At 42.7% G+C, this 281305-nt stretch overlaps 2 protein-coding genes across 17 annotated transcripts; one reads left to right on the top strand and one right to left on the bottom strand.

Annotated features, from left to right (window-relative positions):
- The first annotated feature begins 31762 nt into the window (after positions 1 to 31762).
- On the top strand, positions 31763 to 34669 carry dio2 (iodothyronine deiodinase 2). The gene is made up of 2 exons (XM_028980975.1): positions 31763 to 32101; positions 32733 to 34669. Exons 1-2 carry the CDS (start codon positions 31880 to 31882, stop codon positions 33282 to 33284), a joined length of 774 nt encoding a protein of 257 aa, XP_028836808.1. The 5' UTR covers positions 31763 to 31879; the 3' UTR covers positions 33285 to 34669.
- Positions 34670 to 42214: 7545 nt separating this feature from the next.
- On the bottom strand, positions 42215 to 278301 carry nrxn3a (neurexin 3a). Of its 16 annotated transcripts, none has more exons than XM_028987720.1 (24): positions 278162 to 278301; positions 273741 to 274744; positions 268914 to 268931; positions 267376 to 267402; positions 267122 to 267133; positions 220928 to 221229; positions 219761 to 219805; positions 218549 to 218710; positions 207712 to 208150; positions 205358 to 205741; positions 188914 to 189117; positions 186973 to 186999; positions 183633 to 183752; positions 183017 to 183398; positions 182362 to 182552; positions 182068 to 182241; positions 180279 to 180293; positions 177703 to 177822; positions 94791 to 94972; positions 76952 to 77123; positions 66495 to 66584; positions 65422 to 65726; positions 50720 to 50804; positions 42215 to 43897 (listed from the first exon to the last, which is right to left on the bottom strand). In XM_028987720.1, exons 2-24 carry the CDS (start codon positions 274435 to 274437, stop codon positions 43275 to 43277), a joined length of 4776 nt encoding a protein of 1591 aa, XP_028843553.1. In that variant the 5' UTR covers positions 274438 to 274744; positions 278162 to 278301; the 3' UTR covers positions 42215 to 43274. The 16 variants fall into 16 exon arrangements, with proteins under 16 accessions (XP_028843553.1, XP_028841922.1, XP_028848355.1 ...); XM_028986089.1 differs by lacking the exon at positions 180279 to 180293 and adding an exon at positions 179496 to 179522; XM_028992522.1 differs by lacking the exon at positions 180279 to 180293 and adding an exon at positions 179496 to 179522 and having other exon boundaries at positions 42215 to 43576.
- Positions 278302 to 281305: the final 3004 nt, after the last annotated feature.

The raw sequence follows: 281305 nt of genomic DNA, 5'->3' as shown, positions 1-281305 counted from the left end.
TGTATCTTGGAGAGTCAGCTACTCAAGACGTTTTATGAACAAAGTTTAAAATGGGTGGTGCCAGTGGGTATGAGTGACATGTAGCCTTCATTCCACCTGAAATGTGCTGATCAGTGCTTAATTCATGATTAGTGAAATATGAAATTTTGCGAGCAATTCCTTCCACCAAGTTGTTTATTGCACCATAAAAATATAAAATATTTCATTTACTTTGTTTAGCTGTGTTTTTTTTTTTTTTTTTTTTTTTATATGCTATGCTAACATTAGCATACAAAATTTTAAATGGTATGTGCATTTCTACTTTTAACAAAGCAATGTTGCACTAAAAACTGTCATTCTTTATAGCTGAAAAAAGATTAAAGCTAACCAGGACCTATTTCCATTCATTTTATACATTAACTGAAAAAGATTCATTGTGTTGCATTATTGCATTCTTAACATTGAATAAAACTTAAATCATGAATGATGAACATGCATATAGAGGTGGATTGATTAATTGCCCTGTCCGTTGAGTAGGTTCTGAATGATTTTTTTTTTTTTTTTTTTTTTTCTTCCCCCATGACTGAAACTGGTCAGACATTTTACATCTAAGTACCTACAGCAAATATGTATCAGTGTGAGTGTTCCCTCCCATCGGCATCCCTGCCTTGCGCTGACCTCTGTCCATCTGGGCTGGCAGGAGGAGTATTATTCACTGCAGGGAGGAGGAAGTGGCAGTGGATGACTTGGTAAGGTGGGGTAAACACTTCTCCAAGTTTTTTTTTTTTCTGTCTGCCGCAGAGACCTGGCCAACATGGATTACTTTGCAGGTTTTGGTCCCCTGGGGTGAAGGGAATGTACCGGAAATGTTTTCTTGTTTTGTGAGGATTCAAAACTAATAAAACTGATACAAAGTCTTACCTACCACCAGTGTGTGTTCTACAGTCTTATTGTTTAAAAATCAATACTTGATGTCATGCAGAAAGTTTTGCAATGCTGTGCGCATATGCAGATGACGTCATGTCCTTTAATGCCCTAATTCATCTAATGTGTTATTTTTCTCCATTAGGTCTTAACATGGAAAAATACTATATAACAATTTGATTTAATTATTTATGATATGTGTTTATTAGATTCCATAGCCACATAACTACATCTTTGTTTTGTCTGTCTTTAATCCAAGCCAGATAAACTACAAAACCATATGTGCGTTTTCAAAAATTTGTTCTCTCGCTGTGGAGTAGCTTTCCGATTGTAGGGTTGGTAGTAGCCTAGTGGTTAACACACTTACCTATGAACCATCAGAGAGCGGCAGCTCAGAAGGGTCGTTATAAGAGGAAAGGTTACCTCCCCCTTTTCATTCTTTGTCCGCACAGAGAATGTCCCAATCCACCCCTAAAAATGGAACTCCACCGACCATCGTGGCTTCCAAGTGGAATTAAAGTGATTGTCATTGTGAAACACAGCACAGCACATAACAAAGTGTGTCCTACGCATTTAATCAGTCACCCTTGGTGGCACCTCAGTGGTGCCTTGACAGTTTGAGATTCAAACTTTCTGATTATAGGCCTGCTTCCTTACCTGCTAGGCCACCACTGCCCAATGAGCGAAGGAACAGACCCATCACTGCCCAATGAGCGAAGGAACAGACCCATCACTGCCCAATGAGCGAAGGAACAGACCCATCACTGCCCAATGAGCGAAGGAACAGACCCATCACTGCCCAATGAGTGAAGGAACAGTCCCACCACTGACCAATGAGCAAAGGAACAGGCCCACCACTGCCCAATGAGCGAAGGAACAGGCCCACCACTGCCCAATGAGCGAAGGAACAGGCCCACCACTGCCCAATGAGCGAAGGAACAGGCCCACCACTGCCCAAATGTATTTTTTTTAGTTCTGTCACTGGAGCCCCTGAAGAACCAGTGGGTTCATTTTATATTTGAAAAAAGCTGACATGTGCTTCTGAAGAGAAGAGACAGCCCTGTCAGTACACAATCCGTACCACTTGCCAATCGCTTGGGCGCATGCGTCTCGGGCAAGTGGTACCTGGAGAAAGCAGTCTCTGAAGCAGAGACTGGAGAACACCAGAGGGAGCGGTCAGGACCTCAAATGTCCACAAGAGGACAGTATTTATTTATTTTAACACCCATTTTTCACTTTTATTAATTTGTTTGTATGTTTTCATCAAATCACCACAAATCACTACAACTGAAATAGTCAGTATCATTCAGCCATTTGCAATATTTAGCATGACGCTATAGAGGGTTTGAAAATTTAATTTACATCTGAATGCTATTTGGGCGAAATGTTAGGAATAATCATTCCCCAATGCAAATTTGAAAGCAGCTACAGAACTTTTGCACATGCAATAAGCAGCTTCTACATCATGTGAACTCCTTCAGCTTGGTGAACCCACTTTAAATGCAATGCTGCTTTAAAGTCCGGAGTTTTACAGCATGTCCCATGCGAACACTGACGCGAGACAGTGTCACAGTGCAGGACACCCTCGCTTTAATTCACATGGAAATTCTGAGACCGAAACCTCAGCCAGTGTTTCTGCTCCAGCATGGAGAATTGTGTGGGTAATCATTTAGAAATGGACCTGGTATCTCCCCTGCGTCTCAAAAAATGCTTAGGGTTGAGAATTCCCGCTGCTATCAGTGCCATCCCCAATTTGCATATCAACAGGACAGGGTTTTAGTGGGAGATAACTGCAGATGCAGACAGAAAAAAATGAGCTATACTCACTGAAATTATCTTCATGTCCCAGTACAAATATTCATATTGGCCTAGTTTATGTGCTCCAACAAATGCATTTTAGCAAGGTGCTGAGGATGTGTTGCTCATGTACAAAGCCATGATCCAATGATCAAACCCAATTTAAGAACAGTGCTTATTAATAAACAAATAATAACTGTAATTCTGCACAATTCTAAATTTCCTCTGCAGTCTTTTCCTCCCAAAATGATCAGTTGATTTACTGGCTTTTGATTCTTAAAAAAAAAAAAAGTCTCACACACACATCCTAAGTTAGTTGTTGAACTTGTCCACTAGAGAGAGCCCTCTATGTGAAATTCAACCCAGCGTGATAAACGTGGAATATATTCCCTCTGAACAGATATGCAATGCGCCAGTGGGGGCAGAATGAAATCCAAGGGAGGCGTTGCCAAAATGACCGGATTCGCTGGCCTGCGATTGGAGGGAACATGCAACAGCCGGGCATTCCTGACATGGTCCAAGTGTGTTCAGATGTCATACTAAATCATCCGTTACTCACCTGTGGGTCAAAGGTCAATGAGTCAAGAAAGGCCTTCTTAGTCACCAATCCGAAAACAGCATCTCAAGTATCAAATTTGTAATATATATATATATATATATATATATATATATATGTGTGTGTGTGTGTGTGTGTGTATATGTATGTATATATGTATGTACAGTACAGGCCAAAAGTTTGTACACACCTTCTCATTCAGTGTGTTTTCTTTATTTTCATGACCATTTCCATTGGTAGATTCTCACTGAAGGCATCAAAACTATGAATGAACACATGTGGAGTTGTGTACTTAACAAAAAAAGGTGAAATAAGTGAAAACATGTTTTATATTCTAATTTCTTTGCTCTGATTACTGCTTTGCACACTCTTGGCATTCTCTCGATGAGCTTCAAGAGGTCGTCACCTGAAATGCTTTTCCAACAGTCTTGAAGGAGTTCCCAGAGGTGTTTGGCCCCTTTGCCTTCACTCTGCGGTCCAGCTCACCCTAAACCATCTTGATTGGGTTCAGGTCCGGTGACTGTGGAGGTCAGGTCTCCACTTTTTGTTAAGTACATAACTCCACGTGTTCATTCATAGTTTTGATGCCTTCAGTGAGAATCTACCAATGTAAATGGTCATGAAAATAAAGAAAACACACTGAATGAGAAGGTGTGTCCAAACCTTTGGGCTGTACTGTATAGACATATATGCACGACTGGTCCGAACCAACAGGACCTTTGTGCAGACAATCACACATAATTTTTGCTGAACCCGAGCCGTCCATCTTGATATCATTAATACCAGGATGCCCGGTAGAGGACCGTTCCGGAAATAAAAGGAAAATTTAGGATTGAGACACATTCCCTCCCCACCCACAGCATCTGTTTAAATAAATCTAAATCTTGCGGCTTGCGGCCAGGATTATGTTGAGTGGTTTAATTTTTTAATCCAAAACCTATCACCCATCACGCACTTGGTGGATTTTAGGCCAGCAGCATCGCAGCATCACAATGGCCGCCATTGCTGCTTGTCCGTCCTGTTCTCCTTGTGCCTGATGACCTGCCGGCCTGCTTTAATTCAGGAAAAGTTAATGTTTGTGATGGTTGACTGCAGGCCAGGCCCTTTTGCTCACCGGTTCATATTTTGGAATGGCGGCCTTTGTTGAAATAAAAGAAAAAAGGTCATTGTCGCATTCTTTCCTGTCTCCCTGCACTTTGGAGGCTGACAAAAGCCCCCGTGATTGAGTTCTAGCGGCGAGACAGAGGTAATCACAGGAACCCACCGCCCTCCCAATGGAGGTCAGAGATTATCTTTGCTGGGCCAGGTGTTTCTGTTTTAAGGACTCGCCATATTTCTTCAGGCAGAGCCGAATCTAACCTGAGCACTTCAGACTTGGCACAGATCAGTGGCCACAAAAAGAGGGCAATTAACACAGTCTGATAGAGCCGCTGGTCCCCGCGTGTTGTGGCGGCTACTAATTAGGCTGTCGGACGCTGCCAAGTGACTGGCTCAGAATTACGTTCTTCACCTGGCATGCAGAAGAAAGATAAGATGAGCGGCAATTTGAACCTGTTCGGGTACAACCGGACATTCCTGACATAATTAGGCACCAATACAATTAAAAAAGGGGAAACCAAGGGGTCGTAAAAGATGCAACTTTAAAGCATTTTTCACATAAAAACCAAAGAGTTTTACATCCACAGAGAGGCAGATGCAACGAGCATATGGTGTAAATTATATTTATTTAATTAATTAATTATTTTTTTGGGTGATTGCCACGTGTGATACACAGCAGCACAGCACACAGTGCACACAGTGAAATGTGTCCTCTGCATTTAACCCATTACCCTGAGTGAGCAGTGGGCAGCCATGACAGGTGCTCAGTGTGTGGGGACGGTGCTCTGCCCAGTGGCACCTAAGTGGCACCTTGGCGGACCGGAATTCGAGCCGGCCATCTTCTGATTACGGGGCGTCTTCCTTAACTGCTAGGCCGCAACTGCCCCAAAATTAAAGTATATATGTAGCAGGTAATAAGGTTAATTGCACAAATAATGAGGTTAATTGCATAAATTGCAAGCTGTACTATAGTAGAAGTCACCAGAGGGTTAAAAGTACATATTGCTACTTACATCAGGGTTGTTATCCAGGTTGTAAATAGTTTGTAAATAGCATAACCCATAATGCCTCATACACTGGAAATTAGCAGCTGTCTCAAAACACGTTTCTACCTGCACCAGGGCGTAAAAAGTACATATTGATTATTAGGCCATTGCTACTTTACACACTCTTCAGCCTTGTATTTTTTTTTTTTAAATACTACGAATAGCATCGGTTTCGATTTAAATGAAATGTTAAATAACCACGTTTACACATTTGGTAGTAAGAACACACAGAAATTTCTGAATCAACGCTTCATGACCCGAATACCCCCCCGCGTCCCCGCATCCCTCATTCTGAAACCGGATTCTGAAACTGCGCGGCCAGCCATAAATAACAGTTTATCTGATAAGACAGTCTGAATGTCTGCCCAGGTTTAATATTAACCGTTTTAATGTCTCATCTAAGCTGGCAGCAGGTGAAAGGGTCCCACCGCGGCCTGGCACACACTGCGAAAATTACTTTTCTCAATTCTATCCGGCATGTTTGTATTCTCCCCTGCTCTCATTACATACGTATTTACGTATTTAAGCATATTTAATATGTATTTAAGCTGCTTTTGTGCAGATGAATGAAAACATAAAAAAAAAAAAAACTATTTTACTTGACTGTAAGCTACAAGCGGCTCTTCTGTGCTAACAGGCCCCGGACTGAAGCTTTACATTGTTTAAAATAAAGCCGGCCAGCTCATGCGGCAGCGTGGCAATTTCTGCAGGATCAAACATGCACCTGCTGTCTGCAGGACGCATGTTCTACAATTTTTGTTATTCAGGACTTGGACTGTAACAAAGGCAATAATCTCACCGCTGCAAAGCTTCTGGAAAACTGCACTTTATGGAAGCCTCACCTGCCATTTAAATGGACTGTTTTATCTCCGCCATGCAGGGACTTGAAGTGGAAAGTGAGACTGACCAGCAGGCCGGTGGAAAACAAATGGGAGGCTGATAATGGTTTGCCATTGCTTTATATCCGTATTTTTATATTTTATATTTGTGGTAACTGGAAACTCTCTGCTACAAAAATTATGAACTCTTTGATGCACCTCTTTTGGCCCATAAATTACATTCATGACAGTTATCAGAAATCCTTATCCAGAGCAACTTACAATCAGTCGGGCAATCAGTAGCGACAGGGACAGTCCCCCTACATTACATTTCACTAACGTTTGTGCTCTGAACGTACGCTGCCATATTGGGTACTGAGGCTCAGAATTCCCACTAGAATTCCATAGAAATTTCTAATGGAATTATTGAGACACAGTAATATAGTGCTTATGGGAGCCGAAGGGTGCTTTTCTTTACTTTTTCATCATTCCGATGTGAGCCAAGGTCTAGTCTGAGGTCAAATGAAATGTTTTACTTTAATGACATTTCACATGCAAGCCCTTTATCTCATAAAAGCACTTCAACAGACATAGAACATGCGATGCTGACATTGAGAAAATGATTAAATTCAAGCGAGTCGGTGGTGGAACAGGCTTCTCCTAATGACAGGGACCATTAATGTAATGAAGATCAGATCATCCAGTACAAATGGCTCTTAGCTTCTGGCTCATAAACAATAACAAGACGCCATGCAGCTGCTGGACATCTGCTTCATTTTTGCAAAAATGTCAAAGATCAGTAAGGTCAAGCAGACACACCAGGACAACAGGGCTCTGGCTTCATTGTTCAAAAAAAGTCATGTGTGCCGGACGTTGATTACCTTTTGATTGGCACAAGCTTTTAAATCATCTCAAGCAGAGTTTCCTCAATAAGAAGTTATAAATTGGTTGGTCTTAACAATCGTAAAAATTTTCCTTCTAACCAAATGCAAGTTTGACTACTTTGTGCTCATTACTAAGACCACAACTCAGCGATTTGTGGTGGAATTTGCCTGTGGATTTTAAGCATTATCCCTGAGGCCTCATTGGTTATATGCTGTAGGCCTGTATCATTCCATAAATTTATTATAAACCCATATTTCCACAGACACAAGGGGGGAAAAACATCACATAACGGACATAAAGCTGACAGCCCCTGTGCATGAGTGAGCAGATGCTTTTGAGCTCAGTCCTAAGTCCCTGTTCATTTCTCTAACCCTCTTTGCTTCTCCTGGTTATTCCCGGATCACATATCGCGTTTTTCAGGCAACAGATTAAAACGGGTGCTCCTACATTATTTCTCTTGAGGCACTGGCTGGTTTTCACACCATGCTGCGAATGCTTTATGGCTGAATGTGACCCAGGCCTCCAGTGAAGTATGGTATGGCCTTTATCACGTATTTCGAGATTCTTCAGTCTTACTGACGACCCCAAGAGAACACCATACTCACTGTGCAGCATGGTGATGCAGTATCATGGTTTGGGGTTGGAACAGTTGGAACAGGGGCTTTAGTTAAGGTGGAGGAAATTATGAACAGTTTGAAATGCCAGTCACGTGTACTCCAAAACCTTCATGGCCACAAGCACTCTTCCAAATCAATAAAAGAATGCGTTCACTAATGGAAAATGAACGTTTCGGAATTGTCCTACCAGACCCCAAACCTAACTCACCTGGGGTGGCCTAAAGATGGCTAAGATCTTTTCTATTGTAATTTTCTATTGAATTGAACAGGTTATAGGTCACATTAAATGTGACAGATTTACACACATGTGACTTGGACCGCGACTTCCCCGCGACCGCGCTAACACACTCCAAACACTCACACTGTGACAATGACTGTGAAAAAACAAGACCTGTTTTAAAGGACGTGTGAGGGGCGTGGCCTGCACTGCAGTGGACTAAATGGTTGCCGCAGTTGAGGGAGTGAATGCGTGAACGCCGTCGGCAACAAGATCAGTTGGATTTCCACGCTGCTTCTGTCCTATAAGTGTGCATGTACATTCGGAACGTCATTTGTTCTCCCTCTCTCGGCATTACCGTAATCTCACTTCACAGCTATTTACATTTGCATTATGGCCATTTGGTGTCTTGAACAGGGACACAAGTAGCGAACCTGTGACGTTGTGGTGAATGGCTACTACATGTGTACATTTATTACATTTAGTACAGTTACTGACATGAAAACAACATTATTTAAAGGACATTGAATGTAATGTATAATAAATATGGGAGATAATTTCATACCATTCGTCTATGAAGTCTTTCTTTGTCGTCTCGTTGACATCATGTCTGATGTAAGCACTTTAAGCTCATAATTGTGCGATTTTCCCTGCAGCTGCTCGTGTTTTTGGTGCTCGGGACTAAAACCCTGTGGAATCGGGGGTAGTTTTCCACTGGCCCTAAGAAAGTAGTACATTTCCACAAAACCCAGATTATTTCTGAATCAATGCAATTTGATCTGAGGGACTTTGCGCTGGATAATGTACAAGTGAATAATGTAAATATAGTGAAGACTAAGACGTTTCCACAAAAGCACGACTAGATTAAATATCTAGTTCAATCCAATTAGCCGCTTGTTTTGCCACAAATCTAGTCTGGTGCAGCTTCTGAATGTGGTCAGGTCTATTGACTCTCTCCTTTAACAAATTTCTTTTTTTAATCTTAGTCATTTTAATAAATCGTCACAGTTTACACATACCAAGGGCCAAATAAAGCCCAACAGGATGCTGAAACCATTTTATGTTCATCCATATGGTTATTAAACAGCTTTTATGCTGCTTAGAGGCCTGCCACATAAATTCTCCCATACTACACTGCCGCGTCTAATTATTGCCATATTTTGGGAGGATTATAACATCTTTAATTACGATCAGGCCTGAATAATGGTCCGAGTTTGCCACATGCCCTAGTTTTCCGTAGACAGGCTGCTGCGCACAGTTTTTTTTTTCCTCCTCTGTGCAGTGTAATGTTGCATAATATGTCTGAATGGTGGAAGGCCCACACCGAACAGTCAGAATGATGTTTACAGCACAGGACCTTGACCCTTTTCCAACGGCGAAATCTCCTCTTAACACACACACAAAACGTACAAACAAACAGTCGTGCAGGCAAATATCATTCGGAGAGCGAGCGCGGCCAAGACCGATAATATCTCCCCCGCGTCAAGCGCGCGCTTGCCGCTGCCAAGCCACAAAGCACTTACAAGTGTTTTATTTATCCCCATTCCATCTCCCCTAATGTCCCCATCATGTATGTGTCTCATCACGTATGTCAGAATATTGAGTAACGCGCATTATATAAATTACAGATGGTTCCCAGAATTAAACTGCGCACCCGTATGGATTAAGGTCAATTATACTGGAATTAAAACATGTACATGCAAACCATGACACACACACACACACACACACACACACAAACAGATGGATGAAGTCAGCAGTGATGAAAGGTTAGCCGGACGTTCATCCTGAACCCTGCAGCTGGGGAGATAAGAAGACTCCTTCCTGATATCTGGGAATTGTAAGTTTTAGCATTCCACGATGAAATAATGCATTTTTGATAGAGGTCAAAGGTCATTCACACTCCCATCTTAATAACCATAAAATCACCTGTTTTGGACCCATGGGATATGGTTTTGACATTCAGTGACCCTCATATCTAGAGTTATATGCTCTGTTGACTCACTTGCATACATTGTTCAGGTTCCCCAGCAGGGAAATGCTTTCCAGCGTGAACGCAGATGATTAATCTCACGTGGGGTTTGATAATTAGCTGTTGATGATCATTGGGAAAGCAGCGGTCATGCAGCGTCTCTTTATTATTTCTACTTTCTGTACCATATACCGCAGGTTCATGAAAACGGAAAATCATCCACTCATCCAAACCAGGACACCTGGCAGCCTGGACCCTGTCCCAGTAGTCTCTGGGTGTCAAGCTATGATGCCATTGCTGGGTGAGTCTGCACAATGGACATGAACCCAGCCTCCTCCTTGGAGGGATCCAACCAATGTGCCAAATCCAATAGCTGTAATTACATCTGAAGGATCTACAGTAGGTTACAAAAGCATTCGGTCAGCCTTGAACCTTTCCACATTTTGTCACATAACAGCCACAAACTTGAATCTATTTAATTGGAATTCCATGAGTACGAGCAATAAAAAGGGGTGTACACTTGAGAAGTGGGTCAAAAATCATACATGATTCCAATCATTTTTTACAAATAAATAACTGAAAAGTGGGGTGAGCATGCCCCCTTTGGTCAGTTGCCCATAGACATTGCCTGATGAGTGCTAATGACTAAATAGAGTGCACCTATGTGTCAGTACAAATACAGCTGCTCTGTGACGGCCTCAGAGGTTGTTTAATAGAATATTGGGGGCAACAACACCATGAAGTCCAAAGAACACAAGACAGGTCAGGGATAAAGTTATTGAGAAATTTAAAGCAGGCTTAGGCTACAAAAAGATTTCCCAAGCCTTGAACATCCCACGGAGCGCTGTTCAAGCAAACATTCAGAAATGGCAGGCGTATGGCACAACTGTAAACCTACCAAGACAAGGCCGTCCACCTAAACTCACAGGCCGAACAAGGTCAGCGCTGATCAGAAATGCAGCCAAGAGGTCCATGAGAGATCTACAGCTCAGGGGGGGGGAATCTGTCCATCGGACAACTATTTGTCGTGCACTGCACAAAGTTGGCCTTTATGGAAGAGTGGCAAGAAGAAAGACATTGTTAAATGAAAATGAAAGTCCCGTTTGCAGTTTGCCACAAGCCATGTGAGGGACACAGCAAACATGTGGAAGAATGTGCTCTGGTCAGATTAGACCAAAATGGAACGTTTTGGACAAAATGCTAAATGCCAAAACACTGTGCGTCACTCTGAACACACCGTCCCCACTGTCAAATACGGTGGCGGCAGCATCATGCTCTGGGGGTGCTTCTCTTCAGCAGGGACAGTGAAGCTGGTCAGGGTGGATGAGAAGATGGATGGAGCCAAATACAGGGCGATCTTGGAAGAAAACCTCTTGGAGTCGGCAAAAGACTTGAGACTGGGGCAGGACAATGACCCTAAACATAAAGCCAACGGAAACAACGGAATGGTTTAAAATGGTTTAAAAAACATGTGTTAGAATGGCCCAGTCAAAGTCCAGATCTAAATCCAATCAAGAGTCTGTTCACAAACGCTGTTCACAAACGCTGTCCATCTAATCTAACAGCTGGAGCTGTTTGGCAAAGAAGAATGGGCAAGAATTTCAGTCTCTAGATGTACAAAGCTGGTAGAGACATACCCTAAAAGACTGGCAGCTGTAATTGCAGCAAAAGGTGGTTATACAAAGTATTGACTGGGGGGGCTGAATAAATATGCACACCCCACTTTTCAGTTATTTATTTGTGCAAAATGTTTGGAATCATGTATAGTTTTTGTTCCACTTCTCAAGTGTACACCACTTTGTATTGCTCTTTCACGTGGAATTCCAATAAAATAGATTCATGTTTGTGGCTGTAATGTGACAAAATGTGGAAAAGTTCAAGGGGGCCGAATACTTTTGCAACCCACTGTATTTTAAGCGAGGATTTTTATTAGGAGCTTACGGTTCGGTCAAGACACATTGCTAAGCAATGGGCCATGCTGACTGGCAGGCCCTAGCAGGATTACATTGGAAGGTCAAAATAACAAATATATCATAAATCGTGCAAGGAAATACATTAAATCTGCAGGAGCCAGAACTATTTATGCTGGATTGACAACAAAACCTATAAAAAGCCATACAGCAACATCTCACCTACAGAAGAACATTTTAATGTTTCAGCTTCTAGAATCAAAGAACCTGCATAAAATGACATTATATTTTTTTGGTTAATTTTGTAAAAAAAATTGTTTATGTATTGATGCTAATGAAATAAATTACTAAGCAAAATGTAGAAAACAACTATTGTTACTATTATTATTACTTTTATTAACTCGGATGCAGGGGATGCATGTGATCATGCGTTTGTTGGTGAAAGTGATTGTGATGTAAGCACAGTACAACGAAATGTGTCCTCTGTATTTAACCCATCAGTGGGTTAATGGGGACGGTTGCGTCAAGAAAGGCAGTGTAACTTGTTATTATTTGACTGACTATTTTTAGTCTGATTAGACAACTATGTTCTTCGTAGCTGCATGAGTGAATATTAGTCAGACCTGTGATGCGTCGTTTGGTAAGACTCTTGATACCTTGGGTGGTAGTAGCCTAGTGGGTAACACACTCGCCTATGAACCAGAAGACCCGGGTTCGAATCCCACTTACTACCATTGTGTCCCTGAGCAAGACACTTAACCCTAAGTTGCTCCGGGGGGACTGTCCCTGTAACTACTGATTGTAAGTCGCTCTGGATAAGGGCGTCTGATAAATGCTGTAAATGTAAATGTAAATGTTGGTGAAAAACCGGCACGCAATTGCATGCAGGAACATGACGATTGCTACTGGGACCAAGACACGTCGAGAATCTACGGGACTGCGTCAAATCTGACGTTGACCGGCATTAACGACTTAGTGTGTTCTGATCCCACATGAATAGTCTGTCACATTAATACCATACCCCATAATAACACTGGCACAGTGTAAACAGAGCAAACATGTAATATTCATAATATTCTCAAACCCCTGCCATAATTACTGTAATCACTGGGCACAACCTGGTCACATGACCCACGAAGCGCTGGGCCTTCCTGCTTGGCTTAGGTCATAGTTGGCTTGGGAAACCACTCATCACCTCCTGTGGAAGACAATGAGAGAAGAGCTTTTCTTTTTTCATCATGGCGCTGGCGCAGAGCTGAAACAAGCGCACGATTCATGGCTGCGGCGGCACCGGCCACCGTGATGTTCCCCGGGCAGGGAAGACCCGCGCGGTGCTCCGGGGCTCTGCGAGTGTTGAAAAGCTGGGGTTTGATTCCCGTTAGATAACGCGAACACCCTGCCACATGCTGGACAAGGGTGAGGGACTCTATTATCGGCCCTTTTGTACGCCGATCGCTGGCAGCAAACAAATTGCTGAAAGAGCGAGGAAAAAAAAATAGAAAAAAAAAAGAAGGGAAGTTAGTGTTCTGCCAATCGCTGACAGACTCAAAGCAAGAGCATCGGAGGAGAGGGGAACAGAACGTGAAAGTGCACAGCCCGTGCTTGTTAATGCCACGGGCGATTCAGCAGGGGAACGGAGCGCGGGGCCTGGCAGGAATCATCGCGGCCATGACACGGATTCTTGCTGCGTGGCTTCCCCCCGCCCCGCCCACTCTGCTTTTGGGATCTGCACTTAAGCGTTAGGGGCGGCTGGGTAAAGCGGAGCGCTCGTGGGAAGTGAGGGGGTGTGGCCCACTGCCAAAAAGTTTCAGGGCTTGTGAAAGTGATTATTTGTCATTGTGAAACACAGGAAATGTGATCGCTGCAATTTAACCCATGTGGGATGTGGGTACGGTGTCCTGTTCGTATCTCAGCGCCACCTAGCTGCTTGGTGGATTCACACCCATAACCTTCTGCCCTGTCATTATATTTAACTGTGCTGGTTTTGTGCTTATCTGCCCAGGATGTAAACTGTCATCACAGTCGCTCATTTCTCCTTGTTTTTACGTCCGTGAGGAGATACTGGGCGGTCTCAGAGACCGGGATCTTCTGGAATATGTATAACAGTTATTCCCACTCCTCGCCTGCGCGTTTAACCCCTCACGGTCAGACAAGCACGGCTGTAAAGAAAGGCAAGCAGGACGACCAGCAAGGCACACACTGCAACAGTCACGAATTAACCATTCTTTGGAAAATTTGAGAGCATACGATATCAGTAAGATTTTTTGATGCCAAGGTGCCACTGAGGTGCCACTGAGCAAAGCACAGTCCCCACACACTGCTCCCCAGGCTCCTGTCATGGCTGCCCACTGCTCACTCAGGGTGTAGGGTTAAATGCAGAGGACAAATTTCATTGTGAGCACCGTGTGCTGTGCTGCTGTGTATCACAAGAGACAATCACTTCACTTTCGATTGGGGACATCACGAGTACAGAATTCTCCAGCATCCAACATCCTAACAAACCACTACAACAACCAAACCAACGAAATTAAACAAAGTCTCATGAAATAAACACCCAGAGGATTAAAGCAGTTTAAATCCTGCACATAATATCTCATGACAATGAGGACAGGCTCTGGACAAAGCCATGTACGCACCAATGGAAATATAGCAGATAACGTTATGTCATGAACGTAACTGGGATTAACTTGTGTGTAGAAACACACACCCCTGGTCAGGACAGAGCAGAAGCCTGTGTAAGAGGTCACGTTAACGGCTGTTCAGCCACGCCATCTCTGCTTTCTGCTCAGTTTTGCAGATTCGGAACATGCATAGTACAAATCGAGTAGTAAAGGTCATAAAACCAAAGGGTCGTAAAGCTGTAGCAAGAGGAAATGGTGCAGTTAGCGAGCATGGGTAGTCCAAATCGGCTTTCTGGTACAAATTGGCCATTGACAAGGACATTTCTGCATCTTTATTGGCCGAGCTTTCCAAATTTCCTGTCGCAGTCAAAGCAAATAAGATCGCGCGATCCACAGGAACCAGGCGTGTCCACTGAAAATGCTGACTTACTGACTGAGTTCTACCTTAATACATTTAATCTAATCTAATGCTTACTTTTACATTTACATTTCCGGCATTTTATCAGACGCCCTCATCCAGAGCAACTTAAAATCAAGTGGTTAGAGGGATAGTCCCCCTGGAGACACACAGGGTTAAGTGTCTTGACTGGAGACGCAATGGTAGTAAGTGGGGTTTGAACCTGTGACCCTGTGGCCTTCTGGTTCACAGGTGAGTGTCTTACCCGCTAGTCTACCCAAGCCAACCACATGACAGCTGTGTCTTCTTCATAAAACAGGATGTTATTGGCGGGTCTGGCATCATTATTCCCTCTCTGCACATTACGAATCCGGGGATTTGGGATTTTTACAGGATTGGCTGCAATGACTCGTTTGAGGGAGCAGGGAAGAAAGGGGAGAATCGCTGTTCTGCCACTGGCTATGGTTTCTTTTCAAAAGGCTCTTTATGCGTTCCGAGAGTTTCAGAACATTCTAGAACATTTTGTCAAGGACAGGCATAAAAGAGCAGCTTAACACGTACGTCTTGGTGGAATAATGACTCAATTATGTGATCTGTGTCCCTTGAAATCTGACCAAAATGTAAAAAAAAAAGAAAAAAAAACGAGAAGGTTGTGCTCCTGCGCTCGGGTTAACCATCCATTCCAAGGGACAGGCCAGTGAAAAAAAATAGAACACCTGATGCATGACTGTTCCCGTTGGACTCAGATCTCAGTTTTCTTCAGATGGGCCCAGCCTGAAACTTGGATTACATTTTTTTAAATAATTGTCCTCTGATTATAACTTTGGTTGGGGCAAAAAAATGCCCATATTTACAGCTCATTTATTTTCTTGGGTTTTCTCTCCTGATCTCTTCAGAACATGGAAGAGGTGGAGGTCGTGCTGTGTAGTTGAGGCTCTCTGGGGAAAGTGAAGTGATTGTCATTGTGTAGCACTGCAGCACGGCACACGGTGCAGTGAACATAGTGAAATGTGTCCTCTGTATTTAAACCATCACCCTTGGTCAGCGGTGGGCAGCCATGACAGGACCTCGGGGAGCAGTGTGTGGGGACGGTGCTTTGCTCAGTGGCATCTTGGCGGACTGGGATTACAGCCTACAGCTAGGCCAACCACTGCCCCAGGTCTCAGCAGGTTTGTCATTTCAGCTGCATACGTGTTAGACAGTACATACTGAAAGGAATCAACGTTTCTCCGGAACCTGGTGCTGCATGTAACATTTCAAGAAAGTTACACACTGACATAAAGTGCACATGTACAACATAGCGACACAGTCAGTTCAAGAGGAACATTTCACGCAAAGCAAGCATGTGGACAAGACTGACGAGAGACAGCACTGAAACAGTGAAATGAAAATTGAAGGTGCCAAGTAAAAATAGTGCAAATGCTGCTGTAATAGATCATATGTTTTAATCATAGAAGAGGTAGAGCGTGTGCGTCAGTCCAAAGAGAAAAGTGTTTAGTTTAGTTTAGCATCTCCATAGTGCACAGTACAAACCACAGTACAAATACCAACAATGCATGACTATTAAGAAATGGCCATGAAATTTTGAATTGGACCAATATTTATGCTTATGTGCAATTTGCATTTGAACAAGGAGGGCTGTGTTGACGTTTATGTCAAGGCATTTCCATGTTCCACACATTACTTACAGAACTATCCCAGGGTAAACACAATTTCAGTTTCTACAGAACCTTAAATGCGTGTTGGTGAAACTGAGAAAAATCATTGCAGAGGGTTGCACTGTCTTCCCTGGCATGAGGGCACGCTGGTGCAAGTCAACGTGGTGCAAGATGCCCTCTAATCCTGGTGTAGATGCAAGGAGATATGACCCGCCCACTACCAACTCAGAGGCTCTGTAGGTGAGGAACATTTTTTTTAGTTATAAATGTAAAATGAATTCCAGAGCATTTCATGAGTAAACATGTTTATTGAGGTTGGTGTCCGTTGGTGCCTTGTTGTCACATTTATGAATAGGACACATAATCCTTTCTGAAGTTTTATGATGTTGAAGGGAAAGCTAATAAACTTTACATGTACAATTAATACTGCGCTATCCTAGATTTTCACAGTTGAACTATTTTTTCCAGACTCTTTGTTGGTATGTGTGGTACGCAAGTCACATTCACATAAACCATGAAGTGTGACGTCCAAAGAAAATGGCTGCCGGGTGATAATGGTCAGGAGATTGCAGCTTTCTGATTGATTGCAGTGACACTGATTGAAATCTGTTTTGAATCAGCATCATTATGACATCATGTTGATTCATCGTCAGTTTATTCATGTTTTTAAAGTGAAGTGATTGTCACATTCATACTAGTGGCTCTCTGTGAGAGGAACACACAGGAACAGGAACTGAGAGGAACAGAGCCAACCTCCATGTCGTCACTATGAATTATATTCTACAAATCTGTGCAGCGCACGCCACAGGAAATACGCAAGTACACGCCACACGCCCTTCTCGTGCAGCAGCTCGGACTGGGGGTGTGTTTGGCAACTCATTCCGACCTGCCGAGCTTTACTGAGCCGTCTGTATTTCCAGACAGGGCCGAAGGAACTCTGGTCTGTAGCGTGAAGCGCAGTGTTTGCTGAGTACACACCTGGCAGCGCCATGCTTTAGTTCACCAGCACATTTCTGTTAAAATTAAATCCGTTCACAGAAAGCGTGGTGTTCCCCGAATTTTGACCGTTCTAGGAAGTGCCGAGTCAGCTCTTTGAGGATTTATTTACCTGCACTCTTGGTGGTTTTCATGAATGACTTTCATGAATTTCTATGCTAAATTATTTATATTATTTTATTTTTTGGTACTGTATATATTTGCCATAGAAGAACATACATGGATCAGAATTTTTTTTTTTTTAATACTTTATAATACAATCTATTTAGTTATTATTTTTTTGCACTAATTTTTTTATATCCTATATAAATGTTATTTATATGTAAAGAGTCCAAGAGAGAACAATGCAACATTATTGAGTTTTATGAAGTACTTGAACTTACACTTACATGAAAAGGTGCAGCACAGCATGAATAGAAGCTATGTTGTCCACCAGTTATTGCTCTTGGTGCTGGGAAATATGCAGCAAAAGTAGTGATACACCTGACCATTGCACCAACTGGAACTTAAAAAAAAATAGAATTAAAATACAGGGAATTTATTTTGGAGCTGGTTCTCCATTTGCAGCTGTAACGGCTTCCACTCTTTTTGGACGGCTTTCGATCATATTTTGAGGTCAGGGATCTGTGACCAGCCTACACCAAACTCATCCAATGTCTTTATGGACCTTAGTTCCATGCTGGAATAGAAGAGTCTTCTCCATGGCGTCATCCAGTACGTCTGAAATGTCTGGTTGCCTATTTCTGGAAGTAAAGTTTTGGGCCCTGCCCAAACTCAGAAAACAGCCCACCACCGTCATCACTCCTCCACCATACCTCACGTTCTCCTGGCATCCGCCAAACCCTGACGTGCCCATATGACTGGCAAACAGAGACGCGTGATTCATCACTCCATAGGACATGTTTCCACTGCTCCAGAGTCCAGAGGCGGTGTGCCTCACACCACTCCATCTAATGTTTGGCACTGGACTTGGTGACCTTGCACTGTGACTTTACGTGGTCTTCTTACATTTTACATTACATTTACAACATTTATCAGACGCCCTTATCCAGAGCGACTTACAATCAGTATTTACAGGGACAGTCTCCCTGGAGCAACTTAGGGTTAAGTGTCTTGCTCAGGGACACAATGGTAGTAAGTGGGATTTGAACCCGGGTCTTCTGGTTCATAGGCGATTGTGTTACCCACTAGGCTACTACCACCCTCTTCTTATTCGTGATAACTTGGTAATGGTACCACGTATAGATGACAGGTGTTTTTCCAGTACTAGCATCAGAACTAGCTCCCACTTTGCGCCAATGGAAAGAGACAGAATGTCTTTCATCAGAGATGCCAAAAATGTGTATGAAATATGCCATTGCGTGCACTTGAAGAATTTATAATCGAATGATTCAACATTCCTTCGGACTGAAATTACCTCCTCGAGGGCATTTGGAAAAATGATGAGTGCACAGCTTTGGACTTGTCTGAAAGAAGGGTCAATTAGCGAAGAGAACGTTTCCATTTGTTAATGGGTGGGGTTTTTTTCTCAGACCATAAGTGCATAATCCATGTAATAATTTCCAATGTTAAGTAATTTCGAGTAACATTATTCCTGTTTTTGTTTGTGCTCATACTGAAATAGACAAGACCTGAAAGAGTGGGGTGACTGATGGCGGCTGTTCGCTGGAAATGATTTAGGGCTGCAGGAAAACATGTCTGTTTGTGCACAAACACCTTGTGAGCTTTGTCTATTCTTATGGTAGCACAACAGCTAATGTGTCAACTCATGCATCGGATTTTCGAATGAAGTCTCAACAAGAGCATTGTTCAGTTCATCTCAAGCGTACTTCCCCAGCCAGGGTGGCCGGCACATTATACCCCACGCTTACAGGTCAGTGGCTCTGAAGAAACGGCAGAGAACGTCACGCGTCATCTCGTCATTTGAGCAAAATTTAGGAGACAATTTGCAGTTTAAGAACCGACATGAAACACAAAGCAGCATTCATGTAAACTGATTTCCACACTTGGAGATACAGTTCAGCTTCTCTACTTGTGGAACATTTCACCTGCTATGTCATTCCCCCCCAAGAGCAGAATGACACTTTAAATTTACGATAAACGCAATATACATTTCAATACACTAATGTCACTGATTTACTTTTTAAAGGCATTTGGTTGGAAACAAATAGTTGATTGAAGTATTGTGCGTGTGATGTATACGTACAAATATAGCAAATTATCGCATTAGATATTGCATTTAATGTTAACTCCATGGCCACGGCCTCGTCAGACAGACATCATCATTTAACTTGAATTATTTTTCTTCCCTACAATGTTTACTCTTCTTGGAAGTCTGGTTTTAAACTCCCGTCTGTTCGGGTTATTAAAGCAACATAGAAGGCAATGATGTTGCATGTTGGATGTGTTCATGTATTTTCTCATTCACTCTTAAAATTGGAGATATACTCTGAAAACTGTCTGAGAAATTACTTTTTAATAAAGAGTGAGACATCAAATCAAATTTAGCTCTGTATTGGATTGGGATCTCTCAGACATATATAATTCTTCTGGGCAGTAATAAAAAGTCTTACTCATATTACATGACATTACTTTTCTCTTCTCAAAATGAAATCATGAACTCAGAATTAGGATTATCCATCATAATAATTGTAGATATCCATACAGGAAGTACTTGGAAGCAAAAAATACATAGTCAAGTTCAAGACAATTGTTGAACTGGAAAACTTGCAGCACCGATAATACCAAAAAACTTTTCATGAAGCTGAGAGGACCAGGTCCCACAAATCATTAAATCCTCTGAGTCAAAAATTAATTTTATACCTAGAAAGAAAGGCACATTTTTACAGCCATAGAGCATGTTGTGGATGAGGTGTAGTTTTGAATAAAAAGTAGGACATGATCTGCCTAAAGGCCGATTTTGTGATAAAACTGACCCTTATTAAGATCTAATATCCTCATGCAGAGGTTCATTGCATCCCCTGTGGTCCAAATGTCCTTGCATCCATCTTCACCTGAGGTGAATCATTGAGCTCCTCTATATTTCCATTCTTCAGGTTTGTCTGCTTGGTTTCAAATCTTGCAATGACTAGATGATTTAATAATGGCCATCCTACAGGAAATGGACATGGACTCCTCCCTCATCACGGAAATAATTGTGATTATATGGTTCCATATTAAGCTGAACAAGATTTAAACTGAAATGAATATCTGGTGAAATGTTTTTCACCTTTCACATTTTAACATGCCACTCAGCCTTCTAACTCTCAAGGGATGCCTTTAATCACTGACATTAGCATTCGCATCCGGTAATTGATGTCTGTGGCACTGCACTGTGATCCCAACTCATGGCCCTTGACCCTCAAATCAGGAGTGAAAGACACGACCCGTGGCGACAGGAGCCGCTCGCAGTGTGATCGTTTGCCACGCCTCATTAGGCGCCTTTTCTTCGAAAACACCCACGTCGCAGCAGGTTCCTCGCGGAGTCAGGCGGGGTCCCTCCGCCACTCTCGGGGAGCGCCACCAGCGAGCTTTCTTCGGGAACATCTGCGGGAAAAGTCTGCCGCACCTGCCAGGCTTGCTTGTATAATTAATTGCTCCCCCAAGCCGGCGACTTGGATTTTAATCAAGAAGAATTAGAGTGTCGCAGGGAGGGAGTAGTTGTAATTACGCGTCCCATGCAGAATTTTCCTCCCAGGTGCGCTTCTGAATGGCAGCCTCTCACGCACCATTAGAGGAGCGACATCGCTCGCTCAGAGAAACGAGTGGCCTCACCGCTCCTCCCGTGCAGGGTGGGCCGCTGCGAGCGGAACCTGCAGCTGACGATGCTGCGTAGACTGCGGCCGCAGCATGAGTCCGGGTTGCAGATGTACTGACCTCGAAAAAAAAAAACTCAAAAGTTCTAGAGTCTTTTAACTAGAATCACAACATTCACAACAACCAGAGCACCAACCTGTCTACACCCCACTGGGAGCCCTGGGAAGCTCTCATAGGGTTGTAGTTCTCGAGACCGTTCTGGGTCTCAATGCTACTTGGTCCCGGCCTTGTCTTGGACTCAGACATAGCAGTCTCAATGGAAAGGGGGGGTAAAAAAAAAAAAGAAACTGTACAGTATCATTATTTATTACGCACCTCAATTTTTTTGCAACCAATCAGAAGCATCTTTTTTTCATTTTGCGTGTGCACATGCTGTTTTCTACTGACCATTAGTGAGTTGCACCTTGCTGCAGGAAAATGTATTTGCGAGCCAAATGTCCATTGTCTTCAGTTTAAAGCAAGAGATCATTACATAGCTATATTCATTGCTTACCCGAAGTCTCTGTCCCTTTTATAAGAGGCTTCATATAAACATCTTATCTCTTTCCCTTGACAAGATCTGATAAAATGCTTATAGGAGAGGATTTCTGAGAATTTTATTTTCCACCAGGCCTCGTACCTAAGACAAATCTGGGATATTTTACATGAGAGACAAATGGGCAATATAATTGAAAAGATAACATAAATTAGATTTAAAACAATTGATCTGAGTAATGTAGTATTCATTGTGTAAAAGACCAGATTTTTTGTTAAGTGTTGGGAATCTATAGCTGATGAAAGTGGTTCCATCTGAACCTGAACCTTCATTGTAGCTCTTTTAATGTTTAAGAGTTCTGAAGACTGGTCTTCAAAGGCTTCAAATAACGAAATAAGGAGTATCAATATTCAAATTAATATTGTGAGAGCATCCCATAAATATTAGTTTTATCAAATGTAATCGGTGAAGGCAATGTCTTTTTAATACTTAATCCTGTTGTTTTGATGGAAACTTTTACTCCAAATGAAATAAAAGATTCACTTAAACTGCAAAAGCTCCAGCACTTTTATGCAATGAAACATTTTACTGCAATGATCCCTTCACATCTATGCAGTAATAGTGTGTGGAATCATATTTCACTAATTTCATTAAGGCTCAGCAGCTACATGGATAATTATGTAATTATCCCGACTGGGTGAAGTGAAGGTAAAGACCAGTGATCGTCTCCTCTGCGTAACTAAACTCCCAGGTCTGGCTGGAAAACTGTGTGTCACCACCCTCTTAGGTAATTGAGGACCACGTTTTATCTGATCACTGGACCTCGCACGTCACCGCCACTGGTGAGTGGAAGCCATGTCCCGCAGACCTAAACTTGTCAATTCATGAATGTGATTTGAACCGCTTTTAGACCATTTCACTTGTCTAAAAAGCACAAAACGGGATTAAAATGTTTCATTCATTCACCACTGATACAATACTATGCAATCCAAGCATTAATGCTCTGGGCACGTGAGGGATTTACAGGTTAATGTCGGACCCGCTGCCAGCTGAAAGTAAAAGTGACCCAGACAGAATGGGACGCTGTGTTTATTTGCTCTGTCTAGCAGATAACAGGGCTGGGCGGCCGGGCTGCTGGAGCGCTGCTGCATGGTGGGGTTGGCCTCGACTGCATGAACTGTGACCGGGCACGAAGGAGAGTAGGAGAAAGGAACAGAATGCATTAATTACATTTGTTTTATATTAGAGTGACTATTTTAGATCTTGAAGCCCCTTTAAAATGGATAAAAGTTGTTGCATAAGCTTTGTGCAGTACAGTAATTATAAATAGATGACCCTAGGTCCAGTAATAACAACTATAAAAAACCCAGAAAGACTTTTCTGCACACCCCTAAATTCACAATTGCCTCACCTCCATGTTGGCCATTTTGCGCAAAGCATCTGAGAATCCAGCTGGGCAAGTAAAAAAAAGAAAACACCGGGGTGAACTAAAGTTCAAAATTTTTATATCTGGCATCGTGACAAAGAGTGGATGCATTGCCACTCACCGCCACAACCGCTGCTGGCTTGAAGTCAGACACCAAGTCATTGACTCCTAGCTGCACTAACAGCCCTCGCCCGCTTCCATTAACGGCCTGAACGTCCGCCAGAGCGTTTCTGTCTTACTGTTTCTATTGGACCTTCACTGGCAAATCCCAAACGGCATTTTGATCACTTGAGTAAATACGTCAGAAAAATACCATAGACCCTATGGTCAAACATAACCCCTGTGCTCATGTTTAAAGCATTCTTGGCATGATGCTCCATCCCAATTGGTTAGAATAAACATTTCCATGTAGACCTTTAGAGCCAAGTTTGCATTACAAGGGCTTATTGTTCATGGGCTGTGTGCTTGGATGTAAACAATGTGATGATGAGAGCAAATATTTGAGAAGTGCATACAGTGGAGCAAGGCTGTTCATATTACCATGTGCAGCCAAAACATAAAAACCATTGACAGGTGACCTCAATAACACTGACAGAAGGACCTGGTGGACGTTGAAAAGGGTCAAATCGTGATTCCCAACTGGACAGCAGGTTCAGGAGGGCCTTCCTGTTTTGCACTGGTCCAAGAAAGAGTATCAGGGCCCAAAACCTTAATACTGTCCACTCCAACAACTGCCTGGTACATATATAGCCAGACTTGACATCTTGTCCATTTTGTCTTTGTAATGCCTCTAGCATGCTTGTGTGCACAGAATTTGAAAAAGTTCAATCATGATTGTTACATGATTATTATTTGCATACATCTGTTGCTATAAAATACGGGAAGCGTTACATACACTTAATGCATTTTGTGTTATGAAGTTGGGTACTATGCACAACATATAAAACTTTCATGCATCATGTGAGTTTTACTGTGACCTATGGGTTAGGAAGGTCATGAACTGAATATCAGGTCAGGAGAACAGCTGGGATGACTATCCTCCAAAATCATTGATTCAACAGTGGCACACTTGACTTGTTATGGAGCGAGTGTTTTCACTAAAGCGCATGATTATAATAACCCCTTTGCTTCTAATCCTGTGTTTTGCATTGTCTGCTAAACATGAACATACATTTCACACACCAAAAGTTTATAATTTTTTATTCTATGTCTTTTTTACTTTTGTAAATCAGATTATCAGTTATGATAAATTGGCATTTATTTATTTATTTATTTTTTTCATAGCACAGGTTTTAAGTTACAGTCTTATTCCAAAATTGATTAAATTGTTTTGTTTCTACAGAATTCACCACACAAGGCTCCATAATAACAAATTGATTTTTTAAAATTAAAAATGTATTAATGCATTTCTGTGCACATGCACAGAAATATTTACAGCCATTGCCATTAAGCTCAAAATTGAGCTCAGGCACCTCCTGTTGCCCCTGATCATCCTTGAGATGTTTCTGCAACTTAATTGGAGTCCACCAGTGGAAAAACAATTGATTAGACATGATTTAAAAGGCACAGACTCTATATAAGGTCCCACAGTTGACAATTCATGTCAAAGCACAAACCAAGCATGAAGTCAAAGGAATTGTCTGTAGACCTCTGAGACAGGATTGTCTCAAGGCACAAATCTGGAGAACGTTACTGAATTTTTTTTTGCTGCAATGAAGGTCTCAATTTGCACAGTGGCCTCCACCATCCATAAGTGGAAGAAGTTCAAAACCACCAGGCCTCTTCCTAGACCTGTTCCAGCTCTAAACTGAGAGATCAAGGGAGAAGGACCCTAGTCAGGTTGTTGACCAAGAACCTAATGGTAACTCTGTTAGAGCTCCAGAGGTCCTCTGTGGACTGGGAAGAACCTTCTAGAAGGACAACCATCTTTGCAGCAATCCACCAATCAGGCCTGTATGGTAGAGTTATCAGACGAAAGCCATTCCTTAGTAAAAGGCACCTGTTTGGAGTTTGCCAAAAGGCACCTGAAAGACTCAGACCGAAATTCTCTGGTGTTTGGTGTAAATGCCAGGCGTCATGCTCATCACCAGGAAACCATGCTCATCACCAGGCCAATGCCACCCCTATAGTAACGCGTAGGCAGAGCAGCTTATACAACTACCTGCTGGTCACCTAGTAACCCCACCCAGAGTCACTTTCACTTTATTGAGACTGTGTCTGTTCCCCGCTCTAGAAAAGCTAAATTAATGAATCCTAATCGGGCTATTTGTCACTATAACTTAATCAAAGTTAAGATGAAATCACAGATGTATAAAGAATCTTCCAGCAGAATCTCTGTAAAACTTGCTTTAAAAAAACCTTCTCTGCCTCACAGAAACTTGGCTTAAGCAAGATGACTTCATTATTTTAAATGACCAAACTCCTCCTGGTTGCAGTTTTTAACATGGTGGTCTAGCAGTTATTTATGACTCTGATTTCCATGTCTGGCAGCCACATGAGTTTGATTATGATTCATTTGAAATATTGATTACGAAGATTGTTGTTAATGGAGCCAGATCTCCTGGAGTCATAATACCCTGACCTTGGGTATTATCTACAGACCCCCAGGTCCATACTCTGCTCTTCTAGATGATTTCTCAAATTTCCTCTCCAAAATTGTGGTGAACAAGTTTCCTACTTGGTGACTTTAATGTTCATGTTGACAAGTTAGATTAGAATCATGCACTTTAAGACCCACAAGCAGCACATATTCACTAATTCCATGTGTACAGAATTTATTCAACATCTTCTGCCATTCCTGTGAAAAGTAAAAGTGAAGTGATTATCATTGTGATACACAGCACAAGACTAAATTTGTCCTCTGCTTTTAACCATCACCCTTGGTGAGCAGTGGGCAGCCATGACAGGTGATCAGGGAGCAGTGTGTGGGGACGGTGCTTTGCTCAGTGGCACCTCGGCGGATCGGCATTCGAACTGGCAACCTTCTGATTAAGGGGCCACTTCCTTAACCGCTAGGTCACCACTGCCCCTCGCAGTTGATTTTCCAGATTCTGAAGAAGACCTACAAAAAGTGACAGACAACATGGATTCCATACTTTGACACACTCTGGATATGGTCGCTCCAGTAAAAAAGAAATGCATTAATGTTCAAAAGAAGGCTACATGGTTCAACAAACACATTCATCAACTCAAACAGGACTCAAGCAGATTGGAATGGAAATGGTGTGCCTCAAAACCTTAAGTGTTCAGACTAGCCTGGAAAGACAGTCTCTTCAAATATCGAAAAGCAGTTTTTTTCTGCTAGTTTTTCATCTGTCATCTGACTAAGATGATGATAATTCCATAGATCCTACAACTGCAATAATCAGCAGCTCTTTTATGAATTACTTTGACAATAAGATCAACCAGATGAGACAAATTATCTTAGATAATAATCCTGTGGATAAGCAAAATTATACATATCTTCCTGATGACCTCATGGATCAGTCTGCACCAGCACTTGATTTCTTTGTCCCGATTACACTTTCTGAACTTGTTACCTTTGTCTCATCGACCCAAAACCTTCTGGACTGCTGAAGGAGCTAATACCCAGGTTAGCTGAATCATGTTCCTGTTTAAAGACAGCTGTTAAGAAACCACTGCTTAAGACACCTATTCTTGATCTTGGGGTTTTATCAAATTACACACTATTTTCAACTGTCCATTCGTGTCCAAAAAGATGGCACCCAAGCCGAATTAAATTCACCACATCCCAAAAAACTAGAAAATTGCCTGAAGGACATTAGAGACTGGATGACCTGCAATTTTCTCCATGAGACGTGGCTTGACGAAATTTAGATTGGAGTGTGCTTGTTCTTTAACTTGTCCTAGTTACATCTGTACAGAATTTGGGTGTGACTTTTTTTTTGTTCTGATTTGTCGTTGATAGTCACATTCAGAATATTTCCAGGACAGTGTACTTCCAGCTAAGAAACATTGCTAGAATTATGAAGTTTCTCTCCATCTCTGATGCAGTGAAATTAGTTCCTGTAATTACTGTTTTATGATTGCTCAGCTGCTTCATTGAATAAACTGCAGCCAGGGTTCTTACATGCACTACAAGGTATGATCACATCACATTTGTATTGTCTTCTTTGCATTGCATCTTTGCAAGTTCTGTATTGACTTCAAGATTCTGCTTATCACCTATAAAGCTTTGCATGGTCTTTCTCCAGTTTATGTTAGTTCTCTCTCCCTTCGTTCTTAAGAGAAGGATTACTGGCTTTTTCCCCGTGTATGCAAAGTCCCTGCTGGAAATAGAGCATTTGCTTATAGAGACCCAAACCTTTGGAACAACCTTCAGAGGAATGTACGGGATTCAGACACAGTATCGGTGTTTAAATCCAGGCTAAACAGCCTTTAACAACACTCCCCTCACCATTAATAATGCTGCAGTAGTTAGTGCCACCAGAAAGGTCTGGCTCTCTCTTTAGTTACTTGATGTTAACTCATCACTTGATGTCATTTGATGTTAACTCATCACTAACTCACAACCTAAACCATGTGACATGGCCTCTGGCCTGCTTCCTTGGGGCTTTGAGCACTGTTCTATTCGTTATCCGATTTTGACAATGTACATTGTAAAAAGCGCCATATAAATAAAGATTGGTTGATTGATTGATGTTTTCCAGCTACAGGAACTGGGAGACTAGTCAGGATAGAGGGAAAGATGACAGCAGCAACGTACTGAGACATCCTTGACCTCTCAAACTGGGGCTGCAGTCCCTGGATCAGCAGAATAAGGACCATTATCACACAGCCAAAATATCAAAGAAGTGGCTTTGACAACTCAGCGAATGTCCTTGAGTAGCCCAGCCAGAGCCCAGACTTGAATCCACTCGAACACCTTAAAATGTCTGTGCAACGACGCTTCCCATCCAACCTGATGGAGCTTGAGAGGTGCTGCAGAGTGGAATGGGTGAACCTGCCTGAGGATAGGTGTGCCAGGCTTGTGGCATGATATTCAAAAGGACCTGAGCTGTAATTGGGCAAAGACTGTGAATACTTATGTACATTGTGATTTTTCAGTTTTTCATGTTTAATGCAGCTCTTTTTTTTACGTTGTCATTATTGGGTGTTGTGTGTAGAATTCTGACATAACAAAATGTGGAAAAAGTGATGCGCTGTGAATACGTCTGTAGAGAATAAGAATGTTCGGAATCTTGGAATGTTTTCCGTGTTTGGAAAATGGAACACTGACATTTGGAAAAGCTCCCCTGATTGTAGCCCTGTGAATAAAGCAGACTCTTCATACTCACACATACAGAGTTACAGCTGACTTAAACACTGTTTACTGTATTGGCAGTGGAGCCCCAGCCGAATGTATGCAGGTGCTGAACAAAGCCCCGCCCCTCCTGTATTCCGATACGCATTACACACTGTTGCTAAAAAGACACATGGAAAAATGCGCCTGTCATGGCGACTACACAGTACTTTACACTCTCCAGGGGCACCGCTGGCTGGCTGCAGAACCCTTACACTGCTGTTTGGTTTCACATTTTACGTGCATTATATTATTTACACATAATCATGGCTTTGTCATGCACACTTTATGCACGAATGTGTAAGAACCCATTGAGAATTACACAGCTCCAATGATAAAGGCCAGTCAGGGGGGGAAGTTGTCAAATAAAAGGCTATTGTTGCTCTACGCAGAAAGCCAATAATCTCCGAAAGCAAAGTTGCTCAAAAGCTACAGCTACAGCAGTTCCTCGAAAGCAAAATTATAAGTTGATGGAATTAGTTTAACACTCCATGGATCGTCAGCATGGAAAAGAACAACTTGATCAGGGTTTAAAGATAAGCTTATTCAAATCATGAAATGAAGTAAAAGTAATCGTGCCGGTAGACTCAGGTTACCTGACCCACTGTGTTGAGGTCAGGAACACTGACCTCAGGACTCTGGAGGAGCTACAGTTTTCTGGCCATAAGACTTCTTAACCCAGAAACGCCACCTCAGTCTTTTAACTCTTCATTAGAACACATAGCAATGCTGTACATTTACCTCAACTACTGTCACTGTCAGGCCATCTATTATATTTGCAAATGGTTCCAAATGGTTCAGTGCAGACATGTATGCAGAAAATAGTACAAGATACTATAAGGTGTCAGAACATACAAGACAAAAAAAAGTTCACATCTTGTAATTGTTATTTGACTCTATGTCTGATTTCGGGCATATTACACATGTTGAAAAGACTTGTATTAAATTAGGGATTATTTAAATTATGGAGATTCAAGATTCTATCACATTTCATATATATATATATATATATATATATATATATATATATATATATATATATATATATATATATATATATATATATATATATATATATATATATATATATATATATATATATATATATATATATATATATGTGTGTGTACACACACACACACACACACACACAAACATACATACATACACACACACAGACACACGGTACAGGCCAAAAGTTTGGACACACCTTCTCATTCAACTCCACATGTGTTCATTCATAGTTTTGATGCCTTCAATGAGAATCTACCAATGTAAATGGTCATGAGAAGGTGTGTGAGAAGGTAGACTCAAAATAGACTCAAAATGCAATGTGATAGAATCTAGAATCTCTATTATAGAGACATTATATTAACAGCTATGTTTGTGCATTGCTATGCTGTAGATTAAACCTTTGTTCTCTCCGAGGCCCTGAACCAAGTGCCCAGACCCCCTCCAGAGTCCAATGAAGAGACCACCAGACCTCGCAATGAACTGCTGAGAGACGACTCAGCATGAAACTACCAGAGGGTCACAGCCACCACCATCGTAGCTAGAGCTTCAGGGATCTTCAAATAGAGCAGTAGCATTATAATGGACAAGCAATGTACACCATGACACTGGACTAAAACCTACTCTGCACTGTCCAGTGCCTCCAAACATGGACGGATGATCTAAACTGCACTTCAGACTTTTCCTACAACTGTAGGACTTTTTCTCTTACTGGACAAATCGTCACCACTGACACCATTTGCAGGCTCACTCTACCCTGGAAGGTGGTCCCTCTCTGTATCACTCCTTCCCAAGGTTTCTTCCTTTCTTTTTTTTCCTCTCTCCTAGAGTTTTTTGTGTGGAGTTCTTCTTTGTGAGTTGAAGGGTCAAGTGTGGGGGGTGTCAACTGTAGGGTCTGTCAAAGCCCATTGAGACGTACTGTATGTGATTATGGGCTACATAAGAAATAAGCACTGTTGTTGTTGTTGTAATCGGGAATTAGAAAGGAAATCTGAATCACCGCTGTAAGAGGGCTCGGGTTTGTTAAACACCTTTTATCCTGGTGTCATTTGAGGATGCATTAATAATTACACACCAGATAAGTCTGTATGATGATTTGTTCCAAAGCAACTTGCTATTTATGTGACTGAAAACAGTCAGGTTTCTATAATGGCTTTATTCGTATGAATCACATGAATCGTGCATGTGACCAACCGGCAGATGAAGGTTTTGGTTGGTATTGACATGACCTGTGACCTGCGAGTTAGTCAGTGGCTGCACACTCACAGGGGTCACGTCATTGGTCCATGAAGGATCCAACAGACCAACGTTCCCCAAGATTCAATGCAACCTGCGACAGTGGGTGGTTGTAAATGCAATTAATAACATTGTAAGACTGAAATCTTCAAAGGACACCAAAATACACAACTGTGCAATAGTCCAAAAAGCAGCGGACAATTTTGGTCAAATAAAATGAAAAAGCTTTCAAACATTGAAGAAATGTTGGTTTACTTTAACAGTTTATTGCAGAATTTCCTTATTTTTATGAACAACTAAAGATTCTCTTCTCCTATTGTTCACTGAGCAGCAACGCAATATTTTTCTCATCTGCAGACTTTTGCTTGTAGATCATACCGACCCCCAAACCTTCTAGAACATTCTCTACATATCAGCATCTTAATAATTATTGTTCGTGTGCTTTATGCTTGTAGATGGTCCCTTCCGGAACAATTCTAGAGTTACTTTTAATTAGCATTACTTCTGACATGCATGTCTGTTGATTTGCTTATTCTTAATATATACTTCCATCAGTGACTTCTTCTGGATGTTCCATGCTTTATTTTCTGTTCCATTGATTAAACCTTCATTTTCGCTCACACTGGTGTGACGAGAAAAGGGGCATTTATTTCACTTATTTCTATATTATTGCAGTGATCCCTGGATTATCAGATGAATTGGTGCAACACTTGGCAAACAATGGAGCATTGTTCATGTGTTCTTCTTCTTCTTCTTCTTCTTCTTCAGGGGAAGCCGATTACCTTCCTCGAAAGCAACAGGTCGCAGACCCCAAACACCCCCTGGAAAGCTCCAATTCGTATTATAATCATAACCATCATAACGGGGCAGCGCGCGCTCCCCTGCCCGGCGGTGACGTCACGATCCCGCCGCGAGATAAAGCCCGCGGCTTTACTCCCGCGCCGGGATGATGTCCGCTATAAAAGCGGGGTGCGATGGGGGGGGCTGGAAGACGGCAGCCGACTTTCCCCCTCTCTCTCTCTCTCTCTCTCTCTCTCTCTCTCTCTCCCCCTCTCTCTCCCTCTCCGCCGCGCTCATGCGACTCGGCGACATTCAGCGCGCCGGGAAGCGACGCGTCGGAACATGGGCACGCTGAGCGTGGACCTGCTGGTCACCCTGCAGATCCTGCCGGGCTTCTTCTCCAACTGCCTCTTCTTCGTGCTCTACGACTCCGTGGTGCTGGTGAAGCGCGTCGTGTCGCTGCTGAGCTCCGGCTCCGCGGCGGGGGGGCCGCGGCCGCGCATGCTGACTTCGGCCGGGGTCCGATCCATCTGGAACAGCTTCCTGCTGGACGCCTACAAGCAGGTAATCAGTGGTCGAACCGGCGAACCTTGCCCTCCAGACAGCAGGAGGACCTGCCGTGCAATGCCCCCCAACACGGAGTCTAATGTCTAGCGGGGTCTGTGTTACTTTTTAACCGGGGAATCAAACAGGGGGCCCGTCCGGCATCTCCGAGCGGCCCTCCGGTTGTCCGGTGATGCCAGTGGGGCTGCTGTGGGCTTTTGTCACCAAAATTTACATTTACATTTACAGCATTTACCAGACGCCCTTATCCAGAGCGACTTACAATCAGTAATTACAGGGACAGTCCCCCCCTGGAGACACTCAGGGTTAAGTGTCTTGCTCAGGGACACAATGGTAGTAAGTGGGATTTGAACCTGGGTCTTCTGGTTCATAGGCGAGTGTGTTACCCACTAGGCTGCTACCACCCCAAAATAAAGTCATAACGTAAGGAAAGGCTCCGCTCCGCTCGTACGGGACGGTCCCGTTCGAGCATTCTGGCATGTTGTGATCGTTGTACCGGTTGCCATAGCTGCAGACGGCTGGAGCAACTTAAATGTTCCCCTGGGGTCGACAAGCCACGGCACGCCGCGTCAGGACCGCGGCTCGTCAGGCCGTCTTCGTGAGGACGTTAAAACTCTGTCCGCTTTTTCAGGTCAAGCTTGGCGTGGAGGCGCCCAACTCCAAGGTGGTGAAGATCGCCGACGTCAGCAGCAGATGCCACGGCCGCGCCAGGGACGAGTGCAACCTCTTGGACTTTGAGTCGTCCAACCGCCCGTTGGTGGTCAACTTCGGCTCCGCCACCTGACCCCCCTTCGTGAGCCAACTGCCGATATTCCGGCGGCTGGTTGAGGAGTTTTCCGACGTGGCGGATTTCCTCCTCGTCTACATCGACGAGGCGCACCCCTCGGACGGATGGGCCGCCCCGCCCATGCCGCCGTACTCCTTCGAGGTGAGGAAGCACCGCAGCCTGGACGAGCGTCTGCTGGCCGCCCGGAACCTTCTGGAGCACTTCTCGCTGCCGCCGCAGTGCCAGCTGGTGGCTGACTGCATGGACAACAACGCCAACGTGGCCTACGGCGTGGCCTACGAGAGGGTGTGCATCGTTCAGCAGCAGAAGGTTGCGTACCTCGGAGGGAAGGGTCCCTTCTTCTACAACCTGAAGGACGTGCGCCGGTGGCTTGAAAGACGCTACGGGACGCGGTAATTCCTGGACGAGGAGGACAATTTGTATTTCTTGCACGACGTGGACAGAGAAGGGGTGACATGCTTTCAGAACTGTCAACCGCAGCTCTACGTCCGGCGTCTGAGCTTGAGACGGGACAGGCCGGGACCTTCTCGGTGGATTGGTGCTGTGAAGTGATGTGGACTTCTTTATGCACCGTCAGTAACATCCCATCCATTCGCAATTAATGTAGTGTTCCGCGTTCCACAGCGTACAGGTTACGCTCACCACCCCTCTAGACAAAAACCAAATTGACAATCAGAGATGAAAGCACGAGAACCCGATCTTTTGTATTAAAGAAAAAGAAAATAATTTATTTTTCTGAACTGTTAATATTTTGATATTTTTACACCAAGGTATATGCCCAATTTTTTTGTGCGTGCACTAGCAAGGCTTCTGATGAAGGTGACAATCTGTTGTTTTTCTTTTTGAAACATATTTTTTATTTGTGCATGAATGAGTGTCGCCAGTTATCACAAACTCCAGTACATGCCGGTCCTGTCAGTGCAGGCCCAACCAATCATTCAAGCGAATCCACTGCTGGTCTAGAGCCCCCGCTGGCTGGTTGTGGTACTGCCAGTTTCGACTCTTATCAAATCAGCATACATTATCATATGCTGATGTTCAGATGTTCATTTTTTGGCGGCCTAGTCAGTCAGGGGGATGTCCCGCCCAGGCGCCGCCTCCAAATGTTCCTCCAGTTTAATCTGGAACTGTAAAGCCTCATTTTCAGCCGCTTCTCTCGGCAGTATGAGCGAACACTGCGGTAGTTTATAAAGGACCGTGCTGCTGGATGGGTAGTCAGCGATGGTGCTAACGTGGTGAAGTGGAGGATACTGGTCAGTAGTTTACCGCCGTTAAACCCGCTGGGTAAATGCGACACCGCGACACCTTGAACACAGGCCATAGTTTAGCTGGCTTTGTCTGTCCTCTGAAAACCTCAGAAGGTGCAGCTGATGCGATGTCGCCGCCGTGCATGTTATTCGCACTTGGACACATCCCTCTGTGTTACTCGTTAACTGGAAGTCAGGCGAAAGCACTCTGGAAAGTTGACGACTGGACCGGGACGCTCACCGTCCCATCCCACAAAACAGCGCAGACACTTTGGGTTTGGGTTGAGACAGAGTCGGTGTGAGAATGAAAATCACTGACGAAAGGGTTCTCAAAATCCTGTCTCTGGTTGGATGACAATCAACATCGTTTCCGTCTGGACGCAAACGTGCGTGTCTGTCCATAAAGATCACCATTTACACAAGTCTGTTTCATCTGTCTGTCTGTCTTTTCTTTTTTTTTTGTCCAATCACATGTAACTCTGTCCATTTTTTTTTTTAACAGAGAGCGGCGGAGGAAATAAATTTGAAACTGCAGCGACGGTGTGATGATTTGTCTTCTTTTTTCTTTTTTTCCACCCATCTAGACTCATTGCTGGGAAAAGAGCAACGAAGAGGTGGATAGGAAAGAAGGGAAAGAATAGTCACCGAGGAAGTCCCGCCCGAGCCCTGTGTATTTGGGAGAAAAGCGGGCGAGGGCAACACGTCTGAAAGATAAATTGCGCGTTACAATAAGAGCCTGGGGGGCGGGGGGGGTGTGCTCGTGTTTTCATTTCCATTAAAAATGTATTCAGACACGCTTCCGCAGATGGGTTCCAACATGTGCGGCGCGATCGAATGATGTGTCACCGAGGTTTCTGGCTGAACTCCTGGCGTCTTGGCTGCTGTTGCCAGAACAGTGGAGGTGCGGGGAGGACGTGTCATATGGAGACAGAGAGACACCGTGTCCGGCGTTGGCCGCACTGGGCGGAACGCATGAACTCGAACCGCTTGGGCAGACATTCCTCGAGCGTCCCGGCCAGGAAAGGCCGGACTCTGGCAGGCTGGGGGACACGGCCATTGTTAGGAACGGAGGCACGAGGGTGCAAGTCCACACAATGGGGCTGTACAGGCCCACTCCAGAACAGGGTCTCATGGTGGGCTTTCTAAGCAAATGTGTTTGGTAAACAGGCGATGGACAGAATCATAAGCAGCCTGTCAGGACGTGTCCTAATTTTTAGGCCATCGCAGGAAAGAACAGTCAGAGCTCGTCCCGGGACTGGATGTCCCAGCATTGCTATTTAAAGACCAGCTTTATTTTAGGCACGACAATTACGCAGGGAACAAATTATCACTACTGTTCTGTAAAACAAATCTGTTTTCTGTCTGGAGCATGCGGTGAAAAACACACCTAAGCCGGCAATAATCTTATATTCTCAGAATAAATATAATATATATAAAATAATATATATATTAATTCCATGGTCTTTTTTTTCTAGAAGGTAGATAAAAACTGATCCTGATCTGTGCAGCAATATTGTTTTATTTTCAATATAGCTGGTTGACAGAAGGGATATTTTCTATATTTCACCATTATGGACAGACCTTATCGTTGCCCTGTTCATGACTCAGTGCTTTTTTTATATTATTTGGATCCTAAATTTTGGGGTCCACAGAGCAACCGGGCTTTCTGCTGAACGGAGACATCTAGTGATGAACCCTGTAAGTCAGAAAAAGAATTCGAATCATGCGGTGATCTTGTCCTGGACACATGAAGATTTCAGAATATTTTTCTATTATACTTTTCCATCAGCCAGGGTGTGCTGAACAACGATGGTTTTCATTTTCCTAGGGGTTTTGTATTCATGGACAGATGCCGTTTCAAACAGTACAAACCTGTTTTATTCATACAGCTGCACACATACAGTACGGGCCAAACTTTGGAAACACCTTCTCATTCAATGTGTTTTCTTTATTTCCATCTGCATTGGTAGATTCTCACTGAAAGCATCAAAACTATGAATGAACACATGTGGAGTTTCAGCCTGGATCTTCAGGTTTATAGGTAAGTGTGTCACTTACAAGGCAACTACCATCTGTAAATGGCCTACAGATTTTATTTTGCCCTCCTCTGTTCCCCGAAAGCGTTTACTTCACAATACAATACACAGTAGTGCAGCTGAATACATTGTTCTCGTTTAAATCTTAGTAATATCAGCTATTACTGATTTATAATCAATCTATTTATTTATTGTCACATTCCTACATATTAGATAACATATAAAAATTGTAATATGTAAAAAGTAATGCACTTACTGAATATTGTACTTTATTAATAGTTACATTTAATAGTTACATTTTATTAATATGTTACATAGGCTGCATATGATATCAGTATTCATAGACAGATAACAATAAAATGTAGATTTGTTTTTTTTCCCAATGGACTTGACTAAGTTCTTTGAACTCATGGATGAGCTGCAAAACAGATTATTGCACTAGGAATCTGGCACTTCTCTAGATAACAAGTGTTGAAATCTACAGTAGGCCCTGGTGCACCAGGAGCTCTATGGATGTCCGTCTGTCGCTTTTCGAGTTCTCTAGACTGCCTCCTCAATAGGAGTCAAACACCTCAGAGGGTCAAGCTGCGGTGAGTTCCTGGTGATATTTTTAAACTCCGCTTCTGCTCCACTTTCCAGGCAGTGCTGCACTTTCGGGAGAAAACGGAAAGCTCTGCCCTCAGACAATGGAGCTGGAGGACATCAGCAGAGTCCCTGTCATGCTCCAGCACAAGCTGGGGATTTCAGTGTTGCTAGGGCTGCTTTCTCATCCCGTCGCATGGAATCCCTCTCCAAAATCCTGCAGCAATCCCATCATGCACTCACCTGACTGGTCCCTAGGAGGCGCTGTTCACCAGCACTCCTGCCTTATCTATGCGAGCGTGCTTGTTGCAATTCTGACAGGACAGTAGGGTTAGAGGTCCTGAATCTGCCAAGAGCATGTGCTCTCATTATTTTATCTATATGGTGCTTACTGGACATTTTTTCTATGATTCTACAACCAGTCACATGCCTGTTCATTAACTTGTGTGATTTGAGATCTAAATCAGTGAAAGTTGAGAAGATAAGAAAATGGGCACGATGAAATGCATCTCTTCTGCATTAAATAAACACTAAAATAAATCTATGTTCACAACAGTAATCAGAAGAGTCCTACAGAAATATAAATTGTACAGTGTTCTAGTGGAAACATTCTTTTTGGCGTGTTAAATCTTCATTAAAATGGTGCAAAGCACGAGCAGTACTGGTTGTATTTAACCCACGAATTTCTGTAATTGAGGTATACCAGCAGCAAATTCCAACCAAACAGAACAAAAATGTCATACCGGTGACACCCGCCCAACGCCCATTTGTTTCTGCATTATAGATTTCTATGATGACTTTTAGTAGCAAGTGTGAAATGGTCCATTAACTTAAACCTCGGAAGGACTTGGAATGCAGTAGGTGTGTAATTACAGCCGGACCAAAAAACCACGGTGTGACGTCAAAAAAAAAAAAAAAAAAAGCTTTTAGTATCGAGTACCTCCCAAATACGTCTCCAAACAAGAATATATTCATAAATCATAAGTACAGTCTATCACTATAAAAAATAAAAAGATGCCATCTCCTTGGAAAAACAACATTGGATCCTCTACCAGTGTCCGTTTCTACAGCTGGGTTCCTTAATGTCCTTGAAGGCCTGATACGACTGCTAATGATTCAAATACAAAGAGACTCTTCCAGAGATAAAGTTCCATTGGAGGACTGAAAGCCTGGATATGAATTGTTAATCCAAAAAAAAAGACTCTTAACTTAATGAAGAACCCCAATAAATTGTTGATGTTCTTTTCTTTTTTTTTTCGTTGTGGTTGATGGGGTTTGAATTCAGTGCCTTATCATGCAGAGGTATTGCTAAGGAACATTAATTGATCTCTAGGCCCTGCCAACTTCGTTTAATAATGACTTTAATCATCTAGTGCGCTCTCAGTGGGGCTCCCTGTTCGCATTCCCCTCGCATCTCTGGATCAACTCACAACTGACACATCTTCATCAGAAGTGTTTGAAGGCATCACCAAGCCCTCAAAGAGGCAGCCTGAAGGACAGCTGAGGGAGAGACAAGGTCAAACACTGCTAGCTGAGTTAATAAATTACAGAATCTCTGCATATATGCATTCACTGCAAGACCAGAGCCTCAATTCGACCAGGCTTCTGTCACGTTGAATGGAGAAAGGAAAGGAGGAGGCGGGCTGCAAGCATGGTGGGGTTCTGACAGGTGGTCCTCCAACCGTCCAGTGACCATATCTTACTAGCATAGATAGATGGTGGGGCAGTGGTGGCCTAGCGGTTAAGGAAGCGACCCACTAATCAGAAGGTTGCCAAGGTGCCACTGAGCAAATCACCGTCCCCACACTCTGATCCTCAGGCGCCTGCCATGGCTGCCCACTGCTCACTAAGCAATAAAGCAATAAAGTGAAGTGATTGTCACATGTGATACACAGCAGCACAGCACACAGTGCACACAGTGAAATTTGTCCTCTGCATTTAACCCATCACCCTGAGTGAGCAGTGGGCAGCCATGACCGGCGCCCGGGGAAGGGTGATGGTTAAAAGCAGAGGACTAATTTCGTCGTGTCACCGTGTGTTGTGCTGCAGTGTTTCACAATGACAATCGCTTCACTTTCTCTTTCAGATGCAAAATACAAGATGCACTGATAGATACAAAAATCCCTGACATTTCATTGGCCAACCCCACCAGAGCTGTTAATCATTTACGGCCTTTATCAGACACCCTTATCCAGAGCGACTTACAATTAGTAGGACAGTCCCCCCTGGAGACACTCAGGGTTAAGTGTCTTGCTCAGGGACATGATGGTAGGAAGTGGGATTTGAACCTGGGTCTTCTGGTTCATAGGCGAGTGTGTTACCCACTAGGCTGCTACCACCATGAATCAGTTTGTTCAATTAAAGTGAAGTGATGGTCACATGTGATACAAGGCAGCACAGCACACGGTGCACACAGTGAAATTTGTCCTCTGCATTTATCCCATCACCCTGAGTGACCAGTGGGCAGCCATGACAGGCGCCCGGGGAGCAGTGTGTGGGGACGGTGCTTTGCTCAGTGGCACCTCAGTGGCACCTTGGCGGATCAGGATTCGAACCGGCAACCTTCTGTTTACGGGGCCGCTTCCTTAACCGCTAGGCCACCACTGCTCATTAGAGTAATGTTTCAAAATGTGAAACCTCTTGGGGTAAATAAACAGTTGTTTGCAATATTTAGTGTTTTATTAAGTTCATATATTAATATTGTGCAGTTAGCATAGTGTCATTATGTTAGGTTGACCAGATCTCCTCTTTTACCCAAACTTGTCCGGCCGGGTTTTTAAGCCACCCCTTATATACTCTTCTCCCATGCCTCCACCCTCCCAACAAAAAAGTCTAGACCCCTGTTTGTGTGTGCAGAGTTTGGATGCTCTCCTTGTGTCAGTGCGGGTTTCCTTGCGACCAGGGATGGACGCCGGCAGCTGCAAGCCTCAATTGGAACTAAAAACATTTCAACAATATTTAGGCAATGATCAACACTTTTTACCTCGAGTCTTCATTCTCAGTCATCAAAAGCATGCTGGCTAGCCTCCTGCAGTGTAGATAATGACGATTAAAGTCACCAGGCACCTAATAACACACCAATGTCACAATTCCACGTGTAAAAACTGGGCATTTCCGTTATCGTCATGATTTCTGAAGGATCCGGCAGTTGTGAAGATGGTACAGCGTATCAGGTATTTATAACAGGGTTAATGACATGCATTGAAAATGAACGACAGGCTTGAGTGGGGAAGCAGCCGCTAACATTGAAAGGACGCTGCGGAAATGAATCTTTCTAGTCAAAGTGGGGGGATTATTGAATTTTAAGACTTTGCAGATTCTTAATTAAGTTTCTCCCTGCTCAGAAAAGACTGTGGTTCAATAAGTAAGTCACCCATGTAATGATATGTTGATTTTGAAATAGTGAATTTCACAGTTTGATTGTAGCTCAAACTTCTGCTTTAAAGTGAGGTTAAAGGTTAAGAATGAAATAAAAATATAGGATATCAGCATTCTGTAAATATGACATATCACACACTGCAAATGACCTTCAGGCAAAGCAAATATGTCATGCAACATGGACGAAAACAGCTGTACAAGTTGGACGAATGATTAAGGATCCGATGGAAGAACAAAAAAATCCTCCCGAGCGTGAGCATTTTAAAACTGACTGATCAGAAGCAACAGTAAACATATTTATTATATTTGTCTTGATTTTTTTCCATGTAAAATCACTGTATTAAGCATACTGCACATGCATTAAATACTTGCCTGTTATAACATCTGACATTCACTTGACAGTTTTGCTAAACTGACTTGAAGCTGCAATTGCAATTTTTGACACATAATCACCAGTCAGGAGAAAAAAAAAGAATCAGTTACATTAAACACAGCAATAACCAAACAAAACCAAAAAGCTGATCCATTGTTCAGAGTCTTTAGAATACGATATCATGATTGTCAGTAATCCACCATTTGGAGAATGTCACAACAAATCAAATGGGAAATTTAATTAATCAATAAAAATAAAAAATAAAAAATGTAGAAGCAATGATTTGTACATACACGCTAAAAAAAACCACTGGGAAACCCACTTACCCATGGAGAGAGAGAGAAAAGACCATGAGCTGAGAAGAACAGCACTGTACACTATATTTATTCTCTTTTATCTGCTTTTTATGCTCTTTAATTATAAAATAACAGTCATTAAACTCAAGGCTAGGGCTAGTAAGCGCTAGCACTAGTAAGGCCAGTAAATCTTTTTTTTTTAATCTAGAAAAAAATACTTTAAATAAAAACACACACTCCCACACACACACACACACACACACACACACACACGTTTATATAATATTGAAAGTCAATCTGGTGACACTGGTTCAAGAAAATGATATACTGAGGTAAGTTTACTACTGCATGTGAGGCAAGTGTTTTTGTGTGCACATATCACGTAAAAATTCACAGTATATTAATACGTGAGAATCTGCAAACAGATCTCATGCCTGATTTCGCCAAAAATTCCTTTGACTGTGTTTCCCGTACTGCTTGTTTACATGACCGATGAATAAAACCACTCTTTCAGATGGAGTAACAGAAGATCCTGCACAGTTCTGAACACTTGCCGTTATTAGTTTCAAGCTCAATATGTCTTCATCTGTAAACCCAGAGATTTTCATGTAATGGCGCAAAAAAAAAAAATACCAAAACAAGAAGAAGCACAGGGAAGACCACAAAAGATCTGAGATTTCAAGAAATGTCTGTTTTTTTAACATTTGTGGAATGTTAAAGGGACACAAAATCTAGAAATAAATCCAAACACCAAATGGACATGAGCAATTAAGAATTCAAATAATAAAAAAAATATATAGAATTGTCAGAAAAAAAAAATTAACGGTGGCATGCACCTCACAAAATAGAATATAACAATATGGAATAGAAAAGGATGTGTCAATGGCACTTGCAATGGCAGAAACAAAGTGAAGAAACTGGAAGAGGTTTCTTTTGTTTTAAATATCGAGGTAATTCTTATCACACTGCATTTCGACAGATTGTCTGAACTGAGCAACTGCATCCGTGATAATCTGTCTTTATTACAGATGTGCTCGAATAAAAATAACCGATAACAATGAAGCCTTGATAGATGTCAGACGAGGGTTTTGTATTTGCCTGACAGTGTCCAGTAGTCCAATATCCATGCGACTTTGAAATATTTGTAAGTTTTCACGTCTAAATCTAACAATATTTCAGTGTTTCTTTACAAAATATGTTTTAATTTCATTTAACTCAAATAAATTGTCACATATTTAGATTATCTTCATGGAATACACCTATAAGCCAAAAGATCTGTCTGTACAATAGGAGTACTAAAAAAAATACAACTTAAGATTTCTTTTTATGTACAATATCTACCTACAAAGCTGCAATAATGTAATAAAATATGTAAACAAATTTGTCGTTTGACACAGTTGACTGTGACAACAGATAGAATTCACACTTTTCACATTAGATTTATTTCTGTATAGACATCCTTAACAGTGTTATAGTACTGTACCAGTCCTCAACCAGACAGCTTGATAAAAAAATAAAACGAGAGAGAGAGAGAAAGGAAATGGACCAACAACACATACGACTGAAAAAAGAACCAGCACTGGCGGCAAAAAAAAAAAAATGCTCATCAAAAAATAATAAAAGGATCGAGAGAATCGCTTCCAGAGACGTTTCTTTTCTTTGCAGTGGATTTTGGGAAGGGACTGGGCCTGAGGAGAAGAGTGTTATCGGCTGATGAACTGTTGGCCTCGAAGATCTGCTCAAGGTTGAAGCGCTGCTGAACGCGGTGTGGATGGCATGCATTACAATCAGATAAAACAGACCAATCGTCTCCGCCCGACAAACTGTGTCACAGTTTCTGTTACAGTGCCGTAAGATCGCTGTTGATCTGTCCGTAGCAGTTTTCAGTTTTCTCAGTTAATACATTTTTTCCTCTTTTTTTTTTTTTTTTTGCAGAGAGCAAAAAATATATATATATATATAAGACACCACATATAATGTATAAACAATACAAATTCTCATATATATTTTTGGCAGAAGTCCTTGGAATTCTTTCTTTTTTTTTCTTTTTAAGTCCGACACTCATAAAACTGCCAGCACTATGTGTCGCTTACATGCTTGAAATGGCCAAAATTATTCTCTCATGTTGTCGTTGTTTTTTTTTTTTAATACAGAATTACAAAAGAACAAGGTTTACGCCAAGGATCACATATCTCTAAAAGTCACTTAGGATAATGACGCAGTTGTGAAATATTCTACACTGATAACGTCTCTGACCAGATAGAAGAATAAGGTCACTAATGTTGCTATTTACCATCTTGGTACGCTTACAATAGTAAGTGTGCTTTATATTACAGTACATTTCAGAGTTCAGTGTCTCAGCACAGCATTGGCAGAGGCTTCTTGGCCATCTTTTTTTTTTTTAATTGCAACTCCCGGTGAAAGTGTCTAAAGTGTCTTCACTGCGTTCCCATTTGGACTCAGCGCTCGCTCGCTCACACATAGTACTCCTTGTCCTTGTTTTTCTGTTTCTTGCTGCCACTTTTCGAGCTCTGTTGTTTGTCCTTCATGACGGCGCCATTCGACTGTGCTGAGTTAGTTATGTAATTTCTGGTCTCGTCAACTTGGTAAGATCCCTCGTCCCTGTTTCTGTACTTATACATGGCGTACAGGAGAATAAGGATGCATAAAGCGGCAGCAGCAACTATCCCGACGACCATTCCGGTGGTGCTGCTAGATTCACGGACCACCTCCGAGGCCCCCGGAACCCGCCTGACGCCCGGCTCCGTGGGGATTGCTGTGGGTACATTACGGAACATGGGGGATGTTATTAGTGGGCTCCTCTGCTTTGTGCTGTCTACCTCATAGGAAGTGGGTAATGGAAGCAAGACTACGTCTGGCTGGGGTTTTAGCTCTCGGTTATTCATTTTGCCTGCAGGCAGTTTGGGTGGCCTTTCGATTCTGGACGAAGTCGTGGAGCGACTCAGCTTGGAGTTTAAAGAAGTGGTAGTAGTCCTACCAGATTCGAAGGCTTTGTTAGGTCTAAAGTCCTTGGCTTCCCACTTAGGCGCATGAGCTTTGTAGCCACCTTCAAAGGCCGATGTAGACAAGGTCTCATCTGTTACCAAGGAGAAGGTGGTGTAAAAATCTTCATCATCAGTAGGGGGCAGGTTAGAGTCGTACGCTTCCCCAGAGCCACAACCAGATATCACCAAGCCATCATCATCACAATCATCGCTGCCTCGGTCCGACAAGCAAGGTACCCCCGCCTCAGTGGCCATGGACAGGGACTCTTTGGTGGTCTCAATAATGGTGAGGAGGGGGCGAAGGGTTGTGGGGAGGGGGATGGAAGGTGTACGAGTAGCTACAGGAGGGAGTTCTAAGGGATCTTCCACAAGAACTGGGGTTACTAATTCACCTCCTGGAGTTAAGGAAAGACAGAGAGACATTTTAGAACAATAAAATAATTCACCCTCAACATCTAGAATATAATAAAATATTACACAATACGGTAAAAACAGATACATAAATATAAAATACATAAGTGACTTTTCAAGAAAGTTTCAAGAAAAAGTTTTCAAAGGGTTTCAAAGGTGAGCCAGATGTGCATGATTCTGGAGAAACTAGTTATAATTATATACAGAAATATATATTTACTAACATCTTTTACAATATAAACATATTACACTCTGTTACATATCTCGACACAGTAGTTAAAATCTATAATAATTCAATGTTTTGTTCAATTTATTGAATTTATTGAACAAAACCTGATTTGGAAAATTTATTAGCCTTAGAATTTCAAACAGTGATTTTTTTTGGATTGCCTCTGAATATTTTGTATATTTCTCAATGTTGATAAATTCACAGTGAAGCACTAAAATTTCAAGTAATGTTACTCAGTGTGCTCAAATTCAGCTCGTGCAATTTTGAATTTTAAAGTTGAAATTAGAAAACCATCCTTTTTAGAATGTTTTCAAAGATCTGGCTACCCAGAAACCCCTGACCTCTCAAACAGCCGACCTGAACTGCAGCTGCATTACACTGCATGAAAACCAATTGAAATGTTTACAGTTGTCTAATGCAAATACATCAACTGGAATGCAATGTAGTGTAGATATGCTTTAGCATAACTAATTCATAGTTAATTTCTGAGAATAGAAATAGTTTGTATTGAATAATTTGTATTGCTGTCAGATATTATAATATTACTGTAATATATTACTGTATAATATTACTGTAACACACACAAAATAGTACATTACAACTAAACAATGTGAAATTCAAGGTATACAAAAACATAGTGAACTTACATTGATAAATTGCCCGCATGATTTTGGCATGAAGGAAGAAGTTAACAAAAGAAAGTTGTGTAAGAATGTTCTTGGTCAGGTTTCATTGAAAAAAGCCATTATATTTCTTGTTAGATATATATTTTAGACATGAGTGCACATGAGGCAACAACACATACATTCACACCACATAACATGAAAAATAAACTCCACTATTATTGTTTTGTTTTTTTTTTTGTCTCGTTCAATAAATTGCTCAGTTTTTATATAAAAAAAACTGTACATATTTGAGTTTTTGGATCTGACATATTTATATATGTATATATTTCCATAAATATCTACATTCTAACAATTGAAGTTTTTGCTTTGACTCTTCAGGTCTGAATGAATGAATGACTGTACATACTGTAAGACTACTAAAGGCAGGGGGAGGGCGGGGTGGTAAGAGAGGGACCGGACCTATGAACATACTACAGAGGAGATGAGAATGATGGGGGTGATTGTGTAAGTCAGGTGCCATGTCCATGTAAAGGCAGTACGAAGCGGTCGGGCGGCATTAGAGCTTTTGGCTGTAAGGAAGGGATGGGGATATACAAACAATGAGCATATACATGCCCATCTACGGAAAAGAACAAAACTCTAACACTGACAATCTGACAAACCCTAAACTGCAACTTCTTCGCCATGCAGTTTTTAACCATTTGTTAATTCAAAATGTTTCATATTTCAATATAACTGTAAAAAAAAATTAAAATACGTCAAAAAACAAGAGAACATATCAACAGATCTGGAACATTTTCATCGACAATAATATGTGGCTTTCTGTTTTTAGATTTTTCATAAATGTCTTTTTTTTTAAATAAATCAATAAATAACCCACATGACTACATTTACATTTAAACACATACACATTTTATATCGGATTTTAAAAGATTTCAAAAACACATAAAATGCTCGCTGAAATAGTTCCAAATCCCAAAAAAGGGAAACAAAAGTATAATTAAAAACCACTGTCAAATTTGTTGTCGTTAATTTCACATGTTGTTTTGTTTTTTTATGAAACTCAAAGAATCAGCAATTTCAAAATGATATTAATAAATAAATAAATAAATAAATAAACCATGAAATTGGTCTGAGAGTGTGTATAAACTAAGAAAGAAAGTTCCCAAGCGACAAAAGAACAAAGCAATTTGAATTTTCACACACTACAACCAGATGCACACACTATTAAACAGACACACTCAAGAAGGACAGTTGTGCGAACTGTCGCCTCTGTCATGTGATCCAATGACAAATATATCCGTTATTGTTAGTTTTAAAACACGTAACAGGCGTGCAGTCTGGATGTACGTCATAGAGAGAAGAAAACTGGCTGAGAATGGGTTAATTTTTTACTGCAAGATGTTGATGCATGCTTAAAGTAAGTTGCATTTAGGGAGAGTAGAACAACAACGCTGCAAGCCAGGGTCAGGTGAGACATTACAGGTCTACTGGTCACAGGTGGCAGACCAGTTTCACCAAGGGCTGTAGGTTGTCGGGGTGGCTACGGAATACGCGTGGAAAAGAGTTCAAATGGAGAGGCAGACCTGAGAAAGGGAATGTTGTCCACTTGCTGCTAATTTTGATCATCGTTTCAGATATTTCCCAAATATTTACCATGATATACTCTGCTACTGTATGCCAGTAGAGAAACCCACAGTCTTTGGTTCAACAGCTGGGCAGCATAGGAATTCCATACGAGGGCAAAACTATTTATTTTAGTAAAAAAAAAAAACATCTCTAGTGTTAATATTGAATCTATGTTGAATTGAATAAAACCTTTTAGACAACAGTCCAGAAATGAGAATTAGAATTTTGATCTCAATTAGTTACTAATTTTAAGATGCCATGTTTAAGTTATCTGGACAATTTGAAATTCACTGGAAAGGGGGTAGTATTTCACCAGAAAGCTACTGGGAAATTCATTTTTTTTTCTTTAAACCAAAGGATTTCCATGTTTAAAAACTATAACTGCTAAACTCTGTCCACATGTAATAAATGAGATATAAGTAAGTTCTAGTGGTGGTAGGAGCAGAAATTGAGGAGTTGGTTTTACTGCTCTGTTCACTAATAACTCACGGCAGTAGACTGAAAAAAGTGAACACTGGCTAAATTTACATAAAATTACGTAATCTATCATGCCTAATATTTTAGCATTGCTGTAGTGTGAATAAACCATATAAACCTGGTTTCAGTAGCATTATGGTAAATTAAAGAAAACAAACTCATAAGCATAAATTAGACAGCTTAGTTTAAAAGAGCAAGCAATTTTTTTAAGCTATTGTAATGAGAAAAAAACACATTCATTAAACAATATCTACGGTTTCCTTTTTTCAGTGTAGCTTCTCCATGACTGAGAGAACTCCCCCAGAGCCACTGTTATTTCTTTGACCTCTCAGGTGGTGAGGGAAGACTTCAGAATACAGAACCTCACTGTCAGGCACAAGTTGACGTATGCTGCTAAGCGAACGTTCAAAAACATCAAATCTGTCAATACAAATGGTTAAAGTGCTCATTCCTATACATAATTTGGATTGTTTTTATTTCAGATTCACCATATATATATATATAATGGAGCGGCAGCACAACACACAGTCATGCTGAACCGACAGTCCTGGAGCATCCCCTCTTTCCCTCTTTAAACATCAAAAATGATAGAAAGGGCGCTGTCGAAATGTGTGGTTCCTGTAAAGAAGAGGCATTATGGGTGCTGCCTGCTCCTATCAGCTGGATTTCAGCCCTCACAGGACAATTTTGCTTAATGTCTTGAATAGAGAGATTTCATCAGCAAAACCCTCTTGACCTTTTTCAGCAAATCAGCCTGAGGAGAGTTCTTGAAATCGAATTATTATTTTTTGAGAGATACTTGAGACTTCTTAACTTGACAAAAAAAATGAGCTTGCGCACAAGGCACATTTATTTCAAAATATGATGCAAAACAGATACAGAATAAAAAAAGAAAATTATCTATAAAAAAAGACAGGGTTGCTTTAATACAATTTTTTTTTTTGCAAAATGAGTGCTTTGATGCAGCAAGACAGTTCAGGGTTTTGAAATCATTCCAAAATTAACTTTAGAACAAAATAAACATTCAGTGAGACTTTGGAGCATTTTAAGACCACTAAACCTTTAAATCCTAAATTTCTAATAATTTTTCAGCTAAACTTTGTCTTTTAAATGCCTTTGTCCATCATTTTCCTAAAAACACTTTTTGAGCACATTTACTGTGTTATATATTTAAACATGACCAATTTCCATTAAAAGATCATATGTAGTCGCATGTACTCGTTACCAAGGTAACTAGTTCCCTCAGAGGCATGTGGTTCTTCATTTCTTTCAGATGTTCACCTTTTTTCTCCGAAAATGGAATTTGTGCATTTTGTGTCTTTTGAGCTACAGAATTGAATCCAGGGGGAGTTGTTAAAAAAAAAAAAAAAGATCCTTAGGCAGTTTTTCTCACACGCAAACACAGAGAATCTCGCTCATGTTTGTATTCTGCATCATTTTTTAGCAGCAGCCCTCGTGTGGAATTCCTTTACTGGAGAGGGGAGGTCTAACAGCATCACCGACACAAAACAGAATCACATCACAGCACGACTAGACGAGGACGAGAGACAACACGGCTAGAGAGAGAGAATGCAGCAGCTGTGGTAGAAACTGCAACTACGGCAAAGATGCTGAACACCAGAAACTGTGTTAATCCAAACACAGGGCTATGGGTTATGTTGTGCATGCACTGGACAATGGAAATCAGGAAAATGTCTTAAGTTTTAGCTAAAAGCTACAGTACAACATGCCACATAAGACTGCTTGATAAAGAAAAAAATGCAAACAAATTGCAGATATACTTAGTGGCAATAAATCTCTTTTTATGCCATGTGAATGCAGAATGGCTTGCAGTAGTAGACTAGGGACCTGAGAAGGGACTGTGTGAGGGAATGTGGGGTGAGGGGGATAAAAAGGATAATTTATTCCAACACAACTTTCTTGAAAAATGTATAGTTTTGGTCCAAAGGGTAATGGCAAGAAAAGAATTTGTTGCCAGGTATTTGCCTTGTTAGTCAAAAATGGAGATGTTTCAGAGCCTTATCGGTGGCAGAAATGTTTCAGAAAATGAGGAAAACAATCTGACTTCAACACCAAAAAAACATGCGGCACAAGATGAGGAGAGACGACAGGAATGTTGTAATCTCGAAAAAAATGGGATATAGATGAAAACAGAGGCTTAAGCGAACTATTTAAAAATTAAGGAAAAAAAAAAAAAAACCTAAGGGCAACACAAAAGCGGAAAGGAAGCACACAACCTGCACATGCACCACAGAAAACCCAGTTCAGAATGACTAGAACCCCCAGAACAATCACATCTCATGCCACTGTCCACATCCACTGATGGTGAGGTTAGAATGGCATGAATTTCTGTGTAAACGTGACTGGATGACTGGGGCCCTCAAAATATCTGTCACAGGGGATATGCCAGAGTTGACCTTCTCCACGCTAATCTTCACTAAATCGATATTTGGGAGAAATTGGGATTGGCCATTGCAATGAAAATTCTCACAATTTGTGAGATTCACTGGATGGGAGAGAAATCCTTTTGTGACCTTTTTTTAAACATTTGATTACTTTCTAGAAATCAGAGCTGAAGTTAATCGACCAGGAATACAAAAAAATAACTGGTCGTAGCCATTCTCATAGCCATCATTACCACAAAATCTAGACAAACAGTGGAGAGTCTGTCTTGTAGTTTTGATGGACTTTTGGGAGGAATTCGCAAATTTACACTGGGACAAGTAAATGTGATCTGGATGCTTTCAAATTTATGCTTTGGCATTCAGACCAATACCCAACTTCTCTCAAAACCTTGTATTTTTGAAATATTTACTATTAAATTGTATATTTCAATTGAATGTTTCAAATGTTTAGTCTAAAATTAAAAAAAACAAAACAAAATAATAATATTAATAATAAAACAAAAAGAAACAAAAATAGTACACAGAAATTCGGTGACATCTGTTTTTTTACCAAAATGTTTAAATTATGTCAAGTGTCTTAAAATGAGGAAAAAAAAAAAATCTCTACTTTAATTGTGATTAATCTTTTGGGTATCACACTAAAAATATGCCCATAGCAGTTTAATTTCACTAATCTCAAAATGTATCGTGTCAAGAAGCAGACCTGATACATTTTGAAGCATCAATGCAGAGAACATGTCACTTTTCAAGACTAATTTTGCTCTTTCTGCTAAAAGCTATATTTTCCATTGAAAGACACCAGGACAAAATTAGTTTAAAAAAAATGTGGACATGTTAACCACTTCAAAAACCCCATGGGCAAGTGTAGCTTGCAGGTAATGTTTTTTTTTTTTTTTTACATCTTTATGATTTGTGTCATACTTACGTGACAAAATGTGTATTCTATTTTAGGTTTATTATTATATATATCTTTTTCTTAGAAATTAGACTTCTAAACTTGATCAACATGCAAGAGGTTTCATGGAATCACAAAAAAAGTTACACTTAATGTAACCATGGGGAATGATGCTTGGAAAATCTGATTCACAGTTGCAAATGAAAGACCAACACATTAGAGCAAGCAGAAAATGAACTGACCTAGCCCACCTGCGTGTCCGGTTTCACATTCCAGGTCCTCGTCATCATTAGAACATTCCGCCGACGTAGAAAAATCCTCCACGGTCTGGGATTTGCCCACAAACACAGAAATACAATTTATTTCTCTATATGTTCTGTATACAATTACAATGGTGAATGAAAGTTCAGAACTTTTGGACATTCCATTCCATTATTTATATCATCATTTGTTGGACCCCTGTGCAATGCTGAGAAAAGGTTGCTCTAATAAGCTTTATTATTGATGGTGTGTTTTGGGAGTATAAAGATGTAATAAACATGTAGTAATGAGAATTACTTCATTTATGTCAAATTGCTATTGGTAAACCGGTTTTGTGAAATTTGTGAGCTTGACTGCATATTTGTGTTATTCATGTAAGCGGATTCCTGTACTTAAACCAGTTAGGCATCTTTAAATTATTTAAATGCAATTACCATTTAGATTGTAACACATAAATATATACATTTAACAATAATGGCAATTATATTGCAGATAATAATATGAATAATATGAGGTTATAATACGAAAAAAATATGAAAAAAATACGAAGATGCAGCAGGTGATGAAGTGAACTTGTTATACAAGGACTACAGTTTCAGAAGAGGGCTGAATAAACTCATTTAAACTAATTTACTTTTACATATATTGAGCAAATGTAACAAAAAGTCACATCTTGACATCTTGATCTAAACCTGAGGTCATATATGTCTGTTCGGTAATATACACATGAGTAGGAAGCGTCTGAAGGCCTCCGCACCTCCGCATGCTCAACCTTTCCTTGTTCGCCACATGAACATTCCTACTGATCGACTCCTCGGCATGCCAGTCTATTTAGGAAGGTCGAAGTTTTCAGCTTTTTTGTCTCCAGCTCCCCTCCTACTTTCATTTCTGAGTGCCGCATTAGTCTTTGCCCTTCAGCCGTTTGCATGGCGTTTCATTACTGTAGATCTGCAGTGTGGAGCAGAAAGGCTTGAATCAAGCAAAGCGTTTGGAGATTATCTGTGCACCTTGAAGGGCCAGAGGTGTGATTTATGCCCCCCGTTCTCACTTGCCTGTGCCAGGCTCTTCGGCGTGGCCGTTTTTCAGTGCCGGCACGTCTTTATTAGGAGCAGATTAGAGCTGTAAATATTATTGGGCTTGATGGATAAATAAAATGTCTTTCTCCTGCCTTTTAGTGGACGGAAGAGAGAGTTTGCGGGCCTAGATAAAAAGGGAGGGGCCGGTTGGGCTCAGGATGGAACGCATTCAGCCGCACATCAATGGGAAAGCAGGCAGGGTGGCCCTTCACACCGGAGTAGTGTGGAATATTGCTCTGGGTAAATATAAAATTATTCATTGAATTTATATTTAGTGTGGCCAAAGACTCATCCTGTGACTGAAAGGGAGAAGATGACAGATGCAAAAAGCAAGCAAGAGCGCGAGACAGAGAAAAGGAGAGAGAGAGAGAGAGAGAGAAATAGCCTGATTCAGTGCAAAAATTCTAAATTACTCCTGATTTTCCTGCTGAACGGCTGGGCTACGGTGTTTAATATCATAAACAAGAGAAAAGCCGTGCCCATCATCTTCCATTCGGTGTTAAATGTCACAGACGCACCCAGACTTGAATATGCATATTTCTCCCCCCTCCGTGCGAGGTTTGACTCTCTGAAGAAACCCCAGCATCTGCCACCACTGATTTGTGTCGTTTTTTATTCTTTATTTTTTTTTGTGATTGAAACAGGACCGGAGGGGCCCTGGGGGGCCCAACCTATTTCAGGTGTGTGTTTCTTTCAGAGCCGTGGCCCATCAATGCGCAGCGACGGCCAGCGGGGACAAGGCGGCCAGCGTGATGACACTGGGTAACCGTTTACTGGTACTTTTATCATCTAATCCGAGTGGTAACAATGCAAGAATATGTTTCAGTGCCTAAGCCTTTAACATTCATCCCTGCGGATGGGGATTAATTGCTCCCCTCACTTAAACCGGGCCTGACAGTGACAGGAACTTAATATGGAACTCCTGGGAGATTAGCCAGTTTCCCCTATAGCGTTTCCCCAAAGCCCCCAAAAGTGCAGCAGATAAGCAAATCTTTCAATTTATTTGCACATTATTTAGAAGCACAAATGCTTTTCTCCAATCAAGAGTCATCCGTTTATTGGGTTGGTTTATTGATTTTGCGGAATTCCACCAGGCGTTCAGTAATGCAACAGGCAGAGGACACAACAAAATGAGCAGTGGGCAGCCATGAAAGGCGGTTCGGGGATTCGAACCGGCAACCTTCTGATTTCGGGTTTTCCGTTTCCTTACCCGCTAGGCCACCAGTGCTGGTGTGCAATTACTTCTGTCACACAGTCCATACACAGTGTAAATTAGTCTGATGGAAGAACATCCCCATGCGCGAACATTGTCAAAGATTGAGATTGTATCTGGGGTTGGGGTTGAGGCTGGAAGTGGAGAACAAATATTTTATACACGCTGTCTAGTTTTAAATGTATGTTCTGAAGAGAGTTTGTTAAAGTATAGCGACACAATACGATGGCGCGCATCACTCAGTAGATTCGATGTCTTCATGTAAACATGTGGGCTTAGTTGATATTAACCACGTTCATGTTTCTGGTTTGTATACACAGATTGTTTTTCGCCATTCAATTCACCTCATTTTTTGGAATCTTGGCAAATTGCATAAAATTTACAGTAAATCTAAAGATGTGTTTGTCTATTTCCACTGAGTAGTGCTCCTGGGGAATAAAACATGACACTCGATGCTTCTTAAATCTCAAAGACTACTCCAACGTCAGCGCTTTCCTTGGTGCTGCATAATCGATTCAGATGCCAGCTTGCTGTGAAATGAAAGATCCGGCCCCTGTGTTTACAGTAAATAAGACCGAGGCGGGGCTTCCGTCTACAACATGATATACATCCGTCATCATGAATGTGCTGATATACGTTTGCATGCCCGCGGGCAGAAATTTGCCAAAAATGCAGAGTTGATAAGCAGTTTTTCTGAGCATGGAATGGACGCAAATGCTTCTTAATTCAATATATACGTGGGAATTACTTTGATCATCCGACTGTAATCCAGCTCAGCTACCTCGGCTAATCGCTTCACTTTGTAATCCAAAGTTTTAAATTAGTGGATGAAATGATATCGGCATTAAGAATGATTTTTTAGGATGAGAGCAGGTGAAATTTTGAGGTGACTGGAAGCGGATGAGTTCTGCAATAAGAAGAGTTTCTGACAATTTGATCCAAATCTGCAGCTCTGAGGGGCGTGATTTTAAAGTGGTTAATTATTTCAGTCGATTAAAAAATGTCAACTATTGCAATGAATTTCGCAATGAATTAATTCAGATTGATTGTGATAAATTTTTAAATACTAATTCTTGCCAGTCGAATGTGGGAAAGAGGCTTCAAATGGGGTGACATCAAGCACCATTGAACTGAATTGTGGGTCCGTAGTTTTGCTTTAACATGAACTGTCTCTTGTGACGTGAGCGAGATACAATGCGTCCAGCCCAACTCACGAACGCAACACTGCTGCATCAGTGTAGTAAATTTTAACGTTGCATTGATTAACTTTCACAGACCTTATTTTCATGTTTTCACGGTGGTTCATAGTCATAATCTAACCATTCATCTCCAGCCAACAGCCACGTTTTTACATGGACATTGGACACTTGCGTCAAGCTCCCAACTGTTCACAGCCGTTTCATCTTCTGCCTCGCTGACTTCATGCCCCAGTCAGCAGCTGCTGCACAGCACAATAATGATGACCCAGCCACGGAATATTAAAGTGCACCAGTAGTCCTGCCATCACGCAGTGGCTGTGTCACATCATTTGCCTCACTTCATTTTGAGTCCTTTTTTTTTTTGTTTTTCTTGTTTAAGTGAGTCCTTATGTCACAGCAGAATGGATTTTTTTTATTTTTATTTTTGCAGCTCTCATAGTGACACAAGTCTAACCCCTGTATTAAAGAGACTCATTCTCACGATAGGACTACTTGAGGGGGTCACTGCAGATCGATAAGTGATTATTGTCGTCGTTATTACCTTAACCAGACTATTTAATGACCCCTTTTCAGTCCAGTTCACCAACTACTAGAGATCCATGTACATCATCCCAAGGGCTGCCAATGGTTAATGCTTCTCTAATTAAGATGCCGGCCTTTCTCCTGCTTCGCCGTTCTGTCTATTCCCTGCTGCCTGCTGCACCCAGTGGGACATTAATATTTCCTGGCACCGCTAGCCGGGCCTGTCAGTTATCTCATGGCAGAGCCGCGGTAAATATGCTGCATCGATTAAGCAGATTTGCATAGGCAGCGCTGGCCTTGAGGCAAAAAGCTGAATGCTAACCAACAACGTCCACAATGTGACAGACCCAAAATATCATCCCTCGCCATGGCCACGGGGGACATCTTCATCGAGGATGCATGTGGACGAGCGTATCAAACAAATGAGGCCATCACGCGACTTGGGTGCTTTTCAGGTAGCGATCAGGCAAAGGCCAGATGCAACCGGCCACCCCCCTCCTTTTTATGACCAGGCGGGCAGTCTGTGTGAATCGCAATTTCTTCATTTTCTGCTTTCAGGCCCCATAAAACCGTTTAAATGAATGTGGCCTCAAACAGAGATCCCCTCTCTTTGTTTCCTTTGTGGATCACAAGCTTGTCCTGTGTTTAAACCATGTTATCTGGGGTGCAGCAATGGCACAGCTCTGTTCTTTAGCATGTCACTCAGCACCAGATTTGATTTATTTGTTTTTAAGGTGCAGTCTGGACCCTTGATGATCCTCCCAGGAAGCTTATCTCCACAGAACCACGTAGTTTGGTGCATGCATCTGTTTCTGAAGCCTTTTCTATGAAGTCCTTTTCTTGCTGATCAGCAGTGGGTGGCTGGGTCTTACCACACTGAATCCTTTATAGAAAATGACACACAAAGACATCCTGGGCATTACTTTGGAAATGGCATTCAGCACAGCGCTACGTGCTTGTTTGCAGGTGAAAGGTCAAAGGGGTCCTCAGGATTCATGTAAAAAAATATATTAAACAAGTTTCACTAAAAGGCTCTACTAACCTTTAGTAAAATAAAAATATGCAAAAAATACAATCTCTCCACATCATAATCCATATTCACATTTAGTAACTATGTTGGATGAATTCATGCAGATATCTCATACAAAAACAAAAAACAAAAAAATATATAAATAAAGAAATAACTAAATAAATCTGTAAATATGACTCGTTGGGGGAAAATTAAGGGGAAATTAAGGGGAACATTAGAAAACATACCATACCAGTCAATGGTTTGGACTCACCTACTCTGTGCTGGTTATGGAGACTAAGATGGAGGCCATTTTGAAGAATCCAATGCAAGAAACAAAATTTTTGTATGTTTGATGAATCAGTTTTTTCAAAGTCGCTCTTTTTACTGCATCTTCATGACTACATTGTTCACTGGGGATGCGTGTGTTTCTCAAGCCCGAGGGCTGCGCCAGGATGGGCATCTGAAATAAATCTTGTGCCATGTCAGTTGTGCGGACAACCAGAACAGTTGATTCTCTATGGCGACCCTTAATGGGCCCAGGAGAAGGGAGACAATGACTGCATTGTTCATGTACAGTCATGTTAATGAGCTGCTTCATGACATGCTCATTAACATGAGTGAATGATAAGAAAGTGTTCAACATAAACCTTCAGGACTGTTGGAAACCGTCCCCGTTGTCTTAACCTAAGAATGTAAAATGTCGCCATCACAGCAAAAGCTCCCTGATTTGGAGTGACGTAAATGTTCAAATGTTCAACTTTATGCCTTATTTGCTATTTATTATTTAGCTATTTATTATTTTGTTTATAACCTGATCTCATGTAAGTTATTATAGTCCTGTGTCTTCAGTTTTTACCCATAAATGAGTAGGAGCGTCCAGACTTTTGACTGATAGTGTAAGTATGAGTCTAATTTCATATGGGCTTATGAAGCATGATTGCATCAGCATCCGTAATTTAAAATATTTCTCCCATGTAATGTTTCATGTAAGGAATTTGCATGTGACACAGGGGTGGACTGTTGTCCTTGGGTGAGGTCCGCAATCTCTGATTGCTCATCTTCATCCTCTCGTGAATGACTTTGTGTAATTAAAGTGAGTGTATGTCATGGCGAGGACAACTCATCTGCACTTCAACACCTCTGACCAGTCAGACCTCGGGCAGTGCGCTGTTTTGAGCATCTGACAGCTTGCGGTTTATGTAGTCCAATTGCCACAAGTCATTGCAGGCAGTTTCAAAAGGCGGCCATTCGTCTTCCGGTGTTAAAGCGAACAGAGTTTGGACTTGATCTTTAATCACTCTCCCCACAGCTGAGTGCAAGGTCACGGGGGACCGTGTGACAAACAGCGTTGGGGAGCCTTACACTTTGTGGAACGGCTAAAATTAGAAAACCAGACGCAGTGTGTTTTAATTACAGATCAGAATCTGCAGAGCGGTTTGTAGTAACTTGTGCACTTTTCACTCCGAGACTTGGGCTGGGGCAGATGAAACACTGAGGAGGGGTGAAACGGTGATATGGCACGATGTATTAATCAGTGGTGGAGGAAGTACTGAAGCTTAGTACTTAAGTAAAAGTACAAGTAACCTGCAAAATATGTACTCAAGTAAAAGTAGAAGTGCTACATCAACAATCTTACTTAAGTAAAAGTCCTAAGTACTTACTTTAAAATTTACTTTAAAGTATTTTTTTAAGTAAAAGTACTCACACAATGGTTTATCTCAACATCTGGGGTGTGCCATTTTGTAAAAGCATAGTACATATACTGATTTATGCCTGTACTGATGTCATTGCTCGTAATAATTACAAGCAATTATACAGTTTATGTGTATTAGAAAGTTTGGTGTGCTTATTGTGCGTGCACTCTGCAATACTGTGTGTACCTTAGAATTATGTGGATGACAAGTTATCTACTAGGTATTACCCACTAATATACCATTAAGATAAACCAATCAGGACATGATATATCTTTAAATCATTTATGTACTTGCAAAACTATTCAACATTTCTGTTAAGAGCAGTAAAAGGGAAACACAACCGTAACCAAACACCAGTGGTAACAAAGTAACTAGCACAATCAAGTATATTATTAGGCCTATTTACTGTGTTAAACTATGTATATAAACCTTATAATTACGAGACATTGCATTTAAGTGAATACAAAACCAAATTGGAGGGGGTCCTGAAATATGTGAGACACCCAGGAAATACAGGAGTGTTGGTGTATTGTGATCACATCTCTAGTCAGCGATGACTACTGATTGTGAAACAGGCGGAAAGCACCACTTCCAGCCAAGCTGGACCAGTGTTGTGCATGAACGCATTTAATGAACGGCGTTCATTGAACGCGTTCCTATTTTTCATGGACGCTGAACTGAACGAATCAGTTTACAAATTATGAACGTGAACGTGAGTGACGTTCACTCTGGCGAGACTGAAAGCCGCTCATGTTTTAAAGCTAGCATGGCTGGTGCTTTGAGTCTGATAAAAATTAATAAATAAAGAACGAACGTGAACTAGTTCATTTTTTGAGCTGTGAACATGGTTCAAAATGTAAAAAAATTAACTATGAACGTGAACTAGTTCTTTTTCAGTGTGAACTGGCACAACACTGAGCTGGACATTATGCTAGCAAAGACATTAAGCTATCTTCTCTGAGCTAATAAACCAGTTTTATCCTACCACCGTGTTAAAAAAATAATGAAGCTACACTGGTGTGATTTTTATACTATTTCTGTATGTCAGCATTCATTTCGCTAGATAATAGTATCATAACATGTCATAACATAGCATAGCATAGCATAGCTTATGTTTATCAAGCCGGTCTACCAGCTCGTGCTGTGAACTGACGCGCGCTCTGCCATCATTGGACCTAATAAAGCCTGATTGGTAGGAAACGGCAAACAATGCCAGAATGCCAGAAATAGGCAAACTATTTTTTCATGCAAGATTTTGAGGAAATTGTGTTCATAAAATGTAACGAGTAACGGCATAAATTGTTGAAATGTAGTGGAGTAGAAAGTACAGATAATTGCCGCAAAATGTAGTGGAGTAAAATAAAAAGTATGCATTATTATTTTTACTTAAGTAAAGTACATATACGTAAAAATTTACTTAAGTACAGTAACGAAGTACAAATACTTCGTTACATTCCACCACTGGTCTTAATTACCCGCACATCAGGTTCATGTAACTGGCTGGCCTTCCTGCTCTATAAGAGTCTGGTTGCAGAAGTTCTGTTCTTAATTCATGCACGCATACAAGAAACCTTATAGGGCTAATCTATGCATGCTAATCAAACCTATCGTAGCACTAGCAAATCAGTACAAACTTGTGAGCGAACGCATGTGCCTAGTGAACAGCCTGGGCACTATTTTCAACATGGCACTAATGACAGCACTATGCACAGAGCGTGGGGCTTGTTGGCTAGTGTAAGGTCAAAGGTAAAAATTCAGACGATAAAAAAAAACAAAAAAAAAAAACACAATGCCACACTGTTCTGAGCACCACTTTGAAAATCGTGTGATTTTCTTAGGCTACGTAAATTATAATTGCTGTTGTTGTAGAGTAAAAGTTGTGAAACACTGCAGCACAGCACACGGTGACATAACGAAACATGTCCTCTGCATTGAACCCATCACTCTTGTTGAGCAGTGGGTATCCATGACAGGCACCTGGGGAGCAGTGTGCAGGGATGGTGCTTTGCTCAGTGGCACCTCGGTGGCACCTTCTCATTACGGGGCTGCTTCCTTAACCGCTAGACCACCACCGCAATAACATTGCATTTTAAATCCAGAGAACCAAACATATATTTCCGTTTGAATACCAGTAGGTAACATAAATTAAATTACTCACTTATTATGGATCCATTACTTACTTAATGACTTATTATATTTACTATAACGTCAGTGCAACTGCCAGCCAATTTCCAGGCTGTAAGAGGTAACATTATCCTCCCAGCTCTTTGCCAAGTGATGTTAAGTTCTGCCAAAGCTATTAACAAGAGGGAGGGGATGTTTTAAACACACCATTTCCTTTTATTGATTTCTCATAAAAAAAGTCAAACATTTTCAGAATCAAACTGTATAAAACTGAACATAGGACTCTGGTTTTTTTTGGCTCCTAGGTGGTGGAATGGAGTTCATCTAGATGCCTGAACAGCTGATTCACTGAGTGCTCTCAAACCTATTTCACAGGCCCTTATTTAACGATTATTTTCCGAAACAGAAAAAAACTGAACTAAATAGGCTTTTTAAAAATAAAAGGCAATTTATGGAAGTCAGTGACGACTGGAGCTTTTCAGCAAACCATTTGCTTGCAGATGGATACTGAATGCGAGCGTGGAAATCAGACTCACTGCATCTACAAACCCCCAGGGAGGCAGCGATTTTACGACCCTGCTCAGCTTTCCCCAACACATGTAAAATATGGGACAGCCGCTGTCTCCCTGCACGCCGCGTCCTGAAGTCTATCAGTCCTCAGCAATGCTGCAGCTTTTCCGCAGCCTCCTGCAGGCAGATAAGTGGATTTTGGCAGCTGCTCCAGAGCAGTGTTAGTCTTATTTGCGATGTTTTGCTGCCACTTTCCATGCAATTTGACCCCACAAACCATTACTTCTTAGCCAACGCAAGCAATATGACTATCTTCTGTCTTCTCCAGACGGCTCACCAGCTTCTTGGTCTATACAAAAGAAAGGGTCTTTGGTATTTGCTGGTAAGGCTCAAGGTGCTTGAAGTACAAAACGTGTAGTATAGTCATGCACTAAACTAAGGAGATGATGCTAACTGGCACAGAAAGACTGATATTAACAAAGAGTGTCATTATTATACACAAAATAACATAAAAATTTATATTCTCAATCAACGTGCACGAGAAAAATAAAAAGGCAGTTATTAATATTTATACTTCACTGATATGCGCCCCTGTGTATCAATAAAGTCAAATAACAAATTAGGAATCTGTGAGCTTATTCAAATAGAACAGGGACGCGGTCTTCTTTCTGCATTACTACTGCGGAGTGTCTGTGTTACCATTGTACAGATTATAAAGACTGAAGTATGCAACTGAAGTCTCCAACAACCGTCTGAGCGGTTTATGAAAAATCCCCGGAGCCCAAATCTCACAAGGCGGCAGGTTTATGAGGAGAAAGGCCATTCCTGGTGAGATGAGGCACTGAAATGCCGGCTTTCTCTTCCTTACTGTAACCGGCCCTGGTCTCAGTTTGCACATTCTCACCGTCAGTGAGCAAAAACTGACTCCGCTTCATGATCAGAATCGTTCTGTTCCTTGGTCGTGGTATAGGGCTCCATTACAGGGGGCACAAAAGATAATAACGATCACTTGGAAGAGTTTTATTATAGACAAGCCGGCACTTTTTGCTACTAGTTGCCATATACGGCCAATTTTGAATATAATAAAGCCTTCATGTTCACCCCCACCCGCATTCAGCCTCCTCTTTGCACGTGGCACATACCAAAATGTTTCATTTTATCGAATCTGGGTCATAGCTACTTTTTTTGGGGGGGGGTTATGTTTTATGTCGAGGGGTTGGGTTCTATACATTTAACATCTTTGAAGTTAAGGACAGTCAGCATGTTGAATTTCCGCGGGCGGAAGGTAAAGCCTCGGCCATTGTTGTGCGTCTAAGCCAGCAGGGGCTATTCGAAATCGCAGGTGAACCTCAGACAAGTTGCCGTAATTGAGGCCGGAGCTTCTGTGTGCGTTCCTGAGCCCCCTTCTTAATTAAACTGAATCCAGAGATCCTGCTCCAATTTCGACTCGAGAGCAGAGCACAAATGACACAAATAGACTCGTCCCATGAACTCCCCATTCAACGCAATGTCTGGAAGTGCGGCACACAATTAAATTAGTTCCCAACTGAGGCGTTGGAGCTTGTTTACGGATCCTGTTTGCACAAATTAAGACAGGAAGCAAACATGACCGGCAGCTTGTTGACCCACCGCACTGCTCAGCCTTAATGAGAAATCCCTCGCCGGTCCCCGGTCTCCCGTTCAGACGGACTCGGCGAGCAGCCTCTTAATCCCTCACTTCGGTAAGCATTGCAAACGCTCCATCCTCACCGACTTCATTTACAAAAAGTGTCGTTATCGGCCAGAATCACACTACATGCGAACACAAAAGGCCGAAAAAATACATATTTACAGTATCATCATTATGGAATTGACTTGGACAAATATTTTTTAGATTTTAAAACTGTGTGAGAACAAAGAGAGAAGGTAGTGCATGGAGCAAACCCATAGTCAAATAGTCATTTTTATGATGTGAAATGTAACGCGTGAGCGTGGTAGTAGCCTAGCGGGTAACACACTCGCCTATGAACCAGAAGACCCAGGTTCAAATCACGCTTACTACCATTGTGTCCCTGATCAAGACACTTAACCCTGAGTTGCTCCAGGGGGGGACTGTCCCTGTAGCTACTGACTGTAAGTCGCTATGGATAAGGGCATCTGGTAAATACCGTAAATGTAAATGTAAATGTAACAGTTTTGATAACATGAAGCATGTTCAACATACGATAGAAAAAAATTATAATTTAGCACTTACAGTACAGGTCAAAAGTTTTGAAACACCTTCTCATTCAATGTGTTTTATTTTCATGACCATTTACATTGGTATTTACTGAAGGCATCAAAACTATGAATGAACACATGTGGAGTTATGTACTTAACAAAAAGTGGAGACCTGGCCTCCACAGTCACCGGACCTGAACCCAATCCAGATGGTTTGGGGTGAGCTGGACCGCAGAGTGAAGGGCAAAGGGGCCAACAAGTGCTAAACACCTCTGGGAACTCCTTCAAGACTGTTGGAAAAGCATTTCAGGTGACGACCTCTTGAAGCTCATCGAGAGAATGCCAAGAGTGTTCAAAGCAGTAAGAAACTAGAATCTAAAACATGTTTTCAGTTATTTCACCTCATTCCTTCATAGTTTTGATGCCTTCAGTGAGAATCTACCAATGTAAATGGTCATGAAAATATAGAAAACACATTGAATGTGAAGGTTTGTCCAAACTTTTGGCCTGTTCTGTATATTGAGTAACATTAAGTGCTACGCAGCTTTTGCTTGTATGGTTAGTGCACCATCACATGCAAATAAACTCCAACAGCCCTGCAGGCCTCAGTCAGACGGAGCCCCGGTGCCGACGCGGTGCACACGTAGGCAAAGCGCACATCTGCTGATCACCACTTCATTTGCCTGCAGCCTATCTGCTGCCCGGGGAATGGACTGAGCTGTGACGTTTGACCGACCGCCTACGGTTTAATGAGGAAATCAGACACAGCCGGGTTCAAAGGCAGCGCGATAGCGAGCATTTCCAGGATGCACTGATATCGCCACAGGTGTAAAATCGCCACAGTGTGTGTGTGTGTGTGTGTGTGTGTGTGTGAGAGAGAGAGTTTTCACTAGGCACAGTGATGGAGGTTACATGGAACGCCTAAATAAATAAAAAAAAACAATGGTTCATCATTATGCATTTGTGTTGTCTTTGACCTCTCTTGGAGAGAAGCTGCCGAGGGTAAATAGGCTGTCACTAGAGATTTTATTGTTTTTTTTTTCTACAGACAGTGACATACACAGTAAAGAGAGTGATGGCTTTAATATCACAGCCACCGGGTCACTTTGTTCTGAACGGCCAGTATAATTATATTTGCCATATCACATTCTTTTTATTGGCTCACCATTTATTTGTAAAACGGCCGGTTTCGCTGTCAGGAGGATTGACGCGGCCTGCCTTCCGCATTTATCTCCGGGGCGTACAGCTGTACACAGATCGTGCTTTTATGCGGTCAGACGGCATTAAAACGAAACCGAGCAAAAACCCTGGTGTCATATCTGCAGATGGTCAATCAAATGAAGCTGGAGGACACTGGACGCCTCCATGGCTTGTGTGAAAATAAGCAGTCACTGTTTTGCATGTGGCCAATCCCCCTCGCGCACTGGACCCACAAACTAAAAATGGCACGACATGCGACATGATCACCGGTGGTGATCTGGAGAACACAGAATGACGGAAAGGGGCGGGGCTTCTGCCCTTTGTAGACAAACTTCGCAGCCCATTTGTCATAACCATGTGCACCCATCTATTTCTTGAGACAGATTCATATATATATATATATATTTTTTTTTTTTTGTCACGACGCACCCTTAGGTGTCACAACACACCTTAAGACCCCGCCTACTTGACCGCTCAAGCAGCCAGACCGATGACCATCAGCACTATTCACCGAAGGAGCGGTTGTCTGTTACACTTTAGCGCAGAGTTGTGGACCTGGCTCCGCCCAGGCCCGGCCCTAACAAATTTGGAGCTGTAGATGAGATTTTAGGATCTTGCATTGCGCTAAAGTCCCCTGCTTGTCCACCTTTATGACATGGCAGAAACAAGACACAACGAAAATGTCTTTATTATTATCACTACTAATCCTTAAAAGGCTCTGCTAAGCAGGTAAACTTATGTGGGCTTGGTCTTTTCATGTTGTAACATGTGCAGTCATGTTCAGCTTTATGTGGGTTGGGTGTTTAAAGGGCCGGTGCTATTGGGTAGCGTAAGGGTTATGTCCCTTTGGGGTTAAGTGGGGTGACTGGTTTAGGGCAGTTGATACGGTTTAGAGGAGGAAAGTAGGCATGACCATTTTGTTCTCTCCCACTCTCCACATCCACAGAGCACCTGGAGGAGCACCAGCCCCAAGTTGGTATTGGAGGAGCAGGAACCCTAGGGAGAGGAACCACTCAGCACACCCCTACTGTCTTTTCACTTGGTGACCCAAAAAAAACAGCCTCTCCAGGCGTGTTAAAACTTACAAAAGTGTCTGCGGTTTTCCTCTTATTGCCTTCGCACATGACAACACACACACGCACACACACACACACACACATATATTCTCAGTGGTATTCCCCCCAAAAATCTAGAATATCATAGATCTGTAATATCATAGAGTTACACGGTAATGCCTACATGCATCAGAGGGAAATATTTAGATAAATTGTCTGGGGATAGTAAAAAAAAAAGTTAATGTCAGTGCATTGTTTTATTTCAAGTCACACTCTACTCACATCTCCCAGTAGTTTTCATTATTCACAAAGATTCAGTGAGCCACCCCCACCTTTGAATAATTATTATCCTACCCTCGTGTGTTTACAATGTGTATTTCATGAGTTCCGTGGGACAGGTCTGGGACTGCATCATTATGTAATGTAAATACTAATAAAAGTGCATAATTTGACACAGTCACACCCTCCAGCATCTTCTAAACTCCAGCCACACCTCCACACTCCACCCCTCATCAACCTTGGACTGGCCTGGGGGGCTTCTTTCCCTACTTGTTTAGTAAAATGCTCCTATTTTGTGCCCTTCATATTAACAATGTTATTAACAATTTAACAATATTAACTTTGGAAGCAGTGGTGAAGTGATATGATTTTTTAAAGAACTTCTTCAGGAATGACTCATTACCTCCTTCCAGAAAAGAGCAGCAGTTTCATAACCGATGCCCTCGTTTATTTAAAGAAGCTAATCTGGGACGAGCGGGTATTGTGGAGAGATGCCGCGTGCTCCACACATGCCGGTGATGGAGGGTTCGGGGCTGCTTCCTGTCATTGGAGGGCGGGGTCTGTGGTGCTAGCTGTTCCCTGTGAGGGACGTAGGCTTACCTGCATGGTGGGTTGTGAGCGGTGTTTCCGAGTGGTGGTGGTGGACATGGTGGTGGTGGTCTCTATGAAGGTGGTGGACATGTCGGGCGGCAGGGCGGTGGTCCGCGCGGACCCCGCTGACGGCACCTCCCCAACGAGCCGCACGCTGCCGTTGATTCTGATGTTGGGGTTGCCCTGGGCGGCCATGTTCAGGACCTTTAGACCATTGTAGTACAGGCCAGACAGCTGACCCTGAAATGGCCTTCCGCGGTCTGAGCCTCCAATCACCACGGTGGCCTGGGTGTTGAATATCGTCAGCTGACGGCCTGCAAATGGGAAGGTAAAAGGAAGAGAAATTTTGTGTCATTAAAATGGTGAAAACTGGTGAAAAATGGCCTACCCTTGAATTCTTACTACTTAATAAAGGATAATTATTATTTTAAGTCACAGTTTGACAGATGACACCACACATTTCAACAAAAGTCCAGGAGATTTTATCTGATTTCTGTTCTAATGTTTAGATTTTTCTGTTGCACTGGCTCATGAGAAAACCACCTTCCAATATCTTCAGAGGATGAATAGACAATTGTGAAAAATATTCCATAGAGCAAGGGTTGTAAGATTTGTATTATCCACGTGTATTTCACAATAGACTTAAAGGAATGTTAATCTACATAACCACAGAATATGAGAAATCATACATAATGTACATGTTATTGCACATTATATTCACACTTTTTTACCAAGTATTCATAGTAATGGTGAACATGTTGTGAGTAGTGAGTGTTGCTGAGAATAATGTTATTGGGCAGTGTACAGATATCACACAGTATTCAATGCTAATAAATATTAATTTTGATATTGCACAGCTGTAGGTTTGAAGGAAGGAAGTCCGGGAGTTTGGGGGGTTCGACTGTGTGGTCAGTGCAAGTAAGAGTTTAAATAGATACACATATTGCACACATACATCATACTCAACAATAGAAACTACAATAGAGAGCAAGAAACTACAACCAAGTCGATCACAGAAAGGTAATAATTTAAAAAAGAAAGAAAATAAATGACTAAATAACAGTTTGAAGTAAATAGGTTACCTTTCTCCTGTAGCCACTCCTCCACAGGTCTGGCGTATTTCATGGGGATCTTCTTATTTGCCATTTGAATGCGTTCGTTATCATTGTGCACTATGCATTTAGAGAAAAAAAAGAAGATGAATTAACATCACCTTCAATATGTTGCTCACAAACATGCGTCAGAAATTAAAATTCTTATTTACTTGATGTATAGTCACACAATCAAGTTTCAAGATACAAATGAAGCAAGATTTCAGTGTTTATTTCATCTTTTGTTTGTCTATTTAGCTCTTTCACTGTAAGGCCTCTGGGGTTCTGCAGCTTTTTTAAGGAGCAGCACTCTGCCTGGGGTACTGAGTATAATCTCTGCCCGATAAACTGCCATGTCCTGCTGTTCTTACACCGATGGAACACAAGCTGCCACAGGGCACAGTGTGAATCAAATTTCATGGCTCCAGGGATCGGGGTACATGAGAGCCCACCTAAAGGGAGACCTCCACCCTGCCGACCTCCACCAGCACTGTGGGGGACACGCCATCAAAGTTTCCCCGTAAAGGGAGGAGAGGGGCTCATACATCCCCACAGCAGATCTGACAAAGGAAAATTGTGTTCTAATAGTCCATCCGGGGTCCACAATGTACAGGTCACACAACTGAAGATGCAATGCAGTCTAAAAACTGTGCAATTAATAAGTCATATTTCACCATAAATAATCATCTGTACAAGACCAACATTTAAAATCCTGTTCTAAAAAACAAATAAAAGTTTTCTTTAGTCACTTTTTTATATTTTGGACCATGACTGCAATGAAGCTAGGCACATATGGCTTAATATGTCAATGAATAAAATAAACATCAACAATAAAAATAACAACAATAAATATGACAGTGAGCTAGCGGACATTTAGATGCTAAGACGCTCAGGCTACCTACTGGAAAAGATAAACACGTTACTATGTATCATCCATGGGGATAGATAGGAAATTCATAAAGAAGTCCCAGTTCTGGTGTGGCCTCTGTTTCTGCCACACCATTCTCAGTTGACAATGAAGTCAATGAAACATGCTTTAATAATTTCTATTAAAGTTTCTAAGCACCTCAGACCCAAGTCAGATGGCCTTGATGCAAAAGCATTTTTCTACAATGTGATAGATTTAAATTACCTTCACACCACTCATCTGTCTCAACTGATATTTAAACCAGGAAAAAAAGGACACTACTGTTTCTCTAAAGTGGTGGTGGTGGCCTAGCAGTTAAGGAAGCGGCCCCGTAAACAGAAGGTTGCTGGTTCGAATCCCGATCCGCCAAGGTGCCACTGAGGTGCCACTGAGCAAAGCGCCTTCCCCACACACTGCTCCCCGGGCGCCTGTCATGGCTGCCCACTGCTCACTCAGGGTGATGGGATAAATGCAGAGGACAAATTTCACTGTGTGCACCATGTGCTGTGCTGCTGTGTATCACATGTGACAATCACTTCACTTTACACTCTAGTGAATTTCATATACTGTCAAATTCAGATTGGCTGAAAATATAAGTGATTTTGAAAAAATGCAGGTGCATGACCCTGTGTTGATCATTGGCTTCAGAGGTTCTAGTAGATCTCAGGTCCTTTGATCCAGAGAAATAGAAGGAATCCCTTACTTTTTCAAGTAGACATAAATGTGGCAATCTCTCACATTTGAAAGTAAAACATCACCAGGTGGAGGAGTCCCAAATTTTTCACAAGTGTGTGGGATGTGTGGTGCATATATGCAAATTTTTTTTCAGGCTGAATGCTAAAAATCACAATGGATGATATAATAGAACTGTCCCATAGAACTACTGTACTACAAACTAAAACAAAAAAAAAACACCAAAATAGAATAAACACTCTACATGATATTGCTGGCCACATCCAACGGTTCTTTCTGGTGCACCATGATGTATAATAAATTATAATTCATAAGAAAAAAATATAATAAATAATTGATTATGTTATATGGCTACTGCAGCGTACGGATTCTTTGTAATATTGTGACATGGTAAGATACTATCCCATGATTCCTCTCAGCCAATCTGGAACTATCTGTGGTAAAATTAAGCTAATTAGAGTGAAAGCATACAGTGACACAACGAAATGTGTCAACTGTATTTAACCATCATCCATGGTGAGCAGTGGGCAGCCATGATAGGCGCCCGGGGAGCAGAGTGTGGGGACGGTACCTTGATCAAGGGGACCTCAGTGGCACCTTGGTGGTTCGTGATTCGAACCAGCAACCTTCCGGTTAAGATTCCGCTTCCTCACCCGCTAGGCCACCACTGCCTAAAGTGAAGTCTTAAATCATCCCCTTCCTCCTTCTGACTGCCATTTCAGAAAATGCCAGAATGATTAACAAATGAACCTCATCTTTGTTATAATATTGACTAAAAAAAAATGCTATGCAAAGAAAAAAGTAAAGAAAATTCAATCTAGACCAATTTATGGCCATGCAAGGCCACGAGGCACGTCTGGGCTTCACGTCTTTGATCTTCCAGTTTCAAGGCAGTTGAATGAGTGACTGAAGAGACACCCAAGCAGGTCTGAGTGGCACTGAAAAAGGGATTATGCGGTCAAGGAACAGGAAACAAGAAAAAAATGTAGCTTCAAAGGCAAGAGTGCAGAGCTGTCAGGTATGTTTTGTGTGTGTGTGTGTGTGTACCTATCGTTCTGGTAGCTTCAACAGAAATTCATAATGGGCAACAGAATTCTGATTTCCACTGCAGTCAGTGTAAACATCCCTCCAGGATGTTTAATGGAGTAAAAAAAAATTTTTTTACCATGATAACTATATGGAATTGGATGTTAGTGGATGAAAACGAAAGGAGAAATAAAAATTACACACACACACACACACTTCACGCCGGTCATAAAATGGGCTCTCGGGCGTCCCTGCAGTGTGCAAGGAGACAATGTTGGTGATGTGTTTATCTCGACACCCTTGGTTGCTCCACTCAAATACAGGTTTAGTGCAGCAGCTCATACTGAAGCTTTATCTTCCTCTCTCCCTGGAGAGGTTTAAACAGGGTAAGAGGCGTTGGTTTTTTAATCATAAGCATTCATCTTTCATCTCACATGCCATGAACACAATTAAAAAACGTCAGGTACTGTACAGATGCGTTTTTTTTTTTTTTCTTACAAACCTGTGAGATCTAAGCTGCAATACTGACTACCCCGCAGAGATCAAAAAGAAAGGGAGTTCGGGGTCCACAGAAACAAAATTCCGCCCAGGACAGACCTTATCATCTCATATGCTGAGGCTGATCCAGGCTGTCAGTCCGCTCGCAGCGACAGGACGTCAGATCCTGTGCCGTCCCGACTCAGCACGGTGACACCAGCGTGCATTTCTCACAACATGTTCCTTGAAGGCATCTGACAATAATGGCCAAGTAAAATAATGTGTTGTGGAGCATTAAATTGTGTATATGTGTGGTGAGCACAACTGTAAAAGTCACACACTATTCATGGTAAGGGGCGAGAAGAAACTGCACATTTCATATGCAAATGCGACGGAATCCAGTTAAAACCGCTCAGCGTGATTGCCCATGGCCCACCAGCTACAGCAGCTGGAACTAGAGGAAATAAGTCCTTCACAGCAATCAAATGCTCTCAAAAAGAAATAAATAAGAGCGAGCAAAAGAGCTTCAGTAATGCCGCACACGATCCTTTGAAAGCAATCAACCTGTTTTGCTCACCTCGATCTCACACGAAAAAAAAAATAAAATAACCTTAATCTGCACATATTAGCACCAGAATTTCTGTTATATTTCAGCAGCTAAATGGAACACAGATTTAAGATAGGGGAACTGTTTTCAAACTAAACGCTAAGCGTGGGGAATGGTTGCTAGAGTGCCATTACGGTACAATTTATCCAGAGTTACCTTCAGTAGTCACCCTGCTCAGGGCCACTGTGCCAGTAGGTGAGTGTGTCACCCACTAGGCTACTACCACACTAGTGTAAGGTCATCGGCAACCTCAGTACCTACATACAACACATTGCTGTATGTTTAAAGGACCCATGACATAGAGACTTCCCCTAGCCTGTCCATGGCGATATTTATATAGAGCGGAAGCTCAGACAGTTGGATCTGGAATGTCTCCCCTTATGACATCATAAGGGGAAAGGGACTTATATAAAAGACTTATATAAAAGCAAACCACCCTTTTATTTGGTGTGTAATTATTTCTGACATCAGAAAATAGAAGGAGTCCAATGGCTGACATGCTCTCATGTACACATCTTACTTGTTATGAATGATTGATTGTGTCTTGTTTTATCTATTCATTGATGGGAATCTTGAGGTTTTCTTTGCCCTTACTTGGTGTTGCAAGTCTGAAACTAATGAACCAATCATGTGATCCATCCTTCTGAGAGTGATTTATTATGTGCAGTTATGCATGTCTCCACGCCCCATTCCAGACGTAAAGGGATCTGAAGATGCACACCAAAAAGCACATGTAGTGACATTTTCAGCTCTGGCAGACTATAAAGTGGCTAGCCGCTGGCTATTCTGTAGTTGTCAGTTGCGTCCTGCTGCTCTGCGCGATGTACAGTGGCGTCTCAACCCACGCCGACCTGACAACACTGAAATGGTGCAGCCTCTATTTGACTGTACCATGAAGACCAGGGCCATTGTCGCTGGGGCAACGGCTCAGCCGAGCACAGCGCAGATGTAATTGTCTGCCATTTTCCCTGCTGTCACTCGCTATTACCTCGCCCGGGATCAGAGGGTGGCAGAGGAGACACGGGGACATCAGAAAGATGAAGCACTAGCGTCAACAAAGGCAGGAAAAGGCACACGCCTGGGCTCAGTCCAAAAACTAGTTACCCACCACGCCTCGATCCTCCATGAGAACATCTGGAGGACAGGACCAAGTGAGCAGCAGTAGGATCTTATCAATGTCAAACTGCTTTAGTGAGTGTTGATGTTCTGACAACGGGGGACACACTTACGCCACTGACTAATCTGGGAGAAATTTCAAAGACCCACAACGACATATCGCTGGCCCTCCTTCCTTTCCACTTTCCCCTTCTGTTAACTTTGTTATTTTTTGTTACACTGTTATTTTTTTAAATAGTTAATTTACGTTTTTTGCTAATGCACCATTCCAACCAGACAAATTCCTTGTTGGCCAAACTTGGCAAATTCTGATTCTGTGGGCTTAGTGTTTCTGAGATGCATGGACCACCCAAAAAATACAGTAATTATCATACTATCCATTCATTCCATACAAGAGCGCTTGTAGATAGAAGTAAGACAATGAGTTGAATAAAAAAATTGCCTCATTATAATTAGGAACATTTAACTAAAATAATGTACTGGCTGTTTAAGATGCTATATGTGGAAACTACTACTACATACAAGCTTCAACAGAGACTGTGATGAGGTGTCAATAAAGTGACATAGTGACATAGGTGGTAGTAGCCTAGTGGGTAACACACTCGCCTATGAACCAGAAGACCCAGGTTCAAATTCCACTTACTACCATTGTGTCCCTGAGCAAGACACTTAACCCTAAGTTGCTCCAGGGGAGGACTGTCCCTGTAAGTCGCCCTGGATAAGGGCGTCAGATAAAAGCTGTAAATGAAAATGTAAATTGTTTTACTCACTAATTATCATATTTAACGAACTGACAATTAACCGAATTAAAGTTATACAAGGTGGGCCATTTATATGGATACACCTTAATAAAATGGGAATAGTTGGTGACATTGAACACATTTTATAAGTGGTCAGCAACTTGTAAATAACATATAAAGTTAATAAAGTTAAGTTAAAACCAAACACACCATTGTGAAATTACCAATAAATTTAATGTGCCACATGACCCTCTTCCTTTTGAAAAAACAAAAGTTGGATCCAATGGCCGACTTCAAAATGGCCACTATGGTCACCACCCATCTTGAAAAGTTTGCCCCCTCACATATACTAATGTGCCACTAACAGGACGTTAATATCACCATTTTATTAAGGTGTATCCATATAAATGGCCCACCTTGTACAATCTTTTTTTTTGTTCTTCTTTACTTTACTTTACTTTACTTTACTTTATTTAGCAGACGCTTTTATCCAAAGCGACTTACAATGGGAAGACACCAGCAATTCTCGTTCGATTTCTATAGAATATCGAGTTTACAAACTAAGAGCCCTGATAAGGCTTAGACTTGTCAGTGAAGAGCATGCTCGGAGATTGTTGGGTGCTAGACTAAGAAAAATTATAATGTATTTATACATTTTGTATTTGTTTGTGCAATGTGTACGCATGTGCGTGTGTAAGTGTTAGATTTGTCTGTAATATTTTTGGAATAAGAGGGTTTTCACCTTCTTCTTAAAAGTGGTGATAGTCTCGGCTAGTCGTGTGGAGGAGGGCAGGTTGTTCCACCAGCCAGGGACAACAACGGAGAACAGACATGATTGGAATCGGAGACCCCGTGAAGAAGGAATTTTTAGTCTCCTTTCGTTTGCCGATCTGAGAGAGCGTGCAGGAGTTCTTCAATGCAAATCAAACTGTGGCAACTAAACAGAATTCATACTGGGGATGGGAATCACACCTGAAAGAGCCTTGTGACCCCAAAAGTGCCAAGACATTGGATTTAGTGAGTGAGCAAAGAAATAGAAATCTGTCTCCAGTCGCCTGAGTGATCTTAATCTGCCAATAGCATCACCCTCCATGGTCCTAAAGACAATATGAAGGTTAAAACAATCCATTAGAAAAAATAAAATGTTATTAAAAATTCCAATACTTTCAGTGAAAAGGAATTTAAAAGTTTTTTAAGTTCTTCTCAGGTAAATACAATACTATATGAACTATGCCTGTATGCAGACATTTAACATTGTTATTAAAAGACTTGATGGTCTGAAACATCTGAATTGCGATCCCATTGAATCAAGTACTGTTCTCACATCCAACCTCAAGGTCTGTGCGACAGACACTAGTGATTAGTGAGTCTATTCACTCCCAACCTGGCTTTGTTCTTCCTACACCTTTGTGCCTTTGAGTGTTTCTTTACGACTGCCATTAAAATGACAGGTGTAGTTCTGAAAATTTTTAACAGATTGATCATTAAACGGTGCTAAAATATGAGACGAGACTGAGGTAGCGCATGCTTGGCCATTATCAGACACCCTTTACTGTCCCCATGAGCAACAACTGCGATTTCTGGTGAGAGCCTCAGTGTTATGCAGTAGGTCAACAGAGGGCCTGCTTGAAAGTAATGTCATATATATTGGCATTTTCTTCTCACAGCTGTGTGTGTGTGTGTGTGTGTGTGGGGCAGCCCAAGTGCAAACAGCAGACAGTCTTTACTTTGGTCTCTTTACTCCAAATATTATCTCAATTGCTCTTCTGGACCATCTGCTTCACGCTGGCGGCCTTTCGCACCATTCTTCACACAAGCATACGTTTGTATGCATACACTGGCACTGGGGGACGCGTGTCCTACCCTGCTGTATAACATAAAACAAGGCAGACAAGACAAAAAGGACTGTCGTAGCAGGTAGCATCGGGCAGATTCAGATCATAAAAATATTAATACATTTAAGAGATCAGCAATTCGTCCGCCAAATTAGTCCACCTTAATTGGACTATCGTATCAACGTGTGCCCTGACATGTAGTTCTTTTTCATGATTAAAACTAAAATGAATGACAGGTTTTGATTAAGCTATGAAGATGGATGTGTTCACACGTGTTTAAAAAGAACTACTGTCTCAGCCCTAAATAAGTGTATGTAGTGTATGGAGAGTTTTTTTCTAACATTGCATGACCTAGTCTGTCAGTCACAAGGCTTGAAGGAAAGCGCTGATAACCTATCTACATGTTTGGTGTGGTAGTAGTCGTGGTTCCAAAGAGTTCAAATAGTCCAGAATCTGAACATACAGATAAGTAGCAAGCAGTCTGTTTCTCTCGTTTCTCTCTTTTTATGTATGCGATATAATTCCTGTGCTCATGGCTATGTGGTGACAGTAAAGAAATGTTCCAATGTTAAAACTTATTGAGTCGATCAAGTTAACTCTTGACCACATAATGAATATCAAAATGTATTTGGGGTCCTTCAGTGGAAACCAAGGTTGACAAAAACAGAATCAAGGTCGAGACATGCTACGACTTTGTTAAACCACAAAAGGCAGATAAATTATTTAATTAGAATTTATGAAATGTAGGTATTCTGGAGGCCAAACTGAAAGATGAAAGAAGGAAGCATATATAGAGAGTCCTCCTGGACCACTTCTGAGTCTAGCCATCCCATCACCACAGCATTCTCAAGTCAGCTGCCATAGGGTCACCCTTCTCTGATGGCATTACTGCCACCAATTCAAAGAAAGAACTCGGAAAGAGACTTTTTGAGAGACAACTCCATTTTCCTGTTGTTTATAGCAATGCTATAAAATCGCATCATCCGTGAAAATGGTGCGAAACACGCAGCTGTCACATTATACTGAATCCACAAGGGCTGCAGGCTGAGCCCAAAACCTGGAGATGAGAGAGGGACAGACTTTCCTTAAAGTGTCCCCGCGTCCATTTTATACGCAGCGCTCACACAGAGGAGGGGCAAGAAACGGAAACACGGGCGGGTGCTCCATTCCCTTATTGTCACTGTGCGCTTCACTGTGGGAGAATTCAGATTCACAAATTTACAATCTGCAGGAGAGACAAACCACATTAAACCAATTTTGCATTTAGTTGTTAGTTTCCAGTTCATTTGCCATCTTACTGTGAATCTTGTAGGTTTTTTTTCTTATCACCTTCCAGTCTGCAATTTTAACAAGTCCTGCAGATGGGCCCGTATTCACACAGTGATAAGTCAAAGTAATCAGGGGTGACAGGACAAGACTGGGTGCTCACTTTCCATAAAATATCTTCATAATATCTATTATTTTTTTTTTTTTCATGTCCGTCTTTGCACAGAGCCAATGAAGGAACAGGGCAGGTCACGTTCGGCAGGGACGAGCTGATTCTGAGCGGCCATTACAGCCAGCTGTGCAGACGATCGTCCTGAAGGAGGTCTGTGGTAATATCAGCCTGAAGAAGGACGCTTCATCTTCAGGCGGTTCAGCTCTGGAACACGACGTGCGAAATATCATTTTCTATTAACTACCCACACAGGGGACCGGATTGATGGGATGGTCTCCGCGTACACTGTACTCGAGCTGGCCACAATGACTTACTGTTCCCTTAGGGACGGACAGATGTTCTTCCACCACCTGACAAATGCCCCTATGCAAGAGAGCCAAGAAAAAAAGATGTCCTTCACAAACTTCTTTTATTATTTCATTTCGCGCTGGACCCTGCCCTTTACTGTGCGACATTATATTCCAGCAATGACGGCATTATTGCAAGACTAGGAGCACATCATGAGAAAAGAACTCCCAAGCAACAAACGTAATTAGTATTATATGTAGTAGAACACATTACAATAGAACCCGACCTTCCTTTAAGATAACCGCGACTGCAATTCAGGTCTTATAACATCATCATGTAAAGGCCGCTTAATAAGTGGTAAACACCACACACGAAATATGACGAAATGCTCTGTTAAAAGCGCACGTTTTAACTAGCATGTGGTATTTGAGATTGTTTAAATCTGTTTTCTCTGGCCTTTTGTTAAAGTCCTAGACACTCATTTCACTTCACTTTGACACAGTGTCAATTATAAAGTCCAGCTTATCACAGAGTCCCCCTGTTAGACACAGACACAGACAAAGTTAAATTCACCCTAGTTAGGCTGTCCTAGTTAGGGTACCGGGCCATTGTAGCACCAATATACCACTATAACCACATATTTCAGTATCGGTCGTACAGTGCAACCGTCTGCCGCTGCTTCTGTTTGTTTTCTCAGAGACACGGAATCAGGCGCCCAGACTACTGGCAGACCCCAGTAAAGAGACCAGCAAATAAATCCTGGTTCCTGACAACTGCTGAACGAGGACATATCATGAAACGAACCAGAGGGTCACCACAGCCACCACCACCGTTACAACTTCAGGGATCTTCAAGTGGACCAGTAGCATCATTATGGACACGTAATCTAGACCATGACACTGGACTACATTCTGGACTTCTCCAACCCTACAACTGTAGGACTTATTATTACAAATCATCACCAGCCCTGCACTGACACAATTTGCAGGATCACTCTACCCTGGAAGGGGGTCCCTCTCTGTATCACTCCTTCCCAAGGTTTCTTCCTTTCTTTTTTTTTCTCTCTCCTAGAGTTTTTTTGTGTGGAGTTTTTCCTTGTGTGCAGAAGGGTCAAGTGTGGGGGGTGTCAACTGTAGGGCCTGTCAAGGCCCATTGAGACGAACTGTATGTGATTTTGGGCTATATAAGAAATAAATGTTGTTGTTTGTCTGTACCTGCCACTGTGCAAAATGGCAGGCTTTCTGTCAACCGATGTGGTGTCTTCGGTTTATCTTACACAGAACGTTGAAGTGAACGTTGGGGTCTGTGGGTGAAAGGTTACCTGAAGGAAAGTGCTCATTGACGGCCCAGTTGTCCACCTGCAACGTTGCGTTGCCGCCGTTCCTTGTGAAGCGCACCACGTGGTACTTGCCGTCGTTGACCGGCATGCTGCTCTCCTGCACGACGATGTCGGCTCTGCCGATGTTGTACGTCACGCAGACCTTGCCTTGGTCCTGGAAAAGAACGGAAAGCCCGTGATCAGATCAGGATTTGCATCTGTGCACGACGGGTGCCCTTGAAAACTTGAAGACCTGCGCGCTTGTTAGCTAACTTGATGCCAGGTAATCCATACACATAGCTAACCTCTGATAAACCTGTCCACCTAATGAAAAGGATTCATCACCCATCAGTGACCTCGGCCATTGGAGGTGAAGAATCAACCTCATTAATCTGAACAATGTGGTGAAAGTGGCTCAAATCAATAGTGTTAAATAAAATAGCAGGAGAGTGCGGGCAAGAGAGAGAGAGAGCGGGAGAGAGAGATAAGGAAGATTAATGGCTGATGGAGACTGCAGCCCTGCACTCAGATGCCCCCACGGGTCGGAGCGAGCATGGCCACCAGATACAGTCATCCAGAGTGCTGAGAAGCAGTGCTAAAAACAAGAAGAAGAAGAAGAAAGTGCAGCTTCTAAATGCACCTGTGGATAAAAAAAAAAAAAAAAAGGCCCCACCCCTCCTGCGCTACTTCCCGCAGCGCTGCTCTCTGGGATGTTTTATGGTTACGGTTAACCAGAACTGGCTTGTTTCTTATCTGCGGCAGCATAGAAAATGACGATAGATGATAAATCGTATCAGGGGAGATGTTTATCAGCAGCGCGTGCATTCATCACGTATGATATGTATATGGGGGAATCTGGGCCAGCGCTCTCAAGTGCGTTTGGAAGACTTTTTTTTTTTATTTCTTCCCCTCTCACAGAACCGAGTACTTTATCTGCTGGCAACAGAACGGGTAAACGGATATTGGCAATTTCTGTTTTATAGGAACATGTCAGAATAAGTAAGCAGCAGGCGTGTGCATCTTCACATTCTATACGATTTTTTTCTGTGCATCACAATTTGTTTCATTTAGTTTTCAGTTAACTTATCTAAAATGCCATAGCATCATTTGATTAACCGTTGGATATATGAACCAAAATACATCAGGTAAAACATATTTAGCAATGTGTAGTTATTATTTTTAACTACTTACAAGATATATATATATTGTTTTGTTTTTTTTATATGATAGGAATAGTCTTCACAATGCATTTGAAAAATGATTACTTTCCACATAAAAAAAGACACTCACTGAGCAATGAACGTGATCAGCCCCCCTGGCCGAGGCGCAAACCAACGCGTGTCCCGCAAATGAATGTCCCGTTTCAATTTTTAATGGCAGGAAAATGAGTCGAAACACAGAAAATGCATTTTGGTACATCTTATTCTCCACTCGCATGGTGCGCAATCAAGGCACAGCCACTTTGTGCCACAACCTTTGGGCTCATAAAAGCCTTGCACTGTTTCATTACTTTTTGATCACAGTCATTCTGCTGCCTACATTTTGCATTTAACATCTAAAAAGCTTTCATTAAGAACCTCCATCTTTATTCGGAGTCAAATGCGGCTCCCATAGCAATGTTTGAGAGGGACTGACAGGCATCTGTTATTCAAATCTTATTTTAATTACAGAGATTTAACATGAGTTTGGAGGACCATCTACTCCTCAACAAAAAGGATGCGGAAAATAATGTCTAACTGGATTTTTTTTTTCTTTTAAGGATTACGGCAGATTTAGGTTTTTATTTCAAGACTGATTAATTTTGAGAAAAAAAAAAACATAGGAAAGGTATTTAGGTATTATGCATTAACCGATTTCTATGAAGTATGCTGACTGATCACCTGCAACAACCAATAGTTACACACTGTCCCACCAAACCAAAACTAAATGTACATTATTTAATACAAAACCACAAACAGCATGTTTTATGATTTTTTTTGTTTGTGTTGTTTATATGCTATAAAGGTCTCAAAATCACCAGCTTTCAAAAATCATCTTATAACCCTAGCCTAGGCCCTTAACAACATTCTGTGAGGCATCTGCACCCCATCTTTTGACCCCAGCCTCTGCTGGGACATGAGGATATTGGCATTATTTTGGCAATTCTTGAACCACGACAGTGGATGATCCATTTCTGGGCGGTGCACAGTAATAATGTTTATATCTAAACCCTCATTAGAAACGTTAATGAAAGTGAAGTGTGACACGGTGACACAACGAAATGTGTCCTCTGCTTTTAACCATCACCCTTGGTGAGCAGTGGGCAGCCATGACAGGCCACCGGGGAGCAGTGTGTGGGGACGGCGCTTTGCTCAGTGGCACCTCGGTGGCACCTAAAAAAAAACAACATAATTTCTTTTAACACGGAACTTTTGAACTTTGGGCTTGTGGCTGTAAATATTTCTGCCTTTAATTTCGCTCCCCACTTCAGTAGTGTGTTCACCACCGGGGAGTGGTGGGGTGAGAGAAAAAGAGAGGGAGAAATATAATTGCCTCTGGGCAGGTCCAGAGCGACATGAAATACTTTTAAACATTAACGACACACGCAGGGAAAAAAGAAAAGCATTATTAGTTGGTGTGCTGGTGTTGGACATTCCCCCAACGACCAAGTCGTTTCACGCTGCCGTCGATCGGCGCGCTGTCGCCGAACACTGCAGCCTCTGCATCGCGTGCAGAAGTTGATAAAAAAAAGAAATAATTGCAATAAAATGAAGGCCCCGCCCCATGCTGAGGGGCCTGTGTGCAAACAGCTGATAATGAAGAAGGCTCCGCCAGTGCTGAGAACTGACTGATAGCGGCACTGCCAATTAGGCAAATGAAGCGCGGCGTACGTATACCTCCAGAATGGTGGCTAAAAGGGGAAAAAAACCTTCTCTGCTACAGACACCTGAACGCCATGCTGGTGCTGGGGTCAAGCTGACAAAACCTGGTGTCCAAACACATAATCTGTCTTCACAGATCACATAAACGCATCGCAAGTCACTGCTTTATTGGCGATACACCAAAGGTAGTTGCTACCCGAATTTTAGCACCATTGAGGAAAAAAAAAGTTTCATGCATTTTATTTTGTTGAATAAAAAAAAAACCTGGAGTCATTCTGGCATCATTTCTGATCAATGTCCAGCTGTAGTGATGTTAATATTTAATAGACCTTCAGACCAGGGCTCGTGGCATTAATGTTTAATGCATTAATTATAGAAGGCAAGTTGAACGGCATAATGTTTTATATATTGCACTGAAAAAGTAGGACTGGCGTTAATGATCATTAAAAAGAGCCAGAGCTGGGAAACGATCGTCGGTTTCAGCCAATCAGAGGTGCCGTGATTTATCTGAGAGGCAAAGCGGCGCGGCGTATCAGCTGAAGACGGCTCATGATGGCCCTTGAGGACGCTGCTCCTTAGAGACGGGGAAGGGGCGGGCCTAACAGCTGGGGTGGGCGCTCGTCTCATTAAAACAAATGAAGACACGTTCACAGCTGATGAACAACTCTCAAAGACATCTCAAGCCCCGCCCACTCACTACCGCTACGCGGCGAAGCGCTTTCGAGGCCCGCCACTCTGACAACGAGCAGAACTCGTCCCCTCGAATCTGGATGGAGGTGTTCGAGCAGAATTTTTTTATTTTTAATTACTCTACACTAATATGAATGGGTATCAGCTTGGCCACGTGTGCAGCGAGATGTTCAACGCGTTCACGAAGGAGACGCGGCCCCTCGTTTTCGCTTCGATTGCCAAGTGTTCCGGGAGCCAAATAACCGGCAGATGGGGACGCCGTTTAATCTACAAGCGACTTGCAGGGTAGACAGTTTCATGCAGAAATGAAACGATTACGAGCACACTGAGAGGAAATAGCCAATAACCTCTGTCATTCCTCTTTTCTACAAACTAGGCTGCTACTGCCAGTGTCGCACCGTGCGAAAAAACACTCACGTTTTACTACACGCATTTGTTGCAAATAAGAGTAAAAAAATGTACAGACAGGCCCTACTGTTTACAAGTGAACTTTGGCTGGGTGACTGGTACGTTCTGAAGCCTAATTGGCTTTTTTAAATTTTTTATTATGTGGCCATATTAAAATAGCATGACCATCTGTTGGATTTATTTTTTTAGACGTTATAATTCGAACGCTTGATGCGTTAATTTAACAGGTTGGCTCATGTGCGCCTGACCTCTTTCTTTTCCACCCCCATCGTCAGGCGAGATTTGAAGATTTTTTGCTGAGCGTCCCAACGAGTTCCCAAAATGCGATTCCGAGCACAGCGGCTCACTGACAATCACTGCAACCAAAGTGGCACACAGGCAGAACCCGAGGATTCCTGGGATTCCTCGGCACGGTTTACATGGTGAGAAAAAAGTACGCCGCGGCCCGCTCACAATCCATCAAAGGCAGCCAGCAAATCCTGCGCTCCTTTTTTTTTTTTTACCCCTGGATTTTAGACAAGTGCCTGAGGTATTGCCATTCTCGCATCATTTAGGTCAAGGACGGAACCCCTTTTGAAAGCTGACTTTCCATGTTTGAAAAGTTGAGCACAAACACCGACCCACTCCAAAGAGAGGGCCACTCCTTCGTCGTTCCATACAACGCCTCCCTGCCCTGTATCTTTTGCTGTTAACATGAACGTGTTTTTTGGCCTAATGAAGAACGAGGGCAAAAAGGTGTCAGATTACAGACATACGCCAAGCAAAGCACCTTCAGCTTGCTGGCGAAAACACAAAAGCACCAGTGTGAATAAAACATGACTACATCATGACTATTATGGTTCACTGTGTTAAAGTACAGTTGGCACACAAAGCTGCCAGTCTTCAATGTCAAAACCAGAGCTGCAGAGCTGTCACCCACCCTGAAAATGTCACCCTCCATCACAACTCAAATGTAGTGTGTTGGTTAAAATGGTCAATTTAATTTAATTTTTTTTGGATAATGTTCTGGTATGGAATTATATAAAAATAAATGCCAAGTGGGACAAAATAACTATCATCAGAAATACACGATCGTGGGTATGAAGTTTGAATGGAGAATTTTTATATTTAAAATTTGGGCATAATTAAAAAATGTTTCTGTCTGTAAAAAAAGAAACAATGAATTTCAAAAGATGAATTTCCCAGAATATTTCAAAATTGGACAGGGTCACAAATGTTCTTCTGACTCCTAAAACGTGGTACCATATAAATATGCTTCCGTATCATATTAGATTTTCAGGCAAACACAATTATACTGAATATCTATTTTTCAACCTGCCAAAAAAAAGTAAAGCTTTACAAAAGTTAAAGTGTTTTTTGAGTTCATCCATAATCCAACAAATTCACAGGCCAAACAGGACATTTAGGCCGATCTGAGCTTCTGAGGGTTCACAACAAACTTGGTATGCAGCACTGCACAGCAGCTCCTTTCAGACTGATCCACACTCAGACACAGCAGTTCTGCTGTTTCATACCAAAACTATTACATAAACATCGCCAGGATCATTCGACTGCAAAAAATAAAAAAGGCAAAATGTCACGTCACAGAAAGCCATGCGGGTAATTTGACAAAACAATTATTCTGTAGGATGCAGATCTCGGCTTCAATTTCTCAGCATCAATTTACTATTAGAGCATTTCAAGACTGTTACAGTATCATAAAGGTAATTTGTTTTCATAATTGAATGCACATATTTAAACCTTTGCCTATACTTTATTTCATTAGATGTGAAGTGAAATATTTTGGGTTCAATGACGATTATGGTTGATAGCTCATCAGAAAATCAGAAATTCAGTGAGACAAATTTCTAGAAAATGTCATGAACCTGACTTTGTGGGGTGCTCTGGGTCTGTGTTCCCGACCGGAGTTTTGTGTGTTGCCGATTGTTTGACATTTTAACATTAAGAGGATTTATCAGACGCCCTTATCCAGAACGACGTACAATCGGTAGTTACAGGGACAGTCCCCCTGGAGACACTCAGGGTTAAGTGTCTTGCTCAGTGACACAATGGTAGTAAGTGAAAGTGAACATGAAGGTGAAGTGATTGTCATTGTGAAACACTGCATCACAGCACACGGCAACACACGGCAGCTCAGTGGCACCTTGCCGGTTCGGGATTCAACCTTCTGATTTGGTGTCTGCTTCCTTACTCGCTAGGCCACCACTGTTTTAGACTGTGTTATGTTTTAGACTGAACTGTCTATGTTTCTGTTTCTTTCTCTGACATTACCATAACAAAAGTTTTTCAAAAGTTTTGAATTCATACTGATGAAGTTGAAGGTTTAGTGTTAGAAAATTAAATTAAAAAAAATCACAGTATTCTACTTTTAATTTGCTCATGAATAATAAAAAGGGAGCTGTCTGTGGTGCTGATACCTGAGGTTCAGGGGTTACAGCGCTTGTTCTGATTGGCCGTTAGTGCCCCTTTATCCTCGGGGTTATAAAAGCACTGCTTCAGAATGTGTAGACTGAAATGTCACCCCGTCTCTGGAGGAGTCGGTGACTCTCCTGTAATAGCAGGCTGGACAGATCTGCAGTTGGTCAGGGTAACCTGGTTCTCCCGCTTCACAAAGGCTCCGCTCCAGCTGCCTGGAAATCAATGCGACTCCCTTCGTGCAATTATATGATGGTCTGCGGCAGTTCGGCTGAAGAAGAGAGTCATCATTAGACCCCCTTCAAATACAAAGAACCCCAAACAGGGTCAAAGACCACATGACCCGGAGCTTCTGCAGAAGGTTGTTGTTTTATCTCTCCTCTTTTATTTCTTAGCTTCAAACTGGCCCTTGCCGGAGGCCACACATTGTGTTTAAATTTTTCATACACATATATATGTGGGGATCTGCTCTTAAGCAGAAGGAAGAGAAAAAATTCTTATGTTTGCTCTTATTCTATATGGGTCTCAAAAGAAATCTGCTTCATGTGGTTGTTAGGAGCACTTCTCTCCCCTTGATTTTCAGTAATGCACAGACTGAAATAACTTGCCAAAGGAAAGGCAACACATTAGGCGGACGCACAGCATGACATAATCACGACTTTCCCATACCTCTCACTCGACTGCAACGTGCTGGCTTCTAATCAGTCCTGCTTTTCTATGTCACTTTTTATTCCTGCTCTTTTCACCATTCTGATTACTTAATGACTGCACATGATAACAGGACAAATCGGAATGTGCCATTTCTTCTGAGTACAGTCTCAGTGCTCATCAGAAAGAGCCACACATCGCCAAGGTAATATCTGAGAATAGTTATATATACATCAAATCGATAAAAGGTTGCCCTATGGACTTAACTATGGACATAACTGATGACATCAACACCAACTTTTCTTGATATATTCATTGTTCGTACGGGAAAAAAAGCAAATTAACTAACAAAAATTAGATGAACGCTTATGAAAAAAGTGAAATTCATGTATATATATATTATATATTTACCTAAGGTTAAAAATGTGTATGTGCAAGGATAAAATTTCAGTACATAATGCTGTTCATTAGATAATAGATGTTAAAGAACCGCAGTGACCCTGAACCTGAACTGTAATAAACAGGCAGGGAGCTGGACGAAAAACAGTAGCAGCAGAAGTCCTCCTTGCTCTTTGTCCCATACTGTCCACTAGATGCAGCTCATGAAGGACTTGATGATGAGTCAACTGAATGTGGACTTGAGGAACGCGGCGCTATGGTACCAATACTACTGTACTGAGTAGGATATGCTGCTCAGAGACTGCTACACAATTTTTGGATTCATTGGAAATCAGAGCTGGAAAGTGAGGTCACTGCAACTGAAAACGCTTTTCAGACACGTTCAAGCCAAGACCCATGGTTACAGGATTGCAGGGGAAAACGGTCTGACTGGCTGCAATTTTTCTCCCCTTCCAGAACCTACAATTACCATCACCATGGGGTGAATGCCAAATGGCAACATGGGCAACTTCTGTGCTTAAGGCAGAAAACTTTTCCTTCATGCAAGTTTTTTTTTACATTATGAAATTACATCACAAACAAAACAAACAAAGTGTTTAAAGTGATTCACAGAGCTTAAATTAAAAGATGATAAGAATTAAAATAAAAATTAATTAAAAGTGCAAGTGTTTTAAGGGCTTATCCTTTCGGCCTGACAATCTGGTAGCTGCTGCCTGCTGCTGAAGTCATTTTACTCTTCTGATTAGCACAAAAATGGATGCTGAGGTGGTGAAAAAAAAATTAAACATAAAAGAAATGACAGAAAACATGTATAAAACACTTGTTACATGCAAAAAAGCATTTTGGTACAATCATGTTGACCAACATTGGCCGTCACAATGTCAGGTTCAGGCTTTAAAAAAGCTGTATAGGTTGAGCTTGGGTCTAACTTTTAAGGCCTTATTAAAGCTCTTATCTGTGGCTACATCCACTCTGTCTATCTGTCCGGGTCCAGGCTACTCACCTCTCTCTGTCCGACTGCAGAACGCGCACTTTCAAACGTACAGGAGTATCCGGACCACGGCCAATTAGAGGCGACCGTTCAGCCCTTCACCATCTCTGATTGGTTTAGAATACGACATGGACCTAATGTGTGTTTGTTAGGGAACCATACAGAATTTCCTGAGATCCCCCCACCCCAAGAACAGCTGGTGTAACCTCGCACCATTGAGAAATTAGGTCGCATGTGCACCCAAATTGGTCCCACTCCAGTGTGCCCTGTGTATGCAAGAGTTGATTAATATGCTGGCACAATAAATGAATGACCAGCGAGACTGATTACACTACAAGCCAACACACTCATCGCTGAATCTTCATTTGGCTAATATTAGCTATGGAGTTACCAGGGCTAATTAATCAATTCTGAAAGACTCTTGACATCACAGCAGCGACACTTTCATTACCACAAAGAGCCAAAATAACTTTGCAGAGCTTCGGTGATATGTGTCAAAGGACAAATAAACAGGTGAAAAGTGGTAAAATGAGGAAATCGAACCGTGAGGAAACATGCCTTGCCCCCTTCTGTTTTCATGTCACTGCATTTCTAACTGAACCAGAGCAGGGGATCAATGAGCTTAATGGCTTTGACCTTAGTGGGCATCTGCACTTCGCTTTCACCATCGTTCAAACATGGCTCATATTCATCTGCTTGCCAATTTAATGCAGCCTCCAGATCAAAAGTACCTTGGAGGGGGGATTGCATTACCTCGCCCCCACCAATTCAGAGTCAAGCGGGCCATTCAGGACAGAGGAACATGAACATTTCCACTTCTTTTGATTACATTAATCACACAGTGATTGGCCACTATTAGGGCACCGTTGTGTATGTGGGGCTATACAGAATGGGCTATAGGATTGTGGGTAACCAGAAATGGGAAAATAAGAAAAGAAGAGAGCTGTCTGCTATTAATCAAACTTAATAAATGGTGAAATAAACAGTGAATAAACTGCTGCACTCTGGGAGTTACTGTTAGTTCTAGTAAAGAAGGAAAAATGGCAATATATAACAGGCACTATTTTCAAACTGGTGTCCTTTGGATTTGCATAAATGCATAGGTAAAAGAAGAAATTAATACCTGGTAGTTTGATGTCTTGAAGACGAGACTCTATCCTTTCTTTGATGTTTTATTTTATTTTTTTTCACCCAGAACATGATCATTAATGATATCGAAAATGGGAGGAGCCTGATAAGAGACAGCACTCATAGACTCAGACGTGCATCTGCAAATATACATAATGATTGTGTTTCTGTCTTGTTTCATCTATATAATATATTGTAAATCAAACCATGCCCATGCTTGGCGCGTTCAGTTTGTGTGTGTTTGTGTATGTGTGTACAAGTGTGAAACAGAAACAATCAGGCATATTCTATTTTCCAGCAATGTGACGGACACAAGTCTGTGGACTTGGACTTCATGTATCCTGACGATGACAGGATGCTGAGGAGGAATGCAAGGCCTCCAGCCAGAGACGTAGGTTTCATCTTACAAATAGTATTAGAAGGTAACACTAAACCCTGCAATATTGATTCATAAACCAGCAGTAATAGGGATTAAAGTTGGATCCTTTGAGAATGCCAAGACATGAAAAGAACCTCTGAGAGCATTTGCCCTGATCTCTCCCATGTCAAGTGCTTTTAACCTTGCTGTGAAATGGTAATGGCTGCATAAGGCTCTTTCAGAGAATCCAGCGAGACATGTCAAAGCCCTCGGTCATTCATGAACGGATGAATGAACTACAAAGACAGGAAAAAAAAGAATAATAGGGTAATAATGAACAGCCCTGTGTGATCAGGCCATAACTCCAGATTAATTGAACAAGCGTCTTTGTCCAAATAATTTAGTGACAGATGATTAAATTAATGGCCTCGGCTGCATAATTTGCTTAAGGCAGCTGTCTCTGTTCCAAAGGCAATCAATGGAAAAACACCTCTTACATCTGATTATCTGGAAATACGTTTCGCACATACAAGGACTTATTACTACAATACCTGCAGAGGTGGAAAAAGTACAAAAAAGATATAATTAACTAAAAGTATTGCTACTTAAATTCTTCTCAAGTATAAGTTAAAGTACCCATCTAAAAATCTACTTGACTAAAAGTAAAAAAAAATACTTTAAAATGTACTTTGAGTAAAAGTTTAGTTGTTTAGTTTAAATTTCTTGATGTAAAAAAGTTGTTTTATTCAACTTGTAGGCAGTATAATGTACAGACTATGTTCTAACCATCCAATAAAACAATTCATTTTTCCCACTCATCTCACATGTCCTCTCGTTCATGTAGATTCCTTCTCTACACCATTAGGAGGATTTATCCATCTCTATCAAGTCAGGCTACTCAGATACATGTCCGATCTCTGATCATCTCCAAACTGGACTACTGTAACTCACTCCTGGCTGGTCTTGCTCTTATTGCTAACTTGACCTCTCCAGCTGATCCAGGATGCTGCAGCACAACTTGTTTTCAACCTTCCCAAATTCTCCCACAGCACTCCATTGCTATGTTCCCTCCACTGGCCTCCAAGATGCTGATGTTTGCCTACAAAGTCAAGGAAGTGTCAACAGCCTCAGATCTCTCATCACTCCTCGCTCTGCACCACGATCTCTCCGATCCTCAAGCACTGCTCCACCGGTACCTCCATCTCCCAAAGCACTAGAAAAGCATCCATCTAGACTCTTCTCTGTCTTGGCTCCTAGGTGATGAAATGAACTTCCACCAGATGTCCGAGCAGCCAGTCATTAAAGATCTTGCAAATGAAAACTGAAAACCTTCCTGTTTAGAAAATATTTGGACTATGAAATACAGAAACGTTCTACATTCAAGTTGTTATGTGAACACTGTCTAAAGATCGGGTCGTAGTGATGGACATTCACTACGACCTGATGGACATTTAAAACACCTATAAAAGTCTCTCTGGATAAGAGCGTCTGCCAAATGCTGAAAAATGTAAATGTTCCGTTTCAGCAATGATTGGGATACAAAAAGCATATGTAGGCAACTCTATTTGCCACCACATGCTTTAGCAGATTTCATGTGAAAGTTTATAAGCTCACACCTCTGTCCGACGGTGCAGGCATGTTTTGTATTGCATGATGCCGTTATTGATTTGTTCGCGCTTGAGCACAAAGAGCTGTCTGCAGGGCTCTCAAGATTTGAAGACAGGTAAGAGTGACATTGCACTACACCTCCCCAACACCGCCATCTAACCGCCAACCCAACTTGTTGTTGTTCTTATAAACTTGTGGGAGAGAAGATTTGATGCACGGCACAGTCAACTGAATAAAATTATTTAGTCTATTCAGAGAGAGATGATTAAAATGTGAGAATATGTCAGTCATCCTGTGATAACGAAATATGACAGAAACTACTTGTTCTGGACAGGTGTTGAAAACCAGGCTGTAAAAAATTAGGCTACAGACACTATAAAAAACTGATGCTAATTATCTGGGCAACATTTTCTAACAGCAGTCAGGTTGTAATCGTTTGAGTCAAACAAGCTGTGAATTAGATGAAACATTAAATCAGAAGATGACTTACTGTGTGTGTGCTTGAAGTGTGATGCTAGAAGCTCCTATGGATGGGAGCAAGAATATTTTCGGAAGATTTAGTTACGCGCAGCAGAATAACGCGAAGAATTCAATGATGCCTTTTCCATCAGTTGTGTTGCATTTTACCCAGATACAATACTGCTGTTTTCAGATTTCTTTTTTTCATTGGCTTGTAAGGACAGGCACTAGGACCCAGAGAAGAGCATAATACCGTACGACACAATAGTGGGAATGCTACACACGAATGCCTGCGCAATTTCCATTCAGTTCAGATTGATTTTTTTCTTCACGTTTAACTCGGTAACAGGGTTTTCTATGTAGTGAAGTAAAATACTTGGGTAAAAATGTACTAAGTAAAAGCAAAATGAACCATTTCAAAATGGTTACTCACAAAAATTACACAACTCACATTGTGAAGTGACTGTCATTGCGATACACAGCAGCACACAGCAGACGGTGCTTTGCTCAGTGTCACCTCAGGGGCACCTTGGCGGATCGGGATTCAAACCGGCAACCTTCTGATTACGGGGCCGCTTCCTTAACCGCTAGGCCACCACTGCCCCATATATACTGCAATGGACAGAACATTCCCATATGCTATGTACATGCCTGCTTATGCTTTATGTATATTGTGTTTAATGTGTGTAAACAAAACTATGCATATTGTTCCATTTACTGTATTTTTTCTTTTACAATTTACATAAGATGGGTTAATGATAATTTTCAGAGAAACACAACATTAGCGCCAAGTCTTGTTTGTACCTTCCTTGTTTATCTTGTAGGCTGAACATCAAGGGATATTCCAAATAATTAAAATTGTGTTCCCTTGTTGGAAGAAATATGTGTCTAAATAACAGTTTGTAACTGCATCCGTACGCAGGCTCCACTCAGCATAGCCAAAGAGCAAAAGGACAACAGCTGATTGGAGGCAAGAGGTTTCCTAAATCATCCCCCCCTTTAAAGGATTTCAGTCAAAACACTTGGCAGCAAGTTCATCCTCCTGGCCCGCTGTCAATATGCGTGGAGCATCCAAGTAACGACTCTTCACTCATACAAACTGACTGATCGCAAGCTTCAGCGTAGCGCCAAACCGAAAAAACACCAACAGAATGTATTTAACAGCAACGCATCGAGCCCGATAGGAGTGAAAAGGGGATAAACGGCAGGTTGTGCTAAATATTACTTCACAAAAACACATTCTAATGCCAAATTAGAAAAGTTCCGACCACCCATGTTCATGGAAAGCTCTCAACATTCTGTGTGCTGAAGCAATTTGTAGATTTAGTGGGAAGCCTTTTATTTTTTTTATCCTAATTATACACTCACTTCATACTGTGCAACAGTAGGAATGAAGGCATTTGCCGGTAATGACTGGGAAACATTTTCCACGAATGTGCAACTCGATGCAGGCAGCGGTGGTCGCAGACTACAAAGGAGGCAAAGGGTGAATTATAAATGCATTTAACTGTTTTGCTCAGAAAACTTTCTCCAATTACTTTTTTTTTCCTTTGCAACACGGAAAGGCATTTGCATGATTCTGCTGAGCTGTGGAATTCTTCTGAGCAGCAGGAGAGCCCTCCCTGTCGCTGCTTTTGTGCAGATGCAAGGGGAGAATCCTTGGCAAATATGTCCATGAGCAGATGGCGCGTTTGCGCGTGCGCACACACTGGCAGGAGTTTAAGGCTCACATCAGAACCCAAAAAATATGCGAAGTTCAGCATTTTCATATTAAGACATTTAAGATCTCTTTTTGGTTAATTGGCTCCATAATGACCTGTGTTGCGTGTAACTACGAATTTTAAACTTTTGTGAATTTTTGCGTCTCATTTTCATTTCATTTCAGCAATGGTATATTCTGCACTTTTTGATTAATTGGACAAAGCACCAACAATCCAGCGTGTCTGTACAACTCAACTGATAATAATAGGTCTCCTATTATAATAATTTCACTTTGTGAGATTATTAAACATTAATATGAGTTCCCCTAGCCTGTCTATGATCCTGCAGTGGCTAGAAATGGTCATTTGTATAAATACTGCTTTGGTCATTCTGCTTCGCGCTCAGAGAGCAGCAGCTAAGAAGGTCGGATCTGGAATTTGTCCCCTTATGTCGTCATAAGGCGAAAGGTTACCTCCCGTTTCTCTTGCTTTCTCCGCCCCTCCCCTAAAAAACTAACTCCACCGACCGTCATGGCTTGAAAGCATGTGAAGCATCTGAACAGCCAGTTCTGTTGTGAACACATAATTTCAGAAAGAAACTTCAGATATAATATTAGGGGACCACTAAGACCTGTATGAGAGCATAAATAAATTTCATAATTACCTTTAAATTTGTGACACATTCCATATTTTGACACATGGTGTGAGAAATATACTTTTGCCCTGTTTGTTCATTGTCCAAATCCGAGGGTCAAGTTAAAACACTTTGCTATGTTGAGCACAAAAAAACTATACATTATGAGCACATGGATGGTCAGAATGTTCTCTGTGAAAGGCTGGCAAACAGTGTGACAAAATCTGTGTCTGATTTAAAGGAAAAAAGTTCTGCATTTTTGCAGTTGTGTGTCTGGAGGCCACAAGTTCTGACATTTCCATGTCTCTGGGACAGTGTCCAACAAGGTATTCCATAGAGTCTCTGGTGACTCAGAAAGGTCAAGAGACGCACATTTACGAGAGTAAATGGCAGCCTGTGCATGAGGACAACGCCGGTGAACCTGGTAAGATCAGAGGTCCAGGGGACAAGAACCACCATCTGGACAATCTGGGGCAGTGGTGGCCTAGCGGTTAAGGAAGCGGCCCCGTAATCAGAAGGTTGCCGGTTCGAATCCCGATCTGCCAAGGTGCCACTGAGGTGCAACTGAGCAAAGCACCGTCCCCACACACTGCTCCCCGGGCGCCTGTCATGGCTCCCCACTCACTCAGGGTGATGGGTTAAATGTAGAGGACAAATGTCACTGTGTGCACCGTGTGCTGTGCTTCTGTGTATCACATGTGACAATCACTTCACTTTCACAATCAGCCTGTCAGAGGGTTTTACAGAGTAGAGATTTACACTTCTATACATGCACAATTACAAATGTACCACTAGCCAGTAGTTTTTTTCTCGGTGTATATTACTTCTAAACCAGTCACATTTAGAAAATGAGGACAAATGCAGCCACTTCTCTTTATTAGCCTAGTTTTACTCCATCCTTGCAACTGTGTAGCAATAAAATCTAAGTAGATGCACTCACTGAAATCACTGTTGAAATGAACTTCACTCATTTTCACTCATTTTCTTCTAAACTTGTTAAAATGCATCATGAATCTCTTTTGCATCAACCATGTCACCTTAATTTTAAAATATCAACTCTGAGATTTCTTCTGCAATAAAACTGAATGCTTATTTTCTACCAAACTGAAATAACAAAATATAGATGTCGATTTGAAAACAGGATGATTGCATTTGTGTTCACTGTTTCGAACTGGGACGAACCATTGCATGTTGTTACGTGCCATAAACATACAGTAGCAATCTTGGAGGAAATTACTCATGCATCTTGGATGACACACAGTGCATGATAATTCCAGAGCATTTGCCTGACTTTTCATGTTGTTGTCTGATTTGCACCACACCACACCAGCCTCAGATTTCAGGGGAAATTATATTCAAATGTACAAACAGGCACAATTGTTCATTTGCATTATCATTCTAAATATGTAGCCAGCTGGAAGGGAGTTTGAGCATGAGCCTTGTGTTCATTTTCATCCTTCTTAGTAAAATATTCCCCTTCATGTTCCTCAAAGATCCCTGTACAAATTAATTCAGGATAAAAAAAGGACGCACGTGTAACAGAAACCTCGATTTCCTTCACACCACATTTGAAGTCTGGCAGAAGCCACTTATTCCAATCATCCATCGGCTATAAACTAACAGGCTGGGCCTGTCTGGGGATGTGAGCTGAGAGCGCAGTGAGATGAGCAGGGTATTACTGCTCAATTTAGGAATGCATGGCTCCCAGCGGACCGGCCACACTGTGCCACAATAAAACCAGTGGACAGATGGAGTCCTCCCAGGCCTGTTAAAGTACAAGGTTGTTCTTTTAAGGGTCAGTCTAATTAAATGTGTTCTTCTCAGGGCAATGCAGAAGAGCAAAACTCAACCGAGATCGCAAATTCCATTTTATGGAATAGAAGGAATTATCATGGCGGGCACTACTTTCAAACTGGCCCTAAGTAATGCACTACCCACTGAGTGTGGGGCTTGTTTGATGGTGGGCAAAGGAGTCCTCACGATTTACGTAAATAGAAGAAGCAAGAAAGGACCACTTGGTAGTTATCGCTATCTTGTATAACCAGTGTTTAAAGTGGGAGGAGCCCAACGATTAACCGTTGACACATGCTACTTCCTCATTCTGGATGATTTAAACGTGCAAACATTGTTAAAAATCACATTTTGTTTTACCCTGAGGAGCCTTGATTTTACACTAGAAAACAAGCAAATGCCAAGTGTGAACTGCTGTGTTTAGCGCCAGTGTGAAAATAGCATCTTAAACCTGCATTGTTCTGTATCATATACAGTAATATGCTTTCAAGAGTGTGATTTTCCATGATTTATTTATGAGGATGAGCTGGCTGAAGGGAAAAAAACCAACATCTTGCATTATTTTTCATAACATCAGGTTAATATGTGAGTGTACTTCGATTACAATGGTCTTGCATTATTTATGAAATGACCGAAGTTGCTCCTTTGAGATTAAGTAAAAATGTAGATGTGTTGTTTTTGTCACCAATGCATTATTTAAAAGCTGGAATCGCGGCACTTCTCCTTCTATTTATTCCGCAGAAAGCCCTACATCTTGCCAAATTTCTGTCTGAATTGAAGACCTGCCTGAAAGCATAATGGGTATCTTTATCAAGTGTCAAGTGTCATAAATATTCAATAAATATTCAAGCATCCACGCATGTCAACAACAGCAATTGCTCTGCAGTATGGTGTTGTGTCATTGAAATCACTGTTTTATGTAAATATAAGTCATGTTTGATGAGTAATTATTCTAAGCTGCAGTAAATCTGGATTTCATACAGTAGAACGCCTTCTTTGATAATAGCGATATGCTGACTTCCTTACATATTATGGCAACAGCACTTTTTCACTCAGAAATGGATCAGGGAACCTACAGGAAACAGCAGTATTTTGGACTAAAACTAAGCTGGATTTTTCTGATTAGAAATACCCTCTCTGATCAATATTCAACTATTCAACAAAAAAAGGAGAGTTTGAGTCTGGGCTAGGACAGAATAGAAAAAGCACAGTGGATAAGCACCCAAATGATTTAATAGGTGAGGTCAACCTATGTAAAACTGAGATCAGTAAAATGTCAGTGATTTCTGTGCTGTGAAGTTTATTACAGCTCCTGAACACATCTTACAGCTAATAAACACATCATTTTAGATAATATAATCTTCATCGCCTTTCACAGATGACTACACCTTTAAAAAAGGTCTCGACACACTCGGAGAAATGTCACAGATCAGATCGTCTGTGATTCCTAACTTATGGCGGGTTAACTGTTAATAATTGCGATCGTGGGCGAGAAAAAAACCTCAAGCTGCTGGCCGTGAGCGATTTCTACTCAGCAAGGCTACGCTTTCGAAAGCGCGGCGGTACTGCTGTGAATGCTAAATGACGTTTACATTGCGCTGACACGTCTGTACTACGTGTCCGTTCGCTTCTGTCAAGGCGTGCCAGGAAGCACCTGCAGGCTGGGATTCGGTAATGAGATGTTGAGCTTTGGTGAGGCCTGAGACCACGCATTGGGACAAAAGCCTGTAGAAAGGGATAGAGTTTACTCACAATATGAAGCATGACATAGTCGCCTAGGCCGGGGGCGCTGTCGATGCGGACCAGAATCCCATCTTTGAGTGATGTGCTGAAGCCCACGGTCAGGCGGTCCGTGCGTGTGCTCGGTCGCTCGTTGGCAGGCCAGTTGAATGTGATCAGGCCTCCCCCTTTGCCAAAGATGTATGTTGTTCCAGCTGTGAAGAAAGCAGAGAAAGACCCGCGTCAGAAGAGGGGGGAAAAAAAACTCAACCACAGAAACACGATTCTCTGGATACGTCGCTGGTTCTCTGCTAGAGTGTGAAATGGGGAATGCAATTATGTACGTTCCTGTTCAATATGTTAAGGTTCTGTCCAGGTGAAATTGAAATTTGATAATTTATTGTCCCACTGATTTTCAACCCTTCAGGAGACAGGACTGCCAAGAAACTGTCAGACACCAGTAGGAACTCTAGACAGCACTTTCAAGGTCCATTAGCACTATTAAACCCCAATTAGTCGGGTCTGAGATTCGACACATATTCACATGAGTTCACACTTTAGTCAGTAGTTATGGTCTTAGGGAAATCCTCAGTTTCCAGCTGGTATGCTGTGGAAAAGGGGCATTGGCCTTATTTTGGTAATAGAATTCTTTATTGAAAAGTACAGACTAATGGGCGGCAATAAAAGAAGTATGTGCTAGAATCTATATTACAACAGGATTGTTGTTGGTCAGATTTGCAAGTCATTGCAATTGCTTCTTTGTTCATTTTTGTTGTTTAGTTCTAGTTCTAGCTTCTCTAAGGTGTTTTGCCATGTAAATTGCAAGGTGCACAGGTGATGCCCTACATACATCCCCTGAATCAATGTATTCTAAAGCTAAATTAGTTAAAACATGCAATCTTCTTGTGATACGCAACCCTATAGAATATGACAGATTTCAAAAGCCTAAATGCAATCCAGCACCTCTAATTGTCATATTCACAGAACATTTTTGCCAGAAAATGTCATATTAAAGCCCTTATGAGATACTCTTCAAATTCTACTTTAACCTTTGTTCTTCCTGAACATTAGACATTTCCCTTGAAATTTTAGGGATGAATGGTATTCTAGAACCTACTCTAAGGTATAGTTATTCTAGGGAGAAAATATGTTAGCCTAGAAAGGTCAGAACAAGCTTAATTGGTGGGAAATAACAGGTTCTGAATGACTCTAAAGACCAATTTTGAAATTAATGGCCCTTGTTATAAAACCACCAAAGGAAGCCTATTCTAAAGCACTGTTTATCCACTGGGTTCTTTTATTCATCTGAAGGAATTTGCTCTGGTTGTGCTTTACAGAACAAGTTACACTATAAAGTACAGACCAAGCAAACATAATGTACAATTTAAGTACTAATAATTAAGCACCATCTACATTTAAAAAAATTAATTGTTCAGGTATGCTTTGAGGAACAGGATTTTCAGCATTCATCCAGAGTGACTGGCAGACCCCAGTGATCAGACCAGCAAATAAATCCTGGTTCCTGATAACTGCTTTACAAGGACAAAACATGAAACAAACCAGAGGGTCACCACAGCCACCACCACCATTACAACTACAGCTTCAGGGATCTTCAAATGGACCAGTAACATCATTACGGACACGTAATCTAGACCATGACACTGAATACATCCTGGACTTCTCCAACTCTACAACCATAGGACTTATCATTATATCATATCCAACCCTGCACTGACACCATTTGCAGGCTCACTCTACCCTGGAAGGGGGTCCCTCTCTGTATCACTCCTTCCCAAGGTTTCTTCCTTTCTTTTTTTCTCTCTCCTAGAGTTTTTTTTGTGTGGAGTTTTTCCTTGTGCAGAAGGGTCAAGTGTGGGGGGTGTCAACTGTAGGGTCTGTCAAAGCCCATTGAGACATACTGTATGTGATTTTGGGCTATATAAGAAATAAATGTTGTTGTTGTTGTTGTGACTTACAATCAGGAGTTACAGAGACAGTCCCCCTGAACACCCTCAGGTTTGAACAACTAATTGTCTCAGGGACACAATGGTAAAAAGTGGGATTTGAACCTGTGACTTTGTGGACTTCTGGATCAGAGGTTTTACCCCACTAGGTTTCTACCACACAATCCTTGAAGGATCTGCTTCTAAAAGCCTTGATACCAAAGGACACCTTCAGAAATTAGAAGTAAGAGCTGATTTAGTCACAGAATGGTGACCTACACAATAATTCCTTTTCTGATTCATGTAGAAGAAATGTGGGATTATCTAGAAAGGTCAAACTGATTCTACCAACAATAGCCTATCCACGCAAGTTACCAAAGATGTTCCTTGAAGGCATCTGTTAATTTGAGAGCAGACACTGACCCACTGGTGCACAGAAATAGAGTCATGAGTCTGTTTATGAAGGTAAGGCTATGGGAACTCGTGGTAGGTTTCGGTTTATAGGGGTGCTCAATATACTTGTGTGCTTGACTCCTGTTCTATGACTGTTCAGAGCAAGACTAGGATGGAGAAGGTGAGAAATGGACTCAACTGAATCAACATAAGATGCTTTTAAACCAAGAACTGATTTTCCCCTAGGGACATCATTCTGGCTGCTTTGGTGGGCAGTGGTGGCCTAGCGGTTAAGGAAGCGGCCCCGTAATCAGAAGGTTGCCGGTTCAAATCCCGATCCGCCAAGGTGCCACTGAGGTGCCACTGATCAAAGCACACTGCTCCCTGGGCACCTGTCATGGCTGCCCACTGCTCACTCAGGGTGATGGGTTAAATGCATAGGACAAATTTCACTGTGTGCACCGTGTGCTGTGCTACTGTGTATCACTTCACTTTAAGACTTTAAGCTTTAGCACCGACTGTGAAGTGATATCAGATATCAACAAGTGTGTCCATAAAAATGTAAACTATGTATAACTATGTTATGTTTATCCTTATTTGGGTATAGTGATGGCCTAGCTGGTAAGTAAGCAGACTTAAATCTGTTCAAATCCTGAACTGCCAAGGTGCCACTAAAGTTGTCACACACTGCTCTGTGTGCACTGCCTTTCATGGCTGCCCACTGCTCACTAAGGATAATGGTTAAAAGCAGAAGACACATTTCGTTCTGTGCACCGTGTGCTGTGTTGTGTATCAAAATCCCTTTCACTTTCATTTCACTTGTAGTTCCTAGTGTTGTAGTTCTAGGCGATCCTCTTAGTGCACTCATTCCAAATTGCTAGGAGTTACTTATGGGATAGCAAGGTGCCAGGTCACTACCTAAAAAAAGTACCTTGGAAGTTCATTCGCCCATAGTTATAGGGACTGTGAAATACAGCCTATAGACTGTCTGGGAGGCCAAGATCTGGTCTGAAGGACAGAGCATAACATGAGGGATGGAGCAATATGCATCAATGTGGTCTGACAGTGATCAAGTTCTCCAGCTTTAATGGTTCAACTATACATATCTGTAGAAATCAAGGATCAAATCTGGAATACATTTTTTGCTTGGAAAGCTTTTGCCGTGCATCACACAAAGTGCCTTGTGGTAGAATATAAAAGCAAAAAAGACACTGATTAACAAGGACATTGGCTTCCAGTTCATGAATAAACATCTATTAAGCCTTCTATTCATCCTCTTGAACATAATTTTAACGTCATGTCATCTCCCAATATGCAATTCATGTCACCTTGAGGTCATCTTAAAACTGCCTATGGCTCTAAATAGTTAGAAGAGACGATGATGTACAATGTAGCCATGGGCGTTGCTGCTCACCCAACCCATCTCAATGAATTTTGCATTTTAAATATGGCTGTAATGTCAATGTTCATGTTAGATGCTGACAAATACTAATGGTAATGCAGTGCGTCATGCGGGACACTGTGTTTGCCACCATAACCAATAAGATTACGTGGAACAACGAGTCCCAGTAGTCCTCTCAGCCAATGAAATTGTGATATAGGGCACTTTTTTTCAAAATGGCACTAAAACGCAGTGCTATGCGCTAAGGGTCTTGTTCACACACGTAAAGTCCAAGGTGTCTTCGATATTTACAAGCATAGATGAACGAATTGGTACTCATCAAGTCTTTCTGCCACACAGAACACAATGTTTTGTTTTTGTGTGATGAATGCATGTATTTATGTAAAGCCTGTTGACACCTTTAACTTTACATTAGTGAACAAGTCCCACGCTTAGTGCTGCACTTAGTGCCAGATTGAAAATAGTGCCCATAATGTTTTAGAGCTCACAATACGCTTAATGTAGCAATTATAGACCCTGCGAAAATTCAGCAGCTCAAACACTGTGGTCACTGTAGATTGGATGATGACAAATTAAATTTGCGACATCTTTTGTCAACTTTTATTTCACTTTGTTTCATTCCACAGCTTCAAGGGAGAGCTGAAATGGAGAAGCAGTAAACTGAAGATAATGTGCATAACGAGGGTTTACATTCCCTGTATGTAAAAACCTCCACATCCAAAAACCACTCAGCGCTTATTGCCCTTGTTCAAGGTGTTTGCCATTACGCTGCGCTGATGGACAACTAACAAATGCAACACTTTCAAAAAGCACAAATGAGCCCTTTTCTCCATGCATATTGATGAGCGCCGTACTTTATTTTCATAATGCCTTCCAGATATGAGTGTTAAAGAATAATGTAGCGGAACACTTTTAAGAAGCACAACATGGCCCGCATTCAAAGCACTGAAAGTGTTCTCCTAATTAATCATGCTGCTGGGTCTGAGACACGACTTCTAATGGGTATCTTAGCATGATAAGTGTTCACACTCAAACGACCCTTGACGAGCAGAGACAAAATGGACGATACCTTCCGAAAGCAACCTTTATTTCCCCCCCTCCTCCTCGCTATATCTACGCTATATTTAACCTGACATTCCTGGGTTGGCTATACCATTCAGATGTTTACGGTTCACCTTCCCGTGAACTGAACTAATATTCTTTTGATCCTTCAGCGAGCAATAACGCTGGTAGCTCAAAATAGCAAAGCACATCTGAGCCATAAAATCATACCAGTTTAACCAGGGAAAACAGAACAAGACATTGTATAAAGACTCCTTTCTTATTACATCTTTGATGTCGTGGCGATTATTTTTGGGCAATGGGAACACTTACACACAACCCATTACCATAAGAAGCCACTCAACTTTCATTTTGTGGAGAGACTCCACAATTTCAAGGAGCTTAATTTGGCTCCAAAAACAGTAGACTTTGAGGAAAGTGTATTTTAGTCTCTCAAATTTCACCAAAATCCATCCATCAACAGCCAATACTTGAGCCACAAAACCTTGACAAATGGCCACACCAGACTCACAACAACACTCCAACAAAAGCCGCATCCAGCGACTGGACCACAACACTTCTAAACAAAGCCTGTGTGATACAGCCTTAGAGCAGCGAGTGGAAAGTATGTGGGCAGAGTCAATGGCTCAGTGTTGAGTGTTGGTGAAAGTGCTAAAGCCTGCTTGCAATTAAACAGCAGAGCATCACACAAATGGTGGCAGGCATATATATATATGAGGAAACTAATTGTTGAAGCTGTGTAGGTGGAATTCTTTCCCATTCATGCTTGATGTACAACTTCAGTTGCTCAACAGTCAGTGGTCTCCGTTGTCATATTTTGTACTTCATAATGTGCCACACCTTTTCAAAGGGCAATAGATGTGGACTACAGCCAGGCCAGTATATTTCCTGGACTCTTTTACCGCAGAAAGTGGCCTTGCATTGCTTTGCTGAAATAAGCAGGGACATCCCTGAAAAAGAAGTTGTTTGGATGGCAGTATATGTTGCTCCACAACCTGTATGTACTGTACCTTTTAGCATTAATGGTGCCTTCACAGATGCGTAAGTTCCCCATCCCACGGGCACTAACACACCCCCATACCATCACAGATGTGTAAGTTGCCCATGCCACGGGCACTAACACACCCCCTCATTCCATCACAGAAGTGTAAGTTACACATGCCATGGGCACTTACACCCCCCTCATACCATCACAGATATGTAAGTTGCCCATGCCACACCCCCTCATACCATCACAGATGTGTAAGTTACATATGTCATGGGCACTTACACCCCCCCACCCCCAAACCATCACAGATGTGTAAGTTACACATGCCATGGGCACTTACAACCCCCCCCCCCCCCCCCCCCCCCCCCATGTGCTGATATCCATATGAATGGTCCTTTCCTCTTTGGCCCAGAGGATACAACATCTCTGAACTCCAAAGCCTTTTCAACTTTGCGTCAGTCCATCGCAGATGAGCTTGAGCCCAGAGAAGCTGGCACGGTAAGGTTTTAACTTGTAGATGTATTGACAAACTGTGTTAACTGACAATGGTTTTCAGAAGAATTCCTGAGCCCATGTGGTAATATCTTTTACAGAATAATATCTGATTTTAGTGCATTGCTGCCTGATGCATTGAAGGTCACAGTCCAATGTTGGTTTTTGGCCTTGCCAAAATGTGCAGAGTTTTCTCCAGATTCTCTGAATCATTTGATTTTGTTAAGCAGAGTTCCTTGCAACTGTATGCTGAGAAAATGTTTTCTTAAACTGCTGGACTATTTGCCCACGTAGCTGTTAACAAAGTGGTGAACCTCACCTTTGTATTTTGGGGACCTCACCTGTATCTTTGTATTTTGGGGACGCTCCTTTTATACCCAATCATGACCACCACCGGTTTCCAATGAACCTGTTCACCTGTGGAATGTTCTAGACATGTGTTTTTTAAGCATTCCTGTCTTTCTCAGTCTTTTGCTGCCCCTGTTCCAGCTTTCTGGAACATGTTGCAGGCATTAAACTCAAAATGCCAAAAGTCTTTGTAGTGTATTCAATTGAATATTGGTTGAAAAGGATTGGCAAATCATCGTGTTCTGTTTTTATTTACATTTTACACATCATCCCAACCTCACTAGAATTGGGGTTGTACATTTTAAATCACATATAATCGTGACGTCCCGTGGCAGAGTATACATGAGTTCTGTTTGTGTGTGTGTGTGTGTGTGTGTGTGTGTGTGTGTCTCTTTCTCTCTCTTTCTCTCTGTAAACCCATGAAGCCCTCATTAGCCCATGATTAGACTCCTCCCCCTTCCTGCCATGATTTGTGGGTTGTAATAAGGAAGAGAACTCAAAATGGCATCAGCTTTGGGACAAGAGAGGATGGTGTTGTTGGCGAAATGAAGGATTGTGACCAGAGGACAAGAATAATATATACTGACCAGACCTTTTTTGAGAGTTTCTGCTCCTATGTCCCATTTGCTATGTCCCTGACCCTAGACCAGGGACGTAACAATAATAATTCTGAAATGTACCTATTATGCAATAGGCATACACTTTCATGGATCACTTTTCCTATTTAATTTTTTGATCAATTGATCAATTTAACTTGACAAACTGAAAATACTGGCAATGGATACAGAAGCCAAATCAAAATGGTGGAATATTCCGGTTTTACCCTTTAATTTGTCATGATGAAGCAGGGGTTTAATGATGCCAAACACAAAAAAAATTGATGAAAGCTTTTTAAATAGAAGTGTAGGAACCAGTATGGCACCACTGAGCTAAATCCTGAATTTTGCACATTTACATTCTCAAATACAAAAACCCCACAGCACCCTTACACCTTACACTGAAAATTCCATTGAGAGCATGCTAAAACAGAATTCAGAAGTGTGTGCGTGTGTTGTGTTTGAAGGGTGGGAGGAAACAAAGAAGGAGGGTGTCTACATTTTTGCTATTCACATGCTGTAGAAGTGAAGTGTTCAAAACAGTCACAGGCCTTACCGCTGTATGAGAACTTGGGATGAAAACGGGTCCTGACAGTCTTTTGATCCTGCCCGTATCAGATAACTCCTTTCTCGAGACGCCACCTTCTCTTTTCTCTCTCTCTTTCCACCTCTCCTCTCTCTTTCAACCCCCTTTTGGTCTCTCATTCTGTCTCTTACTAACACACACACACACACACACACAGTGTCAGATAGAAAGCATTAAGTAGTCCCTGTTCCCCAGAGGGATGAGAGAGGAGCTTCAGTATGGTGCGAGTCTGAAAAGAGCACCGGGGGGTTGAAATCTATCAGCTGAGCAATTGGGTTTTAGCTCCATAGATAAGGACGTGATTAGAGTGGGAGTTGGGTGTAGGTTGGATCACTGACTGTTGGGCAACAGGGCCCGACATCGCTGCAGCCTGGAACACCCCGGATTTTTATCCACATTTAAATGCGTAACGTGATTACGTTAAGACCAATGTGAAAACTGGGTCAGTGAGTTTAGAATATCAAAGAAATATATGACTAATTAAGCGAATTCAATCCCCCATAAACGTAGAGGCAAGGCTCCCGTCACACCCGCCGACCCTCTCCACATTTTCCCTGGGATCCGAGAAGGTTCCAGAGCTGCACCCTCACCTGGGCACACGCTGGCGCAATGCACCCGAATTCCTGCCGACGCACGGAGGCACAGAAGTGTTCACATTTGATTTTAGATTAAAAAAAAAAAAAAAAAAAAAAAAAGGGGGGGGGGTGATGTTACACAAGATAATGACAGTTATTGGTGGGGAACTATTTATACTCCTGTCTGAAAGCGCCGCTGCCATGAGATGCTGTGATGGCTGTGTCTCCAGGGAGATCGGAAGAAGTGTTTGAAAAAGCAGTCGGGGCTTCATGAGGAGAGCAGCAGGAGATTTTATGTCAAGGTAATGCGAAATGTGTCTGTTCCCTCCTTAGCACCGGGGACAATGGAAATGGGATCAATTTTAAAGGCTGGATCAAGTCGCATCTGACCCTGAACAAGCATTTTTAAAAAATGGAATAAAAAAAAAAAAGTGAGTGCAGTGGCCGAAGATTAAAGTTATCCAAACAAGGGCTGGCAGCAGGAGCCACGAAACTGGTGGTGTTGCCCAGTATTCACATAAGAGCCTAGAACATCAGCTTTTTTCCATTACATTTTTTTTCTTCAAAACTAAAATGCACCCTGAAAACCAATTTCTGTTTGTGAAAAGGCTCTGCTCATGAATTTACATGAATGCATTTGCTAGCCCAAGGTTAAAAACCTAAATAGCATAGAAATAAATACGTGAATGGGAGTGCTATATTGTGAGATCTCATTGTCTGATGGTATGCCATAAGTTAGATTATACAACAGCTCAGCCATTAATAATTTAAGTTTTTTTTCTGTAATAAACAAATAGACAATAACTAAGAATAACAGCAGCGAGTCATGTAATGAGATGAGATATTGTGAGATATATATAATTTGTGTGTGTGTGTATGTATATATGTATATGTATATATAAAACTATATAATATTTTGAAAACAAAAAAAAATATTCTTTAAGCAGTCCTGAGAGAAAACTGTTCGTTTTCAATCTCTCTCTCTTTGTAGCTTTGCAACTAAAGAGAGGGCTCATTAACTATTAATCTGACCTGGGCACATGCTAAGATTTCTGCACTATTATAAATGAATTAGGAATTGAACGACTCATTGAACAAGTCCAAGTTTGCCTTTTGCCTCAGTTGTTGTTTTATCACAGATGAGGAATGAACAGATACAGGCATCTAATTCAAAGCATTTTACTGCTTGAAGGCTACTGTGCAAACCTGTCTTCACTTTCTGATAGTAATGTCTGGTATGTCATCATCAACTAATATTGATCCAGTAGGAGCATTACATTTTGCTTTGTAAAATGTATACAGTTGAAGTTTGGGGACACGTGGATGTCATCCATTACCGGATGGCCTTGTACAAAGCAATCTGCAACACTGAGACTTCCCCAAGTGATGAGTGCACCATACCAGCGGAAAAAAAAAGTTGAGCTAACTGTTTGTGGTGAGTAATTGTCACACAACACTTCACGGTTAGATCTCCAGTTTACGACTCACGTCCTTTCAGATGACAATGAGTATATTCTTACTGGGGCAGTGGGGGCCTGGTGGGTAAGGAAGCAGACTGGTCAAAAAATATGGGACAAATCATCCGTGTTTGGAATGGATGTTGAGTATTCTTGAGTCTATACTGTAACAATAATGTAATAATAATACTAAAAATAATCTTTTAATTAGGAAAATTTAGTTTTTGTCTATTCCACTAGGTACTTGAACTATATATTGACTGAGTTAAACAAAATTTAATTACTAAAAAAATCTAATATACAGTACAGGCCAAAAGTTTGGACACCTTCTCATTCAACGTGTTTTCTTTATTTTCATGACCATTTACATTGGTAGATTCTCACTGAAGCCATCAAAACTATGAATGAACACATGTGGAGTTATGTATGTAGACTAAAAACAACTATACCTCACACTGCTCCCGGGGGCCTATCACGGCTTCCCACCGCTCAATCCAGATGATGGGTTAAATGCAGAGGACACATTTCGTTGTGTGCACTGTGTCCTGTGCTTGCAGTGCAATACAAAGCCTGACTTTGACTACCTGCTCCTTTCTAAGACAGACAATATTATATCATTGTGATTTTATTTGCTTTACCGGGGGGCTGATTAGCATCGTTCCACCACGTCCTCTTGTCACATAAACAGACCCCAATTTAATCTGTCATTATTTCCACTGTTGTCTTTCATGTCGTTAAGGTTATAAACAGACAAATTATACAATACAAAATATATACAATATACAAAGTGATATTTCTTTGCACCTTATTTGTTGTTGGAGTTGTTAAAAATCAAATGACACTAATTTTTTTTTTAAACCAACATAATTGCTGGCAGCATATTACAGCATCATATTGTGATCATACATTTTCATGACATTGATCTTATTTATTTAGGGGACTTGGGATCCTCAGATGTGACTCTGCAAACTTTTACAAATAAAGTTTAACTTAACAGACTTTGTTTGTGGTAACATATGACTTAGTGGTGACATATGACTTATGACTTAGTATTGTCTCTAGCCAGGGTCTTAAAGCGGAATAAAACCAACTTCTTGGCCCATAACAGACACCGGGTGAACACCAGTGCCCCAGTTGTCATGACAACCCCCGTGTTTCTGTTCACAGCTTACAGATGTGTGACACGGTTCCAGTGGGAGAACCTTGTGAACTTTATGGCGGACAGCAGCCAGCACCCAGGTACTTCTGCTGGTGAAAACGTTGGAGGGATTAGGCTTTTATTCAAATTCGCTGTGCTTCATCACAGGGTTGGTGGGTGTCCAAGTTATATATCATGTTTTACTGCCTCTCGTAAAATTATAATATTATTTGAATCACCTGAATGCAATGATGTACCCAGACGTGCTTTTACGCAACTTTTATTGATTGCTGGTAGGCAACTGAAGCACACTAAAAAAAGAAGCACACTTGCCAGAAGAATAGTAATATTTTGAACAAAATCATGCCCATTTGTGGCATCAAGTTTGGAAATCACATGCAATATCTAATAACAATATGAACAAAATTAATATTAGTAGTGGTAGTGATAGTAGGAAAGTAGAGGTTGCAATATATTTATTGTTACACATGATCTGTGAGTGTCTCAGGGAAGGCTCCCTTGCATATGGTGTTTAACAGCTTCATGAATGTTGGCTTTCTCGATTCCGTTCTTGTGTGACTGGTAAATCAAAGGTGAGACAAACCTTGACTTAATTCCCCCGGAGTATTCAGAGTATTCAGTGGCCGCAGGACTCGATGGGGAATGATGTCTGACAAGGCTGACATTTAACGTAAATTCTGTTTTTACGTGGTGGCATATTCCTTTAACGTTCCTGGCTCTATTGAATTTCTTTAGGACAAATTATAGCTGACATTAGATTTATACCAAATACAGTCACCAATAATTAAAGCCAGAGCCAACTGGCAGTTGTGGTGTAAGCAATTAAAATGTTTTGTGTTCGCTTTAATCAACGTGTCATGTACTCATTAAGCGGGCGTGTATTTTTCCCGTCTCCTGAGTCTCAAAAACCTGTAAAATTACGCTTTGAACTTCCTGATCTGATTGTGCGTGAAGAGAAAAAAAAAAAAAAGGGGGGTGGTGGTGGGTGGGGGTATTGTCAGGAACGCCACACCGAGCGATGAGGGAGATGCAAAATGCGACAGCCGCACCTTGTTGTTGTTTTTTCATTTTTTAGGGTTTTTTTTTTTTTACATGAATATCCCTCACCAACGAACAGGCAGAGGCGCCTTGCAGGAGCCCATGAATCTCAATCTTTCCGCTGTGCCTGCAAAATCACCGTCTTTTACCCCGACACCCTGCTGCGTAATGAGGCCGAGGCTAACCGAGAGCCGCTGATGGACATGGCACTGCGGCACCACAACTGGCACACGTTTGGGGCAATGGCAGCACCGGCAAAAAAAAACACACTTTAGGTGCGTAGGGATGCACCAAACTTGCAAATAACATTTTGGATTATACGTTCACAGTACGATTTTCGCCTCAAGGAGTCTTAGCCAATCCAGGGGCAGTGGTGGCCTAGCGGTTAAGGAGGTGTCAAGGTGCCACTGAGGAACACACTGCTCCCCGGACGCCTGTCATGGCCGTCCACTGCTCACCAAGGGTGATGGTTAAAATGCAGAGGACACATTTCGTTGTGTCACCGTGTGCTGTGCTGCAATGTTTCACAATGACAATCACTTCACTTTCACCTTTCACTTTCATTGCATGTGCATCTAAATGTTAATACAAAGACACACAACAGCCAGATGGCTCACTTCAGATAAGGACTAAATTATTTCATTTTCATTTTAATCTCAAATTTAATTGATGCACTTAAGAATCGTACACACAATGCCCTAATTCTGGGCCTATTCACATGGCCATGACGTCAGATGGACAAATTGGTGCAATTTCAATAAACAATTACTCTGAATAAGGATAAAAAATAGTTTTTTAAGCCAAATCCGATAACATGTTTCAGTTGAGGAAGGAAGTGAGAAGGGAGATAAAGACAAAAGCTGCGACTTGGAAAGAAACTAAATGAGTAGAATGAGAGGAGAAGGAGAGAGAGAGCCTGTGATCCGTCACTCGAGGCGTAATTACGCGGGACTGGAGGCAGGCAGGTACACAGCGGCTGTGGGCCGGCGTGGGCCGGGGAGCAGGTGCTCAAGCTGGGCACCGGGGGCCGTTATCGCATTAGCTCCCCGCAAACGAGACCCGGCGCGGGCCGGTGGCCCTGCTGCCAGCGTGGGACACCCTGGTACACCCTGGTAGCACACGCCACTTTGTTCTGCTCCCTCTCAACTCACAGACAGTGGCTGCGGCAGCAGGCGGCCCGGCAACGTGTGCACCTGTGTGTGTTTGTGTGTGTGTGTGTGTGTGATTTTTCTTTTCTTCCCCGTCGTTATGTTTTCCCTCATTTCTCTCTCCCCATGAGAAAGCAGTCGCTAAAGCCATTCCCCTTTGAAGATGTGCTTAGTTGAGTCCAAAGGAGGAGAGAAAAAACAGAGGAAGATTTGTGGCAGCTTGCACCGGAATATGGTTTTTATATATTTATTAATATTTCTTTATTTGTTGTGGGGAAATGCATTTCAGAGGAGTCTGCAGGTAATACTTTCAACTTCCAACGAACAAGCGCAGCTTCCTGATATACGGACGCAAGCTGCAAAACAACAAAAACGGCGTTTTTCCGATTCAAAAACCCAATCTGGCAGGTGACAAAAGGAACCCGGCAGGGGGGGGTGGGGGTTGTGGGACTACGTTCCAGACCTTTAAGGTCATCGTCACGGAGTCGAGATGCTGTGGACAGGAAGACGCTACATTCTCGGATTCCCGTTCAGGAGTTAATAAATCAATCCATCAGCGGAGGTGACAGGAGACCTCATTAAAAGCCGGTGGGATGGTGATAAATGGAGGGGCCATGTTGTGCGGCTGCATGTTGCGGGGACGTCTCGGAGCATGAAAAGCCCTGGCAGAGCCCATTTTATACCTGGTCGACTGTGTCTGCACTTGTCAGGCGCACTCAAATGCCACCGGGACACCCACGTGAAGTCATGTAGAGCAGGTCAAGTGGGCCGTGTTTGAGGGACTGGAGGACAATGGGATGCTACTTTCAATGCATTTAGCAAAAAAAAAAAATTAAAATACTACAAAAAGCAGAAATACCCACTGTGCTTTTCAGCATTTGTACAGCGGATTAAGTGCTGGCAGCTTTACATGAAAAATGGCCCATGGCCAGGCAGATAGACTACAGTAATGTCCTCTTCGAGACAATTCTAAACCTAATGCCGGACTCTAAACCCCCCCGTAAGCAGGGTAAGATAATAACGTCTATATTCAATCTCAAAACGCTCAGAGGAAGACGAGCAGCACATTGTACCGACAAAGTTTCTTTTATTAAATTATTACAGCTATTCGGCTCGTCCAGACTTCAGACGTCCACATTTTTTTTTGTACATTGCAGATTAAAACGCATAACTGGAGGAGATAACTGAAGTGGTAGTAGCCTAGTGGGTAACACACTCTCCTGTGAACCAGAAGATCCAGGTTCAAATCCCACTTACTACCATTGTGTCCCAGAGCAAGACACTTAACCCTAAATTGCTCCAGGGGGGGACTGTCCCTGTAACTACTGATTGTAAGTCGCTCTGGATAAGGGCGTCTCATAAATGCCATAAATGTAAATGAAAGTGAAGTGATTGTCACATGAGATACACAGCAGCACAGCACATGGTGCACACAGTGAAATTTGTCCTCTGCATTTTACCCATCACCCTTACTGAGCAGTGGGCAGCCATGACAAGCGCCCGGGGAGCAGTGTGTGGGGACGGTGCTTTGCTCAGTGGCACCTCAGTGGCATCTTGGCGGATCAGGATTCAAACCGGAAACCTCCTGATTACGGGGCCGCTTCCTTAACCGCTAGGCCACCACTGCCCAGGTTGACAAATGGTTGAACAGCGGCTGAGCTCCCATTCACACTGCAGACCTTAAAAGTTCTGGATATACAGAACCATCCATCACTTTACCATGAAACGAGGTGTCCGTTACCTTGCTGCGGAATCTCCGCTCGGAGGACAGGTCCTGACCGCATTCCAACTTTACACAACTGATTTTTATGAATGAATGTATGTCAGTAGCATCAGAAGATGGTTCCACACCTACTCCAAAAAACTAAAATGAATGTCCCCAGGTTATATTCCCAAATCCGTTGGGAAGACAAACTTATATAATATATGCATTAGAATGTGATAAAAAAAGTATATTTGATAAGTATATTTGATCCACTGAACAGATGATGTTCTTTTACAGTGGAATTCAGAAAACTGGCAGCACAATGTCAGCAAGAAAAAAACAATCATCTTGTGTTTGAGCAGCCTACCGCCAACCATCAGCGACCAAAAAAAAATAAAATCAGTTCATTCGTATATATGACCTGATGCATACAGACACACACACACTTCTCCCACATCTTGTAAAGCTTGTTCTGGAGAATTTTTGCATCAATGTTGAAGGAATTCCACCACAATAGCAAAGTTGGACTTTTTCAATTGTTCAGCCATTGTTTCAGACTGTTAAGACATTTCCTGATCTTTTGAATAACTTGTGAGACAAGAAAAAGGGGACAGTGTTCCAGGATTTTTAAACAACTTGCTTTCCTTTTTATGAGTGCAGATAAGCGGGACATGGAACAAAAGAGCAATTCAAAGCGCTGCACAAATGATCGCATGTCCACCGTGTTAATTAGCACAAAGGAAGTCCTGTACCGGTGTGCGTAGCTCTGTGTTATCAGCGAGTGACACAAAGAACCGAATGTGGGTTCACACTGTGTGTGTAAAACCTCCATTGTTCTGCCATTTAATGCACAAGAAGAGCTCTCTGTTCTAAAAAAGAAAAAACTAGCAACTCAAATGTATAGCTGTTATTCAACTGTATGTAAGGACATTAATTTAGCTAACTAGATAACCATGCACTATATTAATTATTATAAAATGTACATTATCAACCACCATTGGTTTGTTATGTCATTTGAATCTCATTATACTTGATTTACAAACATTTAAATGTGATTTTCAATGTAATGCAAGTTGCATGAAGCATCTATGGCACAGTAGACCTTTTATATTGACTTCAGTTGCTTACAATGTGCTCAGTTGCATATGAAATATAAAACCTTCTCTGTGGCAACAGGTCTGTTTTATGAGGTTTTGTAGCATTATTTTTAAATGTTTTAATCAGAATCAGTCCTGACTTGACCACTGACAACGGCTCGATTCAGATGGGGGACAGGATCCGGCGGGCCCAGGGGTGTGTGTGCCACACTCCCGTTTACAGAAGTCGGTTCTCTTCGATGAGAAAAATCTAATGTAAAGCCTTCAATTGCTCAACTTGGACAAGAGACTCTCCAGGTTCCTGCAGCCAATTTAGATGGAGCCACTCCGCTGTCAGGGTGAAGGATGTAAAGTTATTCACATCTCCCCACAGCTAGAAAAGCCATTATCCAAAAACATACCTTGACGATGGCGGGTTGCACTTAAATGCGAACGGTTGGTACTTACCTCCACTGGTAACTTTCTGTTCCGCAGCAACACAAGGCCCTAAAGCTATTAATGTGACCCAAACAGAGTGCAGGTGGCACAGTGATATGACAATAAATGCAATGCAATTCTAGGGTCCAAACAAAGCGCAACTACAGTCAATCTACAGCCTTTATCAGACGCCCTTATCCAGAGCGACTTACAATCAGTAGTTACGGGTACAGTTCCCCCCTGGAGCAACTTAGGGTTAAGTGTCTTGCTCAGGGACACAATGGTAGTAAGTGGGATTTCAACCTGGGTCTTCTGGTTCGTAGGCGGGTGTGTTAACCACTAGGCTACTATCACCCTACAATTGCCGTGTAATTGTAGGGTGTAATTGTAGTGTAAGTCAATTGCATAGGACTTACACTTAAGATTGCACTGAAACATTGTTCAAACTGTATATTTCTTCCTCGCCCAACCCCATGCCAGCGTGATATTCTTAGTGATCACGATTGCACTAATCTAATAATGTCTGTAATTAATGAAATAACAAATGACATTGCAAAAAATGGCACGTGATGAGCATTAACATTATTTACAAAATTTTTTTTTTCAATATCACAGTATATAATAATTGAATCTAGCAAGTCCGCTACAAATTTCACTACAGGAAACAAAATTGACTTGCCTATATACAGTTTCATACGATACAATGTCCCCTTGGCGAACCCAGGACTGTCAATACGGCTGACAATAGCACTTGTTTTATCTGACACTTCAACCTGATTTTTTCAAATTTTGATCGAGCAAAGGAACCCAGCAAGATGTGATGGTGTGGCCTAAATTGTGTGCTGCATCACTGACTTAATCATGAGCCACAACGGAGGTGGAGGAGACAGAGACGGACCTTAAACTTATACGTCATGCAGCTTTTTACGCTGATTCTAATTCAATCAAAGTGTCCCATGAGCTTCCGTCTCCTTGGAGAAGAGAGAGGCGTGGAAAACCCACAAAGTTACTGTACAATTTTATACTTGAGCGATAAAGCCAGGCTGCGGCTGCCTGTCAAGCACTATTACATCCATCCCCACGTCTTCAAGATGTAATTTATGGAAATGGCAGAGATATTCCTCACAAGCGAAGTACTGCAGTTTCATGCATGTGAGTACATCCATTAAGTCCCCATTTTAAAGCAAATTGCAAAACCCGTAAGGCACACAAAAAGGGAATGATATTTAAAAAAAAAAAAAAAAGAATGGGCTCACAAATGGAGAAGAATTCCATTAAAATTTCACACCTCAGAAGAAACATAAAACACCCTCTGCCTTGTGTGTGTGTTTCTCTTTTCTCTTCATAATCTCTCTCAAGCAAGCAGAAACTTTTTCCATTCACTGTGGAAACGGACATTAGCATTTTATATATCTACTTAATTGATTTCCTCCCCGGTAGGACCAAAGTCGTGGTCACAACATCTGTGCCACCACGGTTCAGCAACACCTCCTGCAGCAGCAGGCCGACACCCCTGTCACTCCCATGAAAGTGGCCAAAAATGTAGTGCAACACGGACACATTAATATTGCTGCAGTGCAGAATGTAAACAGTGACATCTACTCAACCTCTTCCTTTCCTGGGACAATTTTACTCCAGCCACCACAAACCCCCCGTCTGAGACCTCCTTCTGAGCTCCGTCGGCCTGGCTCGTTGCTCCTCTCCAATGAACCCCCCACTGAGGTTAGAGCCTACAGACAAGGCTCGTCACTTATTCTTCTCCGCCTCGACTCAACTAGAGATTTTTGAGCTTTTCCTTTTGTTCCTGAGCATTTCAAACCCCTGACTTTATCAGTTTATAACCTGAAAAGTTGCTTCTGAAAAATCTGTGTGAACTGTGGTCTGGTTCAGAGGACTTCCACGTGTGTTGTTTCTGAAACAGCTATGATCATAATTCACCGTCCTTTCTTAGTTTTTAAAGGATTCGACCTAAAAACACACTCTAACATTTGAGCGTAGTGGCGGTTGTGGCCTGAGCTGGTCAATCTGGTGAGCCGCTGCAATCAGCCTGGGCAGCAGGCATGTTATAGCCAATATACGGCATTCGGAAGAAATTATGGGATTTTTCCAAAGATGTGTGGCTGTTGTAAATACATTCATAATTATTTCGTTTGTAGGATGATATGTACGTACGATATTGTTATTATTAAACGAATATTTACGCTCTACCTTGATGGCATCCGGCGCCTGCTGGAATTAGAACCAGTGGAATTAGGGCAGTGGTGGCCTAGCGGTTAAGGAAGCGGCCCCGTAATCAGAAGGTTGTCGGTTCGATTCCCGATCCGCCAAGGTGCCACTGAGGTGCCACTGAGCAAAGCACCGTCCCCACACACTGCTCCCCGGGCGCTTGTCATGGCTGCCCACTGCTCACTCAGGGTGATGAGTTAAATGCAGAGGACAAATTTCACTGTGTGCATCGTGTGCTGTGCTGCTGTGTATCACATGTGACAATCACTTCACTTTTTTTTTTTTTTTGATTACCATGGAGCTGTAGTGACTGCGTCTGGATGAGCCTGACATCGCGGCTGAACGGAGACGCGAGGTTTTGGGGTGAGACGCGGCTCGGGGATAATTCCCTGAAAAACGGCGGGAGACAGGAGCAGGATGTAGCGAGCTGGGTTTGTCACATCGCGTCCCGTCCACCACGAGAACCCGTCATGGACATGCTGTAACATTCATATATTTCAAAGTGTGTGTGTGTATATAAAGTAATAAATATCCCACCCTGTACACAGTGAGCTGTGGTTATACCGCCCATCTTAAATAAATAAAACATGCTCGCGACGTCGTCGCTGTCACCCCGACTCCCCGTGATGCTGCCGCTCAGCAGCGAGCAGCGGGGTGCGGACATGTTGACACGCTGTAAGTGCACTACAGAGGCGCCGAGCAGGAGTGATTGAGTCCATAAACGCGGCCCCGGCTCTCGGCTCATGCAGGTGATCAAGGGAAGGGCCCTAAAGCGGCGCCGCGCTCCACATCGACGGTCCGCCGCTGTGTCTGACCCCCGACCCGATCAACGGCGCCGCCTCCGGAATAAAAAGAGGAACGTGCGCGCCGGCAAACAAGAGGAAGGCCCTAATTATTGGCCGCGGAAGGCGACCGAGGCCTCGCGACGCCATTTCCTCCTCCCCCCGACGCGGAGGGAGAAAGCGGCGCGCCGGCGGCGCATCAATTTTCCAAGCCAAACGAGGCGGGCGGCGGGGAGTTCCACTCCGCGGTGCAGACTGGTGGCTCAGAGTGATGGACACTTGATTACGAGACAGCGGAGCTCTTAGATTGTAATCACAGGTCTTTCGGGGGACAGCGGCGCGTGCTCGGAGCCATTACGGCGACGCCAAGGTGGCCGGCGGAAGATAAAATAGCCGGGGGATGAAAGAGTGACATGAATATATACCATCCTTCCCTTCAATCAAAGTAATTCTCTGGAACCTGCCATCTGAAATTCAATGACTCAATTTAAGGAACCTGGTGAAAAATAAGGGGGGAAAAAATGACGGTTGGCCAGCATGTGGGCGCGTCTTTTTTCAAACACAACCAGATTAAAGTATTTAAACACATGTTGGGGTGACTCGGTTAGTGACATGGCTTCGCGACTCCGGGGTTGTCTGAAAGTTGGGTCCTGGCAACTGGACTTTCTTTCTTTAATGTAGAGACGTTTCGTTCTGCATCCACAGAACTTTGTGAAAGTTCTGACACTCTGATTGATTGACAAATTTCTGTGGATGCAGAACGTAACGTCTCTACATGAAAGAAAGAAAGTCCAGTTGCCAGGACCCAACTGTCAGACAAATTCACCTTCACAGACATACAGTAAGTCCAGGGTTGGGAGTACGAATCCCGGCCCGGACCTCGTGTGCGTGGTGTTTCCGCACGGTTCCTCTGGGTTCTCTGGGTTCCTCCCACAGTCCAGAGGCAGGGGCAGTGGTGGCCTAGCGGTTAAGGAAGCGACCCCGTAATCAGAAGGTTGCCGGTTTGAATCCCGATCTGCCAAGGTGCCACTGAGGTGCCACTGAACAAAGCACCGTCCCCACGCACTGCTCCCTGGGCGCCTGTCATGGCTGCCCACTGCTCACTCAGGGTGATGGGTTAAATGCAGAGGACAAATTTCACTGTGTGCACCGTGTGCTGTTCTGCTGTGTATCACATGTATCACATGTGACAATCACAGCATAGTAGGCCTTGGCAACTCTGAATTTACAGAAGGTGTGAGCGAATGGTGAGTGTGTGTGCCTCGTGGTGCCATGCAAATTGCATTGTGTCGTTTATACGTGATAATGAAAAAATGTCCTTTATAAATAATGAAAATGTATTTAACAGGTGGATGAACGCTAATACCCTGTGTTTCACATCATTGTGATCATGGGCAGCATATCATCGCTGTATCATACTGTGTATGACAATCACTGCACAATGTGCAATAACAGCACTGTTTTGTGATATTTCCTGTAGCACCTGGTGACATGCAAATTGCATTGTGTCATTTATACATGATTATGAAAAAATGTCCTTTATAAATAATGAAAATGTATTTAACAGGTGGATGAACGCTAATACCCTGTGTTTCACATCATTGTGATCATGGGCAGCATATCGTCGCTGTATCATACTCAGACTGCACAAAGTATATTCGTAAGCACAATTTCGAACACGGATTCCAATTCGCCATCAGCCGCTCTAGTTTTTCCCGGCACAGTGTGCATATGGATCAGCGCTAGATGTATTCAGACCGCGTTCGCCGGTAACCTCGTGAGAAAGACGGAGAAAGCGATGATGAGTCACCGCTGTAAGTTTTAGTCGCGGCTACAAACACAGGTGCTGTGTCCCTTGAAAGTGTCACAACTCTAAGTCAGCATTAATGGGGATTCATTTACCGAATGCAACCAACAAAACTGAGCACACTCTCCTCCAACTGGCTCACAGTCAGCCCGGTAATCCCAGAAGCTGCGGCATTACCCGCGTGCCGCGGCCATGGGGAAACACCGCCGCGCCAGTACGGCTTGCTAAGGCGTGTAAGTAAAGGGGACAGGAGACAAAGGGGTTGGACGCTGTCTGGGGAAATTGCCTCCGTCAGGAGAAGAGGCCATCTGGCCTGCCCGAGATAAAATTATCTCACGCCGAGGACTGATTAAGATGGTCATCGACAGGCCTCGCGATTAGCCGCGACAGGAAGTAGATCATCATTTAATCCGGAGACGTCCTCCATAATCATCCTCCTTGCCCAGGAGCCTGAAGGCGGCCATGACACCTTTGCCATTACACTTAACCAGGAAAGAATTCGCTTCAAGTCACTTGAGCGTTGATCCAACGTGAAGTGAAGTGAAAGTGAAGTGATTGTCATTGTGATACACAGCAGCATGGAACATGGAGCACACAGTGAAATTTATCCTCTGCATTTAACCCATCAGCCTGGGTGAGCAGTGGGCAGCCATGACAGGCGCCCGGGGAGCAGTGTGTGGGGACGGTGCTTTGCTCAGTGGCACCTTGGCTAATCAGGATTTGAACCGGCAACCTTCTGATTACGGGGCCTCTGCCCCTCAATTACACTTAACGTTCCTGAACATTAAGTGTAATTGCGGATGAGCACTCTTCCAACTACTATCACAAAGCTCACTTAAGTGCAATGAGTATTAATAGAAAAAATCTCCGCACACAGGATGAACTTGCATTAAATGACACCAAATCCAACCTCTGTGTGATGAAAGCGGTATTTTTTTTTTTTATTGACTTCTTTTGAAATTAGGCATCAGTAATCTGTTTTTCGCTCGGCAATGATTTAATGTTCTACAGTTTGTAATTTGATATTGGCCTCTAGCTAACTAAGTATCATCTGATTACAGCAGGGAACCTTTTTAATCTTGATTGTGAAGTAATTGTTACAATCAACATAAAGTTCTGAAAATTAGCACACTGATTGGTTTATGTAGGAAAATATAGTTTGGTTTTCAATTTTCATGATGAAAATGACACAAATCTGCAGCACAATGAATTATGCAAAAACCACACAGTCACATGTTTCCTGCTGTTTCCCCATATAGATTTCATTAATCTGTGCTTTGCCTTGTCCTTATTCTCACACACAATTTATTTGTCTAAAAAGCCACCTTCGATTCTGACTCTCCTCATTTAGGACAAAAGAACGGATGCAGCATCCAGAAATGCAAGTTCAGCATTGGAGGACACTTGGTGTATGTGGAATTGTTGAATGGAACTCAGAGATCCTCCATTCCGTGAATGAACATAATCAACACATCTATTAATCTGACACTGGTAATCTGGGAGTACAGCAATGACCTAGAGGATTTTAATTATTAAAGGTCCCCTGACATGAAATTCCCACAATGAGATTTCCCCAGGATGCGCCGTTTCGGTGCCTGTAGCTTTAACACCACGTCATCAACACCATTCACCGACCACAATGTTTGGTGCAGTCGGGGTTTTTTCCAGAAAAACATATTAACAAACCCACTGGTTCTTCAGAGTCTCATGTGATGGAACTAATAAAAAAACAATACATTTGAGCTAATTTTTTCATCCAATAACCAAGCAAATGCAATGCTTTGCACGTTTGTAGGCCATAATCTGTCACCTCATGCGCAAATGCAATAAAAAGTAACTTTTGTAAAAGCAAGGCTATAGGTTTTACTGCAGGCCCATATGAATCACCACATCTTTACTGCAGTATATTTCCACTGCATGGCCTATCTCCGTACACACTACCTGATGCTCGCTTTATTGGCCAAGTGATGTCTTGCTGCTGGAGGCAAACTCAATTTTAAACAGGAATCTGCCCAAAATGAATAATTCAAAGCAAGGCATGTCAAATCAAATAGCCGCACTGGAAGTTGGAGGCTATCCCGGCAATCTTCAGGCACAAGGCAGTAACAGCGCATGGACAGGGCACCTCTCCATCGCAGGCAAACACACACACACACACACCATGTTGCATTGCCAAAGGACTGAATGCAAACCTACGCAAAGGCAGCAGCGCCGTTCACTGCGCCAACCTGCCACTATGCCCAAATACATTCTGCCAGGGCATTAGGGTTTTAAAATACTCAATTACGGATGCATGAACTATATACATAGATTTATGACAACGTGTTTTAATGAGGGTTTGTGTTTAGTGATGGAAGGAGCAACTTAAAAGTTTACATATATATTTTTTTTTTCCATTAATGACAATAAAACTGCAGCACTGCAGGTTCAATACAGGACACCCATGAAGACTATAGTTAATATAGAGACATCTGTGGTAATAATTTAATTTTTAGTCTGGGGAAAAGGTACAAATTGTGATATATATATATATATATATATATATATATATATATATATACACACACACACACACACACACACACACACACACACACACACACACACACACACATACATACACACACTGTGGATCAAATGATTAAATTAACGCCATTAATATGAGAGTCTTACTGGGTGCTGCTCTCATTATGAGGATGTTGTTATTGAGATAAATGCAAGTACTAGTGCAATGCACTGATGTTACATAACACAGTGGGTTTCACTGTGACTACCAATTTGACTCCCTCTCTCCCTCTCTCTCTTTCTCGCACTCTCAGAAGCCGGGAAAAATCCTGTTATCTTAAACTCCTCCCCCTGCTTGCTGTTTCTAATAATCCCTGTCTGGAGGATACAGGTCTAAACTTCCCTTTGATCCCCGTTTAATTTAGCGGAGGCGCCCTGGGGCCGGTGCCCGGAGTTGGCCGAGGCCGGCCTGTGGACGGGACTCTAAAAAGGCCCGAGAAGAGTTCTCGTGTTCTGCGCCCTGACACCCCGCGACCTGTTCAGCTTTGATTAGGTAACGCGCGGCGAGGGCGCCCTGCGAAGCCATGACACTGCACCGAAACAAGACAGGTGTCTGAACAGCCGGCGAGTAATGTGGCGAGACAGCACTCCTCTCAAAAGAGCACGTGCCCCGCTCCGCGTCATTAGCTAACTTTATAAAGTAACTTGGGGTCAAACACTGTAAAAAAAAAAGGTGAAGGAGGGAAGGAAAAAAGCAAAGCAAGACTTAGCAGAGAATTATGGCAATACGTCCACATCCATTAATGTACATGATATTAATGATTTGATAATTAATGTTTCTAGTTTCTAACGTTTCTAGTTGTTATATTCCTTAGTTTACTAAGAATGTGTTTTCGTCATGAACCGTCTTTGCGGGGTTCCTCCGGAAGTTTACGGTGAACTGTCTGCCCCTCATTTCAATTCCGTGCCTTTGCTACACTGCTACAGTTGTCTGTGTGATGTTGGCTAGAAGTCTTATTAAAGTTCTGTTACGGTTAACGTCTGTGCTTGAATATATATTAGACAAGTTTAACATGCATCGTGGAATAATGCCCTGCCGCCACACCCATGTGACGTGGTAAATTAATGTTGTAGTGCACGTAGATGATATCTGTTGGAGATCGTCTATATGGACAAACCAGGATCAGCGGGTGGCAGGTCAGGTAGCTAACCTAGCAGTTCGTGAAAGGAAGTGTGCTTAGACCCGTAACTATAGAGCTGGAGTATTTCTAGTTTGTTTTTTGTTATAGCACCACTTTTGAACCCCTCTACTCTGTTCCATCCAAAAGAGTTAAGTTTTGAAAAAAAAAAAAAAAAAGACGATTGCTTCAATTCCTGTAGTTGGCCTGTGATCCTGTTGCCTCGATTATCTCATTGTCCCACCATTATATAATATCTAGATCAAATATATTCACCCTCTCAACCCCAAAGATGTTTTCATCTTATCCTTCGTTGCCCCACATCTAGACCGGGCCAGGTAAAATATCATCTGGTCAAACACTTTCTCTAATCTCACCCATTCCATACTTGCAGATAACATTTTGCATCATCTTGTCATTTAATAATCTACAGATCTCGGCAAGTAGTGGCCTAGCGGCTAAGGAAATTGACCCGTAATCAGAAGGTTGCCTGTTCGAATCCCAAACTGCCAAGTACCCACACACTGCTCCCAACAGCCTAGGGGTAACACACTTGCCTATGAACCAGAAGATCCAGGTTCAAATCCCACTTACTACTATTGTGTCCCTGACCAAGACACTTAACACTAAGTTGCTACAGGGGTGAACTGTCCCTGTAACTACTGATTGTAAGTCGCTCTGGATAAGGGCGTATGGTAAATGCTGTAAATGTAGAATGTAAATGTTCTGTGCGCCTGTGCTGTTCTAAAAAGGCCCGAGAGTTTCACAATCACTTCAATTTTACTATATTGTGTTCGTCTTTAAATATATGGCTTGTATGTATTTTTTTACATAAAACACAATGGAGCGTTTTATATTGTATTGATATCATATTGTGCACGCGCTTACGTCTTGTAGAGTGTCTTGAAAAACCATGCCCTTGGCTTTAAGCAATCCTTACCGTCATTATTCAACAAGTGGTTAATGAACAAGTAAAGATTTTGACACCTCCAGTCAATGTCAAAATGTCCATTCCTTCTCCCTCTGAGCAAACAGAAGCTCACATACCGCAGATGCAGCTGTTTATTTTTGGGATTCTTCGAACATATGCGGGACGGAATGCAACACAAAACATATCTGCTAACGTGGCTTACTGGCAAGGCCGGGTTTATTAATGAAGACAATGCAGCATTGTCGTCGTTTATCAGTGCTCCGTGCCTCATTCTGAATTCAGAATCAACAGCAGGAAGCGCAAGGACTTAAATAAATAAATAAATGAAGCATTCTTTTAATGATTAAATACGGAAGAAGATCTTGAATTGCAGGTGCAATCCAGTCTTTAAACCCTAGACTTATGTCTTCGTGGAACTTGGATACACTTATTACAAAAAAAGCATTAATTCTCCAAGAAATGTGCTCATATCATAGTTTGAATTTGTACATGTGGTATCTTCACTAATGTCACAGTTAACGGTTCACCTAATGCTTGGTGTAAAATTCAGATGAACTGCATGTTTGTTTTGGTAGTGGGCATGGCCCTGAGATGCTTTCAAGCATTTCACTGCATATCATACCATGTATGACTGTGTAAGTGACAAATAAAATTTTAATTTGAAATGGCCCTCATGGACACCAGAAAATGATGAGTGTTAAACAGATGAAGAAGAAAGTGGGATGGATGCTGTGCTACACCGATGTGGCACCCTAAATGAGGAAGCAGAGTTTGTGTCAATCATACCTACAAGCTCCTCCTCTTTTAAACTTTGCTCATAAAAAACCTCCTTAACGTTCATCTTTTGGATATCAGGAATCATTACACACCACTAAAAATGACTCTAAAAGACAGATAAATTGCAGGACTGGCTGACAATAGATCTAACAGTGATGGTATTGATGAGTGACACATCTGACGCTCTCAGTCACACACACTCACAACCTCGCGAATCGTTGCAGTTGGACTCGTCTGGAGCTTTTGGAGAAAAGGTCAACTTCCTCTGAGGGCAGGAGTTGGCCTGTATTATCCATTTGGAGAGCCGTGACAGAAAGCCCAGCGTCGCCTTTGTGGGGAGTAAGCATTCTGTGACAGGTGCCTCTGTAAACCCAACTGTAAGCTCTTTCGGGGATTTGAAATGGCTGCTTCTTTTGAAGTTCTATATCTTTGTAGATTAAACTTGAGGGCCAAAATTCTGCATGTTAGAGAGTGCGAGAGAAAAAGGCAGGTACTGCCTTCAGAGACAGATTCCAGATGTAGGCACCATATAACTTGTAATATGCTAAATAACATGAAACAAGTTTATTTTCAGTGAAAAGTCTTTCGGAAAATAAAATTCCCCTCCGCTGCCATTTACAAGCCTGCACACAGATGCATTGACGCACACGCAAACACACAGCAGCACAATGCAGGGTGAACAAGTGGGAGAAAATCCGTTCCGTTGCGCCTGTCACCGCTTCCTCTTATCCACGCGGCGACTCGCCGAGTCACGACACCCGGCGCACACACGCCCCACTCACCGGCCCAGAGGCAAAGGTCGTCAGGGACCACACGTACTCGAGTCAAAATCCCCGCCCCGACAAAGACTCGCGAAGAGAAAGGAGAAATCAGGCTGGGTCGACAAAAGCGTCACACCCCCATATCAGGGCAGAGTTGCGTTCGGGGCCCCTTGGGTGGACATTAAAAAGCACAGATTCCCGATGAGGGAAAATGGCACACTGTTCTAAAGATAGGCTGCTTTAAAATCTATATAATAACAAAAAAAAAAACTACGACTTTGTTTTATCGTTCCAAGTGTCCCTTTTTATTTGATTTCTTTTTTTTGCCTTATGTAGGCACAGCAGCCAGGGTGAACTTGATACGGCTTTTTAGAAATTAATATTTGTGTTTACATTCACCCAGCTGCTACCAGGGTCCATCTGAGGTGTAATCCATTATAATTATCCCGGGTGCAACATGCCGTCGTTCCTCCGCAGACTCCCCGGCTGCCTTATGGGTCATTATCCTTTCCTTCCCCTCTTTTTCTCCCGTCCTATGTGTTACTTGTTCCCGTTTTGAAATTGGGCAGGATGAGAATCGGGACTTTGGTCTGATTAGTTTCACACCCAGCCATGCTGATAAAATGTATAAAAAAAAAAAAAAGGGGAGAATTTCAGCAGTCACATGCTTTGCAACATCACGCAGCCTTTCTTTAGAAGGAGAGGAGTGGATGAGCAGATGTGTCGAGGAGTCTCCGAGGTGAGAGAAAGCCTCTTAGGTGCAAATAAACAGAGCAACAGAGGATGAGGGGCCTGTTTTTATTCTAATGAGCTGATGCTTCAAAGGCCGCTGTAGAACCAACAGACCATCCCAAATCCTTCTGGAATGGTCAAGGTCTCTCCCCCCCGAAAACATTTGTCTTTTAAAAGCATTCTTGACACAACAACTGAATATAAATAAGACATTTTTGTTCATGCAGGAAATGTGCATGTGAGGATGAATTTCCAATCTTGCCTGCTGTTTCTCTTTCTAATACATTTGTGTACTACATGCCCTAAAAACATTGATGTCATGACATTGTTTCTGAGATTAATATTTAAACAAAAGAAGATGTAAGGTGAAGTTTTTATTATTTTACTAATGGTCATCATTAGAATCTTTGGACCTGCACCTTAAATGGTATCAATTTGTAAATAATGCATTACAACTATGTAATTAAATTGTAATTATCATGTATGGTGATTGTTGTAAGTTATAGCAACTGAACTCAGCATCTTAGACATTATGCACACCGAACACACACGTCCGGCAAATAAACACTCTTTCAAGTGAAACAGTTGGGTTATTTAGTGCAACGGCGCCGGGATAATCCTGTAAAAAGCTATGTTAATACCGTTGCAAATGAGCTCACAGCGGCGCATGGACTTCACTACCCAACTTCGGTAATGGAATAATTGCCTCTGCGTTTTGGGAGTGGGAGCTCGGGTCCCTGGGAGCCGTGAAAAAGCTCAACACTTATCAGATTTCCCATGTTTCCAGCACCAAAAAAAAAGAAAAAAAAAGCCTTATTATAAAGCCAACGCAATGTTCTCAGCCGGCGTAATTAAACCCCCCCCCCCATAAACTCGTCCCTGATTGCTCCCCAGCGCCTTCGCACCAGCGGCACGGTTTCAGGAAGCCGGCGGCGGCGGCAGGAGACTCGGCACACTTGCTCCCGCCGTTGGAAATGAGTGTGGAAGAGATGAATGGGGTGGATGAAGAGGAGTCCGTCCACTCACCGTGGCCGCTGCGCAGCGAGGCCGGAGAGCGGTAGATGGAGACGGGGACAGAGTGACGCCTGCTGCCGTGGAAATGGGGCTCAGGCTGGGCAAGCATGCTGGACGCCCTCTCGGCGGAGCCATCCGAGCTGGCCGGCTGCCTGGCCAGAGAGGAACTCCACACGGAACCGGCGATACATCCCAAGGTCAGTGACCATATCCAGGGGTTCCAACTGTGACAGGACGGGGGCCGAGCGTCCTGCCCGCCGCGAAACAGCGCCGCACCGCTGGCATGCATGACGGAAGCCCGAGACTCTGGCAGACACAAGGCGCAAGGAACTTTGCCGGGAAGGTGAGCTCATGATGGAGAAAGCCCCATGCTAAGTCCTACTCCACCACCCACCTCCCCCTGTGCCTCCACCCCGAGTTGGTTACGACCACAAAGTCCCCGTCGCAATTCACAGGAACCCCCCAAAAAAGGCAAGAGTTCTCAGTCGGAGAGCACCATACTCATCTACTGTCCACAACAGAAAAGAAGAAGGATGACAAAGAGATGAGCCAAAAAAACTCCCCTTCACAAGTCAGATTTGCTTCAGAGCTCTAGTGTGACATTTAAAAAAAAAAAAAAGAGAGAAAGAAATGGGGAAAAAAAAAAAAAAAGCTCCCTCTGCACTCTTTTCCTTTTCCTCTCCTCTCCCAAGAGATGAGTCCCGCTAAGCCGGTGGGCTCTGTGTGGAGGGAGCTCTAGACGTAGCCGCGCTTCGCCGGCACCATTCAGCAGCAGGAGTGAGTGAGTGAGGCAGGACGCACAGAGACAGGCGGCGAGCTGGAGGGAGGGAGGGAGGGAGGGAGAGAGAGGGAAGCGGGTCGAGCGAGGCACAGGTGAAACTAAGCAAAGAGAACGAGATGAAGGGGGAGGGATGGAGCGAGGAGGCAGAGCGTACGGAGCAGACGATGCAAATCCTCACCGAACGGCGAGCAAATCAGAGGAGCTGGAACCCACTGCGGAGAAGCTGCAAGCCCCGACCGCATGGGTTACCTGCTCCAACATCACAAAATCAGTTTTCATTTTTTTTTTGGAGATGTACTCCATGTAGTAGCCACAGGATAAAGGAAATGACTCTAAAAATAGAAATAACTAATTAGCTTAGAGAGCTGTCAATAAGATAAAAATGCTAAATGATGAGTCTGTATTACATTCCGGAAATCACCTATCCCTTAAATCATCACAAATCATCACAACTGGAACCATTCATGTCATTTTATGTTGATAAAAGCAGAAGAAATTTAGGGGTCCACAGTTCAACATGTTCAACACAGTTCTTTTTTTGTGGTTTTATGGGCCACAGGTTCTGTCTGTTCACTCTTTTTTCCCAATAATACATGATAGCAATATTAAGCAAATCTATCTATTTAAAATGAACATACATTTCCAATACATTTCAAAACATCTTGAGATGATGGAGAAAAATAAAAGTTATATTCACAGTCGAATTATAACACATAAAAGTAATTGCAGACTTATGGAACAGTGTGTATTTTATTTTATTATTATTATTTTTTTTTTTTTCAGAAAGTGGTTGTTACTGTTTGCGGGATCTAATATTAATTAGCATCCATAATTAACAGTACGTTTCAGAGTTCCATAAAGTGCATTGCGCAGTCACCGAAGTTAATTATGTCGACACAGTAAATTAAACATTACTCTGTGTCTACATCTTCAAACGAGCGCTCTGGAATAAATAAATATAAAAAAGCACGTCTCAGATGTGATGAGCATCAAGTTTTAGAACGATAGTATGCCAACAAAATTCTGATTAGCTAATTGGGCATTCAAAATCGAAGGCGTGGCCCTGTCAGATTTCGGATGGGTTTTTCATGCGCTCGGCACTGCAGGTGGAGAATGCTAACGTCTCCTCTGATGTTCTCTGGTGACAAGCAATAATTTCATAGTGACAGTCGTCAGCGTGACAGACAGCATACGTACTCTTTTTTTGGGCAGTGGTGGCCTAGCAGGTAAGGAGACAGATTCAAAATCAGAAGGTTGCCGGTTCAAATCCCGAACCACCAAGGTGCCACTGAGCAAAGCACCGTCCCCACACGCTGCTCCTTTCATGGCTGCCCACTGCTCACCCAGCTGCCCACAGCTCACTGCTCACTCAAGCTCAAAACTGAACTAATATTCATTCCAGCAGATTCTTCACCACATCAGGATCTTGCTATTTACCTGGACAACTCACAGCTTTCTCCTTCTACAACAGCCCGCAAACTTGGCGTTACAAGAGACAACCAACAACTCTCCTTCTCGACTCAAATCAGCAACCATTCCTGCTCATGTGGATTCCTTCTGTACAATATCATCTGAATCCGTCCTTATCTGTCAACACAGGCCACCCAGATACTGGTTCAGTCCTTGGTAATCTCAAGACTGGACTACTGTAACTCCCATCTAGCTGGTCTACCTCTATGTGCCATCCGACCTCTACAACTCATACAAAATGCAGCACGACCTTCAACCTTCCCAAATTCTCCCACACCACCCCTCTGCTACGTTCCCTCCACTGGCTCCCAGTAGCTGCACGCATCAGGTTCAAAATACTGATGCTGGCCTACAAAGCCAAACATGGAGTAGCACCATCCTACCTCACAGCCCTTATTACACCTCGTACTGCACCTCGTCTACTCCGAGCCTCCAGTACTGCTCGCCTGGTCCCTCCATCTCTGAAGGTAAAAGGAAAACATTCATCTAGACTCTTCTCCGTCTTGGCCCCTCGGTGGTGGAATGAACTTCCCCTCGAGGTCAGAACAGCTCAGTCACTGAGTATTTTCAAATGGCAGCTCAAGACCTTCCTCTTTAGAGAATATTTAGATGAACTTGTAACCTTCTTATTGTCTAACTTGTGTATAAACTACAACAGAGTGAATAAAAAGGTTTTATTCATAGTTGGAGGTCCTAGTGAACCAGAATTGATCACTTTATCGATGTAACATGGAAGCACGTTGTAAGTTGCTCTGGCTAAGGGCGTCTTCCAAATGCTTTAAATGTTAAATGTAAATGTAAGGGTGATGGTTAAAAGCAGAGGACACATTTTGTTGTGTCTCCGTGTGCTGTGCTGCAGTGTATCACAATGACAATCACTTTGCTTTACTTCAGAATCAGACCTTACTCGTGTAAAGAAAGGAGGAGAGCGTGTGTTGTTTTTAAGAATTTTTTTTTATTCTGATTGAGTGTATTCGCCTTCAACGAATAAACCGAGCCTGGGCGGCACTGTACGAACGTGTGGGCAAACAGACCGAGAGCCGAGCTCGGCAGGCCCCTGATGTCAAGGCGGAGGGTGGGCCAGCAGCGGATCCAGTCGGAGGAAACGGATCCAGTCACACTGTACTTTCAGCTACGTTCCAGCTGCCCACTCTAACGCGAGTCCAGGCTCAGCGCTTCATCACGTCTTACGTCACACTGAGCAAACAGCAGGGACTTTTGGAAACTTAAGTGTTTCCATTAGCTGAGTAGATTTAATGTGTCTTTAATTACCCAGACTGGATTTATCAATTTGTGTGTTATATGTGACTTAGCTTTGATTAAAGGAGAATTCATTCATAAAGCTGAATGAACAACAGGCCTGAATAATGTATGGCAAGATTAATTACATTTGTGGCAATTAAATCAGCAAAGTGCTCTTTTTAAATTGCAACAGAATGAAGAAACACGTTTCGAGACACAATAAGATCATATATCAGATACAACACACCATCCAATAAAAAAGGGGGACTTTTAAAGTGAATGTGAAGTGATTGTCATTGTGAAACACAGCACACACAATGAAATTTGTCCTTTACTTTTAACCCATCACTTTAGTGAGCAGTGGGCATGGACGGTGCTCAGTGGCACCTTGGCGGTTCGGGAATCGGACCAGCAACCTTCCGATTACGGATGTTTAGGATGTGAAGAGGTCAAACAGGATTTTAATGGTCACTGCAGAATTTACAGTAGTTTGTTTGTTAGTCTTGAAGGCTGTTAGAGGCTGGTTCTCATCCGGGTCATGTTCAAGTCAACACAAGTCTAGTGCCCCTGCTGGCTGGCTGCAGTACAATATTTTCCCAGTTTTTTTTAGATAATAACAGACATTGTGGGGCATGTTTTGAAAATATCAGGATAAATTCTAAGGGTTTCGATGGAAAAATACAGCTTGTTAGTTATGTGTATCTCCATGATGAGAGGTTTTTGAAGTTTTTCTAAATACCACAGACTACAAATTCAGAATGTAGGCCCGGTGCTTTGCTCAGTGGTACCTCTGTGAGCCACCTTTCAATTACGGGGCCACTTCCTTACCTGCTAGGCCACCACTGCCCTAGGAACTTATTCAAGTACATCGTGAGAAGCCTTGGTGACCCTTCGGAATTTTGCCTGAAACAGAGCGGCTATATCACAGGGTAAAAAAATAGTTTTTGCTTCACTCTTTGAGCCTCTGTTAAATTTTTATTTTTTGGTTTACTGTTTGTAGAGTTCCTGCTTCAAGTTCACATCAGCACGTCTCCTTCTATGACAAGGAAATTGGCACCCACTTTTAATATAAAATCAGAACATCGGTATTACCCAATACGGACAAATGGTAATTAAACTGCTGAAAAGAATCTCACAACACACACTGGCCCCTTGTCAACTGTCCGACATGTTTTCAGTGTGCCACTACACTGTATTTTCATCAGAATTGTTTGACAGTATGATAATGGAAATTATTTTTCAGACTTTGTTATTAATCCCCGTAATGTACTACAGTAGATTCATTTCCTTCTCATTTGAACTGGATCTGGTTTGTCGCACAACATGAGGCAGTAAACGACGCCTGAAAATTGTGTGTGACGAGCTGTCGAGCATTTCATTTCTGCAATTTATGTCACATGGTACAACATTATATTGGGCTGGTGGGTGCCTAGTTGGTGGCGTACTTGCCTATGAATCAGAAGACCCAAGACACTTAACCCTGAGTGTCTCCAGGGGGGACTGTCCCTGTAACTACTGATGGTAAGTCGCGTCTGGTAAATGGCGTAAATGTAAATGGGAGGCCGAAGAACCAGAATCTCATGGCCCTGCCTTGGTCGCCTCTGTCCAAACCCCCCTGCTGAGCCTGAAGGGTCATTAGCGCCCGCCGCCCGCTCACTCCCGTGACTCAAACGCAAGTGACGCAGCGCGGCACCGGCAGCGCACCCACATCCGCTCGCCGCTGTCGTCAGCGGGGTCGACGAGGGTCTCACGGCTCCGCCCGCCTCCGACGCGCAGCCCACTATCTCGTCACCTGACGGGTCTGGCTGCAGATCTCGGCTAATGTTAAAAACAGTAAAAAATACAAGCTGCTGGCCGTAATGAGTGGTTTGGTAGTCGACGCACCGCCTGAGCTTCAGCTGGCTGCTCTTCTTCTTCTTCTTGCCGCAGGGCACCGGCTCGTAGCGCGCAGGCTGAATGCAATATGACCTGGAGGAGGGCTGTTCGGGTCCAGCTCCCCGAATCACGCGGTATGCAACGCAGTTGTGGAGAAGCACAATGCGCCAGGAGTTGCCGTAGGAATATTTCGCAAAATATAAATACTAATGTCGACGGTTTCTGATGGGAATCGCGGTAAATAAAACATCTGCACAGGCACAGGAACCACACTGAGATCAGCGTCTCGCCTACGGCGTCCGTGGCGTAATCAAAGCGTCCCGAGCTGATAATGAGGAATTAGTTTTAATTCAACGTTCGCTGCATCCCGGTGAGAAAGAAATGACAATCTGGCACCACAAACAATCCCATTATCTCAAGAGCCTTCACTTTGAATGGGGCTCGGGATTAAATTTAAAATTCACACTTAGCATCTTGCATAGTGTATAATACAAGCGTGACTCACTTTTTTTTTTTTTAGCTATAACGATATTAAATTTGAAATTTTTGGTCTGCTCCAAAACAGACAGCTCTACTGTCCATGGACCTTGAAGGAACTTCCATGCCACAGAACTTCTGTGTTCACACTGGTCTTAGAACATCCAGGCAGGTAGTACAGGTAGGTTTTATTTTATTATTATTATTTCTCAAGGTCTTGGACCAGAGGGGGTGGAACACGGCTGACAGCCCCAACTTCTGTCAAACAGCAGAGGAGCAGCGGTGCGCACGAAGACAGCATCCACAACGCAGCAGGCTCCTCCGCTAATTACAGAGCCGCGCCTGCCGCCACCGCCACCCAGGTGACAGGAGCCTCAGCCGCTGTCACCGGGCCCCGGACTGACACTCCGGCCTTATCTTCACTTCATCAACCCGTCCGGGCCCGACGTCCACGTCTTCCTCCCGCTCTCCTCCCGACCCGTCTTTCTATTAAACCCAATCTGGCCCGACCTAATGCATCGGCGCAAGCACATTCATATCAAGTAGATCATTGCTCTGCAAGAAAATAAAAGCGTGATGGGAAAATCTGCTCAGCAGATGATTGCTCGCACATTTTTCGCAGGAGGCCTGTAAGGGTGCAGTGATTTGTGACATGGGGCAGGTGCACTGAAAAACGTTGCGCTTAAACGCAGCAAATGAGAATTAATGTACAGCCGGGGCGCAGCCACGGGCGCTTAAACGCCGCCGGCCCGTGAGTTTCACGCGCTGCTGAATAAGGAGGATGAGAGGAGCGCTCACATCATTTCCTGCACTTCGCAACTCGACACAAGCACGGTGCAATTATTCTGTTGGTTTTCTACTGAGGCTAATAAAATATGCATTACTTCATCGAAACATCTCAGGGACTTTCAAGAACACTATGGACCTGAGACAGTCCAGTGTGATTTTTTTAATTTTTTTTTTTACTCAAATAATGCCTGTATTAAATTATGCATCAAAAGAAACTACTCACTAAAATAAATTAGCCGGATACTCAGTGATGCAGATTACACATTTAGTGATGCCCAGTGGACTGCTGCATTCCATTATATGCACATATTTTCCTGGCAGAATGCATACGAATGGATTGCATTTTCACAAAGGATTTAGTTGATTCAGTTTATTGAGATCATCTTCAACCAGTATGCTGGGGTCAGTGGGATAATCCACCAAGAAATGTCATTGTTCACTAGTGTTGCTTTCACATATTTCATCGATGAAATATCTGCATCAACAAACCTTTATGACATGGCTGGAACGAGATGAGCTAAAACATAAATGCTGGTCATGTGACGATAATTCTAATGAAATGCATTATTTAATATTGTTGATTAAAAATAAGCTAAATTTTACAAAATAAATTGACAAAGTGATCTTTGGATTCTTTACAATGAAGTGGAGAAGAAAACAGAATGTAGTCGAAAAACATGGACCTGATCAGGGCGTCTTTTGTGTCTGAAATGAATGTAACGTATTCTTGAGTCTAAAAAGTAACAATAATATAATAATAGCAATATAACCTTGTTTTGACTAAAACAAGTTTTTGTCTGTTCTGGGTTAAATAGAATAAAAACTAAAGTACAATTTTCATTGACTAAAAGTAAACTAAAATAGGCATGGATAAATCTGATTAAAATCAGACTTTTAGTCGACTTGATTCTGTCAAAATGTGTATGAATGTGAGTAAGACTAATAAAAACTAAAAATGACTGCAAAGACACATAGACTAAACCTAAAATTTAGACATGCCAAAAAACAGCAACTATATGATTAACTCATAATCTTTGATTGTCAAGCAATAATATTTTTTATTATAACTGTTTATGTAAATTTGGCAAAAATAACAGGTTCAACAGGCAAATGTCCTATAACAGGTTCAACAGGCAAATGTCCTATAATGAATATGAATTCTATTGGTACAGTATAATTTGGTATAAAATCTGTGTCTCTAAGTCATTAAGACACCAAAAAAAAAAAAAGCAGAAAAACGAAAACCGTATTTCACACGCATGGAACTTGCCACTCTCAACACGAAGTGTTTTTTTGACCAAAAAAAAAACCCCAGCTGTATAAAGTGATAAAAAAACAGGGTAGCTCCAGAATTTGGGTAGGGTGCTCTTCTTTCTCCTTCACCACGCAAATTCTCATTTTACGCTGGGGTGTTTTATCACGGGTATCATCCTCAACGATTCCTGTGTCTTCCATTTTCTGGGGCTCAGTTTTCACTTTTCAGCAGCAGCACCCTTCTGACAGTATGTTCCCCTCTCAGGTGTATTCTCAGGGGTCGCTCCTAAGAGCGCCATGTTCTCCAAATGCTACGCTTATCTGCCGAACGCTTTGAACGGGGGGCATCTCAGTTGCGGCTGTTCTTCTCAGCTGATTGGTGACTGTAGGGGCGACCTGGGCATATACACCATACTAGAGAAGTATACTTTCTCCTTTTCCTGGGCTTTGAACTGCCCCACACAATCTAATATCCCCGTAGGGCGGTTTAGGGCTGTGTCTGGGTCCTGCAGGCCTTGCCTCAATTTTTGTGTTTTGAAGGTCTGCCCCAATTTCACTCTTAAACTTGACTTTCCGCCCCTGCCTTGCCAAGCTAAATAACTTTCATGTAAACTGGCAAATTTACTAAAAAAAATAATCAAATAAAAATTAACATATATCATTAACATATTTATTATACTTTCAGAGTAGGTGCTGGTCAATACCCGTGACCGGAAAATCTGCAAGTACTTAATACTGTATTGTGACTTTGTGACAACATTGTCCTATTTCATTTTTTTGGGGTAATTATGTGACAAATTATCAACCTGAATTAGAGCATGAATTTTGTGATAAAGTTGTCTTCTAAAAGGTATCCTTAATTGCACAAAGCCTGATTAATAATCTATTTGTGAGTGCTGCTTCTAAATGATCGTTATTCATTTGGGGTTAATTATGGGTTTCATTTGTAGATATTTACAACATTTCAGTGAGAGCTGACATCTACTTGGTTCATTGGAGATGATCACAGAGGCCCTCTGAGGCAAAATAATACATTTCATCGACATCCACATTTCTAAAAGTTTATGAAAAAATACTAGTAATATCTGAAAATAAAAATCTGTATTTGTGTTAATAGTAGGGAATACGTAATCTGTGATATAATATAATTACATGATCATGTGTAATATGTAATTTATTATTATGTAATAATATAGTTACAGAAAAATAAATATATAATGTAACTTGACTGTACCACTGTAATGATTTCATTTATTCTAAAAAGTTTTTTGGACTGATGCTCAGTATTTCACTAAATTAACCAAGCAATTAAGTTTTACTGTGGTTTTGCAGGAAGTGTGACCAAGACGCAAACAAAAGCTTAATATGAAACAAACAATCTCAAACAAATGAGGCTGCACTCAACTTAATAGTGGCCATACAGAACTACCATTATCTTACTTTATATTACATTATGTCTCAGATTAAAAATAATCTATTCTTCCCTAAAACATCCAGCTCATTTAACCCTCACTTTAGGTTTGCTGAAAGTATATCAATTCTGTATATCAATCATGTCAAATTGTTCAATTGATCTGGAAGTTAACATTTTTATTTTTGTTTGTACTTTAGCTGGCACACTACCACATGAAGTGACTTCATAATAAATTCATAAAAGCATATACAGTATGTTTCTTCTTGGGTGATCAGTTTTTGAAAAAAAAACAATCATACAGTTTGGTACCTAGGCTGACCTTGGACTACACATTCATCTAGGAGAACCTGAAGACCACAAAGTCACAGGTTCAAACCCCACTTACTACCATTGTGTCCCTGAGCAAGACAGGACTGTCCCTGTCACTACTGATTGTGAAAATATACACTCTTCTTACTGTATTAGTGGAACTGCAGTGTTCAAAATACACCGTTGCAACAGTTTCGAGATCATTCATGCTCACGCATTCAAATAAGATGTGCCCGAAAAATTAAAGATGACAGGGAATAATAAATAGAGGCTTAATATAACAAATTAAAAAGGAAGTGGCGGCACTTGTGAATGATTCTATTTGCTTCTCTGTTGCATGCTGGATTAGTAAAGCTGTAGGAACAGTCCGCAACCATGCTCAATATCCCATGAACCATTAATCGTGCTACATAATAGGTCTCCAAGGCCAGGGCTTCCAACAACTTGGAAGTATCACGTGAAGATCCAAATGAAAATTGTTGGCTGGGATGTTGAAATATCAGGTTTGATAAAACATTGAAAGTGAAGTGACTTGTCAGTGATAGACTGCAGCACAGCAAACGGTGCAAACAACAAGATGTGTCCTCTGCAATTCACCATCACCCTTGGTGAGCAGTGAGTAGCCATGTAAGGCACCCGGGGAGCAGTGTGTGGGGACGGTTCTTTGTTCAGGATTCCAGTGTTCCAGGTTCCTCAGAAGGCATCGTTTTACTGAGGTTCTCTCCAGTCACAACATGATATGAAGAGGGAAAAAAAACTGTAACACATACTATCATGTGCATGATGATGCCACCCTACCGGTGTAGATAAAACCGTACTGTAATCCAGAGGCAAACATGAGCATAAATGTGTTCAGCAAAAGCCATTTGGCTCAGTGTGGCCCATTGGTTTTGATTGTATTATTGCTTCACGCTGTCAGTGGCTGTTCATTTCACAAACAGATCATGCTGGGCTCCCATCTCTCCACCGAAATAGTTATTAAGGACGAGCAGCACGAGAAAATGCTTATCAGGAAATAAGGGGAGAACGAGAACATCCTGGCACTTCAATAAGTGAAATTTCTAAATCCGATAGTGTGAACAAAGCCTCTTGATGACAGGAAGCCTCTGCATCACACTGAATCCATCCATTTTACCAGGCCATGTGAACTGAACTACACTGTTATTTAAAAAAACAATACAATATTTGTTCATCGATAGGGACAGAGTTTCAGTTGAAGGGGCATGAACTAGACAATCATTCTTTCAATCATTTACAATCATCATCATCTCAGACAAAATCTATTATGTCAGCAGAGTAAATATTTTTAACACATCCATTGATCACAAACACAAATACTGGACCCAAAAATGACAAAAAGTAGACATCATCAAGTCAGTCAAGCCCAGACTCAAGTAATACAAGACTAATGGATACTAACTAGATTTTTCCTTTGGTTTCTTAAAACTCAATTCTGGAAGGTCATAACTCTTGATCATATGAGCCTTGCTCAAGACTTGCTTCTTGGACAAATATATAATGATGCATGACAACATTATTTCGACTGTTTTCCTTCCATGGTCGTTTCAGGACAAATCATGTGGAATGTTGTGGCAAGACATCACTTGAGGGCCGGCCTTCCTTCACCACACGTCAATTCATCAACGCTGACACTTTGAGGAAACACATCCACATGCAGAAAAAAATACATTTACGACTGCATAAGGTATTTTTTTCCATTAGTTGTTTAAATAAAAAGGTCAGCACAAGCCACAAATAAGCAACGACATATCCCTGCAACCAACGTCATGTCACTACATCTCAAAGCGCGACTTGTCCAAAGTAAAGGAACACTCAAAGAATAATAATTTCATTTTTTAAAAAAAGTGTCCACTGAAGCTGTGAACAATTTGAATTTTATAGAAGAGGAGCGAGTGAATTGGGAAGACGTAAGTGCCGGCAGATGTATCAAACGGGGTGAAACAGAATGCCTCTCCGAGCCTTTGACATTTCATCTGAGTGTGTTGGACAGGCTCCACTAGAATGACCCGGGAATTAAGGAAGATGGATGCTCATGATATCAGGCTATCAGCTGGCCCGCCCATCACGTCCCTGCGCACATTCATCACCCGCCGTGGCTGTTTGTTCTGTGCCACATTAGGCCCTCACATTTGAATCTGCTTGATCTAAATAGAAATTGATTTATTGTCGTTGGTGGCAGGCTTCCGCGCTTCACTCTGACTTTGGAAATTCGCTCTCGGAAAAAATGACTGTTCACTCTGAGCTTCTGTATTGTCCAATCGTCATGCCGGGCTCTTCAGCTTCCAGGCAGTGTTCAAAATCTGATCCATCCAAGGAAGGTGACTCTAGACAGAGCTGATTGGATTTTTCTGAACGAAAAATTATTGAAAATGTTTGTCTCTTCCTCCACTTTGACTAAAGCCCAAGTTCCAGGTGAAGAAAAGTGTGTGTCACACACACACACACACACACACACACACACACACAGTAGAGGCCAGTAAGTTTGGACACACCTTCTCATTCAATGTGTTTTCTTTATTTTCATGACCATTTACATTGGTAGATTCTTACTGAAGGCATCAAAACTATGAATGAACACATGTGGAGTTATGTACTTAACAAAAAAAGGTGAAATAACTGAAAACATAGTTTCTAGTTTCTTCAAAATAGACACTCTCTATAGGCATTCTCTCGATCTCTCTTCTGCTTGTTGCCTCTCCTTAGCAGTGGTTTCCTGGCAGCTATTTGACTGTACTGTATATATTTTAGAAAAATCTATTGACTTATATGACCATTTATTTATCAGTCATATGAAAAAATATATTGGGCCATTTGACTTACATATTCAGTTAGACATATGGTGCTGATTTATTACATAATCATTTCTTGTAGTCAGATTTTTAACATCACAAAAAACTGCCATTTTAAGACGGATGGGTGCACTTTTTATATCCACTGCATGTAATTTATGTAATAATGCCACACAATAATGCCTACAAAATTTTTCACATCTCAGATTGAACTCATTTTAAAATTGCAGCTAGGCAGAGAATTGCACAGTAGGTATTACAAGGGCATCCATTACACCTGCTTTAAAAGGACATAAACTTGCATTCCTGTTTATTCCAGTTGATCGCAAGTGCCACAAAGCATTAGTAGCACTGGCATCATCTAGAATGAACAATTATAAATGACTGCCATGTTATGTCAGGTGCACAGCTCATAAGATCCTCATATCCTCTCAGTTACATAAGCAGGTTCCATCCCTGCTCCTGTTTAAGAGTCAACACTCTTCATTTCTACTTTGTTAAAAGTTCAGTCACAGCATTGCTGCAGTGAGTGCAGTTCCGCCTGCTGCCTGAGCGTCAGAATGTCATCTTCCTTCATGCCACGAGCCTCTCTACTCAAATTCTTTTTTAAATTACCTGGGCGGGCAGCCCTTCTCATCGGCTGTACAGAAACGAATAATTTTTGACTCGACTTAAAAACCCCAGCAAATCACAAACAAGCTAGAGAGTGTTGTTTTGGGATGCACTCTCATCACAATCTAGTCCTCAGCTTTTGGCAGGCCCATCATCGACCAATTTACCTGCTTTTACCTTAGAATGAGAAGAAGCACCCATTTTTTTTTTATTTCAGTGAACATTATTTCAAAACCATTTTCAATTAGAGTGAAGCGAGTATAGCTATTATCACAATACGCCAGGCCTTGGTACTTTCCAATAGGGCCTTTGATTGCCATGGAAACGGGCTATCATTGTCAAGACTACCCCTGGTGCTACATGTAATTTTCGGCATGTGAGGAGCACTGATAATGCACAATCAACAGCTAGAAAAATAGAAAAAAGGGAGGCTTCGCTCTCAATTGGGAAAGGTCTGGCACCGGAGCAGCCTTGCTGTGAGGCTGTCTGAGAAAGACAAGCAACGGGTACGGAAGAAATAGAAATGAATGAAAATAAAACTACCTCTGCTTCGTATTTGTGAACTTATTAATTGAGTTTTTTTTTTTTTTTTCTAATTTAATTCAGAACTTGCATTTCAGGCAAAATATACATTAACATTTACAGCATTTATCAGACGCCCTTACCCAGAGCGACTTACAATCAGTAGTTACAGGGACAATCCCCCCCCTGGAGACACTCAGGGTTAAGTGTCTTGCTCAGGGACACAATGGTAGTAAGTGGGGTTTGAACCTGGTTCTTCTGGTTCATAGGTTCACCACTACCACTAGGCTACTACATATATCATATTCATATAAATGCTGTTTATATTTGTCATTCGTCATGTATTTCACTCTGAATTTTTGGGAGAGCTAATATGCTCCAAAAACCACAATAAATCTCTAATGCATATAGGATGAATTAATACTGAACACAGTCGATAATTTTATTTACAGAGTTCAGATTCAGTTGATACCCTTTCAGTTATGACTGGGGGGTTTGGGCAGTAGGGCACGGTTGTGTGCTTCCTCACGCTCCCACTCATGGGATCAGATCAGTAATTATGTACCTCTGTTGTACCCAGCCCACTCCTTCACTGACATGAAACATGAAACATGAAATGGAAAGCACAAAAAAATGAAGGAAGTAAGCTGACAGGTAAGCGATGAGCAAGCTGACATTAGGAAGGCAGGCCCTTTCATGAAGGAAACGATGAAGTTAAGAGAGGGGGGAAAGAGTGAGATTAAAATAGAGGAAATGCGTTAAGGGACAACCCATCTGCAGCACATCACACTCTAAGACACTCAAACACACTCTCTCATTACTCGTGCAATGTAGGTAAGTCCAGAGACGTTCCTCCATGCCATCATTCCACGTGATTCGATACATAGATACACTACCAGTCAAAGGTTTGGACAGACCTACTGTGTGGTGGTTATAGAGACTAAGTTGGAGGCCATTTTAGAGAATACAACGGAAGAAACATATTTAGTATTTGTTGTATGAGGAGAAAGTTTGATGAATCTGTTTTTTCAGAGTCGCCTCTGGCCACCACTGGGCCACCACTAGGCCACCTAGCGGTTAAGGAAGCGGCCCTGTAACCAGAAGGTTGCCGGTTCAAATCCTGATCTGCCGAGGTGCCACTGAGGTGCCACTGAGCAAAGCACCGTCCCCACACACTGCTCCCCGGGCGCCTGTCATGGCTGCCCACTGCTCACTCAGGGTGATGGGTTAAATGCAAAGGACAAATTTCACTGTGTGCTGTGCTGCTGTGTATCACATGTGACAATGACTTCACTTCACTTCTTTTACCTTCATGGGTGCTTTGTTCACTATTGTGTTCAGCATAAACCTTCAGGACTGAAAACCATCCCCGTTGTCCAACTTAAAGTTGGTCACAATAGGCGAAGAGTGTCAAATGCTGCTGTCAGAGCAAAATACTGCCTTCGCACAAACACTAATGTTCAACTCGTGAGCCTAAGACAACTTTTAAGGGAAGACTAACACTTCTGGCCTCACCACCTCATTCAAACTCATCCTCCTTCTGAAGACCCACACCTTCACTCCAACATCCACCAATCTTCAAGCCCTTCAGGCTGAACCCTTTATTTCCACACGCTCCCAATACTGGTGTGGTTTTTGGGGTTCCAAAACATGTTTGTGTCTGACGCATATTTTTGCTTGTGTTTAAATTAAAGTCACTCACACTTGTGTCCTCGCTTCAGTCTGCGCCATGACACATTCATCTATCAGCACTGATTGGAAGGGAAGTAGACACGTTTAAAAGAACTCTACTGTAAAAGCCAGCAGATTGCTGCTGCAAATAAGGCCGCTAGAAATATTTATTGTCGTCAAGCTACTCAACCATCTGAGACACGTATTGTTCTTCCCAAAAGATTGATGGCGTCTCCTTCCACTTATAATAGTGTGTCCAATTCTTTATATTTGCGTCAGTCTCAATGAGCTGAAAGTGTTCCCCAGAATATTATCGCTCAGTAGTTTTGCCACGATGGTGTGTTTATGTTGATAGAGCACTGTTTCATGCACATGAAACTTATAAAATATTGATTACTAAGCTTATAGACAAAAGTTGGAGTGGTGGCCTAGCGATTAAGGAAGCGGCCCTGTAATCAGAAGGTTGTCGGTTCGAATCCCGATCCGCCAAGGTGCCACTGAGGTGTCACTGAGCAAAGTACCGTCCCCACACACTGCTCGCCAGGCGCCTGTCATGGCTTCCCACTGCTCACTCAGGGTGATGGTTAAAAACAGCGGACACATTTCGTTGTGTCACAGTGTGCTGTGCTGCAGGGTATCACAATGACAATCACTTCACCTTCACTTCAGATGTTTTCCTCTAAAGGGATGGGGTCAATTTCATTATCCTCCCTTACCCTTTGTTAAGGAATGCAGTACTACTGGTAGGAATCATATAACAGTGGTTCACTTCAAACTAGCACATTGAATCAGATTGTTTACACCTATAAAACTACAAAATTTGCATTTAGGTGACAGTATTTGTGAGGTCACGGTACCCCTGGTCAGCCAGGTGGCATCAACTCACTCTGTTTTGAAAAAGCAGTGAAAGTGAATATTTCCTAATCACCCACGGGTGCTTCAAATTTTGGAAGCCGGGTGATGTTGGATCGTCTCCACGCGGCCCCGTCCTGCTTTGTCTCGGTATGATGACGCGTGCTTGATTTTTTGTTTGTTGTTAATGCCATCGCGCCTCAATCTCCCCGTGTCTGCATTACACTCATGGTGAAGGTGATCGGCTGATGGGGTCTTAAGGCGCAGACAAGACGCCGACTGATGGTGACAAGTGTATTGATCTTGATTTGTATCCATGGTTCAGCAACTCTGCCTAGTAACAATTATCAAGAACGTATCACAGTCCATCACCACCCCTGTGCCACCAAGGACTCTATAGATTTTCTAATGGAAATAGAAATTACTGTTAAAGTCTACGCCTAATATTTTAGGCAGTGGTGGCCTAGTGGTTAAGGAAGTGGCCCCATAATCAGAAGGTTGCCTGTTCAAATCCCGATCTGCCAAGGTGCCAAGCAACGTCCCCACACACTGCCAAAGTGCCAAGCACCGTCCCCACACACTACTCCCCGGGCGCTGTCATGGCTGCCCACTGCGCACTCAGGGTGATGGGTTAAATGCAGAGGACAAATTTCACTGTGTGCACCGTGTGCTGTGCTGCTGTGTATCACATGTGACAATCACTTTGCTTTTTTTGGTCAGTTTAATTGCTAGCAGAGAGTCGTTTTGTAGTTATTTTTTTTAATGCGCGGCATAAGCGGCTGAGTAAACAGAATACAGTAAATAATGAGAGTTGGGTACAGAAATACCTATAAGTTTATGCACAAAACACACACATACACAAAAATTTACATTTGCCTGCTAACAAGCTGGAGAAATGATGGAATTATTTTAAATGTTTTAGGCCGCTAAAAAGGAAGATTTCCAAATTCACAGCCCACAGCCATGCTAAAAACCTCGGGGCGTGTGGCATGGCCGACAGGGTCAATTGCACCCTAACTACATTCTGAAAAGCTTATTAGAAGAGGAATCTTTAGGCTTGATTTAAAGCCCTGACCTTATATTCAATTATCTGTCGATTTCATATTCTGATATTTTTTGCTTTGTTAAGTGGACCATGAAGTAACATTTAATCAGTTTAATGTAGTAAATTATTATTGAATAATTATGAATCCTTTCAGCAAAAAATATGAACCATCTGAGTAGCCACATTGCGGTCAGGGAATATCGCCCCGGGACTCAGATGTCTTATTTTTCCGCCTGAGGGAGGGGTTGACTATGATGCATTATGGGACAGAAATCAGCAAAGAAGAAAAATTGAAATCTGTGCACACTGCAGACTTTAATTGGAAACTACGTTCATGTGATAAATGGTCTAATGTTATTAGATTCATCACAATTATTGAATCCTAAAGAGAGCAAGGCAGACAAAGGCAGCATATGCTTTAATTACACAGTCTACAATCATACAGATTACGGGAAAAAGTAATTGCTTAATAAGTGATAGTGCAAGAAAAAAAAAAGCAGCTTTATTTTGTGCATTTCCATCTGTGAAAAAGTCTGAGTCAAATGAAATGATTAATTGAACACCCATCAGTATTTTCTCTGAGAATGTTGCACAGCTGCTCCACGCCTTCTTTTTCCATGTGAATACAGATTCAACAAGGCTCAATTTACTGTGTGACTCTTCTTCCATTAAAAAAAAACACGAGAGCGGCGTTTATCTAATGACTCGGCGGAAAAGACCACATCTGTAAGTGAGTGCAGAGACGGTTAGAGACAATATCTTTACCTTGAAGGATTGTTTTTTACGCTACGTTCATGCATGTACCCATCGGTAGTGGCCTAGTCGCCTATGAACCAGAAGACCCAGGTTCAAATCCCGCTTACTGTCACGACTACGGACTTACGAGGGAAGGAAGCGCAGAGGTCTGACATACTGGGAAGGGGTTTTTATTATACAACAAATAAACAAACTCAAAGAAATACAAAGAAACAATGGCGCGATGGCCAAAAACAGTTTAACATAAATCAAGAACTGAAACAAACCCGTAGGCGTGTGGCGATTGCCAGAACTCAAAACACATAAAACTAAACAAGGTCAAGTTCGTGCATAGAGTTCACGAAAATGCCAGCGACCCCGAACGGGCGAAAACTTCCGGCATTTATGGGGCGTCAGGATTGGGTTCCGGTGTGGAGCCCAGCTGCAGGCAATCCTGACAGAGCCCCCCCTCCAAGGGCTACGTCCTCGGAGCCCCAACAGTACCATCAGTGGAGGCGGCGGGGCGGACGGCGGCAACCACAGGGCTCCTGCCCTGCTGTATCCTCCCCTTGGAGGACCCGGTCCCTCGGGCTGGCTCCCCGGCGTGGTCAGGCGTGGCGGCCCCGGTCCCTCGGGCTGGCTCCCCGGCGTGGTCAGGCGTGGCGGCCCCGGTCCCTCGGGCTGGCTCCCCGGCGTGGTCAGGCGTGGCGGCCCCGGTCCCTCGGGCTGGCTCCCCGGCTGGGTCAGGCGTGGCGGCCCCGGTCCCTCGGGCTGGCTCCCCGGCGTGGTCAGGCGTGGCGGCCCCGGTCCCTCGGGCTGGCTCCCCCGGCGTGGTCAGGCGTGGCGGCCCCCGGTGCCTCGGGCTGGCTCCCCGGCGTGGTCAGGCGTGGCGGCCCCGGTGCCTCGGGCTGGCTCCCCGGCGTGGTCAGGCGTGGCGGCCCCGGTGCCTCGGGCTGGCTCCCCGGCGTGGTCAGGCGTGGCGGCCCCGGTGCCTCGGGCTGGCTCCCCGGCGTGGTCCCGCTTGGCGGCCCCGGACCCTCGGCCTGGCTCCCCGGCGTGGTCCCGCTTGGCGGCCCCGGACCCTCGGCCTGGCCCCCCGGCGTGGTCCCGCTTGGCGGCCCCGGACCCTCGGCCTGGCTCCCCGGCGTGGTCCCGCATGGCGGCCCCGGACTCCCGTACCTGCACACAATAATCAGGGCCGATCCATCTGGGTACATGTGGGCCCTGTCTCCACATGTCCCCTCTGACACGTCTTGTGTCACCCCCTGCACCGCGCAGGGAGATTGTCCCAGAGCCTCCGGCGACTGTTCCAGGCACCCCAGGCTGGTGCCTTCTGGGACTATGCAGCCCCTCTCGCTGCACGGCCCTGGTGCCAAGGGGGGGGGCATTGCCAGACCATCCGGCTAGCCCCTTCTGCGTCCGTTGGGACAAGCAGGCCCTCTTCCTGTCTGTCCCAGCTGGGTCCTCATGCCTACCCGGGGGCTCTATGGCGCTCCACCCCTCTGGAGGCAGACGCAGGCCCATGCCTGGCCCGCCCTCCTCACTGGCTACCGGAGGACCCAGCTCCATCGCTTCCCCACCTCCCCTCCCCTCAGGAGGAGTCCCCAACCCGAACTGCACCCCCCCAAAAAATTCTTTGGGGGAGTACCCCCCCCCGGCTGGACTTAGGGGTACCTTGGGGCTTGTCCACCTCGCCTTGGACCAGCACATTCGGGTTAGGAACCTCCTCCCTGGGGTTCGGCTCCGCGGCTGGGTCGCCATCTGGTGGACACAAAGAGGGGAAGTGGGGGCGACATACGGACACATATGCCACACAGACACACACAGACAGAGACAGACAGAAGAGAGGGTCGTCTGGTTCCCTCTCTGGGCTCTCCGGGACCTCCTCAGGGGGCACAGCCAGGATCTCGGGAGGAGCGACCTTCTCATCGCCCACCAGTGCTGGGTCTTCTTGCCCCGGATCCTGACTGGCACTGGATGCGGTGGAGGGGCAGAGTTCGATCCCTGGCTCAGGCCGATCAAACTCCGCCCTCAGTCTCTGTTGGAAGTCCCGAAAACTCCTGTCTGTCTCTCCCTGCTGCCAGAGGGTTGCGCTCCAGCCCCATGCTGATCCAGTCAGACACGTGAGGATGGTAGTGATCTCGTCTGTGTCTGCTGCCCCACTGAAGGGTCCCGGGACAATTGGGCTGTCCCACACGGGGCTGGGCACGTCGCTGGAGATGGTGGAAGGTGTGTGGTGTGGAGGGGGGTGGACGTCTTCTCCAGCAGGTGTGGGTGCTGGTGCTGCGCTGCCATTTCGCTGGGGAACGTCCGGGCAGAGGGAAGGCGGGTCGGCGACTGGAGCAGGAATGGAGGATTCCCTGCGAGGCAGTCCCGGCAGCGCAGTTGCTGGCTGGCGACCTCCCGTCGCCCTCTTCCACCAGCTTTCCTCACACTGCTGGGAGGGACGTGGGTCTCCACGGACCTCGTGACGATCCTGGATGGGCGCGATGGGCGGAGCCATCCCGGCACCGACTGCCCAAACGGCGTCATCCTGGTCGTCGTCCGTGTCAACCTCGTACCCCCGGAAGTCACATGGGTAATCACGGACGCCGCGATGATCTCGGACGCGCACGCTGGGCGGAGCCATCCCGGCACCGACCGCCCACCGAAAATCCACGTCATCATCGCTTTCGTCATCCGTGTCCTCCCACCGGTGACTCCAAGGGTCGTCCACCCTGCGGACATCCTGGACCCATGGCGCGATAAGCTCCCATGGGCAGTACTCTGGCCATTCGGGCTGGAGGCTGCCCACCTCCTCGCTGGAGGAACGCCGCCGTTGTTGTTGCCGCTTCTCACCCCCCTGGAAGTGACGTGGGTCCCCACGGACCTTGCGACGATCGCAGACTGGCGTGATGGGCGGAGCCCAACTCTCGTCTCCCGTGCTCTCGTCGTCGTCCGTGTCGTCCCAGTCCACGGGGAGCCTTGCCAGCAGAGCGCAGAGTTCTTGGCTCGACATGCCGAAGATCGTGGGGGTCGCATCTTCTGCGCTCGCTGCCCACGTCACTTCCTCGCTGCTGCCGACGCCAACGTCCTCGCTCCGCCCACTCACCCGCCGACGTTGTCGCTTCCGGGTTTCGCGGAGTTTCCCGGGGGTGACGTCATCACGCGGCGCCGCGTACCACGGCTTCTCGGGGAGAAAACGCTCCACCAGAACGGGCGGCGCGTCTCTCCCCTGGCGTCCGCGTTCGCCGCGCCGGGCTGCGTCCTTCGCGGCGTTTCTTCTCCTCTGTTTTCCACCTCTGCGCTTTTGGGGGGGTCGCTGGCATTCTGTCACGACTACGGACTTACGAGGGAAGGAAGCGCAGAGGTCTGACATACTGGGAAGGGGTTTTTATTATACAACAAATAAACAAACTCAAAGAAATACAAAGAAACAATGGCGCGATGGCCAAAAACAGTTTAACATAAATCAAGAACTGAAACAAACCCGTAGGCGTGTGGCGATTGCCAGAACTCAAAACACATAAAACTAAACAAGGTCAAGTTCGTGCATAGAGTTCACGAAAATGCCAGCGACCCCGAACGGGCGAAAACTTCCGGCATTTATGGGGCGTCAGGATTGCATTCCGGTGTGGAGCCCAGCTGCAGGCAATCCTGACACTTACTACCATTGTGTCCCTGAGCAAGACACTTAACCCTAAGTTGCTCCAGGGGGGACTGTCCCTGTAAATGCTGTAAATGTAATGTAAATGTCGGGAAGATGTCGCAGGGTAATGACCAAGCCTCAGTCGGCCCATTGCGACGGAACCGCTGGTCTCATTCAGACACTTCACCGTTTATGAATGCTGAAAAGTAGGTCACATGACTGCGTTTACCGATGTGAATAACAGTAAAGAATGAGAGTAAAACGAGGGGGTCTGCCCCATTGGTTTTTAAGCAATACACTTGCATTGCTTTGGAGGACATGGCAAGTCTTCCAAATGTCCTGAAGCTCGGAGGTCCTTGCTGCCACTGACAGACGTGACAATCCGAGGTGTGTAGAATAATCATTTTTCATTTATCCCTGGCCAGACAACAGTAAAGGCGCGGTGCCGTGCTGCCATTTTATCTGGAGACCGAGGTGGTACGCTGGTCTGGGGGCCTGACGGGAAACTCCTTGACCTGTGAAATCAGAGCGCAGTACCCCAGATTGCAGCTAATCACCTCGATGGGGGTCCCTTGCCCTGTCTGTCACGCTGGCCTCTGAAGGACAAAACAGACATTGTCCCCAATTGGGAAAGACTAACTTTTACCATTTCTAACCATTTGTATTGACATTTGAAAATTCAGTTGCTTCTGTGTATGGTCACTCTAGTGGAAGCGAAGTGATTGTCAGTGTGACACACTGCAGCACAGCACACAATGACACAGCGAAATGTGTCCTCTGCGTTTAGCCATCACCTTAGTGAGCAGCGGGCAGCTGTGACAGGAGCAGTGTGTGGAGATTGTAAGTCGCTCTGGATAAGGGCATCTGCCAAATGCCGTAAATGTAAATGTAAATGTAAATGGAGATGGTACTTTGCTCAGTGGCACCTGAGTGGCAACTTGGTGGCTTGAGATTTGAACCAGGAAGCTTCCATTTACAGGGCCTCATCCTTACCTGCTAGGCCACCCCTGCCCCTAAATGTCAATTAAAAGGGGGGAAATTAGATCACATTTGCCAGGTTTTTCTGAAAATGTAAACATACAGTACACACCAAAAGTTTAGACTTACCTTCTGATTGAATGTGTTTTCTTTATCTTCATGACCATTTACATTGGTAGATTCTCACTGAAGGCATTAAAACTATGAATGAACACATTTATGTACTTAACAAAAAGTGGAGACCTGGCCTCCACAGTCACCGGACCTGAACCCAATCCAGATGGTTTTGGGGTGAGCTGGACCGCAGAGTGAAGGCAAAGGGGCCAACAAGTGCTAAACACCTCTGGGAACTCCTTCAAGACTGTTGGAAAACCATTGGCTATTTTGAAGAAACTAGAATATAAAACATGTTTTCAGTTATTTTATCTTGTTTTTGTTAAGTACATAACTCCACATGTGTTCATTCATAGTTTTGGTGCCTTCAGTGAGAATCTACCAATGTAAATGGTCATGAAAATAAAGAAAATACATTGAATGAGAAGGTGTGTCCAAACTTTTGGCCTGTACTGTAGTTGATAAAGTGCCAATGCAGTGAGTTACATTTGAAAGGCTGACCAACATCAAGACTTCCAACTGGAACTAGTGAATGAAGTGAAATACTCAGGTCATCTTAATATGATATGACTAGGGCTGCAACAACGAATCGATTAAATCGATAAAAATCGATAAAAATCGATTACTAAAAGAGTTGGCAACGAATTTCCTAATCGATTCGTTATGTCGCGCGATGCGGAGACGTTTGATTATAAAAAAAAAAGGTAGAGGACAGATACATGGCGGAGGCAGAGAAATCTGCGCGAAAATATGCAAAAGCGACACGGCACGGCACGGGAGCATCACGGCAATGATCCAGCACCTGAAACGCAAACATGTTGGAGTGTTTGAGGAGGAAGAAGGGAGTTCAGCAGCAGGTTAAGTTGCTACAGAATCCTACTTTTGTTCCGTTTTGAAGTGAGGAACGTAATGTCCCTGGTGCTGGTGTTTAACTCGCCGCGGAGGAGAACTAGACGGGGACTTATAGCGCCACCTACAGGTGTGGAGGGGGGATGAAACAGCGTTCGGACTGTTCTCTGCGTCTCCACGTGGACGACGGAGGGTGGTAGTAGCCTAGTGGGTAACACACTCGCCTATTGTGTCCCTGAGCAAGACACTTAACCCTAAGTTGCTCCTGGGGGAGACTGTCCCTGTAACTACTGATTGTCACTCTGGATAAGGGCGTTTGATAAATGCTGTAAATGTAAATGTTTACCCATCATCCAGCTTGACAAGCATGACAAGTTAGCGTTAGCGCGTTAATAACAGTAGTAAAGCAGGGGTGCTATAGTTACTTTGCATTAAAAGACTAAAGACATGTTTTTATTCACTAGCCTTTTTGGACCATTAATTTTTCAATCTGTTGTCATGTAGAGCTACACTGCAAAACAAAGCTTTTCTTACCTAGTAATTTTGTCTCATTTCCAGTACAAATATCTAAAAAATCTTAAATCAAGATTACTAGACAAGAAAAATGGCATGAGAACATTAAGTGATGCTTAAAACTTCTGTTTGAGATTATATCTCATTAAGATTAGATTTTCTTACCCCATTGGCAGATAATTTTGCTTGTTTTAAACAAACAGTCACTTAATTTTGAGATGTTTTATCAGAAAACAAGACAATTTCTTATGCTATTTCATGTGTCTAGTAAATGTATCTTGATTTAAGATTTTTTTAGAGATTTGGACTGAAATCATGACAAAACTACTAAGTTGGAAACGATTTTTTTGCTGTGTGTATGTGTGTGTGTGTGTGTGTGTGTGTGTCAGTGTGAGAGTTTGTGAGTGTGTGAGTCTGGGAGTGTGTGCATCTGCAGTGTAGTGTAGAGAACCGGTTCTGACATTCAAACAAATCCTGTTAAATTTTCTGATTTGTATTGTTCTTTATTTTTTTATAAATTATTGTTCTGGCAGCTCAGGTGGCACTTTATTTAAAAAAAAAAAGTTTATATTTGGCAGATGTAAAGCATACATTTGTATGTTTTTTGTGGTAGTCCATTTTTATTTTATTATTATTATAACAGCTCAAGGAGAAACATGTTTGTGCACTTTCTAACGATTTTGGTTCTGTTTTTGAATAAAGGGTTGGAAATGAATGCTTTTCTTGTTTTTTGTTTTAATCCGATTCTACGATTAATCAAAAATAATCGACATATTAACCAATTAATAAAATAATCGTTAGTTGCAGCCCTAGATATGAGAACATTTTGTTATGTCACCGCAGTGTCATTTTAGTGTTTTGGACTTTGTCACTTTAAAAAGACTCTTATCTTGCATAAGGTTAAAATTAGTCCAACCCAGACACGCTTTTCTTTCAGCCTTTGTCCAGTTATTAAGAATTGATGTTAAATGCAGTTGGTGCACAAAGCAACTTGCTGGATTTGCTGATCAATGCATCCATGTAGCATTTAAAAGTGCATATTGGCTCCCTGAAGGTAATAGTTTAAATTGTGCAGCTTAAACTCACACACTCAGCTAGACACTGCACTTACCCAACCTGCAAATGAAATCTTTTGCAGAGGAGCAATACAGTTCTTTCTCCAGGCAAGATTGTTGGCCTCATTATCAGGAACTGACCCAGGATCAGTGCTTATGGTCACATCTCTGTCCACAGAATAGACAGTCAAGGTTTTTCTTTATTACATGGCACAGAGATAATATTTCAAAACTGAAAGCCGACACAAAAAAGGTGACACAGGTTATGTCAACAAAAACCCATGTTTGCTCAACCATCATGTCAGCCTTTTAAAATGACATAAAAAATGTGTTGCGTTTGATCAAGTTATGAAACAGGTAAGAAGAAAAGTGCTTGATGTGCAAGAGGAAGCATTATTAATAAAGCCGCAAAGCCTCTGTACATGTCTTTGTTCACCAGGGACTTCCACACTCTCCATGGTTGCATCACCTCAGAGAAGTTTAACTTGATCCACTGTAAGAATAAAAAGCATCACCCCCTCAATAAAGTCAGACCGCCTCAAACTATTTCTGTATCAGTTTATGTCAAATGATTTATTCATTGCAAGTAACTACATTTATGACAGTGTTCAGTGTGGACATGATCTATTTTTTCTTTGAGTATTGTGTATTTCGCTTTTTGTATTACTTCTGGCCCGCTGCACATCTCAGGTTGTCTGAATCGGCCTGTTTACTCAGAGTTTTGGATGCTGTGAGAATGTGGGTCCCGCCTCTGTGTGTCAGCTTCAATATCTGAAGGTGACTGGAGGCTGTACAGTAGTGGACAAAAAGTGTAAAACCGACTTGGCAGCGAAGGAAAAAGAAAAATAGAAAAAACTGTGCAGTCCTGAACAATGATTACACATTCAAGAGTAAATATCAAAAGTGCTGATGCTTCACTCACAGAAATCAAAGTGGATGATCCGAAACAGAATTTGCATTGCAGCTTTTTTTTCTCCGTGATGGAGCAGGTGTACATAATTGTGTGCACCACATGGGGACCGCTATAAACCGGATAAAAAGCACAAAGGACGAATAAAATTGCATGTGTGTCAACGTATCTTGTTGAGTGATTTATGCATTGAGCAAGTGAAGTTAAAAGTGAAAGTGAAGTAATTGTCATTGTGAGATACTGCAGCGCAGCCCACGGTGACACCACGAAATGTGTCCTCTGCATTTAACCCATCACCCCTGGTGAGCAATGGGCAGCCATGACAGGCACCCGGGGAGCAGTATGTGGGGACGATGCTTTGCCCGCATTCGAGCCCACAATTACGGGTCCGCTTCCTTGTCCGCTACGCCACCACTGACACAGCAAAACCACCTGAATGAAATGATCAACCTTATTATCAATAATAATAACCATTGCAAAAGCTGAAAATGGCTCAAAGGAATCAAATTTTTAAAACTGCTACTAACCATTGAATGCAACTACTCTGATTGGCTGGTAGGTCTGCATTAATCCAAAATAAACATCCTAACTTCTCCATCGACCATTACATTTCTTTAACGTGTGCTAATTCGAATGTAGAATGTATTTATTTAATGTTAACAAACATAGGATGGAAGGGGAAAAATGACCATTTGACCCTAATTGTATATTGCGGTGGAGGCCAAGGCCAAGGCCTGTGCCTTCTGCACTTACTGTGGCATGAATACCGTTATGAAGGATAAGGCGCTTGCCCTTTGAGACTGCTGCTGTTTGGAACCCAGCCTGGAGTTCCATTCGCCACACCGAGTGGCTCATGCATTGGCCCTTCTGGTGCCGTCCCACTCGGCGGCCATCTCCAGACGCCCTCGGAACACAATCGATTTGCCCACTCGAGCATGGGGCCCTTCACTCATGTGTTGTGAAATTGTTTCAAGATTATTAAACCGCGCGGGAGAGAACTTGAGAGGCTAAATGTTTACACAGCTCTGTACATTTTTTTTTCTCGTGCCCTAATGCCGATACAGACGCAGGGAATGGCAAGGCATCTGCACCTGCATCTGTACTGAATTTGTGGAAAAGAGAAAAAAGGAGGAATGAAAATTGATAATATCGGGAACAGGTCAAAGTGAAAGAATGTTTCTTGGGGGGGGAAAGCCTCAGAACACACAAAAGGAGCGGTTTTGTCTTGAGGCAGGGAAGGGGAAAAAGACATCTTTATTACAAAGGAGATGAAACATAATGGGTGGCAGCTTGTCAAGAGCATAGAGGTGACTCCATTCCCTCCGTCCACCCCAGCGCAGACAGAGGCGGAAAACAATACAAACGTAAGAAGAGACCGAGACATGTTCCCATTCAAGATGGCTCACACAGAGGAATTTTTATTTTTCTTTCAATTTCTTCCCTTATATCTTGGCCTCTTGGCCTTATAAAGACCCGAAGACAAAGCGATAAAAGCTGCATAAGCGTCCGAGGCTCAGATGGCCGAGGCTCAGATGGCTCCTTGCATAAAGTATTTCTCGGTCAACTGTGAACTATTCAACCCACCGCGTCTCCGCGTATTTATACCGACCGCTCAAAAACGATTGGCCTGCTAAAACAGTGTCATTATAGGCTCGAGAAAATCTGCACGGCTCGATAAAGCCCAACACAAATTGAGCTTCAGACCGGTTTACAATTTTACATTATTATTCCCCCACCCCCCCATCCCTGACAATCGCAAAAGTGGCAAAGCTAAAGTCTGCATTTAGAGCGGCTAAATGCATTTGCTGATGGCACATTTGCATATGAATTAAAAAATACAACACCGTTAAAGGAACAAACCCAGGGTGCACGTATAATGAGTTTTCCATTTATTTAAATTAAACTGCCGGAATTGGTTCACTTGCTAATGAAACGGTCTCTCGGAGAGTGACCTTTATTGGCTGACTTTTCTAAATAGCTGAGGGGTCGGAGTGTGTGTGGCAGTGTGTGTATGCTTGGAACTGAAGAGGCAGGCGCACGTGTGTATGTGTGTGTGTGTGCACCTTTCTAGTCATGGTGCCAATTTCAGCTCCCAAACACTATGTTGTTTGCCAAATTGTGGAGTGTCGTGGAAGAATGTTTTCAGCCCACTTTACTGAATATGGCCCAAAATGCACAAGAACACCATTTACAAAGACCCTTGAATTTAAATCAGCTGAAAAAACTAACTTAAACTACATAAATGATCACATGACACAATCAATTATGAGTGACGAATGCATAGCATTGCAAAAGAAGCAAAAAAAGTAAAAGTATAAACACTGGGCTGCACCGCAAACCTTTTGCATTTGACCATAAATGTGAAGACATGGTGCAAAATATAGAAATGTAAATGGAATGCAAGTTACTGATTAAATGTCTAACCGATTTTTTTTAGTGTATGGGAGGATCGGGCCTTAAGTTATTAATCTGTAAAAAAAAATCTGTTTGTTGTGAAGCACTGCCTTAGAAGATCTCATCTGCATCCACCACACAAGGAATTCCAGAAATGAGAATGCAATATGATCTTGATTGACCTTGTGGGCAGCGCAACACATAGCAAACGGAATATATTCAAACCACGAGTGAGAAATTTCACCCTCTGAACCGAACTGTGCGGTAGCTGAAAAGGCTGCTTATAGTTATTTGGAGAAGATCTTCTGTGCATCTCGATTTGGCCACAACTTGTGCAAAGCGCAGTTTAAAAATGTAGCATCCTTCTTATGAGGGACAGCCATCAAACAATCCGTGGCTCTGTATAATTATCGGATAAGTAATTGGTTGGATCTGTAGCGCACGGAGTCACGTTCATACTTCTTTTCAACTCAATTTCATTGACCCGTATGAAGAGTTTGTACAGTATCTACCTCCAGTTAAAAACTAGCGGACTTCGTACTTTCACTATTATCTGTGATTAAAATCTGTCTAAAGTGCTTCCTGTAGAAGAGGAAAGAATTAAAACTGCACATATTTATATTTATGTGTAGTTTGGGTTTTATGTTTTATTTTATTTTGCACGGTCACATTTCTAGATGCGCTCCTGCTTCACCTCTGAATGTAATCTACTATTACAAGGTGAAAAGTCCGGGTAAACTTTTTTTAACATGTCCTTGCTGACGTACATCAGACATATGATAAATAAGCACAGGGTGTCCTCTGTAATAAAGCCAGTTAATTTCAGGTGGGCCTAAATCTTGCAGCAGATACCATCACAACAGTTCCATTAAAGCAAAATTAAGCACCAAGGAGGCACCGTCTCAGCAGAAATATCCAGAGCAAGCTGCCACATTACCATAAAGCATTGCCCTCAGAAATTATTAGCCCCTCTAATCTGGAAACAGTCAGACGCAGCATTGCACTCTTCCAATGACCTGTCCGTTGTGATGCATGGTTGTTGTTTTTTTTTTTTTTTTTTCTCCTCTCTCTCTTCCTCTCTCTCTGGCCGGGTGCAGATTTATGCTCGCTGGAATAGAAATGCATTGACTCATTGGAGTCAGGAGCCCCATTCCAGAACATTCCTCCGAACGCAAAGCAAGGTGAAGGTCAACAAACACATTATCCACTTCTTATCAACAGCGCATTAATGGCACAGAAACTGTGGTTATATTACACCTGAGACGAGCCATCCTCTTCCCCCATCGCCTGCCGCACAAGCGGACAGAGAAACACAAGCCTAAAAAAAACAAAATTATGATTATCTTAAAACAATTACATGCTCTCCGTCCCGACCTAAAATAATGGATTAAGAAAACTTAGCTCTGATTAAAGTTTGGGTGCGGCGCATAATCACGGCGCTTTATGGCAGCGGGGAAAAATCAATCAGAGTGATCTACCACACGGCAGGCCTGGAATAAAGACCAGCCATGTAGAAAATAGACTTGCTGTCACCCCGCCGATAACCATTCTGGCTCTGTCAATGTGTGCAGTAACCCGAAAACTGGCCGAACGACTCCGAAGCCATATTGTGTCCCTGGAGGATTTGATGGACATTGCTACTTTTCCCGACCTAATGTTGTTTTTTTTTTTTTTTTTTTTTTTTTTTTGGAGTTGACAACATCAAATGCGAACGTGGGCAAGATGGAATCACAGTGGGGCTGGAGAGTGCTGTCTGCAAGGGTAACAGATAATGACACTTTCCTTAACACGGCCTACTCTCTCATTCTCTTCGTCCCCCTGCAGAACAAAAGCAGCGAGCGGCCTGGGGTGATGCATTTTTTAAACCATCACTGGGGTTCTCCGGTGACAAGATTACAATTTCTGGTCGGCATATTTTATGGAAGCAACCGCAAGGTCGTTTTGTTCTTTTTCTTTATATAATGCAGAATTTCAGGGAGATGGGCTTTGGGGTCAGCAATCAGAGAGAGAGCAGCATTAGCGTTGATGAAATATTCAGCACCGCATCTCTGCTTTGGAGAGAGGAGTTAAAGTAGATGGCCCAAGAAGTGCATGACGGAATGGTGGCTATTAAAATCACCAAATCCTGAACGGCACCTAGGAAAAACAAACACCGATAGGAAGCAGGAAGAGAACATTAAAAATTCGAATATGTATGTAGGAGACGCTGAAGATGCACATGAACTCTCATAATCTTGCACGTGGCTCCGGAGAGCATCTCCCCAGATGGCAGTGATTTAATATTATCAAGCAATAAAAGCCAGCTGTATTTATTAAGCTCAGTTCCAAAAGGACAATGTCGCCATCATGCATTATGCATCATTTGAGTCACGTTACATTTATGTTTCATGGTTATGATATGGATAAGATGAACCCGATGAAGTTGCAATCAGAGCTGGTCTGCTGGTAAAACCCAAATTTGGTTTTTGCAAGAATGAGCGAGGGTTTGTGATTTATCAAGATAATTTTGTTTATCAGGCATGACAGGCCATCTAAACCAAAGGCCAACGTGCACTAAATGAATCCTGACTAGAAGCTAACCTGGCATGTCATGCATCCGGGCCACATGTTGACATTCTCCTGACATCCTGCACGTCCCACGTTCCTGACCTCTGTACATCATGGTTGGTCGAGCTTAAGTGATCTGTCATATTAATAGTCAGTAAATTATCTTTTGCAATGGGGAAAAAGGCACATCTTGTAGAGTGGAGAAATTATTACTGTTTGCATGGCCAATATTCTTAAGAGATTTGATAGAGTAAATCATGGAAAAATGAAGTAGATGTCTGATGCAGGAGCATTATATATTACAAAACTAATATTTAAAATATTCAATCTCAGAGAGTCCCTCACAATGCTGGTTTCCTTCCTTGGTTCCAAGCATGAATGTTAGGATCAATGATAGATCCTTGTACTATATCTGAAGAAACTTTGCTTTTGTTTTTCTTATTTCCTCCCTAGTTTGACTGCTATAATGTATTCCTTGACAGTCACGATTAACAATTCCCTTGATGACATGCAACGAAATGAACAATGAATGTTGAAGGTCATACTTGTTATGTTGCCAGTCTACCAAAAATGACATGTCAAGAATTTATCGAACCGATCTTGATTCTCCCTGTGATCGCCAAATCTAAAAAAAAGAATGTCAGGAAATACAAAAATGCTGTGTGGTCTCATCACTGCCTAAAATACACTCCATAAAATGGAGCTCATTACCTTTGAGCATGTGCTCCACGAGGCACATGTGCGGACGTGTCAGATTGCTGAGAGGGGGAGGAAGAAAATACGGTCCTTTCACACTGAAATTATTAATCATGCAAAACATGTTGAACAGAGACCATAATTATGCAGCCCAGTTGATAAGACTGCTCAACAAGTAACTCACGCAAGCTCCTTGTAATCTTGCATTTTCCATTATTGCAGAATCAGATAACAATGGAAGAGGACGGAATGGAGCGGCCCGCTACCTTCTTTCTTCAGCACAATCTCCGTGCTCCCTCCACTTAGCACAAAGCCCTCCTGTCCGACTCTGCACGAACTCTGCTTGAGTCTCTGGCTTTTTCTATCAGCTCTAATGAAATCACATCATCAGTTCTATTAAAAAAACGACTTTAAAAGCTAGAGCCAATGCTACTTCTTTAACAAATACAAAAAAAAGTTGCTTTAACATCCATTTTAAAAGTATATTTGTGTTCAATTATACAGCAACTTGCATTCAAATACAAAGTATACAAGAATACAAAATATTGTGAAGAGGAAGAAGCTGGACCGAGAAAGCCATTAGATGACTTCATACGCTAATTTGCATGCCCATGACATCATCTCTAATAACAATATTTCTCCTAATTAGTCTCCTAACCTGTACTCAAAATGGATACATTTTCTATATCCTATCAAAGCTCAAGGTACAACCATTAAGATTTGTTGCTAGTTGCTATTTAAGTTTTTTTTATAAGTTGCTGAAGGGTTCTGAAAAGTCCCTAGATCTAAGTTTGTAACTGTGACCAAAGCATCAGCAGTGAACAATGCACCATACAAACATAACAGCAGCCCCTACAGGGACATAATTGCAAATTAAATAGATATTGTGCTGGGCCACTGTCATGTGTAAACAGTACTTTGTATAAAATGATTCCATTTGAGACACAACGCAGGGCTACTAAATAAATATCCTGCAGCACTTAAACAGCCACATTCATTTCTAGTAATGCACTGGGCACTGCAGTGTCTGAGTGACCAAAGTTGTGGTTGCTACGGGCCTTCAGACACTTATCATGGCCCTGACGATTCATTTTGATCTGAAGTTGGCAAATGTGTCCCCTCATGTTGTTGGGGCAGTGGTGGCCTAGCGGTTACGGAAGCGGCCCCGTAATCAGAAGGTTGCCGGTTCAAATCCCGATCCGCCAAGGTGCCCCTGAGCAAAGCGCCGTCCCCACACACTGCTCCCCGGGCGCCTGTCATGGCTGCCCACTGCTCACCAAGGGTGGTTAAAAGCAGAGGACACATTTAGTTGTGTGCACATGTGCTCACTTCACTTCACTTATTGTACTGATCTGCACTGTATGCATTCTGTGGCAAAATAATGTCGTTATTTTCAGAGAATCTGTTTACACAAAATACTATGTATGTGCTAAAATTGACACTGACATTTTTCCGTGTCATCAGATACCTTGAGTGCGAGAAGACAGATATGAAGAAGATTAATGATGGTAATTGAATTAGGTGCTGTGTGGAAGCAGATGATCATTTGACTATTTACACCTCAGAACAGTTAAAAAAAAAGACAGGTAACTCTGGAATCAAATATCCCATCAAACGCACACCCTCCCCTGGAAGGCCTTTTAGATGGAAATCTTATCCCCCATTTCTGAATAAAGCCTCAGAGTGAAAAGTGGAAACGTTTGAGGTCACGTGCAAGAATGCTATCGATTGCCATTTACTGGTTATTGAAAATTAGGTCAGAAAAGTCACGGTTCAAAATGTTTGAGCAGAGTGCGGTGGCAAACACAACGAAACATGACCTCAAACCAAACTGGACTGAGAAGGCTGGGTGATTTGAAGAGCTCCCTTAATGTGATGACCCATTGATCAGCTGCATCCAGACAACAACGGCCTGCAATAATATGGCAACATTTCAGACCACTGAATATAACATCATTCCCCACTCTTAACACAGTCACTACAGCCTGGGCAGATGTGCGAGACAACAGAATAAGGCCTTTATGTAATAAACAAAGATAAGGCTTTTAAAACAGCAAAATTGGAAACAAACGCATTCCATCTTTGCACCTACCATATCTTGTGCACATTGGTTCATTTAGAGGTAGAATCATCTAGCGGTGCATTCTTATATTAGGCACAATCCGCTTAACGTGAATGTTTCTGACTATTGATGCAAGAAATATGCATTGATCTGAATTGAGTTAAGTCCTGATTTTTCAGTGAAGATGTATAATTGTGTTTGACCCCTGGAATTAATTTAGACTTGTAGGAAGCCTAATGCAATTGCAATAGATAATGCAAACTGAGAGGCAAACTGGAGTTTTCTTTCATGTCTTTGACACCCTTTAATGAATTCTTCCTGGACCAAGCGGCTGTTCAGAACTACATATTGACCCATGTCTACAGGAAACACAGCATCATTAAATGGAGATGTGCCAGCCAATCAAAAGCTTTAGACACAAATAACTCACAGAGCTGACATTCAAATGGCATGGCAAAATGCTATAATAGCTCTCAGTAAGTGTAATTGAAACAAGGGCCATTGATCGACTGAGGTGTGTGCAGTTCATTGTGAAGTAAATCTCACATGTGCTGAATAGCCAGGAAAGCACCTGACCACCTGACATTACACTGCAGATGAGCAACGCTGAGGTGTAAGCAATGGTTTAATGGTCCAATAACAAAGTCATCAAAGTCAAATATATATAAAATTGTGTATATATAAATAAAATGTGTATGTTCTTTCTAATTTATGCATGCCTTTTGGATTTTAGGTCAACTTATTAATGAATTTGGTACTTATTTGAAGCCAAATTCACATCCAAAGGCTACTAATTTGATGCACCATGTTTGCAGTCATAATCATAACCACTTTAATCACTTTAATCACTTTAAATAACCTTTATGTGATCATAACTTTTTATGATGTCATAGACACAGCAAAAAAATGCTAGGAGCGTTTATTTTCAATTGTAGATACCTCTCTTGCCATCCGTCACACGTCTGATAACACACGGTTCGAATGCTTTCACAAAGAATCCCATTCTCAGGTAAAGCCACGAGACAACATGAAAGGGATTTATAGCCTGCAGCAAGACTGCCTGTGAGTCTCTTGATCGACTGCCTTTAGGGATCCTAAAGACAAGAAAGAAGCAGCCATACAGGGAATCAGAACAGAAGGAGGGCATCACACCATCCAAGTGACTGGAATAGGAGATATTCTCAACACAAATAAATCATACTGTACTGACTGACTCAATCAAAAATAAAATGAATTTGGCACAAACCTGTCAATTTTCTGGACATAAAAAAACAGAACCTCAGGGGGCTTAAATCCCACTCACTTGGATAATTCCTCAAAACCAGGCAAAAATAGCCAATCCCCCCCCTTGAAATTACACCAAAAACTGGGGATATGCTTCTTTGTGTGATAAGCGGAGAGTAAATGAAGGATGGCGAGAGAAATGCATCCAATGTGCCATTAAGATTATTTTATATATATAATTATATATTTGCTGTTTTGAGCAACCACCCCAAAAATCTGCGCTTGCGCTCATCTCACCTCAGTGCATGAAAAGGCGCTAATGATCTAAAGGACATTACGCTGACAATCATGCCCAACAATTCAGCTTATCTCTTATCTTAACTCAATTTAAGCCTCCGACAGGAGCTGCAGTCGGGGAGCGCGCTTTGTAATGAAAAGAAGAAAATTCAGGAGGCGAGAAGGAGGCGAGATTTACAAGGTCGACGTCACTTTTCTAAATTAAATTCCCTGTCCTGTGCTTAGAATTGATATTATGAGATAATATCGTGTCATGTTTATTCATGAAGTTATCCCTCAAATATAACTAATTTTAAAACATGTTCCGGTCCAAGACTACACAGACTTAAATTACAATAACGTTATTCATGTCTTCTGGGCATAGACAATATTTTCAGATTGGCTCGACTGGTAATTAGTCTTTTCTTTTCGATCTTACATTAACGTACAGGCTCCAACTATGATGCAGATAGCAAGCAGAATGTATCTGATGGTTAGGCCTCTGGTCATGAATAAAGATTCATTCTTACCGTTTTAAAAAGACAAATGAAGGTATGGATTATTGGTAACCAGTAGACCATTCTAAACCATCTGTGCTGGATTAACCTCAGACGAGAAAAACTCCATACAGAGCACACCTGGAACCTAGGTCTCCTTTGTTGTCTCAAGTTTGATAAAATGGGGTCCAGAGCAGTAGTACCCTCTGTCATACTGAGAGGCTGTAGATATATGCAGCAAAACCAACATGAACCCTGAGGCCAGCAGGACATCATCAGCATAAAAACATATTGATTGTGTTTTATAATGTGTGGGGTTAGAGGTAAATGTCAAATATAAGTCAAAAGATATGAAATCTCATCAAAAGCCCCCCCCAGGTGGATATATTTACATGAACAGAAAGCGATTGCGTAGCTAAGGCAAGTACACCCGAGCCCTCAGTCTGCAAAGCTTCTTCCTTTTCAGAATATTTTTAGGTTCCCACTTACTTCCCTGTCATGGATGAAGGTGCAGAAATCACACAGACACGCACACTTGCCAAAAGTCAGTCTCCTTCACATTTCACTTCATCCTCAACACCTGGGCCTGCAGCTCGGAGCGCTGTGTGAATAACCAGCTAGTCTTGGCTGGTTGCACAGCTTTGATGTGTGAAACATGGTGGATTCCCTATCACACTATCAGAATCGATTATGCACGCTGTGCTTCTCGCCTGTGAATCGACACAATTAGTCTGAAATGGGGAGACACAGAGAGAGAGACAGACAGAGAGAGAGAGAGAGAGTCTCCAGCTTTATGAGCTAAATATGGGATGCAGGAAGTCCTTTTCTTCTCTGATAACGCTGACATCCATGCTGAGTCGGCAGAAGGCCTGCGCATCGTCCCCTCAGAGTTTCAAGCGAGGTACGACCCGTCACCAGAGACGGATGAGGGACACGGTCATCTGACTCTCATCTGAGCCTGCGCCACGGTGTCATAAATATGCATGGGACGAGGTGCATTAATTACCTGCAATTTACATCTGACCCACCTCCGACAGACGGAATCATTTGTCTGCTCGATTGCTCAGAGCTTTGGATCTCCTTGATCCGGGCCCTGTGGGCATATTCACTCGGATAACTGTGACATGGCGAGGGGGAGGAGGGGCGAGGAGGAAGGAGTGGTGTAACCCAGGGGGACGGCGCGTCCCGTCTTCCTGGCTCTCAGCGGCGGGCGCACGTGTCGTGCCGGTTCACAGAGCACGAGAAAAATAAATAAATAAAAACGACGCCCCCGTCGGGGCATCAAGCGTACATCTCAGAGCCGGGCCTGCTCTTCTCCTGACGCGGCCCCATTCGTCATCGCAGTTACTGGCCCCAGCACCGGGAAAAGTAGACCAATGCAGATCCAGGTCTGGCTTTTAATTAACCCAGGCAGTTCGTTTAACAATTACCGACGCTCCCAAGCGTACGGGTGAGGGCTGGAAATAGCTCAACTTTTATACGGTTGGCAGACAAATCTCTCCTCCGCGTAAACGTATTACGCTGAAGAATCATTTGACCCGTTTTTAGTATTAAAACGTTGTTTTATGGGAGTGTCCTCTCCCAACTTTGTCAACTGTCATCAGGCAAAATACATGGAGCCACCATTTGGAGTTAAATTTAATATTTTCCGCCCTTAATGTTCGTCATTTTTATTAAAAAAAATAAAAAACTTGTCCCAGTATCAATGTTCTTCTTTATTTTCTTTAAAAATTAATAAAATTTTGCTTTCCCATTTTCTGTATGTGCAGAGCATTCATTAAATATGATCATGAGTACCGAACGTATGCCATGTTGCGCGTGTTGTCAGAGCGTTGTGCAATTTGCACAGACTAATGACATGACTCACAAACAACTGACAGAAAATGTGTGTTGGGCTAGTGACAGAATGAAAGAGTTCATTGCGAAGCACTGTGGGGGTTTTTCGGGGCTCAGCCCATTGTCCCGCTCGAAATGTAATATGTCATCTCCGTGTGGCACATCTGCAACGCTCAGACTGCATCAGTAAGTACGTGGATGGCGTTAGCGCAGGAAGTGTCTTGAATAGCCTTACTTACCGCCTGACCTCAATGTTATATTGAAAACATGCATAATCGCCAACCATTACAATCCCAACTTCCAAACCAACCTGCATCACTATCAGTTACGAGACAAACGTTGCACATTCTATGCAATTCTTTTTTCTCAATGGGGTGCCTTGTTTTTGTCTAATAAGGGACTTATTGCAGAAGGGAATTTCCATCATAGAACAGAACCGGCTGCAGCCCTGAGGATCATGAGACTGACAGATACACGAGAATAACATTTTATGCATTTCTTTTCTGAAGGTGGCACAAGCGAAATGGCACAGCTGCCAGCATAATGGAGCTGCGTGGAAAAAAAAGGTAGATTTAACCTCCTATAAAAGCTCTTGAAACCCTGACTCCAACAGCTCGGCAATACAGGCCCACTGAGATATTATGATAATCAAAATCTGATGAACACACAGACGGCTCCAGATCATAGAAGCGATCCTTTAAAAATGCATTTATGCCGCAGACCAAACGTGTCATACTCACAAGGTCACATTGCATTGCCGCTGCCGTGCATCTGCTGGATGCTTACTGATCCTCTAAACTCCCATATTCAGCTGCCTTATACCCTATACTAATGGACTGGGGACATAATCCCTAGCAAACTTCAACCAGCAGAAAAAAAATCTGTAATCTGTCTCTCCTCCTTAAATATGAGAAAGCTTGAGTTCCAGGCTGAAGTCTACGGTGTGTATGTTTTGTGCGTATGTTAATGATTAAGGGCAGAGAGTGCGAGGCTCATGTCCACTCAGTGAAATATTCAGAAGCTGGCTGGGTTTGGAGGCAACTGCTTTACTGCCCTGTTCTGCTGACCATTGACGAGCAAACTCTCCAGTGCACAGTTCAGGCGCCTCATGTCATCTTCCCCAAAGCACACTGGACATTTGCGCGGTATATTCCTCTTTCCACCTGCACAACGGATGAATAATTGAAAAGTTCGGGTCTCAGTTGCAGCATCTGGTGCAAGTGGAATGAAAAAAATCTCAATGACTTTGTCTGGAACAATATCCTATTCAACTTACTATCTTGATTTATTCGATTGTAATATATATTTATAGATAAACTTTTATTTTGTATTTTTTGTTATAAGGAACCACTACTACATTGAGCTTCTTGATTATGAACATGCAAATTAGTTGACAGGTGATCAAGGTAGCATTTTAAATTATATACAAAAAAAATAAAATACTCCGTATGATTTTACTATGTTTGCTGATGAATCACTCTGCTGTGCCCTGCTTTATATTCCTGCACGAAAAGCCTACTGAAGACAGATTATAACTTCAGGATGCAAAAATGTTTCGACCTGAATGTTTGGGCCTCATAAAACGGATGCGTGTTTAGAATACTATGAACTTTAGAATACTACAAACAAAGTGAAGTGATTGTCACATGTGATACACAGCAGCACAGCACACGGCGCACACAGTGAAATTTGTCCTCTGCATTTAACTCATCACCCTGAGTGAGCAGTGGGCAGTCATGACAGGCGCCCGGGGAGCAGTGAGTGGGGACGGTGCTTTGCTCAGTGGCACCTCAGTGGCACCTTGGCGGATCAGGATTCGGCAACCTTCTGATTACGGGGCTGCTTCCTTAATGCCTAGGCCACCACTGCCCCCTAATCACTTCTGTCATACAATTTATATTATTATCTGAATATAAAATGTAAATGTGTAAAAAAAAGCATAATAAATAACCGAATAAAATGGCACATTCACATTTGAGAGTGTAATCAGCACAATAATTTAAAACAAGTAAGTACATGTGTCGTGCTGGAATTAACAGACAATGTGCGGGTGTGCGAGAATGTGTTCCCCACCAGAACGCCTTGAGAAATAAAAGGGACGTGAATGTGTCAATGCGAAGCTGAGCATCAGGATAAGTGCGGCTGAAGGCACATCGAGAAATTTGCCAAACAAGATTCACATGCCAGATATGCTTAGGATCAATATCTGAGGCAGACTGACAGCCGAGAGAGATCACTGGAGGGCTGGGGTATTTCGTTTTGGGAAAATGAGCGAATCTGAGGACTAGGTGTGTTTGGGGTCGCGGTGTTGGGCCTCGGCCCGTCGCCCCGACTGCTCTCTGGAGGGATAATTGCCGCCGGTTATTAAGACGGCTCTCGAATGTAAGATCGCGTACGAAGATTGGCTCTGATGTACTGCTTTCTGCTCTGAATAACAGCTAATGGGAGGAGATGCGATGTTGAAAAGGAATGGCTGAAAACAGAAATACATCTGCTGCATTACATTCACGCATCACATTTTTTTACATGTGCTTAAAGCAGGGGGGGTGCTGATTAGTAAATATATGTATGCGTTCTAGAATGTGCCAGTCCATCTCCATCAGACCCAGTCGGTCTGCCGAACCGCAACAGCGCACTGGCAGAAAAGGCAAACTTGTCTATTACATAAACGTGCTACATACTGCGTGTCACTTTACATCTCACACTTGCACCAGGGCATCTAACAATATGAACATCGAGCGTGGAGGGAGCACTGTTGGTGCGACTCGCTCGCAGACTTACACTTCCACGGCTCGCCTTATTGATCTGACAGGGCTGCCATATTCCATAAAAACATAACAGCACAGCGGGGAAAAAGAAAAAGAAGAGAAGAGTCCGACATGCTCTCGTTACATCGGCCGCGATACACAATACGCATCAGGAAGAACGATGAAGCCAAACAGAATGTGCTGAAAGAAAAAGAGAAGCCTGCGTTTCTCCGGCACGGGACAGGAGCCCCGGCAGAATCCATCTCACTGTTGCTCCATGCTGAGCCCATTAGGTGCCACTACTCCTGCCGCTAAAGCAGGACGTGTTGCAAAACAGCCTGGCGCACCACTCACTTGCCAACGGCAGGTCTGGCCCACCATCCAGGAAAAGACCATTTTGGAGTGTTTTAGGGAAGGATGAGGGCGTGGACGCTGCAGGGAAGCCATCTGCCTTCTCGTGCTCCAGAGGAGGGCCTTGCCTAACCCTGTCACACGATCCTGTGGCAGAAGCCGATTCCCAGACATCAGAGGCCAGATGCTGGAGACGTTCTGGGCCTCTGATCGATACCATCTGCCTCAGCAGGTTTACACAACACGAAAATGAATAAATGACCATCGAGCCGTTGGCGTCGCCATCAGGGGACGCTGAAACGTTGACAATAAAAGCAGCCGTCATAAATTAGGCAGGCCGAGGGAAAGCGGCTTTCTCCACAATGGTTGCTTGTTGCCAGACCCCACAAACGGACCTTTCTGGAGCAGCGGCAAGTGTCGCCCTGCCAGCGGACCCTTGAAGAGTACACCGAGGTGCAGTTGGGTCAACCCACTCAAACATGCTGACCCTGGCCAAAGCTCTTCCAGGGGTGGGGCGTTGAAGATGGATGTGCAGCAGAAGCCGGGAGGGAAGCCAAGCGAAGGCCAGCAGCTTTCCCCCCTGACTTATGTTTCAGGGCTGGTTTCCCAGACTAGTCAACACTACACTTTCACTTTCAAAATTCTATTTACTCCAGGACGCCGGAGTAAAAGCCACTCATCAGCAAAGAAACTTTTGTTTCAGCAAACCTACAGCAATGTCTGAACTTCTCCCAAAAAGAGCCTCTCTGCAAGTCCAGGCAACGCTTCTCTTCTGCACGTGGACCTTTGTGAGTACGGCACTTATCTCATACGGGAGTTATCTCGTCAGTCCCACGTCTCACCTTTTTCTTATCACTGTACACTTATCAGCGAGGAGCATGAAAGAACCCCTCTGTCAGAAAAGTTCATCTTAACCCCCGCTTACTGTCTCGGGAGGGGCCGGGAGAGGAGTGAAGAAAATATTTAGTTTCAAACTGTTCACTACATCTTAAAAACAACACAATTATCATTTGTAATAATTACGTAATTAAGATTTTACTCCCAGCAACTCCCACATAGCCACTATGTGAAACAATTTCTGTGAACTTATGTTTATTTAAGCATTAAAAGCATTATTAATGTTATCATGTAACACTATTTTCATGCAATTTGAGCCATCTGTTTTGGTTTAATTCCGCCGTTGTTGATTATGCCACATAAATATCTGTTGATGTGTTGAAATTTTTTTTAAAGGTTCAAAATGTTAATGTGCACAGAAGAAGGGGTTAGTCACCTCGAGCTTGTGGTTCAGAGACGCTTGAAGTATTATCTAAAAAAAGGTTAAAAGTTTTTGTATATATTTCTAAATTACAGAGGTCCCGTCCACACCCGAATACTTTTTCTAAAATGTTTTAGATAAAAAAAAAAAAATCAAACCGTTATTTGTAACGTTGCCGTCCACATGAAATGCAGAAAAAAAGTCCTGAATGATGTTTTAGCCCCCACTCCACACCTGTAGGTGGCGCTGTAACTCTCAAGTTGTTGTTCTCCAGCCTTGTCTTTTCATTAGCAATGTGTTATGATCACGACTGCTGCTGCCTGCTTAGGACCAGTAACCCAATTTGACTCTGAAAGCCACCGTGGCACCGAAATAAAGATAAATTAAATTAAATAAAACATAAAATAAATAACCCTAACCGTTGCTCACATATGCACAGTCCAAATCGGGTTGCCACAACAACCATAAACATGTTACCCTGCAATTGTTGTATGTGTGACACATTCGGGGTCATAGGTCAGGCTGGAGACTTGGCTAATACGTTTTCTGGGTCCCCTGAAATGGCAGATTGGATAGAAATTTTCCCATTTTAGAGAAAAACACTCTCATGTGGACATGGCCTAATTTAGGAGAACTGCTGCTTCCAGGTGAAGTTGTTGTGAAAGTCACCCCACGATAAATGTATATTTTCCTTGCTAGGCATACAGTTATTGTATAATTTCATAATTATGTAAAACATAATGGACAGAGTAATAAAGTAATCCGCCCGTCGCAGCAGGAATGTAGCCGTGGTTGGAAGAGGCCGATCCGTTTGGTCCTCGCTCGGCGTAATAATGGATCTGCGCAGGAGGTCTCGCCCTCCTTGTTCTTGTGGAGGTAAGGGCCTTTGACACCTTTGTAATTAGTCACACCAGATGCCGTTATACTAGCATTGCCCAGCGGAGCACGGCTAATTATGGCAAACTCATTAACTGACGGCGGCGGTAAAGTGGCTGACCATTTAACTGCCCACTGTAAATCACAACACCGCGCCACTCACTCACAGTTGTCCTGAATGGGACCCAGTGGGGGGATTTTGTTAAACGTAAAAGGCTTTTTTTTTTTTTTATAATAAGGATGCTATGGTGCTGCTACTTCTGTATGATGTAACAGTGCTAAAAAGCATTGATATTATATGATCAAACCCGCTTTGGGACAATGGTAGTATCTGGCCTATCCAGTTGATGGAAAGGCAGGCAGGCCTTCATAAAACACTCTGGTAGGTGGAAGATTGGAGGATTGGGTTTACAGCGGGTTTGCTACACTCCCAAAACACAGAAGGAACATTTTACTTTACATAGAGACCTCAGCAGTTACTGGTTTACTGGCTTTTGAAAGACGTTTAGCACCCAGTCTTTGGTTCTGCCAATAATAATTAGGTTAGGAGCTAGATTATCGTTTTCAAGCAGTTTGGAGGCACAGCAAACTGTTGGAAATAGAGAGGAACTGCATATATGAAAAATGGTGTTTAAGGCCATTTTAAAAGAGTTATGAATTGAAACCATGTACAAAGAAGCATTAAAAAAATGTATCCCGTTTCATTCAAGGCTCAGCATCTGTCTACATTCTACCATTCCCTCCACTCCAATTTTATCCAATTCCAAAGTTGATTTTAGGCAATATAGAAGCATTGAAAGATTTCGGAATAGATGGCAGCATCATTGCTGAGGGGACAGGATGGCACATAAAGACTGAGTAAAATAAACCAGGTGAGTCACTCGTTGCCCAATATGGGTCAGCATAACTGCAATTTATGAAATTGCAGTGATCGCTGCAAATTGAGTGCCGGCGTCGCAGTCATTCTCTTTGATTTATTACCAAATTCCACCTTGGTCTTTTCATAATGCAAATGGCATTTTTTTAAGAGATAAGAAGTAAAAACACAAGCACTGTCGTTTGAAAGCCAAACTCGTTGTCCCTCGCTGCCGGGGCAATAATAATGTCCCTCAACTCAATCTATCTTAATTATATCAGTGTCTCGGTTTAATGGCAGCCTTCCTCTGCGTTAGGACACCGAGTGGGAGAGGAAGGTGGGCTCGGCATGCAGCCTCCCGCTCCCTGCTTGAGACGCGACTGATTGATGGCCCCATTCGCCTGTAATTAATACTTTCCAAAAAGCCGGCCTGTCTTTCCAGGAACAATTTTCACCAGCACCACGACAGGCACCCATAAAGGCCAGAGGTAACATGGGAAAAAGATCTCTGGTACCAACATCGACTCGACCTCAGTTAAATATCTGTCACGAGCAAGCAGAGCACCCGCAAAAAGCAAAATGTTGCAACGAACGGCTACCTTTGAAAAGGCGAAAGAGACACATTAATCAAACAGTCATGGCGCGAGATGAAGTGAGAGGAGATCGCCGCATGGACAGCATCAGACTCACTGCCCGCTTTGATTTCCAACTCGCTTCTAATTGTGGCCTGATTGTGAGTTAAAGCAAAACGGGTCGGGGATGAGCGAAGAGGGGTGGGGGGTGCCTTCTCAGAAAAAGACTTAAGTGACACGCGGCATGATCAAAGACAGCAGACCCTCTCCGCCACGTCAAGATTACACGGGTAAGCTCAAGGCCAGTGGCGGTGCAGTCATCACTGTTTCACCTAAAAATGGTGGATGAGCACAGAGAAAATATTATGCTCTACTGTACAACACTGCAAATTATCAGTCTGATAAAGGTATTTACCAAAATAAATAATACATTTTTCATTGGGACCTGGCAATTGCTATGTAATAATACACACATACAACGGCATCTTATCAAAATGAAAATGTCATTATTTTGGTAGGATGATCAGATGAAGGTGATTCAAAGAACCTCAATAAAAAAAAGAACATTTTCCATCAGCCACAAAGCCTTCTGTGTTTATGCATGAAAAACAATGTGTAATAAACTATTATGCCGTAAACGCATGAAAGGGTTCATACATTTTTTTAAACTTTAGTGTCTATTTGGGGAAAGTAAAGGGTCATGATACTGGACAGACATGAAGATAATTAGAAATGATAAGAGCTGCATGGCTTAAGGTAGGGCGAGAGATATTGATCGACCATGGGGCGTCCCATAATTTCATTTTTTTTTGTCCTGGAAATGCATGATGATGGATGGCTCCACTTGAACAACTAAACTTCAAGGCGCAGAATATTTTCATTGCCTCAAGGTCACCTTACGGTGACAAAATATGGCTTTTTATTACCCCCATGTTTCCTTTATGAGGCTAATGCACAAAAAAGGTCTCCAAAGGAAATAACGTTTAATGACCGAAGTGGCAAATGCTTTTGTCAGCTGAAAGCAAATCCCTAAAACAAGTTTACAGTATAAACCATTCTGACAGCATAATTTAGTAAAAAGCACAGATGGGCGAAGGTGATACACAGAGGTTATTATCCAACACATTTTTGTACTGTTTGCTGTTTCTAAACACTACGCTTTAATTAAAACAGTATGATAAAAATGAACAATGACTAAAAGAAGGCATCAATGAGGTTGTGCGTCACCAGTTGAAAAAGATTACAATTATGAAGTGAACGTGAAGTGATTGTCGTTGTGAATTTGACAGTTTGCGGCCATGGCAGGCACCCGGGGAGCCGTGTGAGGGGACGGCACCTTGCTCAGTGGCAGCTTGGCGGTTTGGGACACACACAACAGCCCAAAGGTAAATTCAATTGATAAAACAATTACTTGCATTGAAATTCAAATATTCATTCACTCTCTATTCATGCGCACTCACCATCCACTGCACAGAACACCAGCCTACCACAACAAACAATGATTCAGTGTCATAATTACAATAATACTACTGATAATACTCTCATACTGGTTGTACACTTTGTATTTAATGTGCCTTCACATTAATAACATTTTGCAGCGTTGCAGAACTGTACCGATTTACAAACCTGTGAGAGTTTGGGACAGTGGTGGCCTATTTGTCATGGAAGCGGCCCCGTAATCATAAGGTTGCCGGTTCCAAGGTACCACTGAGGTGCCACAGAGCAAAGAGCCGTCCCCACACACTGCTCCCTGGGCACCTGTCATGGTGCCCACTGCTCACCAAGGGTGATGGTTAAAAGCAGAGGACACATTTCGTTGCGTCATTGTGTGCTGTGCTGCAATGTTTCACAATGACAATCACTTCACTTTCACTTTCAGTTATTTGTGGCAGTGGTAGCCTAGCGGGTTAGGAAGCGTACCCATAATCAGAAGGTTCCCCGTTCGAATCCACTGAGGTGCCACTGAGCAAAGTGGCCTGTCATGGCTGCCCACGGCTCACTAAGGGTGATGCTTCAAAAGCAGAGGACACATTTTGTTGTTCACATTTTTTTTGTCATTGTCATTTGCTCTTCACAATGACAATCACTTCACTTTCTATTTCTATTCCATTGTTCTCTCTAAACTAAGAAGTTTGCCCCTCCACTCGTCTTATCATATTTCACTCTGGTGTTGCGAGGTAGGTCATCACTCACAGCGTCTGAGTGCAGCGCCTGGAACTCTGACAAACTGTCTGCACCGTGGTCAGGTGCTAATCCATTACGGGCCTTAAAACAAGTAAAAGAACCTTAAAATCAATGGAGAAAAAAAGGTACAGTGGGCTTCTGAAATGTCCAGGACGTATCCGCCCCTGGAGCCGCTGTATTTTACACCAGCCGCAATTACAATAGTTGGGTCTCCTGGTGACAAATGCACGTGTCAACATGTGACAGAGACAGGAAAGGTCTTGTTTCTACTTTCCAAGGAACTAATTCAAACCCAGGAATCCCACTGAAAATAATACCTACATCTTTAACCTGGGGCTTTCAGGGCATACTTAAACAGCTGCATTCGAAGGATAACTTTGCTCTTGTCAGCCTTTCATCTAAAATTGCTCCAAGGATCGTTTTAAAAAGACTTCTACCCTCTACTTCTACCAACTCAAAAAAAATCTTATTTCACTGGGAAACTTTAATCACCAAATAAGCATCATTCATGATACACCAGTGAAACCTGAAAGCTTTGGACATGAGACTTGGATGCTTTATATGCTGTCCCTAAAAACTAGCAATTTATATTACAAAATCTAACACTCTGCATCATTTATGCAGATTATTTCACAACTGGATTGTACGGGTTGTATCTTTGCATGCTTCATGGAAGTGGGACTCCTTTTCCAACATAGAGATTGTTTCATGAATGCTACATTCACTACTTTTGAGCTGTATCTTCAACACGGCATGATATTTGGTCCAACCTAGCATTCCGATTGGCTCAGAGGAGCCCGTGGAAATGGGGGCCATGTCTCATGACTTCCACCAGTGAGAGCATTGATGAGAGCTAAATCTGTCGAGTGATGAATCAAAATGAACAAAATTCAAGCAATGGTTGGTGCTACTTTATACCCACTTCCTGTTGTTCTGCGTTCGTGTCAGGTGAAGGTCTGTTTGCCTCAATTACCCTCACATTCCCTCTAGAAGCACCCGTCTCGGCTCATCAAGTCCTTACCCTTGCACCTGCTGTGTTTTTACGAAGCGCATTGTGGAAGTGGCTTTGGGCGCTGTTTTTCAACCTGGCGCTAAGTGACGTGCAACGTGCCAGGCTTGTTCGCTCGAGTAACGTCAGTCATGCGCAGGTTTTACATAAATTAGTAAAACAAGAAAGAAGATTTGTGTATCTCCAAGAAGAGGAACTAACTACCGTTTTGTGATGGTCCCCGATGAAAGTGAAGTGATGTGATTGTGATCCACTGCAGCACAGCACACGGTGAGACAGCGAAATGTGTCCTCTGCATTTAACTCATCACCCTTAGTGAGCCCGGGGAGCAGTGTATGTGGGGACGGTGCTTTGCGTTGAACCTGAAACCTTCTGATTATGGTTCCTTTCCCTTACCCACTAGGTGCAAGCACTGTTGAAGGTTGTGTTTAAAAGGTCTTGTTTTATCTATTTATTTATGTAATTCCTGAGGATATCTGGCTGACGACCAATCCCCACAATGAGCTCGTAGTGCTGCGCTTTGTGTCAGTTTGAAAATGGTGCCCATTGTTTTCAATACTCCTCATGTTTGCACCCGCGTATGATTCCCCCACAAATCCCAAATCCCAAGCATGTGCCTTCTTGGCGGTGGATGACATGGATTGGCGAGGTTGTAATATTAGCCGATTTGGGACAGGCCATTTGACTCTGGTTTCTATCTCTGTTCTACTCTTTCAAAAGAGATCTTCTCCATCCCGCCACCACACCTCGGGTCTTTTCACTGCTTCACTTGATTCTCTGATTCAGTCCTGAGAAGGCTTTGAGGGAGACTCTTATTCAGTACTCTTGGGCCGGAGGAGGGTGCCGATCAGGGCCCTCAGCCATTAATAAGCAGACAGTGCGGCGGAGGAATTCGCCTCCATTATCCACGGCGTGACAGAGAGGCTTGTTGATTGCGGCGAGTACAGGTAATGTGTACCCTGCACTTCAAATTATCTTCAGCTTTTGTCTGCTTGCATAAATACACACTCAGGTGCGTGCATGCGCACGCACACACACACACACACGCACATACGCCCACACACAGATGGTGCAGTGAGTGCATTAATTCATTCTGTATATATAACGCTTGACAAAAAGAGGGCCACTTGGTCGATTGAAAGAAATGAAAGCCATTAAACCCCCAGCAGATCGATCTGGCCATATTTCTGCAGACAGCTTCTTCAGTGCACCATCGCAGGGTCCACTTCCCCATAAACGAAAATAAAATAATAAAATGCTTCCAATTCAATTTGCCGGCCGGAGAGGGACAAACACATCACACTAATCATGAATAGAACGTGGCGTAATATTTCCTCAGAGCGTTCAAATCCATTTCCCTCCCGCCCGCAGGTTCTCGCCGTGGCTGTCAGACAAGGTCATTTCCCTTGTCCCAGCACTCTTTATCTTTTGTCAGGGCCCATCATAAGTGTGGGACACCTGGATGATGAATATGAACTCAGAAGAGTGATTCATCTCGCCAGCTCCTGTGGTCTTCCATCAACGCGGGAATATTTACTTCGGGGCTCGGATAGGATGATGGGCTGCACCGCTCGGTTTTTGGGGTCCACTTCCCTGATGCAGCAGTAACTGTAAATTTTCCGTCATGAGATATGTGCTTTAAAGCACTCTTTGCCCGTTTTTTCCCATTCAACACCTTAAAATTATTTGATTTTATTTCCTACAATCACTCATTCACACAGGATTTTCAAAACCTGAAAAGAAGCAATAAAAAATATATTTTTTAGAATAATTGCTCAATGTTCTGCACTAATTTAAGGTTACTAATCATATTTAAGCTGATTTGTGATACTGTCATCTGTCACGACTGATTGGGGAGACGAGAGAGAGGGATGAAAGAGAGCAGATGTTGGAGGTGACGAGAAACCCAATTGCGGATTAGATGCTACGAGGCGGGTGAGTAACCTCCGTTCTAATCTCCGAGCGCGAGTCATCTTACGCTGCACACCCACCGGTGTCGGAGCTCGTAGATACGGAGAAGAAAAGACAATAGACAATACGAAACGGGAACAAGGGGTTGGAGGAGAAACAAACAAGGATACTTCTTACTTGGACGCAGGTGAGAGCAGGTGAGCCAAGTCGTGTGCACCCGGTTCTGCGTTCTTACTACCTCGGTCACGTGACAACATCACTCCTTCAAACATCATAAGATTCATCCTCAGTTAAGAAGTTTAATTCAAATTCTCCAAATTTGGTTCAATTTGGAATGGTTTAACATTTCACTCAGTGTTATTCTGATTATCCTTAGTATTACATTAGATGCCATACATAGGGCCTTTTCTATTTTCATCTACATCCAAGATAAAAAAAACATGGACTGAAACTGTTCTTTTTTGTTGGAACTCTTGCTGAAAGCGCTGCCATTTTTATTTGTGATGCAGGTGGGCTGAGCGTCTCCGTAATTAAATTTCTGCACCGCTCTGATAAATGTTAATTAACAGCACAGCTTAATTTTTATTTCTTTAATTCTTCTTATTTCTTAAATCCTATTAATTATCTTATTTCCAAGCCAAATTCACAGAATTTTGTTTAATTCGGTATGTTTTGTACGTTTCACTCAAAAGTTTTGAGCTGATTTTATATAGAATTTTTTCGTAAACTGTTTAGTCTTGCATTAGAAAAGAAAAAAAGGAAACCTGCCATATGCAGGGCTTTTCCTATGTAGATCTACATCCATGAAGCTCCTCATGCAACTGTTGCTAAAAGCGCTGCCATTTTTCTTTGTGATGCAGGTGGGCTGAGGGTCTCCGTAATTAAATTTCTGCACCGTATTGATAAATGTTATTTAACACCACAGCTTAATTTATCTTATTTCCGCTCACGCGACAGAAAGGAATTATCTATGTAACAGTACATTAGATATGGGATAGGTCGAGGTGGCGTCTCTGCTTTCCGTCGCCGCCGTAATTGATGGCGCCTGGGGAGGGAGACTCTCCTGCCTCTAATGGAGTGGAGGTAACGCGGCTTTGATGTAGCGTCAGCCGCGCCGAGCCAGAGACAGGGTGAAGGAACGTCCTTTAATTACTCACATTCTGTTTATGTCAGGCATGCAAGCTGGAAAACCCTACGCTATCACTTATATATTTATTTAGCATGAAAGAGGAATGCTCTGGGTCGTTGTTTGGAATATCAGGAAGCAATATTTCATATTACCTTTGCCAAAAAAAAAGGAAATCTACCTATGCACACTATATCTGTATTTTAAGCCTTCCTTTAAAATCTATAAAGAACATAGACTACATTTACATTTTACATTTACAGCATTTATCAGACGCCCTTATCCAGAGCGACTTACAATCAGTAGTTACAGGGACAGTCCCCCCCTTGAGACACTCAGGGTTAAGTGTCTTGCTCAGGGACACAATGGTAGAAGGTGGGATTTGAGCCTGGGTCTTCTGGTTCATAGGCGAGTGTGTTACCCACTAGGCTACTACCATCCCATATGAAAGAATGCACATTTGACTAAAAGAATGGCTCATGCAATCGAGACATTCTTGCAAAGAAAGTAAAAACACAAATGTCCATTCTTTCATTCTTTCACTGCATTCTTTCCAGCTCTGCACTTCAGAGATACACTTTAATGGACAATAATGTCACACGGAAGCCCAGCGAAACATCCTTTCCTGCCCTCTAATGCATTCACATTCATTTGCCGCAACATCATTTAACAGGCAATGGAGCTGCTAACAACTAATTTATTAGTACAGCTCAATCAACATTTGCCTGCAGCAGTTCTTTTAATGAAGGCCAGGCCGAGTAAAGCGAGTCGGAGTGCCGACAGAGTGATAGGCACTACCCCCAAGAAGTTTCTGGGCCCTTTTCAGGTAGCCAGGAAGCAGCCGGCGGAACAAAGCAAAAAAGCGTTTTCTGCTACATAATGGCAGCAATTCAGGATTCACATTAGAGCGGCTCAGGACCCCGCCGCTGAACCGAGACCAAATCAAATGTGAGTGTGAGAGTAACGAATTTACCAAATGATGAAGTATTCAATGTTCTAATCAATTACACTTTTCATGCCAGTGTTGTGGGTGTGACTGAGTGTGCATGTGGGTTCAAGGCACAGTGCCTCATTAACTGAAAATGGCTTGTGACCTTTCATGCAAAAATGATAAAGCAATAACTTAGTTAGAAAGTGTAGTAATTTAAGAAGACACTGTAAATAATTAGACTCGACATGAAGCTTTAATGCTGTCTTTTTAGAAAATTTGTCAAAACCTCTATTATCATAATAATAATAATTCACAATAAAATCCACTTTTCAGCAGCATACTCAATTTCAAAACCTAAATTGTTTCCCAGTAACTTATAAAATGAAATAGACAGTTCTAGACTACAGTGGCAAAAGCCAGTGCCATGGTGAGCTAATTGCGTTCTCAACACAACATGGCTGCCATCTAGTGTTCGACTCTTCTAAATGTAGCAGCAGCTGCAGCAGCTTCTGAAATTCCACCAACATTTTGTACTGTTATTGCAGTCACCTGAGACGTGAAACAAACTTTTACAGCAGATATTTACACAAAAATCCTTATTACCTACATGACCGCCATTCTTCTTATACTTTTACATGTGGACCAGCATATTCAGTCAAAACTGCTGTATTTTACATGACGTGTACACTATTAATGTCCATGCTTAATCATCTCTGCATTTTATTATGGCTGTTTTTATGGTAACAACCATAACCACCGTAATTTGGCTCAGTATTAACAGCCTAATGTACCCATATTAAAGTAAAAGTGAAACACTGAAGCACAGCACATGGTGACAACAAAATTTGTCCTCTGCTAATAACCATCACACTGAGTGAGCAGTGGGCAGCCATGACAGGCGCCCGGGGGCGGGGACGGTGCTTTGCTCAGTGGCACCTCAGTGGCACCTTGGTGGTTCGAGATTCAAACCAGCAACCTTCTGATTACAGGGCCGCTCCCTTGCCAATGAGTAAAACCAACACATATTGTAGAGTGTTCAGACAAACCTTGCAGTACAAATTCAGTAAATAAATAACAGTAAGCCTAATGGAATCTTCCCCCTTGAGGAATATTAATAGCAATTTGGTATCTAACTAAAATGTGCAATAATTCACAACATGTTTATTTGCAAATATGCAAAAAAATGCAATGATTAGGATCAATGTATTTGATGGAATTGTGGCTTTAATATAAATAGGCATTGGTGGCCTAGCAGGTAAGAAAGCAGACCAGTAATCAGAAAGTTGGCAATGAGGTGCCGCAGAACAAAGCGCCATCCCCACACACTGCTCCCGGGGCGCCTGTCATGGCCGCCCACTGCTCACCAGGGGTGATGGTTAAAAGCAGAGGACACATTTCCTTGTGTCACCGTGTGCTGTGCTGCTGTGTTTCATAATGACAATCACTTCACTTTCTTGCATACAACGTAACCAAGCAAACCTGCAGGAAAGTTGGTTTGACATCTTTGACAACGGCTTCATGAAATGTTGCAGTAGATCTTTCTAGAATAAGCGGTATAACCTGGTTTATTTTGTTTGCTAATCGATGTGTGTCTGAATTTGAAGCATCATTTGATGTGTCTCTTTAAGTAATATCTTTGGTAGTGAATGTTTATGATAATATAATGTAATTAGATAAGGAAACATACCTTTTTCCTACTGCTGTTTTTTTTTTTTTAATTCTCCTCAGTGCAACCGTGCAATGTCACGTGCTCATTTGCAGACACAGTGTCATTTCATTGCGTTTAGAGTCGAGTGATGTTGTTCGCTCTTCTGCTCAGGGAGGCTGAAAAGTTGGCAACAGTGGCTGCGGCCAACGTCCTGCACCTGACGCGTGAGATTAGGCTGAATTTGCCATATGGAAGTGGACTGACGGACAGTGTTTTATTCAGTTAACTGTTTTTAGTTTGCTTCCAAAAGTCTTCACTTCACTGGACATATGACTGTAATTTCTAAAGAATGAAGTCAATAAATCCATGATGTCTACAGTCCATGAACAACCCAAAAACTGTAATTTTACTAAATTCATTTTAAGTAAAATGATCTTACTTTTCTTTGCTAGACATCAATATCATTCTTCACTATTTAGCACAATTGCAACTTTTTCCATCTGCAGGCTTTGTATACCCTATGTAACAGAAGGTAAAAACCAGAGGAAAAATGCAGAAATCTCAGCACCCAGTGCAGGTCTAGTAAATCCTTTAAAAAAACAAATACCTTTAGACGTCTTCATCCTGGGTCTTCAAAATTAGCATTGTGTGAAAACACGAGTGCACTCTGCAGAGTGTGTGTTTGTCTCAGTGTGTATGAAAGACAGACATGTTGTATTGTGAGCTTTGGACTTAAATTTCAATATGAAACTATACTAACATCTTTACTCTTAAAGAAAGAGCGTTGGAAAGAATCTGAAGAATCACTGGAAGTGTTAGAATGAGTAGTGAGGATGTTCTGTATGTTCCCTTTCTGCAGCTGCCGATGGGGTCGGACGGGTGTGGCCATAGAAAGTGGTGAGGCGGGGCTGGGTACTCACGGTCATTGCATTGGGTGCCGGTGTAGGAGGTCATGGAGCAATCGCAGGTGTAGTTCTCCCACAGCTGAATGCAGATGCCCATGTTGGCGCATGAGTCCTCTTGGCACGTGGTGCTAGGACCTGCGGAGGACCGGGCAGAGCAGAGGTCATGTAGCACTGGGGCGCTGGCGGCGGCTCGCTGTTAGGTGCCATGCAGGTACGCACATCAGTTCGTCATGCAGTCAGGTTAGTAGACACACTTAAAACACTTCCAAAGGGTTATTAAAACAAATGGAGACACGGCATTCCCTCCGGGTAGGTTTAGTACTTTGCACGGACAAAACAACAGTAGTAGTAGTAGTAGTAGTAGTAAGACTCGGCAAGACTCGGTAGGCTCAGACAGGAGCACAGCAAATCTAGGCTTTTCCCCTCCAGAGTCCTCAAACTCAGGGCAAATGTAGAGGAACACTACACTTAGAGGCATCACGTGGTCACTGACAAGAGTTTTATAGCAAGGTGTGTACATATGGTCAGATATGTACAGTTGTTATAAAATATTATGTTACACTGGTGCTCACACCGAATGCGGGCATAATGTTCACCACCTGTCCATGCACACCGTCATGTTTTGCACACGTAAGTACATAGAGAGGGAATGCGTCACGCACAGAGCAAAAGAAATCCAGTGAGGAGTAAAAAAAAAAAAAAAAACTAACAGAACAGCATTCCCTCAGAATTACCATATCAACACAAGAAAAGAGGATAACACTACTCAGGTGCAATTTCTCAGCAAAGAAACCGTTGGAAATACATTAAAGAAATCAAGAAATAAACAGTACTGAGAAACCAAGTAATGCCAAAAGTGCATTTACTGTGTAATGCATAGTGCCTGGAATTTAAAACCAAAAAATAAATAAATGTAAAAAAAAGATTCCACTTTGTTTAATTTATTAAAGATTAAGAGATTACATCATTTTTCATTTCACATTTTATTTGTTTGTGTCTGTAAATGGTCTTTAATTAACTTCTTATCATTTAATATCAATTACTTATTATTTTAATTCCTATTTTGTCACCCGAAACTCTTATATGCTGAAATTTTGGTTTAAAAAAATAATTATAGTTTTTACAGTAATTACACTGTAAGTGCACAAATATCTATGACTAATAAATAATATAATAATACAATAAAAATGGAAACAGTATGGAAAATACTGTGTGAGGTTTTTTTTTTAATGGAATGACCTATTTTTTCAGAACTGTACGTATTTATTGTAAGGTCGGTTTGTTGCAATTGTTTACATGTTGATATAAAGTCATCCTTTAGCTCCACATAATTATCTTAAAAGTACAAATTGGTCAAAATATAGTGTTATTCTTTTTCATCCAAATAAAATTCATGCGACTGCCCTATTAATTAGTCCACTAATCACATTTCCAATTATCCTGCCTCTTCCCCACAACTAGAGCCAGATATTTAATGGGCTTTTTCAGCACCAACCAGGAGAGCGAGCTACAACTGCTCTCATTAGCATAAAACAAGACAAGACACAAAGAAAAAAAACAAGATCTGCAGACATAATTATACAGGGCGTCTAATGTTTTATTTATGCTGACTCTCAGTTGCAGTCATTATACAGTATTTCATGTTTTTTCTTCTGGAAGTGTGACAGCATAATTCAAGTTTGAAACCGATTTTTTACTGAGTACTGAGGCAGCTCCTTTTACCATTAAAAAAAAAAAAAAAAACGCTAACACTAAACATTACACAGAGCACCTTTCAGCTGGGCGTAGAATGGAATCAATCTTTCTACCTTGCAGGTCTGCTTTGGTGAAACCAACTTTGTTAGCAAAAGAACAGAAAAGCCAAAAAACAACAGTAAAAGGTTAGTAGGTGGTCAATGACAGCAGTTAATAAAGCGTCCGCTTTACTAACAGACATGCTCTACCATTCTTAGGAAGGGCTTGTGCTGGAAATCTACCCTACGATGGGGGGAGGTGGGGAGGAAGAGAGAATGCTAAAAGTGACAATGGAAGCAGTGTGGTCACACGTTCAGTGTCATAAAATAGAAAATTGTCCAACATGCTGTCTTACTGAAAGTGTTACCAAACTGTCTCCATAAATATGTGGAATGGGACACATTTTAAAGAAAATACATCAATCTGAAAAGACAGAGACCCTCAGTGTGCAGCTGATTCATATCAGTACTGATTTTTTTTATATTTAGAAAAATATACCTCCTACTTCAAATATGTCGTAATTCTTTTTTTTTTTCGTGTTTATACCATTCGGAAAGCATGATGTCTTCTTTAACACTCTCCCAAATATACATGGGTTAGAGTAGTTAGTGGTAAATTCAGGGCTAAAAGACCAAGACTACAACTCTCCTCCACATCAGGGAGGAACGAGCCTCTCCTTCCTAAGCATTGGTGCATTGTTGCCATCTAGTGAATGAAGAATTCCATTACACCCTTTCTCTATAAATCCCAAAGCCAAGTCAGTTGGTAGTGAGGCGGAAGACACACACACACACCGCGGTGTGTGTGCGCACACGCCTGTTTTCATGCATTTGGATAACGTATGTAAGCCTACTCACGTTCACTGGTGGATGCTGTGTGGAAGAGAAATAACAGACTTGCTCCATTTATGTTGGGGTAGCAGGCTAAAGCATTGCATGCAGAATACCACCTCCGGCCACCACACAGGGGCATTGTTACCAACAGTTTCTGCTGCACCGTCAGTCATTTTCTCATTTTACCATTAAATTTACCTGCCCCGTCCAACTGTTATAGCAAGTTAAGTTTCATTGATTCATGTTGTATTGAAAACCAGTTATCTTTCTTGTTTTTCATTATTGCTTCAGAATTCTATTAATTTAAATTCTCATCATTTGCACTGTGCGTTGCGTCATTTGGATAGTTTGCCTCATTGTATATTTAAATACATAAAATTATTAGCAAACAAACACGACACAAAAAAAAAACACAGGCACACACCATCTTAATCCCATGTAAGCACGTGTACATATAAAATATTAAACAACATGGATTAAAATTTGCAGACATTTTCAGCTATGATGATGTAATGACAAAACAAAAGTTACACAAGAGACCAAGCAGAAATATCTTTTAAAGGCTTTTATTCTGGGGAAAAATGTGTCACATTGTGATGGGCTGTGGATGGTTTAATAAACCTTCCAAATGATATTAATGAAATCAGATGGAAACATGATTTTTATTTTATTTAAGATGGGTGAGCAAATTGTGTACAGGAATACACACAAAATACATATGTACAAATCAAAACCACAAACAAATGAATTAATAACACAAAAATATATTTTACATAATAAATAAAGCAGACAAATAATAATAAATAGACAATGGTGCAAAGAAAAAAGAAATTAACAAAAATGAAGCAAAAAGATGAGCATGCTAAAATAAACAGAAAACAAAATGAGAGCACATAAAGCACAAACACATGACATCGTTTCACGAAGTCTATGGCAGACAATGATTTCTAAGCCAGTTTGAGAAATGTGTGGTCTTAATGCCATTTTGCAATAATATTAAACTTAAACTTTCATTCTAGCGTCTTGGCATTCCAGTGGTCATAGATGATTCTACAGGTTTCCAAAACTTGCAGTTGTCCTAAAAGTCTGATTACTGGACTTTAAAAAACATGTTTTTTAAGTCCGTGTTTTTAAAGTAAATGATAATTTGTGAGTTAATCTTCATTTTCACTGTACTACCAAAGGATTCTAACTTTTCTTATGTGTGCATAGCTAATATGTAATTTTCTTGTGCTCATTTGTACCTAAGTATAAGATGTTATTGCAAAATGTATGTTACATTTCTTTCTTCTAGTAAATTCTAAATTCATATTAAATTCATTTTACATTCATTTCTAGCCGTCATTTGTAAAATTATTTTATTCTTCTAGCTATTATATTCATTTACTTATACTCTTGCAGCACTGTGCCTTTGTTGTTTCACTAAATAAAGGTTCATGAAATAATTTAGAAAAATGAACAAAATCTCAAATGAACTTTTCCACATTCATTTAACTGCAAATATTAATGGAACCTCATTTTAGTTCATAGGCTTAACACTGTAAAGTGTCACAGCTGTGACGATTTAAAGATGTATGCATATAGATAGATGGGCTTGGCTGATGACATCATCATGTGACCAATGTGGCCAATTAAAAAGTTCTGGGACAGAAGTGCTAGCAAATGGGTGGCTGAGTGGTGAGGGATGCCACAAGCAGGGTTAGAAGTATGGTCGGATGGTTGTGTGAGAGGGAGCTGGAGCTACTGTTGGTACTGCTGTTGGAGTTCATAAGGAAGAAAGGACTCCTGGAACTGGAGTTATAAGAGGGTGTACCTTCACATCCACGCTCGATCTGCCCGCTACGAAAGAGGGCATCGTTAATGAGGTCAGGTAGGCGCCCGTTCAGGTCCACCGATGCCAGACAGCCTTGGAACCCTTCCCGGGAGGCCACAAGCTTGGGCAGGCTGTTGTACATGCCGGGCCCCAGTCCAGCTATAAAGAGGTCACCTAGATGGGGCCAAACGGGGGCAAACACGGAAGGGCAAGAGAGTTATGAATCATCAATTCATCATGCTCATCACTGGAGACACTGGGAGAATAGAAATGTTTAGTCACCGGCGCGCCCACCTTTCAGGTCCAGGTTTTTGGCACCATTGACAGCTTGACTGACTGCCTTTGCATCCACCTTCAGAGTATGAATGTTATTGTTGTCTCTGGTGATGACAACATTGTGCCACTGGTTGTCATGAAGAGCTCTGTCGCTGTTGCCCTTGATCACGTTGGGCCCGTTGCCCAGATCAAAAACGTAATGGATGTACCTGAGGGAACCCACAGAATCAAAGTGACTCTCGAATCACTGTGACTCATCCTGACTCACCAATGAAGCATGGTCGACATAAGCCAATTGGCACCATGTGGGCATGGTCAGCACGACATTCGCACAGAATCAGTTGGCACGGTGTTTTGTCTGCACTTCTCTCTACATAAAATCAGTCATTGAACAAAGTTTTTTGAAATAATAATTGCTTCACTAAATACATGCCTTCTACATTTTTCTTGAATACAGTATTTTGCCAATTTACCCATCCTAGTGATTGTAACACTACCTGGCAATTTTACACTACTTCTTAAATAGAAGATCAACAATGCTCAGTCAATTGTACTCCTAACATACGACTTATTCCTTTGCAAGTTAGTGTTCCAGTGACCAAAACATTACTATTTGCAAATGGCAAGTAGTGATACATTATAGGTAGGGTAGATAAACAGTGGATTGGCTTACCCTTTCACCAGCTCAACAGCAATGAAGTCATTACCATCCCCACTGTTGAAGAGGATGAAGCCATCTGGGGAGGTGGTCTTGAACTGAAAAAAGAGGTGCATGGAGGTGTAGGCCTGTAGGGTGGCCAGGCTCAGGTAGCTGCTCTTGGTCTTGAAGGTCACAGGGTCAGCAATGATGGATCTCATGCCAAAGCGGGCATTGAGTTCACAGTAGTCGATGTCGCCATTCTTGCAAAGGTCGATGTACATCATGCTGTTGAACCTGAGGCTCTGCAAGTGACCGATGAAGCTGGATGGGATGACTGAAACGAAGCGTCGCTCTGTCATCACACCAGTTTCGATGTTGTGGAACTCCAGGCGGGTGTGGTCTCCTGCCATTAGACCTGCAGCCCAGGAAGGGTTGAGAGAAACAGCTGCTGTGCTAATGATTTTTACAGCAACACAAGACACAACAACATGCTGTACTGCACGTTCACTCCAAAGGTACCTTTCAGATACCACACATATATCGTTTCTACTTTCACAATTGACATCCAACTGCTACAGATACACACAAGTACATGGTTTAACGATTGAAACCAATAAGCTTGGGTTGGGTTCACATTCAGTTTCAGTACCTTCGGCTACGTCATCGTCAACTGTGAGCTTGTAGCTTTTACCCCGGCGGATGACTCGCACTGTGTGCCACTCATTATCATTGAGTTTTTGCCCAGCATACAGTGTCTCTGGTCCCTTGCCTGAGAACGATGTTCATGACAAAGTTAAAGTCATCCTGCTGCTTACCAACCAAATCTTTGCTTTCTGGTTATGATGAAAATATGTTTCAGGAGCAAGCATAGCTTTTGTCAATAGATGAAATGGTCCAACTCCAATGAGCCATATTATATTCTTGTGAAAAGCTTTATTTATTGAACAATAAACTAATTGGACAATATTGGACAATATTGGACAATGAAGAAAGCAAAGACTTGATTGGGTTAGCATGCTGTTTTATCTTTCATAATGTACACATTTGGCTTTCATATTGTAAAAATACATTATAAATGTCAGTCAGCTTAAGCTGCATATTTGCTTTTACTCATATTAAGGCCTTCACATACCATTCAATATTATAGACCATTAGTGGTTGCTATACCTTGATTTATGTATGATTCAAATATGGCTTTATAAAATACCATATAGTGACAATTTAATTGTTATTATGTAATTATATTCTCAAAGGCAGCTTCAAAGAAAGCAATTATCCATGGGGGGCTGTTCATTACAGAGATTGTATCTCAGTTAAGACAACTGAAGTGATGATGTGTGGTCTTGACTTGGCTAGTTTATTGCTTTTTGCTATGTTATGCTGTTAACATTTGTGCTATTAGCATCATTATTAAATTCTGGACAGATTTTTTGCTGTTGGTAAAATCTTCTTAAACGTTGTGCAGTAAATTTAAGAAATCTGAGACAAAAGTGCAACAACTGCCAGGCAATTTAGTACACACTATTAGACTTCGTCCTATGACAGTATATTTCTGAATCTTTTTTCCATACTTTTGTATTGATTATAATTGACCCAGAACACAATAGTATTCCCAAAAAAAACATTTTGTGTTGGCATGGGCAGAATCTTTTCATTAATTTGGTCTGAAAAGTCAGAGAAGCAAGTTTCTTAAACTATTGTGGAACACTTCCAATATTAGCTAAACGTAATAACACCGCAGTATCACATTCTGTATTAAACACGAGGTGGCCTACAGCGTTATAAAATTGCATTTCTTCCACCGAAAGCATTCACCCAGCACACTGTAAGCATTCACACGGAGCTTCCTGTGCTCTGCAGGTTATCATCTGCCAGCTTGTAAAGCTATAAGCTCATGAGCATAAAGGCTCTCGAGTCACACTCATATCCTGCCTGTTATACGTTATGTAAATGAGCCTCTCACACGGCCAGTTGCTAAGCAGCTAATATCCTGCTCTTGTAATAAGTGTTTTTTAAAGACATATTTGCGGATCCTTATGGGAACATGTTTAAGAATAAGAGGGTAATTAATTACGCCGATGGCTAACTGACATTGTGGATTGCTGCGAATAGACGAGGGACGCAGGACCAATTAACCACAAAATGCTTGTCTGCAAATCTTTCTCAGCAATGAGTAAAAAAAGCTTCATCGTGGCTGCCTCTCAGTAACAAACAGCATTTTTCGCACAGCCAGATCTTGCTGCATTCCTCTAAAACAACTCCTCTGCCTCCCAAGGAACCTCAATGTGACATTCACTGCAACCAAAACAGGCCACAGTGAAATTTCCACTGGTGCTTAACTCCTTAAGACAGAAAACATGCATCAATTTATATATATATGAATCATATATATATTGGAATAAATCATTCCCATTGAAGGTATCCAAGACCTATGTCATGAGTAAAAGCAGATATTATACAAGGTTGTTAAATTTCTTATGTGCTGTTGCTAAAACCATAATTATTTTAAAGAACTTCCAAGAAAAAAAAAACATCAGACAAATTGAACTTATCCAAAGAGCTAATTTTTTATCATCATGTACACACCGTAATGAATGAATGTACGTTTCTGTGTATTTTTAATAAATAATTGGCAATTATCAGTACATAACACTATTAGCTTTAACACTGATACGTAATTAGAATACAGACTTTAGCAGCCGGCTGTTTTTCAGCCTATAGTACTGGATGAAGCTTTAATTCTTATTCAGTACTAATATGTGGTGACTTTATAATCTGATAGGATTATAAATTATAAATAAAACAGTATGCAAATACTACCTAGTTAAATTTGCAATTTGGCTCTCACTGTCTGTGCCAACCTGAATGTATTCATTTATTGCATTATAATTTAAATGTGACCCACGACAAAAGAAGATGAACCCACTTAATCATCATTTTAAAGTTTACTTTACTCTTCAGTTGTTTAGTTCTTTTTTTGTGTCCCAGCTCACTGCAAAAATTTTATTGATGTCTGGTGTATTCAGGGGTTGATCGGTGCTTTCGTTGATGAGTATTTTGGCAAAAACTGTTCCTTACCTCCTTACCTTGCACTTTCTTTGCAATGATGTAGAATCCAGCTATTTTTTGGCTACACACAATAATCAACATGGATTCATTTTGCTTACACGCAAACATGACACATTTTGTTCCAACACTTTTTTTTTTTCATACTGCCAAGATAGCTCAGTTACAACTGATGTTCTACAATTAAAGAAATATTTTTCAACCTATTTAGAGATGTATTAAAAATTCTACTACAGCATAGCAACTGTTCAGATTTTTATGTACATTTCTACTCAGTTGGGTATTTGGGCTCATCTGTGTTTTTAATTATATCATCACCATATTTATACCATTAATTACCATATCACTTCTGCTAAATGTTAATGTATAATTTTTGTACATTGTAAAGACATTTGTCAGTAATTGACAGAAGGAAGACAGTTTAATATGCCAAGTCATGACCCCATGTCTTGACTCCACTCTTCAAGCCCTAAAACTAGAATACATTAAAAAGAGGTGTTAAATAATAATAATTTTAAATAATCTCATATTAATAAAACTGGTTTTTTTGTATTGTATGTATTTTTCTGTATTAAAGTTAGTCAGTAATATGTATTTTTTTATTTACTATAACTAGAGATCGTATCAGTAGATCATAAACCATAGACCTGCAAAATATAAATTAAAATGAAATATTACACATTCACATAAAAATGTGACATAATAAATAATAAAGGGCTAAATAAATACATAAAAAGAGGAAATAAAAGATTATCAAGTCACCACCATTAATGTTTTAGCATTAGTTATCTTCTGACAATTCAGACCTTGGGAACCAATTCTGACAACAGTGGCATAAAAATAACAGGGCCTTAAGAAATTCATTTCAAGGAAGAAAAAAAAAAACTGTTATCAAGAGCAAAATGAAACTTGTGTTAACTTACTGGAGTTACAGTTTATCCTGATACAGTCTAGATGGGGAAGAATAAATGACAGATGAAATTGCATCCTTCAAGGTTACAGCTGCAGACATCCAAGAACAATAATTCCACCCTTCCGGGGACGTCCACATGCAGGGAGCTGGCCATTTTATATAGAGTTAATCAGAGTTTATGTATACAAATTAATTCTATACTGTATAACATACTGTATAACTTTTGTACTTTTTATTTTTATTTTAATATCACAGATTAGGTCACATATAGTGATAATTCAATAGACAAATAAGATTAAGCATTTCTGATTTCTTGATAGTAACAATAAACAATATGTAATATTACTCTGAATGGAATATTATAAATAAAATGGCCACTTGTAGTCTTCCAGCCACATGAATTTTCCAACCCAGTATTTATTTATTTGTTTGTTTATTTATTTATTTAGACTTTGCGTTCCATTTCAAAGACTCCTGCCCCAAAGCCTTTACACCAACTTGTTGACTAATCAGGCTATTAAACCATATGTCTGACATTTAGCAAGAAGAAGGTGTTGGCTTCACATCTTGGAGGCATAGGTCTTTGAAAAGCTTTTATTATTCACATGCACCAAAACTTCCTTTTTCATCCAATAGCTTTCACAGCTATGATTTATGCATGAACTGGACGCGTTAATCGCCGTCCACCATGATGATATGGGTTCTCTGCCTCAGCTGAGCTGGGGTGGGTTCCATGTGGCTAGATCAATCATGTGTCGTCAACCGCAACAGAAAAGTGGGAGCAAACAGCCTCGATCCAATTAGCACCAGCACCGTGCAGTGGCCACTATACCTTCCTACTGCAGCTACTGCTTCCAATATTTCACTATGTTGTTCTGAATTATTCTGCAAAGGTAATTAGTGTTATTATACATGAACATGAAATTTATTTATTATGAAAATGTGTGTAAGTGTTAATCATTCCTCAGTAATTTACATTATCACAACCATCACTATTGCATTAAGCATATATAAGCATTAATAATAATTAAAAGGCCAATTAATTACTACTAAAAACAGTAATTAAAGGTACAAATATATAAATTTTGGAAAATATCATAAAGTACAGGACATTTATTAATAACCTAATGATCAAAGATCATCCTTATCAACATGCTTCTCAAACAATAAGCCAGGAAAGCTGGCAGGGGTCAGAGGTCAGAAGGTGATGTGCTACCAGCTGCAGGTGAAGCTGAGAGCTTTGTTCTCGGGCTGTTTACCGACCGGGCCGCAGGCTAAAGGCCTTTGAAGGGGTGAATACCATCTTTTGACTAAGCATGGGGGATGTGTCTGATATTTGACAGCAACCAAAAAAATTGTAATAAATAATAATAAATAATAAAAATGAACAACACCAACAAAACAGAGACAGAAAATGCAACTTGAAGTAAATAAGTAAAACATATTATTAATCAAAACTGATGAGAAATATGTAGTTGTAAGTTGTAAGCAAAAAGTTTTAGAAAGTCACAGCACAAAAATGTCGAAAGATTGACTCTGGATTTAAAAAGACGCTTTGGTTAATGCTCAAATCTGTGTAAAATAAGTAGGGTACTGTGGTAAGTACGGTACTGTGACTGTCCCAGAACAGTTTCATTGGTGAAGATGACCAGTCAGTTCAAAAGATGCGGCAAACAAAATGTTAATCAGTGACTTATTTTTTTTTAATACGATAAATATGTGAAGCAATGGCTTTAACAATATAACAAGATATGGGAACGAATGGAAAAGTCCTTTTAAGGTTAAACAAGATTTATTAATGCCTCAACATAGAAATTCCACTGGAACACCATCATGCATATTAATCATTGTGCTTTAAGCTGGGTGTTATATTTGCTGATGTGAAAGGAAGAGAGAGAAGAGATAGGTGATGGGCACCGCATCCTGAGGTAGGAATGGTGGCATACGATACCTAGGTTGACCGTCAGCTTGACGCGGCTGCCGTCCAGTTCCAGGCGCAGCGTGTCGGCCGAGTCGCGGGACGTGGTGGCCATGAGCAGGCCGTACGCCCGCTGGGACATGAAGCGCAGCGATACGTCCTCCGCCTCTGTATGCATCACCGTGGGCATCACCACCTTCATGTACATGCTGCCGTCGTAGCTCAAGATGGACGCTTCTGTGGGTGAGAAACGCCGATCAGTTAAGAATGGCGGTGAATTTGAACATTGCAGACGTTTACACCTGACGAACTTGCAAAATGAATTTGCAGTCGGTTGCAATAAAGCTGATTATTATTGGTGGTAGTAGCCTAGTGTGTAACACACTCGCCTATGAACCAGAAGACCCAGGTTCAAATCCCACTTACTACCATTGTGTCCCTGAGCAAGACACTTAACCCTGAGTGTCTCCAGGGGGGACTGTCCCTGTAACTACTGATTGTAAGTCGCTCAGGATAAAGGCGTCTGATGAATGCCGTAAATGTAAATTTACGTCTGATATCCTGCCAGCCGAAGGACATTTCGGTAGACACACTGTAAAAAAGGATGGGTGCATAGACCTCAAGTCCATCTCAGATGTAACAGTGTAGCCTGGACTTTCATGCTGCATTGACAGTTAAGTCTCAGTTAAGGCCAGTGACACCATAGCTAAGATGCTAAGGGCGCTTTCACACCTTAGTATGTTCGCTGAACAGTTCTCGATTCGGTTTCGTTTCGCTTATTGGTCAGCTGTACAGTGAGCAAAGGCTGTGAATATTTTTTGTACATTTTTAATAAATTTGCCAAAACCTCAAGTAAACTTTTTTTTTCACTTTGTCATTAACATGTCATCTGTGACATAACAAAATGTGGAAAAAGTAACGCGCTGTGAATACTCTCAGAGTGCACTGCATTGCCACGGGAACAACAAAGTAAATTCAGGAAGAAGATGACAATGAAATGTACCCATAATGCACCAGACCACCTCTTTTTGTTGGTCTCTGCGTCATTACTGTTTTCACACCAGACAAAATGAACCACACCAGGGGGGAAACGAAGTTGAGTTCAAGGGCACTAAAGCCTGTAGGCGTGAAAGCGCCGTAAGTTAATGCAAGGTTCAGCCCAGGTGGAGAAATGAAGTTAATGTCAGAACATGTCCAGCCTCCCCACCTTCTTTATTTGCACCATGGACCACTGGGGTGGCAGAGATCACCAGTTACCGCCAGTTAACTGCACTGCAGCGGGGCAGTCATTTACACACGCCGAGATGAAGACTCGATAACAGCCACAGCTCATCACTCGACGGGCAACGAGCTCTAGCAGGAGAGCACTCCACGGAAATGTATTAGTGATGCCAACCAGGCATGAAATGTCTCTTCGCCCTTCTCTGGCTTTTTCAGACGTGGAGTGAGACAGCTGAGGGGAATCGGGGGACGAGACTAAACAGACAAAGGCGCAGGAGATCAAAGTCTTTGTGGAGCAGTACACACAGCCCTGTGTGATGCTGGTGGGAGCAAAAAATAAACGACATGCAAATATAATATACACTAATATATACAGTACAGGCAAAAAGTTTGGACACACCTTCTCATTAAATGTGTTTTCTTTATTTACATGACCATTTACATTGGTAGATTCTCACTAAAGGCATCAAAACTATGAATGAACACATGTGGAGTTATGTACTTAACAAAAAGTGGAGACCTGACCTCCACAGTCACCGGACCTGAACCCAATCCAGATGGTTTGGGGTGAGCTGGACCGCAGAGTGAAGGCAAAGGGGCCAACAAGTGCTAAACACCTCTGGGAACTCCTTCAAGACTGTTGGAGAAGCATTTCAGGTGACGAACTCTTGAAGCTCATCGAGAGAATGCCAAGAGTGTGCAAAGCAGTAATCAAAGAAACTAGAATATAAAACATGTTTTCAGTTATTTCACCTTTTTTTGTTAAGTACAGAACTCCACATGTGTTCATTCATAGTTCTGATGCCTTCAGTGAGAATCTACCATGTAAATGGTCATGAAAATAAAGAAAACACATTGAATGAGAAGGTGTGTCCAAACTTTTGGCCTGTACTGTACATATTATACAGTATATTTCTTTTTCATTTGTTTGATATATACAAGTATTTTCATTTTTCGTTTATTTTAGCTATGTAAGAAAAAAATATCCCATCATTAATATTAAAGAACAATCATAAACTAGAAGTGATTTACAGCTCCCCTGGACGCCACAAAGGGGCAAGATCGTGCACATCTGATGCTGATTCCACCTGGGGGGAATCAGTGGGGCACCGATTTAACCAGGCGGCACCGGGGATCGGCAGAGCGATTCGCCAATACGCAGCCCGAGGGTTCCCCCGTCCCCCTTGTCTCCCTCTGTCTGGTTCATGCGTGATGTCATCTCGTTGTGTCTTTATGTGACATACAGGCGCGTGTGAGTGTCCAGGACTGCTGGCCACTGGCAGGCAGCAGCCAAACCAGAAGGGACTGTCCATTCCCAATAAACTGTCCTTGTTTTCCCTACCTTCGGTGTCCATCGTCTCCATTCCCAGCATGATCGTGACACTACGTTCATGTTCAACAATTCTAAAGAAAAATCAATAAACTAATTTTAGAATGATTGATACATTATATGTTTCTGTTCACTCAGATACTGTTTGCCCACAGAAAATAGGATTTTCTTACATTATTTAATAAAAAGCCTTTTTGATGTTATTGATTATGCACCAGACCCAGCAGCAGAATCAGTGACTGAGAATTGAATTACTATCATGACATAATAATTAAAGTACGATTTCATTGTGTTTATGGTCACTAATTCTGCTACTTCAGTGCAGCGGCTACATATTCTTCCCTCCATCGATCATTTCTCTTGTGTTGATGCCTGTGTTGATATCATTTTGCCACGTGATGATGAAAAAACTGGGAGGGTTGAGAGCTCGTTCAGATGAAAAATGTAAATACAGCGTGGCTCCCAGACAAAACTGACACTGAAGCAGGATGCGGCATTCAGAAGACGCCCGCAATCCCGGGCCAAGAAGATCTCATCAGGGAATAAACAGAAACGTCGGAATGAGATAAACAAGAAATGCGCCTCCACATTCGGCCTGACACTGGGAAGAATGGAGCCGGGCCAAACTAATATCCATTTAGGCCCCGCAGCTGTGAGAACTCCATCCCGAAGAAGCAGCCTCCCCCTTTTTATAGAGGCAGAGACGCTGCTGACAAACTCTACAATTACACAAGGATCAATATGTTATTATGTGCGATTAGTTGCCTTTCAGAACTCCCTGGCCCTCGCCCAGGTCGGATTTTGCATGCTGCATACCAGGCAGGAAGCGTCTCAGCCCCGTCCACCCTAAAGAAACAGGGGAGGACAGGCACCTCACTAGTAGAAACATTGCGTTAAATATGCTCGTCATCATATATATTTATCGGGAATTAATGTACGCACACACATACACACACAAACAGATATTGGATTTTCTTCATTTTTTAAGGGGGGACCTAGGGTGATAAATCCCATTTAAATATTACAAAGCATGCATCAAATCTAGTCTTGCAATATACCCACCCCAAACCTATACATACACATGTATGGTCCACCAACAAACATGCCATTTCTTTTTGTTGTAAACCATGCTTGCATGTGGCACTTATACACATATATTAGAGGTAGTGGTTGGCCTAGCGGGTGAGGAAGCGAACTCATAATCAAAGGGTTGCCGGTTCAAATAACTAAGTCTCACCGAGGTCCCCTTTAGCAAGGTACCGTCCCTACACTGCTCCCTGGGTGCCTGTCATGGCTGCCCACTGCTCATTAATGTGATGGGTTAAATGCAGAGGACACATTTTGTTGTGTCTCCGTGTGCTGTGCATCACCAGTACAATCATTTCATATATGCAGTGTAACAAGATTATTATATATTTTTTTCATTTTTAATGATAATCAGTTGTAAATAAGTGCTGCAAAATCTTTGTCAAATGTAGTTCTCACTAAGAAATATACACACACACACACAAACTCACACACACACACACACTGTTTTCCCTTCAGATCCTTTCTCTTTACCTTGATGAATACCCATCTCATCCAATCACATGCCTGAATGAAGTCCTGTTCATGCAAATCAAACGAAGTACAAACAGGGTGCAGAACTACATCAGCCGTAGATTAATTTGACGTTTGCGCCGTTTTATTGATTGGTTGGGCTGATTCGTGAACAACTCTTTATTGTCAAGGGAAATGCTGGATTATTTGGTTTGATTGACGGTGCCGGCATTGATGTTGATTGACTGCAGCATCACTGCATTGTTATTTTGTGCGTTCCGTCGTCAGAGTTAACACATTGATTCTAATCAGATGACACAGCTTCCATGAAGGACCTTCAAGCGGCATGGCAAGCAGGGAACAAGGACTATAAAAGAAGTCCATCAACTTGCATAAGTGAAGATGCAAAGATGGGTTAAATTAATTCCAATTTTAGGCAATGAGATTCCAATGGGAGTATTAAATAAGCATACTGCTTATTTCTCGTTTTTTTAATCAAGTGAAGTGATTGTCATTGTGAAATACAGCAAGCACAGCACACAGTGACACAACAAAAGGTGTCCCATTTAACCCATCACCCTCCGTGAGCACCTTGCTCGGTGGCACCTTGGCGGTTCGAACTGGCAACCTACTGATTACGGGTCCGCTTCCTTAACCGCTAGGCCACCACTGTCCCATGTGTAGGCATCTTAATAAAGGAATGGTTTGGCCTTCTTTCCCTGATCTCGGTCCGAGTCTCTCAGTTTGACGCCCAGGTTTTTGTAGCTTCTGTTACTTGGAATTGTATTTGCAGGGTTCATTTCACAGCTGCCTGGGCGGTCAAAGATGCAGCTTTCTCACATTCGCAAGCTGCTGTATCTTCACGGCATCGTTTTTCTTTACGCTTGCGTCTTTATGAGGGACGGAATGACCTGTCCGCTCTAAAGGGCACCGCCTGATCTGTTACGGGCCCGCACCGCAGCTGGAGCCAGAGACAACAGCGAATCAATGCTCATTACACTGTCCATCTCCCAGGAGCGGACCTCTAGATAACACGCAAATCTGTCCCGGACAAGGGCATCGGTGAGCTTCAGCGGGTGCTGCCACGCCTACTCCTCTCCCATGCCAATCAGAGCCGTCGTGCACTGGTTGCATTCCTGTACATACCACACACTCTGCCGGTCTTCACAAAGCAAGTAAGAACAAGGATTCTGTTTCATTATTTACCTGTATTACATTGTAATGCATATGGACATCGATATGCCTTACATCGATAGGCTATATTGATGATGACTGTGATCACTGTGTGTATTATACTGTATACACTGTGTGTATTTCATGTTGCACTACAAAGAATCAAGTACATTAACAATCAATGAGGATATATGAAGGTAGCTAGTGTCACATTTATTGAATTTAGCAGATGTCCTTATCTGGAGAGGTTAACGATCAGGGACAGTCACCCTGGAGACACTGGAGGGATAAGTGTCTTGCTCAGGGACACAATGGGAATAAGTGGGATTTGAACCTGGGACCTGTTCATAGGCGTGTGTGTGACCCACTAGGCCACTACCACCCTAATGCTGATAAAACTGCATTCTGTGTCCACATGGTGTTGAAAACATTGGATCGGTGACACATTATGCCAACAGCCTGGCAATGTGAACAAAGCCTATTAAATGACAACTGAGATTCATTATTAGATGATACAAGATGGAGAGGAGACCTGAACAACGGCAAACAACATCATCCTCCTCTAACCCTCACATCAAAAACCACAGCCACCGTGGTTCACGTCTCTCCAGACACTAAACTGAGTGTCTTACTGCCCTCTCAGAGGACATAGAACATGGTCCTACAGCACACACACACACCTCTACTCCAGCACTGTGAACACACATGCACTCATACATGGTTTTGTAATGATACAGGTGAAAAACTGAGAAAGACCAGGATTATAAATGTTACTACCAGAATGATAAAGTAGTAAATTAGAATATTTTTGTTTTTAATTTTTGGAAAATGCATATTTAAAAAAATATTTAATCCATTTAAGCCATTTCTAGTTTATTTCTTTCTTTGGAACATGGCAAACAGTAGGAAATGGGGCATAGTGGTCAAGGAAGCGGTCCCGAAGCGGTCCCGTAACACTAAGGGTGATGGTTAAAAGAGGACACATTTCGTTGTGTCACCGTGTCAACGACTATCACTTCACTTTCAAATATACAAAAACATACCATCACTAATTATTCCAGGTTATGTGAACATGTTAGGTAATTCCTTAATTCCTTTTTTATGTAATATTTAAGTTCCTCATGAGGTGACCTCAGGCCTTACACACATGCATGCATAAACACACACACACATCCACAAGTTAATGAGGAACACAAAGTTAAATTCAGGCTATCAGGAAGGGTCAGAATTTGTGGTGATGAAGAGGAAATCCATTAGGCACACTGTACGGAACCGAATTTGGTGAATAGCAGATCAAGGCAGGAAGCAAGGGAACGGAATAAACGAGTTCAAGCGTGGATGAACACTTTGCATCAGTTTACGTGGATTAATAAAAGCTTTGAGGGCTGCCTGGAGGGGTGGAGAGGTCGCTGATTATTCACTGAAAATCTCATTTGGATCTAAGCCGCAATCAGACCTTACACTGACGCCCAGTCGAGAACCGCTGCTTGCCCCATGCCGCACGCAACGCACACGGTGAGGCGGATCTAATGAAAAGGGACAGGGCACTATTTACCTCCGACACACTTGTCTAGATGGGCCAAACAGAAACAGGACTGAGCAGGACTGTGTTCTTTTTTTTTTAATACCCTTTTTACACTTATCTTACACTTATTGACCTGCATGGCTGGGTTAAATTGTGTTAAACCATTGTGTTAAACTCGTGTACTTATTTATTGAGATAAACAATCTACAATGGCATGATAACAGCCTCATTGAATGTAGCAGTAACAAAAAGTATTTAGTCCAACATGTCCTCAAAATCCTCTGCCTCACCGGGGAAAACCGTGGGCCTGCAGTTCACCAGATGTCCACCAGGTGGAGGCAGAGGCCGCCGCAGTGGCGCCCTCCCTCCATCAGAACGCAGCACATTCCCCCAAAGAGAAGGACCAACCACACATGAAATTTTTCCCCCTTTATATATTTATTTCAAAGCTGCAGGGTAAGAGAGCTCTTTGTCTGAAGAAGCACCGTAAATAAACAGTAAATTAACAGAACCCCCCCCACCAACATCCTCCATGCTTGGTGCGTGACTGTATAACCTTAGTGAGAAGGATGAGTAAGATTAATGGAAACCTTCCCCAAAAATAAACTCAAGAAAAGGGGACACGCTACAATGTTGTGTTTCTGCCTTTTGCTGGCCGTTTTGAACTTTTTGGGGGAGAGGAAGACGGGTTCCATGCAGCAGAACACCTTCTCTTCGGGGCCTCCGCCTCCAGCTGCTGTAACAGGGTGTGACAGAGGGGACGAGATGGGCCCTCCATGGACGCTGGGAAGGGGGTGGGGTGGGCGCGTTCTGAGCGAAAGTGACAGCGGCGGGCGCTATAGTGCTCACCAGTGGCTAATTTATGCTGAGAATGAAAGCCCTGTTTAAATCCTCATCGCTACTCACAGACCCCGCCCACCACCGTGACCAGTCCATTTACGTCAAGGGGGAGTCGATAGGCATCGACAAAGCCATATTTTACACACTCTTACAACCACACTCACGTCCAAGGAGACCCAACTGTCTGATTACAGTAGATTATAATACATCGCCTGACATGTGCTTATTGGGGAAGATGGAAATGGGAAAAAAGGGTGCGGTCACCCTTTCATGTAGCACAGCACTCCTTCTTTCAGGTTCCACCGATATTTAATGCAGTCGGGTGACCCTAATCAGTCCTGGAATTATTTTATTGCATTTCCACAGAAATCGTACAGGAAGTCCCGGGGGCCGCATGGGGGACGAAGCCTTGTGTCTTTAAAGAGCATCAGCCTGAAATCAGTGAGGCGGGTAATGGCCACAGTTCATGCGAGGGGGGTCCGAGGCGATGATGGAAAAGGCCACTCCCACCAACTGCTGCAACTACATTAACGCAGTCCTCAAGCGGACCTGGGGGTTTCACCCGCCCCGTCCCATCACATGAGCGTCTGGCTGCATGAGCCCCCCGGGGCAGCTTCTGCCATGTAGAGGGGGAACTACCACTGTCACATATACGTTCTATCTGAAATTTGGTTCTTCACAACAAAAGAGAGGTGTCAACATTTTATAGTATTGGATCTATTAAACAGTTTTAAATGCAAAGTGCAGTCAGACGAAATTATCATAATAATTTCTTCAGTTCTGCACTCTCTAGAACTCTCTTTACCACCCAGCCTCCTGCATCCACCCGGTCCAGGAACAGCTCACCACGGTCAGTGGTCTGTTTGTGTAGCCTGCATGATAAATATCAGACGCTCATCCTTCTTGTTCTGCGTTCACGTTACGTACCTCAGAGAACATCACATAGAACATGGTCCTACAGCACACACACACCTCTACTCCAGCACTGTGAACACACATGCACTCATACATGGTTTTGTAAAGATACAGGTAAAAAACTGAGAAAGACCAGGATTATAAATGTTACTACCAGAATGATAAAGTAGTAAATGTAAATGTTTTTAAATTTTGGAAAATGCATATTAAAAAAAAATTAAGCCATTTCTAGTTTTTTTTTTTTTTCCTTTCTTTGGAAAAAAAGGAGCATATTGGTCAGAGGACACATTTCGTTGTGTCACCGTGTGCTGTGCTGCAGTGTTTCACAATGACATTCTACTGTATCCTGCTACTGATAAATATCAGACGCTCATCATTCTTGTTCTGCATTCACGTTACGTACCTCGGTCTATTTCCAGCTCTCGGTGGCTGACGACTTGTCCCAGCTCGGTTTAAAATGAAATGAAGGGAGAGTCAAATTCCTCCGCGCTGTTTTCTTGAGCAGATATCACCCAAAAACGACTCCCATCTGATATGCTAAACACTATATGTGATGTGTTATTGTAACTAATTCATTCAAGACGAGCTCCTTTGATCAGCCCTTTATCAGCAATTGGAGACCAGATGGAGTATCAGTGCTGTGTGCTGCAGGCCTTGGAGCAACACGCTTTATCACTTAATAATAAGCATATTTTAGGCGTTCATATTTTAGAACATTTAAAATCTCTTTGTCAAATACTGACACAGGAAAAGTCCTTTAAAACATATGAATAAATTTCACCCTTATCAGCTGTTTTCAGACCAAAAAAAGAGGAGAAAAAAACACGATCCTGCTGGAAGATGGCACTTCCACCAGGGATTCCACCTGGGAATACTGTTTGAAGGAAGGGGTTTACTTTTTAAGTAGAATGTAACATCCAAGCTTCATCCACCTGGACACGTGACCGTGACCACTGCAGACCAGGAATGTCCACTCGGGAAAGACTGGTGATGTGAGTCGAGAAGGAGAGTTGGTTGTCTATATGGTTAAATAAATTATATTTTAAAAATTATACATTATTTTATTTTCCTAAGCCACAGGGAGCCGCAGTAAGGATGAAAGGGCAGCACTGCTGACCCCTGGGTAAAACCATCAACTTAAAAAAGGACACCAGTTACAAAGACGCCCATATCCAGAGCGACTTACAACATGCTTCCATGTTACCATCAATGAAGTGATCAATTGACTCTAAAATGTGACCCCACCATAGGTCTAGCGCCCCCTGCAGCAAATTGTGTTCCAAAGGCAACATTTCCAAGTCAGCTTTTCTCAACTGTCTGTGACTGACTAGAGAAAGAGATGCCCTGTTCCTGTCCACACCACCCACAGCTGACAAGTGCTATCCCGGTTTAACCCAGACAAACCACAGTGGAGGCACGCACAAGGTCTAAGGAGGTCTCCTGTCACCTCAGGCTCAATTACACAAGTTAGCATAGCTCCCTCGGGTGGGATCGGGCTCCGTCCAAACATAAGGCAATGCGCCTGGCTGTCCGGCAAACTCCAGCATTGTTGAGGGATGACTCTTCTTGTGGCTGGGATCAGGCAGTGATACCATGGAATACCATGACCAATCACACTAAAGGCACAGCTATTCACGTCAATCAAGAAGTGCTCTGATTCCGCTGACCAAGTCCGATTGTCCTTATTCACCGTGGACCCTGACCTCAGAACCTGGGCCACATGACCTCGGCGCTAAACTCTTCTCAACGTGCCGATTGGATTCCATAATTTCAGAGCTCAAAATGACAACTTTGGGAATTCTGAATTGCTGGCATGATACTGCAAATCATCTTGAGAGGCTTATTGCTCCTGCACCCCCAACAAGGAAGCTATGAGACAGACCTGTAATTTTTGCTGGAACGAACGTGACCTTGACACTCAGCGGGTCGAGCGGGAGACTTTGTTGACATTTCCGCTCTGCGTATGATGAGCCATTCAGACTCGCTTTTCCTCTGCAGCGGTGATCGCTGACAACCGCGAGAATGCGAGCTGATTTCTTAAAAGTGACAAAATCAGCCCGATTGCTGGGAGGAGGAGCCGGAAAACAAGCGGTGCACGAGTATACACAAGCCAGCCCGCCGCCGACCATGCATCAGCACCACGGCATCCGGCACTGCATGGGCGAGCGAGACGGTGAGAGAGCGTGTGTTTGTGCGTCGCCGGGGATAAGTTTAGCGAACACATTCCAATTTCCTGGGAGACGTCACTAATCATTGTGCTCTTAGCAGAAACACATCCGGCTCCTCATCTCGAGGGCAAGGGGGAGGATTAAAATGAATCGGAGACAATCACACAAGATGACAACCTGAGGAAGAACACCAAATCACGGGCATAATTACCCAGATCGGGTCTGAGCGGGTACTTACCAGACAGACCTCTGTGGGTGTCATTTCAGCTGTGCTCTTTGTGAACACAATCAGGGACATGAGAATGCCAAATCAATATGCTCAGAAAAAAAGGTGCGTTTTAAAGAAAAGAGATACTTTGCACGTTTCTTTTTTTTTTTTTTTTTTTTTTTTTTGTTTATGAAAAATCACATTTTCTGGAAATCACATTTTCATATGCGAAGGTTTTTTTTTTATGCTCTGAATGACACAGATAATATTCTCAGAACTGCCAGCACCGTTGCAGTTTGTTTTTCAGATGGCTAGATTAAGTTCTCAAAGAGACCAATTAGCTACACTTAAATTTGAATCGGCGCATGTAATAAATAGCCTGTGGGATTGTGGGAAACGTCAGAATCCTGTCTCCAGCATGTTCAATAACCGAATCTGGTAGGTACACTGCGGAACACTGTTCTCGGTAAAAGAAAAGCCGGGTGGGTGGCTTTGCGACAACGTTGGCTCCTGCTCTGCCTGGGGCAGCGGGTCTGACCTTCACAGCGCCTGAATCAATAGCGATTAACTCAGGCGGCGGTGTGGAGCCCTGGGGAGTGGCAGTGCAGGCACACACTGACGGAGCTGTCACGGCGTCCTGAATTGGCAGTAAACTCCCATCAGCACATGGACTAATGATTCATGAATACATTCAATGTTTTTTTGTTTTGTTTTTTTTAAGTGATCCATTTTGTCCTTCATTCTGCTGGGTCAAAGCAGTGCAGTCTAAACCGAGCAGAAATGTAACGTTTGAACCAAATGTGAAAACCTATTTGCGATATTCCATGTCAAGCCATCAGGCATCTTTCTACCTCCTGGGCCTGATGCTTGGCAAGGAGGCCATATTTCCAGCAGGAGAAAGTAATTGGTTGGCTGATTGCACTGAGAGGTGTACCTCAGGGTGCAGGGACTCTGGAAACTGAATTGACTGAATTTGAACTGAAACTGTAATTTAATCGAACTGAAAACTGTAATGACACGCCAGATTTTTTTTCAATATCATGGGACTTAAATAGCAATAAGACTCATCATTTGAGGAAAAAATTGACACACGGGTAAGGTGGGCTTTAATGATTCAAGGCATTTCCATTAAATGGTATTTAAAAAATAATTATTAATTCAAGAAGAGATTAAATAACTCATCATCGGTAGGAAGCAGGTAAGATTTACAGATATGGCTACAGCATCACATTTGTAATATCAAACCCTGCTTGTGTTTGCAGTAATTGTTTCTCCTGGTCTCACTGTCCGAGGCTAAGTATAGCATACAGTGGTATAAGATAGCTTGATTTAAAAAAATAAAAATGTTCGGTGGCGGCCAGATCGATAATCGCATGTTTCCAATTATGCGTTTCAAGTTTACAGCTGGCTGCTACACATATTTCCTCCAATGATGGATTTAAATATCACTTTCCTAAGAAGTTCTCACAGTTCAGAGTTCACAGTGTGATATAAAAATGGACATATCCCAAGGTCTGAAAAGCCTTTAAACAGGTCAGCAATGGTGCTGCATAATTTAATTACAATTAGGCAAATTTGTAATATTGATTCTAGTAATATATTAATTGAGCCTACTGATGTAACTAGTGTCCATAAAATACACAGTTTAACTGTGTATGGAAGAATATGGGCTTAACTACAGGAGCAGTTAGACATATTTATACATCACATCCATCAAAAGAGACATTCTTACCAGTAAGTGAAGATGTCTATATGACTCAGTTGATTGTTCCAACAGAAATCAAAAATTTAACCAAAAAATATGTATTGCAAATATAAGATCAATGACTTTATCATTACTATACAAGTAAAGCGAGATACAAAGCAAAAGGTAATAAAAAGTAACATTATTTACTGTGATGCCCAGGTGCCACTGGCATCTGTTGACCTGATTATTGGGTCCTGATCACTCGCAGCTGCCACTACCCTATCAATCTTTACATGTTGAGGTTAGTGCTGCGTCTCTTCATGCTTCGTGCTTTTCAGGCCATCGTACCATATTTCAATTTCATTATTAAAACTATGTTTGTTACACATGTTGAGCATGCGTGTCTATACTCATTCGCAATGTGGCATGATATAAAGTTATATATAATGTTATAAAGTTACATAAAGCTACACACTGGAGCAAATCTGTATATCACTCTCCTACCTTTTCGCTCTAAAATCTTAGAATGTAGCATCTACAATCATTATCTTGCCCAGAATAACCTTCAGGACCCAAATCAGTCTGGTTTCAAAACTGCTTACTCCACAGAGCCTGTTACAGAAAAAAACTATATGCTGCTAGATCAGCAAAATTGCAATCAGTCTTATCTTTTGGGACCTTCAAGCAGCATTTGATACAGTTAACCACAAGACCATCCTTGGTAGCTTTGGAATTAGTGGCTCTGCTTGGCAGTGGATAGCTTCTTATCTGAAGGATAGATCTTATCAGATGACATAGTGGGGGTCAACATATGCTCCTCACAAGATCTCTTCTGTCCCTCAGGGCTCAGTACTTGCCCCTGTCCTTTTTTCCCTCTACACTAAATCTTTTGGTGATGTCATATCCTTGCATGGCTTATCCTACCACTGCTTTGCAGATGACACCCTACTTTTCCTCTATTTTCCCCTGTTAGATGTCCACATGTCCACCAAGGTCTCTGCTTGCATGTCTGAAATCCTGGATAGCAGCTCATCATCTAAAATTCAACCCCAGCAAAACTGCATTACTATTCATCTCAGTTGATTTCTCTTCATAACAGGATCTTAAAATCTCCCTCATATTTCTTTTTGCCACTATATGCAACCTTGGGGTAACCATGGTCAATTACCTCTTCTATTGATCTCAGATTTCCAATCTCTTTCGATAATGTTGATTATATCTCAAAAACATTTGCATTGACACAGGATACTCAGATATTGACCACTCTCTGGTCATGTCCAAACTTTATTACAGTAAACGTCTGACTGCTCTGTCTCTAAGTGCTACTTGACCTCTCCAGCTGATCCAGAATGTTGCAACACGACTTGTTTTCAACCATTCCAAATTCTCAGATCTCTTATCACTCCTCACTCTGCACCTCAATCTCTCTGATCCACCAGCACTGCTCGACTGGTACCACAATTCTCACTTAATCCATACAAAACAGGTAGTTCTGACTTATTCAATTAATGGTATTTACAGATTGGGTCCTAGTGAACTAAATGAAGGATTTAAAAATACTTCTCAATTAATATCACAGTTAAAGTAGATCTCTGAATATCACATGACAGCATAAGCAGCAGTGCTCAGAAAAAAGGGGAGAAGACACAACATACTGAACAACCAGAAAAAGAATAGACATCAATACCTGCAAAACCCATGAATGCATGAGAATGAATGAGAAAGGGAGCGACTGCGATTGCCCAAATTTCAGAGAATATTGAGAGATTATGTTTCTGAATTCATTTTTTCATGGTGAGTTGTCATTCATGTTTCAATCACATGCTTTATTGAGTCGTTTTGATTGGTTAAAGAGAAGTACTTCGGACTGACAGTGGGTCTAGATGAAGTAAATCAATTCAGAGACATAACCATATGAGATGACAGAATTCAGCCTTACTTGTCTGTCGGCCCTGCTGTCACCCGACCTCCCACAGGGGACCCTGGGAAAATTCTTTGCATCCCGATACACTTGGATTTAAATGGTATTAATCATACGTGGTACAACATCTCTATCCCAGGGCTACAGCAGGGCTGTGAGTGACACTCGTCATGAATCGCAGCAGCTCAGCAGACATGACAAAAGCTCAGGCATGTCTTCCGTACCCGGTACAGCCTTGCATACAGCAGCGTAATGGTGAGTGATGCACTCCGCCCAGTGCTTGCGCTGATCAATATCCCTACACTCCAACTGAATATCGGCCCCACACACCGAGCAGGGGTGCACATAATGCCCAACTCGTACCTGTGGGAATTAAAGGGCCATTGGAGAAAAAAAAAAAAGCTGAAACCCTCTGCTCCGGTGATTAAGCTGAAAAAAAATCTTTGATGCCATGCAAGGCTGCATCTTTCATTCTGAAAACCCCCCATGTCGGCATTGAGTCGATTCGCTTTACTTTTAATGTCTGATGTAGATCTACTGGCTAAGTAATCTGTTTAAAAATGTGTTATTAAAGCTGGATGCAGTAGACAGCGCACAAATCTCCACTACCTGCACGAAAACAGACTGAGGCTGCATGCATTTTTGATTCTATAACGTTTCCTTTGTTCTTTGTACATTATTAATATTCATATTGTTACATCTTTAATTACTGCTATTATCTTATTGCAAGTAATTAAACAGTGATTCACGTGATCCCATTCAACACTCTGCTCAATGGCTGCACAATCTCAGTTGTAAAAATACTGTCAAATAAATAATAAATGGAATAATAATAGGGTCTCTCTGTAATGATGTAGCAAAAAATAAAGTATTCAAAATATTTAAAAATGTGGACCAGGTCTAACCCCCTAACTTATTTTTCAACCTTTACTAAAGTTTTATTTCTTTTTTTGTGTGTGTTCATGGCTTGTCATGGTTCCCATGCCTCCTCCGTGCCCACTGGGGCGGAGGTCGCCATGCAGCATAAAGAGCGAGCACCCATCTTGGTAGTTGCTTGATTGTTAATGTGGTTCATCCTGCTGCCAAGGCCTCCCCACTGCCATTGTTTTCTTCTGCCCTCAGATTGCCATTGCTACGTGCTTTTTCTGTTCATTCGACCTTGTCTTCTGTATTGCCCCTTTGCCTTTTTGGACCTCATGTTGTCATCTACTCGCCCAGATTCCACTTCTGCTGCCTTCATGTTCTGGTACTGACTTATTTACAAAGACACCAACTTTAATTTATTCACCAACTTTTAATTAATTCCTCCCAGACCAGCATGCCATCAGTGCCAGTTATAGCTAGGAATGTAAACAAGGAGTTAAAGGATATGGCCTGTGGGATACTTGACCTTTTTCATCCTCAGATATTCATACCGTCCTCTTGTTATATAAACCAGTTTACCAAAACAAAGCACCTGCACCTGCACCTATGTGTTCTTCATTCACACCACTGCAAAATTTTATGAATTTTGCTTCTCACTGATCTCAGACGTTTTCTATGTAATCAATAATTACTAGCTGAATAAAGCGCTCAATTGCAGGAGTCCGAGTTGGACAGGAAAGAAAGAAAAGCAGAAGTGGCATAAGGACATGGTCTGTGGTCCACTAGCAGAACCAAAAACCACCAATAACCACAATGTCAGCCATGTTCTTAAATTCTGAGATCGGACCTCCTGTCCATGTCAAGGAATAAAATTTTCTATGCCAACCTCAATCTCATTAATGCAGAAGACTAAATAATCCCATATCACGTATATATGACTGTAAAACATGGTCACAATGCGCCATGCTGCCCATGACCACTCAACATGGTGATTAGGTGGTAAGACTCAATGGTTCATGTCGATGGCAAATTATTAGTTTTCTATTACAAGAGATATAGAGCAAAATAGGAAGTGACATCACTCACCCCTCTCACAGGTGCGGGACCAGTAGCCGGTGCCTGTGCAGTCACAGATGAATCGGTTCCAGCCCTCCTTGCAGATGCCCTTGTTCTTGCAGGGGTAGCTTTCGCACTGCTTCCCCGCCGCCTTGTTGCATGATGGTTTGATCCCGGCGCCGTTCTGGGCCTCGGCAATCTGCCGGATGTCCTTGCTGCGACCATCGATGAACAGGTCGCGGATGCAGCCCACATAGCCGTAGTTCAGCATGGCGGTCCACAGCTCCGTGGGCAGGAGCAGGCCGGCACGGATCTCCGGGAGACCCCCCAGATACATGTCACCCTCCAGGTCCAAAATCTCATTCTCGCCGCTGGCAGTGAAGGGGGTCCGGCGACTGTTGACCGATATAGTCCCTGAAAATAAAGTGGGAGAGAGCATGACACAGTCATTAAGTCGTCTGTTCACAAGCATCTGTTGGTGGAGTGTAATGTGGCAACCACTTTCTGGAGAAAGTCATAAATACATTAAATAGGTATCAAAACTAACCATTTCACAGAAGAAGACCACAAGAAAAATTTAAAGGAGAGATAGTAGCATTGCTAAAAACTATTGTTAAATATAAACAATAAAATTAATAGCTAAAACTATTTATATTGTATTTATAGATTAAAATAAAATTTTGCCTGACTAATAAAAGAATAATTGAAAAATGAGCATGTTTGAGCAACATTTACTTAATAAATGACTGAAAACACAGACAATATATTTTTGCTTTTATAGTGTGATGCACAAGAATGGTGGTGTGTCGTATTGTAGTGGTAACATGTTGTTAGAGCGCATCTGAAAGCTGACTTGCAAAAAATAATTCCACCAGCCGCCACTCATCTGAACCATCACTGCTGTCTTCAGAAGGATTATTAGACTGAGTAAAGACTCAAATGAAGTGCAACATGACGTGTTTTCAACCTTCACAAAGTCTCCCACACCACTCCATTGCTACGTTCATTCCACTTTTAAAAAACAATTTGGTTCTGAGTTATTAAGCTAATGGTATTTACAGATTTGTCCCTAGTGAATTAAATGAGGGATTTCTATGAAGGACATTTTAAAGCACTTATGTAAGTTGCTCTGGCTAAGAGCGTCTGCCAAATGCTGTAAATGTAATTCAACACACCATTACATGGAGATACAAGATGAACAAATATATTTAAGGCCCATGATAATGACTGTATGACAGACAAAATATCTTTCCTTGTGTCTAGGAAGAGTTTATGTTTGGGGCGTGTCTTCCGTACAGATCCATTAAAGCTCATTGGCACATTCCGTTTGTGTTTTTGGTCTATACGAGAAATAAACGAATGATGGCGACTCTGCGTTTGTAGCCGGGTCAGCAGTACGTCCTTGGCCTCGGTAACACATAAACTGTGATGAACTGCACAGCAAATGGCAGATAAGATCACTGTCCTCAGTCACCTGCTGGCCACCATCTAATGACCTGAATTATTAATACCTCATGAGACCGCCACCCAGCCCCACTTTACGAAGTGATAGGGGGCACCCGGAAATCGATACTGAGGAGCGCAAAAACTCAAGGGCAGCAGGGAAAGTGAGTGAGATTCCAGGCAGAGGCTATATTTACATAGAGTCTACGGATGTAACGAGAGAACGAAAAGAGCGAAAATCTTCAGCAGCCGCCACAAGAATATTGGCTTTTGGGGTATAAACATGTGTTTGGCAAACACATACATTTAACCTCTGTATTTAGGCTTAACTTAAAGTACCTCTGATTTGACACAAGCAATTCTCCTGTCTGCCAGCTGATAACAGGATGTAGCCAGTTAATGGAATATTAGGTGCGCTTAATAAATTTGAGTCCCAAATGAGGTTCGTTTGCATTTACATTTACGGCATTTACCAGACGCCCTTATCCAGAGCGACTTACAATCAGTAGTTACAGGGACAGTCCCCCCCTGGAGACACTCAGCCTTAAGTGTCTTGCTCAGGGACACAATGGTAGTAAGAGGGATTACAACCTGGGCCTTGTGGTTCATAGGCGGGTGTGTTACCCACTAGGCTACTACCACCCTACCAGGTTGTTTGAAATCGTCGATTGAAGCTCCGTTTTGATGAGTGTCCCATCAGATGTCCTTCTATGTGTATAGTGCATCAGTGGCTTCGTAAATTCTCTGCCATTTTTTATTAAAAAAGGTTGGCACCTGGAACATTGATGCTACCCCACTATTACTGCTGCGTTGAGAAAATCTGGTCAGCGAAAAACTGACCTCTGATAAAGGTGGTAAAGGCAAAATCCCAGTACCTCCAGCCTCCTCCTAGCAGTTCTCAGGTGTACCTAATAAAGTGGCCAGTTAGAGTAGTATCTAACCTGATCGTCCATCCCGCTGTATGTCCACGTGGTACCAGGCCCCATCGTTGACTTTGTTCTGCGTGGCCTTCACCTTGATGGTTCCAGAGCCCATGTCCAGTAGCAGGTACAGGCTTCCGTCCAGCAGCTCCACAGCAAAGAAGTCCACCTTGGTGTTCTTCTGACTGCGGGCGTCCTTCCTGTCCTGGGGCTTGCCGTGGGTAAAGAGGATGAGGCCGTTTGGCTCCGTGGTGCGGAAGTCAAAGGATATGGAGCCCATGCGCTTGGTGTTCCACTTGGGGAGGCTGATGAATGCTTCTGGCGTCTCGAAGGAGATGGGGTCAAGTGTGGCCACATTCTCGCATCTGAAGACCACGTCCCCCTGGATCTTCATCTTCGGGTCGACAATGCGAGCGAGACGAGACAGCTCCAGCCGGATATCATTGTTTTTGTAGACGACCTGTTGAAGACAAAAAAAATTACTCATGAAGGCCTCAAAAGTACCAGGGCTTTCCGCATCCTCTGCCTCCTGAAAGGACAGGAGGTTAATTTCAATCAGAATACAACCTGCATTAATACCAACAGGGCAGGTCGCGGATGCACAAAGCCTGTCCCTCGCTGGTAATTGACTCTCACTCCGCTGACATATGCAGCCAGGTCTGGCTGCTCTGATAGCTATGATAATGACTGGACAAAAGAGGAACCCGCGCTCATTACCGCAAAAGCAAAAGGCCACCGGGCTTGGCCCTCATTTGAAAGTCTTACATCACCGGTCGGCGGTGGCCAAGGCCACCCCGGCACTCCAGCATGCGACTGCTCTAAAACAACGTTGGAAGACAGCGGGGGAAAGTCGTCCGTCGAATGGCCGTTAAACTCCACCGCTGGAAGGGGGCGGGCGGCCCCTCCCCCCGTAAATTGAAACGCGCCGAGGGTGAAGAATGGCGAGAGGTTTCCTCTCGGCCCCCCCACGGGATACTTCGGGCCCTGAAAATCCTCCCTGGACGCTGCCTCTCGTTTGTTTAGGAACACAGCTGTTGACTGAGAGATTTTCAGGCGCTGAGATTACAGATAATCCTGGAAGATTTGACAGTAAATCAACACATCTCTCGGGGGCCTGGGGAGAAGCACTGGACTGAGAGATTGCCTTTTTTTTTTTTTTTTTTTTTTCTCGTCTGCTCCCGTGAGGAGCCTGCACTGTGAAATCGAGGCTTTTTCTTTCCCTCCACCAGCTTTATCGCTGCGACTGTAAATATCATCCACCCCTGGGGTGATACTTCACTAAAACAGAGGCAGACACAGGTTACTCCCTCAATCCCCACCCTTTCAAATACCAAAGACGGTTACTAAGACCGAGCATATTTAAATCCAAATGGGGGAGTTTAAAGGACTTTTCTGCGATTCACACACACTGACTGGATTCTAGACCATCTGCACATATCTCACATTCTGAAAAAATTTCGAAAAGAAAGGCCAACTACAAACCACACTATGGTGCACTGTGGATACGTGTGTATTTCATCGAAATATCAAGGGCTATTTCTTAAAAGCAGCCCGTGAGTTTTAGATGATTCAAAATAAATACATTCTGTGAATGCTATCTTAAGAATGTCTTTTGATTGTAAAAAATGCTGAATAAATAAATTTATTTATTTATGAAAAATAACTCCCCCTGGTGTGAATGACACTTTACAGTTTCCTTTTTTGAGCAAGCAGAGAAACAATTAACAACAACATAGAATTACAAGGGTGGTAGTAGCCTAGTGGGTAACACACTCGACTATGAACCAGAAGACCCAGGTTCAAATCCCACTTACTACCATTGTGTCCCTGAGCAAGACACTTAACCATAAGTCGCTCCAGGGGGGGGACTGTCCCTGTAACTACTGATTGTAAGTCGCTCTGGATAAGGGCGTCTGATAAATGCTGTAAATATAAATGTACTTCTTACAGTGTTTTAAAAAAAGAATGTTTGACTTAGAGTTCAATTTCACAGCTGAATGGGCTGATTTGTTTGAAAAGTGATGCTGAGGATGGTTTGTGATCATGATGAATCTGAAATTTAACAATCAGATTAATGACCAACTCTGTCAATGTTCCATTGACAGTGTCACTGAGGGGAGTGGACCTCTGATAGGCCACTTAGCTAAGATCCCATCCGCCATCCCCCTTTGGAGTCTACCCACCACGGTCAACAGGACATCATTGTTGGCTAGGATGTACCGCTGAATCCATTATAAAAAATAAATTCCACTAAATAACACTTACATAACTCTATCCCATGGTGTCTCACTGTCTCGGCAGATAATGAACAGTCTGGTAGCAGTCGCCAGAGCACTCACCATCCTGGTACTTTCTACCATTAGTAAATGTAATAATAATCATACAAGACATGAACATCCAGCACAAAAAAGGATTGCGGTTGCTACCGAGCTGTTTATTATCCTCCATGCAGTTGTTGCAAAAAGTAAAAGTGGAAATGACGCAAAGAAAGTGAAACGATTGTCATTGTGACACAGTACAGCACACAGTGACACAACAAAATGTGTCCTCTGCTTTTAACCCATCACCCTTACTGAGCAGTGGGCCATGACAGGCGCCCGGGGAGCAGTGTGTGGGGACGGTGCTTTGCTCAGTCGCACCTGGGTGGTACCTTGGCAGATTGGGATTCAAACCTTCTGATTATGGGGTCGCTTCCTTAACCGCTAAGCCACCACTGCCCCTATTAGGAAGAAGTAGGGCAGAGAAGCCACGTTCAGAAGAACCATTCATGTTCTTCAATATTTTATTCATATTCAGGACAGTTTATGTTCAGAAGTTAAAGAACTGTTAGTAATGACATTTGAGAAGATTAGATTTTTTGAACAAAGTTTTTTTTCGTGGAATACCTGATGTGGCCCATCCTCACCCAGCTAATTTTAGTTTGAGACTCCTGCAGTAAACCCAAGAGCCAAAGAATTACAATTATTTGATCACAAAGAAGCAGCTGATAAAATCAGTGTACTGCACGGTGAATCTTGGGTTATTATTTTAATAAAAGTGATATGGAAAAAAAGAAACACATCAGTCAGTATAGTACAGATTGCACTATGCTTTTTTAAGGTTGATCACATACTGTAATATTTCCATAAATTTCCCTTTTATTTTACTAATAATAATAATAAAAAATTATCCTTTAATATTTACCTGGAGGGGAAATAAAATTTATTTTATTTTACATGCAATTTCCAGTTGTATTAAATTTTATTTTTATAAAATTTATATAACATTTTAATTTTCATTAACAGTAAATTAACTTTGTTCAGATAGTGCTTATGTCATTCTTATGATGATATGACAGAACTAACATTCTCAATTCTGTCCTCTGTCGGCCACCAATGTCACCCAGACCGGAGAGTGACCTTGAGATGTTTGCACAGGCAGAGCAAACTTAGTAAAAAGACCACTATTACAGATCACATTATTAGAGCCTTTGTACATCTGTCTGATGTACATTTCATTAACAAAAAAATCAGGATTCCTCTCAGCAATTTCAAGGTGTCACCAGGGCATGTCAACATCCCTGACACAAAATTATAGTTTGCAATTGGCTGGTCGGATTGTTGTCACTCCAACACCACATGTCACATTAGACTGCTGTGTAACCCTCTGCACTTGTGCTTTCTGAAACAGACTTTTGGAAATGCTTGGAGAAAAGCACAATTTATATGATGTCCTATCCCTTCAGTTACCGCATATTAATTTACATACTAAAACAGCCATCATCGAAACACTAAATGTGGCAATATATCATAGTAATATGTAAAAAAAAAAAAATTAATTAGTATATAAAAATATCTGGACATTATTCGGTTTATTTAGATTTTTGCTTTCATTCGATCCAGAAATGTATCTCGCAATTATTAGCATATCAACAGCAATATTTTCTATGTCAACACTCCCAATAAAATTGTGGACTATATGCTTTATGTTAATGTTCAAACTAAAACATAGTGTTCTAACAATGACATTTATGCCAATTACTAATAAAATAATGATATATTTGCATGGTTAAATTCTCAGAGATTATGTCCAAAACCTTTCCTGGTTTGGGGGAATTTGGTTCAGCTCATAATGTTGTAGGTGTGTTGGTGCTGGATTTCAAACAATAATATGCATGGAGGGACTGCCATAGAAATAAAAAAATCGAGTGGCCTCTATAGAATGGTCTCTAGTTTTATCCCTAGAATCATAACTATACATATTTGGTGTATAGTTATGATTTATGTGTGCATGTTAAGTCATCTCTATATAACAAATATTTAGGCACCATACGTCGAGAATGTCCGTACCCAGAGGCCCCTCCGGCCCACAAAATGGATTCCTATGGGAGTGAATATATGGATTCACTCATCACAGCGGCAGAGCTGGGCTTGTTTGAATGCGCGGATGGAGGAGAATTTCATTAGGCTGTTATCTTGCCTCACAGACGCAGCTGGGAAATAAACTAAAAAATACCATGGAGAGCCAGAGCAGATTCTTCCAGTGGAAGGCAAGACTGAACAGGGGGTATTTCATCCCAGAAGCCATTTGCCACACATCTTTCCACAATCACAGACTCCATAAGACCCATTCTTAATACACCCTGGCCAAAAAAGGCCATCCAAGCTTCTCAGTCTGCGGGTACTCCATAACCCAGACAGCAGGCGGGCAAAGGCGCGGAGCCTGAGTCATTTACGGCTTTTGGCCCGAGACAAAGCGGTGGCCATGTTGTTGCGCCAGGCATTGGAAGAGAGGCTACGCTAGCCGGGTCCTCGAACGAGCCTGTGGCCTCGCACCGCCACACACACATTCATCATCCACAGCTATCTGCTCCACCCATAAATCTCGGCCTGCCAGCCCTGCCCACCACTCTCAAGGCACTGGTGGCCCCCCCAGGTCAAAACTGCAGAAAAGTTGGAAATGGCTATAGATTATTCACCAGGCTGAGATGCCAGGTGGCACCAGGGCTGCTGTTTTGCATAGACCCTTGTGGGGAGAGGGGTAGGCGGGGCATGTCTTGTGTGGAGGAACACCATTTCAGGTCAGGGTGATCAGATCACAAGTTATGAAATAATATAATCAATATGAATCTGCAGATACCAACATTCACCCGTTGTCACCTCTCACCCGTTGAGCTTAAATGATTACAAATAATAATAAAAATGATCATTTAAAATATACTGGGTAGTAATCTAGATTTAAAGTATATAGTAGGATGTGTGTAGGTTATGTGCAAATACTACCTTATTTTGTAAAAGGGACTTCAGTATTTTGGTATAGCTATACAAATCTATCTGAAATATTGTTACTAAGACATTGCGAAACATATGAGTGATACAATTTTAAATTCAAAATACAAGATATACTCCTTTAAACTTTTTCATATACTGCACAATATTGCAAATACAAATTTGGTGAAGACGTGTATTTTATTAATCATGACACTTGGCAGACAAGAAAAAATATTTATAATTACAATGTATATTACAATTTTTTAGGATTATTTAATTATACACATGTAGCACAGAACCACTAGGCAATGCTGTTTACTTCTGCGTTTAAAGTACAGTCAGGTAAAAAAAATTGGAAATGTATAATATAATATATTAGCATGTGCTAAAAATAGGAAAGGTCATGTGACTTTGAACTGCTTGTATTTGCAAATTTAGAGCTAGAAATATCTAGAATATGAAAATATGGAAATGAAGGAGAACTTTATATTGCCTTAATGCTTATTTACATTTTTTGAGATATACCAGACAGGCCTGTGTGAGTTTTTTCTCCAGGCCACATTGTTCCAGACAGACCCCTATCAATCCTTCAGGCCTCCTCACTAACCACCACATCAATTTCATGACCAGTCCCAGCCACCGAGCTGCACCCACAGATCCCAGCCGCTCCAGCTGTTCCCACACCTCACCGCTGCCAGATATTAACATTCCCGCCAAACTCATCCAAACGGATCAGCTGGAAGAGGCACGAGGCCAGGCCATCTGTCACCAGCGCAGCTCTGACCTGGACTACAGCTGCATTGTCGAGGCCAGGGTCGCGTTCGTGGATGCCGCTGGAGCACAGTGACAAACGACACCAAACGTGTGCGCATCCCAGAAACAAATTGGGATTTTGCTGCTCTGGAAACGGAGTGAGGGGCGGTGGCGAGGCTCGCAGACGACACGGTGTCTTCAGTAATTAGGGGCAGGGGACCCTGCCCAGGAGTATGGAGCGGCAAACTCTGATTAATGTCCTTCATGAAAAGAACACCTTGAAAAAAAAATCAAAAATTTCAAGAAAAAAAAAAGATATAATAAACAGAGCAGCGGTGCTTCCATAATAAATGAGTCCAAAATGTCACTCTAATATCATAAATAATTCCCATCAAAGAACCAACCCGCAAAGTTTAAGTCATTGGTAAGCGGCTGCTATTGAGAACACCAATCGATACACTTCAGGAGAAATGTCGCGCCGGACGAATGAATAAAGAGATCGTTGCCGAACGCAGCTCCTGAAATAATCACCAAGGTCAACGGCTGGAACCAACCTGCAGTATTTAAACACCGGTGAGCGATGACGCCGTTATCGAATTTTTATTCACGGCCTGGCTGCAGTGCGGGCTTGTTTCCACTGGGTGGGGTGCTCCACAAACCCCAGTTCCAGTGAGGGGACCCTGATCACATCCAACACGGCTGTTGGATGTGATCAGTCATTTCTGTTATACAGTAAATTCTGTTACGTCCGAATAAATCAAGGGTGAAGTCCCTGCCCATCACTGTCAATATAAATTATATAAAGCTATTTTAGTGTACTGCATGCATGTAAACTAAACAATATGTCTGTACAATACTGAATGGCTAACAATAAAAAACCCAGCCCAAAACGCCATCTACTGTTTAAATGCTGACCCTGGCACCGTGTTATAACAAGAGAAACTGGGTCTAAGGGAGTAGCATTATTCAGTTCAGCTCAGTATAACTCCTGTGTGCCACAGGATTATGTATGAACCACTATACATAATCGATGAGGGCCCAGCTCAGCTCTGTCAGTATCCATTTTAACAGGGTTTTTGTGTTGTAAATTGAATGATACGACTATGCTCGCGGCCAAATACATCAGTGTTGGTGCTAATAGAACCAAAAGTTGCAATTCAGTACAAATTGTATGTAGAAAACTGCCGTGTTTGAGTTAAAGTTTCAGTCAGAATGATCATTAGTGTGAAGATGTGATGCAGCCCTAACATGCATCTAAGAAACTCTGTAAAAAATAAAAAGTTGGGAAAACTTTAAGGTAACTAACTGCCAAACATCTTTAAGTTCCCTCAACTTCCCTCACTTCCCTCACATAAACATGTTTTCACAGTCGGCTGTCATAAACTTTTAAGTTTTTTTTTTTACAGTGTAGCATGACCATGGAATGCGGTCAGTATAGCACCACGCTGTGCATGGTGGGGGGTGACAGAGGAGGTGTAAAAGTCACGCTGCGGACAGCCGGTGGCCACAGGCGAGGCGGCGTGAATATGCCACCGCTTGTCCTCACATTAAAGGGGGCCGGGCTGTGGAGTCTTTAGACAGGGTGACGACCCGGTCAGCCGGGGTCTCGACCTCTCGCCACACACCCGGGCTGCACGACGGCAGATATGAATCTGCTGCGTCTTTTACTCTGACCGCAGCCGTGTTTGGTGAAAACAGACCTTTCAAGTGCGTCACATGACACATTCAATGACACTGAATGGGGAAAAGAATTCAAAAAATAAGATTCATATTAAAGATTAAAGAAACATTACATTTATTGCATGTAGCAGACACCCTTATCCAGATCGCTTTACAGGGACAGATGGTTAAATGTCTTGCTCAGTGACACAAAGGAAGTAAAGTTTGAACCTCTGACATTGTGGCCTTCTGGTTCTTTGGTAAATAAAAATACATTATTTCACCATGTGACATGGTGAGATAAAAATATATATAATTTTTTATAGATATTTATTTTTACTACTTATTCAAAAATGTCCTTTTGCTGGTATAAAAAGGCTAATTTGATGATGCAAAGTGAAGGCAAGAAGCGGAAAATGTTTTGAGAAGCGGACGACATTGATGAAGCTACTCATGGGGCAGGAAAGATTGTTTCTCTGCACGGTGCTTTGTCTGGGGTAGAGGGGTGGGCCAAAGAGATCCAGCCGATGCCAGCCAATCGGTTCTGGCTCAGACTGGCATGAAAAGGCCCCAGAGGGGCTGACCGCGTGCCAGCCTGACTACCCGCCCATGCCAGGGCCTATGTGTGTACACCGGCAAGTCAAGCTGAAAATGCGACAGGCAGGTTTAGCCTGACCACGAGAGATGACATCACTGTTGTCCGGAGTGATCAGGGGTGGGGCCAGTTACACAAAAAAAATATAACATTTTTAGGGAAGGAAAACAGGAGATTCTGTTAAAAGCACCGAAAGACAAATTTCCACTGTGTGGAACACCATGCAACACGTTGACTGTGGTAACAGAGCAGGTGCTGCACAACCAGGAATCGCCCGCAGTTGCCAGTCTGATTACTGTAATCTGAAAAATGGGCTCTATGTTTAAAAGGAGCCACATCGATTGGTTGCCATCTGCGGCTGTGAAATATGGAGACGATTTATGAACTAACTGAGGATGAGCATGTTAATTGGTTCAATGCAGGTTTATCACTGAACGTGGATCCTGAAAAAATATAAACTACAGCCTGGTGTTGCTAGCCCAATATTTAATTTTCCTCTGGTCAGTTTCAGTTACACTGATATTATGTCTCAGTGTATAACCTCAATACACCTGGACATATAACAGTTGTACATAAAATGCTAATACATCATAATCTTTTTTTTTTACACTGATGTGTCTGTGTAAATTCTTTAATAACCTGCTGATCATTTCTGAATTAAGAATCCAAACAGAAAATTATTTTAATGCTGCAATAATGCTACTAACAACTATCTTAACTATTTAATCATCAATTAGTAAACACACGTAACAGTTCAGTTTTAATTTATGAAGAGTTCAGAATGCGGAGGGTATGTATTAAAACATGCCATTATTTATGTATACATATTATGTAGTATATGGTGAATGGGTGAATTGTATCGACATTTTGTTTGTAATGTACAAACCCCTTTTGTGGGTTTTTGGTTTATTTATAGGATGTGCAGGATTCACAGACCCTGGAGGGTTTTGTGTAGGACTGTATGTGACAAATAATTTAATCAACAAAGACAATTTGTTGTTCCCATTCCTGCAGACTTAAATTTTTTATCATTATGTTAATTTAGCATTTCAAACATTGCAAACATTGGTCTTCTTTTTCAGAGGCTTAAATACACAAGATGAACCCTTTAGTGTGTTGTTAGCTGTAGCTTTTGCATCAGCAAACTGGTAAAAGTCACATTCGTTTGTGTTAACGTCCAAAGCAGATTTACTCAACAATGCAGCACTTACAACACTTGCTATTTGCTTGTCTCGGCACATTTATTACAGATTATACTGACAGCTCCACAATGGATTATTTGTCTAATTTCGAATAAACTAAAAATCAATCTTTTAGGGGAAGGGTGGGGTTGCTCTACCGGCTGGATGGTGGGGCTATTAATGGTGGTGATAATTAACAGCTGTTCCAGCATTCCAGTGTTGAAGCCGCATTCATTTTGCAAGTCAAAGTAATATGAATCAAGACGCCATATGTGTTCACACGCTGAACGTCCTCCTTCATACCTCATTCATAATCATCCATATTCCAAATCTCCTTTCATCCCATTGGTCTGAGAGCATTCCTTATTTTATTTCGGTAACTGCAAAGTTAATCAAATGATTTACCACAATTGAATAACCAAATTAAATATGCCTGAAACAATTTTGTGTCTGGGAGAATGTGGAACTCCAGTGAATTTCATTAAAGCCCAAGCACAGCAGATACTGATGTCTTCTCTCCTCTCCTCAATAGATAAGCCTTATTAAATGTAATATTAATTTCATCACGCGGACCCTAACTTTTCTGCCTGTTCTCGATTTCTTCTGTTTAATGATACACACGTTGTACAGAGGTGAGGCTGGGCTGTGAACAATATTCTCATTTATATGTTTAGTTCGAGTAAAATGTTATATTTGATCCTTATTCGTTTTTCTAATGGAATCAGATTTACATACAGTGTGGCAAGCCATTACCCATTGCCTCAGTCGATTAACAGCTAAGCTAGGTTAGTCAATGTTTGTTAGCATTAACTAATGTTGCAATTCGCTAACATGCCAAATGCTTAATGTTAGCAGCATCGTTACCATCCTTGTTCTGTATCAGTCTGAATCAGACTCATGTAAACATGTCAACTTCTTAAATAAATACTTGAGAATGGACTTTTTAGAATAACTGTAATAATGATTTGCCATATTTCCATTCAAGATCCCAAGCTAACTGCAGGTATAGTATTATTATTATTATTATTATTATTCCCACAAAATGTATGCTGTCTGTCAATAACTTTCAGGCAAATTCAGGAATGGTTAATAAATTTGCTTTAAACTCTGCAACGTAAATCGGTGAAAGTGCAGTTTTCCCCTGTGGTATGAGCATGGCAGTCGCTAAAGACGACACATGTAACTACACAGTACAATAAAACAATGAGACGGTTAGGCAAAATGGGCTATCTGTTTGCTTCATATATCGCTCTACTGATGGTCAATGCAAGCTACTTTCTATAAAACATAATACTGAAATTCATAATACTGAATATATACAGCACCAATTGTTCACTGTGAGCACACAGCAATATATAGCAAAGAAGAAATTCTAAACTTTTATGTATTTTGAAGAAGAAAAAAAAAGCTCACAGTATTACCTCTTTCAGACAGCCCATGAAGTTGTTGCTGACTGGCGAACCAGGAAGGTCCGCAGTGCTTGGGCTTCCCCCGACATAAAAGAAGTCATCTGAGCCAAGCATGGTGTAGTCCTCCTGGGTGTAGCCTGTAGTGGTGAGGATGCCATCCACTGATATCGTTACCTGTGTACAGAGGAGCAATGACACCCGTTCAGAAGTGACCAAAGTCATGAGGGACACTTCTGTTTTACTAGCAGGAAAATATTTTTGTTATGCAGTGGTCTGGTCCAATTACCTGGACCCTCATTTTCTATAAAGTCGGTGTTTGGGCTTTAGTAAATTATTAAAAACGCTAGGAGAAGTAAAGAAAATATTTCTGAGACATATTTTCTTTATCTTCAATGAAAGATAAGTAATGGTTTTGGTATAATTTAGTAAACATAGAGGCTTTTTAAAATTCTGATTAGTTTTGTTAGTTCACACATAATCATGCATACCAAAATAGTTTTGATGTAAAAGAGCAAGCCATGAAAAGTTACAATATATTTCACTTTAATAGCCAAAAAAAAAATAGATCTAAACATGAAGAACACAACACACTGAGGGTAGGAAAGTTACAATGACCCAAGCAGCACAAAAGCACAATATAAGCAATGAACGGGCCCAAGCACTGGGGGGAGGGATGGGGAGTAAAAGGGGGATTATAGTACCAATTCCAGCATGCATGATTAAAGGTGGGGTGGGAGGAGGGTACAGGGGGTTAAGTGTTAGTCACGGAGGATAGAAGAGAGGTGGAGGAGGTGAAAAATGATGGTGCGGCATGCCGCATATGCTGTGTATTGGAAACAACTGTCAGAGCTCCCGTGTTTGCTACGTTAGTTGTTTTCATTAGAAAGCTTCTGCCAGTTTCACTAACATTAGCAAAAAAAAAAAAAAAAGAGAGAGAGAGAGAATGTGAATATTTTGTCAAAACAACGCATATCAAAAAAATTTGTTTGATCTTGGAAAGAGGAGCAAATTGTCAAAAAAAACAGGAAAAAGAAGTTACAGCAAGAAAAGACAAAACAGAACAAGTAGGTGGGGGATAAAACCGTGAAGAAAAGCCAAGAAAATACCAACCCCATTTCCTCATTTTTTGATAAAGCTTCTAGAATGGAAGTCAAAGAAAAAGGAAAGAGGGGAAGGGGGCACACGGCAAACCCAAAAAAATTGAGCAATAAGAATGATATCTACCAGACAATGTAGTTTGTTTACCATAGCGTGTCCAATGCCTGAATGCTTTGCGGAAAAGGGGGAGGGAAGAAGGGAAATTAAAGAATGAACAAAAGTGCTGTTAATAAATGGAAAAACATAATGAATATGAAAATAAGAATAACAGAAATAATGTATGGTGAAGAGTTAGGGCGTTCGGGCATCAGCCAGTTAAGGTTAGTAGAAGTGATTCATTCCATGGATGGTAATGTTAATTTTCAACAATGCATGTTTCATGAGAGATAGAGACTGACTGACGGAAAACAAAAAGAGAGAAAAAGAGCAAAGAGGGGGTGTAGGGGCACTTCTCTACTCTCTAAATATCTATCCCAATGGTGCAATGATGTATTCTGTATAGAGTGTAGCACAAAATACTTACGCCACCTCGAAAAATACAAACCAAGTGAATTTTTTTTTGTCCCACTCCCTTGTGCAGCAACCAACAAAGCTGAATCCATTCCAGTGAGGCCTACTGAGTCCTATCTCCACAACTCACAAGTCATGAGCTCATTTCAAGGTGAAAAGTAAGCAAAGATTTGCATCGGCAAAGTTAATGCAAAAACATCTATTAATCAGAGCTGAAGGAGTCATATATCCTCCACCCCTCGCCAAGGATGCCGAATGCCTAAACATTTACATATTTTAGCATGCAACCCGTGTCTGGGAGATTTGGGATTCTCCCTCAGCGATTGGTCTAGGGGTAAACGGAAACGTTGTGGTTGGCTGGAGCGTTCCCCCCTGCTCCTCAGATAAGACCGACTGCTCCTGAGCGTGATGCAATAAAAAGGCAGCATCATGAAGTGTTTAAAAAGCAAAAAGTGGGTGGTGGAGTCCAGACTGATGGTCTTATAAAGGAAAAGTATAGTAAGAAGAAAGGTATAGTAAGAAAATAAAAAATAGAACCTGTAAAAGATCATTCCTTTTTTTACTGTACAAATAATATAGGACTAAATTAGACTAAGGCTGTCAAAATAAAGAAAAAAAAAACGGCAGTTAATTTTGTTATGAATGATTCAGATGAGCATATTGTGATAAAATGCGTTGTTGCACGGCGCATTAACATGTTAACTTTGACAGCCCTAGCGTAAAGTGAGTGTGACTACAGCTGTTTCTGTGTACATTGTTGGTCTTTGTCCTGTCTGCCTTTACCTGCCGCAAGTTGCGCGTGACCTTGACGTCATGCCAGGCGTTGTCATTGAACTTCCCGCTGACCGGCTCCACGATGGCCTCGAAGGCTCCGGAGCCCAGGTTTATGACGAGGGACACGGCGCCGTCTTTCAGTGCCAGGTTGACGTAGTCGGCTGACTTGCCCGTGTGCAGGATGAGGCCGTTCCTCTGCCACGTCTTAAAGGAGAGTGTGATCTCATCACTGCTGCTCTGAATGGGGTTCTGCGATAGGTCGTAGCAGAAGTACTCTGAGCCGCGGAACGTGGCCACGTTTTCCTCCCGTGCTGCAGAAAAAAAGGAAGAAAGGGGGGAAAAAAAACGTAAGTGCTATCGTCTACATCCCTCATCTGCGAGACATTTAATCCTGCCGTGGAAATGGTCTTTGTGCTGAAATGAAATGTCTCTGAAGCAGTCTTGTTTTAATGGACAAGGGGACTGAAGCGAGACGGGGGCAGCTGACGAAGGAGACAGTGGGCAAGAGAATAAATAACCATAGAAAGATAAAAAAGAGTGAATTGGACCGGGGTGGCAAAGCAAGGGGTCTGAGGCACTTATCTGTAAGATCATCTTCAATTAGTCCCCTGTTCTTAAAGCTGAAAGTTCCAGTCCCCAGAAAAGCAGCATGTCCTCGAAAAGCACTATGACACTCAGTTCTGTTATTCCAACCAAGTTCTGTTATTCCAGTGATGTTTCATCACTGCAATGTATTTCTGTATGGACAAATATATTTTTAAAAATGTATAAGGTAATTAATGTCAGCAATAAAAAATATTGTTACATATTGATGTATGTGGCCTTTTTTAACAGTAAGTAAATTCTCAACCATAATACTATGCTTTGTTAGAGTGGTTTTGGCCAATTGACATATATTCTATCTATAGAATATATATATATATATATATATGTGTGTGTGTGTGTGTGTGTGTGTGTGTGTGTGTGTGTGTGTGTGTGTGTGTGTGTGTGTGTGTATTAGAGGTGGGCATAGATTAATTTTCTTAATCTAGATTAATCTCACTGTAATTTTGGAATTAATCTAGAGTAATCTAGAGTAATCTAGATTAATCTATATTTTAGATTAATCTACATTAATCTACATTAATCTACATTAATCTAGATTAAAATGGCTCATTTGTATTCTGCCGAAGGCATTCAGAATATGTGTGCTACCCAAATAATGACTAAAAGTAAGTCTTTGAGAACGGGTTTCTCAAGCCAGGTGGCGCATTAGACCAGGGGCTCATCTCCTGTTTCCAAAATGCATCACAAACTGCTTGAGAAAGCTGTTCTACTATGATAATTGGTGATGAAAATAAATTATGTTCAATAAGATGTACTTGTGTTTACCAACTGTTTATTCAGTTAAATAGCTGCATCCATGTTACCACGTCACGTTTGATGTGGTAATTTCACAGATCGAAGACTCGTTCTCGCCCCCTACATTGCAATTCGGCTAGGTATACATCCGCACTAAAATATCAAGGTTAAAGTCATCATAGTGTAGCAGTTCTTCTTCTGCGTTGTGTAACTATTTGATTTCATTTCTTGAACCACAAATGATGAGCTGACACCCAAGAGATTTTCTGTGCAAAGTGTATTCTGTACAAAAAGCAAGGTCGCGTCAGAACATCGCGTCACACATCATGTCTTTCTGCACCTCTCTCTCTCACAACTCACGCCATGTGTCCAAGAGAACTGAACATAAACATAAAGCATTCACAATTTACATTACTGCATACCTGTACAAAAAGCAAGGTCGCATCAGAACATCGCGCCAGAACATCGCGTCACACAACGCGACTTTCTGCACCTCTCTCTACAATATACAGTATTAAAAGAACATGAAAAAAATATTCACAAAATAACACATGCAAAATATTCCTAATATGTACATACATTAAAATGAAAGAAATAACTTTTTGCACACAAACCCCACGCACCTCTCACAACACACGCCATGTGTCCAAGAGACCTGAACCGGGTCTCAAAAACAAAATAAAAGTCTTTAGGAAATAAGAAACTAAAAGACACATGAAAGAAGAAATATACTTATAAATCTAGTGTAACCATTTAACTCCGGCACAATAGCTTGCGTAGTATAGACCCAGCTCCCAACCCAACTTTGTGAATAGATTAACGGCGATATTTTTTTTTATCGTCCGATAAGAGTCTCACGTTAATGCCGATAACGGCCCACCACTAATATATATATATGTGTGTGTGTGTGTGTGTGTGTGTGTGTGTGTGTGTGTGTGTGTGTGTGTGTGTGTGTGTGTGTGTGTGTGTGTGTGTGTGTGTGTGTATGTGGAACTGGCTCACTTCTCACTGCTATTATTAACATAACATCTGTAAAAAAGCGATGAAATCCCCCTCTTCATTAAGTCTGTGAAAACTGTGTAAGAGGCTTTAATGCATCTCAGATCCCTCCTTGATCTTTCCTGTGCTCCTCCAAAGAAGGACGTGGGTTTAACACCTGCCCATTTACGCCGAGTAAAAACACATTACATGTCCAGTGTTTTTCCCAATCTACAGAGCCACTGATAATGACTAATAACAGAAATTACCTGACTAATTACCAACACCAAGTGTACAGTCTGGCTCCAGCAGCTGTCGGGGCACGGACGCACACCGCGTTCGCTTCCCCCTTAACTATATTTTCCCATCATGACCAGCTGTGATACTCTTTGCATGGCAATTCACCTCCAGGCAGCGCATATGAAGGGATCACACAGGCGACGGCCCGTCTTCCTGCGCTGCCCGTCTTTCTTTCAGGCCGCACGCTCTTCGCACATTAAAGACAGTCGCGCCCGTCGCAGATTGGCCATGAAATGACTTTTTTTCTTCTTCTTTTGGGTAAAAATAAATTGGATGCAGGATGCAAAGTTTGCTTCACCGTTGAGTGCCAGACACAAACGGTCAGAATGAAGCAAATACAGTTGTAAACTACAAACACGATTAGTGGCCGATTCATTAGGTACACCAGCTCCGGTGTAGCTCTTCCGCTGGTGGCCAGTGCTCAGATTCTGACCAAAGGGTCACTGTTTACCGGATATGTGCAGGACAATCACAGCTGCGACACTTGTGTTGGTAGGAGGATTTGTGACACACGTCAGTGTCACCGCATGTGACTGCCACCCAAACTTGCACAGTCAGCAGCCATCCAGATGAAGGCCAATAAGATGCTGCAGGCAAACTGTACATGACAACAGCTGGGCTGCGAAGCTACCGCGGAAAAATGTTGCGTGCGTGTGTGTGTGTGTGTGTGTGTGTATGTGTGTGTAAGAGAGAGAGAGAGAAAGGCATAGCCGATGATGTAAAGACAGTGGACTATAAGCTAAGAAAGTGTCGAGTGGAAGGCGGTGGTGGGGTCTGAGCCTCACGTCAAATGCATCGCTGCTGAACGCTGAACTGATTCCCAAGTCAATTAATTTTTGGCTGGCCTACACACAAATACAGGGTGGGCTTAATGTTCAGCCAGTGGAGATTAAGGGTCTGGGCCAGTCCGTGTCACAGAGCTGTTCTTTCCTTCTTTTTTTTTATTATTTATTCGGGTTTTGCTGCACTGCAAATTCGCAGCCATGACCTGCGGGACAGATTTATATCTCACACGCCGAGTAACAGCCAGCGTAATAACATAAAAATGTACACGCTTATACATGTTCCACTGACTGTTTTATATGAAGGCAGTAATCCAGACGTATGTGGTCTATGTAAATGTACTAAAACAGCAACTAAAATCACAGGGCCCAAATTGCCCATCAAGATTAATTAGCGTTGATCACGGGTACCAGCGGGGGCTGTTTACCGTATCGCCTGCACGAGATGCAGTCGGCTCCGCGCGACAATCAAAAACAGCGCTGATTGGCCGATTGTTTCGTGGAACTCCCGCGAGGCGTCCGAATAAAAGAGTTCATCGTTAATTTACTTGTTTATTAACCAGCGGTGACCGGAGGAAGAGGGCTTCCCCTTCCTGCCTAGCATGACCTTTTCCAGCTTTGCTTTGACTGGTTAGTTGGTTGGTTTGCTCACTCTGTTTTACAGGGCCTTGTTACAGTGTATCTATCGGATATTAGTGCATTCGGAGTTACTTGAATGTTGTAAAAAAGCTGATGGCACATTCTAAATGACCGGGGAGCGTGGGTGTGGCCACGCCATGAACTTTTGCCCCTAATAGTATTCACCTGGCGAACAGGACAAGGGAAATAATCACCAAACAATGACCCAACGGCAAACAGACATGAGCAGTGCAGCTTTATACCATCATACACAGGTGAAAACAATCAGGAAACATAATAACACAGGACCACCATGAAACTCCGGTCCGAACACCGGATCCGGGGTAGCCCCCTCCGGGCCGGATCATGACAATATATATATTCTCATATAATTGCGCCACCTGGCATGAAAGCATATTGCCTACAATTCATTGAAAAAGGACTCACAATACAGAAACAAATGACTTTCCACAATATTCAAATTTTAATATGCACTTGTACATTGCATTTTAATACCACATACTAATTGTTTATAAGCTTATTCATAAAACTAGGATTAAGGTTGGGGTTAAGTTATATGGTTGCTTCATGGTGTTAACTGTGTTGAACAGTATGCTACAGGGCACAGTAATAGGAAGTGTTGCCATGAGGGATTTTAGAATGGGTCTCTGAACACTGTCTGCTGCTTAAAAAAATGAAAATAAAGCAGACATGAGACAGGCAATGCAATTTAGAACTGGCTGCATGATGAAATATTCATGCGGTATGATGTGTTCCTCCGTGTTTTGTGCCATGCCTTCATGAAATGTCACAAACTACACAATAGAACTTGCAACCAAAGCTGGCAGAGTACATGTGGACTGCGGTCTTTACACTCACTACTGTAGGAATGGAAATAACGTCTTATGAAGGTCACCAGCCAATCAAAAACTGGTTCCACTGTGACACCATTTCAGGCAGATCCATATTTCAATTGCGTATTGAGGACCTTGATGTTTCTAAATAGCACACTCACCGCTCACCCAGGACTGACCTGCTCTGAGGCCCCTAAGTAAGCTTCAGTCATATCCCAGCATGCCACGGGAGCTCCTCAAATAGCCCTTGAAGATATCAAGATATCCGGAATCCCAGGGCTCAGGCTTAGATCAATTATTAATTAAACAGAGTGTTGTTTTTACTAAAGATGCCTCTATGCTTTACTACCAGATGTTACCTCACCCATTAATTCTACACTGTTTAATACTTAATGAGATTTAGCCTACGCTAAAGGAGAGAAGTGGTCTCGAATTAAGGCTCTCGTTGAGGAGGGTAACCAGGCCATGTACAGTCCCAGCTTAGTTATGCATTTGATATAATTCATTGTTTTCCATTCTGTCAGCCAATCAGAATGGAAGTTCCAGCATCTCATATAATAATAATCATGGCATGTATTTATTTATATGTAATTCTGCCTTGTTACATGTCATGTTAATAGCTGCTACCAAAAGGCAGCTGGATCAGAGATTAACTCGATTTTTTTGTTTTACGCCAATATCATTTTAAATCTGGGGGAAAAGTTCCGCTCATCAGGACACGAGCATCACACTGTGTTTGGGGTCACAGAGTCACATCTGAGGTCAGTGGCCAGAGCAAATTAAAAGCAGTGACTTAAAAGCAGTGATTTTGTGTGAAGTGATGCCAAAAAGACGTCAAGACTGCAAGGTTTTTCATCCAAGCATTTTTAACTACTTCAAAATATATAAAGCAAAGGCAAAACTCATACACACAGTACTTATAGTCACGATGCACTTGGCCAAGATAAGCTATATCTCCACAACATTTTGATAAAGAATTACAATGGAATCCAAAAAGGGCCTGTCCGTATATATAAATAAATCATGCAGAAATAGCCAGAGGACAAGTAAAATGCTGAAATATGCTATCTAAATAAAAAAACAGTGCAATCATGACCAATCATGCAATCTGACTGATCAGGGCAACGAGAACAATGGAATTTGACCTCAAATGGGCTCAGAACATTGGAGAAAGGGTGGGAGGCAGTGCGTCACCAGTGGGGTTGTCTATTCCCTCTGTCTAGGGGAAGAGGCCATCGACAGTCAAGAGCACACTGCAGGATATTCAGAAGTGAAACAGCCAACATGTCCAACATTTGGGCCACTCTCAGCCACGACCATTAACATCAACCATGCACTCAATGCTAGAAAACCTCCAATATGTGAAAACGCTATTCTAAAAATTCTGGTACTAAACAGATTGGTCATTTCCTGGTCCATTTAAAGAAATGTATTTATTATAAAACCAACATAAAAAAAAATACAATCTCAGGTGTCTGTAACTAAAGATTTTAACACATTTTACATGGCTTATTTCATAAATGTCTGAAATAACTGTCACTAGATAAAATTTTAAAAATGTATTTAAAAATTGAAAGGCACTGATTGCATGATCCAGATTTTCAATTTTAGATGTCTTTTTGTATTAAATTCAATACAATTGTATTTCCTATATGTAGCACACTTTGTCTGGACATTAAGACTCCTCTTTATTCTAGCATAGTACAGTATTACATGAATGAATGGGGACAGAATATTCAATGCCTTAGGTTCAGAATCGACCTGTAAATTAGTGTGATTAAGTAAGTGAGAATTAGAAAATTCCGCATGGATACTCCTATTTACGTGGCCGCGCTGCAATCGAAATGTACAGACTAGAAAAAGACAGAGACTAGTTCTTTAAAACACAATGCAGCTCCTCTGGGGGATGACAAATTGCAGCCTTTCTCCCAGTAGAGTAGGTAATTAGACCTAATCAGCGAACGTCCCTCCCCCACCTGCCTCCCCTCCACTCACAATGCCAAGCATGGCTCCCGCAGCCTTAACCAACAGCAACACAAAAGCCAATCTACCCCCCCACCCCCCACCCCCCACCCCCGATCCAGGGGGAGATGCTAGACAGTGCCGTCCAAACATCCGTCACGGAGCGCTGCCGGCGGGATCGATATGAGGGGGTGCGGGGTAGAGGCCCTGTCCGACCAGTCTGACCAACCAAACCAAATATGATCCTCAGGTACCCAAAGCAAGGCGCACTGGGGGAGGAGAAACTGGACCCTGGATCCACTCATAAACACATACATGAAAGTGAAAGGGAAGCGCTTGTGAAACACTGCAGAGCGTGACAACAAAACGTGTCCTCTGCTTTATAGGCAGTGTGCTGGGCGCCTATATCAGTGGCAATCCCCACAAATATGGGGCCGTGAGGGCTTCGAGTCCCGATCCGCCAAGGTGCCTCTGAGGTGCCACTGAGCAAAGCACCGTCCCCACACACTGCTCCCCGGCTCCTGTCATGGCTGCCAACTGCTCACCAAGGATGATGGTTAAAAGCCGAGGACACATTTTGTTGTGTCACCATGTGCAGTGTTGTGCATCACAATGACAATCACTTCACTTTCACTTTTTCACCACACTGCTCTACAGCTGCTGCAAATTTTCACCAGATTCAAACAGGATACCCAATTTAGAGCATGTACACATGCACGTCATTTCAGTGTGCTTCTGTATTTAATTACTTCTTTTATTATATAACAATATTAATGGAATTAATAGTATTATGCAAATATTAACAGTTTACTCAATTACCTACATATAACATACAAACATGGATAAATAACATAACTTAAATTACTTCAAAGCTTCTTGTTTTTACAATTTGAAAACTGAATAATGAAAACTGAGCACATTAATTGTTTACTCATATATGTTTTATATGAGTATTTTTTTTCAGTTGTAAATGTTCAATATTCAAAACTGTGTACTTACACATTCAAAAGACCGAAGTATAATTACAAATTTCATTTCAGCCTGCTAGTCAAGGGTTTTAGTCCTTTAAAGTTGATCACCACAGACACTCATACCATACCATATCTAGATTTACATTTAAATTAAAACAGCAAAAGCACACACTTGGTGAACAGTCAGTGGTGGAAGGTTGCTGGTTCGAATCCCGAGCTGCCAAGTTGCCACTGAGCAAAGCACCGTAACTACACACTGCTCCCCGGGCGCTGCCCACTGCTCACCAAGGGTGATGGTTAAATGAAGAGGACACATTTCGTTGTGTCAACATGTGCTGTGCTGCAGTGTATCACAGTGACAATCACTTCATTTATAAAAAAAAACATATGGAATCTAAAACTAAATAGGTCACAAATAACTTTTTAAAGAATAGAAATAAACTCTAAATGCAGAGACAACATTTATCATTTTTTCTACTACTCTCTTACTTGACAAAAAGCCAATAGGCCCATTTTGTCCCTAACATTTTATAAAAAATAAGGCACATGCTCAAAATGTAAAATCAGAAGGAATGACAGCCCATTCATCATCATCCAGAACCTGTTCTAATCTGTGGAATCTGTGGACGGCGTAGAGCAGTGTGGCGCCCGGAGTCAAAGCGGAAACGGCGTATTTCTGGGCATGTGCAGAACCTGGGTCTCCGGTCCAAATCTGGTAGCGACACCTCATGTCGAAGGAACAGTACAGCAGTGATAAACGAGTAGTTACATTAAACCTGTCTGGAAAGTACAGGCACATACACTGTTCAGGTTCAAATCCCACTTACTACCATTGTGTCCCTGAGCAAGACACTTAACCCTGAGTGTCTCCAGGGGGGGACTGTCCCTGTAACTACTGATTGTAAGTCACTCTGGGTAAGGGCGTCTGGTAAATGCCGTAAATGTAAGGGGCAGCAATGAAAAAATACAAGTGATCGCTCAATGCATGCTTGGTACATGGGGGCTTATCTTAATAACAGTCAAAGGTCTTCATGATATTAATCACAACAGACATAATAAACATGGTGAAAGTTACGACCAGCAAAAACTTAATTCAACGAAGATAAAAATAGGCCTTCCCACCCACGCCGCGTAATGAAACCTGAATTCTGCACGTTTCTAGAGCCCCCCTCCCCCCCCTTCCTCTGGCCTCCGCAGGATGTTGAGCAGAATGGGTCGCTCGGCCCTGCTGGGCGCGTTCTGCCGCAGTTTCGGTTCTGCTCCGCCGGCTCGCTCCCCCCCCCCCCTGCAGCCTGGAGTTGCCACCGCTAGCTCGCCGGCACATTCGTAAAGCCTCTCCATGCTCCACACTCAGCAGGCAGCTCGTAAAAAAAAATTAACCCCCGGGCTCCCAATGGGACCAATAAGAAGCTAAAGAGATCATTTATAAACCCCCACCAGCACGTCAGCGTCACGTATTTCTGTGTTCCTGTGGGTCCTGCCATGTTCCCACACACACAAACACACACGTCCATGCAACTTACCACCTGCTTTGTCTTTCTCCTTGACCTTCAAACACCAGGTCTATGGTGTGAAAACATCCTTCTCTGCCATATGTGGAAATTGTTATAATTTGCCACACAGACAGATACAGTACAGAGCTATATTTTACGGAGCTATTTTTGGGGTTTGCTGCCAAACTGCTGATCAGTAGGGAATACTGCTTTGTGGTGAACACAGGTAACTAGGAATCACCTATAAATAAAGTAAAAACGGATCTGGTCATGAAGAAATCTGAATACTGGCACAGGGCTCCATCTTGCCTTGATGTGCAATGTGTCCATCTTTTCCACCCACTCTCTGTATTTCAGTGACAAAAGGGTAAACTAATATGCATTAGCAATTTCTTTTACTGAGATAAAAAATATATATATTTCTTAAAACAGACCCATTATTCTATACAAAGGACAAATGAGTTCAGAAGGAACAATATAGGAAGTAAATATACCTTCAAAAAACAGGCTCATATTGGCTCTTGTCTAAAGGCAAGACCAGCAGGGCAGCTCTGGCCCAAAACCAGGTGGGAAAAATCCGGAATTCCAGCTCCGACCATCTGCTGGGCTGTTTCCACACGGACACGCTCCTGCCCCGTGTGCCGTCTTTCCACAGAAAATTCCACCGCGCTCCTGGTGGAGCTGATGATGGAATTCTATTGACAACATGATTATAACGCATTCCTAACACAGGACCATTCTATTTTTAATTACTATTCAATGTTATTACAGAATATTTGATTTCAGAAAGTAGATGCAGCGATAAAATAAGATAGTGTTTTTCAGTGTCAGATCAGCTTTGTTTTATAGATTTACATACATAAAAAGAAAGAAAAGAGAAAGGACTGCTTGGAAGTTATTGTATCATGAAACCGTTTTACAGTGTGTGTGTGTGATCTTGACCTTTAACGGTGTTTTTTTATAAAAAACCTTAAATGTGTATCGCCCTATAGGTGTGACCAAGCTCTCACGCACCATTCATTCTCTTTTTTCGAACAATTTTTTTTTATGCTGATCATAAATCCACAATGTATCGTAAGTCAATGTGGAATCAGGCGGGAGTCAGATGGAAGGCGGGTGTGAAATATAAAGAGCTCTTCGAAAGGCATTTGTCAGAAGGCAGCGTTTTATCAGACGCCAGCCTGTGCTGGGTCACGGTAGACTTCTGTCGAATTCGTACAGATTTCCCACAGATCAGCTCCAGCGGCCGGATTACTGCTTTACAGCTCCCACTTCTTTTCCCTGCACAAATTGTTATTCCATGTTTTTTTTTTCCCCCTTTAAGAAGCGCAGGTTACTGTTCCACAATCCCGGCGAGCCAATTTCATGCCCAGCTAATTTAAATTTCCAAACTCGTTTTTGATCTCTGGCATTAGCTGTATTTTCATTAATTCGCTCATATTTTCAATTACAGGTATGACAGAGGTATGGAGCGCTGGGACACTGGGGCCGTCTGAAGGAGAATAAAATCATTAAAGTCTCAGCGCCGCAGCCGAAATGCATTCGGCGGCAAGTAAGCCTCAGATAGACTGCATCCTTTAATTCTTCATCCAGTCCCGCTCTTTTATAATAAAGGGCCGCTGATAATGGCACAAAGCGGAGGGAGCGGCGGCCCCATTGTGCTGAACCGTTTTCTGCCTGGCCGCCTCATTAATTCTACATTTCCCCATCATATAAAGGGCCATAGCAATACGAGTAACGCTGAGGCAACGTAAACATAACGTTAGCTGAAGAGGCCGGTGTGAGAAGGGCTCTTCACAATAGCAAAATAAGCACAAAGCCAATATTGATCTTAAAGCCAACTTTGCAATAGATTTTTTTTATGTAAGAAAGGGTGCTTCTTAACATTTTGTGCGTCCGTGCGTCCACGGAATATCTGTGATTTTTCAGCACTTCCCTGGGGTCCGAGGTGTTTAAAATTCTGCAGTATTTCCACGTCGCATTCAAAGATGAGAGGGTCTGCCTCCTACCGCCGTAATTTGGCGTAATGGCAGGCAGCGGTTGATGTAATCCCCCCCCCCCCAAAAAAAAAAATGAACAGGGAAGAGGAAACGGGTAGCAACGAGCACAGCATCAAAGCGGGGTAGATGTGCAGCCTCCAGACATCTGTGCGCAGAGCTGCTAAAAAGGCCATCATTTTCCCAGACAAGACAGAGGTGAGGTGAAGCTGCGACGCGTTTTTCAAAATGAGAGCTGATGAGCCCGGAAGAAAGGGAGAGCGAGATCCCGCCAATGAGGCGCGGGCAAGATAACCATCAGCAATTTCTGCACACTTTTTGTTGGTCGACGTGACCAGGGCTGTGGCAGAGACGTACAAACGGCAGAGCTAACAACACACGGGGCCAGAAAAATGGAGGAGCCTGTTATTACATGTGGAACTAAAGCTACGGACTGGTGACCCACCTCGGTGCCGACAACATCCTCACTACACACAGCTGCAACTATAAATACATGTATGTGTTATAAAAAAGATAAATCAGCATTTCTTGTTCAATTACACAACACCTGCACCTACTGATTACCCATTAAAGGTTTGGGGAGCACTGCTGTGCAACCTATTTTTTGATAGTCTATCTAAAATGACAACATTTTAAACTAATATTATATGACCGTGAGCACACATGGAACACAACTGGCTTCTGTATAATCAGCAGTTTCATTTGGTCATTTGGTTCCTGTTTAATTCTAACGTGATTAAGAATTGTTTTGGTCCGTTTGACAGAATGAGCTGATCAAAAACTTTCATTGGATACATAGATGTCAAGGTTACCCAAAATGGCACTTACTCCCATATAGTTCTCACCCCTCCAGGTATATGTATGTGGCAAAATTCAAATCCATTTGAATATTGGAATAAAACCCCACCTAGTAGGAAGAAAAGGCCGTGTGCTGTGTAAGTGGTGCAAATATACTGCAGGCATAGTAATCATGCGTACTATTCTAATAGGAATTTGGCCCATAAATCTGAAAAGCAAAAACAAAAACGCATCGTTCTGGAAGCACAAGCCGAGTCTTTCACTGCCCTTTTGGTTCAGGTGGACCGAGGCAGGAGTTCCAGTTTATTTAGGAGTTGGGGGGTGCAGTAAATATTCCTGCGCTCTGCCCCAGAAAGGCATAACTCCCCGAAGCATGACAGCCGGTCCCGGGAGGCTTTCATTTACCCAGAACATAATACTGTGTTATTGGCCATTATCTCTGCTGTCACTGGCTATGTTGATATTTAATGAAGGGGCATCCATGTCACGCCTCCCGTTGCCGTGGAGACGTAGCGGCGGAGGCCAGTGGTGCCTGGCCCATCATTTTCCACTTGAACCAGATAAGACAGGCATTTAGTGCCAAAGCGCACATTCAATATTTATTTTCTGGCCTTCATTTGCATTTTGCATTTTTCAGTGTTACACATCGAGACGTAGCACAGGGGGAAAAAAAAAACAAAAAAACACGTGGAGTCGAAATATTATACATTCACATGCAGTGCAACATACTCCGAGACTTGAAATCATATAATGCATTTTTATTCTTTCTGTAGAAAATCCAGTATCAAAAGCTGCATCAGTAAGTCTTACTTTGTAAGCGACATGAAAAAGGCTTAAATTATTGACTGAGCCTACAGACCATTGTCACAGTCACACTGGAAGCTCATTGTCACGCCCACGCCAATTTCAACAGCAGATTCATGACCGTGAAACAATACAAATAAATAAATTAAACCTCCATCGCTGAGCCGGGCATTTACTTTCTGAAGCTTTCTGAAAAACACTAACGTCACTGACAAATTTTAAAATGACAAATTCACATGGCGTACCCTGCTGTAATAATGCATCCTGAACATTATGCTCAACAGAGCGCAAACTAATCTGCCGCTGCATAAAGTTTTCAGCCTTTTTTTGTAGTAACGTGTGGGGTTTTTCTGTTCCACCGTGTAATTGGATCCATCATTTCTACGTATGTATTCGGTAGTTCTGAATCGTGTTATAAATAATGAGATCTAAAATAAATGAAGGAACTTCCCCAGGTTCTGCATTTGATGATGTTGTGTTCCTCTGTGCCGTTGTCATTTTGAGTGCAAATCTGTGCAAAGCAGCTAAACGGGCCATGGTGAAATGATTAAGTTCCCCCACGGGGAAGTATTGGTGGGATCTCTCTTTGTCAATAGAAGTGTGTTCCCAGAAAACCCGCCGAATTCTCAGAATGAAGCGAGTATTGATTATTGCAAATCCAAATCTGCCGTGGCATGTCCTCGTCCATTGGTGACGGCATGCAGAATGCATCTTAACGCACATCCCTCCAAGCAGTTATATAAGAAGTAGCTGTACTGTGTGTACGTTCGTGGCTATGAGCCTCTGCCTCAAAGGACAGCAGCCTTTCAAACTCTCCCTGTCCATAATTTCCATAATTCCTCATAACGCCGGTAGCACCTTGCGCCCGCAACACACCATAATCACATTTTGGCGCAAGCGCTAACACACGCAAAGATTAATCAAAATGTTAAACTAATTTAGGGGAAGATCCGGAATGTTGGCGTAATTCACACACGGATCAGTGTCAAGGTGGATTACCCAAAGTGAGTGGAACTAGATTTGATCGTATCAGTGTGTTGCATTACGAAAAGGTCAGGGAATATTTCGCTGTCAGCCGGCAAGTTGCTGTTACTGTCAGCGCAAGCGATTTCAAGCACACATCAAAACTGTACCACGTGCACTACAATTTTCTATAATCAACCAGCCTCTTCTACAATATCTATAAAAAAAATGGCACAAACATTCTGATAAAGCTTTGCTCTTTCAAAAGTTGCCTTAATAGATTTTATTTAAATACTGTGACAGTAGTTTTGAAAATCATCAATATCGTCATTATCAAAGAAATAAAACTGTAATTTTCCATGAGAGAACCACCAGGACAAGGCAACTGCCTGCTCATTTTGAGCAAATGACAATTTCAACAGCAGAATAGATTTCTGCCCAGATATTTATATACTCTAACAACAGAAGATTCTTAGTACTTATTAGGAACCAGCAAAACTTAGGTGATTAATTGTTTTTTTATGAAGCCGCATGAAGATAAATGTTATTTCTGCTTTTCCTATCCATGATGCTCTTGTTGTTGTATATGTGAACCTTAGTGAGCATTCGATTGCTAATATCATTACCCTGGGGACATCGTAGCCAGCATTTTTTAGAGATTATGCAGCCAGACAGATCATTATTCGATGCTCAATTTTACAAGATTCTTATGACGTCCCTAACAATTACTAACAAATTAACTCAATGCATCACAAGTAATGGACATTTTATCTAGCATTCATTAGGAATCAGTATTTATTTAATTGATAGGAAGTGCTATTCAGAGCGATTTTCTTGAAAAACCAATATGCTATTTGCATTTTTACCTGTCTTGATTTTTAAGATGGGTCCCCAGATAATATGGAACATCATTTAATATTTTTATGTATTCAAACATTTGAAACATGGTTACCTCTTATCATGTAAAATCTTTTCTAATTTCAATAAAATTCAAAGCAAATTATTATCATAACCCAGATATTCAAAGTTCAGTTTGTATTATTGAATAGTAAAGTAAAGTAAAGTAAAGTGTAGTGATTGTCACATGTGATACACAGCAGCACAGCACACGGTGCACACAGTGAAATTTGTCCTCTGCATTTAACCCATCACCCTGAGTGAGCAGTGGGCAGCCATGACAGGCACCCGGGGAGCAGTGTGTGGGGACGGTGCTTTGCTCAGTGGCACCTCAGTGGCACCTCGGCGGATCGGGATTCGAACCGGCAACCTTCTGATTACGGGGCCGCTTCCTTAACCGCTAGGCCACCACTGCCCCGTAGTGCATCAAGCTTAATTAAAATAGTTATACAATGCAACACAGTTTAACTCTTGGTAATGACTATCATATGTTAAACTTAACAGCACTCGTATAGCTTTTATATCAGTGCATCAGTATTGTCTCGTGCATCACGTCCCGTGCAACTCACACCATCTTGGTCATTTTAGTTGCATGTAATGTAATGTACCCCCTAAACATAAGGTTGCACATTAATATCTTAAACCTCCGAGGTGCCACTGAGGTGCCACTGAGCAAAGCAACATCCCCACACACTCCTCCCCGGGTGCCTGCCATGGCTGCCCACTGATCACTAAGGGTGATGGTTAAAAGCACATTTCGTTTTGTGCACCGTGTGCTGTGACAATTGCTTTCATTATGAAATGAGTAGACAAGTGAGTAGACAGTGGCAGACAGTGAGAACAGATGTTATTTCTGTTGATTATATTCTAGTTATAATTATAAGGAAATGACTTGCATTGAAGGCCATTGGAACTGCAACGTCATGCACACTATCAGACCACAGTCATTTTTTGGGGAAAAAAGGGCAACCCCAAGGGGACAGACTTCAATTTGTCCCCCAGGAGGGGTCCATCTTTATGAATGGAGCAGAGGCGTGTGCTTCGCAATGTATGTATCTACCCCCCGGCTAAGTGCTCTTAACCCTTCTACTCATTGGTTCCAGACAAAGGGACTCCCCAGGAGTACAACAATCAACCCCCCCCCCCCTCCATCAACCCCCCACCCCGCCTTCAACCACCCAACCCCTCCCCCCATACCAGAGTCAGTTGACATCCTTCATAGAGGGTCTGATAAATGTACCCATTTCTCTCTGAGTTTCATACATGTTTGGGTCTGGCGATAAATAAACCAAAAGAAAACAACAATCTTCTGTAATGTCAAACCAGACAAAAATTCAAATCTGAGCTCTGATGCTGATTTTTTAAAATTAGTTTGTGTTGTGTTCAAAACTAGCTCAACAAAAGTAAAGACAGAAAACATTGTTTGGCAGGAGTGTATCGTTCCAAAACAATTAAAATTTAATTGTTGAAAAGGCTGGGCAAAGCTCTGAGAATGAATAATTTACCAGCATAAAAAGTGCAGATAACGGAACGTCAGAGGGACCTTTAGACAAAGATCCTGAAACAAACACAACGATGCATACAGAATAACTAAATTTCACCACCACCAGCCCCTCCTGTATGATTCTGCATGGTCAAATACAGACGCCTAAACTTGCAAGACTCTAAACCTTGCAATTGTGCATCTTGCAAGAAAACTTCTCTGCAACTATTTCTGAAATTAGGACGCCAACCGTTAAAGATAACCATTTGAAGGTTTAAAAAGGGGAGGGGCCGAAAGGAATCTATGCAACCATAAAATACATGTTTATTTTTGCTGTGAATACTGGAAACAAAAAGCCTTCTCAGCAGCAACATGGCAGGCTGTGTGACAGCAGGTACAGCACCACCGATAGACCTAAACAAAGCGGGAGCACAGAGCCGCCCGGGGCCTCTGGACTGCCGCGATGGCTTTCCTCGCGCTGGCGGCGGCGCTGGGCGGGCACCATGCCCAGGTAAGTGGGAGCCACTCACGTGCGCCGTTCCACACTGAAGCCCGATTGCCTGCTTCCCGCCATGTTTTTTTTTAACGGGAAGAGTGATGCGGACGTTTCTTTCTTCACGTGGGCCGCGGTGCTATATAAATGCTTTTCACACCCCGTAAGCCCTGAGCAAGGCATCATGCCAGCGCCTTGGCGTCCCGTTGTCCATATTTCTTCCAAAAAAAGGAAGTTATGGTAGTGTTAAAAGAAATATATGTCAGAAATATGTGGAGGATAAAGGGAGAGGGTGATGGTGACAGGGTCAGGTTGATGGTTTGGTAGCATGGACACCGTATTCTCAGCGTGCTGATGCGTCTCGGCTTGGGGGGGGGCAGATAACCACTGCACGTCTGCATTCTGCTGGAAAGTGTGTGTCGAGGCAGATAATGGCTTCCTCAGAGCTAATCTCTGTCCAACCAGACGGGTCCATTGTACGAGACCACACTAACAACACACACATGCACACACATGCACACACACACACACACACACACAGGCCTGTATTATCAGTTTGCTCAGGATGCAATTCGCTGGTCACATTATACATCACACCGCCACCAAACACACGTCTTTTCTGTGACAGATAGGATGGGATTCTTAAATGCAGAAATACAATGCACTGCTGAATCTGATTTATCCAGAAGACAGTTTCAGTCCTAACATGGATGCTCAAGAAAAGAGGTGGACACATGAATAATGCAGCATGATAAGAATATTCCTCACGCCTCCACCCACCACAACTTCACCCTCAACTTAATACTCATCGCTCCAGTGCACTACAGCTCAAGGCCAATGTTAATCCCACATTAGCACCAAATGTATTTTGGACCACAGTCCATAGATTTAAAATATTATATATTTTCTTTGTTTAATTCATTCCACCGCTTATGACCCAAAAAACTGCAAATTAAATAAGATTTTAGGGCTAAATGAGTATATGAGATTTATTTAATTATTGACTCATAGGCGTGTGTTAATCATGCAACCCTGCTAGTTTTCATTAGTTTGTAACGCTGACATCCTCCATGTTCAGAGGTGGCCTGAATTGTGATCACCCCGGATGGGCATGAAGGAGGTCGAATTTGTGGTGGGTGGGAATAAAAAGTGTGTTTTATCTTGTAGGATTATCTGTGACCTTCTCCACCATCAGAGGCTTTACAAGGACACAAAGAGATACACAAACAGACACACACAGACCAGGCTACATGACACCATGACACCGCCATCTCGGCAAAAGTGAAAGCTGAAGCGTATGAAACGCTTGAGATGTTTCGGATGGCAATCTGTGAAATCAGCATTTCCCCCACCCAAAAACGGAGAAAATAGGAATATTTTCTATGCCAATTTTAATTGAATTCACTGACACTGGTCCTGCAGATATCTGATGGTGGTAGTAGCCTAGTGGGTAACACACTCGCCTATGAACCAGAAGTCCCAGGTTCAAATCCCACTTACTACCATTGTGTCCCTGAGCAAGACACTTATCCCTGAGTGTCTCCAGGGGGGGACTGTCCCTGTAACTACTGACTACTAAGTCGCTCTGCATAAGGGCGTCTAATAAATGCCGTTAATGTGAAATGCATGGTGTGTAACAATTTGATTTCCAAACAGTCAGGAAGTCCATCCTATGGTCGAGTATGGCACACGCAAAACCCCCGACATCTCTAAGAGCAATATCCGTGTTCCATATTCTACAAAAAGCTCCCGCCGAAAAGCAGACGGGAAGGGCGGTGCAGGAGGAGGCGGAGAAACGCAGACGCAGCCCCCTGTTTATCTGTCGCAGGAGCGAAGCAGCTGCCTCGGCAAGCAAAGTGTCTGTCAAGAGCGCAGAACAACAAAAGAGCGGGACGACTTTCACTTCAGTCAGGCACTCCTACCATCCACGGACTCTCCTACACTCTCGCGGTCTTTGTGTGTTACATAAACGCACTGCAGTGGCATACAAATGCTGTAAAAAACAGTCAACGTTAAAAACCAAAATACATAATTATACATTTTGAAGGGCACCCACCACTACAGCACAGCAATGATGGGCAGTGGTGGCCTAGCGGATAAGGACGTGGACCCATAATCGGAAGGTTGCCGGTTCGAACCCGAACAACCAAGGTGCCACTGAGGTGCCAAGGTGCCGCACGCGCTGTTCCCCAGGCCCCGGACGGAGTCACAATGACAATCACCTCATTTCAATGAAGAGAGCAAACAAGAGACAACATATGGGTAAACCTTCAATTAACCAAACCAGGGTGGTAGTAGCCTAGTGAGTAACACACTCGCATTTGAACCAGAAGACCCAGGTTCAAATCCCACTTACTACCATTGAGTACATGAGCCAGACACTTAACCCTAAGTTGCTCCGAGGGGGGGACTGTCCCTGTAACTACTGATTGTAAGTGGCTCTGGATAAGGGCGTCTAGTAAATGCTGGAAATGCTGGAAACCAAACGAGGGGCATTAGGCCGATTGCAGGTTGGAGCATGTTTCCTAGATCTGCCTTGTTTCATTATCCAAAATGTTCAATGCAAAATTTACAATAACTGTTGTGGATTTTATGATTGTGACAGAATTCCCCTCCTAAATTCTAGACAAAGAATTTATAAATGGTTGCCCCACATCCTTCCATCCAAGACTCACCATTACTCATTACTCGTCTAATTGATTCATTCAAACAGATTGTAGTTAATCACATTGATGTGATTATTGAAATGTTCCAGAAATCCATGATTTCACTAGTTTCTTCTGAGCAGACCATGCTCTGGCTGGTTCAGAAGGGCAAGCCATGGACTCAGAACAAGGGCTTAATCACACAGGCAGGCTGATTTTGCAAGGTACACGAATCCTCAGAGCTTATTGCAGTGTGTCCCTGAACAAATAGAATGACTAAACTGCCCCAGAGGCAGACTAGCAAAATCAAATATTAGCTCATCGATGGGCCTTGCAGCAGCTCTGCTGTGAACAGTTTTTATTCCCCCTTTTACTCCCTCAACTCTGTCACTTCAAAGGGGAAGTTACAAGGAATATAAGAGGTGGCGCAATCTATGGAAGACATTTTGGATAATAGCAAATCTCCCTTTTATGTATTAATCTCCTGAAGTGCCATAATCACCACGAATGAAGACTTCAGAAACTGTAGAGGCAGCAGATATAGAAGCAGGTCATGAACATCCTGCAGCATGACCATATTTCAGATACCCAGCAATATTTTCCATCCTCAAAAGCAGCGATATTTATGGCAAATATCCACTCTGTACTGTAATCATTACTCGTTTTGTGTATTATGCACATATACAGTACGGGCCAAAAGTTTGGACACACCATCTGTCATTCAATGTGTTTTCTTTATTTTCATGACCATTTACATTGGTAGATTCTCACTGAAGGCATTAAAACTATGAATGAACACATTTATGTACTTAACAAAAAGTGGAGACCTGGCCTCCACAGTCACCGGACCTGAACCCAGTCGAGATGGTTTGGGGTGAGCTGGACCGCAGAGTGAAGGCAAAGGGGCCAACAAGTGCTAAACACCTCTGGGAACTCCTTCAAGACTGATGGAGAAGCATTTCAGGTGACGACCTCTTGAAGCTCATCGAGAGAATGCCAAGAGTGTGCAAAGCAGTAATCAGTGCAAAGAAACTAGAATATAAAACATGTTTTCAGTTATTTCACCTTTTTTTGTTAAGTACATAACTCCACATGTGTTCATTCATAGTTTTGATGCCTTCAGTGAGAATCTACCAATGTAAATGGTCATGAAAATAAAGAAAATGAATTGAACAAATGATGGGTGTGTCCAAACTTTTGGCCTCTACTGTATTTTTAAGAGAGAGAGACTCAGACTGATTCCTCTACCGCTGATCTCAGGGCAGGAGTAAGATTGCATTTCTTTTGTGCTCCTCTGATCTCTGAACACTTGAGAACACTTCCTCGCCAACATCTCCGTAGGCTCTATTTGTGCCATGTGAACTTAGTTTAAGGAGATACTTAACCAGCTACAAAGATCCTGAGATCCTGAGAGTGAGATTCCCCAGGTCAGATCAATGACTCTCCCTCAGGACTCCACTCAGTTTACTTCTTTTTTTTGGCACCCATTTAATGGCTACTTAAGCCTTGGCTTAGATGCCATTTTTTATTATTCATCAAACGTGACTGGATACTGGGCCACACGCTATTTACACACAGGACTATTCATACAGAAGAATATTCCCGACCTGATTGGGTCATTTGGCACTGGAACACATATTTGCTGCCTAGTTGAGTAACTGAAAGCCATAAGAAAGGCACATGAAGGCACATCTGTGCGTGACAGGCACAGCACAGATCAAAAGAGATGGCGAAGAAAGAGAAATGAAAGAAAAAAAAATCAGGGGGTGATTTGTTCCACAGTCAGCCTCTACATTTGCTGTGGCTAAAAATAAATGAATGGTGAAGTTTGAGAATAATTGCGCTCAACAGCCAAGGCACCTCATGACATCTTATCACCTCAGAAAGGTGGAAGCCTCAACTCCCTGTGTAAGAATGTTGCTGCTAGTAGCAGCCAGAAAAAACACAATTAAAACCGATTGGTGCATAACGGCAAATCTACAGGACGTGAACAGTCCTCAGAATTAAGATTTGGTCTGATGTTCAGCAGTGTCCATGTAGTAGCATGTCAGATTTTACCGCTAAACATATTAAAGGGCTAATTTCATCTGTCTTTACTGTAAGGCAAGTCTTATTGAGTTCCCGAAATGGCCTCCTTGAAGAGACACTGTTAAGATCTCAACCCAGTCGGACGTGTCTGTGGCCATGGTTGAAATTGACCAGATGGGTGTGGCGGGGGGTCAGACAAAGAGGATTAATTCATATCAGTTCACTGGACCCAATGATGTCAAGGCAGGTTGAAATGACTGGAAAGCGTCCCGGCACAGGAGATGCGTGGAAGGCCGGATCCTTTCGGGGCAAATTAGGAGTCTGAGTGAAGAAGCTGAGGTAATCCGTCCTGAGAGTCTGACCTAAATGAGCACATGACGCCTCGAGGCACATGAGCATCGACGTCCACCAATTACGGGGCTCAATGACTGAAGCCACCGCTCTCACCAGCCAGCAGCAGACTCTCCACTTCCCACCATGCTTCCCACTACACCTCCGCCCTTTCCTAGTCCCTTCAGCCGTCTACTGATTGGTTGACTATGTGTTTTATTCACAGCAGATTCATGCCTCGCAGCCTAAAATGGCTTTGGGTGCGTAAATACCAGGTCAAACGCACTACGCCTAAAGACAAGAACCATGTAAGACAATCAGGAGAGACCTGGATTTTGACAAAAATACTGCACAACATTATACAACATTGATTATTTTTTCAGCATAAAGCCTACATTTGTGTTTGTTGGCTTTGATTCATTGTCAGTTTCGGGGAGGGGCTCTGTGAAATGCCGGCCCCCATATACCGTGATTCTGGGATGCATTCTGAGGTGTCATTTTCAGAGCTTGCATTAACAAATCACATAGACAGACATGTTCAGCTGCAAGCTTCCAACTATATTAGCATGTATACATCAGAGGTAGCAACTATCCATTTATTTCAACCTATCTTTGGTAGAGCTGTAAATCCTGGCCAAAACTCGGGTTGAGCTTGTGCGATAAATGAGCAATCAGAGAAACTAAAACTTCTGGCCCTATAGTACCTATCCTTTCCGTATGATTCACTGCTTTCGGCAATTGGTAAAAGTGTTTTCTAGATTGGTTTTATTGAATGTCAATTTGATTTACAATTCTTGGCCACCTTTGCCTGGTCGTGCATTTTAATTATGGCAAGAGAAATGTAAAAACGATTGCTCAGAAGGTGAAATGAAATGCCTGCCTCTGGCGATTGTGTTTTTAACTTGCTTATTTCCTTTCCTTCTCAGTCTAGCGCTCATAGAGTGTGCAAGAAAAGTCTGGCTTTCAAAAAGCTGTACTTGTCGGGTCAGATTCTCTCAGGCTCAAAGTAAATTACAGCTCTAAACTGTGATATCTAAATAGAACTAATTTGTGATATTTTTTGTTAGTTTTAAATATTAAAATATGCTCATTTAAAAAGCTGCATATTTTGTTTAATGTTTTCTCACGACTGAGAGCGGGCGTGTCTGCTATCCAGTGAGCACAGGAGCGGCCACAAATTGTACACAAATTTTACCCACAATAAATTCTACTGATTGGCCAAATTTAAATTAATTGGTTGAAGTACTGTCGCTGGTTACATGTTTAAAAAGTGCAACATTATTTTACTTTTTGCCACAAGCAAACACAAAGCACCAGACCCGCAATTCAATTTGGCCTGACATAGTGTCACATAGGGCCTGAACCCCGTTCCCACACTTGTCTCTGTGATAGTTATAAGTATGCATTATAGCAAGCTTTAATCGTAAAAATGAGTTCACAATCAAATGACAGCCAGACTATATGATGATTTTTTTTTCACATAATAGATTGTAGATTGTGGTGTCACATTTTGTTGATTTGTGCAGACAATCTTTTTTCCCCCAGTCTCAAAATCAATAGTGCTTTGGCAGCCATCTTATAATGTATGTATCCCAGTGGATTAGATGTAGGCATTTAAACATGTTAGACATGCTTAAGAGAGAGAGAGACTTTGAAGTTGCTCCTCAGCCACAAGCAACATTATCAACAAATCGGTCTTGGGTCAGATACTGAGCAAACCATGCCTCCTCAGCAACAGTTTATTTCCACCACAAAGACAGCCAGAATTCCACAATGCTATTTTAATGTGACAACCAGCCTCAACATTAACCATAAAACAAAACAGCGCTTTCATAATTTACTATAAATAATCGCCGCTGACCTCGCTGTGTCTCAGCGAGCAAAGCTGTGAATTTGGCCAAATTCCCAGCATCTCTCTGCTGCACGCCCCCGAAAAACAAACAGCTCGCTCTGAGAGGGTGCCAGCGCCAGGCGGGGTAGAGCACTTTGGTAATGAATGTAAGTATTTGCCGACCTGCGTGCGGCAAACATAAAGACGGGCATCTCCCGGGCCCATCTGTAGTGGGAGGTGCCAACCGGCCCGGTGATGGCTGAACAGACAGGCTCCCATCTGGCCTCACCCGAGGAGCCCCGGGTGGTGAAGTGCCAGCCCCAGCGACACAGAGCGGGTATGAAGATGGGCTGGCGTCCCCTCTCAGCACTTCAAAACGGGATCTCTTTTTTCCACCATTGAATACGGTGCAATGTGACACTGCAAAAAGACTCTGATAGGTCATCGTCTGCCACATGTTCATTATATAATAGCAGACACCGGCGTCATCAAAAGGCAGTCATTTCCACTGAACAGCAAACACTCAGTGTTAAATGAACATTGAGTTGAATGTCACAGGTACACAGTCCATATCGGCTGGATATTGCTATGCAACCAGGAAGCACACTTAACCATAAACCAGAAGACCACAAAGTCACAGGTTCAATCCCCACTTATTACTACTGTGTCCCTGAGCAAGACACTTAACCCTGTGTGTCCAGGGGGACTATCCCTGTAACTACTGATTGTAAGTCACTCTGGATAAGGGCGTCTGACAAATGCCATAAATGTAAATGAACCTGTGCTTTGCTTTGCGCGAGAGGGAGACATCTGAAGACCTTTCAATGAAGTGCTTGAGATGCTTTATTTGATGTGAGGCTTTTTTGAGAACCTATCTTTGCCTGAAAACAGAAGCAACAAAAGTTTCTCTCAAAGACTTTTCCACTCTTCTTTTTATTTTTTACATTTACTATGGAATTAAGTGGGGTTTGAACCAGTGACTTTGTGGTCTTCTGGTTCATTAAAGAGTGCGTTACCCACTAGGCTACTACCACCCCACCCCCAACCACTTTGATGCCACAGGCAGATTATAAACTGGGAAAATATTGATGTCTGACCATTTGTTATCAGGGGTGGGGTGGAGTCTCTGTGATCTGGTTTCCGTTATAATTTAACACACCAGCACATTTGCCGTGTGCACCGCATTAATCCAAATCCACGGCAATTACAAAAACATATATTACATTTGCAGTTGTGCAGAAACTCAATTGAACTTCTTGTGTATGTGTACTGGCATGCCACAGGCCTTGAGGCATAAAAGTTTGCCCATTAAAAGTGCATGCACTCTCTTCCCCAACATAAAAAGACACGGCCGCTCTCGCCTGTCACTATTTTCCCCAGAGTTAATGGTATTTCTTACACTGGAGATGGTGGCGTTACCCCGCCCTCCGGGCAGCTTTGCCACAGTGGGAGGGGGGGACACCAGTGCAACGGAGAAATGGAGGTGTTCTCAGATGAGCCATTTGTTTTGCAGAACCTGATTGAAAGCCCCGGGCGTAAATCGTACAGCTGTGTGCTCAAACATCTCAGGGAAAAAAAGGAAATGTAAAAAAATTTTTTAAAAAAGCAATTTCTGGGCGGAAAAGAAAAGCTTTCCGGCGTTATCCAAAAGCAGAATATCAAATTAAGACTGGATCGCTTAACTTACTTCATGTCAGCCCACCTACACCAGCGAGTGCTCTCCGCCGGCAGACTGGAGTGCCAAGAATTCATTATGCCGCAACATACTCACAGGACAGGCATTTTACACCAATTATAATTGCAAATAGTGTAAGAGTGTGCTGATTAAACTAAGGAAATGGCTGCTGGAAATAGACACATTTTTAGGGTTTTTTTTTCTCCTTATTGTATGGATTCCATTTTTCCAGGGATTCGCTGAAAAAAAAAAATGAGTATCTGAATTTTTGCAATTTAACACAAATTCAGTGTAACAATTTATGCAGTGAAAACAGGGACATTTATATAAAATCTAAAAACACAGAAGGCACTATATTCAAACTGGTGCTGAGCGCAGTGCTACGTGAAAAGTGCGAGGCTTGTTAAAGTTTTACGCAAATAAATAGAGAAAAAAAAGCAAGAAGACAACACATTGTTTACTGCTGAAATATTAGCATGCGTGAGAGTTGTCAACCATAAAAAAATAGCTACATTCTGTTCTTAGTGACTAAATAAGGAAAAAGCATAGTTACTTTCTGTTCTTCAATTGACAGATAAATACAAGCAGTTCTATATTGTTTTATCTGCTCATGTAAAATGTAAATTCTGAAGACGCTTATCCTTACTGTAGCAGTTTAGCGCTGCACTTGGCGCCATTTTGGTTTCTTCCAAGCCCCCCCCGGAGCTGTGGCCGGTTTCCCAGAATGCACAGCATCCTGCAGCACTATCCAACACTCTTCAGTCTTGTTTCTAGCCCAAAGAGCAAAACGAGGACAAACCCCCTTGCAGTGGTGGAAAGATAGGAAACAGATCCACACATGGGCTTATGCTGTCCTCCGAGGGCACGTTATTCATGGAATGGGAAGCCATTTCCCTGTCCCATAATGCATTGCAACCTTATCTTTGCGACATTGAGCATTGAGCATACTATCCTATATTCTAACAACACTAAAAATATATAGATTTTTCCTTTATGATTAAAACAGAATAATTGCCTTTGCATTTAATTGCGAAAACACTCTGCAGTGACCCCTGCACTAACATAACACTCACAGCAGTAAATACCCTGAATCCATGAATTTGAAAAGCACTTCACCCACTCGAACCACTGTGGGTTCCGCAAAACCTTAACGTTCGCATTTTTTAACCACAGTCGAGGTAAGCAATTTTGAGAGCTGCTGCAAAGGAAATAGTGAAGTAGCACTTAGAGAATGTTCTGAGTGGGGATTACAATCTGGACTGAGTTCCTAAACATGTCTGTAACACCCAGAAAATGTAGGATGATTTATATAATTGGCAAGTTCAAAAGATCAGGCCTGGTTTAATACCAGCAGAAATAATGTAAAACCCAAAATAAAATTGTCCTAGTGTGTAGAAGACGCTGTGTACAGTACAGGCCAAAAGCTGTGTTTTCATGACCATTTACATTGGTAGATTCTCACTGAAGGCCTCAAAACTATGAATGAACACATGTGGAGTTATGTACTTAACAAAAAAAAGGTGAAATAACTGAAAACATGTTTTATATTCTAGTTTCTTTGCTCTGATTACTGTTTTGCACACTCTTGGCATTCTCTCGATGAGCTTCAAGAGGTCGTCACCTGAAATGGTTTTCCAACAGTCTTGAAGGAGTTCCCAGAGGTGTTTAGCACTTGTTGGCCCCTTTGCCTTCACTCTGCAGTCCAGCTCACCCCAAACCATCTGGACTGGGTTCAGGTCCGGTGACTGTGGAGGCCAGGTCTCCACTTTTTGTTAAGTACGTAACTCCACATGTGTTCATTCATAGTTTTGATGCCTTCAGTGAGAATCTACCAACGTAAATGCTCATAAAAATAAAGAAAACACATTGAATAGGCCTGTACTGTACAGTATTTTACCACAGTATTAAAAACCAGCATATACAAACTGACTGATGGCTTGAAATAAATAAATAAATAAATAAACAAGCAATGCCTTTTCCAGACCTTTCTAAAAATACGTCCTGCATTTGTAGGCTGGTGCGGCGCTCTCACATGACAGTGGCAGGCCATTCTATTTCTCCACCGCCTCAGTGCATGGATGAGAAAAGGGTGCAAGCGTGGCCCAGACTAGGGCCAAGATGAATGATGGAGCCTAAATGAAATGTCACTCTCAGTAATGGGAAAAAAAATTCAGAGCCGGAAAGCAGGTCACTTAAATTGCAAAAGATATACTTAAGCGCTTTTGCCAAAGGCACTGCGTGGTTGACAAAACTGTTAACATTAGACTGCCAAATAAAAAATAACAGGGCCATGATGTGCCAGAACGTTCTGGATCATCTAAGGAGCCACATATTCTTGGATTTCAAATAAAACACATAAGTACAATGTTAGCAAAGTATGTATCATCCTATTTATACTTAACCTCAACACTGTAAAATCTTTATTCAATGAACTATTGGGCAGCATTTCCTATACCTTGTATTGGAAGCGTAGGCTTTGGATCAATGTTTTTTATTCTAGATAAAAAGTAGAAAGACCTACAGACTTTAAGACAAAATTGAGTAAAGAGGAATTGCAGACAGACATGGAAAGATTACAAGCATGGAAGAGAAGAGATAAAGAAAAGAGAAAAACCCATCTTTGGTGCTTGGAATGATACGGCAGATACGGGGCAGTGGTTGGCCTAGAGAGTTCAGGAAGAGGAACGGTTATCAGAAAGTTGCCGGTTTGAATCCCGAACAGGCAAGGTACCAATGTGCAAGGTACCGTCCCCACACACTACTCCCCGGGATGCCTGTCATGGCTGCCCACTGCTTACCAAGGGTGATGGTTAAATGCAGAGAACATATTTTTGCACACCGTGTGCTGTGCCTGCTAAATATCACAATGAAAATCACATCACTTTCACTTCACTTTCAGAAATAAGCGAACACGCCTCAATAGTTACATATTGTTTTGACATGGAGTCATAACTGTAGTTAACCATGAAGCGAACTGCAGAAAGCAGAGTGCAAAGAGAGATGAGTGAGAGGCAGCAGCAGGTCCTAGAGAGGTACAGGCAGGAGACCAGGCGTGGCGGTCGCCCATGGCATAAAATGACAAAGCGAAGAGCCTGTAACATCTCAGGACTCTAATACACTCCAAGCTTTGCTGCTCTAACCGGATCAGTGGTGGCCTAGCGATTAAGGAAGCGTCCCTTAATCGCTAGAAGGTTGCCGGTTCGAATCCCGATCCGCCAAGGTAGCACTGAGGTGCCACTGAGCAAAGCACCGCCATGGCTGCCCACTGCTCACCAAGGGTGATGGTTAAAAGCAGAGGGCACATTTCGTTGTCACCGTGTGCTGTCACTAATATCCCACACTACCAATCCCAGTCTCACCATGTGCAAGCTGCAGGAAAAGGCTGCACCAACGTAGGTCTATAAAGGATGGAGTTGGACATTGGATCTCTGGGAATTATGATGCAAACTGTATCGAAATTTTTGATAAAACCTTTGTATTCTGTAAGAGGTCAGACGTATTTGTAGCTTGCTGGCAGGTCAATGTCGTTCCTTTCGGGCGCTGGAAATGGAACCGCATGGTGACCATGACAACAAATGAACATCCTCACGCCACAGAGCTCTAACTGAGTCCGACACGAATCAGCCTCTGCGGGCTGCCTGTACTTACACACAGTCTGGTCACATGGCGGCGGGGTGTGTGTTAGGGTGGCGCTCCACCATTGTAACACCAGCCTCTGCCTGCAAATAGATGTCAGTGTCGTCTTTTGTACGAGATGTTCTCGGCACTTTTAAAGAGGTAGACACATTTGTATTTGTCATAGGTCTCCAGATTCACAGCATGTGGCTAAACGGCGTGATTAACACTGTTGCTTATCTTACTGCATTAAAATGCCACCAGTAAAAAAATAACTACGCACTACATTTTAAGCCACAAACTTTGAATGTGACTCTGTTGTGTTCTTTTTAATTTAATTTTACCAAATCAAACTGAAACACAGGCCTACTGACTCACATGTAAATTGTATGTGGAGCAATGAGGAACGTAACTGTCTAAAATAATTTAAAGGTTGCCCTTAAGCAAAAAAAAATCACTTTTATCACATGACACATGTGATAATTCGCCACTGACATTTTTGTGTTTTCCTAACGCATACGCAGCCAGAGGCAAATGCTGCAGAAGGGAAACACTTGGCTCTCATTAAGCCAACCAACACATTGACTTTAATAGTCCTACTCACAGCGTCCCCCCAGGGTTTAAAACCCTGTCGTGAAAAATCTCGTTTTAATCTTCATTTGTTTCCTTGTCTTTGTGTCCGTTCTTCCCCCCTCCAGGCGTTTCTGGAGTCTGGGGAGTATTCAGTAACAGACATGCGGGGGCCTACAGCAAATGGACCCCTGGGGTTAACCCCGGCGCTGAGAGCCTATTCAGACTTGAAAAGCAGCATCCGTGTCTGCATAGGGCTGATAGCGCTGCTAATTCACCTCGGTTTAACCTGTCTGGCACCATTGTTCTGTTTCTGCAAATGTGCCCAAAAAAAAAAAAAAAACTAAACGATGTGCACATTACAGTATTTACAGGAAACTAGATATGTTTGCAATTTGAAACATTAATGAATGGAGGATTTAGCTGCATGCACAATTATCATTGAAATGAACACAGTCTACTCTCACTGTACACATTAGACTCCACACGACAAAAAAAAAAAAAAAAAATGCAATACGATAAAAACGTTGCGTTCACACATATTCTTTAACTTAATGGCTGAAGAAGAATACATTATTTCTGCACTACACTGTCCATGGTTTTTACACTTGAAATCCATCAAAATGCCAATGCTGAAAAGGAAAGAAAGTAGGGTGACTTATGGATCAAATTCATGCATAGTGCTGCTTTAATTTGATTATGGTGCATGGACTACTCACAAAAACAGCATTTTAATCTAGCATAGACCCGAAATGGGGCAACAAAGTGGCATAAAGGTTAGTGTCATGGACTCACACCCGTGAGGTTGCGAGTTTGACTCCCGGACCGGACCTTTGCATCTTCTCCCTGTGCTGCCCTCTAAAGGCATGGACGCTTGGTGACCTGGTGACTCTGACTTGTCCTCAGGTATGAGTGTGTGAGTGAACAGTGCGTTTGAGTGTGAGTGTGCCCTGCGGTTGGCTGGTGACCCACCCTGGGTTATGGAAAGTGCGTGAGTGAGTGGAAATATGCTGGAAATACTCCTCTTTTAATGCTTGGACTGTGGCAAAACGCTAGTTATGTCATTATTGCCAAAGCTATTAAGTTGATGTTGAAATACTTCATTTCAATAAATGTATCAGCTGGAATTTGTTATAAAAATTATGATGTTTCACATTGCGACACATCATAAAATCTGCTGACATGAACGAAAATATGATGACGTTGGCATGGACCCAATTAATGTACTACATTAATTTTTTGCGAACAAACATGTTGACGCCTTTGTAAATGAAACCTGGGATCGCTAATGGCCTTGACACTTCATAATTAACATAGGACCAAATCAAGCCAAGTTCAACAATAGCAAGTAGCAGAGGGGGAAAGAAAGCCATGCTGATTAAGAACTGGCTTCATGACTACAATTGTGTTTAATTACTCCTACAAAGCTCCCAGAAATGAAAAGGCCTCAGCGTAATTCACTGGCAGCAGAAGGGAATGAGTACGATAGTGTGTACGTTTACTTTCATATTACATTAACTCTAGAGAACATCACTATTTACAGTTACCTGCAGTAAATCACATCATAAAATCTAAATGGCTCGTCTTCAGTTCATATTTATTGTTTGGGTTAAATAATGGAAAGGATGGCAACGCATCAGTGAAATCTCACGGTTCCAATTTGTACAGCCGATCGGCCAACAAGCAAGTGATTAGTTATTTTGATCAAATACTGGAAATAACGGGAAACGGCCCCGTAATAAGAAGGTTGCCGGTTCGAGTCCCAAGCCGCCAAAGGTGCTTAATATAAAAAAAAACTTAATATAAAAAAATACATTACGGTGTCCCTATCTATGTTTCATTCTTCCTAGGACTAGGCCCTGCTCCTTTGACCCATTCATCAAACTCTTGCTCATTTGGCTTCCAACACATCAACATCAAGAACTGCGGTTCTGTGGATTTCGTATTGTGACTGGACAGTGCAATTCAGATTAGTGAATTAGTACTGAAGCCAGATCTGCAGACAACCAGGCAAAATATACCGGACAAACTGAAGTCAATCTATTTTACGCGGGGTCTATAAACTTCCAAGCTACAGGCCATCCAGCAGGAAAGCCTCCAGTCTCCGCAGACTGGTACTATCCCACCAAACTGAACATGGAAACAGTGGATCTGAGCTAAGCAGTGGCACACAGGGGGAAAAACTACAGGAAATCCCCAAATTGTTTTATTGCAATCTTCACAGCCAGACTTTTTCATGCAGAAGGTCAGCCATGTTAAATTCTTAAGGTGCCGTGGCATTTATGGAGGTCACTACCTGGCAGGATCAAGCATTCAGCAGATGTAGAGTGCAGATACAATCACGGATAAAAACACCATTAGACTGGCGGGCTCTTCCCTCACTCATCCCAGCACATGAGAAACTCTTGCCCTCAAATGTTCCCCAGGTTCCTGTTCAAAGGAGAAGGTAAAAAAAGGTGACAAAAATCAATACGTCATAAACACGGAGATGCCTTGGATATGCATATCGCTGTGGAACACCAGCTCCAAAACCTGTTCAACCTCTGCATTACGTTATGATTATTTAGCTGATGATTTAATCCAAATCAGCTTTACAGTCATTACAGTTACAGGCGCATTCGGCCTAAAAAATGTCTTGCTCAGGAACCCCTCCTTCTACGTGTCTAATGCTAACCCAAACTAACTGTTAATTAAAATGCAGGCAAATAAGTCAAAACGAAGAGAAATGCCTTCCTCATTACAAGGCGTACAACTGCAATGGAAAGGATTAATGGATTTCTTCCCCTCATGTCAATTCCTTATAATGTCATGGGATATTGAACAAGGGAAGTAACGATTTTACTGGCAGCAGTCTCCAGGGCCAGCAGACACAAAATATCTGGATTGCCATTATTATCGCCAGAGGTATTTGTATGAAGGGGACCCATCCATCAGATGATTTCATGGTGCCACATATTCCAAGTGCCATTCCAGGCCTGTGTTAATGATCCAGCGGCTCCCTGAAGACACCGCCAGGGGCATGGAAGAATGAAGAACAAACAGTTAAATAACAGACTGAAAATATGTATTACAGGTAGAATGAAGCTACATTATCAAAAAAAGGAATCACACATTTACATTTACGCCCGGAGCTTTAAGGTTCCGACACCTACACCTCATTCGGCTGATATTAACTAAAACCCGAGTAACTAATCATACTATTAGTCACACTTCGTGCTGACTCATCCTTCGAACTTCACGAAAGCCTCATATTAGAATGACATCAAAGAGCTTAATCTTTTCCTGAGTACTAAAAAAGTTGTACTTTTCAGCTTTTCAGAGCATCATCAAGTTTTTCCTAATCTATGTGTGCTGATAAAAAACAAAATGTATGCCTGAGCAGCCCCAGCTCTTCTGCACGAAAACCAGGACAAGGAGCAACAATTAAGGTGAAACAAATACTTAGAATGAAAGATAATGGAAATTCTACATTTTAAGTGAAATAAAGTGCAAGCCTGACAGAGAGACCTGAAGTCTAATTAGAGATGGGTGATCAGTATTCACAACTCTGATGCCCTCTACAGAAAAGGGCAGAGCCGGCTGTACGTGCTGCGGAGGCTCAGGTCTTTTGGGGTGAAGGGTCCACTCTTGAAGACCTTTTATGACTCTGTGGCAGCCTCAGCCATCTTTTACGGTGTGGTCTGCTGGGGACAGGAAGAGATTGAACAGGCTGATCCGGAGGGCCGGCTCTGTTCTAGGATGTCCTCTGGACCCAGTGGAAGTAGCGGGTGACAGGAGAATGGTGTCTAAGCTATCATCCCTGCTGGACAACATCTCCCACCCCATGCAGGAGACCCTGACAGCACTGAGCAGCTCCTTCAGTGGCAGGCTGTGGGACGGAGAGATTCAGAAGGTCTTTCCTGCCAACCGCTGACCACACAAACATACATAGACTAATACAACAACACACTTCCAATACGCCATTTCCATTTTTCTTATGTGCAATATGTGTATATATATCCACTCTGTACATATGTACACATACTTATATTTTTAATACACAAATAATTTGATAATTTATTTGTATAGTGAACTTTTTATATCTTACTGTCGGCATAGTCTCTATGCTATTTATTTTTTGCTGCTCTTATCTTATACTATACTGTCTAATTTCCAACTTGTGGGACTAATAAAGGATCATGTCTCTCTCTATTCAACGTTATATAAGGATGGGGGGAAAAAGCAGTTTCCCATAATATGTGGTTTATTCCAAGATCTTTCAAAATTGAAATTTGATGCAATGAGCACGCCTACATTCTCACAGATGACACTTTCATTTTTTTCTTTATGCTTAATTCTGAGGTATGATTTCTCCCTTACTCCACAAATTGGACTCAAAAGTTAAATGCAATTTTTTAACAAGGGCCCGTAAACCAATTTTGTCAAAGCCGCACAGGGCCTTTCGGAGGGAACCTGTAATCATGGTGACAGAGCATTTTCTTCAACCTGGAGAGCCTCGGGACTGCAGGCAGTGGGGCCTAATCTGTGCTGGCTGCACACATGAAAGGGCAGCACTGCCTTTGAAGTCTTTCATTTCATAAACACACGACTGGGGGAAAGAGAACACACACTATGCTTGTTAATAGAGAGCTACTCTTTTTATTTTCTCCCTCAAATGAAAAGAAGGGTGGCAACTGAATCCCCCCCCTTCGCCATTCATCTACGGTTCTGCGGAGAGAGGAGGGTATTCAACCACTTAACATCACAGACAGCAGGAACACAGCCACCGTTTTTTTATTCGTAAAGGTGAAACATTTTAAACATCACATTTTCATGTCCAGTGATACCGAAAAAAAAAAAAAAAAAAAGAAATATTCAGATTTGAATATTCAATATGATCAAAGAAATACTTGAGAAGTCACAATCGGATCTGTCCAAGTATTTGTCCAAATGAAACACACAATTGAGACTGTGCACACAAGACATTGGAGTGCACAATCAGACCTCCTTGTTCTTGACCCCACAGTGCACAACCACTACAGATGTGCACGTTTGATAAATTATGTTCTGCCTTCTGCTATTGACTTTCCCTGAAGCGAAAAGGACCCGTGGGCCCTTAGAGATTTCACATGTGATTTAGTGAAACTGGCGATAGCGTTATAATGGCAACGGCACTCGGGTATGGAAAGCATTGCTGGGAAGGCTTTTTTTTATATATATATATATATATATAGTACAAGAAATTGGTGGCATTGAAAAAAGCAAGGTTGCAAAAACGCATATGATAAACGCTGATGCATTGCCCTTATGACCTTTGCAAACCGTTCTATGAATGTTGCACACCATAAACATTTTATATTATTTTATAATTTATATTGTAGCATATATACAGCATTTGTATTGTACTGTATTTTTGCACACAATAATTGACTTGTTGGCTAAATAGCCTTTAGTATAATATAAATGTCGTACTTTTAACCTGCCACAGAATGTGCATTCAGACTGCCTCAAACGGAAGGCCGTTGGGAAGAGCACATTTTAGTGTGCTTGGTTGGCACCATATTCTGGGCTCATGCCAACAGTGCCAGTGCAAGCGAGCATGTCTCATATGACCCTGTGAGTTTGGAGCAAATTCTCGTCCTTCCGTCCCTCCGCAATCCGCAATCCCTCTGACCTCTGAGTAAGTGCAGCCAGAGGGTCTGATTTAAGCTAAACCTTTTTTGCAGTTCTGACGCTGGGTCTGTGTTGTTGTATTCATTGCGCCAAAATGGGCAATGATGAAGTGCGGCGGTAGCTGGAGAAGAAAAGAGACTACTGTACAAATCCTGCCAAGGGCCATAAATTCCCATCCAGGACGACTGTAATTGCACCCTTATAAAATATTGATCTGTTTTCTCTCCACGCATTCTACCTGTCATCTGCCTTTTTGTTTTGGCACAGATCTTGGTCGGCTAGCGTTTCAGCTGGCATGTGGAGGTCAGACACAGAGTCAAGTTACTGTCCGGTGGCATGGGGCAAACCAGAAGGCTCCTGCCCTGCCGTGAAGCCAGCACCGTCTGCGTTACATCTCGGTGTTGAACAGCAGAGAGGAGGCCCAGCATTTGACCCTACACACCAGAGAGGCGGGGCGAGTTTACCCTCTCACGCCATCGTGTCCTTCGAAGGAGTCAGATGTGTACCAAAAATTTGAAACAAAACTTTCCTAGAAGCCAGTGAGACTTTCAACTTTTTCAACGTTTTGCAGCTGTCTTGGCAGCCAGTTGCGTTTATGACACCTGAGGATTTGGCTGCAGTTCTGACTTTCACTGCGAGATGCTTCAATATACTTCTGACCACTAAATATAATTTTTTTTATATCATAATAAAAAGATGCAAAACATTTACACTGTAGAATCACGTGCTATTTAGTAGATGTTACAACTTTTATGTCCTAAACTTTTATATTCACTCAATATGATCTATATGTGCAGGTCACAATTAACTACATTTAAATTTACAGAGCACCTTACAATCAGTAGTTACAGGGACAGTCCCCCCTGGAGACACTCAAGGTTCAGTGTCGTGCTCAGGGACACAATGGTAGTCAGTAGGGTGTGAACCTGGCTCTGTCTACCACCCGACTGTCAGAAAAGAACAAGACTGGAGTTGGGTGCATTTTCAATGAACGTGAATTACTGCAGATTTTTACACTCTATTGAACTCCACTGCGGCTCAATTCTCAGGCTGCATTTGAAGCCTGAATGAGCCACTGTGGTGCAACCAGACTACTCCAAATCCAAAGGCGTGTTAAAACGTGGCCTGGATCCGCGAGGATTCGAGCCGCGCTATGATCGGAGGCACAAAAGCGAGAGCTGCTGACACAAATAGAAAATTGCCTGTAGGCTGCACCCTTTCCAGCAATGTGATCTACGACGCCTTCTAAGAACGTGTCCTCCGAAACCGGAGCCCTTCCCAGTCTATTTTTGGTCTACGGACAATCTGATACGCAGTTCCCATGTTAAATACACCTGCACGCACGTGACTCTCATCTCCCACATCCAATTCTTACACCATCGCTGTCCCTCAAGAGCAATCCGCAATTGAGGTGACAAGAATGTGACCGTCTTAAGTTGATGGACAGCTTGGTTGGTTGATGGATTTCAAGACTCGCACATTTCTTTTTGTTGAAATATAAATGTCAGCGGCGGAAGCGTGGGAGCCGGTGAGAGTACAGTGCCTGTCAGGAGACCCAGACTTGTATTGCCTGTGTCACGGCAGGAGTGGGGAAGAGGCAGAGCAATTACGGCAATGTGTTGAGCGGCACGGCCGCGCCGTTTTCCAGGTGACAGCGCACGTGCAGCCTTCTCTCGTGGCCCATAGCGAATGCCGGGTCGAAGTGCGAGGTTTCCGCGAACTCTATAGGCTCTCGGGTCGTCTCGGCTCCCTTCCCTGTGTCGGCCGGTGAGCGGCTCATGCATTTTTAACCACGCGCATTATTCCGTTTCTGCTCGACATGCACTCGGCAAGACAGCAGAGCAGCGCTGGGGAGAAGCCGGTTTGGTCTGCGCCTGCATTATTAGGGGCCGGGCTGGAGGCCGGCCTCTTTGGCGCGCCGCTTTTTGGCCCCGGTGAAGACGAAGCGCGCCCAGCCTGGCTGCAGCTGAACAGCGGTGTTTTCCGGTGCGACGTTCCCCCGGGACATTCTGATGACAAAATCCAGGCAAAAATCCGGACTCGTTATCCCACAGCTCTGGTGCCTAGAAATTTCTCACACTTCATACGAGGCTTGGAGGCCGTAGCAAGAACATTGCTATGAGTAGGGTGACACTGGCCAAAAAATTGGATCTCAATATCAAACGTGTGTTTAACTTACATATCGGACATTAATGGTAGGAAAATGGCACAATTTATGTAAATCAGTCATTTCTTTGACCTTGCATCTGGTGACATTTAAAGTCAAATGACCTAACATTACTTTTTTTATTTTTTTATTGTGATGATGGGATAACACAGAATTGTATATTGTGAACATAGAGGTGTAGGTATATTCTCCACCCTTAAACAATGACTGCTGAGTGCTATTTTTTTTTATGTAAGGTGCTTTTGAAAGGAGAGCACAGATAAAGTATCTAGCTTTGTAGTACCAGCAGTACTTATCTGTTTTTTTTCCCCCGACCCCTACATCCACTTCACTTAAGAGGCTATTCAAAAAAAAAGCAATGATGAAACTAATTCAAATGGGTTACCTAGTGCTTTTGTTGATGCCCGGCAAGTAGTAGTTCTTGGAAAAAGCCACAAATGAGTGTTTTCATGTCGCTCACACACTTTTAAACAACAAAAGATTATACTGCTTGTGGAGGACTCACTGTGCTCTTTCAATAATAACGTAATAACGTGATAATGCACAGAATGAATTATTGTTAATACCACAGGGTACACGGCGTTCAACAAGAACAGGACCTTGAAAGCCAATCCTCAATAGTCCGAAGAGTCCAGCCACCCATCGAACCCAGTGAAGCAGCATGCCGAAGCAGTTGTTGGTTGCCATGACATCGCTTTCCGCTTGGAGGCCATATTGATTTACCGCTACGGAGAGTCTCCACTTACATGCACAGAAACACACTGATACATGAGGCGACGGCAACAGTGTAGGACAAGAAGAGGAGAAACAAAGTTTGAAGAAACACTTGCTGACAGACTGCAGAAGGCTAAACGCCATTACAGACTCTATTAAAGAATCAGGAGCCTTGAACTTGGCCTGTATTTTATGACCATAATAGCGCTACAAGACATCTGCGAAGTCTTACATCTCAGATACAAACATTAGATTGACACATTAATAATATAACAACATGAAATATTCAACATTTTGCATTGTTTCTAATTTCACCTGCTTAAGGCATTGAGTAAAAATGTTTATCATTGGAGCTTTGATCACTTGTTAGACATTTTACAATATGTTCACCTATTGGTGGCATCAGGATTTGGGGTTTTTATTGTCAGAAACCCCAGACAGACAATGATGATCTAAAAAAAGAATAAATCAATTGTCCATTATTGGGGCCAACAATGCTCATTTCACGCATGTCACAATTACACAATGAGTACTGAGATGAAGTACCTCTGTCGTCTCCAAGCGCTCAGGCAAAATTAGGATCAATAGCCCCATTCCATGCCACCATATGGCATCCTGTGTGTTCCAACCCTCAAATCACACACCAGGCCCCATGCACGGCCCCCGTTCCCCAGTCAGGTCACTAAACTCACCTCCAAACTATGGAGTTAAAGGCCCCTTCGCCACAATAAAAGAGTCACGAAGAGAACACAATTCCTACATACATCCAGTGGACCAACAACATCTCCTGGATTTCTGGATTTCATTGGTTTTATGGGTTGAGTAACCAAACAGACAGGATAGAGCTCTTCAGCAAATATAGATTATTGATTGGCAATATTCTTTACAACCATAAAATGCCAAATATCATTATTGTTACATATGCAGGGGACACTTCTGTGGTGATACCGGGGAAGCGATTGGCCTAGCGGGTAGGTAATCGGGAGGTTGCCGGTCCGCCAAGGTGCCACTGAGCAAAGCACCGACCTCACACAATTTCCCCCCCGGGCGCCTGTCATGGCTGCCCACTGCTCACCAAGGGTGATGGTTAAAAGCAGAGGACACATTTTGTTGTGTCTCACGTGTGCAGTGCTGCAGTGTATCACTTCACTCTCATTTCACTTAACACATTCTTAGTTGTTCCTTTGTTCTAAACTATTAAACCAGTAATGACTTTTTAATACATTTTTATGTGAGAACCTTTTATTCATAATCGATTATTCCAGTCTTAAAAATAACCATTTTTATGGGAGTGTGTGTGTGTGTGTGTGTGTGTCTGTGTGTGTGCATGTTTAAATATAGCAGAGGCCTGAAACTGCTCACTATTTAAGAAGGCATTAAAACAGCCCAAAGGTAGCGGGAAGTGAAACTTTAAAGGGTCATCCAAGATTTCCCAGATCAAAGTGAACAGCCCAAGGACAAGCTTGCATTAATCCGTGCAGATCTGCAGTTTGGGAATATGCTCTGTGCAGAGCAGCCTTCCACCACTCTCCTCTCCTCCAATGCAGGATCATGCATATAACGCATGCTGATCAGAGCGGCACTATTTGAACATCGGGCACTTGGCCCCGCTGCCTTCTGGTCCCCGGATGGGGAGGGATTTGCCCAAAAGCCATAAATTCACAGACATAATGAGAATTAACTTATTAGAGGTTTAAAACAGATTTGGTTTGTGGTCATGTGAATTGTAAATAAAATTTCTCCCAGTCTTCCATATAAGAACATGAAATGAGTTTGAATAGAAACTATTACAAACTGAATAAGAAATTTAGAAGCACATTTGCTGCTGCACTGTCATGGCTGCCCACTGCTCACACAGGGTGATGGGTTAAGTGCAGAGGACAAAATTCACTGTGTGTACCGTGTGCTGTGCTGTATCACAATTAATATTTCATATTATGCTCAATCTTCATATTATGTTCATGTTGCTCGTGGGCAAGATAAAAAAATGTCACCGTATCAGTGAACAGAATTATCCTTTCCAATACTTAACACGGACACTGAGATCAAGAGCAATGTAAACAGGTCCATGCATTTTTAAAAATCTGATTTGTGTCTGATCCTATTTTTCATGAAGTAGCCCAAATCGGAACTGAAATAATCAGATTCCATGTGACTGTGAACAAAATGCAAAATTGGTTGGCTGCAAAAACTGGTTGGCTGCAGAAGAAAATATTTTCTTCCATGTGAATAAACGACAAATAAAACATATTCTACCGTATGGTAAGATGTTGAGCTGATTGAGAGCCTTGGCTAGAAGAGACCTGCTTTTGCACCAGCATCACCAAAAATGCACTAACTGCTGAAACTCTGACACAATTCTCAAAACTGAATGAAAACTGTGTTTTTTTTCTTTATTTTATTTTCACAAGCATGCAGTGAAACACTGTGACCACCCTTGCAGTAGTAATTTAACACACTTTCAGCAAGAACATTCCTCACTTTTAAAGCTGTGACTGAATATCTGAGGATACGAACCTCTGAACAAACTGAATCGAGTCTTTTATTCTGACCCATGCATGAACAGTAGTGTTTTAATAAACATTTTCTGATTCACATGTTCTCCAACCAGCAGCTCAACATGAATACATCTGCGCAAATCAGGCCTTCAGATTGATTAAAGGCATTTCTATCCTGGTGATTGCCTATTTATGCCAATAATTGCCTGTTTTCTGTTCCTCTGGCAGCTTCTAAATCAGACCGGAAAGGAACTATCAAGGGGGAGGGGAGTCCTGGCCCTCTGGGGACAAATGGGCTGAGGGTACACAGCCGAGAAGGCAGGATAATAATCCCATTCAACCACAATCAAACAGCTCTTGTTCCCTCTGGGAGCCGAATGCAAGCGGTTGTATACAGTGGATGAAAGTGTCATGTGTGATTATGAAGAAGGTCAGAGGTCGGGAGAGGGGCCTGGACACCTGGGTGAGAAGGTGAAGAGAAGAACAAGTTCGAGAACATTCTGGATTACACCCTCTACTCGTTCTAGTTAATGGAGTATGTGCTCACCAGCTGGGTTTTATGAAAGTGAAAGTGAAGTGATTGTCATTGTGAGACAATGCAGCACAGCACACGGTGACACAGCAAAATGTGTCCTCTGCTTTTAACCATCACCCTTGGTGAGTGGTGGGCAGCCCTTACAGGCGCCCTGGGAGCAGTGTGTGGGGACGGTGCTCTGCTCACTAGGCCACCACCGCCACACATTATCACACTTGGTACACTTTATACTTTTAATGGTGTCCATTTAAATTCTATTGTAGTCCAGACCACATGTTTACATGTTTTCGGTGCAGTACTGAAGGACCCAGTGCTATATACTCTCTGCAATCACTGTACCTTAGCTGTGCAATATGCTGTTTACTGGTGTAAATATAGAGCAAGTATATGGTCTGAACATGCATACAATATTCTCAAACCCGAAAAAATTGCAGGCAATCATCATGCACTGCAATTGCTTTGCTTATGGTTTGTCTAGTGCCTGTTCAGATTTGGCCCTGGTGGGTAAACATAAGGCGCGATGGGAGACCCTGTTGTGTCCGTTTCAATGGGCCGTGAGGGGACGTTGGCTGTGGGGGAGGGGCCGGTGAGGTCCTTCCATAGGAGGCCGGGCGCGCAGCTCTGATTGCACGAGTGGAAGGGGGGAGGACGGGGGCACGGTGATGAGCAGTGGGCGCCGAAGTGAGCACCGAAATCAACAAGACGCTCCTGGACTGATGAGACGACTGGGGGGCGGGGAGGCCGGTGGCACGCTGCGCTAGTGAATCAAACACGGCTAATCAGGTAAGAGCTCTTCCTTGGCCCCGCTTGCCATCTTCAAGAGCATCACCTTTCCAGACGGGTCCTCACTGCCATTCTGCCTTCCTTTGGTCCCACATCCTGTTTGAATCTGACATGATTTGCTGAAAAGAGTGGCCACGTCCAACTGATGGGGATTAGGGCAACAAATGGAATTAGAATTTTTCCTGAACACCGATAGCGATTTCATTATCAGCTCCTCACACACGCCACCCATCACCTCCCTGTCAGGGAGCACCGCCTTGCATTATCACACGGACACCATCAAACGTGCCAGAGGGATTTCCGGAGGTCAAAGCAGCACCTATCACACCTTCTCCAGCTGTCACTGGCCAGACGGTGTCAGAAAAAATCTAAATGTCTACCAATCTATTTACATTACCATCTATGCTCATATTATGAGTGCATTAATGCCTATAATCTACTTCATCCGTTATAAATTACTTCAGTATTGGTGTGTGATTTCAAAGAAATTTAAGGCTGATCTCAACAGTTGCCATCAAAAAAAGATTTATTAATCTGGCCTTTAAGAACAATAGAATCTGCACTGCACGTGCCTACCTGTTTGTCTTTGATGTGATGCGTGATATTTGTAATGTGTGTGTGTGTGTATGTGTGTGTGAGATCCAGTGTTCTTCTGTGGATCATGTTCTACAGTAGAAATGTGTGAACATGATTATACCGCTGAGACGATACATGATCCGTCTGTCTATAATGAATGTACTGTACCTGCGTCTGTGCATTCCTGATTAAATATCTCATGGTTTAAATATCTCTTAAAGGTTAGACTAATATTTCATGTTCGGTGGAAACTGCTGATTAAATATCTCCAGTGTAGCCTTTCAGCTCTCTGAACTCACAGAAATCCCAGTTTAAATAGCGACAGTGCTCTGAGTGTAGACCCCTCTGAGGACCACATGTGCAGACCGGTGTTACACACACACACACACACACACACACACACACAGACACACTACTATAGTCCAGAAATGATCGGTACTTTATCGGTGTCTCCTCAAGGTTAGCGAAAGGGACACTTCCTTAATGGAATCAGATATGATTAAGTAATTAGCATACTATTTGCATAATTTCACTTTGGTTCATTATTGTATGGACCTCATCTGCATAGAGGGTGTTCCTGGTTGCCTTGTTACCGTTGCCACACTCACATCATTGCTTTCAAAGGTCACGGGGTGCCTGCGTGATTGGTCTTAATGGGTCAGTGTGGATTTTACTGTAATTACTGTAAAACAAAAACAAATGTTTCTTAAAAACGTGGCCCCTGGACGATTATAGATCTGAGCTTCATGGCAGCGCATTGCCGTGCGTCACATCCCAGCAGGCCGTGCCTGAGTCATCTCTGCGATGTGAATGACTGGCAAGGGAATGAAAGCGCACCAGCAGAGCTGAGGAACGCGAATGTGCGGAAGGTGAAAAGGGAAACAGGTCACCAGAGCAATCAAGTCCCGTCCTCCTAATATTTTATTCACAATTTCGGCCAAAAGCAGGTGCCTTTAACCCTAGTGACATGAACATTCATTAGGTTTACGGGATTTAGCAGACACCCTAATCCAGAGCGACTTACAATCAGTAGTTACAGGGACAGTCCCCCTGGAGATGTTCAGGGTGAAGGGTCCTGCTCAGGGACACAATGCAAGTGGGGTTTGAACCCCAACAACACACAATCAGGGTGGTAGTAGCCTAGTGGGTAACACACTCGCCGGAAGACCCAGGTTCAAATCCCACTTACTACCATTGTGTCCCTGAGCAAGACACTTAACCCTGAGTGTCTCCAGGGGGGGACTGTCCCTGTAACTACTGATTGTAAGTTGCTCTTGATAATGGCGTCTAGTAAATACTGTAAATGTAAATGTATCATAAATGGAGGCAGGCGGTGGGTCAATTTCTTCTGATAGTCTGCGACTGTGGAGCCGGATGACGGTGGACAAAGTTGACAAGTGGCTGCGTGAGAGTCTCAAGCAGAAGCACAAATCTCAGATCGATACCCACATACCTATATGTGTGTGTGTGTGTGTGTGTGTGAGAGTTTGAGAGAGGAAGACAGGAAAGGAGGGGGCTGTTTACTGTAGGAAGGACCAGTCCCTCGAGGTGCCCGTTCCATTCTGACGACCTGTCATTGTTTGCTGACATATGTCAGTGCCAACGTGGAGAACGGCGAGATGACTGATATGATCATCCTCAAACGGGCACCGGGTTAAAATGGCCACGGGACCGGCGCGCACAGGGAATCTAATCCGACCAGCTGATGCCTCTTGCAGCTGACACCTCCTTTAGAGGTTCCGTCAGGAGGACATGCCCACGCTGCACTTCTGCTTTTATACATTTACTGTACAAAAAAAAGCCTGCGTGTTTACAGGCAATATGCCGTTTAGATGGTGATTAAAGGATGCCTGATTAGTGGCGCGAGCGAAACTCTATTCAGGCCTGAATTTGGGGCAGTGGTGGCCTAGCGGTTAAGGAAGCGGCCCCGTAATCAGAAGGTTGCCGGTTCGAATCCCGATCCGCCAAGGTGCCACTGAGGTGCCGCTGAGCAAAGCACCGTCCCCACACACTGCTCCCCGGGCGCTTGTCATGGCTGCCCACTGTTCACTCAGGGTGATGGGTTAAATGCAGAGGACACATTTCACTGTGTGCACCGTGTGCTGTGCTGTGTATCACATGTGACAATCACTACACTTTACTTTGAATTTGAGTAAAACAATCGGCAAAACAGGGTGGGGAACGCCTGGAAGTCGCACGCCGCAGAAATAAAGGAATCAGGTCCACTCTTTGAGATGAATAAACATTTTTCATCCTCGCCCAACTGCTGGGACACGAATGGAGTCCAAATGAAAGGGTCCGTCGTCTTAACGCAGGCAGACAGAGGGGCGGGTTTGTAGTAAAGTGTCAGGGACGGCGGGACGATGGACGGGGTACGGCTACACGGGAATTAATGGCTGCACCCGTGACTGCCCGAGTGGTGTGAAGTCGCATTAGGGAGCCTGGCACCCCCCGTTTATGCTCGGGAACTGGAGGAACGCCCCGCTTGTCTGCCCATGCATAAAACCCTCTGAGGCAGCAGCGGTTACTGATCGCCGCATCGGGCTCGCTGCACACGACTTTGGTGTTCTGATCCCTGTCTGTCTGCACGAAAAAAAAAACGATGATCATGTCACCCTACAGGGACTAAAAACAGGTCAAATACAACAAAATTTGGGGTGAACTATAATCAAGCCGTTTCATTTGTTCCAGAGAAAAGCAGTAAATAACATTTTTATCATTTCAATTAACTCAGTTGATAGATAATAGTAAGGAAAAACTGTCTGGAAGTGATTCTTCGCCACGCTTCACAGCGTTCGGTGTGGAAGGTGTGTACCGTGTTGAACGATATTTAATTAACACCATTCATGCAAAAGATTTAATCTGAAATTGAATGTGATTGGCTGGGAGGTTTTCTAGGATCCTATTTTTTTTCTTGGCCACAACATCAAATGCAAGTTCAGCTGATCACAATTTAACATTCCAGGGACCCTTTGGCAAGTCAATTCCACGTCTTTATTCCATGTAACTACTGCATTAATAAAACATACGGAAGAATCCAGATGGGCCATCTACGGCTGTGTTGTTATGTGCTGAGAGCGTTTAGTACAGAGACGGCCGGTCGAGACGCTCTCGTTGACTGGCGGTCGGGGTGTGATGAGGACATGTCAGTGCGAGCACAGCTGTCCCGGTGGGAGCTCCTCGAAATCAAGTTCATCTGGGCGACTCTCCAGAGAGAGCGCGAGAGAGATGACTGACAGGACAGCATTTAAATGAGATGCTAAAAATACGGCCACTGTGAGTGATGCACCTCTCTCTCTCTCTCTCTCCCTCTCTCACACACACACACACACAAAACACACACACACACGCATTTATTTTTGTTTCATTGTGAGGACCTTGAATATTAACTATGTAATATATGCACTATAAATGCAAATGCATAAATATTTAATCTATGTAAGCATTGCCGATTAGTACCAGCAAACCAGCAAACAAAAGACAAAAAACTGTGGCGACTTGATTAGCCAAGATTTTCCCAAAGAAATGGACAATGACTCAGATCATATCAGAAGAACACAATCCCAAAACAACATTGCAAGACAAAGTAAAAAAAAAAATTATAATGGAAAAATGAACAGTAATTAAACAAAACATTGGTTTCAAGTTTGTGAGCCAACAAGTAAAAGAATGAGAGTATGACCCAGCCCTGCTCCGCTGGCCCGCTGTCTTTTCTCTTTCCATTAAAACTCGTTAAATTATCCACACAACTCAAGCACCCACGATGAGGAAGCACGTTAACAAAGCCAGACACCCTTTCACACAAATCCTGCACAGCGGAGTGACAAATAAAAAAAAAACAGAGCTGTACCTTTGCTTTTAGCTACAGATGCCAGGAGGAAGATCAGAAGAAAGCAGCGGAAGGAAGGCGGGGGGGAAAAAAACGAGACATTATTGAAGGAGACATCATTGCTGGTTGATGTTCCAAGCAAGTCCACACATAAGAAAAAAAAAAAAAAAAAAAAACACTCCAGCATGCTCAACACACTGCAACACATTCCGTTTTGTTCACACATCTCGAACATGCGCAACCACACAGTGCAAGAAAGACAGGAGGGAAGATACCTTGCTCGGTTATCAGGTGGGCAAACCCTTCAGAAAAAAAGAAGAGAGAGAGAGAGAGAGAAATTAGAGAGAACACACAACTCAATACGCTGGGTATTGTGATGTCACATGTTTCCCGTGAAGGAAAGCATGGCATCGAACGCTGGCAGAATCAAGCTTTCTTCCGCTTGTGAAAAGCTTTCGGTAGGGAAAATGGAAGTGATGATTCTGGATTTGTATGGGAACTGCAGTCTGGATAATCATTTCTCAGTGCCAGTAAAACCTTGGAATGATGAGGATCATTACGATTTTACTGATACTTCTACTTTTATCCACCGTGTTTTTGGTTTGGTTCCTCATAGACTTCCTATTTTGCTGGACATAAAACATCGTAAAATGAAGGTAAAAAAAATTATATATTCATATTATTCCATGATATTGACATTCCGGGCGGAACAGGAGTAAAACCCAATAGTCTTCCAATGCATGTTTTTGGAAAATGTACATTTATGGCACTTATCAGACACCCTTATCCTGTACAGTAGTAACAGGGACAGTCGCCCCCTGGAGACACTCAGGGTTAAGTGTCTTGCTCAGGGACACAATGGAGGTAAGTGGGGGTTGAACCAGCAAACTTTGTGGACTTCTGGTTCACAAGCGGGTGTGTTGCCCACTAGGCTAGTCTCACCCCTGACATGCAGTTACCATTAAATTAGCCAATAATCTAGAAAATTATCAATACTATGGTCTTGAAATTTTAAACTACATGAAATCACCCATCCCTAGCCACAGTGCAGCAGCATCGGAGAAAGTCTGGGTTCATCATCTAAATACCATATAAATACGTGGACATGAGGCTGAAATTGAAGCCGATAGTGATTCGAAAAATCCTGTTTAGGGCTGCATTACTGCATGGATTTTATAATGATCACTTCAATTAGAATTGTTGTATTAAGGGCAACATCAATCCTGCAGCATTTACACATAAGAGCGGGCGGAGCCCTGGTCACCCTGTTTGTCAAGACCGAGGCAGCCGGACTACTGCCTGACCCCAAACATGGAATGACACAGGTAAATTAGAGTAAAGTGACTTTAGACAGAATTTTATTGCAATTAAAACTTTTTACTGGTAATTAAATCGGATTTTCTCTGTCGCACAGGCAATCATTCACATATAAGAGGCAGTTACTATGTAACTACAATATATATGCTCTTCAGACCCAAGTACCAATGTATCTCATTTACACTCCTGCCTACATTGCATCCCGTATTGCTTTTATAATGCTCTCTGAGACGTGTAACTATTTTAATGTATATATGTGCATATTATGGCACTTTATTTTCAGCTTTTGCTCAAATGACAACCGATGAAAACTCCAAGGTTTTACTGGCGCTGAATTATTCGGTCTCTTGTTTGTACAGGAATCATTATCCCAGCTGTGGTTCCTATATAAATCCAGACTCATGCAGCATATAATCCTATTGAAGAGAATGGATTAATGGGTTCAATAATAAAATGAAAAAAGACATTTTGTGACTACTGTAGAGTAGAAACTCACCTGGGACCCTGTTGACCTCTGAAGTTCCATTGGCAAAAGGAAGAGATTTAGAGAAAGAGAGAGAGAGAGAGAGAGAGAGAGAGAGAGAGAGTTAGATACACTCGGATTCTCTTTGCATGACGTTACTCATGCAAATAAAAAACACACACGCCCACGTGCACCAGACCCTCTGGTTCCTGTGCACGTATCGCACGGCGACACACCTCACCTCATCTGTCCCCGCCTGGAGGAAGCAGATCCACAGCGATCGCCCCGCCCATCATCCCTTCCACAAAGGGCGGGAAGATATACGCCCTCGCGCACGCCGCGCACACTTGCCCCGCATAAACGCTCGCACCATAAATCCCCGGCGGGTCCGGCAAGGCCGCGCCGCGGCGGAGGGCTCGTGGATTTATGGTGCTGTGAGAGTTTTTGTTTTTCGTGTGTGTGTGTGTGAAGTGCACCAACCCGTAGTTTAAACCCCATTAGTTCTCTCTCAGCGCAGACACCGGCCTGGCTCCGGGCGGGACGCGTGGTCAAAGCGCCCCGTGCTCCTTCCAAAACGGAGGTCGGTGGAGGACATTATAAAGTGCTGTCTTCATTTCCCTCTGACTTTCTCTGGAGATACGTTTGTTTGAACGATTTACTCTGTTACGAGGTGATCAACCTGAAGCTACACCTATCGCGGAGGTGGGCTCCGGTCTCACATGAAATTCCATTAGAGCATTATATCGAGAAAACAACTTTTTTTTTCATCATATCCTCCTCTCAACACTTACAAACATGCATTCTTCAGACTCACTGCGGCATGGACACGGTCGAAGATGGCTACAGGACCCCTGGTGCCCTTTAAGGGTCCTCGTCTGTAATTGAAAATACATTAGAAGGCTGGAAAGCAAGACCACTGGCCATCACAACAGCCGCGTTTAGCCGCTAATAAGCCGACGGAAATTAGAAGGAATCTAATTGAGTCGGAGTCCATTTAACGCTTTTAGTGCGGCGTAATCAGAGATATATTAGATATTAATTTAGCCTGGAGTCTGGCCGGCCGCGGCTCGGGGACCGAACATGCTGTTTCCATGCTCCCGCGCCGTCCGTGACACGCCACACGGTGTTCTCTTAAACATTTCGGGCCACGTGACGCCGTGACCACGGGGCCCGGCCAAGGTTAGCGGCATAGCGGAAAATGCAAATGAGGCCTTGCCGCCCAGTAATCTGCTGCTCGGTTCATGAGGATCGACAGCAACATTAGCGCTGATTTCCATAGGGGCTTCCCTCTCAGCTCTCCGTACGTCTCCGTGCTGACCCAGTTTCGTGCCTGAGATTAATCCTACAGCAAGTCTGCTTTATTTCTGGCGGTCGTGAACATATTTTCAGGATTAGGTCCGACCATGAGGGTCTTGTGAGCTTCTTTTTGGAGGTGCGAGTCTCATCTGAGCTCTATCTGCTGACACTTTGACCTTTACAGACGTGCAGACAGCACATTATAACCCCGAACAGCAGTTAAAGTTACACATGAAACGCTCCAAACACGAATGAGCGGGGCGACAGGAGAACCATGTGGCATGCCAGACGGGGCATTTGATTCTTTGACAACAACTTATTATTTCGATAAGTGGCCACGATGTAGCGACTCAACCCTTTACAGGCAAATGATGCAAAAAGTTGAAGTCAGAAGCACATTTAGCCTCGTGTGCACAAGTAATACAATGACAAAAAATGTTCTATTTGCTACATTAATGACAGGAACCATCCTAATGGCTTACAGTGCATCCAGAAAGTGTTCACAGTCACTTTGTCCCACATTTTCTTATGTTACAGCCTTATTCCAACATTTGGAATACACACAACACCCCATAACGACAAAATGAAAATTGTTTCATTTTTCACAAAATGTTTACATTTACAGCATTTACCAGACGCCCTTATCCAGAGCGACTTACAATCCGTAGTTACAGGGACAGTCCCCCACTGGAGACACTCAGGGTTAAGTGTCTTGCTCAGGGACACAATGGTAGTAAGTGGGATTTGAACCTGGGTCTTTGAATATGATGCTACAAGCTTGGTACATCTGTCCTTGGCCAGTTTCGTCCATTCCTCTTTGCAACACCTCTCAAGCTCCGTCAGGTTGGACGGGAAGTGTCGGTGCGCAGACATTTTAAAATCTCAGTCAGATTCAAGTGTGGGCTCTGGCTGGGGCCACTCTTTTGATATCTTGGCTGTGTGTTTAGGGTATTTGTCCTGCTGAGAGATGAATCGTCACCCCAGTCGGAGTTAAAGAGCGCCCTGGAGCAGGTTTTCATCCAGCATATCTCTGTTAATTGCCGCAGTCATCTTTCTCTCCATCCAGACTAGTCTCCCAGTTCCGGCAGCTGAAAACCATCCCCACAGCATGACGCTGCCACCACCATGCTTCACTGTAGGGATCGTATTGGCCTGGTGATGAGTGGTGCCTTGTTTCCTCCAAATGTGATACTTGGCATAAATATCTATACAATATCAGACGAATCCGCCCTTATCTATCAACACAGGCCACCCAGATACTCGTTCAGTCCCTAGTAACCTCATGACTGGATTACTGTAAGTCCCTTCTGGCAGGTCTACCTCTGAATGCAATCTGGCCTCTACAACTAAAACAGAAGGTACCAGCACGACTGGTTTTCAACCTTCCCAAATTCTCCCACACCCCACTGCTATGTTCCCTAGACTAACTTGTAACTTGCTTACAGTCTGACATATGCCAGAAAAAACTACAACAGTAGTCGTGAATAAAAAGATTGTATTCATGGTTTGAGTCCTAGTGAACCAGAACCGATTACTTGTGGCCATGTGCCTTTTACTAAGGAGTGGCTTCCGTCTGGCCTCTACATTCTACAATACAGGCCTGATTGGTGGATTGTTGCAGAGATGGTGGTTCTTCTAGAAGGTTCTTCCCTGTCCACAGAGGACAACTGGAGATCTTACAGGGTGACCACTGGGTTCTTGGTCCCCTCCCTGACTAAGGCTCTTATTCCCTGATCACTCAGTTTAGGTGGCCGGAACAGCTCTAGGAAGAGAACTGGAGGTTTCCAACTTCACCCACACTGTGCTCATTGCACAGCAGACGATTTTCTGTAACCTTTCCCCAGATCTCAAGGATGATCAGGGGACAGGATGCAACCTGATGTATTAAATGTAAATGTATTAAAAAGAAATAATTGTCATTTTGGTATGTTATTTGCAGAATTCTGAGGGAAACAATTTAATTTCATCCATTTTGGAATAAGGCTGTAACGTAGCAAAAAGTGATGCTTTCCGGATTTTTACATTTTAAATACATTATAATAGTTTTTATGCAATTAATATTATTAATATCATTATTGTTAAGAACTGCTGCTTCTCTTTCTTCTCTTTTTTTTCTTCTCACCACATTGCAAGTTCGGAGACCGCTTGGTCCATGCGGGTCTCCTTAAAATTCATATTCTGGGAACGTATATACATTTTTTTAAATCCCTTTGATGTACAAAAAGCCATTACGTAGAGGTGAAACACAAAACGTGCTCGCGTGGGTGAGCGCACGACTGCGCTGCGACTGAATCTTTTTTTCAAATGTCATGTAATTCGGTGGCGTGGTGGCTTTCTGCGTGCACCGCGCGAGGGACAGGAGGGGGGGGGGGGGGGGGGGTCGACGGCTTGCATTATGGACCAGCTGTGACCTCATTCCACTCACACCTGGAGGTACGTTAAGGCTGCAGCCTCCGGCGTTCTCTCTTCTACCGGTTTTTTGTAACACCTCACACAGTTCATTCCCAGCTTCAATGGGACATACTTGGAATATGCACGTATGGAGCTAATACAGGTGATTCAATGATCGGTGACGTGAACACCGACAGTTTATTAAAGTGCCTTCCACGTTTTGGGAAGCATTGTTAGGATGAGACTGAAACTGGAGTTTTGATTGGCTGAGAGGAACGTTGAAGGTGACAGGCTCTGGCGCGTTGATTTTAAATATCATTCCACCTTCCATTTTAATTTCTTCATAGAACAGCCCCAAGGTGGTGTCTCAAACACACACACACACACACACACACACACGCGTTTCAGCACCTTTTCAAGACAATGAACTCAACTAATGAGCTTGTGCTTTTGTGGCAAAACTATGTGCCATAGACTCAGTTTTTCTAGAGAATTTCTAATGTTTCATTTGCCACAAAAAAAATTGAGAAGTCATCAACGTTTTAGTGCCCAACGTTCAGGACATTTTTACTACGAGCGAGCCAGTGTCTGCAGTGAGAAGAACCGTCCCCGCCGTAGGAGCGGGACACACTGATCATTTGAAACACTTCAGTCACGAGAGGTGGAAGAGGAAGTCCCACCCGGCACGTCCAACCGGCGGCCTTCAGCACCGTGGCGTAAATATACGGACGGAAGGAGCGGGAGACTGCAGCAGGAGGGGGGTGGCATCTGGACTGATAAAAAAAAGCCCGAAATACCACACGGACTCCACGGAAGCGACTTCTCGCGCGTCTCTGGCCCGGCGGGAGGAAATCCGCCCCCCCCCGAAACGGTTTACAAAGGAGCCGAGCAGCATTTCTTCTTCTTTTTAAAGCATTTAATCGAAAATCAATTTCGACCGTAATGTAAGACCTGCGGAGGGAGAGGCGGGGGGGGGGGGATTGAAGGGAAGCCAAAAAAAAAAAAAAAGAGCCGAAGTCTCGACACAAAAGGGCCGGATTCAAGCACCTGCCATCTTGTGATTGCATGGCGCCCCGGCTCCGGAGGGCCCCTCCCCTCCGCCACTGGAGTGGAGACATCATTAAACCCGCCGCCGCCAGCGCAAGCGTAACACGCGGACGAGGGCGAAGGTACCTTCGTTGCAGAAGCGGCCGACGTACTGCGTCTTGGAGCAGTCGCACAGCGTCTCCCCGTCCACCACGGAGCAGCTCCCGCCGTTCTCGCACAGGTTCTCCGCGCACAGGCCCTCCATGTCCAGGCGGACCTTCTGGCTGCTGAGCAGCGTGGGCGCCTTGTTGCCGTACCTCAGGTCCGCGATAACTCCCTTAAACGGCGGCAGGTCCCTGGCCGTGGGCAGGGTCAGCGCGGACGGGAGGATGTCCCGGGGGACTCCGCCCAGGAAGAGGTCGCTGACGATCTTCATGTACTGCCTCTGCGGCCGGACCTCGTCCACCTTGGTCATGCCGTCCAGGAGCAGCACAGTCCTCAGGTTGTACCTGCCCAGCGTGGCAAAGTGCCAGTTGCTGTCGTTGACCCTCTTGTCCGACACCACGGTGGTCTCGGCGCAGTCGATGCTGAACTGCAGCTGCAGCTTCCCCTCGACCACCATCAGCTGCAGGAAGTCGCAGTAGCCGCCGTCGTCGAAGTACAAGAGCAGCGCGGTGGACACGTCCGTTTTGAACCGGAAGCTGAGGTCACTTCTGGTGCTGGCGTCCCAGCGGAGATAGCGGGCCCACTGTCCCGGGGCCCCCATAAACTCCAGGGCCAGACAGGGGCCCAGAACAGTGCTCAGCAGCAGCTGTAACTGGAGAGGGTAGCGCAGGGCATTCATACTGAAGGTGCTGGAGCGGGCGGGGCCTATAATCCCAAATAGCCCCAGACCATCGAGATTGCCGGTCGATATATATCCAGAATAAATCCAACCGCGGAAACCTCACAGGAACAATAGGGAATCACAAGGCCACGCGCGATGCACCGGTATCCGGGCGGGAGCAGGAGCGGGGGGCTCGGTCGGGCTCGGGCTGGAGGGCGGGGATCCACCGAGAGCCCATCAGACGACAGAGCCGGCGGGACTCGCGCTCTTCCTGCCTGTCTTCATGTTGCCGCGGGGTCGCTCCGCCTCGCCTTCAGGTCGGGAACTGTTGGAACACGGAGACGCTGATTTACACAGAAACGAGGGAACGTCATCAGGCCTTAAACTCGGTTGAACGACATTCACAATTCTTTAATAGTCATTTTAAGTGTAAAATCCCACTTACTACCATTGTGTCCCTGTGCAAGACACCTAGCCCTGAGTTGCTCCGGGGGGACTGTCCCTGTAAATACTGATTGTACGTCGCTCTGGATAAGGGCGTCTGATAAATGCCGTAAATGTAAATCCAAACTACTACCATTGTGTCCCTGAGCAAGACACTTAACCATAAGTTGCTCTAGGGGGGGGCTGTCCCTGTAACTACTGACTGTAAGTCCCTGTGGATAAGGGAGTCTGATAAATGCCATAAAAGTAAATGTAAACGTAAGTTTCTAGACAGAGCATCTATTTTTCCCATCCTAGTCATCAGCAAATGGGCGTGGCTTCAGTGGAGGTTTATTCAGTGGCGATTTATTGTTTTTTTGTTTTTTTTTACCTAAATAGTTAGATATCCTTTTGGTGTGGGGAAAAAAAACGCTTTACGTTGACTGTTTGGTGGTGAAATAAGATGCGCGGCGCATGCGCGGTGTCGGCCGGGGGCGTCTCATCTGCGTGGGGTGATGGCCCTTGAAAGCGCCACAATGGACGTCTGGCGTGCTGGCGAGTTCCAGCGATTTAAAAAAAAAAAAAAAAAAAAAAAAACACGTAATAAACGTACTACAGAACTACACGCACGGAAAAAAAATCAATGAGGAAATTACAATTCGCTATCTTGGTTTACTGAGCTGGGGATTCTCTGTTAGTGCTATTGTTTTTGGCGCAATTCTAGTTTTAGAGATAAGAATAAAAAAAAGTTATTTTAAATAATCACTGGTGACTAAAAGAATTGCCTTATTTTATGTTCTCAATTTAAAGCTTTTTAAATAACGTGACTACGTAAGACGTCGCGAAATGATGACCTCTCACACCGCAACACCCTTCTTTAATGGGTTCGTTTTTGTAAATGGTTATATTGCGGTGTGATAACGGAAAAGGCGTACACGGTGATCGAAATTACCAATCCAGGTGCCCCACAATGCACAGCGCTCGGATTACACGGCCGTAACCCAATCGGCGGCTAATATTTCAACCGGGTAACGGGTTCGAGTAACGGATCCCCGCCGCCACCATTTCCATTCGGAGGGGGGGGGGTTGAAGAGGTTAAACTGCGCAGATCGTCGTTCCCGCGAAGCCCCCCCTCCTGCACTCCTCCCTCCGTCATCCGTTCATCACGTCGAACAAGGCGACGTGTTCAGATGACCGCCACGCGCCTGCCTAGGTGCGGATTTTCGGCAATGACGTCACCTCCCCTGTCCCCACCCCCAGCCAGACCCGCCCTCCTACACACGGCAGAGCCACATCTACACACACACACACACTCTGCAGCAGAACCATGCATAGCAAATTAAAACATCTACACATTCTATACATCACGCACACACACGATGCAGAAAAAACATGCACGACAAACACACGATATAGAAACACCATGCACAACACACACACGAAGCAAAAAAACCATGCACGACACACACACACGATGCAGAAAAAACATGCACGACACACACACGATGCAGAAAAACCATACATGACATAATTACACACACACACTTGATACAACAAAACGATGCAGAACACACACACACACACAAGATGCTGGAGAAAACCATACACAACAAATTATAACATCTACACATGCTATACATCACACACACACACACGATGCAGAAAAACCATGCATGACACACACACACTGCAGAAAATCATACACTACAAATTATAACATCTCAACATTCTATACATCACACACACAATGCAGAAAAAAATGCAGACACATACACACACGATAGAACAAAACGATGCAGAACACACACACACACGATGCAGAAAAACCAAATATGACATAATTACACACATTCACACACATAATACAACAAAACGATGCAGAACACACACACGATACAGAACACCCATACATGACATAATTACACACACACACATACTGCAGCAGAACCATGTAGAACACACACACACTCATACACACGACCCAGAACACACACATGATGCAGAAAAACCATACATTACATAATTACACACACACACACACACACTGCAGCAGAACCATGCAGAACACACACACGCTGCAGAAAAGCAGACATGACAAACTACACACAGACACACACACACGCCGTGCTGCGTGTTTTTCAGCGACAGAAGCGAGTAAAACCTACAATCATCACATTTCTAATTATGTTCTAAAATCCCGACATTCCCCCGGTTTTACCCGATAAAAGGTGATTATTCCGTAAGAAAAGAACACAAATCCAGAGGGGACAAAAGCATTTATTCCTAAAACACATCAGCGGTTATTATCTTTCATTTTAAAACGTCAAAAACGTACAGGAAGAATATATATAGATACATATATATATCAATATATTTATATTAAAAACGGAGCAACGCGCCTGTGCGTCAAACACGGAAAGCTTAACATTTTACTACAGTATTTTAACAAAAGGGAGGCCTGAGTCTCTCTCTCACACACACACACACACACACACACTGTTCTGGTTTCCAGCAAGAAATTATTTAGGTTTTTTTTTATGCTGACGACGAGGCTGAAACGATTCTCTTTATTAATTTTATTTTATTTCTTTTTTTATTTTCCTGCCGCCTTTCCTCATTACAGCAGAAAAAATATTTAATATAGATATATAGATATAGACATGTAAATATATATTTAAAATTCCCATCCAGCGTGGAAATATTGCAGGTCATTCCACGCGTTTCGTTTCTTATAAACGGACGACTCATGCTATAAAAAATTAATAATAATCGAACAAAAACCGAAACGTTTTCTCTTTTCTGAACGTAAAATCCAATCGTTATTCTAATATAATAAAATGTCCACATTCCCGATGATTTACAAACGCTTATTACTTGGACGCGTGCATGTATTACACATCAATGCGCCCTGAAAAGCAATGAAATACTTTTAATGTCTGACAACTAACGCACGATTTCTTTCCTTCGTCTTTTTTTTTTTTTGGTAAATGCAGTTCGAAATTTAAAGATTTATTAGGACGCACCAAGCAAAAAATGACGGAATTGGAAACGATCGTTTGTAATTAACAGAAGGCGGCGCAAATGTGAACAGAGAAAACACACACACACACACACACACACACACACCTGAGAACTTTATTTATTATTCAGAGCAACTTTGGAGAGCAGGGAGAGAGGGAAGTCTGTACCGTCTGCGGTGGAAATATCCGAATTGTTGTTGTTATTAGTAATAGCGTTAATATTAATGACGACCAGGTGTGTTTAATTGGCAACAAAACCCCCCCCCCAAAAAAAAAGACCCGTCCGCGGCGCGACTGACCTGGCGCGCGCTGGAAAGCCGTCATAATCCGCGTTATTACGCGCGTCCGGCGCTAGCGAGGATGACGAGGGTGGCGGCGGCGGCGGCGGCGGCGATGAAGGCGTCCGAGCGGCGCGCGGCTCCCCGCGTCTCCGGCTGGCATCGCGGCGCGCGACTGGCGGCCCGACGGCGAGGCTCCGCGCGCGCGCGCCGCAGGCCCCGCCCACCGGCCGGTTACCGGAGACGCCATTTAAAGGCGCCGCCTTTAAAAAAAAAAAAAAAAAAAGATATATGTATATATATATATTTGTGTTGTTTTTTTGTTGTGTTATATTTCTCAGTCGTAACCGGTAAACAATAAAAAAAAAATTTAAATTAGGCTTTTTAATCGACGGACCAATCAGAGGGCGCCAGGGGCGGGGTTACAATCCCACTGAGTTCCTTCTGAAGAACGTAGGCGCATTAAGGCACAACTGTGTACCAGTCATGACTGCAATTTAAAATCTTGTTTTTATGTAAGTATGATGTTGTGTTGCCCGGGGAGCTGGGGGTTAAAGACACTGCAGAAGGTAGGCTGGGCTCGAACCGGCGACCTAACACACTGAGCTGTACGCAGCTATGTCTGTCTGTGAGGTTTTTTTTCTGCCGTTGACGTAATTTCACGTACATCCCTCATGTCGTCTGTTGTGTTGTTCTGCGATGAAAAATTAAAACCCACTAGCCATTCTATCACTGCAGCCAACCAATCACGATTTCAGAACGTTTTTGTGGGAACGTTGGGTTAATTGGGTTCATTAACATGGGGTAAAATTTTCCCAAATCAACCAAATCAAGGTACAACATGGTGTCTCAAAGGTCCCGTCCTGTACTTTCTGAGGTACAGTCAACTGAAAGGAGGTTTGTAACTTTATTCCTCTGCATGTACAGAATAAAAAAACGATAAATAAATAACAGCGTATGCTGTATTTTAATTTCTTATTTAGCTTATTTTTTTAGATAGTGACTTTGGTAAAATGGTTCTTGTTAATCAGATATCCAGTTTTTATTCAATGATGTGAACTGATTATGATTATTATTGATGTGGTGTAAATGTTGTCAGGGTAAAGGCTGTGAAAAGTCGTCCTGGGAAGGTGCAGGTCTCCTCATGGATGCCGAGTCCCAGAATACTGAGGAAGATTTTGATGACTTTGTGTTCATTTGCAAATTTAAACTCATGATGGTGTAATTAACTGCTTCTTTGGAGACCTTTCTAGATGTTCGCACCATTACAGTGTGAATAGTCTCATGGAGGTAAATGTACGACAACAATACCAACCCAAAGGCATGGGGAAGTGAAAGTCAAAAGAAAGTGAAGTGATTGTCACTTGTGATACACAGCAGCACAGCACACAGTGCACACAGTGAAATTTGTCCTCTGCATTTAACCCATCACCCTGAGTGAGCAGTGGGCAGCCATGACAAGCGCCCGGGGAGAAGTGTGTGGGGACGGTGCTTTGCTCAGTGGCACCTCAGTGGCACCTTGGCGGATCGGGAATTGAACCGGCAACCTTCTGATTACGGGCCACTTCCTTAACCGCTAGGCCACCACTGCCCCACTGCCCCAGTGGTGGCCTAGCGGGTAAGGAAGCGGACCCCCGATCAGAAGGTTGCCGGTTTGAATCCCGAAACGCCAAGGCGCCACTGAGCAAAGTGCCGTCCCCACACACTTTCATGGCCACCCACTGCTCACCAAGGGTGATGGGTTAAATGCAGAGGACCTCACAATGACCTCACAATCACAATCATTTGTAAGAAATGAGTTCCCGTTTTCTAATCATCGCTGTCCTGAAATCAGCGGGAACGTTGGGAACGTTTGGGGCCGCTCAGGCTGAGGCGGCGCCCTTGAACCACGTGAAAGGACTCGCGCTGTTTTTAAGAGCGGCCCCCTGGCACCGGCATAAGTGCAGAAAGTTCCAAACAACCACAACATTGCGATCGATAGGATGTTACCCGTGGCATTGATCCCCGGCGCAAACGATCCATCACAAATCCGGCGAATACATATCGCCCTTCCAGGCTGGAGCAGCCTGCCGGTGCGAGAGGCCAAGGCTCATAACCACCACGAGCATCTCGATCATCTGCAGTAGGTTTCTTATTGCTCGTTGCCTTCAGAATACGTACGCAGTGGCAGTCATGTTTATTGGCACCTCTTGATTGATGAGATGCTGTAACGACTTGGAGTTTCAATCAGACAAAAACGCGCCACGCCCAGTGGAAAGAGAGAGAGGACAGACTGTGGACCTTCTCATTCATGTGTGTGTGTGTGTTTTTCTGGCAGCAGCTGACTCTCCCCGCCCACGGCTGAAGGAGGGCCCATGTGGTCGAGCCGCAGGGCCCGGGGACGATCGTGACGAGCCATCGCTCTCGCTCTCCCGTCCCCAGGATTCCTGTGTAACACAGCGGGCGAGGCCCGTACTACAAACCGCGACACACAGCCTGATATGCAGGTGGAAACGCATCCTCCGACCCACCCACACACACGCACGCACACACACACACGCACGGCCTTCCATGTACTTTCTCCCTCCCCCGCGGCAACGCCCCCGGCCATGTGTCCTGTGACCCGAGTGTTCCTGCCAGTTCCTCTCCTCCTGCAGAGACGAACTCACGCGCTGTCCGTGTCACTCGCGTCACCCGGCGCCGGGGTTTTACATCCATGTCTCAGCAAAATAAATTCACTCGGCCTCGTTAATTCATCACTCAAAATGCATGAAAAATTCTGCCTCTGCCGTAGCTGCTGGTGCTCAGGATCGAACTCTACAACCGTAAGACTAATAATTCCAACAAAAAAGGACAAGATTTAACAAGGCTGGTGAATCAGAATCAGAAAACTTTATTAATCCCGAAGGAAATTGCTTATGCTACAACTGCACCGAGGGAAAGACCTACAGTGTATGTAACAGACATACAACGAGTGCACAGAGACAGACATACATTTATGAGCACAAATAAAAATAAAGTAAGCAGCATTGCACATTATGTAAGAGGTAAGAGTCAATAAGTGAGTTATTGCACAGTAAAACAGCAGCAGAAGAATCGTGTTGTGCAGCCCCATGTTGTTTACAGACTTACAGACAGTGAGTGTAAGGTAGAGAGAGAGAGAGAGAGAGAGAGAGGGCCACTTAT

Source organism: Denticeps clupeoides, chromosome 1 (genome assembly GCF_900700375.1).
Source record: "Denticeps clupeoides chromosome 1, fDenClu1.1, whole genome shotgun sequence".
NCBI classification, from domain to species: domain Eukaryota; kingdom Metazoa; phylum Chordata; class Actinopteri; order Clupeiformes; family Denticipitidae; genus Denticeps; species Denticeps clupeoides.
The sequence above is the reverse complement of the archived record's forward strand: the minus strand, read 5'-3'. Positions and strand labels throughout refer to the sequence as shown.

Excerpts from the sequence above, each read along its gene's own strand:
- nrxn3a (XM_028986089.1), bottom strand. The coding sequence starts at position 274,437 with ATGAATGCCCTGCGCTACCCTCTCCAGTTACAGCTGCTGCTGAGCACT. Across the intron at positions 187,000-188,913 it reads CAAGCTGACGGTCAACCTAG|ACTGTATCAGGATAAACTGT; the intron begins GTATCGTATGCC and ends TTCCCCATCTAG. Across the intron at positions 182,242-182,361 it reads CAAAAACCTGGACCTGAAAG|GTGACCTCTTTATAGCTGGA; the intron begins GTGGGCGCGCCG and ends GGCCCCATCTAG.